At 35.9% G+C, this 285,753-nt stretch overlaps 3 protein-coding genes across 4 annotated transcripts; 2 read left to right on the top strand and 1 right to left on the bottom strand.

Annotated features, from left to right (window-relative positions):
• Window positions 1-98,964: 98,964 nt before the first annotated feature.
• On the bottom strand, window positions 98,965-142,781 carry CSN4 (COP9 signalosome subunit 4). Its single transcript, XM_081759731.1, has 9 exons — window positions 142,478-142,781; window positions 137,374-137,453; window positions 131,853-131,971; window positions 120,410-120,546; window positions 119,145-119,259; window positions 117,927-118,116; window positions 116,111-116,281; window positions 102,518-102,718; window positions 98,965-99,641 (listed from the first exon to the last, which is right to left on the bottom strand). The coding sequence occupies exons 1-9, from the start codon at window positions 142,609-142,611 to the stop codon at window positions 99,508-99,510; spliced, it is 1,281 nt and encodes a 426-aa protein (XP_081615857.1). The 5' UTR covers window positions 142,612-142,781; the 3' UTR covers window positions 98,965-99,507.
• LOC145686433 (protein lin-54 homolog) lies at window positions 142,766-226,480 on the top strand. 2 transcript variants are annotated; one of them, XM_081759730.1, is made up of 12 exons: window positions 142,766-142,909; window positions 151,739-152,601; window positions 177,613-177,864; window positions 181,443-181,700; window positions 185,448-185,576; window positions 187,034-187,216; window positions 192,971-193,177; window positions 196,493-196,674; window positions 208,391-208,628; window positions 210,732-210,934; window positions 216,753-216,916; window positions 224,843-226,480. In XM_081759730.1, the coding sequence occupies exons 1-12, from the start codon at window positions 142,891-142,893 to the stop codon at window positions 224,869-224,871; spliced, it is 2,727 nt and encodes a 908-aa protein (XP_081615856.1). In that variant the 5' UTR covers window positions 142,766-142,890; the 3' UTR covers window positions 224,872-226,480. The 2 variants fall into 2 exon arrangements, with proteins under 2 accessions (XP_081615856.1, XP_081615855.1); XM_081759729.1 differs by having other exon boundaries at window positions 216,741-216,916.
• Window positions 226,481-264,542: 38,062 nt separating this feature from the next.
• Window positions 264,543-266,717, top strand: fs(2)ltoPP43 (female sterile (2) ltoPP43). Its single transcript, XM_081759728.1, has one exon. The coding sequence runs from the start codon at window positions 264,803-264,805 to the stop codon at window positions 265,769-265,771; it is 969 nt and encodes a 322-aa protein (XP_081615854.1). The 5' UTR covers window positions 264,543-264,802; the 3' UTR covers window positions 265,772-266,717.
• Window positions 266,718-285,753: the final 19,036 nt, after the last annotated feature.

Genomic DNA, 285,753 nt, shown 5'->3' with positions numbered 1-285,753 from the left:
AATTAAATGTGTGTCTTGTTTTCGAGAAAGACCTGAAATAGTCTCGTCTCGTGGCAGCACTTGTGACAAGGGGATATCTGAATGTATTATAGTTTGTGACCCCTCAACTAGACTGTAGCACAGTCTCAAACTTTGTAGGTATTTTAGGCATGGCACAAAAACCCAATAGGTTCAGGACACCCGAACGGTTCTCTATACTGTTTGATATCATTAACTAATTCTTGCTTTATTTCAGCAGGTATTGTCTCCAAGTATTATTTTACATTTCGTTGCAGTTTCGTTGGGATCAAACTGATCAATCACATGACCATCATGAATGTTTCATGACGTGTACACCTCCTTGCTGCTCTCATCCTTAACTAGCCAACCCTTGGTGCCACACTAGTATGCGGCTTGATCGTGTGTATTCCACTCTGTGAGTTATGCTTGCTGTGTGGTGAAATCTATGAATCTGGAGTAAAGTGCGGTTGTGTTTTCATTAGTGAAGCCAATACTACTACCAGCGAAAGCGAATATTGTAAAGTAATACTGCCAGCCTAAGGCATACTTCAGCATCGCTACATAGCGATTGAACAAACGTAAATAAAGCGTGTGTGTTGTGCTTATGCGTGAAAGTGTTGTAAATAGTGTCAAATGGCGTACGAGGTCCATGAATATTGATATGTAAATGGTTTTTGGAGAATGCCACGGGAATGCTACAGCAGCTTCTCGTGTGTATGCAGAGAGGTATCCAAATCGTCGGCACCCAGATAAGAATGTATTTCAACGGTTGGACCAAAGATTACGAGAACGTGGCAGTGTAATGCCTTCCCTAGCACTTGACACAGGTCGTCCCCGTACTCGTCGTACAGCAAACGTCGAGGACTGTATTGGTTATATCGTGCGACAAACTCCAACTGCCAGTACGCGTGACATAGGCCATGAATTAGGTATGGCGCATTCCCTAGTCTGGGATAGTCTGCGGGATAATGATTGGCGTGCATTGCATTGCAGTGCAAGCTTTGTCAGAAGATGAGTATGGGCCTCGAATGGAATTTTGTCAATGGATTCGAGCACAAATCCGTCGCGATCCTAACTTTGTCCAACGAATATTGTGGACAGATGAGGGAACTTTTACACGCGACAGCTTCTTTAACACACATAACAGCCACATTTGAGCACAACAAAATGCACACGCCACCCAAAGCTCTAGCCGTCAGATTTGATGGAGTGTCAATGTGTGGGTTGGTATGCTTTGGAACCATGTAATTGGACCCTACCTTCTCCCTGCACGGCTCACAGCAGAGGGATACTTAATATTTCTTCAAGACGTTCTGCCAGCCCCCCTGGAAGATATTCCACTGTTTCGTCGCCAAGGCATGTGGTTCCAACACGATAGCGCGCCTATCTATTCCACTGCTACCGTTCAAGCATGGTTGAATGGTCGATTCCATGATACGTGGATTGGTCGCGGTGGTCCCGTGGCATGGCCACTACGATCTCGTGATTTGACCCATTAAATCCGTATTTTATCGTGAATCACCACATACTGCAGAAGACCTAGTTGCCAAATTGCATGCTGCTGTTACCACAATTGATAATCACATGTTATCTAATATACAAAATGGCATTGTTCGGCGTGTAGCGTCGCGTATAAGGATGGAGGGTGGACATCTTGAAAATTGGCGCTAGTTTAACATCAGATGATTCACTTTGACCTTTTTCCCCCAGACATAACACTGTCTGTAGCCGTCACAGGTAATGATGTACGTATCATGCAATTATCTTTACATTTTTATTTATTTATTTATTTTTTTTGACAATATCAGCTATTTCGTTTCCTGATTGTCACGTGTGCTAAACACATTGCTTATATTGTATAATGACCTGACATTCGTGTACATGCAATATTGTACGTATATTTTCTGTAAATATAGTGTGTATAAGCTGCACTTCCGCCAATAGCAAACACATGGCTTTAAATTTTCATAGCATAAAGGCGGACGAGTTGTTTTATACTACCAAAAGTACAATAACTCATTTTCTATTCTGTAACATCTTCATTCTGTCGCCTTATATCCGGACCGTCACACATCGAACGGTGTATAGAACAGACAAATTCACTCCCATAATTGAACCGCTCATTGCAGAAAGTGGATTACAGTTCGACAGATTCAACATTTCCTATATTTAAACCGCTCAAACAGACATCCCAAATTTGTGATTACAGCTTTTAAGATTATAATGCTGATATCACAAGTATGGCATGTCTGTTCGAAGGATTTGAATAAAGAAATTGTTGAATTTGTCAAACTCCAATCCTCCTTAATAATTCTGGACTTAAACCCTTTCTGCAATGACCGATTCAATTGATGGCTCCGTCGAACAACGTAGCAAACAACATACCCCACCGCGTGGATCAGTTCGTTTTTCATACTCTTGAGGTTGGTATCCCTGAACAGCTAGTGGCATGAGCTTGAAAGCGTAAGCCTATATGGCATCACCATATAATTTATTGTTTCGCTTTCTGCAAACTTCGTGTTTTTTTACTTCAACCTTGTCCGGCGGATCCATTACATTGTGATGTTTTCTCCGGTTTATGACATGTATGGCGTGAACTTTGGGTTCATACTATGCAAGGACATGGGTTCGATCCCAGACGTCAAATAGCCCTCTCTAGAGGAAAGCACTCAATGCAGGTTGTACACAGCAATCTAACTTGTCCTTCGTTCTGGACAAGTGCTTCACGGAAGTGTTCGGCGATCATAATTTGTTTCATTTAACAAACAGCAGATACAGCTTAGAGGTAAATGAACATTGTACGCATAACAACTATCACTGTTATGATCACAAGAACGAATTGTCGATACATACACAGCATATCCTACATCCAAACGTGCATCTTCAATTAGCTTAGACCGCCTCATTACTACCGGACCTTCATGTAGCTTCTCTTGTTTATTTCCGATCAGTGTAGTGTTTTTCTTGTAATTGTTCCAATTTACATACAATTCATCACCGCATGAGCGAATCATTACGCCTTCACAATTGAGCGTCACTGAGATGGAATTTTTCTCTTTATGCTCTCAGTTACTGCTCGTTATGCAACCACGCATTTAAATTTTCGTGCAACTTTTTGACATATTGTTCAACAACCGAATACTTGTTTCCTATCAACATGTCTTTTTATACATGCTAATTTCGACCTAGTTCTCCTCAGACAATTTCCGGGGAATCCCCACATTTCAGAATTGCGACATACACATTTCTGAATAGAGTAGGTTTGAAGTCTTTGACGTGACCATGCCGCATTCGCTCTATCATTCAGGGTTGTGGTGGTATAGAGCTCTCAACTTCATTTTTCCACGGTTTCGACACTTTATATCTCCGAAACTAGTCGCCTCTGACCAAAGTTGCAGAGGACTTTTTTCTTGTCTTGATGTCTCCTATATGGTGGTGTATAGTTGGTGAGGTAACCAAGAAAGTTCTGTCGCTTTTAGTGGAAGTCTGTTCAATTGGCCCTCACACAGAGTTGAATGCGAATGGAGATAAGGCGAAGGTCAGTTTTTGGTGTGGATATATCCAACTTACTGTCTGGTTCTGGCAGTTCAGTTACACCGTGAGCTTGCGTAAGGACAGAGTGAACATGACATCCAAAGAGCGTTATAAGGACGTGTATGCTGTACGAGTTCAAACGGGTCAAACGTCGCTGCAGCGGGGCAGAAGATATGTCTGGCCTTTGGTGAGGGTGTAGTGGCTACGCGGACAATGCAGCGGTGGTTTAACTAGTTTAAGGACTGTGACGAAACGCTCGAAGACGCACTACGTGCCGGAAGACTTACATATATACAAAATGAAGATCTTCAGGCAGCAATTGAGTGGAACAGTGGCCAAACATGTGAGGAAGTGGGAATAGAATTCAGCATGAGTGGAGAAACTATTTGGCAGCACCTCCATCAACTTGGGAAGCACTAGAAGTTGGGTTGATGGATACCACAAGATTTGACTCCAGGCAAGAAGGCAACTCGAGCATACACCTGTGTTTCTTTGCAATATCATCTGAGGAAGGATCCATTTCTGGACAGGGTGTTGACATATGATAAGTGGGTCCTATACAAAGCTCTGTGGCACCGTCGTCATTGGTTAGCATCCCATGAGCTGGTTCCGAAACCAGCACTGCACCGGAAAAAGGACCTACTGTGTGTTTGGTGAACTGCTCGCGGCATCGTGCATAGGTAACTGCTACCAGCTGATCATAGTATCAATGCAGCTTTGTATTTTCAGCAGTTGAGCCGTGTTCGAGAAAAACTCAAACCTCTGGAGAAAGCACTTCTGAATCGCGAAGGGGTTCTGTTACAGAACAACGCTAAGCCCTACGTGACTAGGATTATCCGGAACACCATTATACGCCTTGGATGGGAAACACTATTGCATCCATCATACTCTTTGGACATTGCACAGTCTGATTATCACCTGTTCGATTCCTTGAACACACACTTTAGAAGACGCCAGTTCAAATCCCTAGTAGAGGTACAAAATGCACTTCATACCTTCACGACACACCAAGTTCTACCGCGATGGAATCCAGGGCCTTCCAGAACGTTGGCAGAAGGTCGTCGATGTTGATGGGAACTATTTTTGATCTTCCAGATACAAATTAGATAACAAATCGATGTTCGAAGGTGGTTGATAAAAAAGCGACCGAACTTCCTTGGTTATACATATTCCTATTACAGCACTTGAGAGTTGGAAGCAGAGCCCTGCACGGGCCGGGCGCGCCCGATTCGGCCCGGTGCCCAGCCCGACCCGTTTCAAGTAATATCAAACTGGACCGGGCCGGCCCGGATACTCTGAAAATCGGTTCGGAAACTAATGTTGTCAGCCTATTTGTTTTTATTTATTTATTTATTTATTTTAGTGTCCTCCACTACCTCTATTTTTGCCGTGTTTGTACGGTCTTACTGTCAGCCTATGTTAATCGTAATGTGTTTGGGAAACTGACTCTTTATTCAAGACTGCGATGTACTGGTAATACTATTACTATTACTACTACTACGACCACTGCTAATACTACAAGTGCTACGACTTCGCGTCAGAGTTAACATGTCTGGTGGTACCGAATTTACCTTCTAAGTACGGAATAAAATGGAGAAATGCTAGTTATTATGGCCGGTCTGCGTAGAATGTGAACCGATGCTTGATCTACGAGGGAGAACAGTGTCTCAGTAGAAAAAACACTCACATCTGGTGCTAGAGGTCGTCGGATCAATCCCTGCTCATGCTATATGAGCTTTGTTGTGGACAAACATCGTGTGCGTGGGAGTTTCTGGGGTGGTCCCGCTTCTTCCCACCTTTTTCTTTCCACCAATTCATCCCAGCATTATCCATACAGCCTGAGCCGTAGTTACCTAAAGAACGTACGATAAAGTCAAGTACTTGACCTAGTAAGTAGAATTTGGTACGCTACCATTGAACCACGGAGAGCAAAACCATGAACTGGCGTGCTCATAAGATCAATGCAATTTGTAGTAATGTTCAATTAGCAAGGCAAATATCGAATGGAGTTACATGTTCATGTATTGTTTATAGTATGATGCTACAAATATAACAAAATATAATGATCAAATAAATCGCCAGGGTCGATTAGGTGTTCCTGGAACGGTGGCTCAGTGGTTGAGCGCTCACCTCTGGTGTATGGGGTCCCTGGTTTGATCCGAGCTCTCGCCAAGTGAACTTTGTGGTGGACAAACACCGTGTGGGGGGTTCGCGGCGTTCTTCTGTTTCCTTCCACTTTATTTATTCCACTATTTCATTTATTTCTCATCACCATCGTCTCCTTTAGGCTAGTTGGCATAACTTGGAACCACCTACCAAGAAGAATAAACTAATGGATTGGGAAGATAGACATTCAGTCTCTGGTGAATTTGATGATGAAGTAGACATCTACCTCAACATGTCATCATGCGTAACAGAACTAGATATACTGCAGTGGTGGAAGCAACAAGAACAAACATTACCAAAATTGTGTAAAGTAGCGCGTCAGTATCTCGTCATCCCTGCTTCTAGTGCGTCTACTGAAAGAGCTTTTAGTACTCACGAACGGAGAAATGCTCTAAAGCCTGAAACTGTTGACTCTGTTTCCGTGCTATTCGATGCGTACAAGGACATACAGAAAAGAGATGTTCATTTTGCACTATTGGTTTCTTAGGAAACCTTATATTATCATTTTCTTAATATCAACTATCCCTTCTATTATATGTGATGTTAAGAGGCATTTTTGATAGCTGATATCTATACATTTTTTATTCAGGGGACTTTTGAGGTATTTTTCGTTCAACAATGATATGTGTGGATTTTGTTTTGATTTACTGCCTCGCATTCCGTCATATAGCTGTTATTTACTTGTTACGAATCGTTCCAGGAACACTTCATCGATCCTGGGGTCTGGGTGATTTATTTCATCATTGTTTTTTTTTGTTTTTTTTTTGTTTTTTTTGTTATTATTATTGTAGCATCGAATTATAAAGAATACAGGAACATGTAATATGATTTGGAATCTGCCGTGCTAATTGAACATTACTACAAATTGCGCTAATCTTATGAACACGCCAGTTCATGGTTTCGGCCTCCGTGGTCTAATGGTAGCGGAACAAATTCTAATTAGTAGGTCAAGGACTTGACTTTCTCATATGTTCTTTAGGCAATTACGGCTCAAAACGTATGGATGATGATGGATGAATTGGTGGAATGAAGACAGTGGACGAAAACGGGCTAATCCAAAAACTCCCACGCTCACGATGTTTGTCCACAACATAGCTCACATAACACGAGGAGGGATCGATCCGACGACCTCTAGCACCAGATGTGAATGCTTTACCTACTGAGCCACCATTGCCCCTCGTACGCATCTGTTCGCATTCTACGCAGACTGGCCATAATAACTATTCTTCGATTTCTTCTGTACTTCGTCTTCGATTTTTTCTGTACTTAGATTGTAAAGTATGTACACCTTGTCTCAAAAAGGTTGAGCGCATTCTTTATTGGTGTTTTGAGGCAAAAATTTTCAAAGTCCAGCTTCGGGTATCTTCGGGAAAAAGTAAGCCAGGTTCGAACCTCCAAGCCAGCCTTTGCAAAAGGGTAAAAGTTTGCAGATGTGTTTTTCTTCTTTTAAATATAATAAGACTTGTTACCAAGTGTTTAAAAAAGCAACATTGATTGAAATACTAAATGATACAATATTTCGAAACGTTTTTATTAATGTGAGCACATGCTTGTTTGTCATTTAGCTCTCTATACGTAATGGAACATTTAAATACGTTAAAGAATCTTTCCATATGTAAAAGAATGCTCAAAATTAAGAAATAGAACATAATTATCGCCTGAGTACTAAAATAAAACTCAAAGTAGAACAGAAACTGCGTTTGTAATGGATATGAATGTCATAATTATCATGAGATCCGTTATACATCGCTAGAAGCTTAGTTCTAGAAGTCCTTGTGTTAGCTCATTGGTAAGCTGTCGGCTTTCAAATCATACGTTTGAGAGTTCGATTCTCGTCTGGGCCAATACTTTTTTTTAAAATTATATTTTCCGCAATGCATGAAAAATTATATAAAATAATTACATTAAAATACACAAGTTGTTTATATATAACATAATAATTGCAGAACATAGTAAGTATTATGTTTAAAATATAACATCTGAGATAATTTTCACAGTAGTCGGTATTATATATGATAATGTTAAATACAAGTTAGGAAAATCGTTTAATAGCAATAAATAAGTTATGTAGTGTATTTATTTGCAGCTATTTGTCATACAGATTTAACTTCTCAATATTCTCATTACAGTATGTTATTTATATTCGTGAAATACAGTATATTCCTACGGATATAGAAAGTGTATAAACAGAGTATCCAAAGTCGTATCCTGCTTCAAGACACAACTTTTCCCGATCCCCTTAACGTCACGGGAAGAAACACAAATTCTCTTTAGAACGGAATGTCGTTACTTAGAGTCTCATTCGAATACGTTGAATATGCTTTTGTGTATTCATCTCTCTCTCTCTCTCTCTCTCTCTCTCTCTCTCTCTTTCGCTTTGTTTATGTGTGTGTGTGTGTTGCGGAATATCCCAAGTTGAATACAACATTTGCAAAGTATATGAGCATCATTGTCATCGAATACCAGAAATTGAAAGTCGTGTTTCTTCAGGTTGGGTTTGCGTGTTCATGTTAGTTCACTGGTAGAGTACGGACTTGCCACTGAAGAGGTATTGAGTTCAAAGCCTACAGCTAATTATCATTCTTTTGTTAGTAGGATTGCACAGAAATCGGATACAAGGAGTGGTTTACTTCTAGAAATATTTTCAGAAGCGTTTAGGTAGCCTTGAAAAGGGCTTTTTTCGCGAGTTAAGGGGGGGGCATTAATATTGTGTCCAAGACCCTTCTGAATTTATTACACGCCCCATTCTTCTGGGCATGGAATCTATTACATGGGTGACAAATCTATCTCCTTCCCCTACCTCCAGCCATGCTTCGGAAACAAGATGCCACAGGTCATCCTGAGTTCTTGGTGGATCTGCCTCAGGCCAACTTTCCCTTAGAGTACGCTTCACTTCTGCCCACATATTTTCCATGAGATTGAGGTCTGCTCCACGAGGCGGCCAGTCGATTAAATCAATCTCAGGGTGCCCTGCGAACCATTCATGAACCACATGGGAAGTATGTATTGGCGACTGGTATTGCTGGAACTGAATTACACCATCAGGCTGAAATACTCGTACAGATGGCACCATGATATTACTGATAATGTCTAAGTACTGAGCATTGTCCAGATGTCCTTCAATTCTATGAAGCTGTCCTGCTCCGCGACTGGAAATCCAACCCCAACATAAAATAGATACATGGCCACTGCGATTGCAAGCAGCCACATATCCATGGTCATATCGGGTGCCTCTCGGACGATACACAAAACGGCGTCCCTCCTTTGATGTTGTGAATATGGATTCATCTGAGAAAACTACGTTTTCCCAATTGAGACCCACATTCGCCTGTGCAAACGCGAGACGGTAAATTTTGTGGTCGTCTGAGAGTTTTTCTTTCACGGCAGCAACACGGCCACGTAACCCAGCATGACGAAGCCTTCGCAGAGCTGTATGCTTACTACCAGGAAAGAGAGAAGCTTCCCTTAGCTGTCCAGACGTCCTTAGTGGGTCTAACCGGGCTTCGTTTACTAATCTCGCATCTTGGGCTTCGGTTGACACATGCGGACGACCAGGAGATCGTAAATTACCAGTCTGACCTGTAACACCATATTTCCGAATCCATCGCCTTCCTGTAGAGGCCGGGACACCTACTCGCCTGCTAGCTGCAGTTGCAGAATAACCTTCCAACTCCCATAAAGTAATTACTGCTGTACGTCTATCCATAGTTACTAATGTTCTGAGCTGTGAGAAGGAAGCATAAGGTAAAAGCTAGTACCTGGCGTGTGATTGGTTACTTGCACGACACGCCTATTGTGGGGAACAGCGTTGCCAGATCTAGCATAATGATGCTAGATCTAGCATAATTTGCATGTCTCTAGCATCTAGCATCTTGCTTTTAGCATCCTGCCCAAATCTAGCACAATTTCAGCAAGTTATCAAAAAGCCGTAAAACCTGGAGATGAGAAAGAAGTTGGTCGTGGGAAGAAAAAGAACGGCAGAAATGTATCCTCTTCCATTGATTCATACACTCGGTAAACCATACAGGCAGTCTTATTTTCCGAAGTAAGTTCGGAACGGCTTTGGGCTTTTTTTTTTGTGGCTCCACCCAGGGTTTTCTAATCCTTTAACTCCGAGGCATGGGCGGAGCTATGGGGGCCATTCTCCCCCCAACTTTTCGGCAACTTCACCATCTTTATTTCTGACTTCATGATCATATTTATTCCTGAAATGACAGCTCCGAGACCGACCAAAAATCTGCCCTCCCCCCCCCCCCCCAGCAGATGATTCCCAACTCCGCTTATGCTGCGAAGTAATTTTCTTTCAAAATATGTAAAGAAAAACTTTGCATTCATTTATACGATATATACGCCATTGAGTCTGACAACGACTGCAGTAATTTAGTTGAGTTAAAATTTTGGTGCGTGAAGTATTGAGTTCTATCCATGCATTCTTGCTCTCTGTGTATTTTAAGTTACGTTATCGTATCTCAACTTCCTTTTTTTAAAACTCCTGAATTAGTAATTATGAGGATCTAGCATAATTTGACCGAATCTAGCATAAGTTCGATCAGGTTTTGGAATAATTCCGAGCTGTGAGTCTGGCAACGCTGGTGGCGAACGACTTGATCAACGACTCGCGAAAGAAATCTGAAAATGGTGCGCCGTAATAATAATATTAAAAACAGTTTTTATAAAGAAATATTAATACATACGAAAAGCTGTTTAAAGAATGAATTGTTATACTGACTTTACACGTATAAAAACATATACCATATACCAAACAGATTGAGCGATATGATGATAGCTGTTTTGAGACGAACACTTTCGAAGTCCAACTTCGGGTATCTTCGGAAAACAGTAAACTAAAGCTGTTGGTTCGAACCTCCAAAGCCAACCTTAGTAATCGGGAAAAGATGTACAGATATGTTTTTCCTTCTGTTAAATATAATAAGACATGTTGAAATGGTATTAAGTGTAGAAAAAAGTAACATTGATTCAAATACTTAATGATACAATATTTCGAGACTATGTATTCACACTCTCGTTTCGTCATTGTGATTTCCATACGGAAAAGAGCATTTACGTATGAGCTCAGTTATATTTCAGAAGCAGATTCCGAAAAGCGGTCATGTTAGCTCAGTGGTACACCACCGAGTGTTTAAATCGTGAGTTCGATACCCGTTCAGGTGAGATTATTTTATGATATTCTACTTTCCTCAATGCATGAAAATTATGTAAAATAGTTACATTACAATTCATCAGTTGTATATATATTTTCATACCATCACTTGTATATATGAGTTGAATATATATATTCATATCATTTCACGACATAAGTAATTCTTATCTTTAAAATATAACATCTGAGGTATTCACAGAACGTCGGTGTGTTATGTGTGAATATTGAATACAAATTTAAAAAATCGTGTAATAGCAATAAATAAGTTATGTAATGTATTTATTTGCAGCTACTTTCATCGCAGATAACTTCTCAATATTCGCATTACAGCATTTAGGTCGAGCATATCGAAAATCGGATCGTGGTTCAAGACAAAAAAAAAACTAGCTAGCCCCAGTAGCGTAGCCAGGATGTGTGTTTGGGGGGGGCCCAAGTGCTGTTACAGGTACATATAGAAAAATTACAAACAAAAAAATATATAAACATAAAAATATATAAAAAATTACAAACATCAAAGTACCAAAGTACATTGTCGTACCTCTTTGGGGGGGGGCCCGGCCCCTCCGGGACCCCCCCTTCCCTACGCCACTGGCTAGCCCCAAACTGTCACGTAAGAAATTCACGAATCGCAAAAGTAAAGTGAAGAGATTGAGAGCGGTAATTTCTTAATCGCTCTCTCTCAACTCTCTCTTATCTGCATTTATACATATAAAAGTGTATGTATGTATGTTCCATAACTCATGTGTGCCTAGAGCAGGGTTTCTCAATCTGGGAGTCGCGGCCCCTAGGGGATCGCGAAGATAGGCGGAAGAGATAAATATAGTTAGAATCTAATACCAGAAATTATTTTTAAATATTATTTTTAATTTTGTTCTGATAGGCATACTTTTATTTTTTATACACACTGTAAAGAACAATAAAAAATAAGTCTACTGAACATTTTCAAAGGGTGTAGAATTCGTGTTACTATTCGGTTCAAAGTATCTTGTCGTCGCGAATTCTGTCGAGAAATTTGAAGCTTAAAATATACAAAACGATAATCATGCCTGTTGTTCTGTATGGTTGCGAAACATGGTCACTTACTCTGAGGGAAGAACATAGACTGAAAGTATTTGAGAACAAGATCCTTAGACGAATATTCGGACCCAAGAGGAACGGGAATGGGGAATGGCGGAAACTTCATAACGAGGAACTACATAATTTATACGGTTACCCAACATTGTTAGGGTCGTCAAGTCTAGGAGGCTTAGGTGGGCAGGTCATGTAGCTAGAATGGAAGAAAGTAGAAACGCTTTCAAAGTCTTGACAGGAAGACCAAACGGAAAACGACCATTAGGAAGACCTAGGCGCAGATGGGAGTAGAATATTAAGATGGATCTCGCTGAGATAAGAATACAAATTAGAAACTGGATACAATTGGCTAAGGATAGAAGTCAGTGTAGAGCTTTTGTGAACGCGGCATTGAACCTCCGGGTTCCATAGGCCATAGAGTTAGTTAGTTAGTAGAGTTGTTTAAAAATGAATTTAAATCAAAGAGGTATGATATAAAACTAATGAGAACTGTATATAGAAATACTAGAAAAATACACATGAAACAAAACCTGCACATTGAAATACAATTAAAATTAAAACCTAATGAGATACCTAAGCATGGTGTAATTTCACTAGTGCAGCAATGCCCGGTTCAATCTTCATGACGAACATTATCAAGCCATTTTCAACTGATAAGCGATTTCTTATCTTTGTTTTAATGTTTACCATAAAAAAAAAACACTTTCGCACAAGTACGATATAGCAAATGGAATTATTACTTTTAAAGCAGCAATCACCAGACCAGGATATTCTTCTCTCCTCATCAGGCAGAACTTGTCCAAGTCTTCGTTACAGAAAACCAGTTGCAAAGACTTGTCGCATGATCATTCTATTATTTGGTCAAGAAGTTGTGGGCTTAGATCGGATACGTTAATGGCCTCTTCAATGAAGGAGTTTAACATCCATCTTGAACCATCACCTTCGTCGTTGGGAATATAGATATTACAGTTACTGTATCCACTGTCAGTGCCGGACGCCTAAAAAAGGGGCCACACATTTCGGAGGAAGTGTGTTACTCATGTTAGGAAAGTGCATGTGCACATGTGTAAAATAGAAGGAAAACGTAATAAAATGTGCTCAAAATTAAGGAAAGGTAGGGTTTATTTTGAAAATGTTATTGAGCTTCGTGCCAACCATGGTGGCGCTTCGTAGCTAGTCTGTCGACGTCACTCATATATACGGTGACATCGTACTATACTCTCGCCCCGGGCAATGATTTTCCATGGCACTGTTCACTATAAACCAAAAAAATGGATTCTACTATTATAGAAGTAGGTATGTTAAAAATCCCACACAAGCTTATTATAAAACAAATTATAAAAGGGTCGCTGGCAAGAGCGTGTGATAAAAGGGGATCGTGATAGGAATTAGATTGAGAACCACTGGCCTAGAGTAATTTTAACCACATTTCTTATAGTTTCAAAAAGAGTGCTGTCGGGTTACCTATGGTGAATGGGAGGGGGATACATATAAAAGATTGCTAGAAAATGATCCATATTAGATTCATAGTTTTCGGGGTCGCTTAGATAAATAGTGAGACTTTCAATTTCGCTTAACTCCGATTAAGCTCTCATTAGTAGGGATGGGCACGAACGACTTTTCTTTGAAACTCGACTCGACTCGAAACAGACATCTTTGAGGTCTACTCTTGGACTCGGCGCGAAAAATATCTTCCAACTCGACTCGGATTAGAGTCAAGTCGAACCAAAACGAGCCAAATCCTGTGTGTAGTCCTACCTAGACAATACATAGACAATAATTATTCTATCATCAATTATACTACTGTTACTACAAATAATAATAATAATAATAATAATAATTATTATTATTATTATTATTATTATTATTATTATTATTATGACAACACCGTGTACAAACATGAACGATAGATGGTTAATAAAGGAATACTAAAAGCTAGTTGACTGCCGACGTCGGTAGTCATGAAGTCTACAAGGCAAGGACATCGTTCATTACCCTAAGCTGTAAGCGTCGGTGGAGTACAGATGGTCAACTATTAACCTCTCGCCAGAAATTGGTGGCCCCGCAGCGACGATCCGTGATGGCCCAAGTTCAATTTTGAAAACTTTACTACCAGTGGCAGAGACGCGATGAAACGCCAACGAACCACAAAAATTACTCTCCCAAAATATGTTAAAATGCCTATATGTGTGATTTGTTTATATTTAGGTGAATCAAAAAAACACAAAACAAATACGCCGGGGTGGACGCGAACTATCAATATTACGATTACTAGGCACGTGTTCTTCTGACTTCCCCACGGAAACGATTATAAAAAGCTTGGTTGTTGAAGGATAAATCATTGACGTCTTAATTTAGCCAATCAGACAAACCCCTACATCTCGAGTTCTAGGAGGTGATACCGTGAACCGTTTCAGATTTATTGCTTTCTGGTAAAGTACTATCCATGCGCAAAATTTGAGCATAATAGCCGACATGCATCTTCGGTGCCTCTTATCTTTAGTACAATTTTAACCAGAGATGGTGTGGGTCAATGAAAATTTGATCCACGACCCACCATGACCCACTATCACCCACCACCCAAATGACCCATTGGCCCACTCTGACCCATCAACCATCGTGATCCACTCTGACCCACCACCAACTATGAACCACTCTGAACCATTGCGACCAAGTCCGACCCACCAAAACCCATCGACATCAACTCTGACCGATGACCCACGTCCTCCTCTCCATTGACTAAAGAAATTACACTTGTAATAAAACAAGACTGTGAAATTATCACTTATCGGAGTTTGAATTTCTACCGTCATTGGCTCAAGCACCTCTTTGTTACAATACTGGTGGGTCTGACCTTTACGATATATAATGGCAAAGTGTTTCTCATTTTCCGAATTAAAATGAATTTAAATTTATCATATGTAATTATTTCTTTGTTGCCTTACAGACACATTCAGTAGAAAATAGGGTGAAATTTAAAAGTTTCGAATCAAGGAAAAGTAGACCAACGTAAAAAAAAAAAAAAAAAAATTGAAAATGCCCATGTAATTACGTTTAGAATACAAATTTTATGGCCATTTTTTCTAACTTTATGGCTTGATTACCTTATGCTCGGAACGCTCCATATATTAAACACCAGCTTCAGCAATTATAAATAGAAAGCAGAGTAGGAACATTCCCAAATCTGACCTCCCTGAGGCGATATTATATTAATCGAGGCCTTTTACGCTGTATTACGGGCTTTTTAGCGTTGCGGTGTTGCCAAATTATGCCCTAAAGGGTTGAAATTCCCTATATTTTGTATATTTATAGTGTAAAACATGCAACATTGTAAGATATAATTTAATTAAGTTTTGATATCAATTTAATTAACCCTTTAATCAAACTCCTATCAAAATGATTAACCCTTTAATCAAACTCCTATCAAAATGATTACCCCTTTAATCAAATTGCTATTAATTTATTCAATTAAAGATGATTTCGTAGAATTAATGTAATCGCGTATGATGATATACGTACCGTTATTACCTTATAGTACTATTTAATTATATCAAATTTAATTAACCCTTTAATTAAACTCCTATCAAATTTCATTACCCCTTTAATCAAATACCTATTAATTTATTCAATCACATATGATTTCGTAGAATTTATGTAATCGCGTCTGATCATACACGTGACGTCATTACCTTGTAGTGGTGTTTTATTGCGAACGGGTTTACCGTATTATTGAATTTTAAAGCTAATTAACTTATTGAATTAATAAACTTATAATACTTAACTTACCTGAAACCGAAGCGCAAGGAGAACTACCACCGAAAGCACCCGAGCTTATCCGAGCAGCGTTTTGATCCCGGATTTTTTTTTTTTTTTTTTAACACGGACGATTACATCATCCTCAGTCCTGATCTTTTAATTATTTCTAAACGAACTTGATTTCCACCGAACAACTTACAATTATTTAATGTTACATTAATATTTTCATTTATTATAATTATTTAGAAATAAATAGTTGATTTAAATATTATTTATGCACGTGGAATAATAAATACTAGAAAGTACACAATTACAGTATAAAAGTACTTGATAGGAATTTTTTACAGTACAATGGTGACATCTGTTATCCTCTTTTTATGCACCTTTTTTGTTGAAAGAAAGAAACCAAAGGCAAGCCGGCTATACATCTTCCTTTGCGTGTTGATACCTCCGAAGGTAGATTCCTCTTTACGTATAAGGAGGTGGCGCCATCAGGTAACAAGTCTATGTACTACAAAGGGCAGGAGGGAAAGACAGGATATATGACCTGGAATGAAACAACATCGGCAGGTTTCGGCGTGATTGATGAATAGAAATTTTTTGTTATTTATTTAATGTTTACCTAATACAAGCGGAACGTTTATTGTCATTGAAAATTTGGAACACAACCTTGAAACCATGTGGAATTTATTGATTCTTAGAATGCTATTTACCTCTAGTTGAAATACAGCTTGTTGAAATATTTTCTTTGATGCTTATGCCTATTTTGTTGTACATAATCCCTATGTTATTAGTGAGAAGTAAAATAAAGCAATACAAATATTTTTTGGAAAGGACGGTGGTGCACTATTTGTGTGGACATTATCTGATTAATACCCACAAGTGTTGTAATAAAAACATGCTTTGATCCCTTGCGTTATTTTTCTGAACCACTATGTGGCTGTCTCCTATAAAGGTTATTATTCGGACTGTAGATACAGTGAGCGATATTATCTGAAAGAACAACCTTACGATGTTTATGATTTTTACCTTGATCCTTTATGGTGTTTACGATTTACTTATGTGAATGGATTTATGTCTGCAAGACGCCTCTAACTATGTACTAATACACGAATTGAAAGGAACGACCTCTAAACGGATGAAATTTAATTTAAGGGAAGAAAAAAAGCTACTACGTTAATTGGTGTCGTTATTTACTGGGTTATTGCTAAGTAACCACCAAAAGGTCCCCAAAATTTTCTCTTTTATGTGTACCCTCATTCAATATTTTTGAATAACATGTCGGGTAGAAAAGAAATAAAGTAAATTGACTAGATTCAAGCAATTGTGTAATGTGTTTGTGCAATCCAAGAAAACAGGACAGGGCAGGAGACTGAACCCTCATTTATTATAGCTGATGAAACATGAGGAAATCGAATTTTATCCATCCTTTATTTTTTTCTTTTAAATGATTATGGTGCAGGCGTCTGAAAGACATCCGTAACTGGTCATAGATGGGAGAAGTGGGAGGGAATGAACTATTACATTGAACGGATTTGGGGGTTTATAACAACACGACCGAGCATAGCCGTTTTATTATTCTTTAGTACTGCGTTTGGTTTAGAGAAGTTTTATCGTGAGGTTGTATTAAAATTTGTTGGAGTGGTAGTTCGGGTGTTTGATTTCAGCGGTTACCAGTATTGGCAACGAAGACTGTTTCAGCGCTTATGCAGAATTAAGGTAAGAAAACTTTAACTAATTTATACATAGGAAATATACAATTAAATATTGCAGATTGATTAATTCATGAAATTGATATTTCATTTTCAAACTTTGTTTTATTGAAAGAGATTTGTTTCATCATGTTGACTTTAGTTAATTTTGTGTTTAACATTCCTTTCAGCAGCGAGGCTTTTTTTTTTTTTTTTTTTAAACGAAACGGACAAACTTTGATGACTGTAAGCAATGGAAAGTTGAATTGAATATTGCTTCGTAGGAATAAAAATTAAATGCCAAAGACGCGTACGCTAAAAGCTTAGCATGAAAGAAGCTCTATTATTATTATTATTATTATTATTATTATTATTATTATTATTATTATTATTATTATTATTATGAGTTGAAGTTTTTTGCACATCTTGAGTTTGATTTTAAACTTTGTTTTCCGTTTGGAGATTTTTGTATTTTATTATTATGCAGTACAGAATTAGAATCAAAGGTTGTAGGAAAACGATATTTGTTGAAGTGATTTTATTGGAGATGAGCACTGTGAGATGCGGATTTTACTTTTACGTTGACTACTTTAGCACATTGGTGTTTAAGGTTTCTAACTATGAATTAATTTGAGATTATATATAAAGAAAATCCTTCGTTCAGCAAAGAGAATGACGTGTAAGAACATTAACTATGAGTTATTTGATTGTCTCCCATAGCCCTTTATCAACATTAGTTTTGTTTTCCTTATTTTGTAATATGATCATCAAATTGTGATGCCAGTTGTTATCAGACTTTTTTATTGCCGACTCCATTTACCGATAGTATTTTTATTATAGCTTTGTATAAAGTATTGACTTTATATGAAACGGAGCATTGTCAGTGTTACAGGAATTGCCCCGTGACAGAATAATTAAGTTTTAAGGGTTTTGAATTCTAAAATTTTGTGAGTAACGAAGGGGTTATTTTAATGGTAGCAGTAAAAATAAAGAGTGTCCAGTTAGGGACAAGTCATGAGATGAAATTGCGGTACTTTGTACATAATTTGCATTAACATCTAGAATGTTATGGATTGACTTTTAGCTGTGTTATGTATAATAAATGCCGTCGACGTTTTAGATTGAAGTTTACTAGTTTTAATTTTTTCTTAGATGCTTCACGCTGCATAATGAGAGGGGTCTACGCTTATTGACCGTACTGTTATTTATTATATTAGCCTTGTAATTGAAGATAGCGGAATTTGAATTTAGATCTTTTCTTGATTATGACTCCCCGAAAATGTACTCTTTTAATTTTACGGTTATTGAGTAAAATTACGTTTAAAGTCCAAGATAATGCATATAGTTCATTCAACACTGTAGCTATATGAGACACAGTTTAGCGGTGTTTGCCCATAGGTGGGTCTCCCGCAACTAAAACGTGTACGTTAATTGCTTAGCAAGGAACATGTTTTACTATTATTACTTTTAACAGCTAGGCTGTATGAGACATGGACCTATATTTTATTATATTTATGAACCACAGGAAGTAAGATGGGGGGGGACCTCCACCGTGCTAAAACCGTATATGCTACCCCGAGGAAGCTTAATACTTTATAGATGATATCTCTTTTGGATGCATGTAAAATTAAATTTTATGGGGAGGAGCTTAAATGAAAGTAGAAATTGCGTAGAGCGAAATAGTAGTTTTAATTTATTGGATGTCAGAAAATTTAGTGTGAAACAAAGCGAATAGATTCATGACTTTTCAAAATAGCGTAATACAGGTAGCATTGACACTTAAGGAAATTGGATAGAGTGTATGAACTAAGGTAATTAGTTTTCTTAAATGGGGAACCTCCAGTGTCTGAGACATAAGTTTTAAAGTTATGGCTATTTGAGACGTGACCCTCCAACGGTGTGATTATATGAGGCACTTAATATATAAACACCCGTATATTATTGAATTAGTAGCGCTGCTTTGTTTGATTGAGATCCTGAAGGCTGTTAGTAATTTTAAAAATGAATGGCACACATGAATTTTAAAGTTTTGGAGATTGATAGAACAAATTTAAAGAATCCCCTTAACTTTGTTTACTGCACCATATTGTTTTAAGTCACTCTGGGAAAAACTCACAGTCATAGTGATTTGGGGAATAATTCCGACTTTTGCAATTATAGTTGCTAACTTATGAGGGAGACGGTGGTGATTTGCTCCTTTAAAATAGATAGAACCCCTAAAAATCTATGGACATTGTTATGATGCCATAGCTTGCTTTCGAAGTACGCACTCTACCACTGATTCCCCACAATTAAAGAAATATAGAAAATATTTTGGTATGAAGACAAATTGATCAATACTGAGGCTATATAAAGGAGGAGTTGTACTGATTTGCTATTTAGACTAATCACATTGTATTTTAGTTTGTAGGTTACATTTTTATTAAAAAAATAGTGATGATTACAGGGTCCGTAGACACGATTTTAGATACAGCGAGTTGTAGTACTCTTGAATTTTGTTTGTAGCGTACTATTTGAGTTTATTGAAATTAGTATTCCCTGAAACTTAATTTTATTTCAGACTTATCAAATTAGCTATTAGTTCCGTATTTGTGTAAAATAAGTTGAACAGTATACATAAATTGTGTTTTGCATCCTTGTTTACAGTAATATTTGAATATTAGCGTACCCGATTTGTTTTATATCTATTTCCGTTTGATAATACAAATGAGAAATTGTTTAGATGGACAAAAAATTAAATGAAATTTCTTAATTAACAAATAGAGTCTTTAGCTTCCTTAAAATATTTGATGCCGTCGAAAAAATGTTATAGCACTCCTCAATACTTGTAAGGTTGATTAGTGGGATGTTCAGGACAATACTCAGAAATACATATAGAATTGGAATTAAGATTTTAGATTTTCTAGCCCACTTTGGATAATGACTTATTTGAGGACATGCCGAGACTTGTATATTTTGACATTTAAAATGCTTAACGTACAGGAGGTTTAACTATACAGGGAAGAAATACATATAGTTTAGGGAACGATATCGAATATATTTAATAGAAAAGTGCCTGAAATGTTATGTAGACTAGATAAGCACGTATGTAAGCCTGGGTTGCATACAACTAGGGATAACAGATTGAGTCTGATACTACCGTATCTCAACTTATTCTTTGAAATTTACTATTATAATGAGATGACATATTTTAGTTTAGCGTCCCGCAATTATGACTTTCGTAGAATACTCACCAATCTTCTTTCAAATGTAAGCCAAAGGGGGAGGGGTCCCACCACAATTTATATAAGATTTAAACTGTTATGAAAACACTTGACCGGACATGAACGCTTTAGCACCCCTAAGATTGGGACAGAGGGAATTTTGTATGCACTTGTTAAAGAATCAGTATCTTTCAGCTTACGGTGATCATGAGAAATGAATCTTTTATATTGACTTGCTTTACAAAGAAAGCTGATGAAAAAAGTATATAGAAAGTGGAAGGAAACTCCGGGAAAGCCACGATTACGCTGTTTGTTTACCACAATTTATACAAAACACTTGCTTTTGTCATGAGAACGCTACAGGGAGCCAAGAATTCCTAGCATCGGCCCCACAATTTTACTATTGAGTATGTCATGCATTCGAGTTAAATGGACGCAATTTTAACTATAAGTAGGATACGCATTTAGTTAGAAGATTTCAATATAAGCAATGACGGAAGAACTGCACGCTGTTAATATTTGTGAAAGTATAGGGAGTAGTCAATATGAATAATAGAAGCAGAAACACTTGTTTCAGTTCAATGTGAATACTATTGTTCAAGACACTAACACATGTAAAACTAAGAAAAAAACTGTTTCATTTAGTTTCAACTTACATTTGCAGATTCTATTGAGAACAGTATTAGGGCCAAGTTATTGATATTGTCAGAAAATATAGCTGATACATTGTAAAGACTCATTTTCAAGCTTAGCAATAATAATTATTAAATTTAGGCATGCCTTTTTTCTTATAAATAATCACTAATTTAGTTCAATGTAGAATGCTTACCCTGGAACCCTACATTAGATAAATGCTTACTCAATGAGAGTCTACGTATATGGAAACTTATTGTATATGTAACAGAAAGTATTTAATTAAAAGTAAATCTGTATTAGCTGAGGCCGTTACATATGTATTTACCTTGTGTTCTTAAGTAACTAAGTTCTGAATTACAGATACTTTATATATGTAAAACACATGATCGTTGAAGCTACATGAACTCCTATTATTACTACTACTACTATTACTACTCCCGCGACTACTAATACTACTGCTAGTACCACCACTACAACAACAACTAATACTACTACTACCGACTATTAGCATTATTACTGTCACCATCACTATTGCTACTAGTACTCTATCAGTACTACCACTGCTACTACTACTATTACTAGTACTACTACCACCTCTACTACTACTATTACAGACTACTAGTATTACCACTGACACCGCCACTACTGCTACTAGTACTCTATTAGTATTACCGCTGCTACTACTACTACTACTACCTCTTCTACTACTATTACAGACTACTAGTATTACCACTGTCACCGCCACTACTGCTATTAGTATTCTATTAGTACTACCTCTGCTACTACTACTGCTAGTACCACCACTACAACAACAACTAATACTACTACTATTACAGACTACTAGTATTACCACTGTTACCGCCACTACTGCTATTAGTATTCTACCAATACTACCTCTGCTACTACTACTAATACTACTGCTAGTACCACCACTACAACAACAACTAATACTACTACTACCGACTACTAGTATTACCACTGTCACCATCACTATTGCTACTAGTATTCTACCAATACTACCTCTGCTACTACTACTACTACTACTAATACTACTGCTAGTACCACCACTACAACAACAACTAATACTACTACTACCGACTACTAGTATTACCACTGTCACCATTACTATTGCTACTAGTACTCTATCAGTACTACCACTGCTACTACTACTATTACTAGTACTACTACTACTATTACAGACTACTAATATTACCAGTGTCATCGCCACTACTGTTATTACTACTCTATCAGTACTACCACTGCTACTACTACTATTACTAGTACTACTACTACTATTACAGACTACTAATATTACCAGTGTCATCGCCACTACTGTTATTACTACTCTATCAGTACTACTAATACTACTGCTAGTACTACCACTACTACTACTACTACTACTACTATTGGTTGCATGTGAACTATCGAGTATCTGGTACTGCTTGTTGCTTTGCTGTTATTTCTTTTCTTCCACTTGTAATCTAACCTTATTTCTTCTACTACTATGTAAACTTTTGCATGTATGCCTCTCTCTGAACTTCTCTCTCTCCCTATCTCCCTATCTGCACCTTTCACTCCATCTCTGGACCTCTCTCTCCCTCCCTCTCTGGACCTCCCTCTGTACTTCTCTCTCTGAACTTCTCTCTCTCTCTCCCTATCTCCCTATCTGTTCCTCTCTCTATGTTTGCCTTTGCATGTATGCCTCTCTCTCTGAACTTCTCTCTCTCTCTCTCTCTCTCCCTCTCCATCCATCTCTGTACCTCTCTCTATGTTTGCCTTTGCATGTATGCCTCTCTCTCTCTCTCTCTCTCTCTCTCTATGTCTACCTTTGCATGTATGCCCTTTTTCTAACCAAAATTTCTTTTCTTTGTGTTTCTTCTTAACTATTTTTACCTATTTGCTCTATGCTATTAGATTTCTATTTCACCTATTGTTCTATCTGCACCCATTTATTTATTTCTATTTCACTCCTTTATTGATCGGCTTCTAAATTGTCTCTTTCTTTCGTTGGTTTATTTCTATTGAATATTTCTCTTTTTTCTCTTGCATGTCTGTCTCTTTCTATAGTATAAAATGATGAAGTAGGTAAAAACTAAGTAAAGTCCCTTTAACAAACCATCTCTTACAGATTAGTATCTTCTCTTGCTTGGGTCTGACAACTTTCTATGTAACCTGTCCTAACCTAAGTTATTCCAATTACCCTAATTTTGATGGCCTTGCAATTAAATTTTACATAAATTACGTCCTGATCCGCTCTTTCTTTGGTGTCTTTCCAACTATGCTTTAGCTAACATATTCTTGCTTCTCTTTGATTAACCCACCCGCCTTTACTTGTTAGGTAATATATATCTGTCCTTCATTGTCTCCATGGTATGAATCGCTAAATATTTTCTTTCTGTTTGTCGTCCTACATGATTTCCTCTTTTACTTTGCCGCCACTTCTATTCCTGCTATTATTGTACTTCCTAATGTGAACTAAATTTAATTTATTGTATTTGCCTCAGTCGTCAACCGCCAATGACCTACAATACTTATTAAACGCCGATACGATCATGATCTGAATAACTTGTTTTGAATTAATTTAAACTTTTAAGATCTTGTCCGCTTGAAATGTTTCCTAAACTAAATGACTTGAGCTCATGTCCTGCTTTTACTCGCTAACTAATTAGTTTGTTACTTCTTAATTAATGCTAGACCAGTGTGTTCTTTTAACTATTGCATACACAAGTTTATGTTCCTATCCTGAACTAAGCTTAAGCTATTTGAAAGTTTTTTTCTGCCCCCTTGTTTGCTATTATATGTCTGTTACCAATTCTATTATTAGATGCCTCTTAGAATTTCCAATTGTGCGCCTCTTTGTAGATGTCTTTTAACACTGGTGTATGTGTTCTTTATTGTGCTGGCATTATATATTTCTTAACATGGTTGGTTGCTATTCTATTCTGTTTACTATATTCCTTACATGGTTTTGTAACGTATTATGGCTACTGCTATTTCTTAAGATGTTTGCCCGCTACTGCAATCTATTAGTATCCTCTGTACGTGGATTCTTATCCTTTTTGTCTGTATATCCTATGCCTTTCATGTTTCTGTATGTGCTTGTAACTTATTTGATATTGGTCTGTATATCCTATGCCTTTTATGTTTCTGTATGTGCTTGTAACTTATTTGATATTGGTCTGTATATCCTATGCCTTTTATGTTTCTGTATGTGCTATTGTTTCTTTTTATGCTCTTATAACCCGTTTCTTATATTTGTCATCTGTCTTTATGTATGCTATTGTTTCTTTCTATGCTCTTATAACCCGTTTCTTATGTTTTGTCATCTGTCTTTATGTATGCTATTGTTTCTTTTTATGCTCTTATAATCCGTTTCTTATGTTTGTCATCTGTCTTTATGTATGCTATTGTTTCTTTCTATGCTCTTATAATCCGTTTCTTATGTTTGTCATCTGTCTTTATGAATGCTTTTGTTTCTATGAATAATTGAAGTTTCTTATGTATGTCATCTGTCTTTATGTATGCTATTGTTTCTTTCTATGCTCTTATAATCCGTTTCTTATGTTTGTCATCTGTCTTTATGAATGCTTTTGTTTCTATGAATAATTGAAGTTTTTTATGTATGTATGACTGCTTCTGACTTCTCTCTTAATATTGTTTTGAACTCTAGCCATGTTTTCTAAACTTCTATGAATGTTTCCTTTAGGTCTCACACTCGTAGAGTGTGAATTTACAAAATTTCATTGCCATCTAGTGTGCTTACTCACATATACATTATTCATCTTTTGACTGCCCAACTGTTTCAACCTTATTATCCCACTACTCCTATTTGAAAGTATCACAGATATATATTATGAAATAAACAACTTCATTCTAACCTTTACTTATATAGAACCAAATATAACTACAGTCGCTTCCGAAATATATCTTTAGATAACTGCATGTCATAAATTAGCTAATATAATCTTAGTGCCTTTATATATACGCATTAAACATTATCTATATTTCAACAATATACATATGACAGCATATTGTATACTAGATATCAAATATATATATAGTACAAAATATCATTCTAACACATGTTATGTTATATTTTAGGTTACCCTTTGCAAACTGTCATAAGTGACCATCAGAAGTCTTAGAGGAACAGGATATTTTTCTGTTACCAAAGGTATTTTTATTCCTTTGTACTTAAATAGAGCAACTATGTTGCTGCAAGAGTATTATTCAATATAATACGAAATAGTAAAATAAGAAATTTTTGTAAGTTTCGCAGCGTAGCTGCTCTTAGGAGTATGCTCTGGCATACGAACCAATAAAAATAAGAAGCGATCAAATTAAAGTTAACAATGAGTTTGCACACCAAACGAACAAATAAAATAATCACAGCGTAGCTGTTCTAGCGAGTATGCTTTGGCATACGATCTAATAAATAATTAAAAACGAGTTTGTGTAACAGACGAGAGAATAAATAATCACAGCATAGCTGCTCTTACGACTTTCTAATTTTAAAAACGAGTGTTATTTTAAATAACACGAACAAATAAAATAATCACACGAAGTGTTCGACTAATTTATTACGAAAGGTTAATAAGGAGTTTTCACAGAAAACAATCCGTCAAAGTTAAGAAAAGAACATTGAAAGACAAAGTAGAAATAGTTAAACATATAAGAAAGAATATTGAAAGACAAAGTAGAAATAGTCAAACATATAAGAAAGAATATTGAAAGACAAAGTAGAAATAGTCAAACATATAAGAAAGAATATTGAAAGACAAAGTAGAAATAGTCAAACATATAAGAAAGAATATTGAAAGACAAAGTAGAAATAAAAAGGTTAGCTTAAGTTAGGATGAGTTAGTTTGATTAAACATTCTAATATTCACAGCAATGTTGTTCTACACAATCTTAATTTTGGGAACATCTTTAGTATGCTCACATGAAATGTTCGAGTAATTTATTAGACGAGGTTAAATAATTAGTATGCTCACACAAAAAGCTCGACTAATTTATTAGGAAAAAAATAAGAAACAATTCATAAAAACTATTAGGGAAATAAATTACAAGTGTTACTTAGTAATGTTTCTTTGTTTCAGGGCAACTAATTGAAGATAAGCTTCAATGCAGGCAGCTACTAAGTAGAAGTTGCAACGGAATTTAGAATTCCAAAGTATCAAAGTTCACAGAAGTAAAGTAAGTATTATTGACGACTTAATAAAGTTTCTGCTTAAGAAATTTTTCACATGCAATATTTTTGTAACAAAGTTTGTAGCATGCAGATTACTTTATGAAAGAATTATTTTTCCATCAGTTATTTCTTTGAAAGCGTGCGTTATTTTGTAACAGTATGTAGCATGCAGATTACTTTTTGAAGAATTATTTTACATTACTTATTTCTTTGAGAACATGCATTTGTTATGCGCAACATAAACTCTGTAACATGTTTCCGTTTACAACATAAGGTTTTTTGTCATGCAATTTGTTTCGTGCTTGTATTTTTTTTGCATACATCTTTCTTTGAATTTATTTTTTTCACAATATACATGTAAGTTTTTTTCAACATGCAGTTTTGTTAACACCGTTTAAAATTTTTTGTAGCATGCAACATAGTTAAATTTTTTGCAAATTAATTTCTACAGTTTAGTAATACACATTTTCAAATTTTTATACTGAAATATAATTTCATAAAAGTAATATTGTCTTTTCTTTATTATTACAGCATTCAAGTGTTTCATCATTAACTGTGAATTTACCACACTCATATTTTATTCGTCATCTAAGAACATTTAGATAAGAATTTCCTGTCTTCCAGCGGCGGTAAGTGTTCATACACATTTTTTGTCAAACTGTAAACTTGTTAATAAGCAGAAATAAAAATATTTGTTACTTACATAGATGAATTAATAAAACAACAAGATTTTATTCTAATAAAAACAAGTATAAAGAATATATAAGATGATTAATTACACAAAAATAACAATTATGAAGAATTGAATTTTACAATTAACAGAATTTCATGAACGTGTGCAGAAAAATTTTTTCAAAACATTTTTTTATTTTTTCAAAGATACACTTTTAATTTTGAAAGTTACAATTTCATTTTGAAAATTACAATTTTAATTTTGAAAGTTACAATTTCATTTTGAAAGTTACAATTTTAATTTTGAAAGTTACAATTTCATTTTGACAAGTTGCATTTTAGTTTTGACAACTTGCATTTTTAATTTTGAAAGTTACAATTTCATTTTGAAAGTTACAATTTCATTTTGACAAGTTGCATTTTAGTTTTGACAACTTGCATTTTTAATTTTGAAAGTTACATTTTCATTTTGACAACTTGCATTTTCATTTTGAAAGTTACAATTTCATTTTGACAAGTTGCATTTTAGTTTTGACAACTTGTATTTTTTAATTTTGAAAGTTACAATTTCATTTTTTTAAACTTGTATTTTTTAATTTTGTATAATGTAAATACATTCTTTATACTATAACAATTTCAAAGTATCGCTACAAGTAAATTAGAAATATGAAAAGTTTTACTAATACATGACATACTTAATTTTATCAGTTAGAATATAAATGGCTATTAAAGTAGAAGATACAAATATTATTAACAGTTACTTAATGAAAGCTAACATTACAAGTGAATAATATTTTTAGTAATAAATAAATCATGCGTTACAAAATACATTAAAACAGAATTTAAAAATTGTATTATAAAAACTACATTATCACAAAAATATTTGATGTGTGTTTTACTTTGTTTACTTATACCTTTTATGCTAGTTTTACAATTTAAATTGGTACGCTTCCTATGAACTGAAATTCTGAACAATCTATGATTCTAATTATTTTATTCGTTCACATGTATAACATGTTCGAACAATATGTGAGTGTACTAAATAAACTCTGACCAACTTTGTTGGGATCCAATAAATATTTCGTTTGCTACACAATCTTTGGTTATTTGTTTTTCGTACTATTTATTTTTATTGGATTATCTGCTTTGCAAATTCAGAACACTTAGTGTGAACGTTAAAAATAGTTGTTAAATGTTTCGAAACTTGTTAAAGTTGTGAACTGCTACATAATTTGTTTAAAGTAACTGTGCTTTTTCCTAGCCTTTCTTCTTTTTCTTATTTGGTTTCAAGTTCGTTTATTCTCTGCTATCTTTTCTATACTATTGCTATTCTATTAATTTCTTTGTTGTTGTGTTATGTTGTTGGTTGACCTTTAACTTCGATTTGTAACAATTAACTATCTAAATGCTATCTCTTGCTATTCTTTGTTGAATAAAACTGCATTAACTAAGTATCTTTGAAATCAACTATTTCTATGCTATCGTTTGTTTAATAATTGGTTTAATTAAATATACCTTTCCTAACCTAACTTTACTACATTCCTTTATTTCGATTAATTATGTATATTTCTTAATCTCTGCTATATTATTTGTCTGATAAAGTTCTGATGCTTTGAGTCATAAGCTGTTCTAAACCTTTTTCTAACCTTTTATTTTTTTTCTTATTCGATTTTTGCTAAATTATTTCTTCTTTGATATGTTTTCTTTACTATGTTATTTTTATTAATTTGTGTTTCTATTTACTACTACTTTGTTCTTTTTATTGCGAATGTTATTTTGAAATGATTGTGATTTTATTCTTTGAAATGTTCACATCGGATATGTTCATTTTTCAAATATGAAATAATACTATCAGTGAAAATTAAATATTCGGAAACATTCGGTTAAGTTCGGGAAACTTCGAGAATGTAGTAAGAAATCATCGCAATTTAATATAATTTAAATAATATATGATTGTAAAATAGTATTATTACTAATTACTTTATAAAATATTTTCCTTGATACATGATTTAATCCGACTGAGTACGAGACTTTGAACTAAGTGTGTTTGGGTTAGAGATTACATTTCCGAAAGTATAAATACGGCGCAGCAACCCGCGGCGGTTCACTATAGGAGAAGGACTGCTGCAGTGAAGACATTCCTGTTTGTACGCTGTGTGCTGCAATTGCAAAACAGTTAGATTAATATTAAAGGATTTTGCCATTTAGTGTTATCGGAAACTGAGTGAATTTGACGATTCTGTAAACTCAAAAACTTACTGAGTCAAAGTTATCAGGATCTACCGATAAACATTTAATCATATTTTGATAAACAGTGCTAGTATAAGATTGCTATTTTAAAAGTATCGGGAATCTTCGACAATTTTCGGCAAACTTCGGAAAATTTCGTTAGTTTTCGTGTGGAATTTACAATATTTTCGTGTATATAAGTTAGGTAAAATTGCACGGTCAGTTAGTAGTAAAAATCAATGAAAAAAAGTGAAGACGTCCTTGATTGTAGTCTTCGTGTTGTGATCAACAGTATTATTGCGAGACATTGCGAATTGTTGTTGGCGGAAAGTACTGACGGATTTGCCGATAAAGTTAAACATTGTGTTCGGTAAATTGAAAAATTAAGTTGCTGATTTGAAGCACGGAAACTTTTCGTTATATCATTAGTGCAAAATTGTGTAAGAATATTTAGAAAGTTCTATCGAAAAAAACTAAAATTACGTATTTTATTTAAACAGTACTTGAAGACTGAAAAAAATGGAAGCACGCAATGTTATTTCCACCATGCTGGCAGCCCAGGAAGCTCGCAGCTATGACAATGCCGAAGAAGTGTTTTTTACGTGGGAAGTGTTGACACAATGCCATGCTACGGGTGTGAGGGTAAACACTCTGTCATATGTAAAGTTATTGCAAGCGGTATTTGTGCACTTTGACTGTGTACCAGCTATTGTATTGAAGAGTTGCAAGTCCGCAAAGGATATTGTTGATTTGTATCGTGTGGGCTTCTTTCGTCAAGACAATATGCTGGAAGCAGCGCGTGAAAAATTTAGGGAATTTGTGTCTGCAGGGAAGACTACGGGCTTAACTGCTGATGATTCCAACGAGTTATTGGGTGTTCTTCCGGGGGCTAGTACGAGTTCTGCACCAGAACATAGTGCATGTTCTACATTGGAACCTACATTGTATGGTGCAGGCAAACGGGATTATTTTCGCATTGTTAATAGTAGAACTAAGCACTATCCTTATTTTGGTCTGCGTGGAAAGGAAGTTACCGTTGAGCGTATGCGCACTACTGGAATCGAAGACCCGCAAACATATATTCGCTCATTATTTGAATTTTTACAAGAGCATACGCTAAATGACGTCGATGATGATATGTACATTGGTATTACTATTGAAAGTTCTGCGTCGAAATTAAACAAACCGGTGTACATGACATGGCGTCCTAAAAAGGAATTGAACCCTGATATATTGTTCTGTACAGTTGAAAATGTTTTAAATAGTAATGAACATTTTCTTTTTGGGAAGAAGGTGAATTTTAAGATCCATATTGCTAATCCACGTAAGGGAAGGGGTCGAACCCGTGGATCGGCCAAGTATGAGGAATATACAACTCTTTTGGAAAAGTGTACCATTTCTATGGAAAGAAATGTCTATTGTCTTCCTAAGGCTATTGTCCTCGGGAAGGCTAGGGTCGATCAAAAATATGAACAACTGTATAAATTAAAAAATCATCCTGAGCGATTGTTGAAGCAGGCCAAGGATTTGTGCGATGATGCTGATGTTACCATTGAGCATCAAAATGGTTGCACTATTACTGATGCGAAGAAGTTCCAAAACAAACTAACCCCCGAATATCAAATTGTCATTTATGAGAAGAACAAACTGACTCGGGAGTATAATATAATATATCCGGGAATTCATGCAACCAAGCAAATCTTAATATTGTACACAGAAGGGCATTATGAGCTGATTACCAATATTATTACACTTTTGGACAAAAAATCATATTGTTGCTATTGTCTGCAAGGATATAATAATGTACAATATCATAGGTGTGAATATAAGTGTCCTGCGTGTGAAAAATATCATGAGCCTTGTGATGACGATATTAAACGCGAGTGTACTGATTGTTTACGACTGTTTCCTTCGCATGAGTGTTTTGCCAATCATAAAAATGTAATTGCACGTGGCAAGACAATGTGTGAATTAAAGAAAGTTTGTCCCGATTGTGGTGATATGTTCGATATGCGAAACAGGAAGTCTGAACACAAATGTGGTGAACATTTCTGCAAAGCATGCTACATGCATGTGGATGGTAACCATATTTGTTTTGTTCAGGCTGCCAAAGTTGAGCACGTCGACACCTTCTTGTACATTGTGTTTGACGTGGAGACGATGTTATTACCCAAGAATGAACGGGGAGAACGAGAACATTGCGTGAATTTCGTGAACTGTATTAATATTTGCCATAAATGCAAAGACACAAAGTTGGACGATCCATGCTTTGTGTGTGGAGATAAAAATGGATCCCGTAAGTTTAATTTCCAGGATATTGACGGATTTATTAGTCACGTGCTAATAAGTCGGCCAATGTTCAAAAAGATCATAGTACTTTCTCATAATGGAAGTAACTATGACATGCAGTTCTGTGCAAGAACCTTAATAGAAAAACATGATCTCGTACCAAATGTAATAATGACGGGCCAAAAAATTGTAGAAATGAGACTTGGAAATAAAATCTATTTCCGTGACACATATTTGTATATGGGAGTCAGATTGTCCCGGCTCCCTGAAGCGTTAGGATTATCTGGCAATTTGCGAAAGGGATATTTCCCATATTTATTTAACACATCCGAAAATCAAAATTATGTAGGCAAAATTCCGTCTTTAGAGTATTTTGATGCAGACAGTCTCAGCCCAAAAGAACGGGGACAATTAATCGCCTGGCACCAAGAACGTGCTTTAAGCGGCGAGGAGTATGATCTCCAATACGAGATGATGGAATACTGTAGGAATGACGTTAAGATTCTTGCAGAGGCTGTGATTAAGTTTTCGAACTTAATCGAGGAAAAAACGAATGGTATCCAGTGTTTTATTTCCTCCCCTACAATTGCAAGTTTGGCAATTCTAACCTATCGGTCCTTATATATACCAAATGAGGTCATTCCAATTATTCCGCCTTATGGGTTCGATCACCGTGACCGGCAAAGTTTAAAAGCTTTGTATTGGTTACGGTATTTGGAACGTACCAAAGGTAATAAAATTGAACATTCAGGGAATGGATTGGAAAGACGTATTGGTAAATATAAAGTCGATGGGTATGATAGCAAAACAAATACAGTTTATGAATTTCATGGATGTTTTTTCCACGGGTGTAAGCGTTGTTTTACAGCATTGCGCCACGTCAGTCTCGATTCTGCCTCTAAGAATAGTACATCCCTACAAGACCGTTTCGAAAAGACCATCATAAAAGCTAATTACCTCAAGAAACGAGGTGTTAATCTCGTTGAAATGTGGGAATGTGATTGGGACCACATGGTGAAAAGTGACAAGAGTTTGCAAGAGTTTATTAAAACTCAGTGTAAGGATCTTGTTGATCACCTTGTACCCAAGGACGGTTTTCATGGTGGTCGGACCGAGTGTTTCAATGCGTTGTACGAATGTACTTCCAATGAGTTCATTGCATATTATGATGTAACATCATTGTATCCTTGGGTAATGGCACGTAAACCAATGCCCGTAGGTAAGCCAAAAATATACAAGGGGCCGGACTTCCCAGATGTGGGAAGTATCAATGGGTTAGTAAAATGCACCATTTTGCCCCCAAAAGATTTGTATTTTCCGGTGCTCCCATATACGTGTAACGGGCGACTTATGTTTGGCTTATGTCGCACGTGTATGGAAGAAGGTATCAATGATTGCATGCATTGCGACGCCGAGCGTGCCTTAACAGACACGTATTGTACCCCAGAACTTCATAAAGCGTTAAAGGCCGGATATAAAATTCTGCAAATTATTGAAGTATGGGAATTCGAACTGTTCGGTTCTGAGGATCGTAATTCGCGTAGTTTGTTCCGCAGCTACGTGAATTCTTTCCTCCAAATGAAGCAGGAATCTTCAGGATTTCCTGCTTGGTGCAAAACCAAAGGAGACGAAGAAAAATATGTAGCAGATTATTATGCCCATGAAGGTATACAATTAGACGAAAAAAATATTGAATCGAACCCTGGTCTGAGGTATATCTCCAAGATATTCCTCAATTCGCTTTATGGGAAATGGGGACAAAGAACGGACTTGTCGCAATCCGTAATTGTTGACACACCAGAAAAATTTTTGCATTATCTATGGGCACCGCAATACGAGGTACAAAGCGTATTACCCGTCGGAGATAAACATCTTATTCTTACTTTTCATAATACGGAAAATAAGAATAAGCCCTGGAAATTTTCAAACGTTGTTCTTGCGGCGTTTATTACGTCATGGGCGCGGTTAAAATTGTATGACTTAATGACAAGTGTAGGACGTGATAAGGTGTTGTATTGTGATACTGATAGCATCATGTTTGTACAACGCCGTGATGAGAAATCTCCGCTTACATTAGGGTCCTACTTGGGTGAACTAACCGACGAAGTAAAAGAGGGGTGGGAAATAGACAAATTTATAGGTCTGGGGCCAAAAAATTATGCGTATAGGTTAAAAGAAATTGGGACGGGAAAATTTGATTATGTGTATAAAATTCGGGGTATCACTTTGGATTATAGAACACGCGAAGAAATTAATTTTGAGCATTTTTACAACCTGGTTCGTGGAAAAATTGAAAGGAAAACAATAAACATCCCGGGTAGGATTACCCGTAAGCGGGGATTTGTCATCGTTTCGCGTCCTGAAACAAAGACCCATCAAATGGTATCCAACAAACGTCGACGATTAAATCCTGACAGCACGACTGACTACAGGACATTACCCTTTGGGTACCGCGCCTAATGGTTGGCAAATGTGTAAATGTGTGAGTGCATGAATGGTTTGTAAATATTTGTATATTTTGTTAATAAATTTGAACAAACTGTAAATAAAATAAATGAATGAATGATAAAAAATGTAAATAATGCTATGAATAAAAGGAAACACGTAACAATTATACACTGTATCATGTTATTCCCGGGTATGTTATGTTATCAAATTCTTTAAATCTTTTACGACCCCTCACACCCTAAGATCTACGGCTTCAAGTGTAAATAATATTTTTTCAAATAATTTATATTGTAAATAGTATTTATATATTAGGTATATCGTATTTTAAGTCATTGTATATTATTGTAAATAGTTTTCATATATTATATTGTAAATAGTTTTTCATAATATGTATATTGTATATAGAATATTTCAAAGCTTAAATTATTTTGTTAATTCAAATCAAGTATAAACAAACCTATGTAAACAAATATAGATCAATATATAAATCTTGTATATATACCGCTTTCCCTATTTTCAAAATACTTTTTTATTTTTTTCTTATTATATGTTTACAATTTTTTTATTTTTTTATCATATATACAATTTTTTATCATCTTTTTTTCTTAAATTTTCAATAATTTTTTTTAAACTTACATCCCTGCATTTTATTTCTACATCCTGTACAATTACAATCAAATAAGGTACTTAATACAAATAGTATGTGTATTCTGTATAAGATAAAGGAAGAATACATATGCTTCATATACTATTATATAAACTTATTTACGTACATTAATAACATAAGTATGTGTATTCTGTATAAGATAAAGGAAGAATACATATACTTCTTATGCATAAAATAGAGTATCAGTTATCGTATTAAAGGCATGATATTCTGTTTAATTTTTAAATTATAATACCAAAATTATTACATTATTATTTTATTAAAAGTAACTGATATTCTATTACATCATAGTTTATCGTCAAGCACAAAGATTCAACTCAGAATCTTTCCTATATCGTGTATGAAGTATTCGTCAAAGAAGAAATGAAACCAACCAATCAGGAAAATGAATTTTGGCGCCAAGAATAAATGTGAGTAAGGTAAGTAAGTAAACACCACTACAAGGTAATGACGTCACGTGTATGATCAGACGCGATTACATTAATTCTACGAAATCATATGTGATTGAATAAATTAATAGGTATTTGATTAAAGGGGTAATGAAATTTAATAGGAGTTTAATTAAAGGGTTAATTAAATTTGATATAATTAAATAGTACTATAAGGTAATAACGGTACGTATATCATCATACGCGATTACATTAATTCTACGAAATCATCTTTAATTGAATAAATTAATAGCAATTTGATTAAAGGGGTAATCATTTTGATAGGAGATTGATTAAAGGGTTAATCATTTTGATAGGAGTTTGATTAAAGGGTTAATTAAATTGATATCAAAATTTAATTAAATTATATCTTACAATGTTGCATGATTTACACTATAAATATACAAAATATAGGGAATTTCAACCCTTTAGGGCATAATTTGGCAACACCGCAACGCTAAAAAGCCCGTAATACAGCGTAAAAGGCCTCGATTAATATAATATCGCCTCAGGGAGGTCAGATTTGGGAATGTTCCTACTAAGCAGTGGGTATAAAATTCAAAAAGAACTTTAGTTTGCATTACTCAATTTTTTTCTCAACTAATATCAATCGTTTTCGATTATTTTTACAAATCAACCCACTATTAATTTCCACTATATAGAAAAGGCACCCCCGTCCCCCCGCTCATAAAAGACAATTTTAAAAAATGCCAGGGCATATTCTCTTTATTTTTAATAAAGAGTTGTATGCTGAATTTCAGCTCTCAGTTGAACGGCTTGTGAGATACCAAATTTTTCGCAAAAATTCGGACTTCAACTCCCCCTAAGGATATGTATTATAATGAAAGTGACACGCGTATGATAACTTCCCAGTTGGGATTGGAGCCTGATTATATACCAAACGTCAATTCATTTGACTTTGCAATTTGACCGTGATGATTACGCAGACATAGTTACTTTCAATTTTTTATGATACATATCCTTATTTCATATGTTACAGATGATTCAAAAATATTTTTTCAAGCAGTTAGCTCCTCTAGAATCTCACAGGCTGCATCCCAAAATCCAACTCCTACTATCCTATGACAATCCAAAAGTGACTGAACTTTTTTTATTAGGAACAAATGACAAAAGAAAAATGGAGATCTTGAAAGTAAAATGTAGAAAAGCTCGGTGCCGCCAATAACTGCATATTTCTCCGCCCCTTCATTCCGAACTTAAAAATAAAACTTAATTCGAATATGGTTAATTACTGAATTTATTACAGTTAAATTCCACTCACTACATGCTATAGCTACAACTATGTAACAAAAATAACAACTGTGAAACATGTTCTGAATTACTATTACATTTCTTACGCAATTATTAAACATATTAGAATAGTAAAAGAGGATTGTTCGTGAAATAGTATATTTGCTCATGATTTTTAACTTTTTCATACGGAAAAAATTAAAATATTATTCAAGTTTTAAAATTTGCACTCTGCAAATATGTTGCCCTCTAGGCAATGGGACTAATGTGGACTAATGGGAAATGCTACACTGTTAGCGGCGCTGAAAACTTACGATTCGATTCTAATATCGGTTGATTTCGATATCTTTATGTCGCTACGTAACCACCCTGGGTGCTAATGGGAGCTTAATTGGACTTGAATTGAAAGTAGAGCTATTCACCTAAGCGACCACGAAACTATGGATTCGATACTAATATCGAACCGTTTCTAGCATTTTTGATATGTATCCCGACAGTACTCTTTTTCCAGACTGTAAGAAATATAGTTAAAATTGCTCTAGATATATTAGAATTATGTTGAAACACACACATAAATCCACTTTTATATTCTGTATAAATAGAGAGTGAGCGAGCGAGCGAGCGAGAGAGAGGCGACTCAAGGCATCACCACTTCCACATTGCAAAAGCATATATCAGGAATTGAATTGAAAATCTATGTAAAGACTTTCTGCTGTGGCATGCTTCATAAGCACAATTCCAGTCTGCTCACGTGACCATTGGGGTTCATGAATTTTTTTTGCGAGCGTTCCGACTTTGGATTCTCTGTTTATACCCTCTGTTTATGCATCGAATAACTTTTCAAGAACATAAATGACATTCTGTATTATGAATGTTGAGAATTACTCTCTATATGACAAATAGCTGCAAATAAATACACTACATGATTTATTTATTGCTATTGAACGAGTTTCTTAACTTGTATTTACATCCTCATATATAATACCGACCTACTGTGAAAATTATCTCAGATGTTATATTTTAAACATAATAATTACTATGTTCTGCAATTATTATGTTATATATAAACAACTTATGTATTTTAATGTAATTATTTTATATAATTTTTCATGCATTGCGGAAAATGCAATTTTAAAAAAAGTATTGGCCCAGACGAGAATCGAACTCTCAACCATATGATTTGAAATCCGACAGCTTACCAATGAGCTAACACAAGGACTTCTAAAACTAAGCTTCTAGCAACGTATAACGGATCTCAAGATGATTATGACATTCATATCCATTACAAACGCAGTTTCTGTTCTACTTTGAGTTTTATTTTAGTACTCAGGCGATAATTATGTTCTATTTCTTAATTTTGAGCATTCTTTTACATATGGAAAGATTCTTTAACGTATTTAAATGTTCCATTACGTATAGAGAGCTAAATGACAAACAAGCATGTGCTCACATTAATAAAAACGTTTCGAAATATTGTATCATTTAGTATTTCAATCAATGTTGCTTTTTTAAACACTTGGTAACAAGTCTTATTATATTTAAAAGAAGAAAAACACATCTGCAAACTTTTACCCTTTTGCAAAGGCTGGCTTGGAGGTTCGAACCTGGCTTACTTTTTCCCGAAGATACCCGAAGCTGGACTTTGAAAATTTTTGCCTCAAAACACCAATAAAGAATGCGCTCAACCTTTTTGAGACAAGGTGTACCACCAGACATGTCAACTCTGACGCGAAGTCGTAGCAGTTGTTGACTATGACTATGAGTTTTACGTCCCGTTCAGCAGCGAGGCTATATGAGACGTGGACCTACTAATTAACGTGGAATCCGAACCACATGAGCTCCCGCCGGGAATCGAACCCGGGTCTCCCACGCCATAGGCGCGTACGCTAACCGCTTAGCCACGAAGGAGCTCTCGTAGCAGTTGTAATAGTAATAATAATAATATAGTAGCAGTAGTAGTAATAATAAGAGTAGTAGAAGTACAGTACTTTACAGTCTTGAATAAAGAGTTAATTTCCCAAACACATTACGATTAACACAGGCTGCCAACATTAGTTTCCGATCCGTCTTTCACAGTGTTCGGGCCGGGTCGAGCCGGGCACAGAATTCAGATCCATTTGGGTCGGGCCTGGGTTTGCAGGGCTCTGGTTGGAAGTAGACACGAAAACAAGCAAAATTTATTACACCGAAGTCGAAGGCGGCGTTCTTTCTAAGTTATAAGCGTGGGAAATTGCAGAAAATTGAACTTTGAACATTAATAGCGTTACAAGAAGTGGTATGGTGAATTTCAGAGGAAACTGCTTGTATTTTCGAAAAATGTTTCGAGGCTTAGGTTTCCCGTCAGAAGCGATTCAAAAAGAAAAAAAAATGACAAACGACGATCTTACCGAGCAAAGTAAATCAAGTGGTAGACCGTTGGCTTCGCATTCGGGAGGTCGTGAGTGCGATTCCCGCTGCTGACCATCCTGACTTTTTTTAGAATTTTCCTCAGTTCTACCAGACAAATGCTGGGATAGTACCTACTAGAGAGGCCCTGGCCAGTACCTTCCCAAATGCTTTACTTCGTTGTTAGATATCCAGTATAAAATGGCCTCTGATCTGTATCTGGTGATTGTTAAATAAATGAAAAAATAAATACCCGGGAAAAAAGGAAAAAATAGACAAAGACGAAGCCAAAAACAATGTTCTCCCCCTTAAAGTATTTTCTAAGAGAAATAAAAGTTATAAACTAGAAAAAAAATATGTTTTCCACATTTTATTTATTTATTTTTTCTTAAACGACGTGGCAAGTAAGAAAACTTGCAAATCTAGCTCTGCTAGCTAGATTATAATTTCCGTGATCAGACATTTTCTCAGATATTGAAAGGTGTTTCATCACTGCTTAATACGAGGGCGAGTCAAAAATTTTCTACACTTGTAATAACTTTTCTTACATTGCGCACTTTGTCTTCTGCCCTCGCATATTTTATTGTTATACTGTTGTGGTAATGCTGTGAAAGTGTGATCTTACTTCCTCCATTTTTCTTCCTTCTCTTGCAGATATATCATGGCTGCTCCATTAGAAGTTTGCACCAAAGAGGAACAACGAGCAGTGATCCGATTCCTCTGGTCGGAAGGTGTCAAAGGATCAGACTATCATCGCAATATGGGAGAAGTGCACTATCACATAAAACTGTGTTTTTGTGGCTCGAGAAGTTTAAAAGTGGTCGAACAAATGTAACGCATGAAGAGGGAGCAGGCTATCAACCCCCACTACAAATGACAACATTCAGCAAGCTTGAGAGATGGTTTTGGCGAATAGGCGAATCACTATCGAGGAGGTAGCAACTGCTTTGAACATCTCTGCCCATCAAATTATCCACGACGAGCTAGTTTTTCATAAAGTCTGTGCACGGTGGGTACCAAGAAAGCTTACTGCAGGACACAAACTCACTCTTGTTAGGGTCTGTCAACGCTTACTCACTCGCTTCAACAACGAAGGTGATGCATTTTTAAGCAGAATACTCACAGGCGATGAAACATAGGTTCATCACTATGAACCAGAATCAAAGCGCCAGAGTATGCAGTGGAAACACCCTGGATCTCCGACGAAGAAAAAATTCAAGACTGAGCCATCCGCAGGAAAGATTGTTAACTGTGTTTTGGAACTCTCAGGGGCTCATAATGGGCAGAGTTCATGGAAAAGGGAAAGACGATCAACAGTGCGACGTATAGTGAAATGTTGGAAAAGAACCTGAAGTCGGCAATTCGCAACAAAAGCCGAGGTTTGTTGTCGAAGAAAGTTTTGTTGTTGCATGACAATGCAGGGCCACACACGGCTCATCGCACTTGAAACCATCAAGCTGAAATTTGAGTTCTTTGAACACCCTCCCTACAGCCCAGACCTAGCTCCATCTGACTTTTGTTTTAGGCCACTCAAGGATGCTTTACGTGGTCGCCGATTTGCCTCAGATTTAGACGTGCAAAATGCGATGCAAAAGTGGCTTCACGACCAACCGAAAACCTTTTATTTGGAAGGAAAACGTAAGCTCGTTGACCGTTGGGCCAAATGCATTGATAAGGAGGGAGATTACGTAGAGAAATGATGTGCATAGTATAACCGTAGCTTCTTGTAAATGAACTGTAGAATGAAAAGTGTAGATAATTTTTGTCTCGCATTCGTACATTATTAAGTCTTGAGCGCACTGTCAGACAAAAGTATTTGAAAAGGATGCTGTCTGGCCTTATAAGCTGGTATACTATTCCAGCATTAACTTAATCTGACAAAGAAAAGCTTACAAAGGTCCTTTTTGCATTTGATGCAGTAATCCGGACTTTTCTTTCCTCAAACCAAGTCTCAGTTAGACTTTGATCACGTGTTTGTTCCTCAATTATCTTGATTCTTTCACTACTGACTGCCACCTTCCGTTCATAATAGTCCTTACAGGGCCGGATCTGACACGCCGAGTTCTTTTATACAGCCCGCGGAACTGTCCGTTATTAAATTATCCGATAATTATTTCTTGTTAAAATGTCATATATTACCTTTTACAGCCCGTGACGACAGTAAGATTTCTGTGATTCGGCCAATCCCTGTTCCTACTTGCAAATGCCTGATTTATAGCATTTACGCTATTAGTAAGCGCTACTGAGGTCAATAAGAGTTGAATTATATTTTTGCGAGAGGCGCATTGTTATAGCATGTTTTCTAACGCACAAAAGGATGTTCTGAATGGGGGCAACTATGTGTATGTTTAGCCAATGGAGCCATTTGTATCTTTGTGGCTTTGCACTCTAACTCCAAATAATAATAATAATAATATAACTTTTGCCTCCTGAAAATAACCAGATGGTAAAGTTATGGTCGATGCATTTTTGGAATTCGAAGGCATTTTAGAATGCTTGTCTATCATCTGGCTATCAGAAATAATTGATCACCATTTTCTCTACATATCTATAATTTTCTTACAGGGTAGAAACACCTCCTCGGAAGAGAGAGAGAGAAAAAAGAGAGAAAGTGGCCGAACTTGGGCTATTGAACGTGAGGACAGGATGTTTACATTCGCATTGACACCTGCTGTGAAAACGGTCCCTTCATATCTCTCGGGATGAAAACAGAAGAAAAGGGTGGGCGCGGATGCCTTACCCTCGTCAAACTTCTTGACAGGTGGACTTTAATACTTATATTAAAATACTATTTTTTAATTGGCGTATCAGATATGGTTGTGATTAAAACTATTAGAGTAGTTTCTTCTCAAGGAATAAAACAAAAAAGTTGATCTTTCTACCATAATTGGTTCCAAAGTTAGACATATTATAATTTGTATAAAAAGAAACTAATTTATTTATTTTTTAATAATTTATTTCTGCTAAACTAGCAGACAAATATACAATTTAAGTATTTCAACTTGTTAATAAACTTCTGTAAAATGCTGCAAAATTTTTCTTTCCCATTAGAGATACCTAGTTCCTTAGAAACTGAGGAAATTCGGTAGCCATGTTCTCCCCATAAGGTCCAATATAAAAATTTTTGTATTGAGAAAAGGTAGATCATGCCGTTAAAGGTAAATTCCACATTTACTGGCAACCCTGAGCTACCAGCTAATTTTAAGTGTGATATTCGTGTTCAGCGCCTCGAAATCTATAAAGATTGGCTACTTTCGTTTCTGTAAAAAATAAAAAGTGAAAATTTGTTGACCAGTGTAATCTCTTCAATTTCCAAAAACACAGATTTATTAACAAAGGATTTAGTATTTAGTATCACACTCTCAAATATGATAAGTTAGGTATCACAGTAGACTTTAAACTTCCTTAAAACATCCAATCGTAAGAAAGAAAAAAAAACATTTAAAGTTACAATTCAAAATATTATATGCTTGCTTAAACTGTCTTAATTAACCTTTATCAGCATTTACAGAATTGCAACAACAAATCTTCCTTAATAGAATGTGAGTTCCACAAGAATAGTTCCAAATAATGAAGAAATTTAACGCCAAACAACGATTTAGTTAAATTCTCCTATCACTCACTGTCACTCCATAGAACACTGGATTAGTAATTTTAAATTTTTATGGGCACAATCGACTGTCTGTCTATCTGTCGGTTTAAGCTAAATACCGATAAACCTTGTACTACATTTCACAATATATATATATATACAGTTTGTTACAAAATAATTGCACCACCTACTAAAATTTCAAGGTTTTAATTTCCCTTAGAAAATTGTTAATTAATTTTGTCTCTAAAGGGACTTAACTATCATACACTAGTTAGCCATTGAATTTTGATGTATTTTTGTTTATTACTACTGATGGATTTTGTGTGATCTTTGCTCAACTGGTGGCAGTGCATCCAATATGCAAATGGCTGCCTCATGTATGCAGAAGTGAATGGTGATCCGCTGATCGTTGTCAATGAAAATTTGTTCCATACGTGATCTTTTGTACTTGTGGGTTGTAGTTTATGATCTGTATATGACATTTAGTGCTTTGTGATTGTACCTCAATAGTTAGTGTGATTACATACTAAAAATGAGCAAAATACTGAAGGACACATCCCCTCGTATACAAGAGAAAATACTGGCGTTGAACTATAGTGGCATTTCGCAACGTCAAATTGTAAAACAACTTGAACTGCATCATACAACGGTTGGTAGAGTTATTAAAAAGCAAACAATATATAATAAGTCCTCTTTGAGAGACAAATATGGCCGAAGGCGAAAAAGAAGCCCTCGTATAGACAGAAAAATAAAGGCCCCTAGCTCTGACAAACAAAGCATCATCTTCACGTCAAATTGCTCTAACTGTGTCCGATGATACTGGTGTTAATGTAAGCTACGTGACAGTTGTTAGACGGCTAAAGGAACAAGGAGTTCGCAAGAAAACACCTAGAGAGAAGTCGACACTTAACACAAATCACGTAAGAGAAGGGAAACACTTTCTTACAATGTACGAAGCGTGGGGTGTGGAAGAATGTGAACATGTGATTTCCTCCGATGAGAAAAAGTTTAGGGTGCTTGGGAATGACAGTGGCATCCGACTATGGATGAGAAGTGGGGAAGAACTTAATAGCGACTGTATATCATCGACAGAGAAGTTTGGTGAGAGGCTGTTTCACGTCGAAAGGTGTTGCAAGATTAGAAATTTGAAACAGGTCAGTTAACTCACAGTATTACATGGACATTTTAAACCCTAAACTTCTATCAACAGCAAGGGATCATTTTTCAGGCAAAAACTTAGATTACATATTTCAAGATGATAATGCGTCGTGTCACAGAGCTGCTGTGGTTAAGAAGGAGTTTGCAGACATACATATCCAAAGGTTGTGGTGGCCACCTAACTTTCCAGACATGAATCCTATTGAAAATTTATGGCATATCATGTCTTGCAAGCTTTCAGAGAAGTGTTTTCAAACAAAGAAGGAGCTTATTGAAGCTGTGGTGCAAGTGTGTTTCCATGAGTTAGACGAATCCTTGTGCCAATCTTTCGTACACAGCATGCCAAGTAGATTGGCAGCACTGAAAACTGCAAATGGGAAACATACAAAGTACTGAATGGGGTATATACACAGTTATTGCTTTTATATACTTCACAGTACTGTTTAAAAAAACTCGCATTCATTTCTTGTTCATTAATGAGATGTTAACATGCGTTCATACAAAGTACATGAAAACAAATATATTCGTACTTTTTGTAATAGTGGCTATTTGTAGCATAGTATTAGTAGTATATTGTATGTCATTCTTTTGTCTTTATATATTCAGTAGATAAAACACCACACGATGTATGAGAAATAATTTGAAACCATCGCTATTAATATATTTCATAGTATTTATAAAAATTCGCAAAATGTATAGATTTTTCTTAGGTGGTGCCGTTATTTTGTAACAGACTGTATATATATATATATATATATATATATATATATATATATATATATATATATATATATATATATATTGAACAGTAAACAGGATAAATTTTACGTTGCGTCCGAACAGGCGTCCGTCAGCAGAAGTGTCACCGTTTTCTGACTCAGTTCAGGTGCCCCGAACAAATAAAGAAGAAGAAAGGAACAAAGGTATCATCACTCACTCTTCTCCGTTCTGCAGCTTCAAAATATGAGCCCATTTTAACATCAATTTTATTATAATAAATCAGACACACACCTGAAGTATAGAATAACTTTCGCACGGTCAGAAACTCGTTTACCAATTTCATACGGAAAACTTCAAACCAAGGCTTTAATGATGTCGTAGACAGCCGAAACACTCAACAAGACAACCACAGCAGCAATCTATCAAGTTAATAAAACAGTAACGACGTTCCCTCACAGGTGGACACATGACGTGTGATATATATCGGGTGGACAAGTGGACGTGGATTGGCAAAATGAACATTAAATAGACCAAATGGACATTACATATGCTGACGATAGATAATTAAATTGATTCAACTTTGACAGACCTCACTGAACTATGTAGGAGATAATTACGTCGACGTCAGTCAATGTCTACATTGACTGGACAAGGACGGACAGTTTAACTAGCCCAGACGTATCTCCACATTGAAGTGATGACATTGTGATTGACTCGGCAAACTTTACTAGTTCTGTGAGACGAAATACCATATATAATGAATATAATTAATAATATATGTGATGCTATGAACTTTCCGTTCCTTTTTTGAATTGAACATTTCTTTACGAGTACTAACAAGTACGAGAATACCTAAGATACTAACGTAACTTGACGCTAGATATAAAGCATGCTTCGCAACAGAGAGATTGTCCACGACCTACAGAATGAGAGGGTTACATTGAACGGTTTCGAGGCCAGGGACACGCCAGGCGCCCCTGTTAAGGTTTTCTCCCATAGGAAAGATATACCTAACAATGTTGCAGTAAGTTTGGCACAACTCAAAATTAAACATATTTAAAGTCAATATTTTTACTTCAAACATTGGTGAAATTACGATGTTTTACTATTACTTAGACTGAAATACAATAGACAGTTGAGTTTGATAATAATGAACTATTAATTTACTATTCTGAAGTGTAAACTCGTTTGTTAGTGATCAGGCTGAACTTCACAAACATGTGACGAAGATTTACTGTATTCCCACTTCAATAGTTCTGTTATTCAGACGAAGAAATAGTTTCCATATAAATTGTCAACATCCCGTATATTTATAGCGTCTGGAACATGCATAGAGTTTATACCATTGCCTGAGTTGCAGCTGCAGAATGAACATACAGATTACCGCTCAAAACCTCTGCGAACAAAGAACAGAAACATGTCAGTATCATTCCATCAAACATTTTCATCCTGGCATCTTCGCGGAGACGATTTCTGTTCCCTTCAATGTCACAAATTGTAGTTTCACTCTTTAACTCAAAATGATTCTGTTATCACTCAGTTTTACACGGATGTATCAAGATTTGCTAAATTTTTGTAGAGAATGTCACACTAACATACTAATTATTCCATTTTCCCGGTTGCAGTACACAGTATACACGCAGTTAAATCACCGCGTAGAAATCTAATACAATTCCTTTCTTTGTTCAACGGAAAATTCGGTGAAACTCCAAATAAACTTTTTAATAACAACTATATAAGAATATATATATATATGTGAAGTATAAAATATCATAAGAATAAAATATAGATCAAAAGACACAACAAATAAGGTAATAGCACTTGTTTAAGGTGTAATCTTATCCACCCAACACAACGCAACTATTGCTACAGACTAGCAAACAAAATATGTATACACAAGTAATTATTGTGTAATTATAGAATAGGTAAAGTAATTCACTGTAAGCCTACATTAAACTATCATTAACAGAGTATGTTACAGTTCTCCCCTCGCATTGACGAAAAAAATTTCTAAGCGTCTACTCAAAATTTGAAATACAAAAAAGACAAATAAGACACACTTTCCATCTTAACTAACTACACAAACCACTTGAATTAAGACCCAAAAATGAATACTATGCTTAACAAAGCAAAATTATTTAAACTATAACCTGTTAGGATACCTTGCTAGCAATTCCTTTCGTTTGTCACCAGAGCAATCAAATATCTTTAAATTCTGAAAATTTTGGGTACCTATCGATTCACCACACAAACTATGCAATACAGCACAATTCTTTAGAAGTTTATGAACCAAAAACGGTCCAATAAAGCAAATCAAGTACTTAGAAGTTTCTTTCTTAACAGCAGAAGATAATGAGTCTTGACCATTACCAGTTCTCCTTCCCTTAATTCCACTTCTTTTCCCATTTTCTTGAATTTTTTATTAGTGTTGTTTTTTTAGTGAAGTTAATATATGCTTCTTCGATTCCGTTTCTTTTTGTACCAGGAGGCCAAGGAAATGATCGCTTAAACGCTTTAGTTGCTGAGTATGAAAGAAATCTCAGCAGGAGTTTTTCCAGTACGACCACAAATCGAGTGGTTAAGAGGATCTTCAGCCGTTTTGATGACTACTCGAATTAGCTTGATTAGCATTACACTACAGCCGAAGAATTCGATTGACTTTATGGGATCTTTCAGTTACTCCATTCGCATTTGGCGAACAGCTCGACGTTTGTTGGGTTTGATATTATGTTCACGATAGAAAAACTTCCAGAGTCGTGAGGTGAACTGAGAACCTTTATCGGATACAATGATTTGAGGGTATGGAAAAGAATAGTAGTATTTGTTATTCAGAAATAATCTCTAGCATACCCAGTGCGCAGATGTAAGTAGACAATAAACCTAGAATAGACATCGATAATTGACAAGAGATAATAATATCCATTACCTCGTAATTTCCCTACCAGATCAATTCCTATTTTCTCATGACGCGCTTGCGCTTCTGACATGTTTCTTTAGCGATAATTCGATTTGCAAACTTGGTCTCAGCACAATGAATACAATCCTTCACATATTTCTTCTAGTTTCGTTGATTACGCCAATAGAAAAGCTTGCGACACAGACATATACGCCAAAATGACATCGGAGATGAACGGCTTCGACGATACCATCAACAAGACGTGGCACAACTAAGACCCATTGATTAGTTTGAATATTTTTACGATATAAGAGACCATGTTATTCTCGAAAATTCGAAACCTCGGATGGATTAACGAGAGATTCCCTTATTTTCTGACAAAACGAATCCTCGGATTGACCGTGGAGAAATTCTTTTAAACGATTTAAAAAGGAAAATTCAAGGTTAGACAAAAGATTGACTGAGAGATGTTTACTATCCCCAGGAAGATTAGGAGGATATCTACTGAGTACATCTGCAATTAAATTATCCTCTGACGATAAGTGCTGAAATTGTAGATCGTCTCTTTGAAGTTTTAATAAAATACGGGTGGTCCTCGGGTCTAAACTTTTCATAGTGAATGCATGCGTAGCTGCTGCATTGTCGCATTTCACCACCGTCTGTCGTCCTAAAATATATTGCGAGAAATGGCCACAAAAGAAAATAGCCAGTACTTCGAGCTGGAAAATAGATAAGGTTAGTGTATGAGGCTTGACTCTCCTACTAGTATAAGCGATAACCACTGGCGATCATTCATTTTCAGGATATTGTGCGAGGAACCCTCCTAAGTTTTCTCCACTCGCATCTGAGAAGATATGAAACGGAAGTGAAAAGTCAGGCTAGCTAAAGCCGGAGGCTGACTAACGAGCTCTCTAAGTTTGTAGAAAAGATCTAATAGATCTGGAGTGAAGACAATTTTTCTATCTTTCTTCAACAAGTCATATAAAGGAGTTGTTAGAGCTGAAAAGTTAACTATAAATTTTCTTCAGTTCACCAAGCCTAAGAAGGCATTTAACCGACGTTTAGTTTTCGGGACCGGAAAACAACGAATAGGTTCGTTATGCCTGGGATCCAATTGGATGTTATTTCCACTGATGATATGCCCTAAGAAATGTTATTAAGATTGGATAAACTGACACTTTCGAAAATTTAGCGAGAAATTTGCACGGGTAGATTCCAAAGGCTTTCTCCGAATGTTCGGAGTGTTTCTCAAGAGAAAAACGAAATTAAAATGCCATCCAAATAAATAGCAAAGAATTTAGTTGTCTGATCGAAGAATACATAATATTTTGGAAGATTGAAGGTGCGCTTTTTATACTCATAAGTAATACACACATGACATACTGATGTCCTGCATAAACAAAGCTAGTACACGAGTACGACGTCGGATCTAACGCGATTCCATAATATCCGGAAGAACAATCCAAAGAACTCAAATATTTAGCTTTAGTTTGTAGCGTCCCGAACTGCCCAAAGGTTCTAAGACACTATCACCTTTCAGCGAGGAAACACTGAAATAAAGTAAGATCGCCATCCTGCTATTATTCGTGCGCGGAGGAAGACCCAGAGAACTGGATAAACTAAAAACAAGAAATTTAATCGCGACCTTTAGGGAAGCGAACGGACAACATCCAACTTAAGCGAGGCTGCCTTTCATCTAATAAAACGAATAGGTAAGAGGAAGCACTTTTCTCGCACATTCTCATCTTTAACTATCCCTGTGAACCCTACAAGTTTATCTATTGGCTCAGCCTAATGTTACCTGGAACCAAAATTGTACCATTAATACCTGAACACAGGAACTTTGACTTTATTATTTAGCGAGAAAGCTTTACAATCTGGAATTTAAATAATTACATGATACCAATAAAAGCGAAACAAAACAAAACAAATAAATGAATTGAAAAAAGAAAAATGATGAAATTTGAAATGCAGGTATAAATTTCTCCCTTCACCTTTTACGGAAATAAATCACAAAACAATAGCATGATTATCCAAAATAAGTATAACACAAAATTCATTGATACAGCTGAATCATATACCAAGACAAGATAGAAAGTTGTATAGAAAATTACAATAATAGTCTCATATCTTACTACAAATAGTATAAAGTTATTTAAATTAAGAACTTCTTTGTTAGTAGAATAACTAGCTATAGTATTGGACACTTACGCATGAATGTAGAAAAAGAGAAAAAGGCAAAATATCAAATGCAAATAACAAATGTTAGCAAAGACACTTGAAAATGCGTACTCCAAACAGGAAAATATTAAGAGTGGTCTTGCTTGAACACAAATTTTTCTTCTGACAATATTTGATGCTTAGTTTCACTTAATGTTTTCGTTACATTTACAATCAGAATCTCCTTGATAGCCAAAGGTTCCATCTTTAAATAATTAGAAAATGTACTTCCACTATCGCTCCGGTGGAAGTAATACTCGACTTGATACCATACATAATACTTAGTGTTGCAATCCATGACTAAGTTCAAATAAGATGGAGATAATGTTATAAATGAAGATAGCACTGTTATGGAAGTAGAATAACAAGGCACGAATTAGGTCGAAAGGGCATTGGGCTCCACTAGAAGTTTACACAAGCATGATTTCACGAGAGGTGTTGAAGAAAATGTCAAGAATTAGTTTTCGGGATAAGATAATTTTTAATTTTTCGAACTGGAATTGTCCCATACGAAGATCACAGCACCAACAATATCACTTACTTAGATTTCTGGCGGAAAAAGACACTTCTTACTGAAAATAGTTAACAAACGTGAATGCTATTAACATGTGCTACACTCGTTGTCGGTAACAGGTTATATTAATCCGAAATGTTACAAATTTCACACTTTTAAAAACCACTATTTATGCCCTTCGACTGTTCAAATATTGTTTTCAAGCATTCGTACAGATGTATGCTGTAGATTCAAAACTAAAAGAAAACTGTGATTCATGAAGCATTTACACGCTACAACTTCTGCCGGTGATTCTCCATGTTCGAGCTTCTGCTCACTTTTCACTTACAAAGAATTTACTGATTGTCTTGTCTGAAGCAGAACTGTGGCTTTGATTCCTAACCGATTTTGACCTCTACACCTTTCCTATTTCCTTTTGATTCATTCTTTTTGTGACTCTTTTTAGTGTTTAACAATACAGACTGGTGTCTAAATACATAATCAACTTTACCAAACTTTTGAGGCCAATCTAGTTCCCTTTTGAAATTTTTCAAGGCTGAAAAATTTAAGAACAGCTTGGACGGAGCATAAGCAGTTGTCAGAGATAGAGAATTATATAATGAAGATTGAACTTCAGACAGCTTTTGGCTCCATTGTGTGTAATCATTAATTATAAATACTCTTAATAAGCGAGATACCTCAGAATGATAACGCTCTACACGGTTAGATTTAGGATTAACCCTAACTTCCTTAACCGATAAAACATGACCTAAAAATAACAATTCAGAAAACAAGAATTTACATTTGTTGAAATTTTAAAAAAATTCAAATTGTTTAATGTATATAATATGAATTCAAGGTGCTCAAGGGACGAAATGCTTAGTGCTTAGGTCAAAGATACTGTTCATAACAAATTGAAATATACTACTGGCGGACTTGAGTCGCATCACCAGATATTTGAAACAATACTATCTTCCCTCAAACAGGAAAGCTGTTTTCTCGTAGGAGCTCTGATCTAAGGGGAAGCAATAATACCCCTCACGACAGTCAAAAGAAGATAAAACTACAGAACCTTTGAGACGTGGAAGAATATCCTAAATAAGTTCTACACGTACGTTTGATGAAAACTTTTTTGTTGAGATGCCTGAGATCCAAGGTAGGTTCTACAGTTTGCTTATCTGCTTTATACACAAATGCACTGGATTGAGATAAGGGGACAACCTTTCCTTAATAACTCCCTATTTAAGCCACCTCTGAAGAAGTTTCCTAAAAGGGTCTCTCATGGAGTAAGCTATAGGATAGGGCTTACATACAACACGCTCGTTGTCAGTTAAGTCTATCTTCAAAGGTTTTATTTTTACAGGTTTAGGACGCTCAGAAAATAAAGAACGGTATCGAAGAAGCAAATCCACTAATTTGGTTTTAATTTCATTGGACAAATCTGTTCTTTCAGAAACAGTGTTCCGAATTTCACTCTCAGGCACCAAGTAGTCTTCTTCACTACTCACCTCTTGTATGAGAGGCTCAGGCTGGACGGAACTTACCCAGAGAAAATTTAAATTTAATTCTACAGGCTTACCATTAACATCTTTGAGTGTCATAGCATGATTAGAATTAGAATTAGATTAGATTAGATTATACAATTATAGTAATTTAGAAATGGTGTTCCTACTAATACATCGGATTTCATTCCGTTTACAGGAAAAAATGAAATTTCAAGAACGTTACCTGAAAATTCCAAATACAAGGTTTTCTGACCTTTTACTTTGTGTCTATCGTTACCTACAAATGATTGCAAGCTTACATTTTTAGCTGGACAATTTAGCATTAGGCAAGACTTCCAAATTCTTTTCCACATACTATAATTTAACAGGTTGGCCTCGCAACCACTATCAATTATACAAGACAGTGATAAACCAGCGATTCTACCTGATAAGAATAGAGACTTAACAAAAGTATTACAATTATCAGAGTCTGCTGACTCATTCTCACTCAGTTTGAAAAAGACATTTAGAGGTTTCTCAGTGAACCGAGTACTATTATCTCTATTGAGCAAATTATCTTTTGGTCGCAAATTTACATTTTGGCGGACTCCAGGCGACCACTCGAATGCCCGCCCTATTGATTTAAAATAGGGTTATGCTGAGCAAAAGGCTCGGAAGAAACTTGAGAATTTGTACAGTCCGCAGCAAAAAACCTGTAACATAAGCATGTAAGTTTATTGTGAAACGACGAAGTCTTTTGTTCCAAAATAAGTGTGCAGGGGAGGACGCTGAAGTTTCTCCTGGCGTGATTCGTTCCACTTAGGCGTTATGTTGATTCCCTGCGCTGTTAGGCGTAGTTTCACAATAAACTTAGATGCTCATGTTGCAGGTTTTTTGCTGCGGACTGTACCACTGTTTTCATGACAATTCCTAAAAGTATGACAATGAACACAAGCACAAGACGTTACTATCGGTTCAGCTTGAACATGTGAAGTCACGTGACCTTGCATCACTGACTGACCATTAGTATCATTGGGACCATTATTCCGATTTTGTTTTCTTATAACCATTCTTACACCACGATTATATTGTCTATATCAATAACGATTATTATTATTGTTGGCCATGAAATTGCTTCCTTGCCTGTTAGGATTACTATTACCACTACTGCTGTTAGCAAATACATTTGAAAATGGGTACTCCATACAGGAAAATATTAAGAGCGGTCTTGCTTGAACATAGATTTTTCTTCTGACATTAATATTTGATGCATAGTTTCACTTAATGTTTTCGTTAGAACATTCACAATCAGAATCTCCTTGATAGCCAAAGGCTCCATCTTTAAATAAATAGAAAATATACTCCCACTACCGCTCCGGTGGAAGTAATACTCGACTTGAGGCCATACATAATACTCAGTGTTGCAATCCATGACCAAGTTCAAATAAGCTAAACTGCGTAAGATGGAGACCCACGCCTGTACACATAAAAAGGCTTGATGTGAATGTCAAGCGCACTCGGAGTAAATCGTTGACACTTCAAAATAATCTTTCATAGCGAAAGATGACAGAAACCAACATCTATTGAGGTAAAGTCACGTAATCAAGAACTGGCTTAGTACGAAGGCTAAACAAACCATAAAGAAGGGTCCATAACTAATAAATGGCTTAGTACGAAGGCTAAGCAAACCATAAGGACGTTTCCATATTTAATAAATAGCTTAGTACAAAGGCTAAGCAAACCATGAGGAAGAGTCCATAACTAATAAATAGCTTAGTACGAAGGCTAAGCGACAGTAATAGTGACTCGAAGAGGAATAAAGGTACAGTTGCTTTATACTCCTTAACCAATGGGCAGTAAAGTTAACTGCTCCAAAAATGACTGTCTCAGTCCGAAGGTAGGCTGATACCCGGAAGATTTGCGACGTAATACAGGCACTTGTGGTAGTTGCCAAAGTCATCATCAGGTTTAAACTCATGTTGCACGAAGAAAATGAAGTAACTTCTTCAGGTATGACCATCACAAATAGAAAATGAATGAATACTTACTCATTATCACACTCGAATGTTAGTGCCGCTAATGCTAAAATATTTAAAGTGACGTATGAAGAAATGTTATAAGTGAAGAACATAGCACTGTTGTTATGGAAGTAGAATAACAAGGCACGACTTAGGTCGAAAGGGCATTGGGCTTCACTAGAAGTGTACACAAGCACGATTTTACAAGATGGTTGAAGAGAATGTCAAGAATTAGTTTTCGGGATAAGACAATTTTTGATTTTCCGAACTGGAATTGTCCCATATGAAGATCACAGCACCCACAATATCACTTACTTAGATTTCTGTCGGAAAAAGACACTTCTCACTAAAAATAGTTAACAAACGTGAATGCTAGTTAACATGTGCTACACTCATTGGCGGTAACAGGTTATATTAACCCGAAAATGTCACAAATTTCACACTTTTAAAAACCACTTTATCCCGTTCGACCGTTCAGTTATTAGGTTTTCAAGCATTCGTACAGATGTATACTGTAGATTCAAAACTAAAAGAAAACTACGTGATTTATTAGCCATTCACACGCTACAACTTCTGCCGATGATCCGCCTTGTTCGAACCTCTCTCCTCACTTTTCTTCCACTGCGAGGGGAGATAGAACCTTTTTACAAAGTGGTCAGATCAATGAAAGAAAAAGTATTAAGGTTATAAATATTACGGACAAAATTATTAAGGATGAAAACGACACTACAATTTACGCGATTGAAAATGTCACCAATAGGCTCTACTTGAATTTTTGGAGCTAGTACCTTCTTATTTAAAACTCGGAGATGCAAAACTGCACGTACTCTTCCTGACGCTTTGCGTACGCAGTGTATTGGATTTCAATTCCGAGAGGGTTGTTCCTTAACTAGTTCCAATTTGATCCATGTTTTAAATTCCTTTTCAAAAGCAGGTTGAAACGCTTCAGGGACCGGATAGTACGGTCCTACTATTAGCATCTCATCCGTTAACTGAATTTTATAGAGTGGCGCACGCACTCGTGTAGGATGCTCAGAAAATAGATATCAATATTTAAAAGAAGAGTTGCTAATCGTTTCGAGCTTTCGTCTAAGTCGGATCTCGACTTCACATATTCCTAAATATCAGTTCCTCAAACATTAGGCTCCGGATCCATGGATGGACCATGTTCAATAGAGTTCATAGAACGATCAGTAGACGGCCTCACACTCTGCTGAGTTTCTTCCATTAATCGATTTCTGGCAACTGGAGAAGTATTTTTACTAAGATGCTCAACAACTTGGACAGGCGTTTTTGGTGTAGAAATTTAAACATGATTAGAAGAAATTCCGACAAACAAAACTTCAAGTTTTATCGTCTGTAAAGAGATGAGAGTTCCCGAAGAAGTTTGAAACCTAACTTCATTTTTACTTCGATCAATGACACTATTGATTTTATCTAGGAACGGACATCCCAAAATAATGTCTGTTCGCAGATATTTCATCACAAATATGGGAGTTTCGAAAAGATACGCTTGAAAATTGAAATTAAAAGTTTGCAATCCTTGCCCCTGAAATTTTCCCTTTCCTGCGAAGGCTTCCAAAGCACGCTAGTATATAGATGTAATTTAGCAGACGGGAAAGTTTGTTTTAGACGTTTCCAAACTTCCCAGTCCATCAAATTTAACTCTGATCCAGAATCCTCCATGCATTTTAATTCTACGCCAGCAATATTTCCTTTTATCACAGTTGACGGGGAGAAATAGTACTCAGAAGAGGAGCAATCATAATCATCTATCACAAAATTGACGTGAAATTCCAAAAAAAGATTCCTAGAAACAGAGGGGATCGGCGAAGTTACCGTACAAATGCTTCTTAAGGGGTCTTTGCAGCTCACCTGCCCCTTACTCATTGGCAGCTGCGAGTCATGTTTTCCGAACTATTTATGTTCTCTCGGATTTATGGGACGTTCACTATCGTTACTATACATCTGTCTGGAACCATCGTTTTCTTCCACTTGATTATTATTATTGTTATATCGATTTCTGTATTTCTGTATCGATTTCCCCTTTCTCGAAAGCGTCGATTTCGATTATTTCCTCGAAACGAATTTTGGTTTTAATTATTATAGTTATTATGATTAGAATTCTGAGAATACTCAGAGTGCCTCTTTTCAGTTAGACAATTGCTGTCAATCCTTTTATCTTGCTTGGAATTTTGATTCGAAGATTTCATAACCTTTGCCTGTCTAACAAACGATCTCTTCCTAGAAGGAGGCTCAAATTCGGTACGGGAAACGGTGACCGAAGATAAATTCCCAATCTGAATCATCAGATCAACTAAGTTCTGACTTGAATTCTCAGACAAGAATCTTATATCATTATAAGGTACACTTCCCAAGACTAAACTGGAAATTCTTGGAAATTAGGATTTTCTGTAATATTATAATACATCTCAACTAATAACCAAGAGAATTCTAGTAATAAAAAATACTTGTTTTCATCATACTTTAAAGATTGAAGATATTTCTTTTGCATCAATTCCGTTTTTTCATTACAATACTGACTTAAACAATCGGATGCAATAATCGAACGATCGAATTTCATCAGAAACGGACTGAATCCAAACTTCAGCTCCGTCTCGCAGTTAACTGAAAAGCCCTAATCTTTTCAAAATCCGAAACAGAGTACATATCTATGCAGCCTTTAAAATTTCTAAGGAAAGCTCTGGATACACCAGGTCGTATCTCTCCTCCAAATGTAGGAAAATAACTAAAATCTTTTAATGGAATCGGTTTAGGTTCATAATTGAATGTTGACTAGGAAACGTAGGCACTAGAACCATTGTCAAAAGGATTTAAGTTAGATACATTGTAAAACGGTGTTGAACACTGACTCAACGGATTTATCGGGTTACTAAGGGAACTACCCCAACTGGACTGATTAAAAGAAGAATGTTTAGGAGTTGAATGACTTAGATTCCAATTAAACATAGTATATACCGGGAGACTGCTGTTACCAAAAATGGGTACTGTATTTCCAACGGTATTCGCAGAAGTATCAAAATTAAACGAAGATCTCACTGACGATAAACTAGGAACAGGATTTGTAAAACAAGAAGTGTTAGTTGCTATGGAAACGCCACTAAATATAGTCTCATTCGAGTGCGTCGTCGGCTGGCCACAATCACTAAGCCTAATCTTTTCAACAGATGTCCTATCCTTCCCGACATCTGTAAAACAGACTCTCTTAAGGAGCAACACTATCATCTCCCCCTTCAGCCGCAACACTTGCCTCTTTTGAGGTCAATAACGACTCTAGCCTCGTTCATTTTCCTTTGGAGTTGATCGTAACGGAGCTCGAGTTCTTGCTGAAGGACCGAGACTCGTTTCGTCCAGCTTCTATGTTCGCACAAACCGATTCAAAGATGGTAGTAGTAGTTTCATAACCCTTCTTGATTGAAGCTCTCTTTACTGTTACCATTCACCATCTCCTGTAGCTTTCGCAGTTCACTCTGTAGTTTTTCTGCCTTTTGATTTACTTACAAGAGGTCGCTTTCTACATTTTGCAGTCGAGCCATTTGGTCTAACTGCAACGCGGCTACAACATTGATTTGTCCTCGTAATTTATTTGCTTCATCGACTACTTCTCTATGCGCCTCCAATTTAACTTCATCAATTTTAGCTGCTAAAGCTAAAACATTGTCACTTAAATTATCGAACTTTTCATTTTGTTTGTCCAATTTCGCATCTTGTATATCGAACCCTTCTTGCAAGAATGTAAACAAACGTGTCTCCATTGTAAGACATTCCTCATTTTGAGATTTAAAATAAATAAATAAATAAATAAAAGTATATAGTAAACGGATCATCTCCAAGTATCAAAGACAATATACGAGAGTGAAATCGTTTTAAAATAGAAGTGACATGTTTTGTTTGTAACACGGATGGTTTTAGAAAAGCGAAAACGAAAATCATGTCACAAACAATCCTAGTTTCAACTTTTAGTTCCGCGAAATGTAGAAATGAAAGTGCAATGAAACTACTATAAAAACCTTAGACAATTTAGTCAATTGGTTCAAAGATCTATCAACCACACGCTTCCTAGTGATTACTCGCGCTTACTCGAGACAGGATCAGTGACTTCGGAAAAGTGCTGTGCAGATTCTGGTTGCAATGGACTCTAAAATATTGTAAGTACGCTCACAAGAACTCTGTTGGTAACTTTAGTGAAATCCATAAGAGAGTCTTAACGTGAAAACAAGAATGTGAACCTGTTAAGAAATCATGATGCTATTATTCATTTTATAGGCACCTTGGTGATGGATAAAATTCTATTCACTTTGTTAAGCATAATTGTAATAAATTAGTTTTCTTTATATCATGCCTATGAAACTAAGTCACTAGTTCTATACTACCTCCCTCATTCAATCATATTTTTTAATTATTTCTTAATTGAACTCTCTAATTCACCAATAGGGGACGAAGCACCTACAGGGGATTTCGGAACATCCGTTCCTCATTTTGGTTTAACTTAACCAAGCCAACATCATCAAAAGTTTTCTCGTTTTTCCCATTTTCATTTGGGAGTTGGCAACCCTGCCACATTCACCGGTACCACTCTCGACTTATTAGCTCAAACATACTAACGGACTTTTATTCTAATACAACGGAAGTGATACCATCGGGTACACTTCTCACACATTACCGAATCTTCACGTTCAGAAGTTTCTGAAATTACACGCGTAATCCCTGTAGGAGTCGGAACTAGCAACACTTCCCCCGACGGAAGCTCGCTCAGACGTTGACATCTTAACCAGTTACATTACAACACTATCACCAGAAAATAAAAGACAATAGAAGTATGTATATCAACACCAGACTTCCATGGGAGGAATCAAAACCAAGAAACGCAACCAATACACGGTACCGATACGTCCATTCCACTCTCATTTTCTCCTCTCCCTCTTTCTTAATCCTTCTTTTACCACAATTCTGTAGTCGGCAGAATCCTTGGCTGGAACGCCAAAAACTAACAACCAGTCTAAAATAAAAATATATAATTCGCCACTACATAACGACCAGCTTCTTTTAGACCAATCTTCTCAATCCCTGACTCGCAGTCCTAGCAAATCCGAGAGAAGCCAAGAAGATGGTGATTTGCGCAACGGAATTTAAGAACCACAATCTTATCTCAGGAGGATGCAGTTCACACGAAGAAGTAATAGGCAGTATAGTACCAGACATTTAATAACATTTTACTTTACAAATTATTTAATTCATTTTCCTCGTATTTGTATTGGTTTTGAATCTTTAAATAATCTCTTCAATTTCCAAAAACAGATTTATTAACAAAGGATTTAGTATTTAGTATCATACTCTCAATTATGATAAGTTGGGGATCACAGTAAATTTTAAAGTTCCTTAAAATACCCAATCGTAACAAAGAGAAAAAAATGAAAATTTCAAGTTACAATTCAAATTATTATATGCTTGCTTAAACTGTCTTAATTAACCTTTATCAGCATTTACAGAATTACAACAACAAATCTTCCTTAATAGAATGTGAGTTCCACAAGAATAGTTACAAATAATGAAGTAATTTAACGCCAAACAACGATTTTGTTAAATTCTCTTACCACTCACTGTCACTCCGTACAACACTGGATCATTAATTCTAAATTTTATAGCCACGATCGACTGTCTGTCTATCTTTCGTTACACATATGTTTAAACTAAATACTGATAAACCGTCTACCACATTTCACAATATATAATTGAACTGTAAACAGGATAAATTTTACCTTTCGTCCGAACAGGCGTCCGTCAGCAGAAGTGTCACCGTTTCCTGACTCAGTTCAGGTGCCCCGAACAAATAAAGAAGAAAAAGAAACAGAGAAATTATCACTCACTCTTCTCCGTTCTGCAACTTCAAAACATGAGCACACTTTAACATAAATTCTAATATAATAAGGTTAAATCAGAGACAGACCTGAAGTATAGAATACAACTTCCGCGCGGTCAGAAACCCGTTTACCTTTTTCATACGGAAAACATCAAACCAAGGCTTTAATGATGTCGTAGAGAGCAGAAACACTCAACAAGACAACCACAGCAGCTATCAAGTTAGTAAAACACCAAGGACGTTCACTCATGGGTGGACATTTATGGACAGGGTGGACACATGACGTGTGATATATATCGGGTGGACAAGTGGACGTGGATTGGCAAAATGAACATTAAATAGACCAAATGGACATTACATATGCTGACAATAGATAATAAAATTGATTCAACTTTGATAGACCTCACTGAACTATGTAGGAGATAATTACGTCGACGTCAGTCAATGCCTACATTGACTGGACAAGGACGGACAGTTTAACTAGCCCAGACGTATCTCCACATTGAAGTGATGACATTGTGATTGACTCGGCAAACATTACTAGTTCTGTGAGACGAAATACCATATATAATGAATATAATTAATAATATATGTGATTAACTTTTGTGATACTATGAACTTTCCTTTTATTAAATTGAACATTCCTTTACGAGTACTAACAAATACAAGAGTACCTAAGATACTAACGTAACTTGACGCTAGATCTAACGCATATTTCGGAACAGAGAGAGAGAGATTATACACGACCTACAGAATGAGAGGGTTACATTGAACGGTTTCGGGGCCAGGGACAAGCCAGGCGCCCCTGGTAAGGTTTCCTCCCATAGGAAAGATTTATCTAAAAATGTTGCAGTAAGTAAGGCAAAACTCAAGATTAAACATATTTAAAGTCAATATTTTTACTTTAAATTCGATTGATATTCAATAGTTAGTTGAGTTTGATAATAATGAACTATTAATTTACTATTCTGAAGTGTAAACTCGTTTGTTAGTGATCAGGCTGAACTTCACAAACATGTGACGAAGATTTACTGTATTCCCACTCAATAGTTCTGTTATTCAGACGAAGAAATAGTTTCCATATAAATTCTGTCAACATCCCGTATATTTATAGCGTCAAGAACATGGATAGAGCTTATAACATTACCTGAGTTGAAGCTACAAAATGAACACCGATTATCGCACAAAACCTCTGCAAACAAAGAACAGAAACATGTGAGTATCATTCCATCTCAGACATTTTCATCCTGGCATCTTCGCGGAGACGATTTCTGTTCCCTTCAATGTCACAAATGGTAGTTTCACTCTCTAACTCAAAATGATTCTGATATCACTCAGTTTTACACGGATGCATCGAGATTTACTAATTTTTTGTAGAGAATGTCACACTAACATACTAATTCTTCCGTTTCTCGGTTGCAGTACACAGTATACACGCAGTTAAATCACCGCGTAGAAATCTAATACTGACAATTTCTTTCTCTCTTTGTTCAACAGAAAATTCGGTGAAACTCCAAATAAACGTTTTAATAACGACTAAATAAGAAAAATATCAAAAGAATAAGATATAGATCAAAAGACAACAAATAAGGAAATAACACTTTTTAAGGTCTAATCTTATTCTGTAAACTAGTCTCATTCCGCACCTTTCCTTGCTCGTGCAAATTCTTATGCTCTGACATTCATCAATTCGAATGGAAGAAGAAGAAGAGCAAAGTTGAAGTCCACCAAAACACAATGCAACTATTACAGGACTAGCTCGGGAGAGTAATGCTCCCGGAAGTAGGAACGAAAAACACATTTCTTATTGGTTGGCGTTATCCATTTCTTGGCACGTTGCATTCAAGTAGCAGAAATCAAACGATTGTTGTTGTTGGTCTTCGTGGCCGAATGAAAACAATGACCAATATTGTGTTATGTGGCGATTTTAACCGTGTCTTGAGAGAGGAAGATACAACAGGACAGTTTAGTAAATGTCATGCATTGGACAATATAGTGACACAACTAAAGCTACACGATATTTGGATTAATAAGTATACACATATTGAATATACGTACAAAACTTCGACAGTTAAATCACGGCTTGACCGAATATATGTATCCCAAGAAATATTACATAGTGTATGCTCACTTTCAATTGTTCCGACCTCCTTTTCTGATCATGCAGCGGAATCCCTAATATTAAAATTTCAAGGTATTATACGTAAGACATATGGACGCTCGTATTGGAAAATGAATGAACAGCTTTTGTTTTCCGACGATACAAAGCTTCTATTTAATAAAAAATGGAAGTATTGATGTACACACCAAAAATATTTTTCTACATTAAACGCTTGCTGGGTGCACTATACAAAATAAAAAATTAGGAAGTTTTTTCAATGGATGGGTGGAGAAAGACAACGGGACAGTAGAAATTCTTTAGAATTTTTATATAGTGTATTAAATGATTTGTGGAAAGCTATTGCGACTCCTCAGAGCTATTGGCGTGTAAAAGAAATAAAATTAAAAATTCTAATAAAACAAAGATAATACTTCGATACCTATCAACATAATATGCAAACTGCCGATTTATTGGCGAATGAACGCATGACACTCCATCATGTAGTTCGAACACTCAAAAGAAAAAACAATAATTTTATAGACTATATAACCACAGTTGATGGGAGAAAAATAACAGCGTTTTCAGAGCTTCTGACTCAGTTTCAGGAATATTATATAGATCTTACTGCCAACCAGGCGAAAGATGATGAATGGCCTTTCTTTTTGATAACTTAATAGGTTCATTGTCAGATATCGATAATAACAGTTTGATTACACCCATTTGAAAAGAAGAATTGTTCACTGAAATTAAGTCTACCAGTAAGCATATCTACTCTGGTAAAGATGGAATTATTTATTTTTACGAAAAATATTGGGATATCATTGGAGACGTCTTCATAAAAATTAGTAATGAAATATTCGAACAGGCAATGTGCTACTAAACGACGGGATAATAATTATGCTTCCCAAAAAGGGAACGTCTGGACACATTCAAAATTTTTGACCTATTACGGTTTTAAACACAGATATCAAGATAATCACTAAAGTTTATAAACGTCGCATCAGCCTCTTTGTCGACAAAATACTAGGCGACAATCAAACAGCCTTCTCTAGAGAAAAGAATATTTATTATGCACTAAGTACAATCCGTGATATTGTATATTTTCGTTTTCGGAAAGTGCCAGCATGTTTACTGTCTGTAGATTTTCAAAATGCGTTTGACTTACTGGAACATAATTATTTGTATGCCGGTATAGCTGCTTATAACATCGCACCACGATTCATTAAAAACATACAAGATCTATATACAAACGCTACATCCCAGTTACAAATTAATAGCCACTTAAGCACACCACTTAAAATTCAGAGAGGGACCCGTCAAGGGTGCCCTTTATCTATGCTACTTTTTGGACTAGCAATAGAACCGTTATTGCGAACGCTAATTTCCTACAAGGAAGCCAATCTTCATGATTTCCGTACTGTAACTGTGGTGGCCTTTGCAGATGATGTCACGGTAACATGTATTACTAATGAACAAATAATACATGTACAGCGTACTTTAACAAGATATTGTTCTGCGAGTGGCGCTAAAATAAATTTTAACAAAAGTAAATGCATGATGTTTAATAATTGGTCATGGAGCGCTATGGCATCAAATCTTATGCAATATGATTCGGAACAAACTCTGAAAATTCTAGGAATTACGTTTACTTGTGGAGAAGACGATCAAGAGAAAGCTATTTGGACTCCAATTGTGAATGCAATTAGACGTGATAGTGCAATAGTTCGGTATGGAAATTTAAATCTTATTCAGCGTATTTGGTACGTGAACACGTACATCTGTTCAAAGCTATGGTATGCTGTACAATTTTATCAAATATCAGATACATGTGTTAAGAAATTACAGTCAGTCATCGGAGGGTTTATTTGGACAGGATGCTATTTTAAAAATGCAAAAGAAGTTATGATGAATGATTACAATCTAGGATGGTTAAAACTAATTAATATAGATCTTAAATGTAAAGCTTTACTTCTCATGCGCGCCTACACCTTGTTTCATCTTGATGATACACGTACAAGTCAATGGCTACGATGCTGGACACCACAATTACCTGCCCCAAATCCACCAAATTATGATTACATAAAACATAGCCCAAAATATATGCAAACAATTATACTTGAATGGAGTTATTTACCAACGGAAGTGCCTGGAATATATCAGACTTCAAAAATTTAATATAAGTTTCTCTTGAACAGATCTACTACCAAACATGAACCAAGGGTAGTCACTAAAAATCCATGTAGACATCGGTCCCAAATATGGTCTGATTTGCATTGTACCTTTTTGACATCTCAGCTGAAAAGTTTTAGGTATATGGTTATACATAATTTATTCCCGACAAACAAACGCCTATCCGAGATACAACGTTCCGAATCAAGTGCCTGTGGAAAATGTGCAGATGTTATACATTGATACATGGGCGGCGATTAGGGAGGGCAAAGGGGGGCAGTTGCCCCCGCACTTTTTTGAAGTAACCAATTAATGTATATAGTTTCATTTGGAAATGTAACGATTTTGTATGTGTTACTGATTAATAGAAAAAAAAATGCTGCAATATAATATTTGCTGTTGCGTGAATACGCATTGGTTGTCTTCCCGTGGAGTAAAAAAAGCTACAGTAATTGCGTTTTAATCGCCACAGAAAATAACCCCAAAAAATAACCTATTGGAGCACAATTTCAGCATACTTTCATTTCTTCTTACAAGGGCTCGATATGTTAGTGAGCCGCTTTGAAGCTAATCGAAAAATCATTATGCAAAAAAGTAGGGCCTATTTCACAATTTATTCTTTAATTGCACAAAAATTGACAGTTCCTAAAATGTCTTTTCTTCTTTCTAAAGTAAGGAATATCGATTAAAAAGAGCGTGATAAGAAACAACTTCTACCTTTTCCATTGTTTTGTAGTGTAATATACGAGTGAAGTGTTCTGTTTAAGGATGTACGAGTGTATATACAATAAAATTTAGTAAATTGAACATAATTCTAGGTTTTAAGTTTATTTTGTATAACTGAAGTGTGGATTGATTCTAAGTATTGTTGTGTTTTGATGTGTTCCAAGAAAGTGAAAACTGCACCTAATGGCAACGAACATAATTCAAGAAGTTGCAAAAGCAAATATTTCTTTAAATGTCGTAGCATATGCTTGTAGTATTTACTGCCTTTCATTTTCTAAGAGTAATAACATACATTTATTAGCATGTGTGGAGTTAAATATTAAGTTTTTCAATAATCCTCAGTTTCAATATAGCTTTTCCAAAACAAGCATCATTATTCATTACTATGATTAATATTATCCTTTCTATTTATTTGTTTTGCAAATTTATTAAATAATCTGATCACACAATTTTCCAGACAAAATTTTAAGATGTTCATGAGCAAGGAATCAAGTCTCTTCTTACACTTTCGTTGTTTAAGAGTACAAAGGGCTAGTATCTACTTGCGTTGTTCTTCTCAATTTACTTAATAAACTATTATATACGATATACGGTATTTTAACTGAAAATATAGTATCCTATTAGTTATACAACCTTTCGTCAAACAGAATGTTAGAAACAACGAGGAAAACTAACATTTATATACAAATATTCAGATCATGTCTTGCCCCCTCACTTTTAACGTCCATCCGCCGCCACTGCATTGATACATATACTTACAAAGTGTACTACCATTAAGGACATTTGGATACAACTTGTAACGATGCTCGCGTTAATATGTCGTACATCTCCCAATGCTATTTTGCCTGAAATAATAATTTGCCCTGACTACAAGTTCTATCCGAAATCTAAAAGTAACGCTGTATCATGACTAATAGCCAATACTCTTTGGTACATTGACAGCTATAGATCTCTCCTCAAAGTGGAAGATTACATGGATTTTTTTTAGAAGAACAAAATGGAAGACGTATCAGTTTTTGGAGGAAAACAAAACGTTTGAAAACATTCTTAAGGTGGTATTGGACAAGTAGGATAAAACCATCACTTTATTTCTTCACTTTGATGCTCAGACATGTTTGTTCTCCATTGTAAATCTACTCTGTAATACCACGTATATAGAAAAATAAAGTGACTATTAAAAAAAGTGGGCTAGCGCTATATGCTAGTAACAAAGATCTGTTTTGGCGTGAGTTCAAACCCGGCACGAGGAAAGTTTATTTTACATTTTTTTTTACATTTTTATAACACTTTTAAAATTAAAATAATATGAAACTAATACTCAAAAAAGTGATTTACTTACTTTTGTGGAGATAAGTAGTAGTAGGAACGGGATAGAAGCCCCGCAGGACTCGTTTTGTTCCCCTTGTACTCCCTGATATAAGGCTCGTTTTGTTCCCCTTCTACTCCATGATATAGGGCTCGTTTTGTTCCCCTTCTACTCCATGATATAAATTTTGTGATCAACTTAAAACAACTGGCTAGGATAGCCCGTCTAAAGTAGCGCGCGAGAAAACGTACTTCAGGGAGCATTACTCTCCACGAGCGGGTCGTACTATTACGACAGACTAGCAATCAACATAAAGCATGTATACACAAGTAATTAAAGTATAGTGTAATTATAGAATATAATAAGTATAGGTAAATTAATTGACTTTAAGCCTACATTAATTTGTCTGTAACAGACAGAGTATGTTACATACTACATTTAATTAATGTATCATGTGATAATGAGTTCATTAGAAATGTTAATACTCAGAAGGAACTTCATTTGAGTCAATTCCAGATATTTAATATTGTATTTTATCGTAGTGGAATATTTAAGGAGGTAGTTTTCGGGCTTAAGTCCTCACCGAAATTTTATCGCAACTTTTTATTGTTTTATAGATATTGCGGAATTATCACATTTCAAGGAATAAAGTTAACAAAACCCCTCCCGAAACAAGCAAAGCCTCCCCGAAACAAATTCATAAACCCTTCTATGAAATGAAAAACTCAACTAAACTTACATATAAATATAATTAATTTATCATGTACGGTAGCGTTTGTAAATTTATATATGTATTTTAATGTATCAGACTTATATTCTATATGCTATTATGGACCAGGCCCCATGTAGGAAAAAAACAGCTACTCTGAATAACAACTGAGAGTACATACCTAAATTAAAGAAGTTATCGCTAACACAAATACATAATTCTACAAAGAAACTTCTTACTCTGTAAATCATTTTGTAACATATTAGAATTGAAAGATGCCTTCAACACTAAACAAAACTTCCAGAGGCAAGCTTTCGCAACTTTCCAACAATGCGTGCAATCTCAAGTGAGAACAGCTTCGCTCCCTGAGCAGTATAGCCCGTAAACCTGTTTTGCGAGCTGGTGAGGCTCAGACGGAAGGGTCTCCAAGTGTTTCCAACATACTGTTTTCTTACCGAAAAAAAAAACGAAATATTGAAGTATTGACTATTTTATAATAAACCAAAGATAAAGAAAATATACGGTAGAAAACAGGGTAGGCCCGGCCTCAGAGCCTCATAGTACCCTTCGCCACTGGTCACTTCCTGAATATATAGAAAAATACGTACAATATATTTAATACATCATTATAGAGCATGTTGCAGCCTCCTGTATAAGCAATTTCGTCTACGTCTATGATGTGTTTTTTCCTCCTTGGAACAGCAAACACACCTAGGACTAGACCGTTTTAATTGATGTACCTTGTAAGAAATTTATATATCATTACCCATTCCTCGTTCCATCTACGTACTCTAACGCTGGCAGTCCCTGGGCCAACAATGAAAATAATTTTACTTCTGGTCAGTTGACCCCCATGTATACAGGGTGACCCATTTTAATGTTTCCACAAATATCTCGAAAACCGTTGAATATATGAACCAAACAAAAACTCAAATAGGAAATGCCATGGGGTACAGCGAATGCTATTGTTGCTGTTCTCCCAGGGCCCAAATTTAAAATTTAAAATAGAAACATGTGTGAGTGAAACCTCTTTCGATAGATCTTTAAAAACTAAAACTGTGTTGTGGCAAAAAATTTGTCATATGGGTTACCGTATTCAAAATGGCCGCCAAGACATGATGCCTGTATCAGATCAAGAAACGTGCAGTACCACTGATATGAAAATGGTTGAAGATAAATGAACAGAACAAAAAGGGAAATAGGCAAATCATATATGGCACATCAAATGATGTCGCGGTGACCCCCAGGGCCCAACTTTAAAATTTTAAGTGGAAACATGGGGCGAGTGATACCTTGTTGATCTTTAAAAAACCCAAATAGCACTGCAAATAACACTGTGGCCAAACATTGTTCATAAGGGTCATCGTTTTCAAAATTACCACAAAGAATAAAAAGGTTAAAGATAAATGGACAGAATAAAACTCGTATAGGAAATCACAGAGGGTATTTATCAATCCATGGCTCGAGAATGATGCAACAGAGAAAAAGATTATTAGAGTAAAAATGTCATAATGCAGAGTGGAAGCGATTAGATCGAGCAGCACCTCACTCTGCGCAAAGAGTGGTGGAGTATTTGAACACGCGTTATAATGAAAAATGGATTGCAAGAAACGGACCAATAATATGGCCCGCATGATCCCCAGATTTATCCTCACCAGATGTTTATTTCTAGGGATATTTGAAGAATGTTGTACATAAATACAAACCAAAAACTACGGAAGATACGATGGAGCGAATTCCAGTGGCTTGTGCTCAAATCCTAAGTAACATTTTATTACAAACTGTCATGCATTTTCACCGAAGGATTAATTTATGTATACAGGTAAATGAAGATGTCATTGAATAAACTGTGAGATAGAGTTCCCATTTTGTTGGTACGTAAGAGGCGAGGAGACTCACAACATGAAGAAAAAACACCCAGAACGTGGGAGACGAGGTGAATCACGAAGAAAAAAAGCCGGACGTGAGAGGCGAGGGGACACGCAGAAAAAATACCCCGGACGTAAGAGGTGAGGGGGCTAAGAAATAAAAAGCCCTGGTCATGACATGCAAGAAGACACAGAAGGAAAGGAATTGAACCAATATCATGCAGACGACGGTTGAACAAAACCAACGTCTGTACACCTTGTTCTAAAAACTACATTGTTCGACAATTTTGTTTCGCTTTTCAGTTGACTCATTTGTGTATCAAATCATTGCCTACAACAAAAATGGAAGATATCATTTAAGACGAAGTTTACCTACTTTTTCTCATTACAGAAATATCTATCTCTTATAAAAACATATTTCAGATACTTTTGTTGAGTAGATTTAATTTACAAAACCCACGTTAATCATTTTAAATTTCACCGTTCCTTCCCGCTTCAACACTTACGGAGGGAAGTTGGTGCGATAATTTTCTAAGAATTAGATTTCATCCTTTACATTATGGCACTTTTACTCTAATCATCTTTTCATCTGTTACATCATTCTCGAGCCATGAAATGATAATTACCCTCTGTGCTTTCCTATTCGAATTATTGTTCTGTTCATTTATCATTAACCGTTTTCATTCTATGGGCACGACGTTTTATCTGATAAAAGTACCATGTCTTCGTGGTCATTTTTAATACAGTGACCCATATGAACAATGTTTTGCCACAGTGCTCTTTAGTCTTTAAAGATCTATCGAACGAGGTATCATTCGCCCCATGTTTCTATTTAAATTTTTAAGTTGGGTCCTGGATCCCCTTGCAAGGTGGCCCTAATGATCACCGCGACATCATTCGATGTGTCCCCATGCCATTTACCAGTTTCGCTTTTGGTTCTGTTCATTTATTTCCAAACGTTTTCATATTAGTGGTACTGCACGTTTTATCTGATACAGGCATCATGTCTTGGCGGTCATTTTGAATATGGTGACCGATATATGACAAATCTTTTGCCACAACGCGTTTTAGTTTTTAAAAATCTATCGAACGAGGTATCACTCGTCCGATGTTTCCATTTAAAATTTTAAAGTTGGACCCTAGGTCTCAATGAAGGGCGGCCCTGGGGGCACTCCGACAATATCATTCCATGTGCAACACAGCATTTCCTATTTGAGTTTTCGTTCGGTTTAATTATGTTCAACCGTTTTCGAGATATTTCCTTGGAAAAATTAAAATGCAGATTTCGTTCTGCGTGCATATTGCAGATTTCGTTCTGCAATGTGAGAATTAACGTTGCGTAAAAGCCAGTGTGCCGACCACACATGATTCTGTTGACTGTACGCTATATGAGTGTAGTACATAGTAGTGAATAATTTTCTTGGGAAGCGTGGGAAAATTTTGACCCTAAAACCGTTATCAGGGGGGCCTAAACCGGTCTAAACCAGTATGTTGCTATGCTAGAATAAGGAAGTATACTCTTGGGCGCCTACCGGCTGTAGAACCAAGATGATACATAAGTGTTCTCGTCGTGTATTGGCTAGTTATTTGAACCCCCCGCCTCCCGTTCCTCCTGGAAAGTCGAAGAGCATAAGCGATTTAGCCCCTTGGTTCCATTCCCACGAAATGCCTGTAGGTTATGAACTGAATGCGTGATATTGATGATCGAAGCTTCTCAGCAGATTGTATGAAATTGGTCTTAGTTGCTAAGGTAAGTATTGTATTTCACGATTTTTTAAAACGTGGGATGAGAAACAATATATGAGTCTCATAACGAAATACATACACATACAAAATCGTGTTGCTAAGTGATAGGGGCCATATGGAAAAATTTTAGCCCTGGGAACGTTCCCTGGGTTGCTAAGATGAATATGAATGTTTTAAAACGTATTGGATTCCATTGATTGAACATAATCTAATAACGGAAGCTTCCCATATCATTTGATAATGTTTTCACAACGTAGGATGAAAATCTGCCATATACCCATAGAGATGCCCGTATAAACAAAATGAAACATGACTTTCTCAAGTCTTGATGTGAAACGTATTATCTTATGTCTGTATTGAAACCGTAACGAGATATGTTTTCGATGACTAGTATGCGACCTCGATTATGGTAGGCATGATCGAACTTGTTCTGACATGATTCTCGAAGGCAAACACGTATGTGTGTGTGTGTGTTCTTTCTTCATTTAGTTATAAAGGCAGTTGAAAGAACAAGTGCATTTATTCATAGCTCAGTTCGTATGAGTTCAGTTTCTAGCATAAAAAAACACAGACACATACATACTCCCATGCGCAAAAAATATTGCGCGTATACTGTAACTCACGATTTTTCGAATTTATTCCATTTTCCTCACGTTTATGAGTAAAATCCAGTTATTAGTATGTGGAGATAATAGAAAGCTATCCATCTAAGGAGATATTTCCAAAAAATATAATAAAATAATAAAAATATAAGCAAAAAACAAAATTACGCTCTGTTTTGTGTATACTGGCAATCATGCTTTCGAGGGATTTTTCAGTAGCATAGCACAATTGCAAAGGGAAATTGACATAGGCAGTGAACTAGCTGGCGGAAGGAACTGAAAAGTGGAGTGAAATATTGTATTTATTGGTTTAAACCTAGTGTCTAGATGGTTTGCCAAATATAAATTAGCTCCTGTAACTAAGTTGTCGTATGAAAATATAGAATTAAACAGAAAAACTCTTATCTTAAGGTTCGAAGCGATACGCACGATGGTTATGAGCATTATTTGTTAAGGAAAAGAAAACAAACCAATGTTGTCTCCGTGGTTAGGTGGATAGAGTGGTAGACTAGTAGTTCTTTTATTATTTTGACACGAGATCGAATCTCATCCCATTCAATTTATATTTTTTCTTACAAAACATTATAGGAAGTTTATAATTTTCATGTTAGTAAGAACCGAAACAATATACTGTAATAAAGAAATAACTTATTGATAGTATCCTTTAATCGACGTATTTATTCAGTATTAGAATACGTGTAATATCGGAGACAGTTGTTGTTTTCAGTTTATGGTCTTGTATGTTACATTTTCCCTGTCCGTTCTTGAAAGCAGACAACTCACTTCGGATTTGTGTGTCAGGAACTGGAAGAATAACATACGCGACCTTGACAGTCTATTCAATCTTACCCTTGTTACATTGACATGACGTTACATCGAATGTTAGAATAGCTTGTTTTCATGAAAAAAACGAAGAAAGGAAAAAGCTGATGTCAAATTATCGTTTGTGTGTGTATGTGTGGGTGCTTGTGTTTCTTTTTTTTTTTTTTTTTAGAGTATTGACTTTTTCTCTCTCTTTTTTTTTCATATCCACAAGTGCAAGAAATGCAATCATCAGTCTATGCTTTCGTTGAACATAACTAAATTATACAGATCTATGTGTGCGTAACACGAATATTTCCAAAAGATAGCATGAATATGAACGACAATCATACCATATTTCTACATTATATAGTAGCGTGAAAAACTTATATTAAAATGATATAACAAACAGGCATAAGCTTTTTTTCTAGCACGGCAACACATTAAACGTAACTCATTTAATTTTGGGGATTACAAATTATCACCTTATCGTATTCCTATTCGTTTTCACGTTCGAGCGACGAAAGAAGAAATTGTAGTGATAGTGATAAAAATCGAACTCGAGATTTCAATGGATTCAACAACCCCACATATCGAAAAAGTGATTTTGATGTCTGTCCATCTGTTCATCTGTCGGTTCGTCACGCTTTTACATGCATTCAAATAGGGGCCAAACTGTTGGACGCATCTGGACCGAATTCTAGACATGAAGTTTTTATAACATTTTATCGTTTCAAATTCTATATCCTCCGACACCTAAAAATAAGGGTAGTTTACTTAAGGATGAAAATTTAAAATAATTTAATTGTCTCAAAAACAGCTGTAAAGATTTTGCTTATTTTTTTTACACTAAAAAAAAATACATAAGGTGTAATTTACTGTATTTGATGCATTTTTTCGAACAATTTTCTCAATGACATTTCATAAATAAATGTATGATTAATAACCTAAAAATATGACACAACTCGTTCGTCCTGTAAACATTCAGAAGGGATAGTTTACTCTGTTTACTCTTCTCCGACGATTAACGCCTGACGCAATTTTGTTCATATTTCATAAATAAATGTTACATAAATAACCTAACGATACGGTATAATTCCATCATCCTAAAAAGCTAGAAATGGTATATTACTCTTCGGAGCAAGTTTTACCTTACGATTTTGTCGAGAACGACTCAGGCAATTTTGTTCGTATTTCATAAATAGCATAACTCGTTTGTCCTGAAAAGATATACAAGGGATATTTTATTCTTGGGGAAAACTTTTTTGACGATTTTCTCAGAAAGTACTCAGACGCTTTTGCTCATAGTTCACATACAATTATTTCCTTAATAATTCTAATATATGGCATAAGTTATTTCTAACAGAAATATGACTAAAGGGTACTTTACTTTTGGACGTAAGTTGTTTCGAACAAAGTTTTCCAAAACACATTAGTTTATTCGCATTATCCAAATAAATGTTTCAGTAATAGCTGCAGCCTAACAAGAGTCAGTTTAAGAAATTCGAGCGAGAAAATTCAGTGCGTTTCATCCGTACCCATTCTTAAATATATGTTCAAATGACGCGTGTCAAGTTAGACCAACAACCAACATCCAAACTACCGGAACATATCTCAGAATTATGGGCTGTTTATGGGCTAATTAGTTGCTCTAATCCCCATTTTTGGGCTCCTACTGTTTAGCGGGAAGTCGGATTCAAAATGGGCGAGTCTAGCATGATATCAAGCTAGAACCCCCCATATGGTTACAATGGTCCGATCGAAAAAATTCAAACGCCAGAATTATGGGCTATTTATGGGCTAATTAGTTGCTCTAATCCTAATTTTTGGGCTCCTCCTGTTTAGCGGGAAATCGGATTTAAAATGAGCGAGTCTAGCTTGATATCAAGCTAGAACCCCCCATATGGTTACAATGATCCGATCGAAAAAATTCAAACGCCAAAATTATGGGCTATTGATGGGTTAATTAGTTGCTTTAATCCCAATTTTTGAGCTCCTGCTGTTTAGCGGGAAATCGGATTCAAAATGGGCGAGTCTAGCTTGTCATCAAGCTAAAAAAAACATACGGTTACAATGATCCATCCTAAAACTTCAAACGCTAGAATTATGGGCTATTTATGGGCTAATTATTAGCTCTAATCCTGATTTTTGGGCTCCTACCTTTTAGCGGGAAATCGGAATCAGTCTGCGAGTCTAGCTTGAAATAAAGTAAAAACCCTCCATAAGGTTAGACATCTTGAATCGAAGAAAATCAAACGTCTAAAATATGGGCTATTTGTGGGCTAATTGATGCTGTAATTCCGAGTGTGGGGCTGCTACCTTTTAGCAGGAATTCTTTATCAAATTGTGAGATTTGGCTTAACTTCTAGCTATAAACCTAGGGCTATAATACTCCGATCAAAATAATTAAAACGTCGGAATTGTGGGTTATTTGTATTGCTAAATTGTTGCTCTAATGTCGAGCTTTTTCTTCTATCGTTAGCAAGAAATCTCATGCAAAATTGGAATTGATTTTTAGATAAGTTGGGATGATACTTTCAAACTTGCAGTGAGAAAACATCGATGTTTATTAACTGAAAATTGATTTATTTGAACTCTCCGCAAATGTAAATCTATATCTCTACTAGTAAATCCATGAATTCTTTTTTCACGTGTTTATGTTCATTATGTTTGGAAGTAGTGTATATATAGAATTTATATAGTGAAATATCATTATTTTTTAAATAATTTTTTTGTCCAAAGGAAATGCCTCTTTGCCGTAGCTGGGGCCGCAGTGGCACAGTGGTAGAGCGTTTACCTCTTGTGCATGTGATCCCTGGTTCCTTCCCAGATCGCGCCAATTGGTCTTTGTGGTTGAAAAACACCATGTGCTTGGGTTTTATCGGAGTTATCCCATTTCCTCCCACTTCATTCATTCCACCATTTCATTCATTTGATATTATCACCGTCTGCCTTAGATTATAGATCACTCAATATATACACACACAAAAAGGAGGCATTACATTCGGAATGAGCCTCGTAATATAACTTAAACTTTGCATAAGAATGGACAAATAATCATCAGAAATAATATCTTTCAAATGGTCTTGTGTTTTTTCTGTACCATGGCTACAGAAAAAGGCATTTCTGACTACTTTTCCACTTTTAATTAGTTTAATAAAAAAATTTGCAACATGCTTGTCGGTCACAATCTTTACCCTACTCTTCGAGAACTACTACAAATAGAGTTACGGTTTATGCAATGTCTTTATCATAGGCGAGATTACCTGTATATTTCTTGGAAAAGTAAAGCCTCCACAAATGTAAAAAAAATGGAGGTATGGGGAGGAAATGAAATATCTAGTTTAACGACCCCTATTAACCGAAGCTAAGGGAGACGGTGATAATATGAAATGAATGAAATGGTGGAATGAATAAAGTGTGAGGAAACGGGAGAATCTCGATAAAACCCAAGAACAAGATGTTTGTCAACCACAAAGACCACTTGGCACAATCTGGGATCGAACTAGGGATCACACGCGCAAGAGATAAATATTCTATCGCTGTGCCACTGCGGCCGCCAGCAACGGCGAAGAGGCATTTCCTATAAACAAAAAAATATTTAAAAAATAATATGATATTTCACTATATAAATTCTATATATACACTACTTACTTCCAAACATACTGAAAATATAAACGTGGAAAGACAATTCATGGATTTACTAGTAGAGATATATATTTGCGTTCGCGGAGAATGCAAATAAATCAATTTTCAGTTAATAGACATCGACGTTTTCTCACTGCAACTTTGAAATTATAATCCCACGTTATCTAGAAATCAATACCAATCTTGCATGAGATTTCTTGCGAACGATAGAAGAACTAAAACCGACATTAGAGTGACTAATTAGCACACAAATAACCCATAATTCCGGCATTTTAATTATTTGATCGGAGTATTATAGCACTAGGTTTATAGCTAGAAGTTAAGCCAAATCCCACAATTTGATGAAGAACTCCTGCTAAATGGTAGCAGCCCCAAACTCGGAATTAGAGCACCAATTAACGAAATGACATACTTCCTGCAACTGTTTGGTTGGAATTATTTGAAATCAAATCTTTAAGTTTTACGACCCACGGATATACCGGCTAGGCTAAAGGAGACGGTGTTGATGAGAATTGAATGAAATGGTGAAATGAAGAAAGTGGGAGAAAACGGGAGAACTCCGAGAAAACCAATGCAAATGGTGTTTGTTCACCACAAAATTCCCTTGGTGCGAGCTGGGGTCGAACCAAGGATCCCATGCACCAAAGGTGAACTTTTTGTCACTGGGCCACCGCGGCTCCTCTGAAATTATGTATAGGAGAGAGTGACTACGTTATGAGAACTTGATATCGAACATATTTGTTAAAAAATACAAGTTTTTTGTGAAATATTGCTTAATATTCAGGAAAACCTAAGTCAATAAAATAATAATAATAATAATAATAATAATAATAATAATCATCATCATCTTAAATTAAAAACTCTCTGGACCTAGTGCATTGGTACAATTCCACGAATTAAAAAGAATTTGTTTACTTCTCCAAGGACTTAATCCCTGTTGCTTTCAATATACGAAGAAAGTGTCCAACTGTCAAATATATGCTACATAAAATGCCCTATAAAATATAATGTAGTATAGACTCATCATTTCTAGGTTGTCTAAAGAACACTTTTGTTTTAGCAAGAAAGGAAGAAAATAGAAAATGCTCAGTTTTAACCTAGTAGAAAATTTGCAGATTTAAGGGAAAATGCACAGAGTTGTTGGATATTAAATGTAGTTCGGATGAATGGAGTAAGACACCGTAATTAGTTTATTGTTTGAAATATACTGGGAGTGACCAAGCGATTACCTTTGGAAATATCGAAAGAGATACGTTAATGGTGTTAGTTGCAAACTGTTGTAGAAATGAAAAATTTAAGGAAATCTCTAAAACTCTGAAATCACAGATGGAAATTGACTGACTGTTAAGTAAAACTGCTAAATCTGACTAAAGCAAAAAAAAAAAAAAAAGTATTAATGACCTGTGTTACTATTTCAGACATCATTCTCATATCAAAACTACGATAGAAGCAAATTATGAATAAAGGTGAATTTACAGTTCTGGAATACCAACAAATGATTTTGCTAGATGTAAATTTTGGGAAAACTTTTTATAAAGCTTTAGTTTTATTTATTGGTTTGTTTGTTTATTAGCTTCCCCATGCTGTACACGTCGCCAACACCTAGTGGCCCACTTGCCTGTAAATGGCGATCGTCGATATAGCGACGCGTCGAAGGATTGCCGCTAGTGTGCCACTAGTGGCAGGGATTCGTCGAGTCAAAGCTGATATCTAGAATCGGGGGTATTGAAGTTACCAACGCGTAACAGCGAGGACTTCATTTTGATACGCGCTCCTTTGGTTTGTCACGGAGAATCGCAAAGGGACCAACATGAACTATCGCCAGTCATGTGCATGCAGTTATTATTTTATATTATTTTTTCCTGACGAATTGTTATTATAAGGACAATACTTGAGCTCTAGGGGTCAAGAGTAACTCCTGCCTTTATATCATGACGTGAAAAATCTTGAGATGGGTGCGTATAATTGTATGAATTTACATGGCAACTTTCGCCGATCACTAGCAAGTGAATATGGAAGAACTGTGAAAAAGTAAATAGACGCTTGCCATTTTGCTATAAAATTACATGGCGAGTGCATTTGATCTGATTCCAAACAGTTATCGTCAAATATACACGGTTAAAGGAGCACTCTGATTAGAAATATTAAAAAGACTTCCACGATTTATCACTCTACAAGCTGTCTTCATAGTAGCCTCCGTGGCGAATTCGGAAGAACACCCAACTAGTAACCCTAAGGTTGTTGGTTCACGCCTAGCTCAGGGCACTTTTTTTTTTTTACTTTTTTTAAAAATGTTTTTAGACTCACCTTAATGCAAACAAATTACGCATATAGGCGATTTAACGTATTTTAGGGGAATAATTATGTGGTTCGTTGGCTATCCGTCGCTTCTCTTCCACTGGTGGTATAATTTTCTAAACGGAAGTGGGACCACCGCCGTTCGTCGCTGCGGGACTGCCAATTTTTGGGGACATGTTGCTAGTTGCCTATCGGTAGTCCACCGACGCTTACGGCATGGGGTTGTCCCCTTACAAGTGAGGCAGATTGTAATCGACCAAAAGTGTTTTGGAACAATGGGGAACATCTTCCGACTTCGACTTCTGCGTAATCCGTTTAGGATCAAGTCGAATCAAGGCTGCCCCACGAGAAAGTAGAACAAGTGAGGCAATCGTTCCAAGCACTACGCTCGAGAGCCTCCGTCTCATTCAAGACTTAGACTCTTCAGGAAAAGTAACAAGTTTATTACTTGTAATTTATTCTTTAAGTCAAAGTATTTTGCAATAAACCATCGTTTTGTAAGATATTTTTACGATTGTATACTATTAATTTCGAAAATTGTACTCATAATACAATTTTCCATCATGGATTTGAAAAAATCAAAGTTCGAACAAAGAAAGATCTCCGATCCACATGTCTCTTCATGTTTGATATAGAAGTCTCATCTTCATTATTGACCCTTATTATTTTAGTCGTAGGCAACGCGAATCGACGGGATGGCTGTAAGTGAAAACATTCATTTAGATGGTTAAGTAATCAGGAAATTCCTGCCGTTATTTCACGAAACATAACAGATCTTGAGGGGAAAAAAAAATTTGCTTACCAGGGGGAGGGAGTAAATCATCTGCTTACGTTTGCTTAACTAGGAAGAAGGCAAGGGCGCCGATCCTGAGGAGGCGGCTGGCCAGGCCTCCCAAAGCTCGTGTGGGCCCCCTTTTGTATTTATGAATATACAATATTTGGCATAATTTGAGTGCAATTTGTCTTAAAATCCTCAGATATATATATATTCTACTTTTGAATGCCCCCCAAATTTACAAAGAAATCGGCGCCCTTAGAAGAGGGTCTAGTGAAATGAATAAAAATGTGATAACGTAATACTTGAACAACTCTATCTAATGGAGGAAAGTAAATTAGTATTCAATACTTCTTTCAATTTTAAGCATTTCAAAGATTCTCTTAATTTAGTAGCGTCCCGGATTTGCAGTTTTGAAATACGGGAACTCAAATCTATACCTTAACGTGGGAATCGGTTTCGGACCATGAACTTAAGCCGGATTGCCACAAGAGGCACATAGGAGTTTTTCTTTCGATTTCCTTAGGAATATTGCGAATGGTATGACTTTTAAAACTATGTTTAAAAAAGAATACGGTACACATCGACACAATAAGATGATAATCTGATACCTAGGAAATAGACCCTATATTGAATTGTTTTAATTTGTTCTCACGCTACCAAAACAGTACTTATGCTTTTTGTTATTCCAACCTTTTAATATAAGCATTTCACACTATTGTCTCTTCTAGGACGATACAATTCTAGTTCATGTATATGCTAGCTTTGGAAATACAGTAGAGTTTCGCTTATCCGACATAAACAGGCAGGTAGAACGCCGGATAATATGGATGTGTTAAGAAAAGACCTATTAAAAGTAAAACTTATAGTATAATTTTACATATTACACATTTAATAATCATGTTTTATAACAAATAAATGCATTGCACTGAATCAGGGACGTATCCAGCGTGAGGGCCTGTGGGTTGTCCGCTTCCGAAACTCAAGCATTTTTAATAAACTTGCTTTTACCCTTTTGAGGTTCTTTTATATCAGTTTACTTGGAGTCAGTCTCCAAACTTTGGGCAATGTGCAGTTTTCTTGTTATAATTCAAAGAACATACCATAATGCCATTATACCAAGTGGAATTAAAGAACAGTTTTAAATAGGATTAACATTTCGTTTCCGTTCTGTTTTTAATTTTAATATATTAGAACGATACACTCAATGTCTTCTTGCTATTTGTGTTATGTTATATACGTAGCAGACAATTTTCTATAGTTACATTTCTCTCGAAAATATGTTTCGTTTTGTTTGTGCTATAATGCAGTTTCCAAAGTAAACCGGTTTATAAATGAAAAGTAGGAAAAGTTTAAGACAAATACAGAATTGTTGCATTATTATTATTATTATTATTATTATTATTATTATTATTATTATTATTATTATTATTATTATTATTATTATTATTGGTGTTTTTAAAACATTAGAATTATGTGCTTACGAGGATTCGTGTTGGGCCCCCTCCGAATAGAAAACCTGGATACGTGTCTGCACTGAATGATAGACATACGAGTCAAGGTGTAGACGGGCGCGCTAGGCGATAAATCCAGAGCATGAAAAATGGATTAAGACCACAACTTGCAGTTCTTCTTGCCGATTGGTGCTTATCTGCAATGATATGTCGGATCATACTGTATGTGGAACAAAGGAAGGTCGGATAAGCGAGACCATGGTGTATTGGTGTTTCACGCACCTAAACTTGTAAAATGTTTGTATAAACAATTATCTTTCACTCCCTAGCTAAATTTGTGGGTATGATCACACACCTTACCTTATAAAGCAGGGCTCTCCAAATGGCGGCCCGCGGGCCGCATGCGGCCCGCCAAACCATTTCCTGCGGCCCACAAAGCTTTCATGATTTACGATTGTTATAACTGATAATATTTTAATTTATATTCATTCATTCATTTAATGTTTCCACTCTTCTTTCGGAATAAGGCATCCATTTAGCGCTTCTATACAACAAAAAGGAGCAGGCATCCAAGACAACACTGGAGTCAGTAATGTAACCGTTGCTGAAAGGGACGATTACTTCAATGAACGAATTTATATTGATCTAGCTTTTTAAATCAGACCCTTTCTTCCTCGAACTTTGCCTAGAAGCTATAGCGCGCAATAAATACACCACTTCTTGTGATAAACACAATTTAGCATACTTTCAAAGCTGCAATCGTCTGACATTAGATTTTGAAAAGGAAGCGTTTAATTTTTCTGAGTTCTGTAGAAACATCGAGAGTATCATGAATGGATTTAATGCGAGATTCTCAGATTTTGACAAATTAAAAAAACGGCATAGCATTATTTACTAATGCATTGACAATAAACATCGAAGAACAAGCTCCAAACTTACAGCTCGAACTTTGTGACTTTCAGTCTGACCCTTTGTTTCAGACAAGAACAAAGAAAGGAGTAGATTTTTCAGACTACTTTCTAACAAACGTTTCCCTAGCTTTTGTGTGTTGTGTTGGAAAATAGTGTCACTGTTTGGTAGTACTTATCTGTGCGAAAGTGCATTTTCCACCATGAAAATTGCAAAGAATCGCTCCAGAAGCTGCCTTGGAGATTCTTCTCTCTTACATCTGCGGGTTACATCTTTTACAAGAGGAATGGATGTAGATACCCCAGCCCTTGTAAACGCTGCTAGTCACTCTCATTAGTCACATTGAATAGGAATGTTAAATTTCAAATATATTTTTTATATTTTTCTTTTGTAGTGTAATAATAATAATAATAATAATAATAATAATAATAATAATAATAATAATATTATTATTATTATTATTATTATTATTATTATTATTATTAGCTGCGGCCCTCCACCTTACTAGTAAAGACAGTTATGGCCCTCAGGCTTATTATAATTGGACACCACTGTTATAAAGTATAGTCTTATAAAGAAAAAATATTTTTTAGCTAAAAGCTAAAGAGAAGCCAACTTCAATAATTTACTTTCGTTTTTTTTTTTTTTTTTTTTTTTTTTTAATAATGGCAAACTAGTCCATTTCATCACGATAAATCACGTTTGGTACTAAGATATCTTTTTCTGTCCGTATATATCCTTCACACTTTGTTGGAGACAAAATTGTTCTTTTCCCAAGAAAACAGGATGAGAGAAGCTATACAACAGCATGAACTGAAAACAATAGACTATTACCAATAGTACTCTAATCCTGGATAAATACGTCATTACAGCAAAATATCAATAAGTTATGTCCTTATTATATTGCTTCGGTTCTTATTAACATGAAAATTATAATGTTTTGTATAAAAAAAAGATGGGATTCGATCTTGTGTCAAAATAGTGTAAAAATTACTAATCCACCACGCTACCCACCTAACCATGGAAACTACTGGTTGCTTGTTCTCTTTTTCTTAACAAATAAATGCTAATATCCAAAGCGTATGTCACTTCCAACCTCAAGACAGGAGATTTCCTCTTTTGTTTCTATATTTCCGTACTATATCTTGGTTACAGAAGCTAATTTATATTTGGCAAACCATTTAGGCACTAGGTTTAAACCAATAAATTCAATATTTTACTTCACTTTCTAGTTTCTTACGCCAGCTCGTTCACTGCCTCTTGTCAATTTCCCTCCGCAATCGTGCTTTGCTACTGAAAAATCCCTAGAAATCATCGTTGCCAGTATACACAAAACCGAGCATAATTTTGTTTTTTGCTTATATTTTTATTATTTTATTATATTTTTTGGAAATATCTCCTTAGATGGATAGCTTTCTATTATCTCCACATACTAATAACTGAATTTTACCCATAAACGCAAGGAAAATGGAATAAATTCGAAAAATCGTGAGTTACAGTATACGCGCAATATTTTTTGCGCATGGGAGTACATATATGTGACTGTCTGTTTGCTAGCACATTGAATTCCATCTTAAAAGTGTTTAGTTTCAAGAGCAACAGATAAGATGACATTTCCAAATGTTTTGATGATTCGTATTGCAACTAGTTAACAGACTGACCTACAGCCCTCCTAAACGAATGATAACAACTGCCGTGAGAAACGTTAGTGAACATTGGCCGTTAAAAGATAGAGTACTTTTAATTGTATGTTAAATATTATGTGTCTTAAAATGTTATAATATCTGTCTGTAGTATGTGCTTGGGAGAACCCCCTGGAACATCGAACCACTTTACCTTTAAGTAATGATAATAGAATAAAAATTGTGGAACGAGAGAAAAAATGAAATCTATGAGTTTTACGTCCCACACTTATGCCTACGTGGATAATGGAGGAAAGGAGCCGAAAAGCTATCAAACAAAATGGGTTTTACGTCCCACGGTTGTGTCTACTAGACTAATGAAGGAAGGGACTCGAAAAAGTTATCAAATAAAATGGGTTTTACGTCCCACAATTATGCCAACTAGACTAATGGAGGAAGGGAACCGAAAAGATATCAAACAAAATGAGTTTTACGTGCCACAGTTATGGAGGAAGGGAGCCGAAAAGCTATCGAACAAAATGGGTTTTACGTCCTACGGTTATGCGTATTAGGGTAGTGGAGGGAGTCGAAAAGCTATCAAACAAAATGGGGTTTTACGTCCCACGATTATGCCTACTAGACTGGTGATAATGAGAAATGATGGAAAGTGATGATGAGAAATGATGGAGTGAAGAAAGTGGGAGGAAACGGGAGAACTCCCAAGGAAATCCATTCTTACGGTATTTGTCCACCGTGAGAATTTGAACACGGTGCCTCATGCATCACAGGTGAACGCTCCGGTAAACCCAGAGGAAATCCACGTACACGGTGTTTGTCTACATAAAGTTCACCTGGTGGGAACAGGATTTTGAACCTGTGACCACCATGCACCAGAAGTGAACGCTCTACCACTGAGCCACCGAGACCCCCTGATGAAGAGATATCAAAATATGGTCAGAAACGCGCCCCTGAGCTAAGATGCACTCCAGCCAGTGTATTTACTTTGCGTTTCCGTATTTGATAATGAGATGAAATTCTAACGTTAAAAAACACATACATATAAGCGAATCTTAACTGTATGATGCTTCTGCTCGTTGCACGTTGAATTCTGAGAAAATGATAAGATGAAATTTTTGAATGTTTTCTGACTCGTATTGCAAGTAGATTACAGCTGACGTAAGAAATGTCTGGAGGCTTGTATAAAACAGCTAGTGAACGTAAAGTCGTATCACTTATAGTCTAATATTAAAATAATATTATAAGAAGAGGTATATTATGTGTTTTAATTTTGATATCATGTCTACCTGTCTGTAGTATGTGCTCGGGGTCAGCAAACATTAGAGGCGCGAACAATGAAATGAAATCTTTGAGTTTTACGTCCCACGGATATGCTAGCTAGGCTAATGGGAAATCTTTGAATTTTACGTTCCACGGTTGGAAATCTTTGAGTTTTACGTCCCACAGCTATGCCTGCTAGGTTAATGAAGACGGTGATGATGAGAAATGAATGAAATGTTGGAATGAAAAAAGTGGGAGGAAACGGGAGAACCCAGAGGAAATTCTCGTACACGGTGTTTGTCCACCATAAAGTTCACTTGGTGGGAACATGATTTTGAACCTGGGACCCTTCACGTACACGATGTTTGTTCACCACAAAGTTCACTTGGTGGGAACAGGACCTGTCTGTCTGTCTGTAGTATGTGCTCGGGGCCAGCAAACATTAAATGCGCGAACAATGAAATGAAATCTTTGAGTTTTACGCCCCACGGTTATGCCAGCTAAGCTAATGGGAAATCTTTGAGTTTTACGTTCCACGATTGGAAATCTTTAAGTTTTACGTCCCACAGATATGTCGGCTAGGCTAATAGAGACGGTGATGATGAGAAATGAATGAAATGTTTGAACGGGGAAAGTGGGAGGAAATTCACGTACACGGTGTTTGTCCATCACAAAGTTCACTTGGTGCGAGCTGGAGTCGAACCAGGGACCCCAAGCACAAGAGGTGAATGCTCTACCACTGAGCCACCGCGGCCCAGATGACTCAAGGAGATCTGTATCCGATCTGATGTACCCAGTATGTGCTAGTTATCTTTCTTTCTTCGTAATCCTTTGTTTAAATTAAAGTCTCCTTGGATTCACAAATATACGGTATGTCCTAACTTATCCTTTTTAAACTTTACCGTTTATTATTATCATTTACTATATTTTCTATCCGTTTGTTTCCACTGAATCTGAACATAATGGTAATACATGAACAAACAATTATAGATAAACCACATTGATTTGACACCGTCTTCCGTTCCAAACGCTGCTATCGGCTGAAGGAATTGCACTCCCTATCGCTAAGACACTCTCGCTTAGCAAGAGCTGAACCCTTACTGGTTCTATGCGTGGGTGTGAGCTTTAGTTCGCATTTTTGCCACGGCTCAAGACAATTTGGCAGCACTATAAAAGAGTCGCCTACATGAAAGAGAACTACTGTTTTTTTATTGTGTGAAATATGTGAACATACAACAAAAGAGATCATCCTTAAAGAGATCAATGGATGCATTGAAGACTTACATAGTAACATCGATACTTTATATACGGGGTGGACCATGTTTTTCTTGATATGTCCTTGTAACTTTGACACTAACGAACGAAAAACTCTTGAAATTTTGTATCATGGAACTAATCAACTGGGGGACATTAGTATACTCTGTGATACCACAAGGCTAACAGTGTTGCCAACCCAACAAAGTTTCAATTTTTTCCAAATAACATTACGTCAGGTTATTACGTATTTGAAAGCTGTATAAAACGAAAACATACAATACCACATTTGTTATACAATGCGCAAACAAATGACGCTACAGTACCATAAACATTTTGTGAGATCCAATTTGCTGTAAACGCCATTGTGATATTCATGTTTTTGAAAGCCACCTGCGAAATTAGATGAAATACTTATCTAAGCAGTCTTTTGAAATCTTTTTTTCAGAAAAGTCAAATTTTCAATTCCTTGTAACTCTAAATCATATTCATTTGAAATCCGTCGTATCGTGACTACAGGGAAAAATGATTTTTTTCTGTTTAACGTCCCATGATCATGCCCTTTAGGTTAAGGGATCTGAATTATGAAGGGAGAATCAGTGGAATGAGAACGTGGGAGCACTCCAAGAAAACGCACATATAGTAGCCCCAGTCTAAAGGGAACCACTTGCCTCCGTCTGAGGTTTCTTTTCATACTGTCCTATTTGATTTTTTCTTCCTTGAAAACTAACTGACAGGCAATAAACTGAACACAAATTGTTGCCAAATCTTTGTCAATGATCTTGTTTCTTTGATACCTCTCCCACACACACTGTTAAGAGACATGGATGAAAGAGAGAGATAGAAAGGAGGGCGAGGGGAACTATTGCTACGTTTAGCCTTTACTTCTTCTGAAGGGACCACAAACTTTATGACGGCTTCTTTGTGCTCAATTCAAAGTCTCCCGACTGGTTATCGTCTAGACGCGCCTTCTATACACGATGTTGTTCACCACACTTACTTGGTAGGGACTCGAACCAGGAATACCATGCACCAGAAGTAAGCGCTCTACCACTGACAAGCAACGTACAGAACAAGGCAGGATCACATCCTACTCAAACTTCGCCCAGAGGACACATAACAGAAAAGAAGAAAAAAATGCCAAATTTTAGCTGCCCCCATCCAGAAACACCGGAGATATGCTCCGCAACATAACGCACCACGCGACAATATGATATAAGGTAAACGTCGCAAGATACCCATTTATATCGAAAACGGAAAGGATGACCAGCACCAGGATGATATATAGATATTTGATATGCTGTGACACTGACTTGGCGGCCATCTTGAAAGCCGCGATCTTAGATATAGCATGAGGTATTCAAATGAGAAGCGGGGTTTGTGATATATTAATGTAAGATAAAATGCAAAAGGAAAACCAATGATGTAACCGCGAAAAACATATGTCTAATGGGGTGTACGGGACGAAGTGTGGAAGACTCGATCAAAACAAACGTGTATTCGAAGAACAGAATAATAGGACAAGACCCCACGACGATGATACGCGACAAGTAACTGCAACAGTGTCTATGCATGGAAGTGCATCCGCCTTGATAGATTATGCCTTTCGAGGATATTGGGATTCTATTTGGAACAGTGAAAACCATAGTTACAACCAGCGATACAAGCGCTCGTTTGGATACTACATAAACTACAAAGGACTATCTCTTATGGAACAGTAATGCGGCAGCTCGCTCCGGAGTATATGAAATTTCATCTTGGATTTGTGATCAAAAGCACGACCTACCTGGGATTGAAGCCCACTCTTGACAACGTTTTGGTATGATTTTTTTTTTTTTTTTTTTTTTTGCTGTTTCATGTAAGCAAAGGACATTTCGGCCCACGTTTGTTTAAATAGGAAGTGTGTACGGATGAGAAAGCCCAGCAATGTTCTAGTTTACATTTCTTTTCCTTTGTGCTGTTTTCTACACTGTTTCGCGACGGTTCCAAACAGTCAAAATATTCGAGTGTTCTCATTGTGTGGTAAACTAGCCTTCTAGTGGGAGACTGCATCAACTCATGGAATTCATCGAGTCAATGCAGAACGCTGCCTTTCCCTGATATTTGTAACTGTTTGGGACCGTCGCAAAACAGTGTAGCAAACGGCGCAAAGGAAAAGAAATATTCGTAAAGAAATGTAAGCTAGAACATTGCTGGGCTTCCTCAGTCGTACACACTTTGTTTCACATAATGTTGTTTAAACAAACGTGGGCCGAAACGTCGTTTGTTTACACGAAACAGCAAGAAAATTGAACAAGAAACGTACAAAACGTTTTCTAGGATTGGGCTTCTAATCCAGGTAGGTCGTGCGGTTGATCACCAATCCAAAATTATATCTTCTATACTCTGGAACGAGCTGCGGAATTACTGTTTCATAAGAGATAGTCTTTTGTAGTTTATGTAGTCTCCAAACGAGCACTCGTATCGCGAGTTGTAACTGGTTTTCACTGTTCCAAATGGAATCCCAATATCCTCGAAAGGCATAATCTGTCAAGGCAGATGTACTTCCATGCACAGACACCTGTTGCAGTTACTTGTTGTGTACTATTGTCGTGTGGTCTTGCCCTATTATTCTGTTATTCGAATACATGTTTATTTTGATCGAGTTTTCCACACTTCGTCCCGTACACACCATTAGACATATGTTTTTCGCGATTACATCATCGGTTTTCCTTTTGCATTTTATCTTACATTAATATATCACACACCCCGCTTCTCATTTCAATACCTTACGCTATATTCAAGATCGCAGCTTTCAAGATGGCCGCCAAGTCAGTGTTACAGCATATCAAATATCTATATATCATCCTGGTGCTGGTCATCCTTTCCGTTTTCGATATAAATGGGTATCTTGCGACGTTTACCTTATACCATATTGTCGCGTGGTGCGTTATGTTGCGGAGCATATCTCCGGTGTTTCTGGATGGGGGCAGCTAAAATTTGGCATTTTTTCTTATTTTCTATTATGTGTGCTCTGGGCGAAGTTTGAGTAGGATCTGATCCTGCCTTGTTCTGTACGTTGCTTGTGAGCCACGGTGCACACTTCTGCTTTGAATAGAGGCGGGTTAAGTGATAGGATAATGCCTATTCTCAGAATGCTAAATCGATTTTAAAAAAGCTTCTGTTGTTTTTGCCCAATGTAAATCAACACTGAAACCGAAGCTGCAGTAGATTTCTATCACTTCTGGTTTTAGCGAAGTTAAGAATAGAAATAAAATATATTCTGGAACGCTTAATCGATTGCAAGAAACAGTTCTCGCTTTCTATTACCGTTTTAGGTAGACAAGTTGATAAACGTTAAAACCACAAATGGTTTATTTCTACAACTTCTGGTTTGAATACCACATCCATGGAAGAAATCGATTCCCAACTTTCGACCCTCCACATTTTGGCCAAAATTGATGGTGTTCCCCCAAGTAGTTCCCAGACGGACGGATACGCGGGTATAAAAGAGCCTTAGGAAATCAAAGTGCCCAGTAAAAATTGCAATTCTCTCTTTTCATTCTATTCATAAGTCAAAACAAAGCGTAATCACTCCAAGTTGCATATGTAATTCAAATCTTTGGTACCCATTGGAAAGAAATGACGGTGGGTAACACACACACACACACATATACATATTATATATATATATATATATATAAACTAAAGTGAAACTCACACCGGCTTAAGCTCTCTTTACCTACCAGAGATATTGTTTGGAACTGAAAATGTGATCCAGAACCTTGCACTTAGATCGAAAGTGAAAGTGACAAAGGGTCCACTCGAGCAGACAGTTCTACCAAATAGAAACTTTATATGTAAAATACGATGTGAAACTTTTTTCGCGTGAAGGAATGAGAGTGTTAATATAACTAATTTCTGCCAGTGCATAGCATATTGAAATGAATTTTCAGTGAAAGTATTGTAAGTGTGCCCTTCCACTATTCTCATTACCCCCTGTTGATGACGCGCCTGCTCCTTATGGGCGCCCGTGTGCGTGGGTTTTCTCGGGGTTCTCCCGTTTCCTCCCACTTTCTTCATTCCACCATTTCATTCATTACTCATCATCACCGTCTCCTTTAGCCTGACCGGCATAACCGTGGGACGTAAAACTCAAAGATTTCATTTCATTTCATTTTTCCTTATGGGCGCATCCTCTCGCTACCGCTCGAGACTCCCTACTCCGCTTCTGCCCTGACTAATGTGGGCCGCGGTGGCTCAGTGGTAGAGCGTTCACCTCTGGTGCTTGGGGTCCTGGGTTCGATCCCAGCCCCCGCCAAGTGAACTTTGTGGTGGACAAACACCGTGTGCGTGGGTTTTCTCGGGGTTCTCCCGTTTCCTCCCACTTTCCTCATTCCACCATTTCATTCATTACTCATCATCACCGTCTCCTTTAGCCTAACCGGCATAACCGTGGGACGTAAAACTCAAAGATTTCATTTTTTCTGCCCTGACTAGGTTTAATAACACTCGCATTTTTATAAGCCACATAGCACAAGTTGGATCGTGTTTTATGCATTGTAGTTTTTATGCCATACACAAACAGTGTATTTATAATGAGAACATCCGAAATCAATCTGCAAGTAGCAATGGAGCTCCGCATTTAGTGCATCATCTGCTAAAAGAAATACAAAGCTCTAACGTAACCTGAAAATGTCAGAAATGTGTCCAAATCTGGTAGAACCGTTGCTAGAGTAAAAAATGAAATGAAATATTTGAGTTTTACGTTCCACTGTTATGCCGGTGAGGCTAAAGGAGACGCTGAAGATGAGAAATGAATGGAATGGTGGAATGAAGTGCGAGGAAACGGAAGAACCCCGAGAAAACTCACGAGCACGATGTTTGTTCACTACAAAGTCCATACGTTGCTCGAGTAATGCCGGGACAAAATACCTGACTTATCCATACGACCCCAATTTCAAACTTACTGATACAAGAAAGTTGACAAACATTATGTCTGTGCCAGAAAATATAGCTTAATAAAAAACGGAAATATTTAATTTAGCGTCTCACGAAAGTGCTTTAGACTAACGGTGACAGATTATTAATGGAAATGAGTAAGTATGGAAGATTTTGTGAAATGTGAATGTGAGGGGAAACGGGAGAAAGATAGGGGAAAAAAAGGATACAATACTGTCCACCACAAATTCATATGGTCTGGAATCAAACCAGGAGCTCTCCAACTAGAGGTAGTCGCTCTTCCATTGAGCCCATTTTACTAACGAATATGTACACTCATGTCCAAAATGATTATCGCATATCTATAACTGTCTTCTGGTAAGAATATAGTTTGATAATGATTTTGCAGAGCACTTTTAATACTGACACTATATGTATAATCGGGAAATTTATGTTTGTGGTAAATTTCATAGGAAAAGAATTATAAATAAGAAAATTAGAATGATTAAAAGAAAGTGTTGCTAAATAGACAAGAAAGTTTTATTTTCGTTTTATTGTTCTTATTTACTGCTGTTTTGACATGAAATTTGCCACATACACGTCTTTGCCGATTATACATATACTATAACATTGTAAGAAATACCAAGCGAATTCGTTATCAAATTATATTCCTACAACAACATATTTATAGACATGCGACAATAATTTTGGACATGAGTGTATAAGATTTGTAATAGAAAAACAACAGCAAGAAGTTAAACATGATGAGACTACCATGAAATCAGTATAATACCAATAACAAATTCGTGAAGATCATGCATGTAACATCTATGTATTCCCTTTCTAACATCAATTTTTAACACAGTGATTATTTAGTAGCAGGGTTTGCCCAAGTGTACCCAGCCCGAAAGAAACCGCTATAGATGTTTCAGAATTCGCCGATACCAGCGAAACGAACGCACCACTAGTACTTAAAGGAGTATTCCTATACTTTTGAATTTGGTATTCTACGACGTTTTATATAATTTATCTTATAAACTTTTCTTTCGGGCATGCTGACGAAGATGAAGTTCCTGTTTCACTACCAACAGTAAACGTTGTCATAGCCGCATACACAACAGCACAAGCAACGGATTCCAAGTTAATCTGTAGATTCATGTTTCGTATAGCCTCCAGATATTCTGATTCTTGCAGAATAGAATGAACTTTAAATGTATAATTTACCTGAATATAGTGATTAGCATTGTATTATACATTCTGTAGCTAGTTATTTAGTTACTATTACTGTTAGTATATGTAGGGCTTTATTTCTTGCTCTTTAACATAACGGAAAGAAATCATTTTATAAGTAAGTTATAGTATTTATATAGTTTCATAGTAGTGGTTTTGATTATTATTTCAGTGCTTATTTAAATGTTATTTTCGCAACGTAGATAGTTATTTCTTTAAGAGTATTAGTATTGGAATTAATTATTTCATTGTTTTTCGTGGATGTACGTGCCTATATTATGGGAAACCTGAGTTCGACTTTTGATGATAGATAATGTAGTTCGAATTTCACGTTATTCTGTAGATTTACGTCTCATATAATCAAACGTAATCCTTCTAGACTAAGTTTTTCAAAGAATTGATAATGAATGGGGAATTTAGTCACCTCTAATGTGGTACCTAATTGCTATAGATAGTGATTATTTAAATTCTTATACTATTATCATTTGAATTACGCTTTTCTTGTTTGTTTTAAAATAGAATTTGAAATGAAGTCCCTCTTATATAAATATTCAGTTCATTTACCTATACTACAAACGGATTGAACTCCAGCTACTTTCTTTACAAAATCTAAGTATTACCAAGGGAATTATGGAGTCCTATGTTCCTTTAAAGAGTATGTACCATTATATTCAAAAAAAAAAAAAAAAAAAAAAAATCGAAATTAGAAATTTGTACACGCAAGCCCGTTATCAGCGGTGCTTTTTGATTTATATTACCCCTGTTAGCATTGACTTTGAGGAATTGCTAGAGTTAGGAGGTCAGAGATATTTTTTATCCGTAATGTCATCACTTATCAAAACTTGTTGACCATTACTTGATACATTTTCGCATTAAAGGTTTATCTGAAATATTTCAGATTTGTGCAATTTTTCAAAGTGTGGGTAGTCAGATACAGTTACAGAATCGATTAGCCGGATATAAGTGTAGGTACATCTTTAATAGTGTAATTCAAATTGCGGACCTGATGTCAACATGTGCAGAGCTATGTAAAAATGCATCATGTATTATATCACAGAATACTACATTGCTAGATCTATCCGCTTTCTCAGATTTGTGCTAAAAACGTAACACAAGACTATTGTAATTCATCATCTGAATTACCTTTTCTTGTTTGTCTTAAAAAGCAATACATCTTCGCGGATAATCATTTAGCGCACGTACAGCCAGGAAAAAATATTCTTCAGTTGGGAAAATTTCTTTTCCTATTACAGTACCGACATGGCAAGTTATCAAATTATGACTATTCCAAAGATAAAGTGACAAAAAAACAGATTAATTCATTTGTTCACGAGTTAATGCGAAAAAGAAAGTTTGTCAACGGTAGAATACTTTCTTTTTCGTGTGTACAGGAAGATTATGTGGCTATACGTAATAATGATGCTACTGTATCTCCAACAAATACAGATCAAAACTTAGTGGCCATTACGTGATGCAACCTTTTTTCGAATTAAAGGTTCATTGGATAGAACATGCGAAATGGTTTCCTAATTGTCCATTTCTTCACCTTAAGAAGGGATATGCGTTAATTAAACGAATACAGGAAAAGTACTCTGATATGCAAGTATTTCGTAGTGCTCCGAATGATGATAAAACTACGTAGAATACCAAATTCATGTGATATTCTTCCATATGGCTACACTACTTGCAACAAAAGAAGAGAAATGTAATAAGACCCTTTATAAATATACGTATGAAGAAAGAATGATCCCACTCTTTAACATGGATACGACGTGGAAACATCCCTTTTCATGTATTGTTGCCGGACCAAGTGGATGTGGATGAACTTCCTTTGTAATACGATTCCTGTCCAATTTATCACGTATGGTTAATACATCATTTCGTCATATTTATTAGTACTATGCAGAATGGCAAAATGCATACAGAGAAATTTCGACAAAAGTACAATTTATTAAAGGATTACCTCGAACAAAAGACGTTTTACCTGAAACTGGACCACATCTTATTATTGATGATCAAATGTGTGAAGTGAACCGCAATATAGTTGATTTCTTTACAAAGGGTTCTCATCATAGAAATCTTAGTGTACTATTTATTACACAAAACATATTTCATCAGGGAAAAGGAAGCAGAGATATGAGCTTGAATTGTTCTTATCTAGTATTATTTAAAAATCCAAGAGATAAATCACAAATTAAACATATGAGTTATCAACTAACTCCTGAGAATCCAAAATTTCTTCAAGAAAGTTTCAACGACGCAACAAAGTTACCATATGGATATTTATTTATTGATTTAAAACAGGATACGCCAGATGAACTTCGTTTTCAAACAAATATACTTCCTGGTGATATTTATCATTACGTTTATGTTCCAACGAAATAGAAGATGTGTTTATAATGATAGTTTTAAACTGTGTTTCTTCATTCTGGCAATATGTCTCTAAGAGTAAAACACGGAGATCTTCGTACGCTGAGCAAGGCATATCCTAAATTACGTAAAGCTATAGTGGCCAATGCAGACTCTTCAGTGATTCGTAGTATTTGCGAATGTTGTTATAATGTATTAAAAGGGAATGTACCTCTTACAAAGACACAGAAAGCAAGATTAAAGCGATACAAGAGGACTTATTTACTTACATACGTCAATTAATATTTCTCTGATACATTGCACTCTTACTTTCTATAGTGGCAGGAAAATGGCCCGCTTTTGTAAACTAACACACTAAACACGTGCGTATAGGCGCGATGTCCGTGCAAAGAAACATAGGAAAAACTAGGAAAAAAAATAGGGAAAGCGAGGGGAAAATGATAAACCACCCTTCAACTTAGAAAAAAAAGCTAAAAATAACTAAACTTAGAGCTACGAAAGACCTGAGGCGAATTTTATTGAAAGGGTTGTTTTTTCCTTAGTGATTAGTTGTGCTTTTATGAACATGAATTAAAAAGAAAACAAGTAGCTAGCTCTGAGTTTCGCAAACTAGTTGAAAAGAAAATATTGGAAAAAATTTAATAATAAAGAAGGCATTTATGATAATTAAAACAAACTAAATTCTTGGCACGACAGTCCTTTGGTTCCTACCAGCGGGCTTACGTTCAAAGTGGGGATGTGTAGTCAACGCATCGACACCCGAAGTCCCTAATGCCGGCTTTCTAGACTGGAGTCCGCTAAACTCACCAATTATCCTCACGATGCTGGGTCAACATCGAAATTGTTGAGTGCCTCTCCGGAAATTGAACCCATGACCATGGGCACCGAAGGCACTTGCTAACCACTGTTTTCTATATATAAAAAGGTAACAGCTTTTTATCCGATTATTTAACCTGTTGAACGCTTTGCACGGATTACACTGTAACCCTTATGACACCACACAGACATAGAAGTAAACGAGGACAGTTAAAAACACCTATGCCCGAAGCGGGATTTGAATCCAAGACATTCACAGCAAACGATCCACAGCCTAATGCCGCAGTCCACTCGACTATGGCTGTCGGGTTTTCTCAGCTAATCCGTAGCACATTTAAAGTAACTGATTATTTTAAAAATTGCTCCTAAATACTGACAATCTAAGTCTTAAGTATCAAATATTTCCTGCGATACCATACACTCTCCGTCCTCTATAGACGAAAAGCTATAGTTACCCACATTATCTAATACAGAAGTAAGTTCTGATTCTCTAATAGCTGTTGATGGTGATAGTCAAGGTTCACCGAAGCATGATCCCAAACCCAAACTGAGATATTGATGTCACTGGAACGCCTGAAAAGTAATTGTGGGTACGTGAATTACTCACTTGTCGGGATGAAGGGCGATGGTGATGTGAAATGCGGGGCTGTCAGAGGTACTACTTATGATAATTGGATTTATAATATTCTATGTTGCCATAAACCCTCTTCAAGAACATAACTGTTAATCTTAGCTTTGAAAATGTTACATAAGGTGTTTTATTGCTATCATTAGGTTGCATTAGGAATTATCGAATTTATTTTAACGCTTAACTTTTACATCTCTTCTGATTAACGAATATTTAAATCGCGATTATCCCCTTAAGGACAATTAGTGATATTTTAAATCATTTCGAACCAACTTTATATATAGTTAGTCTTGTTCAGGCTAAGTTCACATGAATCTCGGCCGATCTCCTGATAAGCCACGTCTTTCAGCAAGGTGAATTATGACAATCCGATACCCACATGAGGAAATCTTCGGTTCAGTGTGAAAGCTTCCATAAGAACCAGTACTCTAATCAGTGGAATGTGCTTTGCTAATTTTTCCCAATGTGAAAGTACCTAACTTTATTGCTAAAAAAGAAAAGGCATTTATTTCAAACAAGTCGCCATTACAGTTTTCGTATTTGAACACAACACTCATGAAAAGTCATGTTACAGCGCGACTTGCCCCTGAAAAAGAATATTTATCTGTTTTTAGTATCTCGTGTTCCCCAAAGTACATGCGGAATTAGTGCAAGTGCCTTCCGCTCGCATTACCTAGGTACAAACGGCTATGATCTTGGTACTAGCACTTGTTTCGGTTTCCAGATCTCAAATATTTAGCTTTCAACCTGATTCTATGTATGAATCTGAAATTTCAAATCTAGATAAAGGGCACCAAAATTCATAGTTTATTCTCGTTGCTCATATTGCGATTTATTAAATAATTATTAAATGTAATTGTAAGGTATATATTTGATATTTTGAGCAGACTGAGCAAGATAAATATACGTAAAAACTAGTCAATACTTGTCTTAACTGTTTATGTTTTCTTAACTATCAATGAAATAGGTGTATTGAGGAATTTTAAATATTCGAGTTTTGTATTCGGGTTTTATATATATATATATAATTATAAAATATATTAATTATATATTATTAATATATTAATTATATATATATAATTATATTAATTATATAAAATATAATTAATTATATATATATGTGTGTGTGTGTGTGTGTGTGTATGTGTGTATTGCATCTCGGTCCTGCAACCGGGTGGACCTAGATTCGACATTCGAACTCTCGTCCGGATTTTTTTTAAGTAAGGCAAGCATTTGATCTTTAGTGTAGAATGAAGGAGACAAATAGACTTGTCAATATTCGTCTTAATTTTCTGTTTTCTTCTTCACTCTCAGGACTTCGTGAAATTACTTTCGGCGAATTTTAGATATTCAAGTTTATCACAATTTGGGTGGGATAAGGTTTGGATAAGAATCAAGATCTGAAATCCGGATCCAGATCCGAGATTCGAGATCCGGCCATCCCTACTACACATTTGATCAAACAATATCTATTTCTCAAGCTCAAGGGAGGGGGTAATTACACCCTTCTGTTCTGCCCAAATGACGCAAACTGGAACATTTGCTTGCAATTAGTGACAAGAAATGAATAACACTCATTACTGTCAGTAGTTTTTTGAGCTCTGCGCCCGCATTACAAGCTTTGAGAAGCACAAAACCTACTGTCATGATTAACAACTTCCATAGAATTCACAAGGAGCATCTTCCTAGGTTGATGTGATATGCAGGCTTTGAAGAAGGGAAAGAATGAAAATAAAAGTGTTTACTAAGCTATGGGAACATTTTGTGACGTTTGTTTTATTCAGTCTCTAGAGAGGCATTTCAGAACAAACGAATGAAAGAGAAGGTTTTAGGGCAATAAACATTGTAAACTGGTTCCTGTTTTTTCCGTCTGAATGGAAAGAGTTCATTACGTCACACACCGCTTTAGACAAGGAGAGGTGGAGAAGGGGAATGAGTTGGCTTGAATACCGGAAGTAACTAGTCGATGAGAAGTGTATTTCGGAATGCATAGGCACACGGCGCAAGAGTTCGTTCTGAAGTTGGACTTAAACCTTTTGTAACGTCTTCTATGCTTCGAACTGTACATGTGTTGGTCTTCCGGCACGTGGTGCGTCTTCGAGTGTTTCGTCACCGTTCTTAAACTTGTTACACCACCGCTGCACTGTCCGCGTAGTCATGACACCCTCACCGAAGGTCCGGCGTAGGACCCCAATTTGAACGAGTACAGCATACACGCCCTTATGATGCTTTGTGCAGATCCGATGTTCACTCTGTCCTTACGCAAATTCGCAAGGTAACTGAACTGCTACAACCAGGTAGTATGTTGAATATATCTACACCAACAACTAATATTCGTCTTATCTCCATTCGCAGAACTTTTTTGGTTACCCTTATACTTTCGAGCACTATCATTGTGTCATAACAAAATTTATATGAGACCACCGGGAAGGTACAGGAAGATCTTCCAAAGGAAAAAAAAAATCAAAATTGGTGAACCTTTGTCGAAGTTATGTATGAACACACAGGGTTTAGACAAAAAAAAAAAAAAAATCTAAAACGTTTGCAAAAGTGTGAAAATCATACCTAGTATGGTGCGGTGCCTCCTTTTGTGTCCAAAACAGCTTGGATCCGACATGGAATGGACGTATACAGCTGCTGAATCGTGGTGTGTGGAATTTTGTACCATTGTTCCTCCAAAACATGCTCCAGTTCCTTAAGGGATGCTGGTGGAGGGTAATGAGACCGAACACGCCTTTCTAATTCAGACCACAATGGCTCAATGATGTTCAGATCTGGTGATTGTGGGACCCAGGGGAGGTGTGATAGCTCCCGGTCATGATCCTCAAACCATGATTTCACAGTTTTTGCAGCGTGACAGGGTGCCAAATCATCTTGGTAGATGCCATCACCATCAGGGAACAATATTTGGGCCATGGGTAGAACCTGGTCCCCCAAAATGGCCTCATACGCCTTAACATTCATCATTCCATGCAGGGCTATGATGGGACCTGCAGAAAACTACGATATCACTGCCCATACTGTAACAGAACCACCCCCATGCTTTACAGTTGGGAGCAGACAGTCTGTATCATACGCCTGCGACGGTGTTCTCCATACGTAAACACGACCGGTTGTTGGAAACAAGGTAAAGGTCGATTCATCGGACCACATTACGTGTTTCCACTGCTCATGAGTCCATGCCTTGTGGTCCTTGCACCACTGGATACGCCTCTTCGCATTTACTGTTGTGACCACGGATTTGCCGATAACGGCCCTGCCATGAATTTTCATTTTATGAAGTTCCTCGTCGCACCGTTTTCGATGAAACTGGGTTCAGTAGGCCGGAATTGAGTTCAGACGTAATTTTCATTGCAGTAGTCTTCTTTTTAGCTGCTACAATCCGTTTTAATGCCCTCCGGTCCCTATCTGACAAGATTGTCTTTCGACCACTGTTGTGCTTTGTAGACGTCGTTTGCCCATGAATTGTGTATGCCCTCGTGGCATTGGACACATTGCCTTTCGATACCCCCACAATGTTCGCCACTGTTGCCACTGAAGCTCCAACCAGACGGGCACCAACGATCATACCTCTTTGGAAGTCTGTCAGGTCGCCCATTTTACCGCACCACTTCCACACCACGACACACAGGTGAACTGATTACTGCTGACGGAAGAGGAAGGTCCACATGAGATTGAAAACAAAAAACGATCGGCAACCGCAACACGTGTTGTACAGTGGAGGGCCAAACTTACGTGTCCTGTATGAAGTGTTTTTAGATTCTTTGGTCAATCCCCTGTATATAATTAAGAACCACCTTGTTTTTTAAAAGTCTGTTAAAAAGACATGTATCTCAGCTCAGAAGAACAAAGACGCCACACACATTGTTTACATTATGGAATTCAAGATACTGTAGCTCAACTGCTCATTTGTAAAGGATGGAAAAGTCTTGACATCATACCAATAAGGTAAGTCATCGTAAGTTTCTACTCGAGACGCAGTGGTTGGGGGTAAAAATCCGTGGAAATTTTGGACATTTTAGAACATCTATTTTAATGACAAATGAATGGTAAATTTCAGCGATCTTTTGCCATTATAACATAAGAAAATTTTTAATTGTTGTATCCCGGGCAAAACAATTCATTTTCAAGAAACAAAATATTTTTCATATACAACTGGCCTGAACATTATTTCAAAATGCTGGCCCGAAAGTAATTGATATGTTACCACATAAAGAGCACTAAGTTTAGAACAAACAAAAGATATCTTATGGTCTATTCAAACACTTTACAATAAATATTTAAAAATATGTAGTTAGAGTGTCAGACAAAGTAAGCACGTAAACAAATACATTTAGTGCATAATTATTTAATATGGATATGTACTTGCACAGAGTTAACATTCAGTTCCAGTCGGAGAAATACAAATGTAATTCCATCACTAACGACAACACATTTTTGAAAATCATCTTCGCATATGAATTCTAGAAACAGAAACAAAATGATAACGGAATATAGTCTTTCAAAATTTTTATTCAACTCGCAATTTGAGCCTGCAAATAAGAATTAAAAAGAGAAAGTTGCTTTGGCTTGTAAACACATTTACAGCAGAAATGGTCATTTTAATACAAAATTAAGAGATATTTCTTCATGACTTGATATAGTACACTTTCTTTCCCTTTTCACCTAGGTATATTTAGATTTCCCCGACTTCCAAGTCCAAATTAATTCACTTACATTCTTAAAATGATAGAAAACTACGGATATTCAAAGTTGTTATACAGTTGCATATACACACTTGTTCCAATCCTAACACAATTCAACATTACCTCTTTGTATTATTCAACTTTTACCTGGAATGCAATTTGTTTTCCAAATGTACGTAGGTATACATATGATTGCCATATTCTAATTAGTCATGAATGAAACATCTTCTATAACTTTTGTGAAGCATTAAGTCCGAAAAGGTAGACATAAGGACGTACTATGTTCGCTTCGAGATTTCTTATATACATTTTACTTTTTATCACACATAAATTATCGTATTTTAGATTTCTTTTAATGAACCATTTGCTCTTCCATAGCTTTCGCCATCCAATCTGGTTCTGTGTTGGAGATCTTCTCAATGATCTGATTTACTTGGTAACAGAGGGACTGGATCTGTTTATCCCACGTAGGAAGAATTTCTCGTGCTGAAAATAATACAAAAATTACCTCTTCCTGTACAAAAATAAAACTTACTATATAGTAAAAGTATCATAACACAACTACTGTTAAATTAGTAATGATTATAGATAAAACACTTTCATTTTCCGTTTTCGCACTTTCCTTTTTCTTTTTTGTTCATTTATGCAGCACTATTCAATAATTGCATATTCCTTATACGGGATGTCCCATGTAAAAACCGGCCCGACTCCTTCAAAATGTACTTTTTCTCTAATCTCACGCATTGTTGCTGCATTTGTGCAACAAATGATTCAGTCTCGTGACATTGCAAGTATAAATTGCTATAGACAATTTACTGTCATTTATAATTGCCACAAGGAGTGTATTCATGCGAAACAGACGGACTGATTTTACGGGGACATTACGTATATTGATTTTTTTTAAATAGAGGTTGGACATGTATCTAAAATGGAAGCCGAACCAAACATATTTCCACCAAGGAATCATACGCACGTTCTCCGCATCAAGGCAAGCGTACCCTAACAATTTAGTCACAAGGCAGCTACGACATGTTACAACTCTACGCATCATATGCACCACTTGATCGGATGTGTGTGGAAGAAGACTAAATTATAATTACTGAACATCAAATAGCATGAGCTTAAGTCTTTTATGTAGGAAGACAACCATCACTAGAAATAAAGACAATGGGGTGTTAACTACGCACCTATTCCTACCGTATTCATCCGAAACAACATATGCATTTCAATACAACTAGCAGTGTCACGTGTACACCAGGTGAAGGAGTTTGATCTGTATAGGGTGATATTTTTCAGTTATTGAAATCATAGATGGAAGTAGATATACACCATTTCTGGTTTTAGTAGAGAGATTAGAATGGAGATAAAATATATTTTTGGGACGCTTAATTAGTTACAGATAACTACTTTTCTCTATCTATTACAGTTTTTGCCTTATACGATCACAGAGGTGGCTCGTGGCTAAATAAATAGGTGAGGTACAGAAAACCGGTTCGTAGTGTTAAGTGGCGATGAAACTGGCTTCCCCCCACCCTCTTGCAAGATTTTCCCTGACTTTCGGGCTGCTAGTACGCTAATAAGCATAGTATGAAACCAATCACTTGAAGGGGGCATAAAGTCGAGGTTTTCTCCGTTGTAGAGGCGTTATTGACGCCACTGTCAATGCTATATCTGCAGAAGACAAAGTGGCATTCGTTAATCTCTATCTCCTTATATTTTGTTATAAAAATAACATTGCTTTTAAGATAACAATAGTGAGGTTAGAATATATTTTTTTTTTATTTCTTCAACTTTGAATCATTGTCATAGGTGCAAATCTGTCTTCAAAATTGGGGGTATGGGTAAGACCGTTCCGCCCATAATCTTTTTTTAAGCGATGTTCAAAATATTTATTAAGTTGAAAAACAATACTGGAAGGATGAAAGGAGCAGAGTTGTTTTCAACATTGAGAGGTGGACAGATTTGAGGCATATTCTAGGGGGCGTCAATTTCATTTCACTTTCACATCGCTGAAATTAGGAATGATGCAAATATCAATAGAAGAAAATCGTTTGACATACTCTACGATACCACAAATAGTGTTGCTAGCCCAACTTAAAGCTTTTTCTTTTCAAGTGATACTACATCAAATTACTACATCACAGTGTCTACTAAAATTCCACAATGAAATTTCGTGACTTTTTCTTTACCAAATCATAAAATTTCCTAACATTTTCAAGAGCGAATCTGGGTGCGAATTAGGCCGAATTTTCATTCATGCGATAGAAACGTACTTTGCTTGTCATTTGGTAGTGTCTAAAGCCGACCTAGACATTTTTGGTGGTGAATTTTGACGTTTTATAGAACAAAATTTTCTAATCTGTACTTACTTTTGCAGGTAAGACCCACAAGCTAAATTTCGTGACTTCCACGACCGTTTTCTGATCTCGTGACTTTTTCTTGACATTCGTGACCGATAGACACCCTGTACATGTTTCAAATCTTCATATTAAACAAAAACTTGCAATACTCCATTTATAATTCAGTGTTACAAACATTTAAATTTTGGAGGTCCCCATAACAGTAATAACACATGCACATATTCGAAATAATGATACGACGTTATTTAGAACAAACAGGGAAAAGGTAACAACTGGTTGAACATTTGACTTTTTCAAAAGGTTTTACTTTGATAAACTGTTGAGGTTAGTATTACATTCGATTACGTAGACAGTTTTCAATTCGTATAAAGATCATACTGCTGTTTACAATTTGTTACGGAGTACCAGCAAACCGTACTGGAGTGTAAAGAACATGGATAGACATTGGTATCAATACGTAATAACAAATACATAGTTCTGGCAAATACATAATTTTAACCTATTGAAACTTTACCAGTATGACAATTCTAAGATTAACTTTGTTTAACATCTCGAAAAACATGTCGTTCAGAGAAAGAAATATTAAAGCATCGTAACAATCTTTCTTGATGTGTTAGCAAAAATGGCGAATTATGGTCAAAGTTCGAGCACTTGCTGTTCTATTCCAACCAAACATTATTTAGCCTCATGACGTAAAACTGATAAACAACAAAAGTTTAAGTCACACGAACAGAATTGGACCATGTGAATTAAAACCCAGTTACTTAATTACTATTAACTAAAATGGTTCTCAATTTTCCTGAATCCTCGGACTAACAATAATAATTCGCCAATAATATCCATCTTTCAACAAAATTTCCTTATAATGAGAAAATGAGTTTTAACCCCATTATATTAACTATTCAGGTAATTTTATACTTGTTATTCACAGTACATAATTTTTCCCTTCATTGAATTTTCTTCGAAGCATATTAAAATTTGTATTGTTGAAATGGTACTTACTTTCAAAGTGTACGATCGAATCTATTTGATCAATGTAGCCGTTCATTCTTCCTTCTGTGATCATCTGACTGGCTATCTTCTCTGCTTTGGCCGGAGGAATTTCCAAGAGCGCACCAAGCTCTTCAAACGTTATGTTATTGTACAGTTTACTCGCAGAAAGTAAGTTATGTTCTATCACAGCACGATCTAAGATGGTGGAACCTGAAAAATATTTTATCTTTTAATCATCCACATACAATAAAACAAGTTTCATTTCAATTTATTTTATTAATGATCTATCACCCATCTCTCTTTGAAAAATAACATAATACGATTCCTTGTCTTATACAACCATTAAATTATAATCATTTGACTATTGAAAGAATGGTTAAAGTAGACTTCTCCTAAAGAACTCATATAAAAACTCACATAAGCTCATAAAAAACTCATATAAAACGGTTTTATTGAAAACCATATCTGTAACTTGTATGTATTGCGCCTTTTCAGATGCGTTCTCTACAAACAACGCGAAGAACTTGGAGTTTTGTTAATATTCAAGAGATGTCACTACCATCATTTATTTATTTTGATTATGATTTACATCTGGTACAGGTACAGTCTTCGATCTATCTGTTGCTGTGTGCCGAGTGATATCTTGGAAGTTTTGGTTTTACCTTTTAGCTTAACATCAAACGAATACGCTCCAATACTAAAGGACAAATGTTCTGTGGTGGTGACGATAATGGACGAAATGGTGGAAGAAAGAAAGGGGGAGGAAATAGGGAAACCTTACAAAACTTGCGTACATGGTATTTGTCCACCACAGAACCACTACTCCCTCTTATTCATTGTTGTTGTTCAAATGTTTCATTAATTATTGTTATACCTCATTTTTTTAAGTGAAAAAGTTAATCAAAATGCTGCACATATTGCACCAGCGTATGACTGACTGTAGAACTCCATCGTTACTACTCAAAGAGGGTTCCAGAAGGAATACTGAGTGCATATTCCTACTAAGAGGGACGCAATATTGACCTTGATGAAGAAATTTGAAACTTATCTTTGTTGCACGAGAATGTCAAGTATCGCACATTTCATTTGACCAACAGAAAAAAGTAGTTAATTATTATTTGGTTGGATTGGCGTCTATTTGGAATACTTTTTTTTTTATTAGTCTTTAAAATGAGAGTCGCTCTTTATAATAGAGATACAAAAAAGCCGGCTTTTTTGAATCGATGGTTTTTTGCACATAAAAAGCCGGCTTTAAAAAAAAAAAAAAAACGAGAATTTTGGCAATTTTGGCTTTTTTCATTTTCATAATTTTTCTATTTAAATAGCTTTCTTATACTATACTCTAAAGTTAAACAAGATTCCATGACCTAAATGCCATATTTTGCACTGGAATTCATCATCATGATGGATACAGCAAATGGTTTATGAATTAAAGTAAACAAAGTACGTAGTATTTGAGGGCAATTTTAGAAGCTATTTAACTTTATTTTAACTTCTAAATTATCGACATTTTTTCTTCTCTAGATCATTTCTTTTTAGTCATCCGTGTTTCACTTCTTAGAGCTTAGTACTCTAGCTTCTAGCACATAATTAAACTTATGTTTTTCAATATACATCAGAGCGTACGTTTTTCAATATATCTGTCAGAGCGTACTTCCACATTTCCGTTATACTGTAGTTGTGCAATGATTTAACAATAATCTTCCGGACACAACCTTGAATACCATTTGATAGAAATAATCAGCATGGGATTTAGAAGAATATTTGGGAGGGTTTTTTCTGAATGTTTGATTTTTCTAAAAATGACTGACTTTTATTTAAGAGGAGCTTAAGTTTATGAGTACAGGCATAACAAATATTTCGTTTCGTTTGTATATTCAGCTATAATCTTCCAGATAAAACCTTGAAGAGCATTTTATACTGATAATCAGTGGCGGATTTAGAAAAGTATTTCGGGAGGGGCTTTTCGTATTAATGCTTAGTTTTTCTAAAAATTCTTAATTTTTTATTTAAGGACAGCTTGAAATTTATGAGTAAAGGCAAAACTAATATTTAGTTTGTTTTAGAAATTCCGTAATTTTGGGGTAGAGGCTTCAATCCGAAAGACATCCCCGCCCTAACCCTCTTCGCAAATCTATCACTCCTGGTAATTACTAATAACAGATTTAAAAACGTTTAGAAAGAAGTCGGTTAGGACTCACAGTACACGTACTATCTCTACATTCACAGATGGAATTAAGAAAAACTTTTGTCAAAATGGTCGAATGCGAGGCTGAAACCCGGACTTCACGATAGAAGCGCGAAAGCTAACCACTCACTCATGTTTGTTGTGTAGTTGTGCTTAACTTAAATGTATTCTCTCTCTCTCTTTCTCTATGGCCACAAAAGCTCTCAATTGACTTCTGTCCTTATCCAATTCAATACAATTTCTACTTTGTATTCCTATTTCTGCTAGATCCATCTTAATATTGTCCTCCCATCTGCGCCTAGGTTTTCCTAATGGACGTTTCCCCATTGGACTTCTAGTTAAAACTTTGAAAGCGTTCCTACTTTCTTCCATTCTGGCTACATGACCTGCCCACCTGAGCCTCCTAGACTTGATGACTCTAACGATGTTTGGTAAACCGTATAAATTATATAGTTCCTCCTTATGAAGTTTCCGCCATTCCCCATTCCCATTCCTCTTGGGTCCAAATATTCGTTTCAGAATTTTATTCTCAAATAATTTCAGTCTGCGTTCTTCCCTCAGCGTAAGCGACCATGTTTCACAACCATAGAGCATAACAGGCATGATTATCATTTTATATATTTTGTGCTTTAAATTCTTTGACAGAATTCGCGACGACAAAATATTTTGAACTGAATAATAACACGGATTTCCTGATTTTAGTCGACATTTAATTTCTTTGTGGGTATGATTTTGATCTGGTGATAGGGATGGCCACATTTTTTCGAAAAATACTTTTTCGAAAACGAAAAATTTTTCGAAAAACGAAAAAAAAATCGAAACAGAAGGACAAAGTTTGGAGATGGAACACGAAGGGACGAAACGAAACTGAAGAGAAATTTGAAGTTGCGAAAGAGCAACATTTCCTTCCCTGCCTGGTTTGATTGAAGTTATAAACAAAAGGAAAGAAACGCATCATTACATACAGATAAGCTTTACTCCTGCACTGAAATTGAATAGTATCTTATTTCGCTGATGCGGCGTGTTCTAATCGTAATAGCTATTTGAGACTGCTTTTAGCTAGCTATCTCGTACTCGCCTTTGCTGATACGGTACGTGATTTCATATTCGCTGTGACTGCATATTTTGGTAACAATAAACGATTGTTGTTTAGAGAAAAGACACGTGTCCTACGATATCACCACTTCTGATATGTTTATTGGCCTAGTGGGAGAAGCATTAGTTCGTTATGAGGAATACCCAACCAACATTCATTATATCAATCACCAACGCAGAGCTTGTTTCGAACTATATAAGAGAACTGCAAGAAGAGATATTTTCGGGAAGTATTTACAATGGGAAAGTCGAATATATGGGAACATTTCACTCGTGAAAAGGGTGGTGTTTCTTCAAAATGCAATTACTGTCGAAGTATTATCCACAATCGAAATTCAACGACTGGCTTGTGGTACCATTTAAGATCACGACACGTTGGTGTTATACAGGAAACATCAAGACAGCAGTCACTGGAGGAGATTATTGAGGCCGAGGGTGATCCAGAGATGGAGCCACAAAAGAAACAGAGGTAAGTGATTGTACATATCTATTGGTGTCATTTGAAGCTTCTACCTCCCTCCCCGAGTGGGGTAGGTAAGATTTATTTACGGGACACTTGTGTTTAACACTCTTAGGGTAAAAATGAAAAAGAACGTGATACGAACATACTTAGTGGACTATTTATCTTTACACTCTTGTAACTTTTAGAATAATATAAAAAAAAGGCTGAAATTTTGTTACAAACTAAGGATCCTACAGTATCACGAACATCCACAGTACATTAGTGTTACATACTATGATCATGATATGATTTATTTCAAATAAATAGGTACAAAGTTGTCATCATAGGTATTCTGACATTATTGGCAAGTCACTTGCCGCAACTGAGAAGCTTCCATGCTCCTTAGTCTTCACGTAAGGGATTGAAAATTTGACTTTCTTTCCCGAAAAATTTTATTTCGATAACTGCTTGGATGAGTATCATATCCAACAACATAGAAGGTTTTCAACGGACGTAAAGATCATAATGCAGTTTACAGCAATTTGATATCTCAAACTGATCTGGAGATATGATACACATTGGTAACGTTTGCAACACTGGTTAAAATTATGTAATTGCAAGAATTTATTGTAATTACAAGTACCAAAATCTGTTTCTGTAATGTTATAAAAGCAAAGAGGATCAAGATACATTACAAACAATCCCCAAATACGTCATTTTTAGGAGTATCGCTATCAGTATTCACGTTTTTCATATCTCCTGAACGATTTGAGATATGAAATTCCTGTAACGGCTCCGAGAAGTTTACGTCTTTTGAGAATCACCTACGTGATTAGACGTTCTGTTTATGTAAGAATTTTTTCGAAAAAAGTCTAATTTTCAATTTCTTGTATTCATTCGAAATAAGCCATGGTCATAGTATTCGACACTAAGGTATTTCGGGTTTGCATTTCACTGTCCGTCTCACTTCTATTCATAGACAGATCCAGGGGGGTAAGATCATTCACCTCCCTGGGTTTCACAATCACCAGTGCTGCAAAAGTCGGTGAGAGAGAAAACAGAATCTTTCACTACCTTCTTTCCTCACCGTTGAGTTCGTCCTGAATCCGCCTCTGCTTTTATTAATACTATTACCAGGTTTCTGAAGTTTAGATGCTTGTCATATTGCAGCGTCCTTAATTTGCAACACTGAATAACCAATTTGTTTTGTAAGTTTTCGTTTAAAATTTAGATTTGAGATATGTAATAACATGGCATAGTGACGTTAAAAATTTAACTTTATATTATGTTGGCAACACTATTAATTTGTTGGTACTGCAGAGTTTATTAGACAAAGTTCCCTTGTCGTTCTTTGCATCTTAGAAAATTCCAGCCATTTTTATCAATTAGTTTTAAAATTACAAGGGCGTATCAAGATAAATGGTCCATCTCAAATTTTTATACTATAAAGTGGAGAAGTTCCATATAATATAAGCCTAATTAATCATTTTTTTTCTTTCTTTAAATGTAAAATCTCAAATGATTGTTGCGTTTCCTTCTTTTAAAGAAACTCAAAATATTTTTCAAGTGAAAAGAAAACATATAAATAGAAGAATCGTAATCTAGTTTTATTTTAAGCTTAACACCTTGCAAATGTGTTCCGATGATGATGAGGATATTGGTTTTAGTTTAGCGTCCTACTCAGCTATAGAGACGTGAACTCAGCGTAACATGAGATACAAACCACTTGAGCTCCAGCCTGGAATCGAACCTGGTCTCCCGAGCCGAAGACGCATACGCTAAACATATAGTCACAAGGGACTTCGAATGGGGCTGCGTAACTAAGGGAGATGCTAATGAGCAAAATAATTGAATTAAGAAATTTAAAGGAAAGGGAAGAACCCGGGAAAGCCCACATGCACGGTGTTTATCCAGCAAAAATCTATACAATTAGCGACGACGCCAAAGAGGGGAAGGGGGTAGTTCTTTGATGCAACGCTACGTCCCGACTGTCGCCTACAGACCTATTGTAATGTAGGCTAAACAATATCAGGATTATTTGATATTTCCAAATTCATCTGTGCCTGAGTGGTTGATGGAAAATAAGAGACCCCAAAACACCGTTTCAACATAAATAGAAATTGAAGCTAATTATGAATATTTATTAACGTTTATTTGTGAATGAATAAACATTTAAAACGTAACTTTGAACACTTTTGGTGTAAGTTAAAGCACTTTTTTTAATTTTCTACTTTATTTTCTCGGAAACAAAAGGTAAGCAAATATTTTTTCCTAATTCTGTACCGAAGCGTTGCTTCTCCCTCAAAACCTGTGCCCCCCAGTTGTATAGAACTATCATTTTAGATGCAAAACATAGATCCCCCACCATCACCAAAATTTTCCCTGTCCCTCTCTTTGCCCCTTGAAGAAATTAAAGCTGACGTCGACACTGATCTTATACATAACATTCATTATAATACACGATTTTTTTTTCTAATAGTCAACTCAAAGGTTGGTACAGAGATTGCCGTAGTTGCGAGCAGTAGTTTTGAATATTTGATAGCACGAAGTAATTATCGACTAGTACTACGGTATTCAATGTTCTAGTTAGTGGCAACATGGCCACATTGAGTAGGAACCACTGGTTGGGCCAAGTTTATGAGCAGTGATCCTAGCCCCCTGTCTTCCTGTAGCTTACCACTGATATATGACTCGTCAAATTTTCTTCTGATTTAGGCGCTAGTTGTAAAAATGAGGCGCCAACTCAGAAACTACTGGGGGGCCGCGGTGGTTCAGTGGTAGAGCGTTCACCTCTGGTGCTAGGGGTCCTGGGTTCGATCCCAGCACCCGCCATGTGAACTTTGTGGTGGACAAACACCGTGTGCGTGGGTTTTCTCGGGGTTCTCCCGTTTCCTCCCACTTTCTTCATTTTACCATTTCATTCATTATTCATCATCACCGTCTCCTTTAGCCTAACCGGCATAACCGTGGGACGTAAAACTCAAAGATTTCATTTCATTTTTTCAGAAACTACTGGCAGGTAAAAATTGGAAATACTAATTTTTAAAAAATAGTTTGGCGCCCGGAACTTTTCGTGAAACTACTACATATATATACAGTGTTGGATCCAATGGGGGGCTATAGCCCCCCTTGACGCTCAGGTATACACTGGATAAAATTGGGTTCACTCCTGCTTTACACTGGATAAAACGGTAAAGTATGGTATATAGCCCCCCCCCCTGATCATATCCTGGATCCGCTACTTCTTTCGGAGAGTCTCGTCTCCTATCTTTCAAAGTAAAATTTAAAATGATGCTACTGCACAAATTTAATAATGGAATTATGTGCATAGTCCATTGGTTATATTTTAAAATTTTGGGGTACTTGTTTCTAAAAGGTTAATTTGCTTTGGGTGATTTATTTTGGTATGAACGTAAAACGTAAGGCGAAGTTTCTGACTATCTATGGGGAATTAAGGCGAAACAAGAGCACAAAATCAGAGTATTATTCCCATGCTCAGAAATAAAAACTCATTTACTTATGACGTTCTGTAATAAGAAAAAAAATCTTTGCTGCAACTTCAGTTTGTTACTTTAGGTGTCGCAGGATGACTAACTCAAGTAAAAAAATCTATGATAAAACAGAACTATAATATGTGAATTATGCTACAACACTTTTTTTTTTTTTTTTTTTTTTTTAATTTCTTAATGTCTGAAATTACGTGTTATAACTATACAGTTCTTGGGGTGGCCCGTTGTTTGCCAAGATCTATTTTGTTGTTGTGTGGCATGATTGGCCACAGTATTTTAAATGCAGTTTATTAGATCTCGTTATCGAGAAGATTCACATACTTAACGTAAAAGGTAAGGTTTGGCAAGCACCTCTATTTTTGATCCTCTGTAAATAAGTGGTGAGAGTTCTTGCCTTTGGAACGAGCATTAGCTTGTTCCTGCACTAGAACATTAAGCTCTAAACAAACGAACACAAAACATCATTAGGAGCCGCGGTGCCTCAGTGGTAGTGTTCACCTCTGGTGCATTGGGTCTTTGGTTAGATGCCAGCTCGGGCCAAGTGAGCTTTGTGGTTGACAAACACCGTGTGCATGAGTTTTCTCGGGGTTCTCCCGTTTCCTCCCACTTTCTTCATTCCACCATTTCATTTATTTCTCATTATTATTGTCTCCTTTAGCTTAGCCGGCACAATCGTGGGACGTAAAACTTAAAGATTTTTTTTTTTTACAAAACATCATTAATATCGCAATAGCTTCATAAACTGATGTAATTGCAGTACTGCATTATCCCATTTAACATAGATCTTAATAATGCCTCTTGCTATATAATGTTCCATTTTTCCGTTATGCTATGCGGCTATTGTCAGAAGAATGAAATACTTCAGTTTTTCGCCCCACGATTATGCCATGTCGGCCAAATGACAGGGTGATGATACGAATGCATGAAATGGTGAAACGAAGGAAGTGGAAGAAAATGAGAGAACCTCGAGAAAACTGACGCACATGGTTTGTCCACCACGAAGTCCACTTGGCATGAGTTGAAATTTAACCAGACCTCACGCACCAGAGGTGAATACTTGGCCAGTGAGGCAAAGTGACCCCTATGCACATAAGAAATGTATATATAATAGGTTTGGGTGGTCACAAGAGTAGAAAAAAGTTCCAGATTGCCAGTTGTAAGAAAAGCACACATATTAACTTACGAAGCTCAAAGCTGATCTCATATGTCCCTTCTGATAATTCTAACCCGTTTTTAATATTCCGCAGCAACCATTCTACAAAGATAAAATAAAGTAGTAAAATTTATGCGTCCAGAAGCATGAAATACAAGTAGTGACTATAATATCACTTCACATTTAGTTCATAGTTCTAGGTGCCTATTAGAAACCTGTCCTCTATGTTCTGTACAAACTGCACGTCGTCCATTGACAAAAATGTAAGTCTGAAATAAAATTCAGCTATTAACTACTGAAATGTATGTACATACAAAGCTCAAGCGACTGAGACATTTTCTCAGGTCAACATGTTCTCTCAAATTATGAAGTATTGACTGTATCCTATCGTCAACTTTCATATACATGGCTTTTCTGTTCTTTTGAGTAATGCTCAGCATTTCCATTCTTCTGAAAACATGATTACATATAGAATCTTCCCTCAATAGTCTTCACAAGACTGGAAATGTGCAGGGGTTCTGGATAATATTTTGTTTAAGCGTTTGTGTCAGTCTTCTACTGCTTTATACTGCTACAATTCCAACTTTCCGAAGAAAAAATTGGATTTTCCAGCCATTGCTCCGTAAAGTAATCATTGAAGACTTCGACTCTTCGTCTAATCGGACAGCCTCCATGTTGACCAACAAACCATCAGAAATATACTCTACGGGTACTAGTGCCAGTGTTGCACACATCCTAACTTGACTGCAAATCTCTTTAATCTTGAGATTAGGGATGGCCACATTTTTTCGAAAATTTTTTTTTCGAAAACGAAAAACAACGAAAAATTTTTTGAAAAACGAAAAATGAAATTTCCGAAAATCGAAAAACAGATTTTTCGAACAAGGCCATCCCTATCTGGTAATAGTGATCCAAGATATTTGAAAGTATCCACTGTGTCGAAAGTATTAATTGATATTTTAACGCATTCATTATTTACCGTAACTTCCTTGTATTTAGATTTCTCTGCATTTACTCATGTCCCTGCAAGCGTTTAAAAAGGTCCCTGCATTTCTTTCAACTGTCATATCAGATTTACATCATCAGCATACACCATAACCTGGTGAATACCATTCAACTCTAGGCCCTGGTTCCTATCTTTGATTTTTCTTATAGCGTACTCCGTAACAAAGCTGAATAATAACGGCGATAACGCATATCCTGGTTTTAGGCCAATCTCGACGTGGAAGCTCGCATTTTTCTACTCGGACTTTACTCTGGGATTTATTTAAACACTTAATAAATCTAGCTTTTTCGGTATTCCAAATTCTGTAAGGCCGCACCTCCATTGCTTCCGAATGCGATTGCGAATTTCCCAGCACGTGTAAATAAATAGGAGCGCCTCGACTAGTTCCGACCTGCGAATTGCGAAAACCAACGAAAACATGCGAATGCAAACGATCCCAACATGCTGGGATTGTTCGTCCGAATTCGTGCGAATGGAGAGTCGTCTGCAGAGAAATTGAGGGCTATGTGAGAGAAGAAGGTTTGTTTAGCGTGAAAGCAGAAGACGTTGCGAGGTGCGGAGATAAAAATAAAAATGGAAATAAATATTGATGCTTTAATAAACTGTGTATTTGATAAAGTTCCATTGTGGATCCAAGCTCATCCAGATTACCACAAACGACACGTCGTGAACAAATTATGAGCAGATGTAAGTAAAGAACTTGGAGTGGAAGATATGTATAATTTTCTTTATTTTCTCTTTAAAATATGAAGATTTAATTAATACAGGAACCGCAACTTTTTATTCAATTTATATTTCATCTTTGTTCCTCAAATAATGATTATACGAATACATGTGATTATTGACTAATATGTTTGAAATAGCAAAAATGTTTTTTTTTTTACTCATGGAGAAAATTTTCTTGGAAAGTTGGTTGATTGTGCAATCTCTAATTTTATTTAATTAATTTATTTTAAAGTGAAAATAGCGGTTACCACAGAAGCATAATAATACCAGGAGCGACATTCACTCTATTTTGCACACAAAGGAAATTAATAGATATTACTTTTATTATTGTTATTGTTCTGAAAACCTTAAGATTTGAATTTTCAAGCAAAAATATTTCACACTGAAGGTTTGAAAGAGACATTGCAACTTGATTCGTATTCACAAAACTTCGGATGTAGTAGAGGCACATGAATTCGCAATTTGCATTCGCGTTCGCAGTCGCATTCGGATGCAATGGAGGCGCAGCCTAAGAATGTTGTACAATGTTTCTCCCCTAACCGAGTTGTAAGCCAATTAGCAGTTAATGTACTGGGTAATATTTTCCCATTTCTTTTCGAGTATTTTGTCGAATGGTAAATATCTAGTCGATTTCGACTAAATCCACACTGATAATCTTCAATAATTTCATCTGTGTATGGGGTCAATCTTATTAATAGAATGTTAAGAGAAATGCCTCGATAATTATTACAATCAATTTTGTCGTCTTGTGAATTGGAACAGTGATTGATTATTCCACTCTTTTTAAATGTATTCCATAGTTTTTTTTTCTTTTTTGTAAAAAAAAAAAAAAAAAAAAAAAAAATCGTAACGATATGTTGAATTTTCTTGTTAAAAATCCAGAAACCTTCAGGACTGGGTAAACCATGATGGTGGTTGAATATTCTACAGCCTAGGAAACCATACGCTCAGATTAACCGTCTATTACGTGTATGATCCATGAACAGAAAATTCGATACTTTCCCGATTCTGAACAAGCTTAACTAGCAGTCAGTGCATTACAGAATTTGGGAGCTTTACCGATTTTGCAGATCCGAAGCACCTGATAGGTACTAACAGATTATTACGTATGTGATCAATCAGTGAAAAATGTGTTCGAAATATTCATACAATGTATATGAAAGATAAAACTTAACTGAAAAATTTCAAGAATGTACTGAACCACCCGAAACGAAGATCTTGATGTGCAGATTTCTCTCATGTTTTTCTTTATTTTGCTTCAAAAAGAGGGTGTGTGATATTTTGAAGTAAAAATACTACATACAATTTTGCTAGTTATTTATGTATCATTTTTTAAGTACTTATTATATATAAGAGGTTAAAATATTATTAAATATTATCATGTTCCAATAAAAATTAAACAATGAAAAGTTTAAAATTATTATACACGCATATACTTTGTGATGTTTCCTTTGTGAAAGTATCGAAGAATAACAATATGATCCAACCATGGAAAAGAAGAAAAAAAAACACACGTCCTATGACATTGTTACAAAAGAACTAGTACGCAAACGGATTTTCCAGTGGCATCAAAATATATTAGATAAAAACTTTCAAGGTGATTATTTTGAAAGAAATTGAAAAAACATATTTTCCATATAATAAAAAGAAACCAACATAAGCAGTGCCTTTCTAAATCCAAAATAGTTTGTGATAATATAAAAGCTGGTGTTTTAAAACAATAATTATCTTTCGACCTACACCCGCTAATAGTGTAGTTTGGTGTATTCAATTTGCATCGTCCGGTGACTGTGAATTCCGAGACATCCAAGATGAACCAACCAGAACTGACAGTTGTAAAGGGAAGCCTGAGTTTGTGAGTATGCACTGTGCTGATAAACTTTTGCATGACATATTGTCGTGAAAAGAGGACTACATAACATTTAAACACACACGAGAGAACCAAGGATATTTCCTTGGTACAACTCCAACCACTATACTTCTTATGTCTTATATCATGATCTTGTAATATTATTTGCTTCTATATTATTATCATCAAAGGTGACGGTTTTAATAAATACTCCAAATAAATGATGCCTGTCCTTTTATTTTAAAAGAAATTAGCATTCTAATTAGCATCAATTTAATTACTTAACGTGACAATTGATTGTTGCTATATTCAGTAACATATTAATATATTGGTTAATCCTTTGGAATTCATAATGTAAATATGTTAAGAATTTTAAAAAATCTTTTTGAAATTCATGGTTTATTTTCGAGGTTTCATATTACTATCTGCATCAACCACTTTTTTTTTTTTTTTAAGAGAAGCGAAACAAAGTCCGCTGTATCAGTTTAAAGCAAAATTTTCAAAAAAGCCCAAAATTTCCCAAGCAAAAAAGCGAAGCAGAAAAAACCGAGTTTTTTTTCCTTTAAAAAAGCCGTTTTTTTCCGAGCCCTTGCATCTCTACTTTATAATATACTAAAAATGTTACTACACTTAGTTTACAGTGTTGTTTCTCTTTGGCAGTACAAACTATAGAATTCACTGCTTAACATGCTTCATTTGAAAGTTGTGTTCTGTAAAAGTATATTTTTTGTGCGATAAATGTTCTCACAATAAAACTGACCTTGTTATATCTCTATATTTATCCAATAAAGCATTTCAAGAACTCTCCTGTTCCATTTGTCACGTTGTACGATAAAAAGCTAATACCAAGAGATAATACATATAACAGTCAAAATTAAATAACGGAAATAAATAATTTCCTAATACGAAAACAGAATATAAACAGTGCACTCACGTAACAAATTGCCCAAAAAACCAGAACAGAAAATTTTCATGATACAACTGAAAACTACTGAGTATTTAATTTTTATTGTTAAGCATGTGAATTCTTGATATTTTTTACTATGCATTGTAACAGATGATATATATATATATATATATATATATATATATATATATATATATATATATATAAAGAGTTCTAGAAATATTTCACTGAATAAATACACAGCTACAATAAAATCACTCTTATTATAAAGTTAATAACGTGCCAGACATTCTCCTTATTACATTTTCATAGATAGTTTATCTTTGACATTACCTGACATCTAAATATAGACATACTTCCCCTGCATTCGCACTTTTCACCTGGCGCTCTACATTAGCAATACACGTCACATTGAATTGCTGTGCAATATTAACACTTTCGCTCCTTCAGACTCATACATCCCACAGAGTTTTGGAATGCTTGATTTTTGTATCTGCCGATAGGAAGCATTGCTGTGATTGTATCTGCTGTTATATGATGTTATAAGGGATTCACTCCACTCTTTCAAAAACCCAGGGAAAAAAAGGGAGTGAAAGTGTTAAACTATTAGCATCCTTCCAGTAAATACCGAAATGTTGTATTCCTATTTGTGTGTTTTAATTTTTCATGTACTTATAGACATTATCTGAACAATGTTTTGTAAATAAAAGAACTACAATTTTCTTACCATCAGCAGTAGTTGCCTTTTGATGAGACTGCAACATGGCTTCGAACTCCTGTAGTTCTGATCTCCTAATTATTCGATCTAAATACATCTTTTCTAAAATACTATAAGCAGGCAGCTGTTGACATCTTTCGTCTTTGAAAAGAGTTGCAAGCATTCGGCTTCTTTGCTGACCTATAAAAGACAAGACAACAAAAGTAAATTGTCGTGTTTTTACATTTTTGTACGATACACAAATAAAAATACATATCTGCAATAACCCTCCTGGGTCTTGTTGGTTCAATAATCCAAGATATATATGTATGTTACGGTCATTTATAACTGGATTATGTATGACGTCACAACGCTTTTCTCTTGGAGAATAAGTAAGCAGCAGCAATTACAGTAGCAGTTATTCCTTTAAACTGAGCTGGTTAGAATGTAGAACACGAAAGGATATTACACCATTTTTTCTATAATACAAAATTAACACCATCGTCACTACATCCGCTACAGCTACACACAGTAACGAAAGCAATGATTCAAAGCTTGAATGATGATTTTGATACATGCTGAAACTACGAGTTAATTATTTTTCGATCGAAAAGGTTGGGTTCTTGAAAATCATGTATACTAACTTCACCATTTCCAACTATGAGAAAGAAATTATTTTCAATATAAGGAAGAAAGAATAAAACTCATTCACAAGAACAGTTCAAGATACATCAACTACCGCTGCACGAATTCGCATAGTACTACAAATGACACTTTTTGTCACAAAATTTTGGTTAGAAATTAAGAAAACTCTATTGAGTTTGTAAAGAATATTTATTTTATCATTAAATAAATATGTAACATCTCGATGTTACTTAACATGAACTGTATCATGAAGAATGTGCCAGAGGGTGGTGAAGAATGTGCCAGAGATAGCAGGAAAGAGGGAGAGAGCGAAGGAGGCTACAGTTGATGGACTGTATCAAAACAGAAAACTCCTAAGTGAAGATAAAAGGATTACCTGAAGACTGTGCATGGAAGATTCTCAGTTGCGGTAAGTGTCTTGTCAATAACTGTGGAATACTTATGATGATAATATTTTCATTGTAGAAGCTTACAATATATATAAATTGCTGGATACATTCATGCTAATAAATTTAAGTCAAACCTACTCAACTGTTGATTTATTATATTATTTATTTCATGCGCTATTAACAACGATGTGCTAAAATACTACGGTAACAACATTACGAAGTGAGCATTACTATTAATAATCAGCGTTTAATAACCTTCAAGTTTATTGATGGAATGTCAATTCCTAAAGACGCACACAATAAAGGACATTTGTACGTATCTCCAATTAGTTTTTTTTTTTTTTAATTCTACTGAATTATCACTTAATTGTTATCAGTGCCACATCCTCAATGGCACAGATGATCCGAGGTTCTCGAAATACTGATAGTGAAGAATTAAAACTTCTGTTACTTAAAACAATCCAGTAAGTACGAAGGTAACTTCTGTCTGTTCCATGCGCTCGATTTCTAGTTCTGTTACTCACTATTTAGTTAAATGTTGAATTATCTTTCACGTAAACATCACAGCAGATATCCCTTTAAAACGCACGACATCCAACATTCAAGTATTTCTAAACATTATTATCTTTTCAGATAAAGAAGGAATAAATACAGCGTAGATTCTTTAAAGCTAATTCTCAACTCTACACTTATCCAGCCATGAAGTTAGCGATCTTTTAGAAAACCTCATTCTGCGAATTATGGTTTTCCTCAACAGCTCTATTTGAAAATATCCAATTTTTCATGCTAGTGTCAAAAATCTATATGCCTACCTGCAGAAGCTAATACGGTGCATATGAGCGCGTTTCGAAGAGCAGTCATTCTTTCATCTTCATGGATTATCACACGATAAGATAGTTCATTATACCTTTGCGCAGCTTCAATAAATTTCCTCCTGTAATCCAACACACGAGCATAACATACTTTATAATATATTTGCAGCTGCTCGTTCTTAGATTCAGCCTAGAAAGAGAACAAAAACACATTTAAAGATGAAATTAATGCTCCCTATATTGTATAATAATATTTTATTTTTATACTATAAGATATAGACGCAGTTTTATTAACGTTATGTTCGCCCCATAAACACACAGACCAACAGTTCTGATTAGCTCATCCACTGATTGCCAACAATATCAAGGAAAAACAGTTTTAAAACTATGATTTAGAAGAAATTTATTAGGTACATTAAGTAAACATCCCTTAGGATGATAGCAGTAATAGCATTACTTCGATGGGTCAACAAATGGAACACTAATATGTCAACAGAATAAACATAAATTTTGCAGGCTGTGAATATTATGTGGTCTAGTGTCGGAGTCAAGACTTTACAAATCACACCTACCCTACGTTCATTGAATAAATCTGCTTTATATGTTGAACCTTTGCCAGAAATCCAAACGGAGTTTAAAAAAGGAAGTTATTTCGTCTTACTTATTATTATATGTTGCACTTTACCATCCCAAATATGTATGTCTAACATACATATTTATTATTTACCATATATATATGTATGTCTAATCTTCGCATATAATCAGCTGTTCATATTAGCTGAGAGCACGGCAGCTGCTGAGTCCTATTAATAGAGATCTCTAGTCTGATAACAGGTAATGTACGTCTGTTATACAGACACCACCGTATTCTGTTTTCTAAATCTCCTGTTTCTCTCCACTTTTTCCTTTCAAATAATTAGGAAATAATTATTCATTTCTGTTTCATGAGAACAATGTCAGCAAAGTGAAAATATGAGCCCACGAGTCTGTAGGCCCATAGCTCATGCATAGCATCAGTGCTGAACGGAACGCATTGTCATATAGTACGTCAAGCTTCAGGTCCCATCTCATATCGCCTCGTGCTGAAAAGGAATTTTTAAACTCCAAACAAAACAAAACAAAACAAAACAAAACAAAAATAGTTCAAAGACTTATGATTTTTGTTTCTGTCAAGACAGAGAAATACTACAGCACCAAAAAGGATATCGTTTATCATACCTGTAAAAGAGACGCTCTGTTGATAAAGGCTTCAGCTTGGACAGGATCATCATCTTCCAAGTATAGCCTAGCAATTTTCAGGTACGTTTCAAGTTTATACTCAACAGTGTACTGTCTGGAAATGAATGAACACAAATACTAAAAATCATAAATTTAAAAGATTTTATATGAAGTACATTTTAAGAGATATCAAATGTAACAGTAAAATTACAATAATAAGCTTTTTTAATTACATGATGAATTGCCTAATATTGCTCCCACTTGGATACATTCAGCTTTATCGCTCTTTTCTTTTTTTCTCTGGCACCCCTCGTTCCTATCTGACGAACCATTTTAGATTATCGATTTCTGCTGCGATTAGCTTAGCAAAGCTCATCGTGTACAGTAAAAAGCGATGACTTTAGATTTTTTTTTAAAACTTAATGACATCTTACATCACGTGGTACAACAAAGCTTTTAGTCTAAAAATTTCAACAGAGAACACAATATGACAAACATTCAACGAAAATAATACACACAAAAATAAATTGTGACTGTTTAAAGTCTTCACTGTTTAAAGTCTGTGACTGTTTAAAGTCTAAAGTCTTAAGGCTCTTCACTAAGCTCACATTTTTTTTTTTTTTAATTTTAGTGAACAAAGACAATGAATATAAAAAATATAGAAAATAATCCAGATAGTATTTATAAAACGCTATTATATGGACTAATAAGTTGTTTTCTAGATCTTTCGTATAGTGTATAAATTTGAGTGCCCAGCAGTTATGACGCCATATACAACGCACATCATATAATACTACGCTACTATAAATTTCTGATCTATAAGAAAAGGTTTGGAAACGGTTATTAGTTTATTTAACAGCATTTTGTAGATACTACCTGGCTCACTTTCTACACCTTTAATATTATTCACTAAAATTCAAAAAAGTGGGAATGAACTTAGAGAAAAGCTTTAAAACGGGGCACCTTGGACATTATTAATTTTCCGTAAATACTAACCAATTTGATCATTGTTGATCACAGAAATGTAAATTCTGAATAATTAAAAGAATTGAAATAAAACGGTCTTCTTTCTACTTGTCTTTAGTGTTTACTAGTAATTTACGATACTGCTTAACTAATACTTTACGAACTAATACACTTGGCACAAACCTGGAATCTTATATTGAGAATAACAAATTTCTATTGCTCACTTCCTATTTTAAAATCTATTGTTCCCAAAATGATTTCTACGCGACAGTTGCACTGCATTTTATTATTATACTTACTTCTGTCCGGTTTCTAACGGGATTCCCACAAGTACGTTAGCTGCTTCTCGCCAACACTGCTCTCGTTCATATATGTCTGCTAAGTGTTGCCTAATACTAGCCACTTGTTCCTCGAACGATATTACTCGGGGTTGGACCTGGAAGATTAATAGAAGGGAATTAGTGTTCACTCATACACATTTCGAAACAAATATTCTGCTGCCTACATTTCGCGACAAATATTCAATCTGTGTTTTTAGGTATATCAAAAATTCATTATCTTGCAATGTACTCACATGATTACAAACCTTTTTCAATGAAAACAAAAGTCTAAACTTCGGATCATGCTTTTGAAAGCCTTCAACTCTCCAACTGTCTACTTCTCTCATTTTGGATACCTACACCTCTATATAAAGTTGTAATAAACTGGCAAACCCTAAATTTCTTTCTTTTATGTGTTTGTGCGAATCACAGCTTCCATGTTACGTCCATTATGAAAATATGGTATACTTTTCTCAATGTATATTTAATATGCAAAAGAACAAGTAAAGACTAATCTACTCTACTTAATTAAGGGGCGCTGTTTTATATTGCAAAATTGGATCTTCTACTACACAATAATAATATCCTTATTATCGAACAATACACAAGAGTGGAAAGAATCAATCATTGTTCCAATTCACAAGAAAGGCGGCAAAACTGACTGTAATAATTATCGAGGCATTTCTCTTCTGTCAACATCCTATAAAATCCTATCAAATATTCTATTAGCAAGATTGACCCCATACGCAGATGAAATTATTGCAGATTATCAGTGCGGATTTAGACGAAATCGATCAACTATCGACCAAATATTTACCATTCGCCAAATACTCGAAAAAAGGGGAATACAATACCCCGGTACATCAACTATTTATTGATTTTTGAAAGGCGTACGATTCGGTTTGGAGAGAAACATTATGCAACGTTCTTACAGAACTTGGAATACCGAGAAAGCTAATTAGATTAATTACGATATGTTTAAATGAATCCCAAAGTAAAGTCCGAGTAGGGAAATTTTTGTCCACGAGCTTTCACGTCGAAAATGGCCTAAAACAAGGAGATGCGTTGTCACCATTATTATTTAGCTTTCTGCTGGAATAAGCTATAAAGAAATTCAAAGATAGCAACCAGGGCCTAGAGTCGAACGGTATTCATCAGGTTATGGCATATGCTGATGATATAAATTTAATACGGGATGATAGGAGAACAATAGAAAGAAATGCAGAGACCTTATTAAACGCTTGCAGGGACACGGGTTTCGAAGTAAATGCAGAGAAAACTAAATACATGGAAGTGCGTCGGGACCGTAATACGGCAAATTATTGAGGTGTTAAAATACTGAGGAATACTTCTGATAAAGTGGATACTTCCAAATATTTAGGATCAATATTAACAGACGAAAATCATATTCACGAGGAACTTAAATGTCGACTAAAAGCAGGGAATTCGTGTTATTATTCGGTACAAAATCTCTTGTCGGCGCGAATTCTGTCGAGGAATTTGAAGCTTAAAATATATAAAACGATAATCATGCCTGTTGTTCTGTATGGTTGCGAAACATGGTCGCTTACTCTGAGAGAGTAACATAGACTGAAAGTATTTGAGAACAAGATCCTGAGACGAATATTCGGACCCAAGAGGAACGGGAATGAGGAATGGCGGAAAATTCATAACGAAGAACTACATAATTTATACGGTTTACCCAACATTGTTAGGGTCGTCAAGTATAGGAGGCTTAGATGGGCATGTCATGTAGCTAGAATGGAAGAAAGTAGAAACGCTTTTAAAGTCTTGACTGGAAAACCAATCGGAAAACGACCATTAGGAAGACCTAGGCGCAGATGGGAGGAGAATATTAAGATGGATCTCGCAGAGATAGGAAAATAAAGTAGAAACTGGATCCAATTGGCTAAGGATAGAAGTCAGCGGAGAGCTTTTGTAAACGCGGCATTGAACCTCCGGGTTCCATAGGCCATAGAGTTAGTTAGTTATTACCGAACAATACAGGTCTATTGAAAGCGAGATAATATATTGGGGAGCGGCCTATACTGTTGAGTGTTGATATTGCATGATGGTCTGCGCACCCGATAGCTGCACCGGATGTATGTCACCGTTAATAGTAGGTCCTGTTCTTCATAACCTGGATGTTGCGTAAGTACGCAAAACACAAAATCTCTAATTTTACTACCGAAAATAATTTTAGATTATAATTTCTAAAAGCTATTTATAAATATTTTCTCGCAAGGAGATGAGTGCATACATTTATTGATTCACATTTCCAGGCATTTTTGGCATTTATGGCCTTAAGCTCGTCACGTGTGAGGGATGACGTCTTTCGGCGAACACACTATCTGGTCTGGGACTGGGAAGCGGTCTGGAACTTGTATGTTAGGTATCACACCAGTATTTGCCTGGGGTGTGGTTGAAGAAAAAACCTCTCAGGATAAACTTCTCGGGATGCCTGGCCTCAAAAAGCTGTTACATCTTTTTTGCCCGAGTTTCCCCAACGAGAATTTAACGTGAGGCCGCTCGCACCAAAGGTGAGAGTTAACAACTCGCTACGCGCGGCCACAGAACATGCATTTCTCAGGCCATTCGTGAATAAATTACCAAATGAACATATTCACATGCAATCTTCGCTCATTTCGTGTGCTGAAGCGATGGAAGCGTAACATTCGTTGAAGGTTATCTCAAAACATAAAATTTCCCAAATCAAAAACTCGGTCATTACTCCTGATATGTACAGTCCGCAGCAAAAAATCTGCAACATGAGCATGTAAGTTTATTGTGAAACTACGACTAACAGCGCAAGGAATCAACATAACGTCTAAGTGGCACGAGTCACGCCAGGAGAAACCTCGGCGTCCTCCCCTGCACATTTATTTTGGAACAAAAGACTTCGTCGTTTCACAATAAACTTACATACTCATGTTGCAGGTTTTTTGCTGCGGGCCGTACCAGCGGGTGTTAGAATGTGTTATATTAGTCTGTGCAACATGTGGAGCAGATTTACTTCTGAGTAGTATTGTTGCATCTATTTAAATTGGGAAATAATGTGCCAGAAACGCATCGTGATAATTAGAAACCGGATGTTAGGCAAAATGCCTATTCTTTAATATTAAAGATATGATCAAAAATAACATTTTAAAGTTTATATGGGGGTTATAGTTTCGATTTAAGCCAATTTTATTTTGCCTATTTTGCCTATTTCGACCTTTACTGCCTAAATAATTGCTTTAGTGCCTAATGTTGCCTATTCTATGCATTTTCTTCAAATTAAGCCTTCATTGGGAAAAATGTAATTTATATAACATAAATAATACACACATATATGTGTATATTAGGTGTTTGTAAACACAAGCACGTGGTACGTTGCAATATATATACAGAGTGAACTTCAAAGATGTGCACATACTTCGGGAAGTGATTAGTGATATCAAAACAAGACAAACAGTCCTCGTGTATTTTGTCTAATTCCGTGTCATGTACAAGTGACAGAGTGCCAACGTGGAATCGAAAATCGAATCCTGACAATTGGAACGAAACCGAAAGATGTGCGCATACTTCGAGAGGTGATTCGTGACATCAAAAGAAGACAAAAAGTCCTCTTGGATGTCACGAATCACCTCCCGAAGTATGTGCACACCTTTATGTCTCGTTCCAATTGTCAGGGTTTGATTTTGGATTCCAAGTTCGCTCCCTTGTCACTCCTACACGACGTGGAATTCGACAACATGCAAAAGGACTTTTTGTCTTGTTTTGTTGTCATGAATCACCTCTTGACGTATGTGCATATCTTTCAGGTTCTCCCAGTATATATGGAATGCATAACAAGTTTCGTTTTTGTATATACAATAAAAGAAGATATTAACAAAGAAGTATGTTTCTATATTCTTTGAACATTATCTATGACTTGAATCTATTTTTTAATTTTATTGAGTATTTATCTTCATTATTTCGAGTTACATTTTAGTGCCTATTTTGCTGCCTATTTTTTAAAATTTTAGTGCCTATTTGCCTGCCTATTTTCCAGGTTTTTAGTGCCTAAACATCCGGTCTCTAGTGATAATCCTATAGAGATGTGGTGTAGACCGAAGTTTAGACTGGAGAGTGCGACTCTAGTCTGAAAGTTTTCGTGTCAGGAATCGAAGTCTACTATTGTCGAAGAAATTTTTCAACATATTCAACATCTTCGTTTCATCCATTTCCAAACATCTACACCAAACAGGGTAAGTTAAAACATTACAACTGAGACCCGTTGGCACTACCACAAACATCAGTGAGTGTACACCTGTAATAACCTGTTGGTTTACGTTCTAAAAACCCCCTATCTGGTCGCAGTATGACCTGTAATGAGAAATGGATGTATATAATACTCTCACGCGAAGTGGGCAATATCTGGACGTTAGTCACGACCAGATTTGACACACACAATGAACCTACGGGTATACAAGGATGTCATCATAAGGGCGGAATAAATAATAATAATAATAATAATAATCAAAAGATTGATCTGATTTGAAATGAACCTTCCTTTCAGCAGAAAGGTTATAAATGTGAGACGATAACCAACTGCTTGACGTGGTCCGAACCACATGAGCTCCCGCCAGAAAGCGTCCCCACGTCCCCCGAAGGAACGCGAATCCACGTCTCCCGCGCTAAGACGCTTACGCTATTTACATAGCCACAAGAAAGTTCCAGGAAAAAAATAAACACAGTGTTAATTAATGAATACAGAAAATTCGCTGGTGAAATAAATACTCATACTAAAACAAGAGAAAAGAAAATTAATTGAAATATTTCACTTTAACGTCCCATGATTATGGCCTTTAGGCTAAGGGAGACGGATAATTAAGGTAAGTGAATGATGATAGAAAAATTGGTGGAATGAGAATGTAGGAGGAAACTGGAATATCCCGATAAAACCCGCGGACACAATGTTGCCGACTACAAATTTACTTGGACGGGGATCTATCAAAATACCCTACGCACCAGAGGTAAGTGCTCTAGCACTGAGCCACTGTGCCCATATACTAAAGCAAGAAAGAAAAAAAAACTATGTGAACATAGGTCAAAAATGGCGTCTTTTCTAAGTTACACGTTGCAGAAATGCGAAACTTGATTTTCAAATCGCCCTGCTTGAAAACTATGAGACCTCTCAAAGGTGTGTCAAAGTATTACTTAAAAACTATTTGTTATCTAAATATGTATCTTCTTTCAGATCGTCCGCTAAGTGCAAAACACGTTTTCTAGATGGGAAATTGGGTCCGTGCCCCGTAAAATTCGTTCCGGAAGTGAAGGAGTATTTTTATATTTCAACGTAACTGCCTACTTGAAATTAGAGACTAACGCTTTAAAAGGAAAGCTACATGCATAAGTCATAAGTCTCGCAATATTCTGCTACACAACATTTAAGTATTTATTATAGTACAATAAAAGCAGGTTAACATTCAAAGCATAGTCCCTCGTGTTGAACTGTATGCAGCCACCTTACTGCCAGTTTCTCGATTCCACGTCTTGTTTTGAGAGGCAAAGAAGCCAGTTACTCTGTTTCCAAATGCTGCTGCTTGATAAAGCATCATGACTTCAGCAAGTGCGCTGTGGACAAAAAACAGCTAGTAATCCGAAACGAGAAGATAAGAAATATATGACAAGTGCAGCATTTTTTGTTATTTAAGCCAAGTGTTGTTTTGCTTTTATTCAAGCTGGGCTAGCTTTTTGGCGCAGTGCACCATACGTCCGCTCCAACTGTTCGGATAAAAGGTTGGCACTGATGGTACGATCGCTAACAACGAACATAAGTGAATTAGTTCATCGTAGTTCCACCACACGCAGAGCATGACTTTATGCTCGTTTAACGGCTCTGTTTGACGACTTGCTCAACTACTGTTTTCCCATATTCAGATTTCGGAAAAACATCCGCTTTCCGTCATTCGTTTCATGAGACTTACAACACACGAATTTTGCAGCAGTTGTCGGGACACATCCACTCTTCCGGGCCCATGCTGGACAAAATGCGGAAGCTCCTGATTTTTTTTTCTCACTGTCGTGACGATAACCATAGGGAACTAGAACATTCCAAGTTGGTTTGACATCATCGTATGCTGGTGGATGGATTTTTCTCAATGGCATGTCCTATGACTTTAGCATCTGTAATCCTGGGACAGCTGGACCTTGGCTGATTCCCGACACTTTTACAACCTGCCCGAAATTTCTGGAACCAATGAATTGCGATGCTGTGGTTCACTGCATCTTCCCCTTTTGCATCACAAACATTTTGAAATGTGAAAAAAGCTATATTTCCATTCATTGAGCCTTCAAACAGCCAAGTAATTATGGCATTCACCTTTCGTACAATAGTACTGGATTTGATGCTTGATATCCATTAGTTCACGGAGAGCCTACAACCCTATCTCCTATTAGGTCACGGAGAGCCTATATATATATATATATATATATATATATATATATAGAGAGAGAGAGAGAGAGAGAGAGAGTATGACGTTTAGTATGCCCTAATACTCGTCCCCTTTCCCTTCATGTAGAGCCATAATTTTAACATGTGTAGAAAGTAGACATCTTATAATAACTTGATGCCGAAATGCGAAAGGTTTTACCATGCACTTTCTTTCTCTACAGATGTTGGCATTAGACAATCTGTAAGAACGTGGTGAAAATGGTGAGCTTCGTGCTGTCATCAAGTATTTGAAACTGGAAAATCTACAGCCAAAAGACATTCAAGAAAACTTGGTACAAACATTACGAAGGTCTGCGTCACCATATCCCACAGTTGCAAGATTAGCTGGGCCATCAGTAAAAGCGACCACCCAGAAAAAAAAAAAAACGAAAGGAAAAAAAAAGTAAGATCTTGGACATGGTAAAAGAAACTATTTTCTTTCCAGGGGGCCTACTAGAACTGATTTGGAAATTTCCAGTATTTCCAGCGCCTTGCTAAGAAGTTCCTGCATACTACAGTGAAGAAAAAACAGCCTGTAAAGTATGTTGAAAAAGCAGTCTTTAGTATTCTAACAGAAAGATGTCCAGAAACTAGTGGGTTAAAACCAAAGAAAACAGAAGAGAAAGTGTTTTCTGGACGTTATTTCTCTCAGAATGACTTGTTACATCTCCAGTTTGGTCTATGTACCAAATTTTGGAATATTCTGAATATAAGTTTAATGTAATATTTAGTGTAGCAAACACGTCTAGCCTATATGTTAAAATCTTAATATCAAAAGTTAGAAGAAGAAAATAATTTTTATTTTGTGTAGAAAAAAAAAATAAATGTGTTACCAATAATACCTTACAGTAATTCAGCTCTTTCATAATAACTTAATTCAAAGTTTCCATATTTCTTTTATTTTGTTAATATGTCAAATATTTTGTTGTAAAATCTTCGTAAAATATTCAACTTAAAAATTCTGCAGAACTTGTAGTACAAAAGTCATCAAAATATCTATTTCACAACTTTATAATTAATATTTCAAAATAAATTTTATTTTAGTTTCACATATGACAATTTAACACCTGTGCATCCTTTTAAACATCCTTGCCTTTCTTTAATAAAAATTTTCCATTCAACTTATTTGTGACTGTCTATCCTATTTTTCTGTGGTTGCTACAGTAACTGGAGTAGATGGACTGTTGCTAGGCCAGATTCTTTGCACTCGGAAATACTTCAGCCGATTTTAGGTTCAGTAGCTGCAGTTGGCTCAGTAACAGATGGGACGGCGGAAGGAATTTTCCTTTTTTATCACGTAACAAATAAATGTATTTTTTTGATTGGCTATTCACTGTTACTTTATACCACTTAAAAATCTCAACAGAAATCCTTTGTCATTTTATTCATCAGTATTAAGGCGCAAGGCTCGTTAGAGGCAGCTATACTTTTTCCTAAATCAAATTTCGTCGTATGGTTTATATGGGAGTTATATGGATATGTCATAATTTTATGTTAGGTACTTAGGCTAAGCGCACATTATACCACATGGAGCTATATAGTAAATAAAATCTACATATACTTTTCCACGCTTAGTGGAAGCTTGTTTGGAAGAAAATCATTTTGGTAACTGTCGCGCAGCAAGAGAGTGAACACATTTTGAAGTTACACACTACACTAGCTCAAAAGTTGATAGTGTAGTTCCACATCCATTCTGGATCAAGGAGTAAGCTTGTCCACTAGAAATTTTAGGTTGTAATTGGAGTCATACTACCTGCAAGCTAATTCCGAAATTCTTCGACTTTGGAAAGTCGAATTATTTCTGGGAGAAAATCCAGTGCACCATGATTGCCATATTTGAATGCCACTCCGCAGAAGAGGCGCTGCAACCTTGAGAGGCCAATCGATTCGAGGTCCTGGTTTTTCCTGCATTGAGTTCAGCTTGTGGGTACTCCCGTTTATGTCCAGCACAAGATGGTAAACTACCAATTTTGATGTAATCGCTTTTCAGCTGGTTGAGAATTTCTGGAAGCTGCAATTCATCTTCCAATGACTGCTTGTAGTTTTACATTTTTTTAAAAACCATTCTCTTTCAGGGAGCGAGACTTTATAACATGGCTCTGTAAATTCGATATTCCCATAGATTTTTTGAGGGAGGGGATAAATTTCTAATCGTATCTATACGCTTCAATTTTCAGTATGCATCTGGTTAAATTCCCCGTACTACAAAATTCTCTTAATACTTCTCGTTCTGTAGGAAATAGTTTATTATACCTGTACATTTAAAAGGTTTATAAGCCTTTGCAGTATTTCCATTTTGATACATAAATTCCTGTTAATGTTTACCAGTTAGCGTCATTCTATTCTAAGCATCACCACTTTTGATTTGGATTTTACTCTATTCGATTCTTTCTTTATTTTGTCAAATTCTAAATTCCCCTGCGACAGTTCTGGAACCTTTACGCTTTTCAGCCCATCAGCAGCGAAGCTATGAGACGTGGACCTACTAACGTGGATTCCGAATCACATGAGCTCCCACCGGGAATCGAACAAGGGTCTCCCACGCCGTAGGCGTGTACACTAACCACTTAGCCACGAAGGAGCTCTCTGCGAGAAGTTGTCTACGAAATTATCTATACTGTAAAATAGTATACTAAATGTTTGAGGAGATTTATTTAGAATTAAATGTATATTTTACGTGTGAATATGAATACTGAATAATTTTGGATTAATTATCAACTAAAATTTACAAGTGAATATTGGATTCACTAATGAATTATTTCGTAAGTACATAGAAATACTCTGAACTTTTTTTTTAATATATAGATCTTCTCTAATATCCTGTACGGTTCTTCTGTATATAAAGATATTATTCTATGAATAAAATATCGAGTATATTTTAATGTTTTATTTCAGAAAATCCAAACATTAACTAGTATATAGAAAGTAAAAGTATCCAAAATAGCTCTGGTATAATAACACATGGTAGAAGTAATTGCAACAATGTTTTGTTCAGCTTGATGGATATAATGCAGCAATAAACTTTTGACTAAGTTCAGTCTTACCTAGGGAGTACCGTGGCCGTAATATTGGAATCCTGGCTTCGATATCTGTTTTCAAAATTTAAAATCATTAGATAGCGAATCGTTGGATTTATTTATTTTGTTGCGCACAGATTTTATTTATTTATTCATTTATTTTCATATTGCTTTCGTTTATTTCTCTCATCAAACTAGTAATTCTTACTCCCTTTGGTACTTGACTTGCACATTAATTGACGTTTAATCAAGCCTGTGTTTATATATTGTGCGCCCCTGTGCTCTAAATAATCTGCCGCTCCCCACACAACACCCCTCCCCCCCAAAAAAAGACCAATATTAGAGTTGAATTTATATTTTCCGGGATCACTGAGATGAATAGTGATAGTTTTAATCCAATTCAACTTCAAGGTCATACTTCAGTCCCCAGGGAGGGGGCGAGGTTTTAAAAGTAAAGTTAAAAAAAAAAAAAAAAATTAGATATTAATGTTGAATTCAGAGTTTTCGATTAACTACTGTAATTACAGAGAATTAAACATATTTAACATATTTTCTCGCGCTTGTGCGGGTTGCTAATTTTAAATATTACTTTATTGTGAAAAAAAAATCTGAGGGCCGCGGTGGTTCAGTGGTAAAGTGTTTACCTCTAGTGCATGGGGTCCTTGGTTCGAACTAAGCTTGCGCCAAGTGAACTTTGTGGTGGACAAATACTGTGTACGTCGGTTTTCTCAGGGTTCTCCGGTTTCCTCCCACTTTCTTCATTTCACCATTTCATTTATTTCTCATCATCACCGTCTCCTTTAGCCTCGCAGGCATAACCGTGAAACGTAAAACTTGAAGATTTAATTTCATTAAAAAAAATCCAAAAGTTTGCCGCCTCCTAAATTCTACTGCCTTGTGCTCGAGCACAGAATAGCACTTACCTAAATACGGGCCTGGGTTTAATACTCTCGGTCAGTGGTTCTATATGCACAATTTGCTTTCCGTGAATTGCATGTAGAGAACTTCGGACAGGGTATTGGAGCCTAAACTAATGGAGAGCGTGTCCCAATGATATTCGGGCAAAATTTGAATTCTCCTTTCTGAACGGTGAAAGGAACGGAGAAATACGTTATGAAATGAAAGATTTTAGTTTTACGTCCCACACTTATGCCGGCTAGGTTAAAGGAGACGGTGATTATGAGAAATGAATGACTTGGTGAAATGAAGGTGGGAGGAAACGGGAGAACCCCGAGGAAACCCACACACACGGTGTTTGTCCACCACAAAGCTCACTTGGCGGGAACTGGGATCGAACCCGGGATCCCATGCACCAGAGGTGAACGCTCTACCACTGAGCCACTGCGCTCCCCGGATTGTACATTATTATTTACGCAGTAGATAGTCCATTTACTTCGTATGTATGTAGAGTACAGTATATTTTCTCTATCCACGTAGTAAGGAAATTGAGTAACTTGAAAACTAACTATTTTGAAATTCGAATACATGCACGTATTTTATCTATTCACTTCGATATTTTCGACCTATTCATTTGGTTCCTCATATTATTTATTTGTTTAAATAATAAAGTTACAAATGACTCCCTAAGGTCAGGATTTATATTTTTATATATATTCTGGTGGCAAAAAGTTGTAGCCTGTCCTAAAAATACCTCACATAACAATCGGAAAATAAAAATTTGTGGATCAAATCAGGTGTATTGAGTCACAAACGTACAACAGCCAACAAAAGTACAAATTATCATATATATGGCTCATTTATGGGCCAATTTGAGTGCGATTTTCGGTAACATACTTAATGACGATTTCTCTACATAGAAAAAATTGTTAAAATCGTCCACTTGTTTCTATAGTTACTGGCGAAACATTATCTTATATTACAGCTTTCTGTTGGCGGTTGTACATACAAAACAAGTAGGTTTATTAATTGAAACAAATATATACCATACCTTGTCTAAAGTGAAATGTGAAACTGCCTTCGATATATTATCTGGAAGCTTCACTAGATGATTACTAACATCTGTTAGGATTTGACGAGATATCACCAAACTAACATTTTCATTTACAACTGAAACAGAAATTTAAACGAAATTATTTCTCGATCATATAATAAAGACACTACTAAAGCTGCACTTTTGGTTTTTACATCATTAATACGAGGATTATTTTTAAATAAGGCCCGATTGTGAATACCGTTTGAAGTTTTGCGTGTGTGCGGGATTTCGACATCGCTTGCGTACAATCGGACGCCACTTGTATTTACAGCATCAGTCTCTACGGTTCGTAGTGTAAGGTTAATATGTTTAAGAAAATCACGTTGCCCGCTGACTGTGAAATAAAGATTAGTCATCCAGTTCCTAAAATCAAGAAAGGACAGTTACAAATATTCATTGCTAGATACACAAGATATATGGTATCAGTAAAGTGGGTCAAATAGTTCAAGAAAGATCGGGCAAATGTAAATGACGTGAAATTCAAGATATGATCAAATCTTTCGGTGAGAGGAATTCGATCATCTGCCATACAGTTCATTCCTTGCGCCTAGCGACTGCCACTTCTTCCAGCATCTGAGTAATTACCTCGGCAGCCACGACCGTGAATAACTAGCTACCATCAGAGATGGCAAAGCTATGTGCGGAGGCTAAATACTCGTTGTTCGTTATGATAAATATTTAAACCAACAATAAAATAACGTGAAAAATAAGGGAATTGTATGTAAATTCGGACAATAAATGATTTAAAAAAAATATATTTATCTGTTTTGCTTTCATTGCAAAGCAGGCCTTACTTAAAAAATTACCCTCGTATGTACCATACCATAGCAAATGCAGTTAATATTGTAACCTTCCTGAAATGTTAGTTCCATCTCTTTGTTAGTACATTCACCAATTTTTTGTTTGATCGTATATTTAATATTTGGATGTATTGTTGTTGTTTTTTTTAATAATATATTTCGTGTTTGTTTGATATTTGCGATTTTGTATATGTTTGTTATGTTAACGTAATTTACTATTTCGATTCCAAAGAGAAAGCCATGCTATTTCCCTGGGATTTCACGGCCAGGGAATAACTGTTGGGCACAAGAAGAAAATGAGATATACTAAATAATATACTTACTGATGCTTGATTTGAGATACAGTTGATGTTAAAATATTAAGTTTGTGAATATTCAACTACATTGGAAATACTGTTATCCAAGTCGTAAAGTTAATTTAACAATAAAATTGTTCTTCAGTATTGATTTTCATTGAGTGCATTTAATTTCGATTGTTACGGTGTCTAATAGTTTTACTATGAAATGCTAACATTTTGGAGTCTCTACGAATTATCCTCCTCTTCTCAAATCATCAGAAATAATTATCGGCGATAACCTGAATCTTGTAGCAGCTCATAATCCCTGAATTATCTACAGAATATCTAAACGATTCATTTCATTTAAACTATAAAGCTGATACAATGCAAACGAAAGGCTACGTAGGAAAGAATGCACAAAGTTAGCATGGAATCATAGCTACTATCTACAGCACGAGTATAATTTTCTGGATAGTTTATCTGAAATAAATAGAACGTTCACATCTTTAAAATTACATTTATATCGAGATTCTGATATTGCGAAAGGGAAATGTTACGCGCCTACTAAATATTAATGAAGTTAAATGATTACGCTACGAAACGAATACGAACTATAAAACTGCTATTAATAAAATGAATGATTTAAAATAAATAAATGATTGACGGTGAATATTTTGAATAAATGAAATGCAGTTCGATCCTTAAATAAATTTTGCATGTATAATACTTTTCTATTTAGTATATCATTATGGTGATTTTATGTTCTTCAAGGATATTTCCAAAAGTTTCCGGTCTGACATCGCGCCACTGTAGGAAAATTAAGCTAATAGTCTGTACATCCACTTTTCGAAAGTAATTTACTTATATCGACCTACGTACACGGTAGGTTTCCATTCCCCTAGCCGTTCCTGGAACTTCTGAATAAGAATCCTGTAATCTTTAATTAATCAACAACATATTGAGATAGGGAGTCTAGAACTAGCCTCAAACTACACTAAAAATAACACATCGTCTTCTCAAACTTCTTGTTTCGCATTAGTTTGTTTCATTTTGGATGTAGATTAGAACATCGGTTGTTAATAGTAGCTGATAATTCTTTCTAAAACACTGTTGTTTATATCAATGCACAATAGTAACTTCACAAAAGAAAGAAATATCTCTGAACAAAGAAAGATTTAATTAAAAATAAATAATTGTGTAACAGTTTCGCCAACTAACTAAACCTCTTGGCTTATCTTTTTCTTATTTTTTAAAGATTTTTTTCTTGTTATTTTCAATTAAAACTTGCTTTGTTCAGAGATTATTATTCGTTTGTGAAGTTACTAAAGCAAAGGTACTGTCTGATGAAGTCAAGAGATTTAGTTAGTTGGCCAAACTGTTATACAATTATTATCTTTAAAACTTATTTTGTTTAGAGATTTTTACTTCTTTCGTGAAGTTACTAAAGAAAAGAAAAAGCTAACATGAATCAAATTTCTCTTGAATTCACATGACACTGGTGCGCATTTGTACTAGCACAAGAACTGTATCTGTATCTGTAACGCATGAGAGTTAGCCAAATCCTACAAAAAAAAAAAACTGAGAGTGTACTTCAAAAACAGTACTGCATACTGAGCTGCTACTTACTGAAAAGACAACTACTACTTTCATTGGACGTTAAAAGACGAAAACGCTGTGTAGTAACAGGAAAATATTCCAACATTCACTATCTATTCTCATATAATTCAGTTATAAAAGCATTCTTGCTCGAGAACACTTCGTGGTCCTTCTCGTTGGCCTAGTTGCTATGGTGTGTGCTATTAATGCATGTGGTCCTGCGTTCGATTTCCAGAGGGACACAAAAAATTTCACAAGCATTCTTCTCTCTCATCGTAAGTTCACTCTCTCGTTCTTGATTGATTTTAAATTTTAATGTTGGAAACAATGTGATGCCTTTCCATGAAAATCTAATGTGTTTTTGAAACAGATTGTGGACAGACACTTTACAATCTCAAGCATTGTGAATTATTGAAGAAAGAAAGAAAAAAAAGCACACATAACACCCTAACAAAATCGAATGGGTTCTATGAAAGTTATCAAACTGAAAAGCGGGAGGGGAGGAGATAAATCCACTATTTCATTCTTTAGTGATTTTAACTCCATGCAAAGGATATGATTGGAGAGCCTACAAAAAAACGTACGACATATGTTAAAACCGATCACCTTTAAAACTAAAATTATCGTGGAACATATATTTTAAATAAGGAGGGTAATAAACAATTTCATTCTTGACAAAATTTAACCTCAACTTGTGGGGATGATTGGAATGTCCAACACAAAACTACACACTATGTTTTCTAGTGACAGAATAATTTTTACGTCGTTTATACTGGGAAACTGGCTTGCACGTATATGTTTAAACTTAACAACATGGGGTGGATTTTACGCCCTTATTTTTTTATGGATTGAAACTCTAAACAGAAATGAAATCTTTTAGTTTTACGACCCACGGTTATGCCGGTTAGGATAAAGGAGACGGTGATGATGAGTAATGAATGAAATGGTGGAATGAAGAAAGTGGGAGGAAATGGGAGAACCCCGAGGAAACCCACGCACACGGTGCTGGGATCGAACCCGGGACCCCAAGCACCAGAGGTGAACGCTCTACCACTGAGCCACGGCGGCCCCTCTAAACAACAGAACTATTACTGTAAGTTAAAGGAAGACATATATCAAGCTTTATTAAAATTGGGTAGTTTTACAAAAGTTATCCTGGACCATCCGAATACACAAATGCCGATCGAGTCCAAAGGTCAAGCTTCACTATGATTGCTTCAATTATTAATGCCGCATTATTAGAACTGCAATTATCGTTACATTTGTACTATGCTACCTTATTGAAACAAGTAAAAATCACGAGTTGCAGATTTAAAAAACTTCATACGCAAACAAAAGTAATTTATAATAGTCCATTTGTTTGAATTTAAGTTTATATGGGAAAGGGAAAGAACATACATTCAATTACACAAATGAAGGAAAAAAGTGTATTTTTTATTTCAATTGTCTTGATTATTTTAACCTGATGACGTTTGAGACATTTTTGAAAAATTATTTTCTTTCATATTCTATTAAAAATATTCCTCATCTATCATCAGTATTAAGTAAATTTAATAAATACAAAACAGATAAAAAAAACTATATCTGGGGTGTCGAAATCCACACCTTCCCCTTTCGTCGCAAAAGGCAAACAAGTTCAAAGTGTGGCGCACACGTGGAGTAATAAAACCACGCGAATATATATATATATATATATATATATATATATATATATATATATATATATATATATATATTCGCACATTCTCGCGTGCTTGATAAAAATTTATTAGACCTTATTGGATATCCGTCTCTAAGTTAATTGAAATACCCACAGGGTGTTTGCCATATCACATGCTTTAAGTGCACGTCGAGAAATATATTTTCAAAATCCCTTCAACATTTGCATGTTTGAAATTAATTTTTAACAATAAAAATTATCAGAAAAAGACAACTACACAGCACATAAACAAAAATATCTATACTGTAATTAACCTTACGCTTCGATCAAATAAATTACTGTTAATTTTTATTTCTAAGATCAAACTAATCTTACCGATCAAATGTTACTCAGCAATTATATAGCTACACGCGTATTAGATTTAAGCTTATAGGTTCATTAGAAATTGAGTAAAATCACTTAAGTTGGCCACTGCTTTATTTAGCTGCATAGCTGGGTACCTACGTACATATAACCAAATGCTATCATTAGCCCTAAGCTGATCACATTATACATTGGTCATTTCCTGCGGAACCAAGACTAACGTAGAGAGATCTATTTAAAAAAAAAAAAAAAAAAATGCAAAGTTTACATTTTAAATTTTTCGCCGGAGCTCGCGTGATGTGACTGGGGATAATCAACTGAACATCTGTCATAATTATTAATATAGAAATCGAGGCTGCAATTTCTAAAGAACATAGTAACCCATTTCACGTTGTTAGATAGTTAATCACAGTGCTGCTTCCGAATTATTCGTATCACCTCCTTCATTACTATGGTATCATGTAAGAGATTAAATAAAACTGCAGTACAGATCTATTCCCGTGAAGCTTTAACATATAATGCTTCAGCGGAGCAAATTTGAAATACTGCACTTACCCAAAGGGTTCGATTGGTTATACCAAGGAAACATAGGAAACAGGGATTAACAAATTCTACTGGTAACATGGTCCATGTCAGAAGGAAATCAGAGATAAATTATGTTGGAAAAAGCAAACAGTGAGATGTATGAAACATCGCAGCCAGCAAAATATAATACTTTATCTTTTATATACATTAGTAAGATAAAATGCCTACTTTAATGTATCATCTGACATACTTACTAGCTTCAATAAAAGTTTTGAGCCCATCTACAAGATCATCACCAGAATATGACAGAAGATTTTCCAAAATTGCTCTATACCTACAACACAAAGAAAACATATTATTGATAAATAAGGAAAAAAACAAATACAAAACTGAATCTAAAACACTATCTTAACAAGTGTTTGCAGTGTCAGACTAAAAGATACAATATAATTGCGACGTACGTATTCTTCTAGCACAGAACTTACAAGAATGTTCTCATCCAAATGGTAACAGACTTTTTAAAAAAAATATACATATACATATATATATATATATATATATATATATAATAAAAACAAACAAGAAATATGAGTTATCATAACACCAACTACGTAATAATACGGATTCTCACCTGTTATTACTAAATCCTCCCATAGAATATAACATCTTATTAAATATAACGACAATGTTAACAGGATTGTGCTTCCTCAATAAATAATTTCTCTCATTGACGTATAGGGACTCCAATTTAATTTGCTCACTATCAGGGTTGGCTGGTTTAAATCAAGGGGGTTTAAACCAGCTGTTTAAAAAAAAAATGGTTTAAACCAAACAAAAAAAGAAAGAAAAATGCTTTAAATCGTGTGAACTTTATGGTGAGTCTCCACATATGAAACCATCTGCATTACGTTTATGTACTTTTCACCTTTTAATCAAGGGGTCCCGTGTTCAATTCTCGGTCGAACCAGAACCCATCTTTCACGTGTAAACCAAGTAGCGATTCGAGGTGTCCCTTTAAGCGAAAGTCTTCTCCGTGATAACCTTGGCATTTCATAAGGATGTTAAGCCTAAACATACGAAACAAAACCAAATTATATATTTCTACTTGCCTGAATGCATGTTGATTTATAAAGAAGCCAAGGTTGCTTAAATATAATGATAGAAATTGGCAAAATTTATCAACTGCCTACGCAGCTTCCAACATCAGCTTGGATTTAATTTTGTTTTAATTTTATTGAATGATATCTACATACCAAATTTGTAATTTAATACCTCAGTTTTAGCGTAGTGATTATGATACGTTGACCTTAAAATTTTATATACAAATACATTTAAAGTAATAACAGGATTTTCTCGATGGCTAAGGCGGGAGTTTCTCGATTTATATATAATTGTATAATGTTTTTACTTCTGTAACTGTTTATGTTTTTGTCCTTCTGAAATGACTCTTGACAATTAAAGATCAGTACAACGTATTTTTATCAGGAGTCCTTCGTGAGTGAGTCGACAATCGCATTTGTGACCAATTAGTTTCGGTTTCGTGTCGAAATGGACAATTTTTCTTGGATGAAGCCGAGAAGCGGTTTGGATTCGACTTTAAGCTTATGTGACCCCTTCCAGCATAACCTTGTTGTTGTATAATAACACCAAGGCGAATCAAACTAATTTCTGTCCATATCTAATATAAATACATAGAGTAAATTATTTAAACCAAAAAACCTGTTTTTTTTTCCAATAAAAACCATGGTTTCTGCCAACCATGCTCACTATCCCCCTCTTCTTCAAACACTGATATTTCATTTCTGTTTCTCCGAAATTCCTTAATACTATTTTCCTAATCCACGCACGGTACTCTCCACTATAAGCACAAAGCTTCATAAGGGGATACAAGTTTGAAGGTCGTCGAATAAAATGAGATGTGCATGGATGATTCTCAATTATAATACCGAGCTCCTTCGTGGCTAAGCGGTTAGCGTGCGCGCCTTTTGCGTGGGAGACCCGGGTTCGATTCCCGGCGGGAGCTCATGTGGTTCGGATTCCACGTTAATCAGTAGGTCCATGTCTCATATAGCCTCGCTGCTGAACGGGACGCTAAACTAAAATCACATCACATCAATTATAATACCATAATAATTCCAGTGAACATTTATTGTGCGATTAGTGCATGGAAATTAGAGAGGTCGGGTGGTTGTTCCACAGAACTGCTGCGTGGTCGTAATGTGTCAAGTAGATTCGGTGATACATGTGATGGGAAGAGATTCCCATAGCAGTTATCCTCTCTTCCAAAAGCACACGACGAAACGGGAAGCGACTGAACTAAAGGATCGTTTGGGTATACTGACAAAACGCAACCGCCAGTGCAATCAGAGTCCCCGAGATCCTCAAATAGAATCTTCGAGAGCGTCTTCGCTGGTATGAGGAGAGATTGATATGGCAAGCCGAAACAAGAGAGGTGGTATTCAGCAGTAATGGACCGCCTTTGCTTTGGATGAAGGGGTGGGAGGGGGTACAATAACGTAATCATCCGCTGCTAAGAAAACTTAGCATGCTCTACCTGGTATATAAGCGTCCTATCTTGGGCTGTTAATTTTCCATATCTTAGCCCTACTGAGATGTGCCTGCAACCAGGCTCGGGCATCAACATAACATTGTTACGCCCGACCTACAGCAAACGTGGGATACCACATCCCAAACATTCAGTATTTAAACGATCGGCCACTGCCCCAACAGTATTTTGCTGCTCGAAGTGGTTACACGTGCTACCAAGTGAATATCCTGTCTGAACACCCTGTACAATATATTCTTTTGCATCGAGCTATATCTGTAAATTCTTACTTGATGTTCTAAAATGCGTCTCCACAAGCCGGTATCTGCGAAAGATGTCAATAAGTTATTTGTTCAAACAAATTCTATAAGTGTGGTCCTACAACTGATCCGTCCGAACACTCCTGGCCAGTATGATTGTTTGTGATGAGTTCTGCATCAGTATTGTTGTACGTATGAAAAACATGCCAGTGTAGGGGTGTATGTCACTAAATGTAGTATTCAGATGGTGCGAAGTTTATGGTATAAAGACGTAACCAAGATGTGACCCTTGCGCTGGGAGGTCCTTAATCATCTACCATACAGCTCCGACTTGTCACCTTTTGACTACCACGACTTCAAGCTACTGTGAAAAACCTCTAAAGGATGGCTGATGCTAAAAAAAAAAAAAAAAAGTCCGTTACATTCCCCCCTTATCTCTTATTTCTTACGTTCACACACATTAGGTGGGAATGTAATCGCCACCCCTTCAACCTTATTCACCACAGGCAAGGTCCCCCTCCACTCTATTTGCATCACCATTGTCGAAGATGTTGAATTTGTTTGTGAGTTGCAGATCATGCTGCAATGACGATGAGCCAAGAAATTACCTGGACGAGGCATTGCCTAAGAACTACGAAGAGTACCAAGGAGATCATTTTACTTTGTCTTGGAATGCTTTATAAGTTTCGATCGGCAAGAAAGGACTGTTCCTTTACGGGAACCTTCGATTCTTTCGGACACACGCAATCCTTAAAAGTGGGGCACTTACGAGCCGATATGTCAAAGAGAGGACGGGAATCATCTATAAACTTCTCAAGCCTTGCTTTGGTGCACTGTGCTTTCCTCAATTGTTTCATATACCGCTTTGATATCGATATATTTCTTGTGATACACGTTAATCATGTCCATCACTTCCAGTATTTTGTTGAACAGCCGGAATTGAGGCTTCACAATACAGCGTCTCCAGTTTCACATATACTTGGGCCGCGGTGCCTCAGTGGTAGAGCGTTCACTTCTGGTGCTTGGAGTCCCGGGTTCAAAACCTGCTCCCGCCAAGTGAACTTTGTGGTGGACAAACCGTGTGCGTGGGTTTTCTCGGGGTTCTCCCGTTCCCTCCCACTTTCTTCATTCCACCATTTCATTCATCTCTCATCATCACCGTCTCCTTTAGCCTAACCGTGGGACGTAAAACTCAAAAATTTCATTTCATTTCAGGTGCATTTGACATATACTTCTTGTGCAATTAGAGAAATAGCAAAGTTCCATGTTACCGATACGCCACCTTTCGTAAATGCAGCATTAAACTACATTCCCGTAGTACGTTGGAAACATTCGAGAGAAATCGTTGATTGTCCAAAAATTAGTTCAAAGCACCTCGCTTCGAGAACTTTGTAGATTTTGCCATTATTTTCCATTATTAGTATTATTGCTTAGTTTTGTTTCGTATTAAACAGTAAACACAGTTAACATACAAACAGTCTAAGCACTTATCAGTCAGTCAGTAATACTAACCGCCCACGCCAATATGAATTTGTAACACAAAAATTTATAATAGATGAATATGTATCTAATGAAGTGCAAAAGAAAGCACGAAAATAAGAAATATTTGTGATTGACAGTTGAGTGAAAATGAAAGACTAATTCTAAGTAAGGTATATTAAAATAGCATACAAATAAATTGTAATATAATGTTAAAAACAGGGTCTTGTGAACAATCCGGGGCCGCCATCTGCGGAAGATTTGCCGAGGAGTATAAAGGCTATGTTATAAATGTATGCATGGATCCGTATAATAAATCAGCATCGATAATACAGTTAGGGGATGGCATTTAGTATTTCCCCCAACCTTTTTCATGGTTCCAGAACTGAGTACCTTGTGTTTGTTTAAATTGTAATAAAGGTAGAAGTGCAAGGGTCCTGGGGGCTTCTAACTCCCTTCGCTAGCTGTCCCTAGCTCAGCTAAATTTTGTAAAGTAAAACACTGTAAATCTTATATGAGTAAGATTGGTAGAGATACTAAATATCAGCCCAGTTAGGTCTGTCAATACTGAACAAGTAATTATTATTAATTTAAAAGATGTAATTAAAAAAAAAAAGCCTTGTACTTCAGGACATATCACATTTAAAAAATTCTCAGCACAGAATGGATCACGCGGAGATCATCAAAGAAACCAACTTGTATATTTCCTTTCCTGTAGTATCAATACCAGAGTTTATAACACACAAAAATAATAAATTTTCCTAACATGCCGGTCAAAATTCAATGTGTGAATGGCGATTTTATTGTCAACAAACACAAGGTTTCACGTCTTGTTGGTTGGAAATTTCTACTGTTTTGTATACCTCCTTCATGCCAATTCTCTCTGTAAATAAACTTACTTACGTCAAATAGGTGTGTTATGCCCGCAGAACGAAAAATAACTTATGCCGTAATTACGAGAACAGTTACAAAGCACATATGTACTCCATATTATATTACAACCTTATTCACCAATATACATTAACTATATATATAATGAATGTTCACACGGAATATAATACTTTGCCGACGTACTTTTCAGCTTGATCCTTGTGAGATCCACCTGCATTTGTCAAATTTATCAGCTGCTGCCTAACAGACGCTACGGAGCCCGCCATATTTAACCAGGAGCACCAAGTTTGGAACATGCTCCATGGTATGAAAAACATTCGACTGATTGGTTGGTATATTTTCTTACGCGGAAGCTATAAATTATAACAAGTATATATTTTACTAGAGCTCGTTTTTTTCTAACAACCATCAGATGACTTACTTTAATCACTTCTTTTAATTTTACAAATGAATTTTGATATCTAGTAATTTATTAAATTAAAATATTCTGAAATACCAGCACAAGTAGTGCAACGACCTTTGTTCTTGTTCATACGCGGCGGCACGACGTATTATGGGATGGTAATGGTGGGCGCGTGATTTTGAACAAATACAAGATGCCAGCTACAGAGACAGGTAAATAATTATTTTGTTATTATATTTTGTTCGATTAGTGTACGTTACATTGTGGAGAAGAACTGTAAGACTTATGTGTGTATAGAACATAACATTACAAGTTGGAAGCGAAAGTAAACGTAGATGCTAAACATGCCCCCACCCTTCCGTGTTATCCTATAGACCGAAATTGGTCTCTATACCAGAGAAGTGGTACGAAGCAGTAAATATTTGGTGCATGATCGATATTGTACATCATTAACAGACATTCATGGAAGTAGCTTACCTTTTGTTGTACAAAAGCGGAAGCGAAATATGCAAACAGTGGCATAATGTTTCAAATTTCCCTGCCTTGCTGGCAGAAAATGGCGCGTCATTTGAGCTCGGCTGCGTTGTGGTGCTGCATTAATGGCGAACTGTGGTGGCTTGATGGTAGACTCAACTTTACAGTGGGATAAGCGATTTCATAGCTTATGCAGATTCGTGATCACGAAATTACACCACACGAGACATAGCATTATCTCTCCTAATTGTTGTACAAAAGTCTATAAAAGAAATGTATGAGACGATGCAAAAATAGCAAATATATTTTACCAAATAGTCTGCTTTAAGAATACTAAGCTCTGCGTAATTTTTAAATATCTTCAGACTTACGTATCTTGCTTTGTGTAAATGTTAACTTAGAAGTTTCAATAATTGTGGAGTCAATGTTTTCAATGGTTATTATGTTGCAAAAATTGTGCTCCATTACACGAAGAGTTTGTAAATAAGTTGTGTTTACCGTCCTTGGCCTACTTACTGATTTTTTACTGATTGATAAGGTAATTGAAAATATCTATGCTTTGAGTCCGTAGAACGTAAACTTCGGTTAAGAATTGTGGTTATGTAGTATTCCATGTAAGAAATCAGGAGAAATAAGGGAAAATATTATACCGTAATCATCACTTGCACGGGAAGGAAAGCTTACGTCGAACTATAAACACTACTCTTAATATGCGCGCTAATATACGTAAAATAGGAATTAACGTTGGGATATTAGGTAATTAACACAGTATTTAGTACAGATGCCGATATCCTGAAAAAACTGAACTTGTGAACAAGTGTTTCTAGCATGAAAGTTTGTAAACTAGTTATGCACTTCATTGTTTTGCAACCCCGCCCAAAAGTGATCGTATATTGAATATGCAAGTTGAAAATTTACACGGACCAATGAATATAATTCGTAAACCTATTGTGCAAACGCAGAGAAGCATACTTTTTCTAATATTCCTTTTGTGATGAAAATTTGTTTCACAATATGAACCATTTAAAATGTAAGACTAGAAGTAGATTAGGATATAGTATACATGAAGCTGCATCAGTTCCCGAAAGAGTAGGACGCTTATACTTTTAGGGATTATTCATTGAGCATGTACGAACTTAACAAAGGGAGTAACAAAGCGACTTTTATTTACTCATCGACTGATACGAAAATAAAAAAGAACGCACCTGTACTTTATATCTGCATGTGTAGTGCCCTTGTACTTTATCTATGACTATGTGTGTGGAGGGGAGTGTATGTACTGTTTGAAGTATCACTTATGTTGTGATCTATGTGTTAGGTATAATTACCGGTAGTGATCTATATATAAGGTATAATTACCAGCAGAATTTATATGGGGTCTAGGTTTATTTTCGAAAAAATGATAAAAATTTCTGTTTCTGTTGTTAATATTAGATTAGTTTAGACTTGTTTCTGTTAATATTAGATTAGTTTAAGGGGGTTATGTTTAGCAGAAGTGGTCCAGAAGCACGTAAAAGCACTAAATTTACAGGAGAAATGGATGATGCATGATGCAAGTACTTAGACCTAACATAAAGTAGCCTAATCTGAACTGACCTAAACTAACCTAATATTAGTAGAAGTAGCAAAATTCTATCATTTTTGGAAAATTATGCTGGATCCCTACCCTGACACAATGTAACATAAACTAACCTAATGTGAACAGAAATTACCTAAATTGTGACATTTTTTAGGAACAATTGCTGGACCCCTTCTGCTAAACCTTATTCGTTTAAGGCTATGAACTGATGAACTATTAACAGTACTTAGCTATTCCTTTTAAAAATGAAATAAAAGTCCACGATTATGCCCTGTAGGCTAAAGGGGATGGGCGGTTAATGAAAGTAAATGACTAGAAAGAATTGGTGAAATGAAAATGTTGGAGGAAACGGAAGAACCTTAAGAAAACTCACTGGCATCGTGGTATCCTACACAAATGCACATGACTTGAAATCGAACGAAGAACCTGTATTGCAGAAGTTAGCTAGAGCACTGAGTCATGAGAATCTAATAAAATAACCCCCGCTGGTCTAGTGGCTAGTGATCTGATGGACAAAGTTCCGAGTTCGATTCCCGCAGAAATTAATTTCATAATATATTTTCATTAATCACCAGTCTGAAGATTATTTGGAAATGGCTAGTACGAGAAATAAATATATATATATATAATATCGCCATGTTACCTCATCAATTTTACACGTACAATTTGTCCATGTTATCGGTACTAGTTTCGAAGACGCGTATAACTGAGGGGCATACATGCGTTTCTTTGTATAGAAAGCTCTGTCTGTATATTTATGGACGTACTAGATTGAGTTAGGCCTAGTTATAGTATTTCTCTTCGAAGCTTTGTAGTAGTAGTAAGCCCAGAACACGTTTGTTTATTGATTTTGAAGGAAGGCGCCAGATTGATTAAGTTGCCTTGCAAACCCTAGCAAGATATTAGCATGACTGATATTGCAGATTTACGGTTGGCGATAAAATAGCCCAGTGATAGTTAACAAGTTCTTCGCCCCGACGATGATGTAGCTAGTAGACAAGATAGAGTGTTGAACTTTGTATAGTGTGCATGTGGAAAATGTACGATGTGAACCTATTATAAGCATATGAAATAAGGACTCAACAATCTGGTTTAGAGATTGTACGGAAATTGGAGAAAGGACAAACAATAGGTCGTTTAAAAGGGAATTATCAAAAAAATTGCATGATAATTGTCGGGCTACAGGGTCGCTCTATCTGCTTAGAGCCGGAAATCGATCTCGAGACAACAGGATTGCATTTTTCTGACCTCGGGTTCCTTGTTTGGTTTTACCTCCAGACGAGTGTGCTCTTCATTGGCCGACGGTGTTACTCCCAGACTTCCTCTCACCCTCGGCGTTAGGACCTTTACCACAGAAGTCAGCTGCCCCTCATCCAGAACCACAAGCAGAGTGACAGGTGAAAGTCTCCAGCAGCGTCAGATCGTCGACGAAATATAACAACCGCAAGGCAACAGACCAAAGACCCTTTAACCTGCTTGCTCTATGTATTTAAGAGACGATTTTGTACGATGGCATGACTTAGGTTGCTCCTCCTCATTGGTAATAATAAAGTATCAGGCCGTGCTGACAATGGAGAAAACTGTGGGATTGAGAAAGTGATGAATAGAAAAATGGTTTTGTATTTCTGAAGGCACGTAGATAGAATACAATACCGTACATTGTTTCTGACAAATTACATAAGGTTATGTAACATAAATTCTCATCCAAAATGAAATAATTTATGCAGATGAAAAAAAATCCTGCCGGACCACAGGTTCGACAGTCGATGCCAGTCTGCTCCTGTACACAGGGAATCGAAATTCAGACTTTGCGTTAAGACAAGACATGGTCTAGAGCAGGCATGTAGTGGGTCCAATAGTCATCAGTATAGAATACGTGTGGGCCGCAGGAAGAAAAGGCCATTTTCATACTTAATCATATTTTAAAAAAATAAGTAAATATATTTAAGGGTTAGGGAACGACAGTTTAGGAATTGTGGATGGATACCTATTATTTCTTTCTCGATACCGTACCTGACATCTTCTCCTGCAGTTAGTTTTCGGATATCTGGAAATATATATATATTATTTCGTACTAGCCATTTCCAAAGAATCTTCAGATTGGTGTTTAATGAAAATATATTATGAAATTAATTTCTGCGGGAATCGAACTCGGAACTGTGTACATCAGATCACATACACTAGCCGCTAGAATAGGGGGGGGGATGATTTTATTAGATTCTCTGAAACACAGTAATACTTGTGTGAACGATTAAAAAAAAGAAATCAGATTTGAAAGGGTTAAAGGTAGATACAACAAGCACTTTAGAAGATGATGCTGATCCTTACTCAAAAAAGTAAACATTAATAATGTTTGCATAGTCATCGAAACTTACGTAATACGTATAAACTAATTATGTTTGAGATTTAGTAGTAGTAGGCCTATATATATAGACATCCTGCCCAATTACAGTTATTGCTTCTATGTAATGCCTTAATCAGAAAATGGCAAAGAACGTTGAGTGAGTGGTAGAGCGGTCATTTCTAGTGCGAGGGGTCTGTAGTTCGATCCTAGGCCAAGGGGTTTATGATGGACAACGTCAGGATCTTAAATTTTGTGGCGGTTCTACCGTTTCTACGCACATTTTCATTCCACCTTTCCCTTTAAAAGCATTCACTTTCATCAATACTCTGCCTCCTTTATCCTGAAAGCCATAACCGTTTGAACTTAAACTAGATTTCATTTCATTTCAGTCCTGTCGTCTACAATAAAATCAAATTTGTGTTTATAAATCTTATGTCTTTAGGTAAGACTAATAATATCAAAACTATTCTTTATCCAGGGTCTGCATTGTAATTTTATTTCTGTCTAGGATGAATGATTCGTTCCTTTCAATGTGTGAAGTACGTGCAAAGCAGTTTTATATAGCTATAATTTTGACTTTCTTAATTTTATGATTCTAAATGGCTAAGTGTTTTGGTAAGACTGAAATCTCGAAATCTGTGTTTATATCTCTAATATGCTCCTCCTGGGTTCGATTCCCGGTGGGGAAAATACAAAAAAATTTCGTCGCATTACAGTGATTTGGATTCCATTGTAAGCAGTAGGTCGATCTCATTTACCTTTAGTGCTGAAAAGAGACTTAACTTTAACAGACAATATTTTAATATGCTTTTTATTCTTTATTCCATTGTTTCTTTAGTGGTAACTACACGTGCCGTTGCATTGACAAACAGCTTTATAAAGTATACTATGGGCTGTGTAGTTGCAATTAAATAATTTTTAAAATTGTAGATTTTTTTCAATATTCATTGATCATTTGCATCTGAACCTGAAAACTCTGTTTCTGAGTAGTCTTATTCAACTTTAAATAATACTTCGGGTAATAGCTTGAAAGAAATGCAATGATTGGTAGAATTATCTGCAACGTTATAGTGAGAATGAGTTATTATTATCAGATGCATGTTTCTTTATTTGTACAGTTTTTTTTTTTTTTTTTTTTTTTTTTTTTTTTTTTTTTTTTTTTTTAAGTTTGTCCACAATTATGCGCCATGCCCATGCCCTCCTACTGTATGCGCAAGGAAAGGTGGCTTCTGACAGTTGGGTAGAGCACGTGGAGTATTGGAGGCGCTGTTGCCAGAGGCTCCGCATCAGAGACAACAGCTCCGGCGACGAACTTAAGATGTTTAACAAGTCATCTCAACTACCGGCAACAGAGCGGTCAGTGACTTCGTTGCCTAGCAACAGCGTGAAAGAATACTGCTGTGATTGGCGAACAATTATCCTTCTCGTTTTGTTTACAACATGTGCAGCTGTCTGTCAGAGGCCACCTTTCAGTAACTCGATAATAGAATGATCATAAAATAATTAAAATTGTGATCTTGCCGTTGGAAATACTACACAGTGCAATTTCAAATCCAGGCTGATTTTGTTTTCTCAACATGCGACGAAGCTGTGCAAGTGAGCTATGGTGCAACCGAAAGAGCAATATTATTCTTGGATTGATCTTTCAATATGTGTCTGGTGGTGATGTCGAAATAATTACACAAGTATTTTTAATATATATTTAGTGGTTTGGTTAGTTTTGTCTTATTACTACTTTTGAAAGATTTAGTCCTAAGCTTCTCACTAGTGTTTCTTCAAACTGATTTCTGCATTTGGTATCTGGGTAAGCTTCCGACAGGTAAAGGTAGTGTGAACACGGCGTACGAAACACACACATGGAAATAGAACAATGTTTTAAAATTGAATTACGTTACAAATTGAATAAGTCTTTTACCGGAACGTAGCAGATGAAACGGACAGTGTATGGTTGTGCAGAATTATGAACCCAGATGTATCAAGAGTACAACCGATTCAAATAGGGGCGCGAAAATGTTGAGGCTTATCCAAGATCATATCGCCCTTCAGCATCAAGAAATAAGGAAAATGTGAAGAAACTCCTTGCACTGGTGAGAGCTGATCGACAAGTAACTAAGCAGCAACTGTGCTTCAAATAAGTAAAGAAACGTTTAAGTTCATGTTAGCCAACGAGAAGTATGTGTCCTTGTTCTGTGACTGAAATTTTGACGGATCAGCACAAAGGTAATATGAAAGAGTGTTTTGAATATTTGTTGATTTTTGCGGTACGGAGAACGTCTTAAAGTGCATCATGACAAGATGAAACCTTGTCTTTCAGTAAGACCCTGAAACAAAAAATCAAATATTACGCGTACTTTTGCAAACACTTACTTCCAATGACTATCAACAGTGTTTCGAAGATAACGTACACACACTGGACAAAGCGAGCTGATTTTCATTTAATTTTTTAAAGAATTAAATTCGGTTTCTTTATATGCGCACAGGTGTGTGTGTGTGTGTAAACTCATTAAAAGTAAACGGACATGTTAAGTTCAGTTTAACTTAACGCCCATTTCAGCATCGAGGCTATGTAAGACGTGGACCTTCAGTTAACGTGGGATCCGAACCACATGAGCTCTCGCCAGGAATCGAACCCGAGTATCCTTCCTATGCCAAAGATGTGTACGCAGGGTGTCTGCTGATACTGGAAAAATCATGAAGCTGGTAATTTGTAAACAATAATTTTCTGTAATTGTTTTAATAGTCTTAGAAACAGTTTTGTATCCATTGAGATGATAAATTTTTCCAAGGCAAGAATTGTATCTATTTTGTAAAAAAAGTTTTAAAAAATCATTGTATTTCAAAAATTTAAGGCTAACTAAATTTATTAAAAATAAAATATTCTTTTGATGGTAAAACAATTGCAAACCTGAAATCGTCAAGAGAGTGATTATTCCTAAAGAAATCATTATGTACTGAAATTTTGTTGATAGTTATACAGAATATACTGGAATTTCGAGAATGAAATTCAGTAGACACCCTGGTACGTTAACCGCTTAGCCACGAATGAACTCATAAATGGATATGTGCCCCGGCGTTTTCGAAAAATCCCGTACATTATTTTTATAAAGGAGACAGTTTATATTCTTTCTCGCCATATTAATATAGACGTCTGTTGTTTGTAATCCGGTTTCTTTCACTTCCACAATCTTTTTAACTGACTGTGTATCGTGTGTAGTTATAAGAGATTAAAAAAAAATACGCCACAAATAATTCAGTTATCGATTCGGAAGTTAACACAGAATTCGTCGGTACTACTATCACTTGAAGTGATATTCTATTATAAAATACTTGAGCCTTTTGCTGATTTACTTAAAAATACATTACGCGGTAAGATTTGTTAACAGGTACCTATTTTATCCTCTTATGAAACTTTCGTTTTTTTATAAGACTGACTGATGAAAAAAGTTTACTGGGGATGTAAGCAGCGAGATTGTATTATTTATCTATCAATTGGCCAGCTCTCTTATTGGGACTTGACTGAATTGAAGCATCGTCACTCGTATGCTCTTAATGTTAATTTTCCTTTGCAATTACTGATATTTGTTTCTTAGGAACCCTTTCGACCATATTTTACTGTTGTGTGCTTCAGATCAATAAACTGAAAGTAGAAAACGGAAAAACTTGCCGAACTAGAACTTTTCGAAAAATATTGCTACTGGTGACACTTGTTCTGTTTTTAGTACTATTGTCAGCAAGTATATCAGTAGGTTAGTGCCGTTAAGGCTTCCCATTAGTCTCTCGTGAACTTAAGTGCTTGTGACGAAGCGTTGTTCAATGGTAAAAGCGCTTGTATCAGCCATTATGGATACCGAAAATAAAAAAGAAATAATTATAATTCCGTCATAGGTGATGGGACATTGTGCCTACCTTGTAATTTTATATGATTAGGTTACAGATGAGAGTTGATGCCAAAAGATGATATAATTGAATAATATAGGTTTATGGAAAATATATGAACCTATAAGATGTACATTTCGAAGTATTATGATAAAGATATTTTTGTATTTTTAAGGTATAAGATATTGTATTTTTCGCATGAATTTTGAAACACGTACCCTGCTTCCCCTTTGATGAAATCGACATGATAAAAACCCAACTTGAGCTGGGTACTAACTACTCGTGCGTTCCAAACTTAATTTCAAACCGGTCAGCCGTTTTCAAATGACTGATACAGGTTGGTCATTAAATGACATCTTTAACGTAAGGTATGATAGCTCAAACTGAATGGTTAGCGTTTTTTAAACAAGGTCATCCGAGTAAAGATAAATTATGTATATTGTCACATTAATATATTTATTTGTTGTCAGTTAATACCAGTTCGCATCCAAGTCAGATATTTTATAACAGTTCTTGAATATTAGATTAGAAAAGTCGATTGTACATCTATATAATTATTTAATTAAGAAAAAATATTATACACAGTTTCTGTTGTCTTCACCGGCCATCTCTTCTGTTGTCTTTTTCAACGTACTTTTCCTCTTTTATGACGTGTTACATTTTATCATCTGTTTTATTAATAGCTAACAGATAGCAGAGCTAAATGTTCCTTTTGTTATTGTTGTAGGTAATACTGATGTCTTGAATTTTTTTTCTTTCTTATTTCAGGTGGTAATAAACCACCTGATGGAAACGTTCTGGACTCTGCTGGCGGTGGTGTAGAACTTGTGGACGCCTCCCTTGCAGATGGAGATCTAGGTACTTTGACTTTACCGTCTTCTGTTGGACAGTTCAGTACTTCCGAACTGGAAACCTTAGCCAATCTTCAGGCTGAACTTGAAAGACTCAATCCGGGCTCCTTGGAACTTGGCAGTGTAGTGTCTTTGAGTAGTGAAGGCGAAGCTACGGATTCTGACATAGGCAAACTGAAGCCTCAAGACTCGGGTTTTTCCGAGGGCACTGGATTACCAGGTCATGATAATGGTAACATACTTACAGGTGACATTGAACTGGAAGATCATGGGCTTGATGATCGATCCCCTTCGCCAGAATCTATTTTGCCTGACTTGCCAGAACCAGTGATTGTCACTCCGGATGTAGATATGCAAGACTTGGAAGTATCACGAGACGTGACGTCAGTTGTGCCGAGGACTACAGTGACTGATACAATTCAAAGATCATCAAGTGTGAGTAGCAGTTCAGCGCCAATAGTGGTAATTCAGCAATCAGGTGCATCTGTCACTTCAAGTGCTGGAGCGCATGTAATTGGTAAATTGACTAGTGTCGGTAGTTCTGTGCCTCAGTTTACACCAGTGTCTCAAACTCTCGTGACAGCCAAATCCGCTGACGGAAATATTGTGCAATTAAGACCAGTGATGTCAACAGGACAAGGTTCAATAATATCGACAGGTTCAAGTACAAATGTCTCAAGTGGTACTTTCAGTAGTCTTAGTGGTCTCACGCTAGGAACTGTTCAAGGAATAAAGCCACTGCAGTCGACTGTCAAGAGACCGGCTGGAGGATCAGGTCAAGTAAGTACTTTTATTTCTGGTACACAACCTACAGAATCATAAGGAATAATTAAAATAGTAGTTAATGACCATAAAGAACAGGTATATAATTTGAAGCTTACTTTTTGTTACCATGTTTAGAAACCGATGTATTTTCTTCTACGATTTCCACACTATCCTCAGGGAAAATTGGGTTGCTTTATTTACATAACACTGTTCAACAACGAAAATGTAAATTAAACAAAATCAGCTAATTCTTATTGATTTTGTGGTGCTGATCACGAATTTGAAAGTTATTTTCGAATATTACCTCTACTTTTCGTTTTACATGCATATCTAATAATAACGCTTTAAAAATAAATATATTCGCTTCGTTTGGGGTAAAATGTTACACTGATCCGGCAACACTGGAGAAACTATATGAACGCTTGGTTTCATTGTGTTCCTTATCTCAGTAGCGTTCTGCTATTGTTAGAAAAGACAGGTTTAGTGCAGTTATCAGCGTTTTGGGTGTGACGTTTGTGTAGTGCAGGACATAAAAATACAACTACAAGTACGCAAAAATACTGGTATTTCGAATGTATATTTTTAAATAGTTGTCGGAACTATTTCAAGTGACATTTTGAGGATTTCAATAAACAAAAATGCCGCGAAATTGTGTAAACAGTGCGGATAGCTTCTGCTACGTGTGTGGGGAAGTGACATTTTCCTCACAAAAGCAGACTATAACACCACTAATAAGAAAAGCCTATCAGTATTATTTTGGTTGTAAAATTGGAGACCAAGATAAATCTTGGGCACCCCACATTGTGTGTAACACTTGTACCAGCAATCTAAGAAATTGGATTAATGGGAAGGGGCGCTCAATGCCTTTTGCAGTACCCATGATTTGGAGGGAGCCAAGCGACCACATCAGAGACTGTTATTTTTGTATGCTTCCTTCCGTCAAGAAGGGAATTTCCACGAAGAAGAAGCGGGCCTTGATCTATCCTAACATTCCTTCTGCAATGCGCCCTGTTCCACATGGAGAAGGACTACCTGTTCCTGACCCACCTAAAGAATACGATCTTTTTTCTGATGATGATCAAGAAGTTGAAGCTTCTGAATCAAGTACTTCGAAGGACCCTACGTTTGTTGTAGAAGAACCTCCATGTGAACCACATAGACTTACTCAAGAGGAACTAAGTGATCTAATCAGAGACTTGGACCTCTCGAAAAGCAAAGCCGAAATTTTAGCGTCACGCTTAAAGCAATGGAATTTATTGCAGGAAAAAGTAAATATTTCAGTGTATCGGAATAGGGAGAAGATGTTCACTTCATTTTTTACTATGGAAGACACACTTGTGGCATGTACAGATGTAAATGGTCTCATGAGGGCACTTAAAATTAATTACGAACCTACGGAGTGGAGGCTCTTTATAGATTCGTCCAAGGTGAGTTTAAAGGCAGTGCTTTTACATATTGGAAATGAACTTCCTTCAATTCCTGTAGGTTACGCAGTTCATATGAAGGAATCTTATGAAAACTTGAAACGTTTACTTCAAGCCATTAAATATTACGATTTTCAGTGGCTCATTTGTGGTGACCTTAAAGTAATAGCACTGTTGCTAGGTATGCAGTTAGGGTATACAAAGTATTGTTGCTTTATATGTGAATGGGACAGTAGAGATCGTGGATCCCATTACCGCAAAAGTGATTGGAGTACCAGAGAAACTCTTCAGCCGGGAGTGAAAAATGTGCAGCATGAACCACTGGTAGATCGTAACCGAATTTTGCTTCCCCCTCTACATATTAAATTAGGTCTTATGAAAAGTTTTGTTAAGAGCATGAACCAAGAGGATGAGGCCTGTAAGTACCTAAGAGGACAATTTCCTCGATTAAGTGATGCCAAAGTTAAAGAGGGTGTTTCCGTAGGGCCACAGATTAGGCAACTATTCAAAGATCACAAGTTCGACGAAATTCTCCAAGGTGAAGAGAAAGCTGCGTGGGAAAGCTTGAAGAGTGTTTGTTCACAGTTCTTGGGAAGACACCGAGCAACAAATTACAAACAACTGGTAGCAAAGTTGTTATTGTGCTACGAAAATCTTGGTTGCAATATGTCTCTGAAACTCCACTTTCTTCATTCACATCTAGACTTCTTTCCCGAAGATTGTGGAGCAGTAAGTGACGAACATGGTGAGCGTTTCCATCAAGATATTGCAGCCATGGAGAAGAGATATGAGGGAAAGTAGAGTTCTAACATATTGGCCGACTACTGTTGGACTATTGCAAGGGATGCTCCAGATGTAACCTACAAAAGGCAAGCCAAGCGAAGACGCTCAAAATAAAATAAATAATCCTGTACAAGGGATCACTTGAAACTTCTGACTACATTGCAGTGTAGTTCTTGCACAAAAAGGTATTTGTACATATTTTTCATGTTTTGATATTAATACTGATTTTTATTACGGAATTGCTAATGTTTAACTTGACCACGGTTACTTTATTTTCTGTATCGCTGTGAAACTGGTATTTGCGCAATTTTGAAAAAGGAAGTACAAGGGTATAGAAAGCTATAGGTTAGGGTACTTCTTAAATCCCCAGCTTATCACATCACAGTGAAATAGATAAAAAAAAAAGTGAAATGTAGGTTTTTACAAGGATTTTGCTTAAATGTACTATAAATATTAATACATTTGTATATATACAGCTACTGTTGTACAAGGGTGTTTTTTTTTTTTTTTTTTCACAACCTGACCTAAGAAAAATTTTCTATTATCATTTCCTTTCATATTATGCTTAAATGAATGTAAAAATCGCAATTTCAAAGAATTTACATACTTTCGATCAAAATTTGTTGAACAGTGTAATCATTGACGGTTGACATTGTAATGTCTGTTTACACACTAGTCATATACTCCAAAGTCTACTGGTTTTGTCAAATTTACAAGAAGATAAATTTAAGATTTTGGATCAAGATTCCTGATGATTGGGTTTTTCGTTAAGTAACCATACACGGTGATTGTGTCCGTTATCTTTTCAACATGTACTCATCTTTTCTTCGATTGGGCATGTAAAATTCTCAGAACTTACCATTCTTTCCCTTAATATCTCTCAGACATTTCCTATTCATCAGAAGAGATCCTTTGGTCAGCGATACGCGTAGGCAAATTCAGTTTCGTTAACCTGTCCTTCCTGCTTGATTTCCACTTGATTCACCTCTAACTCTTTCTGCTCAGGTTCGTTACGAACTCCGTTTTCTGCAAAGATCTGAATACTTAACTTTACCACTTATATCCTGTGTTGGTTGGTTGGTTTTGTAACTTATCCTTAGGAATTGTAACCCATTATGAGATTATCTACGAAGTTCAGGCAATCAATTCATGCTTTCTGTAGATCAATCCCATCACTTTTTGAGCTCTTCATCATCTTTTCGTGCCATTTGTTGGTGATTTTCTCGAGAACACAGTTGGAGGAGACAGGCAAAAGCTCCTCTCCCGGCCTGACCTCCGTCCTGATTTCAAATGTCTGGCATCTTTTCCCTGAATTTCATTTAAAAGTAGTCTCGGTTTGAATTTTTTGTTGTTTGAATTTTGTTACGCTTATTCAAGGGTATGGATTAGGGTAATACGATGAAACTCGAGTTGAAGTCTTCTTGAAGTCAATAAACATCACTTCAAATTCAGTGTCTCAAAGCTTCAGATATAAAAGGGTTGAGATAACATTCATGATCGTTTCGGGACTTGAGCGTACTTCTTGAACTCCCCTTAGCGTTCTCCCAGTTGTGACTCTACCCGATTCTGAAAAGCCTTCTAGAAAACCTTAGATCTCACAGTGGTTATTCACGTCAGCTATATCCGTTAAAATAATAATAATAATCATTTGAAAAAGTTGTTTTGTTTCGTTAACCAGAGATAGCCCAAGGGTGCCTCGGAGGTACCCTGGTCAACTTTTAATGCATTATTCTTAATAGATATTTCGTCCCGTGTCCTGCGCTCTAGGATTCTTCTCTCTCTTTGAAATACACCCTCTGATTGCGTTTCCTAAGCATTTCTTTTTACATTACCTTAGAAAAAATAGGGTTATTTTTTTATACTAACGTAAAGACCCAAGGGCTGCCTCTGAGGCTCCTATTGAAGTATATGCTTTTCTAATTATTTGATACCGTTCATTTTATATTACCATTGACAAATGATTTCATAGCAAAGTAGTGACTAACCTTTCCTATTAATGACGGAAAATACAAATGGTCGCAGTGGGTTCAGGTAGCTTGTATGTGCAACAGGGAGTCTCAGAAGCACCCCTTGGGCCTTTTAAGGGTAAAATTAGCATGGGCTTTCTCGGGTTAAACGATCATCAGGCTTATCGATCTCCTTGTCGTCGCTGCGTGTTTTCTCATAGCTCGATAATTCTGAACCCCTCGTCTGGCTTCTTATTTTTTCTTCGACAGGTAAGAGGTTCGACTTGAGGGTAAATTTGTTTCCGCATGCACATTAAATTATGTTCGAAAATGAATTTGATTATTGCATTTTCGCAATTCAGAAGGAATTCCAAGTACATCGTCAGAAACAGACCGTTTTCTTTGTCGGTGTAGCTGTTATTATTATTACGATGGTGAACAGGAGAAACGATTACAATGTCTGTAAATGATAAGGAACTGTTCACAGACTGAAAATGTTTGTGTAGGATGAAATGTCACTACTGCTGTACATAATTACCATTTCTACTTAAGGGGATCTTCTACCATCTCCGCTTAGGTTTCTAACTCTCCATTTGATAACATGTAAAATTTAATATGGTAATTTCTAACAAACTATTGCAGGTAATAACTTGAAATTTTTAATACAAATACACAAGACCCATATAAATCCAACCACGGTCTCCAATTTACGTTACATGCGTTAGATTAATTGCAATATATTCTTCAGTAAATTTGGCAACAGAGAATAAAAAGTATGCTGCAGAGGGGAGAGGGCTGACCATCTGTTTGCTTGTTAGCTGCTTTTAAAAGGACGCTCTTACCAGAAAAATCACGTTGTGATTCTCACTTCTCAGTGGTTAGAATGGTCTGGACTGGAAGAGCCCAAAACCTCTTCTTTCTTCCTTTCACGGTTTGTTTGTTTCTTCCACCCCTGCTGTCACAAGAAGACAACTTGTTTCGGAAAGCACTTTGAATTAGTAGCGAAAAGCCAAACTGAATGACACCACGGACGGATTAAAGGGAGGGGCCGTCACTCCCTCCGAGAACATTTGAATACTTTGAATAATCGGAGTAAGAAACTAGAAATTGCGTAATCTAATAAGAAAAGTTTGTTGAAGTATACAAATCAAGACGCATTTTAAGTGTCACAGCATTGTACTCTCATCCCCTCCCCTCCCAATTCCCTTCTGAAGAAGTTCTCTTTTGTTTCTCTGTTCCATATTAGTTTTTACACTTACACTTTCATTATCCAGTATTGATTTTTACCATACCATCTGCACAGAAGGCGAATAAGGTTTACGAGTCCTTCCTGCCCCTTTTTTAAAAATTGCTGATTATAATAAAATTTATCGAAAACAATTCATCTCAACGATAAAGACTTATACACATTCATTATTGCAATTTTAAAATAAACTCGCCGCCTGTCGCGTATGCTAGCGATCTAATATATACGAATAGATGAAAAGTTAGTTTGAAACGTATTGTTTTTCTGTAATTAAGTCCGAATTCATATTTGTTTCTATTGTTGCATCGACAAAAGTGAGTGCTAAATCGATTTAGGCTCGTTGGTCTTTGCGAGGTCCCTCAAGATGCAAGGCCGTGGGCAGTCGCCCACCACTTGAAACGCCTCTGCACTAGAGGTCTGCACGTGCTCGGGCCCACAAAGAATGTATCACTTCGGGCCCGGGAGGGGTTCGGGCAGTAGCGTCATTTCAGATTTGGCTTGGGGGGCCAAGACCCCTTGATATATGTAAAATTTCGCGTTTTTCACTGATTTACTACTATGCTATTGATAAAATTATATAAATCTCAAACTCGGGAGGGGGGCAAATGCCTCTCCCTGTCCTCCTAAATGACGCCCCTGGGTTCGGGCTGTGAATTTTTAAATTTACAACCATATTTCTCGGACTTTTTCGGGCCTAACTTTGTAAATATAGTGTAAAACGATACAAATTGCACCGTTCTTTCTGGAGGACTTTTAAAACACAACTGCAAAATCAAACCTCGAATTGCTGTAAATAAAAATACAATTTTGCATTAATAATTAAGTTTCTGCAATTCGGGCTTATTTCGGGTTCATTTGATTATCACAGAGCTCAGTCCGGGCTAGGGCCTAAATGCTAAGACATATTTTGGACTCGGGTCGGGCCTCACATTGTAAATTCACAGGCCGGGCCCGGGCTGAAAATTCCGGCCCGTGCAGACCTCTGCTCTCCACCCGCACACATTCCTTCCTAGTCCAGAAAATCTCCTCCCCTCCGCATCGTCAATAATGGTAAATTTGTTCCTCGTATATTTGCTTATTATTGTAAGAAAAGTTCAAACCAGAACTCTAAAATTTGTTCGTTCTCTGGGGTAATGTGAGTAATGCAAATTAAGAAAGATATGCGTAATATACAAATGTCAGAAAAACTTGATATCAATTTGAATAACCTTTTACGTAATGTTTATTTTAGAAATAATAAACTTATGCAAGTATATCGAGGCATCTGAAATTTAATGTTAAATAGTGGCGAGTGAGCCAGAAGGGGCGTGCACTATCCAGTTAGTCAAAGAACTCATATATGTAGCTTGAAAACTAATACTATTTAAACCAATATTGAATTAGACAAATTTGATCACTCTGGCCACAGAAAAGGCGTCACCTTCTATGGCCCACCCATCGCATGATGGGAATGAAAGACAGAGGGAAAAAAAAAGACAAATTTGTAAAAAGTAGGATAACCATAATTGGAAATCGTGTGTGTATTTTTTAAGGAGGAAACCCAGAAGTACATTCTCGATATAATAATAATAATAATAATAATAATAATAATAATAATAATAATAATAATAATAATAATAATAATCTTTCTCACTTCAATCATAGGTTGATGCGCAAGAAGGAAATTTTAAAACTTTTCTCTCCCCTGGGAGAGCTGTTTTATAATTTGATAAGGTCTCTTCTTCGTAACTGCATCTATCCCTGATCGGGCCGCGGTGGGTCAGTGGTAGAGCGTTCACCGCTAATGCATGGCGTCCTTAGTTCGATCTCAGCTCGCACCAAGTGAACTTTGTGGAGGACAAACACCATGTGTGGGGGTTTTCTCGGGGTTCTCCCGTTTCCTTCCATTTTCTGCATTCCAGCATTTCCTTCTTTTCACAACATTACTAGCTCCTTTAACCTACCAGGCATAACTGTGGGACGTAAAACTTATAGATTTTTCTATCCTTGATCTTCCACTTCCTGGTTTTTCTTCTGCCTTTTCCCCTATCAACATGGTGATCCAATCGGAGTGCCGAATAAGGGGTCTAGGAAATTTCGGTGTAGGAAAATTCGGTGTAAGAAAACTCGGTGTAGGAAAATTCGGTGTACAGAAAATTCGGTGTACGGAAAACTCGGTGTGGGGAAATTTTGGTGTACGGTAGATTCGGTGTAATACATATTGAATATTACTACTTACAATAATTTACGACATTTCATATTGTGAAAACGAAAACCATATAATGTAACGAATAAAATGTTATTACCTATTTCAAGAAAAGCAAATTTATTTTTCTACCTTGAGTCCAATACCTCTTGCATGTCTTTTGCGGGGTATTACTATAAACTACTTTTCATCACACAATGAAGCTGACACTTTTTGTCAGAAATAAAACAATTACAACTATAAGTTCAGAGAATAGTTATAGGAACAACTAAAAACACCTTTCCTATATAGTACATCATAGAACATATACAAGGTGATTCTTTTAAAACTCACGGATTTCATTTGGGGGTCTAGATTTTCTAACTGAAGTCCGATTTTCATGCGGTTTGTGGCAAATGATCAAGGAACGTTGGAAGATTTATGGAACTATGCTTACTGGTTTACATTCATTTGGGGTAATATAGGCCGCGCCTCTAGAAAAGCAGCAAATATTCGCCACTGTACCGAATTGGAATTAGGTGAGGTGCGGTATGGAGATTTGAGTTTCTTCGTTAGATGGTAACCTCGCGACGGTCAATAAGAAACAGGAAACTGGGCCTTCGTATTGAGAATTATGCTGTGCTACTGTACCAATATGATCAGGACGCAGTTACAATAATGTACTCTTTGGAGCAACGTGATTTTATCGTTAAAAAGATTTTAGAGGCCGGGATCTGTTGTTGCTACGCAAAGGGCAGCTACACGCAACTTTGCCTCACGTTCTGCCCCAAACAGGAACATAATATGGTCGCTAGTGAATAAATTGTAGGAAACAGGATCTCTTCTGAGTAAGGCAGGGAAGCATCGGACACCGCTGGCGGATGTTGTTGGACATAAAACTTAAAGATTTCATTTCATTTCACTAACACTTAATTTGTATTCTGCAATTTCGCTCCAAAAATCCAAAAATCTCATTCCAATTGCCAGTACACTGGCGAATATTTGCTGTTTTTCTTGAGGCCTGCTCGATATTACCCCGGATGAATTTAAACCAGTAAACATAGTCCCATAAACCTCCCATTCTCCCTTGATAATTTGCAACAAACTGCATGAAAACCGGACTTTAGTTGGAAATTTTAGAGCCCAATGAATCCGGGAGTATCACTCTGCATATACATATGTAAGATGCAAAAATATATTGATCAAAAAAGTCTTAGTGGAAAGGGCAATATAAAGCAGGATGGTTTTATCATATAATATTTGTACAAATAGTTTATTTCTCCTCCAATCAGACACTTTAGTTTGTTTGCCTTAAGGTAAACAAGTACTGCAACCCTATTAACTCCTTATTGACTTCTCCTCCAATCAGGCGTAGATACTTTAGTTGAGGCATTTATTTTTACACCTTTGAGTAACATAAATAAACTATGTCGTTTTTGAAGAATTTAAATTTAAATATTTATTTATAAAATATACATAAAATCGTCAGAACATTTTTGAAAAATCTACAATTTTCAACTTTAAACGTCTAGTAACCTACTTTTTTTTTTTTTTTTTTTTTTTTTGAAATATAAAATTCTAGGAGACATCCTCCAAAACAGCATAAAAACTTAAGTTTTAAATGAAATGTCGATTGGTATCGATGATCGCTTCGCTAAATCACACAAACGGACATCAATAAACAAATTTCTCGTCATGTAAGGGCCATGAAATGCTAAAATCTGTCGAAATCTAGAATTCAAATTATTTCACGATCACAATTTTTCAAAATTTGGTATAGCAGACAGTAAAAGTACGTTCTACACAAAGTTTGAACTTAAAACTAATACGCTCATTTATGCTCAAAGTTAAGTTTTTAATAAATACTACTGTCTACTACAACGAATCTTTCTTTACACCGAACATTCCCCACACCGAGTTTTCCGTACACCGAATTTTCTGTACACCGAATTTTCCTACACCGAGTTTTCTTACACCGAATTTTCCTACACCGAAATTTCCTACACCGAATTTTCCTGCTCCCCCGAATAAGATGTCCAAGCATGCTGTTTCTTTTTTTTCCTATTATCTTTATGATCTGTCGTCCTTCATTAGCTTCCTTTAGTACGTCTTCATTCCTTTCCCTTATACAGTATTATTATTACACAACCACACAAAATAAATAAAAGTTCTGTGCACTGGACCCCAGGGTATTGATTCGATGTATTTTGGTACCCAGAACCCAAATTTCGAAACTCCAGGACGATTTGACCGTGTCAACTTTGTTTTATGGGCGAAGAACGTAAGTGCTGTTTTACGTTTGCTTATGTTTATCGCCCATTTAAAAAATATCACGGTCAATCGTCCTGGGGTTTCGAAATTTGGATTCTGGGTACCAAAATATTTTGAATCCATACCCTGGGGTCTGGTGCACAGAACTTTTATTATTTTTGTGTAGCTGTGTTATTATTATTATTATTATTATTATTATTTTCCATGCGTACATTTTCTCGAAAATATCCTCCCCCTAAGAGATGATCAACAATTCATTCCTGAATAGTACTCAGCTTCTTTTCCTACTAATGACTATTTAGGAGTTTTTCCTTAGCTGAATCTCGTTATATTGTGTCTCCATTGTACGTAGAATAGGATTCGATTGCCAGTGTAAGCTCACAACTTCCGAAGTTGAGTCAACATCGCGAAAGAAATGGAGAACTATCCGAATAAAGTGGTAGCGATCTCTGGCCAAGAAAGACGAAAGGATTGTTTGATGTCATTGCACTGATCACGATCTTCTAGGTTGTGAATGTTTACCAGCTGGCATGTCCAGGCCCCTATGGGCTGTATTGCTGAGTTTAGATTTTAGACTAATAAACAGCTGTCTTTAGAAAATAACCTTGTAACACAAATATGATAGTCATGAGTTCCGAACCATAGTGTCAAGTGGTATAAATCTCACTTGGGTGGTAAAATTTGTTATTAGACATTCGTGGAAATCAACTGCTCTGTTAAAATATTTCAGTTTTCTAACATTGTTATGCCTAATTATTATTAAGCATTAATGATTACTTATTATTAAGAAGAAGCTGAAAATCGAGAAACATGGAAGAAATATTTCAAGGTCCAAACTGAAAATTAAGAAGAAACGAAAAAAATCTCATCAGTCCCAGGACCGGGCAAAAGGCAGAATACTTAATAATAATAATAATAATAATAATAATAATAATAATAATAATAATAATAATAATAATAATAATAATAATAATAATAATAATAATTTTAAAATTTCGTTCTTGATTATAAGAATACATTATACATTATAAAAGTCGTATACAAAGAAATGTATACATCCTAGAAATAGTATATACATATCAACGAAATACCTTGCTACTGTCAAACAACATTTGTACTGTGTATACATTTATATTAATTCTATAGACTGTCACGTCTTTTAATCACGTGGCTCCCCAGCTTGCCTCACAACGATGAGCAAACGCCAATGATTTGAGTATTCTAGTAGGGAATCGAACCTAGAATCACGCGAACAGGAGTCAAAAGTTCTAACCACAAGACTATGGAACCCCTTACAAGTAAACCTTACGTTTGGGTGAATCGAGTTGCTGACTGAGACACATATGAGAAAGTAGTACTAAATGTAGTCAGTATTTCAGTGAAGTTGTAGGTGCGAAGCTCCAGGGGTTTAGGAGATACAGCTACCAGAACATCTCATGGAAGTACAGAATAGTCTTCATACAGTTGGAGGTAGAAGCCCTGTAAGACCTGTTGTAACGACAAAAGGTGAATAACAAATATATGGGTACATATTAGGACTAGGGGGAAGTCATATGGTAAGGGTATACCTGACGGCGGCCATCTTGAAATCCGCCATTTTGAATTAAGGTTAAGTTTTTAAAATAGGAATCGGGTTATGTGATACATGATTTAAGGCGCAAATGTAATCAGAAGAACAGTGGTGACGTTAATTTTAATTTACGCGCAATTGGTAAAAAGTTACAGGGAAATTAGGGACAAGAGCGAGCGAGAAATAGATGTGAACAGGATACAAGAAAAACAACGAAATGGCGTGCAAGTACAGCATCAAACAACTAACATTGTAACGCCACCATTGTATTTCTGATTAACTTCTAGCCCGAAGTTATCTATTGCATTACTCTATTCCCATTTCATTTTGTGCTGGTTAATGATAAAGAAAAAATGGTTATACCGTTGGATTTATGGTAAAATTCGCTATCAATAAGGTGTCACTGTTATGCGTTTTGTTTAAAACTTTTGTCTGATTCAAAATGGCGGATTTGAACATGGCCGCCATCAAGGCAACTCTTACCATAGACCTAATATTTATCCACCTGCTCTTTTTTTATTATCATTAACACAAAATTTACAAGGTGGGGTAAAGGACTAATACATATGCTGCAACAATATGTAATTTCCCTGTAACTTTTTACCAATTGCGCGTAAATCAAAACTAACGTCACCATTGTTCTTCTGATTAAATTTGCGCCTTAAATCATATATCACATGACCCGATTCCTATTTTTAAAACTTAACCTTAATTCAAAATGGCGGATTTCAAGATGGCCGTCGTCAGGTATACCCTTACTATATGACTTCCCCCTAGTCCTAATATGTACCCATATATTTGTTATTCACCTTTTGTCGTTACAAGAGGTCTTACAGAGCTTTTACCTCCAACTGTATGAAGACTATTCTGTACTTCCATGTGATGTTCTGGTAGCTGTATTTCCTAAACCCCTGGAGCTTCGCACCTACAACTTCACTGAAATACTGACCACATTTAGTACTACTTTCTCATATGTGTCTTAGTCAGCAACTCGATTCACCCAAACGTAAGGTTTACTTGTTAGTATGACGTTATGCTTGAAATTCAAATGATTCTACCAAAAACAATTATCAACGAAATAGTTTATTACATCTCTAACACATTACATTTATACTGTGCATACATCTATATTAATTACATTATGAAAAGGAGTAGAATGACTGTATGCCTGAAATTAAAATGATCCTACAAAAAGCATATTTTTCAACGAAATACCTTCCTATTGTCATGTATACGGGTAATTTTATTCGTGGGTGGAAGGAGGAGTCGCCCGAAGTAAGGAAGAAATACAATACTCTCCTACCTGATAATTGAAATCATGAATAAATTTTATTATTATTCTTTCTGTATATGTTCATTTTCGAGTTAATCGTTCCATATCAGACTCCCGAATAATAATAATAAAAAAAAAACTATCGAAACAACTTATTGACCGTGCTGATAGCGACTACTCCCCGTCACGACACCGTTTTTCAGTTTTGTTAGTGTTAGGAAAAAGAAGAGTGAGAAAGAAGAGTAGCAGAGGGAGGCAGAGAAGAAAAGAAAAAGAGAAAGAATGAAGAAAGATAAAGGATTACTGGATAATTCAGGAAATATAGTAATGAACTTGAATGGTTATTAACGAAGGATCAATTCCGAAGTGATTCGGAAATAGACACATGTCCATAAATACGAGCCTGATCTGGGTCCAGGCGACTGCACAAGAGGGAGTTGCCCAAACCCAGCCCAAGCTAGGTGAAAATGGAATTTAATTGGTTGTAAGGTAATCCTGAATGGTAAACATTAACTATCCAGTCTCTGAACTCCATACTCTGAGATCGACCACACATATGAATTAGCTTGGCGAGACTTCTTTTTTGGAAGGAGAGAGTACCAAATTCTTTTCCTCTTTGATTCCTTCATTTTGTCTCACTTCTTGCAACACAGATATTATAGCACAACGACAGTAGAATTTCCAGTAAGTGCACTTTGCAGTTCGTTTCAAGACTATTCTAAAACTCAAGGGTCACAAAATCACCCTCCCCTCTTTCCCTTTTCGAAGGGATCTTTCGGGGGGAAAGGTGAAAAATGTGGAAACAATTGGATACAATTACTAAGAACATTTTCCTTCTTCCTTCACAAGTCTCTTGTTTATGGTCATTTCGTCTTGTGTAATAAGGCGGACTTCAGAACACAAAATTGCAACGCTCCAGATTCCCTACCCAGATTGTCACGCGGTTCGTATGTCAGTCTTCGAGTTTCTTCAAAGAATGTTACATTATCTGCTATGAGATCTGCAAACGATCTCCATTGTATACCTGCTATCTCGATAGAGGCAGTGGACAAAACTGAGGACAAAGCTGCCCAAAACAAGTTTTTGACAAAAAAAAAGAAACAGAGACAACATTTGTTTTTAGCCAGAAGCGCTCATAAATCACTACCACGTGACGCGAAGACTATTAGGGCTAGAGGTTCAGCAGAGAGCTCCCAATTCCTGGAGAAATTCTATCCTCTACGTTGCCAAGTGTAAACGGAAGTATACATTATAATTAATCTAAATTGATCTGGGGCATTAAATCAAAAACAGAAACCATGAACATATAGGTATTGCTGTTGGAAAATATCATGGAAAATTTTGAGACGGTAAGTGCAATATCTTGTTAAATATTCACATAGAAATATCTACGTGTTATCTTATAGGGATCCTGAAACACTTGCAAGTGGGTAGACATCCCCTAGTACTTACCACAGTGTGAAATGATGTTTGTCAATGGGACAGAAATTTTATAATATTTAGATGGATCTGAAGGCTAATTTTTTTCATATGTTAAATGCTTTGAAAGTGGTATTCGGACATAAATTCCTTGGAAATTTGAAGATAATCGAAATCACTTGGCGCCAAATCCGTACTGAAATGGAGAGGGAAGGGTAATTAGTTTTTTGCAGTAAGCAGTTTAATGTGTTGTATAGAAACGCCCATTATCATGGAGAAGTGAACACGCCATTGCGAAGTAGACTTGGTAGTTCCTTGCTTATGATCTCGTGCCTTGGTGCACATTCTCGGGTTCGATTGCCAATGGGAGAGCATTGAAATTATGCTGGCTCGGTTTCTGTCTGAAACCGCAAGTCCTACTCCTTATATAGCTTCGATGCTGAAAAGGAACGTTAAGCGTTAATGAAGAATGAAAAAGAAAACTTCTGATGACTTCGTGTATGAAAATGCTGCAGTGTCTAGCAGTAATCATCGGCATTAACTGCGTCCACGTCCCAGGTATTCTAGTGAGACGTTAGACGTGCCGAAAAATAGTAGCCACAACCTCTCATGCCAGCGTTTCCCAACCTTTTTCAACTTGCGGCACACTACGGGTGTAATTTGAATTCTTGCGGCACACTCATAGATATTATTATTATTATTATTTGCAAATATAAAATACCCTGGATTTTTTTTTCTTCTGTGATTACTGATCTCCTCACAGAGATGAAAGCTCGATCACTGGTTTTCCCCTATGCTAATTCATTATGCTTATTTTTTATTCTAATTTTAAAATAGAAAACAATTGCAATGAAATATAGGACTCAGATTTTTAAAAATACGCTTTCTTTTTCGAAAACTGTATCCAACCTTTCACTAAGAACGAAGATTACTAAATAAACAAATGTCTTGTACTTTCAATTTTGCTGTTTTAACCAAAACCGGTGCATATTATTGCAATCACACAGCTTGCGATGCGTCGAAGTCAAAACACACCTGTTGAACAAAGTGTTGTTCTGTCATTCACATAGGAATGAGTGTTCTACGAACGTTCACTTGACGCGTACCGTACAAGTGCTTCCATTTCTCGGTGTTAGTATGACTCTCAATTGAAGCGTAACATAGCAGCTAACCGTGGAAATGTGTACGAGCCGAAATACTGTCTGCTACACAGTAATAGATGTAGAATAATATATTTCAATTACAGTAATTTTTTCCATGGTAGAAATTCATAGTAATGTGAAATACAAAAATATACATTTTTTCCTATGTCTTGCAATTTGGTTGCTATAGAATTAATAATTTTGTTTCGATTTCCTCGCGGCACACCGGTTGGGAAACGCTGTCTTATGCTAATAACACGTCTTCTAACTTACGGAGTGATAGGAGATAAGACCTGCACTTTCAATAATTTACTTTTTTATTTATAAAGTAAACATAAAAAAAATGTTTCCATCACAATGCAGTAGAAGAAACCGAATCATTTAGTCCTGCACTTTGCGATATTTCAAAATGCCTACTTCAATGGGTTGAACAGTACCATATGATAACTGAAATTTTAATGGATTCTGCTGTTTTTCGTCATGCAGTAGTCTTGTCATATATAATATATACTCACCAGCATGGTATTGTTCAGGCCTGTTCTTAAAATGTGCGGACCATTTTTGCGTAGGTTTTCATTTGCCACTCAACATCTTTCTACTTCGGAAACATCACATCTGGGAGGATAAGAGATGGCGCTGTAAACTATAAGTATTGGGGAGCTCTGCTCTCAGTGTTTATTCAATTTTTATTATTTACTTTACAATATTTTGGACAATTTTGTTATTTATTACAACTTTAATATACTGTAATTCAAGTTATATGAATTCATGCACCGCTTATCCTTCCGTATTACATTTACATAGTGAAAACAATTATACTTAAAACTGGCTAATTCGGCCATATTGGCACGAGCCATTTTAATACAAAATTGTATTTTAAACAATTTTCATTCAAAACAAGTTTAGTGAAACAGTCAACAAGGCTCTAAGGCCGAGACTTCCTTTATATAAATCTCCCGTAAGGGAGATAAATGGATGGAACATCACATCTTTGCTATACCTGCTTTTTTGTTCACATCATAGCCTTTGACCAATTTTGAAACCTTCATCCGTTTAAAACAGATGGAATAGCAGGACACGCCAACACCTGCAGTGAGATACCCATGTCACAGTTCTCATATATTTACATCGCCACAAGTACCAGTTTATAGTTTTTGTACTCTTTTCTCTCATCGCCTCAGGTATTATTATTATTATTATTATTATTATTAATAATAATAATAATATAAATTGTGGTCAGGGTTGGAAAAACCATGGTTTTTATTGAAAAAAAAAAGTTTTTTCTTGGTTTAAATAATTTGCTCTATGTATTTATATTACATATGGATAGAAATAGTGTGTTTCGCCTTGGTGTCGTTATGCAACAACAGGGTTCTGCTGGAAGGGGTCACATAAGTTTAAAGCGGAATCCAAATCGCTTCCTGGTTTACATCCGAGAGAAATTGTCCTCCATTTGGAACTCTGAAACCGGGACTAATTGACCACAAATGCGATGAGTCTGCTGACTCACTCACGAAGAACTCCTGATAAAAATACACTGTACTTATCTTTACATACTTGTTAATATAATTGTCAAAAATCATTTCAAGTGAAACCATTATGCAGGATTATATAAATTGGGGAACTCCCGCCTTAGCCATTGGGAAAATCCTATTATTACTTTAAATGCAAAGCAAATCCCGTTATTGCTTTGCATGTAAAATTTTAAGGTCAATGTATCATCAGTACGCTAAAACTGAGGTATTAAATTACAGATTTAGTATGCAGATATCATTCAATAAAATTAAAACCAAGTTCAATCCAAGCGAATGTTGGAAGCTACGTAGGCAGTCGATAAATTTTGCCAATGTTTATCAATATATTTAAACAACAGTTGCTTCTTTATAAAACAACATGCATTGAGGCAAGCAGAAATATACAATTGGGTTTCGTTTCGTATGTTTAGGCTTCACATCCTTGCGTAATATTAAGGTTTTCAAGGAGAATACTTTCGCTGAAAGTGGCGTCCGAACCGCTACTTTGTTTACACTGGAAAGAAGGGTTGTGGTTCGACCGAGAATTGAATATTGATCACTTTGATTAAAAGGTGAAAAGCAGATAAAACTAATGCAGATTGTTTGATATGTGGAAACGTCACCATGAAGTTCACACGATTTAAAGCATTTTTTCGTTCTTTTTCTTTTTTCGTTTAAACCAGCCAACCCTGATTGTGGTTATGACTTAGACAATTTATTGTTAACTTCTAAAGTTTAAATAATTCTGTTCATATAATTAACTCTCCTCAAATATTGCGTTTTATTCATTTTTTTTTTTTTTTAAATACGAATTGTAAAAAGCATATTTCTGTAAATCATGAAATGACAATAGAATTACTGTATCTTCAAGAATTGTGTGAACACAAAATTTTATTTTCAAAATGCATTGTTTCCCAATTGAAACGTCTAATTTCTGAAAAAAAGGTTTTAACTAATCAGCACACCTTGAGACCTGAGAAGTACTGCTTATTCGTGGATAATGATATAACCTTGAATGTCCATGAAAATTAGAAAATAATGTCACCTATTTGTTTTGATACTTGTTATGTGAAAAGTAAATGCCATTTTTTGTTGTTGTATTCAGTTTTTGTTAGTCCACGAGTGGGGCAGGGTTATTACAGGGGGTATATAAACCACACACACAGTAAAGAGAAAGATTGGATAGAAACATAAAATATTGCCGAACGTTTACAAATCAGACGTTCAGATGTCAGGTGAAAAGATAAAAAAGACTGTTTACCCACTAATGTTCTCATTTGGAAACAGTGTATAAAATATATTTTGAAAGCTAACGCAAGGAATGACAAGGCTTTTTTTTTTTTTTTTTTTTTTTTTTCTAAATGCTTTATGAAGGTCCAAAATTAGCTTTAACTCTTTGAACCCGGGCGTGGTACTAGGGATGGCCAAAAAAATGTTCGGATCCGGATATCCCGGACCCAATGAGATCTGGATCCGAAATTTGGATCTCAGATCTTGATTCGTATCCAAATCTACATATGAAATTGTGATAATAAAATTGAATATCTAAAATTCGTCAAAACTTTTTTCGGATTCACTAATATAGTAGGTTGCTGTGCTTTTAAATGTTTCCATAACACGTTTGTGCTACCTTTGTTCTTTATTTTAACCTTGCAGTATTTACATGTTGCACTTTCTGTCGAAGTCTCTTTAGTAAAATGTTTCCAAGTTTGACTTCTTCCCATTTCAGAGTATAGTGAACTGTCTAAACGCTGATGTAAATGGTAACGAATTCTCCTGTTTAGCACCTCTTCAAAACTTAATGTAAGCTTCACATTGAAAATATTTATTTTATTCTTAGAAAATAAACTTTACTACTTTCTCATATACAAATGAAATATCTTTTAGATAAGGCCCTTCTAATCGCAGAAATACTAGACAAAGCAAACTCTTTATTAATTGTAGTTTCTGGCTCACTAGAGTCCAACCATCAACAAATGTAATAATAAATATCTTTCACTTCGAAGGTACAACAAAAAGTATAGACTGGTTGGCGTGGCACAACAGTAGATTTTTAAACATGCACACAAGAATTTCAGGAGAGCGATATGGTTGTGCAGTATTATTAGTATTAATAAAAGTGTTCGTTGTATGACTTTATCACCTAACTTATGGCTTGTCCTTTTGAGGTCGGGGTTTGTTGAAGGAGTAAATAAAAAAGAGATTTCTGTTATATTTTCTTCACCCTCCAGGTTTCTTTAATCATACATTGCAGGACGTAACCAAAACATATTCATGCATCGTATCATTGAAGTGTTTTGTATTTTGTATATTAAAGTGTTCAAAAATATTTAACATATTCGCATTTGTTCATGTGATCTCAGGTTCAATTCTCGGTGGGAACATACATGAAACAATTGCAAACTAAAACAATATGAAAATAATATTTAATAGTCAGGAAATTGATATTAAAACTTAAGCTATCTGTTGGGACTGTAAGGCTGTAGTTAAATTAACCCATACGTTTCGTGAAGATATATTATATCGTTATGGTTTATTTACTATAAACTACCAGATACATCCCCAGACGCCACTTTACACTGTAGTAATCAACAGACGAAAACAACATTGGAAAAGGAATGGAAGGAAGGTCTCCAGAGCCTTAGATTAAGGTGCTAACCCAACATTTGCCCAGTATAACTCAGGAACAACCCTAGAAAATCCTCAGTCAGGATGGCTGGTCTCCAAATTCGAACCCGGGATTACCCAATTGCGAAGCAAGAATCCTAACAATTAACCTAAGCTCGCTCCGTATTATTATTATTATTATTTAGCTAATAATTAACGTAATATTCTAAAATTAATGCAAATTAAACCCTACTTTCTTTATTGCTGATGTTAAGAGGCCTACATGAGACATCAGTCCCCCATTAAATGGACCTTGCTGAAGAAAGAATACTAGAACTGGAATTCAGGAAGCGGGGGTGAAGAGATTAATGAGGCTGAGTAAACTATGTACGACGCAAAAACTGAGTAATTATGACTTCATTACAGATTTATTCACTTACATAGGTAAAACTTTAAAAAAAATAAGGAAAACGAGGGGATAATGACAAAACGCCCTTCAGCTTTAAAAAAAAATTTAAAAATAACTAAACTAAGAGCTACGAAAGACGCGAGACGAATTTTATTGAAAAGATTGTTTTTCCTTAGTGGTTAGTTGTGCTAACTATGAACATGAATGAAAAAGATAACAAGTAGCTAGCTCTGAGTTTCGCAAACCAGTTGAAAAGAAAATTTAATAATAAAGAAGGCATTTATGATAATTAAAACAAACTAAACTCTTTGCACGACAGTCCTTTGGTTCCTACCAGCGGGCTTCAAAGTGGAAATGTGTAGTCAACGCATCGACATTTGAAGTCGCTAATGCCGGCTTTTTAGACTGGAGTCCGCTACCTCTTACTTCAGATAACTCCCCAATAGACTGGAGCCACGATGCTGGCTCAACACCGAAATTGTTGAGTGCCTTTCCGGAAATTGAATCCATGACCACGGGCACCTAAGATACGCGCTAACCACTGTTTCTTTTTATATGAAAAGATAACAGTTGTTTATCAAATTATTTAACCTGCTGAACGCTTTGCACGGATTGCACTGTAACCATTACGACACCACACATAGAAGTAAACGAGGACAGTTAAAAACACTTATGCCCGAAGCGGGATTCGAATCCAAGACGTTCACAGCAAACGATCCACAGCCTAATGCTGCAGACCACTCGACTATGGCTGTCGGGTATTCTCGGCTAAGCATTAGCACATTTAAGGTAACTGATTATTTTAAAAGTTGCTCCTAAATACTGACAATCTAAGTCTTATGTATCAAATATTTCCTGCGATAGTACCATACACTCTCCGTCTTCTATAGACGAAAAGCTATAGTTACCCATATTATCTAGTACAGAAATTTCTAATTCTCTAATAGCTGCTGATGATGATAGTCAAGGTTCACCGAAGCATGATCCCCAAACTCAAACTGAGATATTGATGTTACTGGAACGGCTGAAAAGTCATCGTGGGCAAGTGAATTGTTCACTTGTCAGGATGAAGGGCGTTTGTGATGTGAAATGCGGGGCTGTCAGAGCTACTACTTATAATAATTTGATTTATAATTTTCTAAGCTGCCGTAAATCCTCTTCAAGAAGATAACTGTTATCTTAACTTGGAGAATGTTACATAAGAAGTTTTATTGCTATCTTTAGGTTGCATATAAATGTCTTCATTCCGGAATTATCGGATTTATTTTAACGCTTAACTTTCACATCTCTTCTGATTTACGAATATTTAAATCGCGATTATCCCCTTAAGGTAAATTAATGATATTTTAAATCATTTCGAACCAACTTTATATATGGTTAATCATGTTATATGGGAATAATTGAGATCAGAAGCAGTCTACAGGCTAAGTCCAAAAGAATCTTGGCCGACCTCCTGATAAAACACGTCTTTCAGCAAAGTGAATTGTGGCAATCCGATAGCCACATGAGGAAATTTCCGGTTCAAGTGAAAGCTTCCGTAAGAATCAGCACCCTAATCAGTGGAATGTGCCTTGCTAATTTTTCCCTAATGTGAAAGTACCTATCTTTATTGTTAAAAATGAAAAGCCTTTATTTCAAAGAAGTCGCCATTACAGTTTTCGTATTTGAACACAACACTCATGAAAAGTCATGTTAAAGCGCGACTTACCCCTGAAAAAGAATATTTATCTGTTTTTAGTTTCTCGTGTACCCCAAAGTACATGCAGAATTAGTGCCTTCCGCTCGCATTACAAACGGCTACGATCTTGGTACTAGCACATTTTTCGGTTTCCAGATCTCAAATATTTATCTTTCAGCCTGATTCTATGTATGAATCCGAAATTTCAAATGTAGATAATGGGCACCAAAATTCACAGTTTATTCTCGGTGCTCATATTGTGATTTACTAAATAATTATTAAATCTAATTGTAAGGTTTATATTTGATATTTTGAGCAGACTGAGCAAGATAAATATATGTAAAAACTAGTCAATACTTGTCTTAACTGTTTATATTTTCTTAACTGTCAATGAAATAGGTCTCTTGAGGAATTTTAAATATTCGAGTTTTGTTCCGGTTTCAAATGTATACTAGTTTCAGATGTTCCAAATCCTAGGTGTGTATCTCGGTCCTGGAATCGGGCGGACCTAGATTGGACATTCGAACTCTCATCCGGTTCAAATTAGGTTTTTCTTTTTATAGTAAGGCAAGCATTTGATCTTTAGAGTAAAATGAAGGAGGCAAATAGACTTCTCAATATTTCTCTTAATTTTCTGTTTTCTTCTTCATTGTCAGGACTTCTTGAAATTACTTTCGGTGAATTTTAGATATTCAAGTTTATCACAATCAGATCCGGATCTTCGGATCCGGCCATCCCTACGTGGTACTAGTATATCGAGGCATTTAAATTCTGTACAGTAATGATGGTAATAGTACTATTAAATGCGAAGCAGAGTTGAAAAATAAAAAATGAAGGAACCATCTGCATTATCAATGTGAATTTTCATCATTTAATAGCTTCAGTACAAGAATAGTTTAAATATCGTGGTACTAGTACCATGCCCAGATTCAAAGAGTTAAGAACATTCGATATACTTTGAAGTAAATGTTAAGCCTTTTGAGTTAATTTAAATACATATAATTTGGTACCTAAATACAAGCTCTAAATAATATTGCATTATGCATTACCTAAAAGGATGAGAAATTGTGTAACTTAGCCGAACTATTTTACAAGGCTGTAGCTAATAATAACAAGTCGTTTTTAAGACCTGGTATAGTTTATTTAGCTCAGAATAGCAGTTGAAATTATGGGGTTTCCAAATGGAAAGATTGACGTTTCGCATAAACAATGGAAACCGACTGTAAAGTAAATTATACAGAAGGAGCACATATATAGAATCTTGAGTCATTGCGTAGTCATAATGTCCCAAGGGAAAGTATATGCTCATCAACTGCAGAAGATCTAAACGTATCAATTTCCTAAACTCAAATGGCCAGACAGAAATGTCGGGTTAAAAATGTATATTTCCATGTTATGGATAATGCCATGTTTGAGCATGGAAATAAAAATGTGAAAATTTCGCCATTATATCATCAACTAGATAATAATCCACTGCAGTAGACTTTTCATCGACGAATCATGGCCATCGTATGGTGATTCGTGTAATATTTTCCTAAGGAAAACCCCATTCGTTTTGTACCCAAAATCTATACGTTTTGTTCACGTGATGGATCTCATATGACATGAAAAATCTATGGAGGGAAGGATACTTATGAATCTAGCTTTCTACTGTAACTAAGGTGGAAATTATCTTACTGGATATTATGACTAATTCTTTGCGAATTGAGGTATTCTTTGATAACTTCACCTCGGTACTAATTTTTGACAGGGTTGAAAATAAAGTGGATTAAAGCAACCGGTATAGTACTGGAACGAAGATCTGGTATTTGTCCTCTGATCCCCGCAAATGAAATCAAAAAGTAGATGACACCAAAATGTGATTTCCGAAGTGATTGTGGTGGAATGACAATTCCGTAGTCACCTTGGCATCAAATATCAGACCCACTTACCAGTGGGGAATACAGAACGATACTCTCGTAAATCAAGAAGAGGATCCATGTCTCTAAACCTCACATTGCATGGAAGTACAACAATGGGATGGATGACTTGAATGTCATTGATGCTATCTAGCTACAGACCTCAGCTGCGTGGAAAGAAGTGGTATGAGAACACATTGTTTAAAATGGTTTGAATCTGGCAGTTGTTGAAACTTGGAAAGTATACAAAGAACTTCATATTAAGAATGTAAAAAGACACTTGGATTTTGACAAGATGAATATCTTCTGTACTTGTTCATCAAAATTCACTAACATATTCAAGGCTAAGACATCTAGTTGTTATCGTAAGTTCCATGCTGTTATTATCCCAAGTTCCATATTACTGCGTTATCAATTCATGTGAAATTGATATAACCATTTAGGAACACACTTATTCACATATATAGAATTTAAAAAAAATACAATATCTTTGCATAAGTTTCCTAATTGCACACCTAATTGACTAATTTAACAAAGTACTCCTTCAGCTTTAAGTTGGACAGTAACTTGGCTGGTAATAGTTTTTGTTAATGTACTAGCAGTTCACATGGTTAAATGGGCTAAGAAAGAAAACTACATTTATTTATTTTTCCTTCGATATTTATTAGAAATGGTTTCTTATGGCGGTTCGGAAAGTCGAGTTTGTAGTCGTTCTGCATTCAAATTATTATGCTAAGTAATGAAAGGATCAGTTGTATGGACAGTGATAGGAAAGCGTCGTGTGCCTACCCAACGTTTATCAGCTACTTCAATTTCATTCCATTCATTTCACTAAGGATTACAACGTGGTCATGTTGTGTTCGTTTTACTATTCATAATCACATGATAACAGATCTAATTTCGAGATTTTTTTTTTGTTAACAAATAATGAACTTTCACTTTTTTAAATCTCATTGTATGTGCTAATTGGTAAGTTAATTAAAATTGTGGGTATCATTTTATTTTATTTTCATCATAGTTGATTACGTCGTACAATCCTGACTTTGGAATCGACTGTTGTTTCACTTATCTTGTCAACTTCCTCAGGATCTTTATCTTACACATGTACATGAGCAACCAAACAATAGCAGCAAAACTACCGTGGAGAAAAAAATTAGAATTACACGTCATAATACTAGGGAAACATTGAAGAATGTCAAATTCTCGTCGTGAAAATTTTAAACTATGTATTTGATTTATTGTTTAAGTTTTGTTTTGAAATTTCTTAATAAGATCATTTCATTATTATTTTCCATGCTTAGTCTCAAAAGTAAGTTTTCTGCATTATCAGTGTGATGCGTTATCCAGATAACATTTACCAAAATTCACAAGTAGTTGGCGTTTGATAAAGAGCGTATAAATGCTATAAATATAAATCAGTCTTATGTTTTTTTTTTTTTTTTTTTTCATTCATTTATTTTCTCGTGGGTGACTGGATGAATCAGAGAAATACATTAAATAGAAATAATTTTACTTTTTTGATTGGATTACAACTTTATTTTTCTGATTTGTTTCAGTTTTGAGTAGAATTCTTTTAACTGGTGTGAATGTCTAATAATGCTTCATACATGGTGATTTTTTTTTTTAATCTATTTATTCATGCAGAACTATAAGGTTAAATAATGCTCGTGTCTTGTTTTTAGGTAATCACAAAAGTAATCATCACGGGGAATCCGAATTCGGCGCAAACCCATGCGCAGCCAGTTATGCTTGCTACTTCGCAAGGAGAGGCAATAGCAGCGGGACAACCAATCAAAATTATAAGCAGCCAGCCAAACGTTACAACACTGTTAGGAAGCCCAACGAAGGCCATAACGTTACAACAAGCACAACAAATGGGACTTCTGTCCCCCGCCAAGGTACAACAGATAATACCATCATCTCCTAACAAACAAGTAAGTCATTTTTTTATCCAAAGTTATTTATTTATTATTCTATAATTGTTTGTTTTCGTATTGGTTGTTATTTCTAGTTTCCTTGCCGAGCTAGTTGACTCGTAACACAGCATCAGCAGTGAAGCAACAGTATTAAATTAAAGTAATATGAAATTTCTGAAAGTATGTTTGTAATGTAAGCGTATAGTGCAACTCGGTCTTCATATCTTGTGTTTATTTAAGAGTGACTGTGTACGTAATACAAACTAGTCCAGATGTATCTCAAATATCCATCGAAGCTACTTCCTGAGATACCAGTTATCAGATTTCGGGCTAATCACTTTTACCTTCGTTGAAAATCTGTAACTTGCTTGTAACAATGAAAACCAGGGATAATACTAAGCAACGGATTATATAGGAAATAATGAATAAGAAATGTATTGTTTTATGTGTGTCTTTGTCATACAGTGTTTCTATTTCATTTTTGGAATGGAATTAGATCTTTACTCTTACCTCATTACGCTAGTCAGAAATTTTATTATTAACAAGTGGACTGTTATGAAATCAAGAAATAAGTTCCAGGTATTCCTTTCTCGACTCCACGATACCGTCCTTTAACCACTTGAATTACCACTTTTCGAGGAATTTGTGTGATATAAAATAGGTTATCTGAGTAAAGACTTAATTCCCTGGTATGTCTCATATATTAGTATTGTAAAATTACTCATTTCTGCTTATGATACTCAAAAGTAGGTCGAACATTTAAATCGTCTTACCGGTAACAATCATTGGAAACCTCACACTCACTAGTCAGATACGTAACTTTCACTGCACTACTCAGAACGCATCGCACTATCATGCAAAAAATAAAGGATAGTTAAAATTAATAATAAAAACTTAATCCACTAATTAAATACGAACAGAGGCCAGAAAGTCCTTACAGGTGGTAATAATGTAAAAATTTGTCCAATGATAGGTTGTCATCTCACTAATATGTCTGCTAATTTGTGTCGTTACAGTTCCTGTTGAATTGAAGTTATTGCCAGAAAACTAATCGGTGGCAGCATGTTGTACAGTCCGCAGCAAAAAACCTGCAACGTAAGCATGGAAGTTTATTGTGAAACTACGCCTAACAGCCCAGGGAATCAACACAACGTCTAATTGGCACGAATCACACCAGGAGAAACCTCGGCGTCCTCCTCTGCATACTTATTTTGGAGCAAAAGACTTCGTCGTTTCACAACAAACTTACATGGTCATGTTGCAGGTTTTTTGCTGCGGACTGTACAAATACCATGTACCGAGCTGTATTTAGATTCCTCCATCGTCAAGGAAGATGAGCACAAATGATACATGAAGAGATGGCAACTGTATATTACGAGGAATTCTTATCTTATTGCACAGCGAATCGCTGGAAGAGAGAATTCAAACTTGATCGCACAAATGTTCAGGATGACCCAAGAGAACAGCTTCCCTCAGCGTCTATAAACCGAGCGTGGTGGCAAAAGTTGAGCAGCTAGTGCTTAAAATAGACGCGTGGTTATTAATTGTTTAGATAGTTTGTTTACACCCTATTACATAACAATCTATATGAGCAAAGTAGATTCTCCAATTATTGACAAGTTTTCAAAAAGAGAATGTGCGCAATATGTAGCATTTTGAGTCTATACTACAAGGACGATAAAGCTTTTATAATCAGATTAGTGACTGGACGAATGCTGGTTACCTATTTAACCCTAAAACAAAAGAAATGAATAAAACTTGGAAACAGACCTCGTCCTAAAGGACTAAATTACAGCATTTATCCAGCAAGGTTATGTTGTTCGTGTTGTAGGACCATAAAGGTATGATCGTGACTGATTACGTACAAAAAGAAGTTACAACCACAGGAACTTGTAGCAAAAGTTGTGGGATACTATTAAAACAAAGAAACTGTTTGCTCTCGAAAGATGTGTTGCTGCTAGCGGACAAATCACCGACACTGAACAGCGGAAACTAACTTTTGTGGCCCATTGTCACTACGAGTATTTGCCCCACCCAACATATTCTGTCCGGTTACTCTCTCTTTTCTAACATTTACGAAGTTAGACGTCTTCCGGATGATGATGAGGTAATTAAAACGTGGAAACTTGGTTTGCGTCTAACTCTGCAGACTTTTGTGCATATAGTATTACTGAACTGATCCGTAGATACAAGAAATGTAAGGCAAATACAAATTAAATATGTAGAGAAGAACACGCCCGTGGATAGAATTTCAGATCTCTTATCATTGTGTAAGGGTAAGAACTTTCTGGCCTTCCCTTTTATATGCTTTGCTTTTTTTTTTTTTTTTTTTTTTTTTCATACCTATATGGTTTTCATAACTTCGCCAAATTCAATTTTGGGAATTTCATTTTAATAATAATAAAGTGGCTTCGGTTTTTGTCTCAATTTTAGTTAGTCATTACTTCTTAAATGTTGGAATAGTCCTATGATGTGAAACTCATTGCAATAATCTCTAATGTTCATTTATTCTTGTGTTATTTCATTTTGCGTTACCAATGTGTAAGATTCGCTATACATGTGGAAACGACTTGATACATGGTGGGTTGATCTGCTCGAGGTTTTGTCAGTTCTCACGGGCACACCGTGTGAGATGGTAACGTATTTCCGTGACAGTCGAATATCGTAGTAAAACAGACGTAGTGCTTTGCATAAATGATAGATGTGAGCTGCAGATATGTCGGTTAAAGACCTTGCAGAAACAAAGTGACGCCGTATTAGGAAGCGCATATTGCGTTGCACGGTGTAAAGTATAGCGCCACAGTGATTGTAGAAGTGTATACTGTAAATGGTGGCAGTGTCAGCCGGCATAAAGTAGTAAGGTTCATCCATCACAGTAAAAAAAAAGTCTGCTGTAGACATCAGCAAGACAAAAGCGTGAAATGTGCACAACCCGAGGAGCATGTTCTATTTGCAATATGTGTACAGCTGTCTGCATGAAAGACCACCTAGCCACAACAGTCAACCGTATTACAAAACACAGTTTGTCGTATTATCGTGCAAAGTTGGGACTTGGAGAAACGTTACGCTAGTACTCAATCATATGTAGGAGAAATTGACAAACGTCTGAAATCTATGTGAAAAGTATGTTGCAGGTGACAAATGCAGTGCGTTTTGATTTCGATGAGGCTTGGGTCTCCCTCGTAAGTTCAACGCTATTTTATGCCCTCCAATTGATGCAAGGAGCTCCAGGTGTGTTCTAAAATGTTGAAACAACTCTTTGAAAGGCTTTATGTGGTAGCAGGTTTCTGTATTCGTGGGCAATGCTTGCTGAAATGAGGACTCGTATGAAGATATACCATCATACTAGGGGTCCTCGGAGAGTCTCGAGCAGTTTAGTCGGCATGTTTACTCCCCATCTTCGTCGCTTGCAGTTACAGTGGGTACAGATTGATAGTCAAGACTCGTGTATACCACATCGACCATAACCGCTGTTGGAGGAGGAGACTGTTGTGAACACGTGTGTGCAGTGTTTTTACAATCTTAGAAGAATCAGTTTCTGTAGTAGAATATTGTTGTATATAGTGTATTAACATTGTTTCTGTTTCTTTTGACAGAGTATAATCGTAAACAAAGTGTTGTCACCTATGAAGACTCCTACGAAGATAGCAATGCTTCCAGCAACCGTAACGAAGTCTCCCACAAAAATCCTGCCAGCACCTACTAGTGGATCTCAGCTGAAACCTACAGTTTCTATAGCTACTGTTTCGGCAATTAATAGTACAAGCACAGTGAATACATCAGCAATGAAAACGTTAATCACAAGTCCTCCCAAAGTGATCATACGACAAGCACCGGCAGGTTCTTCAATTCAGGTAATCATTGAATTTATTTTAAATTTTGTTTCTTGTAGTTTGAGTTGCTTATATAGTATTAACTGTGAAATATATGTCAAAGTACAAGCTAAAATAGTAAACATAATAAGGCGTATCGTCAACATTTCTCCTGTTTACTACTCATTAAGAATGGACATTACCATCTCCGCTTAGTTTATAATGTTGTCACCATCTAAGAAAGGCATCATTGCAATTCGTTTCTCTCCGTCCTAAGAGGCATTCGGACGCTAAAGAGTTGATACTCTCGTACTCAAATTTTGTAATAGTCTAAATTCAAACAGCCCTTAATCAAATTGTACTATTTTCTCAGTCAAAAAACTATCTACAATTCAAGGAGCATATGCATTGCTGAAACCTAATTCCATTAGTTTTCTGCTCTTATTGGTTCTTCTGTTAATTTTCTTAGTAGAAGTTTTTTTTTCACATTGCGGTATACAGGGTGTTTCAAAAAGACACGGCAAAAATTCAGGGGTCAGATTCCTGATGGGTAGACAAGTAAAAAAGTTCATATGAACATATGTCCGGAAATGCATCGTTACAGAGCTATGGCCACTGACACCACCTGACGCACAGTGCGTCGAGCATATGGGAGTAATGGACAAAAATAAAACAAATCATACTGAAGCTTTTATCACATGTTTATTGTGTCGCAAGGCGTTCTTTGCTCACTTAGACTGAAGCAAAGTTGTTCTTGAAGTTATCGAACTTGACAACTGTACTTATATAGAAAATAATATCCCGTTCAGGGATGTAGAAAAACTATGTTAGACATTTAAGGCATTATGCAGAGTAGTTCTGACGTGTGATTAGTCCCATACTAAAGAGTTCGACTAACATATGTTTCCTGCAGTAGTCAGGTCTTTAGTATGACGCTAAACATACGTCAAAACGACTCTGCATAAGGCCCTTACTGTTTACGGCACTCGTAAACACGAACCCATCCGACTCAAAACTACATAACACTAAAATATAATGAAAAGCAGTGCATGAAATGACTGAAACAGTTCTATTTTTTTTTAGATCAGTCAGTACCATCACTGCCTAAGTTATCAAATTCCATAACTACACAATTTATGAAGCTGGGCAGCATCAGTTTTGAAATAACTTTCCAGATCCGTATCTGTCCTCCTTTTCTTTGCGTGAATCTGTATCTTGGAGGAGACAATAGGGTAAGATAGAATAAGCATATGCTTCATCAACTCTAAATAAGTATTGAAGAGAGCAGTTTTCCGTATAAGATCAAGCCTATTGTGACGGAAGACTTTGTGGAGGGCTTCTAAAGCTTCTTTCGCATAACCGACAAGCCTTTGGACTATTCGTCATTTCTTGCTGTATTTAATTTCGCTGCTGCTTCTTTGACAGCAAAGGCAAGCTCCTCTGCCGATTTAGTCACTACAAGATCTTCCTTTGTGTTTACTGAACACTCTGCGAACTGTTTACTGGTTCTACCGCGAGTAGAGCAACCTACATCGGTCTTCACGTTGCTGTGATATCGAGCAGTTATCACTGTTGAGACATGGTCCGGAAGTGTACATGCACGATCAAACCACTCTTTATTTTTAGCTAGGAAAACCGACCAAACTCTGTGCGACATCCTCCATTTTTTTACTCAAGGTCATATTAATAAATTTCTCTAAACTGTTGTACACATATTCCGTGGCGTCTTTAAGTTTATAACGACTACAAATAGCCTGCATAGTTTCCGCTTTCTTCCGACTAGCACTACCTGCAGAGATCTCAAGACATGTTTAGGCTTTTTAGAGATATTCCAAATATACCAGTAAAAAATGATTACCAATCGTTCGTCGTAAAGGAAAGAACGTACCTGTGCTATAACTGCCCACTAGTGACAAAAAAAGTCTCACCTTTCGCTTTGGTCTGAAACACCAGTGCGATCGCTATGGAGATAATGACTCAGGTCGGTCTAATATAGTAGTTGTGCATGCGAATTGTTATCTGTAAGAGTGTCATCTCGACTCGGGTCGGTATGATGTGGTAACTTCGTGCGCGCCCTCTGTAGGATGACGGGTTGTCATCAGTTTGTGGCTAGGGATTTCTGTCTTGTGAATCATTTGTGCTTCATTCCATGCTATTTGCAAGTCCGAAGAAAATTGTTTCTTTTCTCATTTTTGTCCATTGGTCGACGCACTGTGTGACGGTGTGAAATAGTCACCTTCTGTCCGGAACTGTTTCCCGACGTATTACCAGAGTGTCGTGTGTGAAAGAATATGCAACACAGGTTCGAACGAAAATAATTATGCCGATTGCGCGTTGAATGGTGCAAGAATCAGGAAAAAGGGGACCTGTGGAGACATTTAAAGCCGTTGGTCTACGCATCTGCTGTGGATACTGAGGAGACGCTTCGTATTCGTATCGAAGCAGCTTGCCAGCGACTACGGAACACCCCTTGTACTTGGGCACGCGTTCGTTCATTCATGCGGCGACGGGCTGCAGCTTGCATTCGGGCAGAAGAAAGACATTTTCAGCACTTACTGTAAGGTACTACAGTATCGATTTTGTAGCGCTGGTGATGCACACAATTTACTGTTTGTGGTTGTAACACTTGTTTGATGCTGGTTCTTTGGACTTTATGACTATCGCTGTGTCGTTTTGCTTTTCTCAGTGCCATTTGTATTAGTGTTGCACTTTCCAATACGGACATTAAAAATACCAATTATTATGCATTATTTGCGAGTGCTTTTTTTCTAATTCTTGTACCATTCAACGCGCAATCGGCATAATTAATTTCGTTCGAACCTGTGTTGCATATTCTTTCACACACGACACTCTGGTAATACGTCGGGAAACAGTTCCGGACAGAAGGTGACTATTTCACACCGTCGGGTGGTGTCAGTGGCTATAGCTCTGTAACGATGCATTTCCGGACATATGTTCATATGAACTTTTTTACTTGTCTACCCATCAGGAATCTGCCCCTGAATTTTTGCCGTGTATTTTTGAAACACCCTGTTAACGAGGAAGTAAGTTTACAATGTGGTAACATTTTATCAAATCATCGTATTTTCATCTGTCACTTGCAGTTTCCTAAGTAGCATATTATTCATATTATTGAAGAAGGATTCTTGGATCAAGTTTTTTGTTTGTTTGGCTAGAGTTGAGCTTAGCGTCCTTTTCATCAGCGAGACTATATGAGACGTGAACCTATATCGTAACATGGAATCCGAACCACATATGCTCCGCTAGAGGTCTGCACGGGCTCGGGCCGTAAATTTTTAAATATACAACTACATTTCTCGGGCCTAACTTTGTAAATATACTGTACAACGATATATATTGCACCGTTCTTTCTGGATAAATTTTAAAGCACAACTGCGGAACTAAACCTTTAATTGCTGTAAATAAAAAAATACAATTTTGCGTTAATTATTAAGTTTCTGTAATTCGGGCTCATTTGGTTATCAAACGAGCTCGGACCTAAATGCTAGAAGATATTTTAGACTCGGATCGGGCCTCGCATTGTGAATTCACGGGCCGGGCCGGGCCCGGTCTCAAAATTCCGGCCCATGCAGACCTCTAGTTCCCGCCTGGAATCAAACTCGGGCCTCCTACGCTAAAGATGCTTACACTAACCGCTTAGCCACGGAGTTCGCTTGAATATAATAATTTAACGCACTTGCTTTGAATTCGCTTATGTATCTTTTTATGTTTATAAAGAATGTTCTTACGAAATTGTTAGGTCAAATACTTATTTTACTTCTTTTGCAGGGTTCTTTAAAGCCAGGGACAATATTAACCACTGCCACTGGTGCAAATCAAGTAATTAGGATCCCTGCATCACAAAACATTGTCGGAAGTACCACAAACCTTCATCAGATTCAAGTACCTGGTAGACAGGTATGTTTTTTGACTGGATATTACTTCACTTTCATGTAAGTTTTTGGTGTTGATATTCGTAATATTATAGTAAGTAAAGTATTATAATTCATTAATATTCATGAATTTGTATACTTTTCTTTAAGAGAATTTAGAGTACCTCTGATTCTAACAAGATACACAGATTCAGTATTATACTTGTTAAATCACCCAGAGTTATTGTCGTTCATTCTAGCTTTGGAACTTTTTTAGCCTTAATTAAAAAATACATGACCAAAGTAATATGCATTTGTGTGTATATATTTTTCCATCATCTCTTAGTTGGAGGCAACCATACAATGTAATGGATTAAGTAGCATTAGTTTTTAGTCGCATTAAAGAAGCTGATGGTGGTTAGATGAAATTTCGTAGCTTTCTACATTTTTTAAAGTCTTCTTTATAGATACGCTTTTAATTATATTGTACCCGTGGACAGTAAGAAGTAAACGAAGAGTGCATAAGTTGGTTGAAAAACCTCTGAGAAAGGAAGGAAGGGGGAAATAATCAGATAGGTTGAGATGATTTGTTTTGATTTGATTTGAAGTTTAGCGTCCCTTTCAGCAATCAAGCTATATGAGACGTGGGTATACAGCTTAATGTGGAATCCACACTACCTTTGCTCCCTCTAGGAATCGAACCCGGGTCTCCCATGCAATTAGGTTGAGATGGGAAGATAATACTACATAAAGTTGAATCTTTGAATTTGCACAGAATATGATCTTTAGCACTTTTGTTTCTTTAGCTGTGATTTAATATAGTGAGTTAATGATTATAATGGATTTACGTAGACTGTCGTATTTTCTCATTCGGAAGAGTTGTCGACACACACCGTTAGCGGCTTGGAAACAGAAAGGAATATCTCGAACCTCCACTTAAAGTTACCTAATACTGACTAAAACTGAGATATTATAAGCATACACAATTAACAACTTAAAGAGTCAGATATAAGGGTTCCAGGAAACCCCGCTTATTAAACCTTACTGAATGCGGAGAAATCAAGATTTTAAGAAGACTGTTACTAATAATGGCCTTGAAGCTATATGAGACGTAGACTTAACAGTTTAAGTTGGAATTAGAACCACTGCAATGTGTTCAAATTTAAATATTTTCCTAAATTTCTGGTAAATTTAGAGAGGGGTTCAAATATAATTTTCTCAATAAAAACTAGACCGGAACTAATCGGTTCTATTGAGAAAGTAACTTATTCAAAAAAGAAACACTCTTACTTGAGAGCCAGCTTGTTTTAGGCAATTATTGAAGAAAAAATAAAAAGATACGACTCACTATGAATGAAATCCATTATGATGATCAATCATACGATACTTCATGTCGTTAAGTGATTATTAGTAGAAGTTAATTGTAAATTTAAACATGCCGTTTTATTGCATACTCGTTAGTATGCTGATCTTCAAAAGTAATTTACGTTTTTATATTAACAGCTTCAATATGTTCGCTTTGTAAGTGCATCGCCCCAGACAAGTACAACTACCGTAACGACTGCAGTAAAACCCACAACTGTTGTTCCAGTGACGGTAACGAAAGCGATTGCTCCAGCGACAACGTCTCAGACGCATACTGTGAAGATGGTGCCAATAGCTCCAGCAACACAAACTGTCAGAACTGTAAGTAAATAAAAATACGGAAGACAATGTCTTCAGTTAATCATAAGTTATATCACCTTGAACCGTTATCTTGTTACTTGATTACGAAGCATTATGACATTTAGATAAATGTAATTGTTTAAACTTGCACTCCTAAAACTTCTGAAGCCATTAGGGAACTGGGTAGCTTAGTGATTAACATACCGGCATAGTAAGCTGGAAACCTGAATTTCATCCTCAGTCCAGTCATGATTTTCCAGTCTTTGATTTGAATTTTGCATCTTTGATTCTACATATATCCAGGACTTGTTATTTTAAAATATAAGTTGTTTCTCTTATTTGTCATATCTATTATTTTATATATTGTATTGGCTTCGTAGATCACAAATCAGACGTGAAGTTCTTCTGCTTTGATTAGACAAATAAGACGTGAAGTTCTTTAAAGAAAGAAAAAGGAAAAAATACGCTCTTGAAGGGCAGAGACAACGCACCATTTACTTCATTAAAGATTATAAAATTATTGTTACAAATATTTAGGAATTTATTATGTACCTCTTCTAAATTATTTTCCACAGAAATTTCAGACTTCCCTTTCGTTGTTTGGTTGCTTGATTGGATTCAATTTTAGCGTTTCTTTCACTACTGAGGCTATATAAGACGTGGACCTGCAGCTTAACGTGAGATTCGTAGCACATGAGCATTCATCGGGAAACGAACCCCCGTATTTCGAGCCGAAGACAAAGTACCCTAACCATATAATCAGGAGGGAGCTCAGTTCACCATCGTGACCAAGTGACTGATATGCATGCTTTTTGTGCTTGTTGTCTCGGGTTTGATTCCCTTTGGGCTCATCGCATTTAGTGTTGATGAAAAAAGCAATCAATCAAAAAATAATTTGAGATGGTTTCTCATACTATAATTCGATTATTGAAATTTCAAATTGCAATAACTGCTGAAAATTTCCTTCAGTCTAAGTAACTAAGTAATGGATGGGTACGTGACGTTTGGGCGCGGACGTTTGGGCACTGGACGTTTGGGCGCCAGACGTTTGGGCGCAAGTTAAATTAAAAAGTCATTATGTTAGGCGCTGAGTACTAAGTTCGAATCAAGATATCACAAGGTGTCTACTGCAGGGATTTATTTGTAGCCAGGGAATTTCTCCCCTTCTAAATTTTGATTCCCTGTCTCTAGGTTTAATTCAGCCTTCCCAGCCTGGGAAGATATTTTCCCCGTTTCTTAAGGTATAAACTCTTTTGAAGTGTAATGATTCAACTTCATGTTTTAGTAGCGATTCTTTATTTTTTTCATTATGTTTATTGTCGCGAGCTATGTTGGTCTTGTTTTATAAAATTGCTTTCTGAAGAATTGTTCATACAATTGCTTTCAGTTTCTTCTGCAGAGTGTAAGAGAGGCTTTTCCAACTTAAACTTACAGCATACTGACGCTAGAAACCATTTATCTGTAAAAACTCTGAAATCTCTTCTTTCCATAAACGTTAATGGGCCAGACATTACATCTTTCAATGCAGAAAAGTATGCCTTCAGCTGGATAAAAAATGGACACCATATTGCTACCGACAAACCAACTAAAAAAAGACGGTATCCGATGTAAACTAACCTCGTATTGCTTCACTATTCTAAAGTGGGATACGCTGAGAAAATATTGTTAATTTCTAAAGACAGAGTTAGATAACACGCCGTAAGTCATGCTCCAGCTTAACTCAAGGTGAAATCGGCAGTCAATCCTTTCTCGTTATTTTGTTGTAAAAACTGTAAATATGGTAGGCTACAATGGCTGTTTCAATTTCGAGAGTAAAAGTGAAAGAAAAGGTATTTTTTTCCTAGGTAGCATTATATTGGTAATTGTTTAATACATGCTCATGATTCGTCGGAGACCAGATTACAGTCTTTGTTCAATTCTGGATTCGTTTTTAATACCAGTATGTTTTGTTGACCAGAAGTTTACTTTCAGCAGAACAATGCTAAGGTCACACACCCCTGAATCTAATTTTATTAAGTAGAAGGATCAAGTGCGAAAACTCACTTATGATATGAGGAATGTCATTTAATACCGTCTTTCCCCTTCTATTTAATAAAATCAGGTTCAAGTGTATGTGCACCTATCACTGTTCTGCCCAAAGTAAACTATTACCTTTTATCATATTTATTGTTCGGGTGAGGAATTTGGTTTTCAAAGACCAAATTAGAACGGACTAAAGAATTATTTGTCATAACAAAACTGTTTTACGTAGGAGCGTGACACTTGTTACGACAAGTTGTGCAGATTGCAATGTAACTATAGGGCTTTTACTGGATGCTGCACACTTGTCTTCAGCAGTAGGACGAAAAGTAGCAAGGTAACACATGTAAACTAATTTACCTAACCAAATCTTGTCTAACGTACCTATCCATATTTATCATAAAATTGTTCTTAAAAAGGTAAGAAAGGTAAAGAACTTGGGGACCGCCTATCAAACTAGTACCATAATTTTAAAGTAGATAGGTTTAAAAATAACGTTGTCCCAACCCGACTGTAAAGTTGTTCTGTTATACGGAACACAATCTTGCATAAACATTCCCCCTTCTACAAAATCCACAAATAAATCACTGGTCTACTGTAGTAGAAGTCCTTGAATTATACTGGATTTTGTTTTACATACTAGAAATACTGAAATTTGAAAATTCTAAAAACTGAATTAACAATTAAATTTTGTGAATTTAAGTTTCAACCAAAGTTAAGTATGCTTTTTATTTGACAATTTTTCAAGCCAAAGGTAAGTAGACCAGATATGATTGACTGCATTACGTACATAGTGAACCTATTCCATTAGAAAAATTAAAGAAGGACTGCTACTGTAGTTATGCAATAAGTGTGAATGTCAAACACATTTCTAGTGGCTAAATGACCAATATATGTACACTTAACTATTATGTTTCACTTTGAAATCGTTCTTTTTTTCCTTTCGCCATGTAAGGCCATTTAGCCCGTCACGTTTGAGGGGGCACACTATCGGGGAAAGGAAAGGAAGAAAGGATTGGGGAAGGAAGGAAGCGGCCTGGACCTATAAATTAGGTACCACCCCGGCATTTGCCTGGTGTGAATGAGGAAAACCTCATTCAGGGTGGCCGGCCTGAAACAGCGTGTTACACTTTTTCGACCTAGTGCCCCTACCGAGAATCGAACCCGGGACCGCTCGCACCGAAGGCGAGAGCGTTAGCAACTACGCTACGCGGGGCCACTTCTCTCAACTCAAGTGCGCGGAAATCTTTTATTGGTAGTTCTTTATTGGACTTAAGGAAGAGAAGAGTTTGGCAAGCGCAATACGAAAGAAAGCAAATTTTAATATTCATAAGTATGTAATTATTAACTTTTATAAAAAATACAAAAATTAAATCAATATGTTTTGATTAACATTAAGAAAATTATTAACAGTTCGTCTGATTCCGTCATTTCCTAGCTTTCTTATACAAAAATTAGATCAACATTAGATCAGAAGTACAAGAATCGTGAACAAGCGTAAAATCAATCCATGACGAGGTTAGGCAACAAATGCCACAAACGCATTAAACTATTTAATTTAGATGAATAAATAACATAGAAAATAGATAGATAAATGAGGTGAGATAAAGATAGAAGTGTAGGAAATGTATATATCTTGATTCGCGCTTAGTTTTCAGTGCCTAGCTTACTATATATTACGTAAATTGTGATTTTTACTATGTATCTCGCGCCCAAACGTCTGGCGCCTAAACGGCTTCGCGCCCAAACGGCAGCGCCCAAATGGCGCCCAAACGTCCTGTCCCGGTAATGGATAGGCTTTCAAAGTTACTTTTGACATATAGTTTAATACAGTTCTTCAAAAGGAAATAAACAGTGTGTGTTGTCATTGCCTCCCATAAGTCAAGTGTGAAAAGTGCAAATAGAACAAGAGCATAAATACGAGAGCTGCTGTAAAAGCTTCTGCAATCAATATGAAAAAAGAAGTGAAATTCTTTAAATCGTTGTATTGCTTTTCAAAGTAATAAGATCAATACACTTTTACATACACTCAAACCAAGTTTGTAATTTTTTTTTTCCATTCCAAGGCGGGTACCTCAGAAAACTATGTTCGGAATTTTTCAACAGCTGCTTCAGGCGCCACGAACCGCTCACTATGCATTTTATGTTTCATGTAGTAGTAATTGGGACATCTGAGGAAACTTTCGCACTCCTGGGTTCCTGGCTCAGGCGCCATGGACCATGGGTACTTAGGATTACCTTGACCCACATCAGGAGGGGGTATAGGATCTCTAGAATTTTGAGGGTCAATTTCATTCCCTTTCGTGGGTATACAATTACCAAAAATTCCGACCTGTGTTATCTTCTTTGATGACACACCTCATATGGTTATATGGTGTCCATTCCCTTTCATAAGGCATGGGTACATTGATGATCTCCTCTTAAAATTCGGGCGGTATATCTAGAATCCCCCTTAAATTTTGGATATTGCCAAATTTTAATTATTTTGATATAATAGTATAGGACGAGTGATACATCTCATTCCTTAAAATTGGCAAACTGGTAGGTTATTGACCACAAGGATCCTCTTCAATTATGGTTTATTACGTTATGAACAGGGATACATTAATGCGCCTTGGAAGTATGTATTGGTTCAGCTTTAAATTTTGGAAATTACCAAATTTTAAAATTTGGTATGATAACATAGGACTTAAAATTACCAAAAGTGGATGCTTCTTGACCCTCTCTTGAATGATACATTACTGCACCCCTTCGAAAATTTTCGGGAGGAATATGTAGCTCCAACCCCCAAACATTAAGCTTCGGAAATTGACCTCAATATACTTTGTACGATTCATCTTTTATAGGCAAAAATGAATTTTGGGAAGTGGTAAGGTCAAGATAATTTACTACTTTAACAGATACGTATAGGACACAAAATAGTAAGGTTTCTGAGTTCGATTTCCTGTGCGAATAGTCTTCTTCACAATAGGTTTATGTCTCTTATAGCCATGGTGTTGAAGCATTTAATTAAAATAATATTTTATAATTTCTGTTTAGGTTTGTGTTGTTTTAGTGATATCTATTAGGCATCTCTATTATTCAGTTTTGCTTCCAGTGTACGACTTTCGTATGAGTCACTTCTTTTTGTTTGATCCTGAAGGAAACCATTCGTGTATTTGCTGGCAATGCAGGGCCAAGCATTTTGATAGTCAATGGCATTTAAATGTACAAATATGACAAACATAGGCTTATTATTTAGGTGTATTTAGAGATTAAATGCTTATGAGACCGTAATGAATGTTATTAGTTTGTTTATAATGCTTGATTATTGTTAGAAACTTAAGACTACGATATTGTCGTAGGTGGAAGGAATAATATAGAATAAATTTTAGCGTTTTATACGTAATTAACATGTTGAAAGTACAGCATTTAAGTAAGTGTGAGAATGGAATAGTATTTACTTTAAACTACACTTGTAAGTTGGACACCTATTTTAATTGTCCACATGTAAATGGAGTCAATGATGCCGACAGAGGTAGATTTCAGTGTATGCACTAAATAGCGTGTATTTTTCAAGAGAGAAAAACATTACTGCCTACATTTTTACCACAAAAAATTCTACACTAGAAATAAATTACTGAACAGATGTTACCAGTCAGAAACAGGCAAGTTGTTCACTATAGAAATCTACATGTCTTTTGCTCGAAGTTAAATAATACAATTGGAGAAAATAACTTAGTTCTATAGGGAAGTAAGAGACCGTTTATTCCACAGGTGGTTCCGAAGACGACAACGGGGCAACAGGCACAAAGGATTCTAATTCCTGCGTCCGCGCCAATTAGTCAAATTCGACCCGCATGCACAGGTGTGGCTACTATTCCTGCCTCTGCTGTCAGTCAGCTGGCATCTGGTACAACAATCTTGCCAAGTGGGACAAATGTTGGAAGCATCGTCATGCTGCCAGCACAGTATCTGACACAGGTAAGATGAAATACGTACAGAAGAAACCAGCAGTTTTTTATTTAGAGTTTTACATATGGGCTTTACCGAAAGTCGAGTCGAGTTCTCTTCATCAAAGTCTGAAAAAATACAGTTTCTTACATGGGGTAAGGTCTTTTGTAAAGCAAAGCTTAGGAAAAAAAAAAAAAAAAAAAACCGCTTACATTTTACAAAAGATCGCATTTGAAAATATATGAAACCTAGTGTTCGTTGTAGTGCGACATTAAAAAAAAAAAAAATTCATTACGAAAGACATAGTAGTATTGATTGGCCTAGAAACCAACTAACAAAACATGTTACGGAAAACTGTTCATTGTTTCAGAGTTTAGTGAATTATACAATGTGTGTCCGAAAAGCCCGATTTTTTTTTCCCTAAAAGACCGCAGCTTACACGGGCTTTTTAAATTAGGTGGCCGCCGGGATCCTCAGCTTTGCAGCGCACCCTAAGTCGATTTACTACGAACATTGGTGGCGTCAAGATCGATCATTTAGTGCACTCCTATTTTGAGATTATATCATGGCGGATACTAGCGAATAACGTTGAATGATCAAGTTCAGCACAAAACTCGAAAGAAACGCAGCAGAAACTTGTGAACTGCTGCAGAAAAGGGTGATCCGCTTGCGAAAAGACATTGTCGCTACCTGGCTGCTACATAACGACAATGCGCCTAGCCATACGTCTCTGCGCGTCCGTGAGTTCCTGGCGAAGCATAACGTAGCAACAATGCCGCAACCGCTCTACAGTCACGACTTTTTTTTTCCAAGATCAAGAAAGTACCCAAAGGACGCCTTTTTGACAGCATTAAGGGTATGCAAGCGACTATGACAACAGCTATAAAGGAGAGTCTCATCGATGCGTTGGAGGGGTTGTACCGGGCGTGGGAAAGTCGGTGGAGAAAAGGGAAAATTGCTCATAAACAGTACTTTGAAGAATATTAACCCTTTTTACAGATCATCTTAATAAATCTTTTTAAAATATGTATTTCATGACTTTTGGGGCATACCCTATAGTTTTATAAAACACTTTTTGCGTTGAAAGCATAGTCGTCTTGTACATTTTTATGTATACTCTCATCTAGTTCTTATTTTTCGTATGAAAAAAAAAAAAAACTTGGGTAAATGTAAGAATTATATTTTTCTCAAAATATGTCTTAAAGGTTTTAAACACTAAATTATCTGTAGTAAAAAGTCCCTATATATCAAATTCCGTGCCTTTGTCTTACGGTACAAAAGAAACCTGTGATAAAATTAAACTTTTCTGCCTCCTTCCGTAGTCAGAAATTTGATATCTGAAAAACTTCTCAACTGTTTGATTTTCAACACTTTGCCCTAGGAGTAGAATTTGTGAGACTACTGGAAAGGATCACTTACTTATTGCACCTACTCTTGTGATACAATGCTGTTTCAGTACTTGGTACAGAACGCTCTGTACGTACTCCATGGAATTACAACGAGCAGATTCAATGTCCCAAAATGCCCTAGTTTTGTTAGAACTATTTGGTCTAGGAATTAATTCTTGCGGTTTTTAATAAAAATTGAAGCTTTATTTCAAAAACAAAGTAAATGAATACGTTAACAAAAATATTGTCCATCGCTAGCCACTACTTTCTACCATCTTTCAGGCAATTTACGGATTCCGTGTCGAAAGAATTCCTCATCTTTTGACGCAATCTAATCAAAGATCCATTTTTCGATATTTTCTGAAGAAGTAAACCGCTGTCCAATCAAATCGTTATTCATGCAATCGATCAAGTAGTAGTCAGACGGAGCAGTGTCTGGTGAATATCGCGGGTGGAGTAACACTTTCCATCCGATATTTTCCAAATAGGTTTTGACCGGTTTTGCGACATGAGGTCGAGCGTTATCATCTTGATAAATAAGTTTATTATGCCTGTTATTCCATTCTGGTCGTTTTCAGGCCAGAGCTTGCTTCAAACGCAATAATTGTTGTCGATAGCGGTGTCCATTAATAGTTTCACCAAGTTTCAGAAGTTCATAGTACACCACACGTTTCAAATCCCACCATATATACAGCATAACCTTTGCACAATGAATATCTCGTTTCGGTTGTGAAGGTCCTGGTTCACCTTGCTTCACCCAGGCCTTTTTTCGTTTAGGATTCTCGTAATGAATCCACTTCTCATCACCAGTTACAATTCGATGCAAAAATCCCTTCCTTTTCTGTCTTTGAAGCAGCAATTCGCAAACGGTTTTTCTTCTTTCAACGTCTTTCTTTTCAATTCATGTGAAACCCAATAAGACATCTTTTGAATCATTCCTATGGCTTTGAGACGTTTGGAAACTGTTGTTTGCTCAACTCCAAATGCTTCTGTAAGTTCGTCCTGCGTTTGACACGAATCCTGATCAAGCAATGCTCTCAATTCTTCATCTTCAAATTCTTTTGGCTGTCCAAATTGCTTTTGGTCTTCCAAGCTGAAATCACCACCTTTAAACCGTGCAAACCACTTCTGACACGTTCGCTCAGCTAGAGCATGGTCACCAAGCACTTCCACTAAAATATGATGACTTGCGGTAGCACTTTTCTTCATGTTAAAGCAATGAAGAATAACTCCCCGCAAAAACACTTTATCAGGCACAAAATGCGCCATTTTCAGTTGAAGAAAAAATGTTGTTGTTTCCACTTCAAGCAACTGACATATACTAAACAAGATGCTCAATGACAGTAGTTTTCAACGCATGTTTGGATCAACGAAACTATGGGACAATAAGCTAGTTACGCCATATTTTGTAAAACCGCACGAATTAATTCCTAGACCAAATATTACAACAGATTGCGTTAAAATTCAAATTCGATGAGTGCATCTTTTGCTTTATAATGAATCGCATGTCACTTATAAGAAAATACCACCATTTGTGAAGTTTTACGGACTTCGTGAATATAATGTGTATTTGACATGTGTTTACAGGATGGGTTCTTTGAGCTTTATTTCAATAATCTTGTCGAGGAACGTTCAGTAATATAATTGCAAGGGCAACTGTGAGTGGCAAATAAGTGAAATTTTATAATCGTTTTTGATTATTTTAATTCATGCTTTCAAATCGTATCTCTCGTGTCTCAATCATTTGTGTAAATTGTGCATGCAAATAAATATTGTTGATTAGAAATAATGTAAGTAAAAGGCTAATAATCTTGCAATGACTATTAGCCTTTTACTTACATTATTTCTAATCATTATCACCGCTCGCAATATGATAAATATAGTTGATTTTTATTTTTTTTATTCTGTTGTTTTAAACCAATAGATAGGTGTGTATAGAGCGTTATGTTCCCTATAGTTGCAGAATCAACAAAACCAGCAAAGTCTGCTGAATAATCAGAGTCGATCTTCAAACAATAATACAAGCATAGAGACTTCTCAGCCAACAAGAACGCATTTCTCCACCAGGACAACTATTGAACCGAATGGAATCAGGCCACGGAAACCTTGCAATTGTACAAAATCACAATGTTTGAAATTGTAAGTATGTTGTGAACTATTATTTTTTTTTTAATAATAATAATAATAATAATTAAGATTAATAGATGATCCTACAAGGCAAAGTGATAAAAAATACTCAGACAGTAAGTTACGACCTTCGAGAAGATTAATTTTGTAGGAAGTGTGAGGGAAGGAAGATAGAAAAGAGGGATAACTGGTTTCCCAGATATAATAGATTTCACGTATTGAGTACGGTTTGTTTCCTTTATAGCTACTTAAACTAACGATTCACCACTCTTACTATAGTGGAAAACCCGGTGAAGGTGGTAGCAACAGCCACAGCTTAATTTAACACATTTGGGACAAGAGGCATACAGTTATTTCAAATTAATTCTTCCATTCCAATGGCAATATTGATTTTCATCAAGGTATCACATTTTAGGACAACGAAACAAGCATAAAATTTCGAGTTAAAATGAGAATAAGGGTTCTTTGTTTTGAAGAAAAAGCCTGTGTCCCCGCGTAGCGTAGTCGCTAACGCTCTCGCCTTCGGTGCGATCGGTCCCGGGTTCGATTCCCGTTGGGGGCACTCGGTTGAAAAAGTGTAAAATGCTTTTTCAGGTTTCCCTGGGTTTTTTTCATTCACACCGGGCAAATGCCCAACATAGATCCCAGGCCGCTTCCTTTCTGCCTTCCCTTTCCCCGGATAGTGTGCTCGCCGAGGGACGTCATCCGTCATACGTGATGGGCTAAATAGCCATAGATGCCGAAAGCCCAGAATCTAAATCCTAAATCCCGAAGAAAAAGCCCGTGCTCTAAAGTACCGAGTCCTCGTATTGCACACAAATGACTTACATTATAAAAAACAATACTCATCTAATAGTATTCCTACTCCGTTCACTTGTTTCCAGTACAGATTTCTTTTAATGCACGACGGTTCCTTCAGAACAAAAAATTCTGTGTTACTTTTGTCTTCAAACTTCACTTTTTCTTTGCCCTAAAAATATAAATTCTGGTGCGTTGTTGCCATTCGAATGTAGGATAAATAATACACCGTTTATTCCATTGGGGTAAGTTGAAATAATTTTCTCATGTTGCGTTTTCCGTACGTAACTGATCTGTGTGAACAAATCCGCAAATTTTAGGTGAATATACAAAGTATCGAAAATCTTTAAACACCCTTTTATTTTGAAACCTGTAAGGAGAACATGAAATCTAGTAATGGGAGATAGTAGTAGAGCCACAGCTTGTACGATGTATGGCGACAATGGTCCACCATCTTGAATTTCAAATGGGGAAGTGGGGCATGTTGCATATCAAATATGCATTGTAAGTTTAGGAATCCAAACATGTAATAGTCTATTTCATATCTTCTAGTTTCTACGTTATAAACACAGAAAATTTGAAAATCAGCTTCCAACTGCATGCTACAGCACATGTTCTGGTGGCCATCCCGTCTAATGCACAACCGTAGTCGGCGTATGCACTCCGACTGCATACGTAGAAGAATGTCCAGTAAAATGTAGTCATACACATGCAAAGTGAATTCCTGTAGGTGCTTTATCACGGCGTAGTTTTTCAGCATACGTCATCTCTTCAGATAGCCCCACACACAGAAATCAAGAGGTGTGAAGTCAGGTAATCCCGCCGTCCATTCCAGAGAACCATGGCGAACAATCTACTTCCTTATAAGTTGTTCATCGAGCATTGACGCACATCAACGTCATAGTGGGGAGTAGCTCCATGGTGTTGAGAATAAGAAAGCTTCCGTTGGGGTTCAAAAGGGAAGTGAACACCAGCAAGAGCATCAGGTACTGTTGCGCCGTTAAGGTATACCACACAGTTTACTTTTGTCATCACACAGCTTACTTGGATCAGTCCATTTCGGACTATTGTCACACTAGTACCGACAGTATGCTGATTGACTTCTCCCTTTGACAGAAGTAAGCCTCGTCGTTGAAAAGTACTATTCCACGTGTTAAAGAGGGATCCATTCCGTGTTGAATCGTAACGCACGTGCAGAACTCGTCCTTCGATCTGGGATATCCTTATTTAGTTTATGTTGCATGGGCATGCAAGATCCGGACAAAGGTTGCCATCTCCTCATTGGAGGTAGTCTGGGTCGCCCAGTATGTGTCCTATCTCCCACAGTGTCAATTTCTCGAAATTTTACGATCACGTTCGCGACCGTGCTTTTGCGATACTGAATATGACTGGTTGCCGTCTGTTATAGTCATTTGCAATGTCTCTACAACTACGCTCCCTGAACATTAGAATGACTTCCTGTTTTCGGTTCCTTTGTCAGAGGTATCTGAGGTACCTGCAACCATAGAGATTCTGTCAATTTTCAGACTTACAGTGTTCATAATGTGCAAATCATACAAGATACGAAAGAAACAATTACACCTTTGAATTATTAAGCTTAGGTCTGTGTTAGGAGATATTCAACATGTATCTCCTTTCTCATCTAAAATTTTGAACTTGCCTTGAAGATGGTAGCCGTTGTCGCCATGTACCATACCATTTGCTGCCCCCTCCCCCTTCCATTCCTCCAACTCCATCTAGTACCTTCTCCCATAAACAAATTTCACCTTTTCCCCATGATTTTCAGAATAAAAAAGTATCCAAAGACTTTTGTGTCGCCCTGTATTACATTATTTCTTAATTCTGTAATATGAGTCCTTGAACTGCTCATTAGGGAAGCTGTATGTCCTTTTGACCCATGAGCGATTAACAGATAGACAAACATTAATGTTAATGAAAATACTTACCAGATTTGTTTATTATTATTATTATTATTTTATGATGTATTGTTACAAATGTCACTTCAGGTTGTTTGTTTTAATACAAACATTTGTTCGTAAATAAATCAGTGAACCACTGTAAAATAATAAAATTTGCAGACATCTAAATGAAGTTCTTCTCTTCTCCTTATATAACGTACGCAGTGTATTGTAAGTAGTTGTTGCTGTCATGGCGGCAATCAATGTGCCTAGCTGTGCATAATTGTTAGACTTGATAAACTTTTAAGGAATATTCGTAAAAGACCTGAAGTAGATATAGATTATTTACTGCATACGCCATCAAAAACATACGGACTTCGGACTTTTATTAGTCTCAATTACTACAGTAATATTTAGCCAACTTGCTTTAATACAACTGACTGAAAATTTATCACACTCAAGAATATAATTAACTTCAATATGTTATATGTATAAGCACCAGATTCTCTTTACATGATACCCATTATCTCCTATTACGTCTTAAAAATAGAATACTCCTTCTCTTCAGTGTTTTTTTGTGAAAGAGAACGTTAAAGTGACATTTTAAGAAATTCAAGCTCAGTATGGGGTCGTTCCACATAATTAAACATACCAAAGCAAGAGACAAAATTGAAGCATGTTAGAAATTGCATCCAACTTCTTCATTACAACATTGGATTTAATAAATTCTATCAATTATGTTCATAATTGTTACATTTTTGTTGATGCAATGAGTTAACTTACAACTATAATTTATCTAAATAACAGTCACGAAAGGTTACGGATGTTAGTTTTTCAAATAGATTGTTTATAACGCCGAGACAATGTGATATAAGCAGAAAGAGTTAATTTTCATTCTAAATGAATTTTACCTCCTCAAGACTTTGTTAGAATATGTAGTTTTTAACTACCGTATAATTCTAAGTTATTACTTAACCTAGACATAAAAGGCCTTATGCAGAGTCGCTCTGACGCGTGATTAGAATCATACTAGAGTTTGATTAACATGTTTCCTGTAGTAGTCAGGTCTTTAGTATGACTCTAATCATCCATCAAAATGACTCTGCATAAGGCCCATAATGTTTAAAATAAAATACTTGCCAAACATTAAGATGCCTGACAAAATTTTGGAAGCTCTCTGTGTCTTCTGGCGACAAATGCAAGAAGGGAATTCCTACTTACTTGCGAATGTGAAGGTAACTATTGTAATAAGGGCCTAATGTAAAAAATTAGCGTTAAATAACGCTATCACAATTTAATGTGATATTTTCGTATGTAATTTTCCATCAAATATTGATGAAAATATTAAAGTAGTTAGTTACGAAATAAAATGCAAGCTTAAAGAAAAGGTTGAGTGTAAAACCTTTGGTATGCATTTAGTTTTGACATATCTTTACTTGATTATTATTATTATTATTATTATTATTATTATTATTATTATTATTATTTAAAAAAAATATGTAATGTGAGGTGTCTTTCATTGTCCCGAACTTCTAAGAAATTCGTTGATGCGCTAGGTTGTAACCATTTAGTTCCGAATTATTTATTTATAAATGATAACATTTAGCGTATTCTTTTACCTAAGATATATGATAAAAGCTCAACTATCGCCAACAGGTTAGCAGCATGTATCCCCTCTTTCCAATGTATTTTGTAGGAAGTGACAATATCCATAATAATTCAGTTAATTCAAGAAATGATTGATCAAACTTTATCCAAAAGACAAATCAGTAATTAGAAATTAATTCCTCCACTTTTTGATTACTTTTTATTCATTGTACAGAGACGTATTTTACTTTTTAGGAGCATGCTTCCAATAAAAAATAGTCTGTCAGCGATGAAAGAAACAGTAGTGCACAGATTAGTCTCGAATTATTGATTCAATTTGTCTTCATTTGAATATTCATTTCCTGAGGCTGATTCAATCTTGTGAATACTGTCGCCCCCTAAGGAAGAGTTGAATTGATTTTAACGTCTCTCAGCAGCGAGGCTATATAAGACAGGACCTACTAGTGGAATCCGAATCACATGAACTTCTTACTAAGGAAGAGATTACTGTAGTGGCGTAGTTGGTAAAGCATCTAGCTATTAACCAGACGGCCTGGGTTCGTGTTTCCGGTGGGAGAATTTTCTATTGTGTTCTCATCCCAAATAATTCCAAGTTGACCGAGCTTCTTAAAATGGAAAATAAATGCGGCCGAAGTGTGGGACTGATCACAGTACATGCCGACGTCTAACAAATGTTCAGATGTACCTCCGTTTCGCCCATGGGCCTACTTAGCCTTTCTTGGGTGGGATTCCTTTTCCCTTGCTAAAGAAGTAAGAAGTATAATGTCATACTTGCTCTCTGAACTCTCCAGTTGGACCAAAAATTAGTTTCGAAACCGTCTAGACGTAATGTAAACGAACACTTTAAAATAAGTATTAAAAAAAGAGATAAAGAGAACTGGCTACTGTATAATCTTTTCTAATTAAAATTGGGATGACCAGAATTGAATCCTATAAGTATTTAACATAAAAAAAATAATAGATTACATCATATATTCTGCATTTGAAAATTACCGTAATAGTCATAGTTGTCAAATATTTGGAAAGAAATAATTTTCATACACAATAGCACGAACGAAGATTGCAAATTATTAGCTTTCGCATGAACTGACTATATTGCTCTTTCCCATTCACATCTGCCTCTGAGTTCAACTCGTGTACAAGGAAGATTAAAATGAAAACCTTAAAACTGCGATAAAATTCCGAAAAGTTGTACAATTGATCTGTAAGTTAAGAGTTACCTTTGTTATTGGAAGAATGACCAGCAGGTGGTATCGTGCAAGAATACTGAACAAGGAAACAATGTTAGTGCAAAGATGACCGCCCCACTGACGACAAATACCGCGTTAAACTTCAATGTATAATATCGTTTTTCGAATAATGATTATCCGATACAGGGTGAAAGTGGAGTATGGTGATGCATGTATTATGTCCCTGCAGCAAATCTACTAGTGGTGTAGAAAGTTTAAAAGTGGCATAACTTACACGGATGATGCCTTGCAACTGAGCCAGGCATACTGAATGCAACAAAAGAAACATTTCCATATATGAGCTTTAGTATCCGTTGGGGAAAAAATCTTCTAGTATATTTATGTACAGTTTCATGAAGATGTATTGTTAATCATTTAAGAAAGAGTTTGTAAGTATTAGCGGTGCGAGTTGCACTCTGTGTTAACCTGATCACTGTAGGTTAATTCAATTTGAAAACTCGCAATAGAAAAATTTCATGCACCTATTCCCAGTTTACTTGTGTGAATTTGGTTTATTATGTATGATACATTTCCAACATGATAGCCAAAAAAGTGGTTTTGAGAAGTCTTGAGATACGTAAAAAAAAGGTATTACTTACGGAAAGAAAGTAACAAACCGTAATTGTTTTTGCAAAGAAAGAAAAAATAATTTAATAGTAACTTAAGAAATATCTAGGTGAAAAAATAGTTCAGTATCTGTATATGCTTTAAACACATCTTGCTAGCAAGTATTGTTGTTGAAAACAGTGGTGCTACTTTTATTCGCATTGAAGTTCTTTATGACACACATATACTTACATAGAAGTAGATTAATAAGAATCGTATTTATAGTTAATGAAGTCGTAATCAAGTAGGAAAATGCTGATTACATTGTCATTATATCTAGAGGTTTGCGCGGATAACAATTGTATCCGCAATATCTCGGTCCGCATCCGCAGGTATTGATAAACCATACGCAAAACTTTCTACGACAGCTGGATTTTAAAAATAGTTCCTATAATAATAAATGCAAATATCTGCTTTATAGTTTCTTGAATCATATGATTCATTAGTAAAATTAATGCGAACAAATACGAAATTAATGTAAAACATTCCTACTTAAGATCCCCTGAAATTTAGATTTCTGACCAGAAAATTGCCAAGCTTGTAACATCATATCTGGCAATTACTTTAAGAGTAAATCCTTTTCTTTGTATTTCCTTACTCGTAAGACATGTGTCTGTGTTTAGAAAATAAAGGTAAAATGGAGATAAGACTCTCCAGAAAGAAGGATAATCCTTCTCACACAAATAGCTAGAAAATCAGATAACACTTCATGTACGAGTCGTAAATCATGGCAACTGCTTTTATTTTCTTTCGAGTGGACCATAACAGGACAGGTCCCACCAGATGGTATATGTAAGTAGAGCTGCATGTATGAGCACGCCCCAAAGTTCAGTAGGTGAATGAAGGTGGTCCGGATTTGAGGTCACGAAGAGTGAACAACGTGTGTGTGTGTGTGTGAAGGTAGCATTTCTCCATGGCAGGAATGCACGGGAATGCCACACACGGTTACAGGAAGCACTAGGTGCTCGTGTCGTACTCTAGCCAACGATGGCGAGGTGGAAGCGACTTTCAAACGGGGCAGAGTGTTAACTGCTGATCTGTCGTTGGGCGTCCTGTGTCCGTGGACATGAATGTATCGTTGATGGTGCTGGAACAGTGTTTACGCAATGATAAGCGCTGAACATGTGCTGAATTAGAAGCGCAAACTCGGATTCCGGCAAAGACAGTGCACCACATTTTACGAGAGAACCTGAACCATTTGAAAGTGTGTGCAAGGTAGGTGCCACATCAATTGAGATACAAAAGCAGACCCGCTACACGCTACGAAATACGTTGTATCAATCTGAAGATACAGGGTAGGATTTAGAAGTAATGAGCCTCACTTTATACTGACGCGTGCGCACCCTGCAGCGCGCTCTGCTTGACAGCGACGGTGGTGGTTGGTGTTGGCTTCACAGCGCAACGCGGGTCAGTTGGCTCCCAGCTTTCGGAGCGGTAGTATCGGCCTTAACAATAGCCCCTATACGGTAGTGCGTGACACGGCGGTATGGAAAGTTCGTTAGAGCAACGCTATGCGATCAAATTTTGCTTCCGGTTGGGCAAGTCTTCTTCCGAAACGATCGCCATGCTTCAACAGGCGTTTGGGACTAAGTGTCTGTCCTATTCTCAAGTCAAAAAGTGGCACAAGGCTTTTCGTGAGGGCCGGGAAGAGGTGACTGACGAAACCCGGTTTGGACGCCCGTCGTCGACCAGTACTGATGTGAATGTGCAGCGAGTGCGTGAGTTTTTGAACACGGATCGGGTTTGAGTCTCTACCAAGTAGCAGAAGCCCTAAGCTTATCGGAGACAACGGTGCAACGCAGTATTACCGATGACTCGCACATGCGGAAAGTATGCGCGAAACTTGTGCCGAGAGTTTTGACTGAAGAACAGAAACGGAACCGAGAGCTGCGATGCGAAGAACTGCTGCAATTGTGCAAAGGCGATTGCCTTTCTCGAAAAAGTGATAACCGGCGACGAAACTTTCGGACTTTTCAGTACGATCCAGAAACAAAACGACAAGGCGCTGAGTGGTACACCTCAAATTCACCCCGTCCCAAGAAAGCGCGGATGAGCAAATCGAAGACGAAGACCATTCTCATCGCCTTTTTCGGAGTGACGAGGATCGTCCACTATAAGTTTGTTTCGCCCGGACAGACCGTGAACGCTGCTTACTACCAGGAAGTCCTTCAAAGGCTGAAAAGAAGCGTCGCGCGCAAGCGCAGGGACATCAAGGACAACTAGAAGCTTCACCACGATAACGCCCCCAGCCATACCGCCTTCATCGTCACCGACTACTGGTCCGAGTCAACGTTCTTGTGGTACCCCAGCCTCCCTACAGTCCGGACTTGTCGCCTCCTGACTTCTTGTTTCCGCGCTTTAAATCAGTGCTGAAAGGAAAACGTTTCAACTCCATTGAGGACATCAAAGCAAATGTCAAGGCAGTCCTTGCAGCCATCCCGGAACAGGCCTTCCCGGAAGCCTTTGAGTCATGGAAAAGCCGCCTACAGAAGTGCATTGATGCAGGAGGTGCTTATTTTAAAGACTATTAGTCAGTTATACCGATCAGCTCAATAAATCTGTCTTTTTGAACGAAGGCTCATTACTTTTGAATCCTACCCTGTATATCTGAAAGAAGGGGATGACATGTTGAAGCGCATATTGCAGTTGATGAAACATGGGCACGTGCGTATGAGCCAGAACTCAGGCGACAGTCCAGTGAATGACGTTCTCCTGAATCACCAAAAAGATCTGATGCAATAACGCAAATTTCGACAAAACCCTTTACCAGCAAAAGTCATGGTCATTCTGGCGCATTGATTGTTAAGGTGTTCTTGTTGTCATCCAGTGCGTGAGGGGAACACTGCAAATGTGCATTATTGTATGTATTTTTGTGTCACAGTTACGTCGTGCAGTACGTAGCGAACAGCTGGAACTTTGGAACAACACCATTATTCTACACGATAACGCGACGGACGGTACACACAACAGATTGTATCAAGTCTCTTTTACAGCGGTTGCGTTGGGGAGTTCTTCCACACCCGATATATTATTCTGATCTTAGTCCATGCGATTATGATCTGTTCCCCAAAGTGAAACTGCTATTCCGTGGGAAACTTTTTGCTAATAAACCAGACACTGTGACAGCATGCGACGCGAGGTGGCTCACGTTAGCAATTCATATAAAGCAGATGATATTCAACGCCTATCGCTGGAAGCGGACCATCTATGAACTTGGAGACTACTTGAAAGGTTGCTGAACATCCAAGATAACTTGCGAGACCTTTATTGTGTACGATTGTAAAGTCTATGTAAGTAGTTTTGTGTAACCGGTGATCATACGATTATAAACCAATGTGTGGTTACCTGTGTTTTACTTGTTCTCCAAGAGGGTCTCCTTCATCCAGCCTTCCTCTGCTAAGCTATTTAACGGCCCATCCCATAAACTTTCCAACTATATCTTCGATCTGTCCTATTACTCCCCATTCGAAAGAAAGAAAAATAAAAATAGTTGCAATGACTTACGATTTAACCCTCGTATACCTATATTACAGTATTTAAAAGCAGAAAAGCGAACCAATTAATGAAACTGTTTTTTATTTTTTTCTTTTGTGGTTATTTGTTCCAAAAAAGTAATCATACTTTATTTCAACATATAAGTAATAGTGTTTAGAAGAACAATCACTAAAATTTTCCTCTTTCAGGAATATCCGCCATCCGCAAAGGAATTAATTATATCCCCAAAAAGCTATAAGATGCGGCTATGCGCATCCGCGCGGACCTCTATGTGTGTCTTGCAGCTATCTTTGAAGAAATTTTATATACTAAGTTTTTGATCATGGACAAATGCTGTAGTAATTTGTGGAAAAGTTAAAACTTAGTTATATATGTGTGATTATTATTAGTATCCTAGTTCTTTTCCCGTATTCAGCCTTCTTAGGCTTTACCGTTGATTCATGATGATGATTTGAAGATTTCTACATAAGGAAAGTTTTATTTATATACATTAAGAGAACCAATATAATTTATTTTTATTTGTTTAATAAGTTTACATAACCATTTTTATAAGACTGTTTTGTTCTTGAAAGTATAAATGATCCATTTAATTTGTCACTATTTCTTTAACCCAACACACATCTACAAATAGTTGATACTACAGATATTCATCATTACCTTTCAGTTATATAAATAAAAGCAAATCAATTGGAATTTCTAATACCTATTTATTGTATTTGTTTTCTTAGTATTCTTTGAGTTAATTGCAAAAGGTTGGTACATCGGTAGCCTACAGTATCAAAGATCCTGGGGACGAGGATCGTGCCGTCCTAAACATGAAACATTTTACTCTTAAATTGACAGCATCAGTTTGAGTTACAATATCGTATAAAGCAGCTAATAGTGAGTTCAAAGAGTAATTCGCCATAAAGGCGAACTACAAAAGAAAGCAATATTGAGCTCCCAATCTACTCTAGAATACACTGGGCCAATGCCATAATTAGACCTAGTTAGCTCTTTCTAGAGTCATTTTAATTAATCAATCGTGCATACTGATAATATTAGACTTATAGTACTTACACAACTACAACCATCCTAAACACTATTCAAATTATAACGACGAGTAAAAGTCGTGTATACTCAAAGTGGCTTAGGCACAAGCACACTTTGGCCGTGAGTTGAATACAGCTAAATAAACAAATTTTCGGAGCTATAATTTACTGCACTATAGGCCGTGGATGGGCCTTCGCGAGTTACGAACCACGAAAGACTATGAGGAGATGAGATCCGGCACACGCATAGAACTGAATTGTACTGAATGCCAGCTCGACTGAGTCAAGTCGTTATATGCCATCTCAGTTCTCTTCCACGTCACAAACCGTAACTTTGACCCAACTACGTCATAGCCCTGTTTCGTTTTCCACTTCGGCCGAAATATTATTTTTGATATTTCTGAAGTTGGTCAGTACTTTCCTTGCGTCTTTTAATGAGGACGCTTAGGTTTATTTCCATCAAAGATTATAATGGTATCTGTACAGTGGCTGATAATAGTGTTGTGAATTCTTTCCCATGTTAAAAACAGTTTTATGCTGTGGATGAAATTATGCTTTTCTTTTTCACTAATATTTTGGTCCCTGTCTTGTTTTTATTATTATTATTATTATAAATAAAAGAATTTTTTCTGGATATCGTCCTTTTCTCCACTAGAGCATGGCATAAGGGACCACTATAGCACCTAACATGTTGTACATATTACCGTAATCGTTCTTAATCATATTTTGTTTTATATTTTCGTGTAATTTTCAGAAAACTTCCCTTCCTCTATGTTAATAACGTGTTCCTGTTTTTCGACTGCAATTATAAATTTATAGATTTTGTGTCTTCAAAAATTTCAGAATCATTGTCTGTTAATAATAATAATAATTAAGAATTTAGAATATCATGAGGGATGACGAAAAAAATATACATATTGATCATGCTGTGATACATAACATCTCGTAAAATAACTGTCATTGCCCTTTAATCTGATGTAGAATGAATAGCACGAGACTTTAGACGTAGTGTGAATAAAAGCTAGTGTATGTATTATTTTATATTATTACTTTTATTTTACAGATACTGTGATTGTTTTGCCAATGGGGAGTTTTGCAATATGTGCAACTGTGCAAACTGCTATAACAACTTAGAACACGAGGAAGAAAGGCAAAGAGCCATAAAGGCTTGTCTTGAAAGAAATCCACAAGCGTTTAGACCAAAGATAGGGAAGGGAAGTGTGGGTGATGAAAGAAGGCATAACAAAGGGTGTAACTGCAAGCGATCAGGCTGCTTGAAAAACTACTGTGAATGTTATGAGGTATGTTAATTATATTAGTTTAGAGAGAATATTAGAATTTGAAACAAGTTGCAGTACTATTTTCTGGTAATGATGCTTGGAGAAAGTCGACCGAGTTCAGTAGGAGACATTTTAGGGGATCGATAAACCGAACGGAGGTTGGAAAGATTTTCTTCTTTACTCGTGAAAGACGCCTGCTTTTCAGTAAGTGAAGAAATCAAAACTGAATGCTTACTAAATTTTATTCTTGTTCACAGCGAGGAGTACGAGCACCAAAATGTAGTGTTCATTAGCTCTCTTATTGGTTCCAGAATATACTGGTACCTTGTATTGTGATTTCTGTGTATTCTCTATATTCGGTCAATTCGCAGATGGATTGAATACTTAATAATATGACAACTTTTTAAGCTTTTTATTGGTAGAATTTCTCCCGAACAAGTTACCTCATGTTTCCTCATGCCAACACTTGCTTAACCAAAACCCAGCCCTCGAATCAAAAATAATAAAATTCACTCGAAAACTCTCAGTAAGGTTCCTTTATCACTCACAACCTATTTTTTTGCGTAATCCATCAAGCCAAATTCCATACTGACCTTCCCTCGTTTCCCTCCAATCACATTGATAATATTGAACCATTCATTCAGATTGAACAGTGCCCTGTATTTATATCATTACCATCTTAGTCTCCATAAATGTTACTTGCACCAATATTCCTTCAGTATTCAAATTCCAATATGCACAGCGTATCAGAACCGTATTTTGACCTCACCTTCCGCATTAAACATCTATAGAATCGTTTCCCATAACATTCCACATTCCTCAGAAAGAAAGGGAGGACACTTTCATTATCATTCTATCCGTGAATCCCTGCTATAAAACTGAATTCATAGATCATTTGTGGCTTCATTTTGGTATTAAATCAATGCTCTGAGTTTTGATATCCGGAAAGTAATGGGCTCCATACAATTGCATTTTTCAAGATATCTATACACTTAAAATTTCTGAAAATAACATCCTTGAGCATCAATATACCGTTGTCAGCAGTTTTGTCACTTGCTCACCTGGAAGTCATGTTTTCCAATGTACTCTTCATGGTAGCTTGCACGTTTTTAGCAAATGGAGTCTTTGTAGATAGATTTAAACTGGAAAAACAAAAAGAAGTCCTGTCATAGGGAAACTGGGACAAAGTTGCCACGTTTTGTTTCGCCAGAAACTGTAACAAGCAGCGACTCATGACTGTTAATGATGAAGAATTCAAGTGTTGGCGGTCGCCGGGCGGTACAAACTCTTTATGAACAACTGCATTAAAATCAGAAGAGCGTAGGTTTGGAGACTCGGTAGTGTTTCACTTAAGATCTCTTGTCTTTTCGTCTCCAAATTGTACTCAAAGATCACGAATTTTTTTTTCCGTAAGCTATCTGTATCATAGAACCGTCTTGCCACGAAATTTCAAGTAACATAAGACTTGCGTGTCGCAGCTCGACACTGTATTTTGACCGTTGGGAGACACTCAAATAGCTGTCTACTTCACAAGTGATCCGCACTCGGTAAAACCTCGGAGCCAACTTACGATAAATCGATCTTTACGTAACATCCCCTACCAATCATCACACTTGGATACTGTCCGCCGATCGTTCTGGTTGACATCAGAAAATCAGTCTCACTACTTTCCAGTCAAACCTTGTAAGAAAGGAAATGGAGAAGCTCTCTGTAAGAGCAAACATTTTGTGGTGAAAAATAATAATAATTCTGTCCAAATACCTATTTGGGAAGACCTAAGGATCACTTTGACCCATGCAATACATTCTAGGGTTAAACACCTATAAATCTCCCATTTCAATCTACCCCCTTCCATTATGTAGTCATTTCCGTTTCTAAAAAGTGAGCAAGAGAGCTGACGAAGCTAACTACAATAAGTCCTTCCAAGTTCAGGATTGTCAAAGTATATATATGTATTATGTAAGTTGTATATACAGGTATTTCTTAAAATATTTGCTTGCGTCCATTCTTTTTTCTTATGTGTCTATTTATATTAGCTTTCATATTTCTATAAATGAAATTCTATAATTATTTATGCTTAGCATTGCAAATAAAATTGTCATTAAAATTTCAACTTTTTTCCAGGCCAAGATACCATGTTCTAGTATATGCAAATGCGTAGGTTGTCGAAATTTCGAAGAAAGTTCGGAGAAAAAGACGCTGCGAGACCTCGCGGACGCGGCTGAAGTAAGGGTTCAACAACAGACGGCAGTGAAAAACAAACTTTCAGCACAAATTCAAGATACAATATCTTTTAGGCCTCAACCAGTTACTCCAAGTGGAGCGAGGTATGTTATTCTGGGACCACCAGAGTTCTGATATGTGAAAGTGGTACAAGTACAGTGAATTTGCCAGATTCAGTAAAATATAGCACGTAACGCCTATCACTTCGAAGTTTTTAGTACCATAGTGCTCCCAAAAAGTTTCATATCCTGAGTAGAGATCCAACAACATGAGAATTTTTTTTTTGCTAGGTGTTTAGAAGTGATGTATTTAGGGCTTAACTAAAAAGTTTAACAACCCGGTTGTTTAAAGTAAATATGTGTTCAAGACAATCTGTATTACTTTTAGAGCCAAAATTAAAAGTGGTTAATGTACGTATTTTCTGTGCGTCGAGTAGGGGATCGGACATCTATTTAAAATTCAGTTCCCCCTCAAGCCTCGGTGCTGAAAAGGGACGTTAAACCTCAATTATTCAGTAGAACCAAACTTAAAATACAGGTGTTCGATATGAAAAGCACTGGGGAAAGGAAAAAGTAGATAGCTTTCTATAACGTCAACAAATGTTCAATATAGAAACTGCATACATGAACACGTACTCAACTTGCTACATTTTGTACAGTGTGTGCTCAGTGATAGTGAGTGACTCTGCTGAGAGAATACGTTGTAGCGATATCGCATGGCAACAATGGGGCATAAGAGTTATCTTCCATAGAACACCGTAAAAGAAGCCACACGATGTAAGTTCTATGATCTGAGGGACCAGACCATCAAGTATTGGCTCTTGCCGGAAGTACGTCCTATTCAGCGTCCTGGCAGCACTATCTTCAGATAGATGCGGACTTCTTAGTGGAAGTGAGTGGGATAGCCGTATTATTAGAAAACGAAATCTGAAAATAATCTCCAAAAACGCTTCATTGGCCCGATCATGGCCTGCAACGTCTATATCTTGGATATCTTGCATTAACCTAGATATAATTGAGGTGTCAGTCTCTTCAGAAAGGATGACATTTTCCAATGATGTGCACTTCATCCATATGGGGGGAGTGCGGGAAAGTTGGGTATTTAAGTTTTCCCTCCCCTACTCTGCATTTGAGGGGAGTCAATTCCCCCCAAAGGAACTACAAGCATAAAAATTGATATCAATAGAGAGAAACGAACGTACTAACTAGTGATGCCCTGGGCTTGCTAGGGATTGAATAAGGGGGTATTGAATTTACCCTTTTTTTCAGTGTATTTTTTCTAAATAAAGGAAACTCTCATATTTGACGTTGTTGGGCTTCTTGGAACTCTATTCTTTGTCGTACACAGGAAAAAAAAAAAAAATCTGACATGTAGGCCAAACATTGGATGAAATCATAAAAAAAAACGAAGGGCGTAGGTCCGATAGCAAGGCAGATAAAAATTCGGAACCTCGTACCTACTATAGTCACTCTGTATATTCTTTGATAAGGACTATGGTCTAGTCTCATGTTGGCAGCCCTAACGATGCCCCTAGTTGCTCCAAGGACATGAACGATACCTCGTTAGAAAGCTTATAGACGATTCCAACGAGGTAACTTTTGTGCCCCCTATTTCAAACGTGTGGAAGAAGAAGAAGAAAGTAAAAAGATAGAAGAAAACTGCATAATTTTCGATGTTTCTGGGGCTCTGGCAACATTGATCATTGTCGTACGCAAGAAAAAAGTGCTCACGTGTAGGGCAGACATTGGGTGCAATCATTTTTAAAAGTGAAGTGTATAGTTTCAATACCAAAGGAAAAAAAAATTCGTAACTTCGTTATTACGTGCCACTCTGTATATATTTTTCGATGGATTGTGGTCACCCTCAGTTTGGCAGCCCTACCGACACCCCTAATTCTCCCAGGGATATGAACGATGCCTCTATGGAAAGCTTATGGAATAACGATTCCGTCGAGGTAACTTTAGTGCTCCCCTATTCCAAGTGTACGACCCATAACAGTGTTGCCAGGGTCCCAAGAGTGAAAAAAAAAATTCATTTTTTAATTTTCTTCTTCGTCGTCCTCTACGGGTTTGCCGCGGGAGAAGCACAAAAGTTACCTCGTTGGAATCTCCGTTCCATAACCTTTCCAACAAGGTACAGTTCTTGTCCCTGGGACAATTAGGGGCGTCGCTAGGGTTGTGGCTATTAGACCACAGCCCAATCGCAAAAAATATACAGGGTGACTATCGGAGGTATTTGGTTCCGAATTTTTATCTCCCTTGCTATTGGGCCTGCGCCCTTTATTGATTGCACCTATGTCTGGGCTACGTGTCAGAATATATATATATATATATATATATTTTCCATCATACAACTGCTAAGAGCAGGGTTGCTAGTCCCATTAAAGTAAAAAAGAAAAATTTTCATTTTCTTCCTCTATGGGTTTGAAAAGGGTAGCACAAAAGTTACCTCGTTGTAATCTGCTCCGTAAGCTTTCGAACGAGGTATCGCTCATGTCCCTGTGACAATTAGCAGAGCTACTAGAGCCGCCAATGTGAAGGATTTTTTTAATCCCTGGCCGTTCTCTAAAGGTTAATGGTAGGGTTTAAAATATAAACGTTTACAAGAATTCTCTCTCTCTCTCTCTCTCTCTCTCTCTCTCTCTCTATCTATCTATCTATCTATCTATCTATCTATCTATCTCTCTATCTCTATCTCTCTCTATCTCTCTCTCTCTCTCTCTCTCTCTCTCTCTCTCTCAAGAGTTGCAGTTGACTTGTTTGGACAATTTTGTGTGCATTGGCGTATTTCTGTAGAGGTTGACGACCGATCGTCTTAATTTTTCTCTCGCACATACAGTCTTAGTTTCCCTAAAGGTGTTTATACTATGCATGGAATACACATTTGACGATATTTACTTACTTGCGTCAAGACAAAACGATTTCTCTGTCTGTGGCCTTTGAAATACTTCGAACGATACTTCTTTTCTCTCTTGACATTAATTTCGAGACTGTATTCTTTTGAATGCATAGTTAATAGTTGATTAAATAAAGTGTCACTTGTGCATTACATTTTCCTTTTCCTTACAAATGATCCATTCACAAAATTTATCAATATGTTCAACACCACTGATGAGCAAACTACAGTATCTACCGGCAGACTTAACACACAAATACCGTATTTACGCAGTTTTAATGCGCACTTTCTTGTCGATTTTTTGCCTTCAAAATCATGGTGCATCTTAGATTTGAGTTATTCAAATTTAGGCCAGATTAGATGGAGTTTTGTCAAAAATTGCTAATCCCGTTAATCACGATTCTGTAAAGAAATGTGTATTTTGTGTGTATTCGGTCATCAAAATTGGAAAAGATAGTGATACCGATGAGAAAACAGATGATGAGCAGTAACGTGTCAGGGGTTTTTTTTTTCTTTTTTGCGAATGTGAGTGCAAAACAAGAAAAGATACAAGTTTAAATAGTTGCTGAATAATTGTTTGTGTGTATATATATATATATATATATATATATATAAAATATACATACTAATGATACCGATAATGTATTGCTATAAAACTGACGCAAGTGTTATACCTTAATTACATTAAGAAAAAATAGTACCAGCACATGCATATGAATATACCGTAAATTCCAGCAGCAAGTTCAATGTTTGTTTATTTTCCCATAACATTATAGAAAAAAATGTCTGATGAAATTTCACCTGGAGAAACGATACTCAAAGATTTCCAAAAATACAATAATATTTCTACAAACTAAGAAATACAATAACACTATTTACAAGATTAAGCGATCGGACATTTTATGCTTCAATTACCTCTTGTCGCTTGAAGATAAATTTTAGCATTTATTACAGCTAAACAGTCAATTCACAATTTATTTAATATATATAGTAAGCTACGTTTTGAAACCTTAAAGACCATTGTGAAATGGCTAGTATATTTATGCGTATGAAACCGTGAGCGATAACTAATTACACTTGGAAAGGTAAGAATCAACATGTAAACCCTGAGTTCTGTTTAAACAACTGTAGTAAATGTTCAGTCAGTTCTCTTGTGCTTAAATCTGATATTAGATTGAAAGATTAAATGCAGTAGTTGAAGCTTCAGTGGTATAATAGTCAAAACGGTTGAATTGGTTCATATAACTTCATTATGTTTAAGAAACAATGTTTTGCAACATGATACTTGTATATGTTCTTTAAAAATTGATAGTCATATGTCAGTTTTAAGTATGCTTTTTCCATACGAAGTTGTCAGCTAAAAGACTGCTGTTGTTTTATTTTGTTATCAAAGGGAACCAGCGTGCCTCTTGCAAAATCTGCTGAACGGTATTTTGTCCACGGAAGAAACAGATATATCAAGTCAATGATAAGAGGCACTGTTTTTCTAATAATGTTAGTGCTCTGGATATTAACTGGATTCAAATACTTTCATTTGCATAATTTATTTAGTGTTTCCATTATTCATGTTCTGCATACTCCTTCTAAATCGACAGTATGTGTCTGAGGAAAAAAAAAAAGTTTCACAAGTTTTAGTGTATTGTCATTATCACTAATATTTTAAAGGTATGGTTTTACATCCATTGCCACATATTAGTCGTTAGTGGTTCGTTTAACCCGTTCCTGTTGTGTAATATTAGATCACCGTGTAGGTAATACTTCTTTCTCCCTTTCTTTGTTCACATTTATTACGGCTACTGCAGTGTTTATCTGCCACTGAACAATCTCCTATCTATCATCTTACATTGCGTACGTAGATAGCTGCCATACCATGTGTATTACTTCCAGTTTCCTATGAATCTGTAGAGCCTGATATCCTTCTTTATAGAATTCCATGAATATTCTCTGCTTTGTCTAATATTTGTGTTGTATTTCTTTGATCTGAGTAAAAAAGAACGTGAATATTAATAGCATACTGTATAGTACATAGTATATCGATGTGCAGTTTCATACTAGAGGTACTGTTAGCCATTTAAGACAGACTTTGTTCGTATTAATGGTGCGAGTTGCACTCTGTGTTAACCTAATCACCATAGGTTAATTCAATTTGAAAACTCGCTAAAGTAAAATCTCATGCACCTATTCCCAGTTCACTTGTGTGAATTTGGTTTATTATGTATGATACATTTCCAACATAATAACCAAAATAGTCTTGAGTGATGTAAAAAGTGACATAGTATAATTTATAATAAGAAATAAGAAAATGTCGTTGGAAAAATGTTTGCTGGTTAACCTTTTATTAGAAAGTATTGTTATTGAAAATAGTGGTGCGAATTTCGTTCGCACAGATGTTACTTATGACACATAAACACGTAACAAAAATAAGTAGGCAAAAATCATTTTTATCTTTGAAAACATAAGTAGAAAAATGCCTACGTACGTTGTCGCTGTGACTATCTTGCCAGCTATCTTTGAATAAATTTATATGTACTGACAGTTTTTGATTATGGTAATATTGTTGTACTAATTTGTGAAGAAGTTAAAACTTAATTATTATATGTTGGTTGTAGATAAATTTGCTAAATTTAGATCTAGGTATATAAACTAAATTTTCTTAAGAAGTAATAATGTAGCTGTTATAGAAATATTTATGTAATTGGTGAGTTCTCATGAAATCCCTGAAGAACCTCAAAACTGTTAGACAGGGGATAATTACCTTCTGAATCGATTTCACAGAACTATGTTCACCCAGTTTGGTTTGAGATGCGTTTTTCGTCATGGCTGTAAAATACTGTCTTTCTTCTGTACATGCTTTATCAAAGAAGGGAATCGTAACTGTTTTAAAATTTTCAAGAACCATAAAATTCATTCAGTGCATAAGATTTGATTCTCTTAGATTCTTTTATGTATATGCAGTTTATTTTTTATATTTTGAAACTGTGACTTCCGCTTGATAAGATTACTTTATATTTACAGGCAACCGTTTAGCTTTATGACACAAGAAGTAGTAGAAGCAACATGTCAGTGCCTTCTAGCACAGGCCGAGGAAGCTGAACGTGCTGGTCACGATGATGCTCAAGCGGAAAGAATGGTGTTGGAAGAGTTTGGCCGTTGCCTTGTGCAGATAATTGAATGTGCAAGGAAAACGGAAGGTAAGGCATGTGATGTTAGAAATCAGTAACTCTCTAAAATAGGTCATATTAGTTTGGAAAATTGTGAACAAATCAGTATCCATTGTAATGTAAACCGCTTTTTTAGTATAAGTTTACTATTCATTTCAGAAGATAATTTAAACTGACTTGTTGAGTTGTTATTGATGGTAAAATCAGCAGCTCAAGTTTCGCATCAGATTTAAGTGTAGTGACAATTCTGCGAAGCGCAAAAAGAAGGAGTGAGTTCTTTTTTTGCTTCTAAAGAAATTTTATTTTATAGAATTCTCTTCTAGTACATCACTTACGAACATCATTGTTACCATTTATCGATCCGAAGGAAAATTTAACATTTCTCTGTGCCAGACTTAGTATATAAATAGCATAAATCTGTCTTGTAATATGTATAATGAAATATACATAATCAAACCATTAATTCCATGCATAATGGATAATATTAATAAGTAGAGATTTGAATATATGTAAACACTTGGATGTAGTGGTAACAAATAAGAACGCATTTAAGGTGAAGATGAAACTGGAAAATATATGTTACTACCAAAGAAATGGCAAGTATGATGCTGTCTTTCGTGTTCTTTGGCTATTAAAATTGGTCGCTGATGCACAAGGAAAAACAGAATCTGAGAATTTTCGGAAACAAAGCTTTCAGAGGATGTGCGAAAAGAGACGAGCAAGGGTGAATTTGGGAAGTTACCATAATACCTTTATAAAAACTACTTTGAAACACCCACCCTAGGGTGTAAACCCATGTTTCGACCAGCGATTGTGTTCTATATGCTTGCCATGGTTGTAAACAATAGCCCAACACCGGAGTTTCAATTGGAGGAGGCTTCTATTGAAAGACATCTAATCTAGTTTTAACCATTCATCATTGCAAACTTTCCACAACCCTTGCACTGTGCGTGCTTCCTTCAATAACCCAAAGACACAAAAGTCCATTTGGTGCAGCATCGGGAGACTTGGCAGGGATATCGGAATATTGGATAGTACGAAGTGTCACGCGCTAGCGATATGGCTTGATGCTTTGTCTTGATGAGTGAAGACCTTTCACACCTCAGCACCCTAACAAAGAAAGAATATTCCGCCGGTATAATGGCTCCAAAATATGCAGTGAAAGTCTCCGTTTGTGGCAAAAACCAGCAACAACCGTGAAGCCTCAGGGAAAACTTTCGCGGCAAGTGCGAACCTAATTTGCCCGGTCTTTGGCACCCTTTGAATAATAGTACATGGTCCGGACCTGCGTGGAAGTTGACAAGTAAATCCAAGCCCGCCCGCCAAGCAGGCTTTTTTGCATCTCTAGTCTACGCCATATGAGTACATGGCGGACCCCAGGTTCGCTAAATAAGTTTTGGTTCTTAAATGCTATTATAAATTCTAAATACAACAGAGTAATACAAGGAAATTATGAGTGAATTGAGAACACTTTGAAAAGAGATGTCCTGAGTCATAGACAAGAATATGAAACAAACAGAAAAAATATATAATAATAATAAAGCTTGAGGTCCGCACAGACCCCAGGTGTGCGTCATAAAGTTAAGTTGAACTAGAAATCGAGAGAAAGTTGCGTTTGTATGTATTAGTAATCTGTAGGTAGGTTTCGAAGAAAAATTTCTATATCCTTATTGCTTGTACTAAGAGTCATGTGGTCGTTTGTTCTGCTCAGTGAGTCATGTGACACTACTTGATAATTACTACTGTCCGGTGATTTTTAGCACATTAAGTATATTGTATGTGAGTGATACTTAAATATAACAGAACTTTCCAAACAGTACTATTCATCCAAGTGTCGGTTCATATGTCATTCTCTTCAGGATGAAACACACTTTCAAATGGTACCAAGTACGTATGTTCATAATGTACTTGAAAAGAGAAATTTGAGATAAATAGGGAAATTTCCCTCCAACATTTCTTTTTGAAAATTGAACGCCGCCTAGAGCGGTCCCGTCTACAGGTACCCAATATAATCTGGAAAATATTCTGATCTATACGTGATGCTTATGCCAAGTTTGATTACAATATCTAGAATAATTACGTGGGTAGAAATATTACACAATCCCGTTTGGCAATACGAGTAAAATACTATCGGAGAATCGAACCAATTAAATCACAGAAGCAAACATACAGGTTCTAGGGGATAATTAATTAAGTGTGCGTGACACAGAGTTTCTGTCAAAAGGGTTAATTGAAGCCCATTTCTTTCATCCCTCTAATATACCACGTATTACACACAAATTACACCACCCAATTACCAATCATTACTAAAAATGCAACAAATTCACACACACAGCAGCTAAAATACACACTTCCCTTGTTTGCCTTAAAACTAAATCATATAAAGTTTCTTATGGCCATAAGAAAGGGAATGGGGAAAACGCTATAAGGTTTATTTCGTAATATCTTACGAACTGTGGACCTTAAGTACCGACAAACAATACTGGTAAACTTCCTTTTCCTTCCATTTTTGCTAAACAGACAGAAATACACTACCCCAAAACACGCGGCTTTATTTCAAGTCCAAACTTCAAGAGGCGTCATTACCTTATATCGCCAAGCGTAAAGAGCGAAAAATGCATTTTCTTATAATGTCATACCCGCTGGACAGAAAAACAAAAATCACTTTGAAGCAAGTATATAGGTTCTAAAGAATAATGGATGATACGTGTGCGTGACACAGCGTTTGTACCAAAAAAGGGTTAATAAAGCCACTTTATTTCATCTCTGGCTCTGACTTGATGTACTGATATTTGCCTTGCGTGTTTTGAGGGGAGTTAATGAAATCTTCAGTCAGAACGGCTGGCTCTTAAGTCGTGAGTGTAATAGGGGATGTAATTCCCATTCCTGATTATATAGAATTACCCACTTCTTTATTACTCTGCAGTATTGTCTACTTCCTCCTTTCTAGAAATCGAAATATAAGTGAATGCCAAGTGCAAAATATGACCCACGAAACGTGGATGAGTCTTCACCGATTCCGTTTATGAAACAAGAGGATTCTATCGTTTAATTCCAAACATATACAATAGAACATGAAAGATTAAGTGGTATTATAAGTAGGAATACGGCTTTAAATGTACATACAAAATTTAATGAAACCCAATTTTACTCAACCACTAGACTTAGCAAAAAAAAAAAAAAAAAAAAAAAAAAAAAAAAAAAGGATTTTTTACAACCATGCTGGTGAGGCATCTACATTTGTATCTATTTATATTGAGTTTAGTAAGCACAATCTATACAGCTTTTAAGCATAACGGATCGATTCTCCCAGGTTCCATGCCGGTTATGCCACTGCTGCACGATATCTTCACGTTTAGAATCTGATTTGTGAGTGATGAATTAAGGACAAAAGAATTTCCAGTCATTTAACACTTTTCTCTTCAAAAAATAATGAAATGTGAGTCTCACTTTTTCCTTACCAAGCAATTCCACTGTGGGTCGTTAAAACAATATAAATAAGATTCTAAGCATTTTCGATTCTCGTTCGTTTTCTTTTGTGAAGTAGACCACTATTACATTCACGTTCATAATTGTGTTCATATTTATCTTGAGAATACCTCTGTTCGCATAGTTTTCAGCGTGATATTTTCTTTATATTGCACATTTTAATGCAGTGTGTATTTATTATTAGTAGTAGTATTAAACATATACAGTGTACGATATTTCTACGTAAAATATAATAGCTGTTATGCTCATGTTCGATTTTTGTCATATTAATTATTTCCAACCTTGCTAAACAGACTGCAGCGGCTTACACACATACAGTATGTAAAAAGGATAGACTGTGTAAATAAAAGTTACACGTTTCCACTGAACAAATATATAAATGTCATGTGAAGAACAGTAAGAAATAATAATAAAATAAAAACTAATGAATTTCGTTTCACAGCATGAAACTACAGTAAACTTTCAAATTATGGATACTCAATACTCAAACTTTTCTGTTCCTCAGATTTTGAATCCATATTAAAAAGCCGTTACTCGCTGTTTTGTTCTATGGCAATAAAGGTTGAAACTTGAAATAATTTGAACCAATTCCGGATTGACTAGAGGGTGGGAGGAGATGGAACCTACTCTAGGGAAGCGGAATCGATTGCAAAAAGCTGCAAAGCTGCATCTCGATATGTTTTTTGCTCTACGGGAATCAGTATTGAAACCAGAAGTAGTAATATATTTCAACCACTTCCGATTTTAACAATGTTGCGGATTGTATTGGTATGTTCTCGTGAGATCCTGAGTTACTTGTAGAAAACCATTTGTTGCTATCTAATACCATTTTGTTTTATGGCGATAAACGTTGAAACCGGAAATGGTTAATTTAAACCACTTCTGGTTCAAATAGAAAGTTAAAGAAAAGATTGAACCTTTTCATGGGACACTGAATCAATTGCAGGAAGTTGCATCTCGATGCACTATGAAAATGTCTTGAAACCGTAGGTAATAGTAAATTTCAACCACTTCCGGTTTCGGTAATATTGCAGGCTGTGATAATGGGTTTTCTTGAGACAGTAAATTGTTTACAGACAACCGCTCACCGCTGTCTAGTTCCATTTTTGTGGCGATAAGTGTTGAAACTAAACCACTTCTGTTTTGAGTAGAGGGATAATGAAAATGAAGCCTATTCTTGGAACAACGAATTGATTGCAGAAAACTATCTCGATATCTGCTTTGTAGGAATTAGTATTGAAACCAAAGTAATATTAAATTTCAACCACTTTTGGTTTTGGTAGTGTGTTCGGGGTAGTCATGGTATGTTACCTTAAGATGCTGAATCGTTTGCTGAAAACAGCTTCTTGCTATCTGTTACCGTTTTCGTTTTATGACGATAAACGTTGAAACCGGAAATGATTAAAACTCGTGGCCAATCTAAGCTTGCAGTGACGTAAGCACTGGCCCACTCATAATCAGAAGATAAGTATTGTATTCATGTGCGCGTTCAGGAGAGTTTTCTACAGCTGACAGCCAGTGTGTGAAGCGATGCGTGGGAGTGAACACGGAGCTTCCAATTGACGATCACGTAGCACTGAGTCATATTCGAAGATTAGTTAACAAACGGTAGAAGAGAAACACTTTTTTTTAATAATCCGTGGGATCCTTGTTCCTTCTATTGCACCAAATTTTATACACGCTCTACAACTGAGCCACCGTGCCTCCATGTAGAATGAAATGGAATGAAAGTGCTTACAAATCTCAGATCTTAAAAAAAGAAAAAAAAAATCCTTTGTTGTCTATCTGGGCCTTGTTCAGTTGAGTTTTCATCAACGCAACGAAACAATTGCATCTTAATTTGGGTTAATAAGCATAGCAGTTATAGTTGATCATTGTTTTTTACGTTGCGTTACGATCAGCAAATTGTACAATAGACGCCTCTGTTTTTAATACATTATCGGAAACCTCGTGGTAAATAGGGAAATTTTAAAGATGCGAATTATAATAGAAAATTGTAATTATAACTATGTCCAGGTAAATGTTAGAAATCAGGTTCTGTAGTAGGAAACTCTTCCATAATGGTGCAGTTTCAACACTGTTTGGAATTACGTATGGTTATTGATTTGGAGATTTGATTCACCCGTTACCCGTTCAAAACGGGATTTTCCCTAATTATCCTCTGCATACATACGCGCTTACATACATATGAGTCTCATTGTATTATGATTATTATCACCCATAATCGAAATAATAGAACAGAAACGGGATTTTACGTATCTTCACTTTAAATTAATTTATTTCGGAATTTGATTTAAATCAGCGATTTTTATTTAAAAAAATCAAGTGATTTAAATCAGATTGATTTAAATCAATCCACCCTGATTTTCAGAAAAACTCATTCTAACCAAGATAGTTAGCCGTACCGGAACTTTTCACACTACTCGCTCTAATAGATTTTCCGGCCCTGTAAGGCCTAATATTCACATCCTACAGCTTTGAACAGTACATATTCTGATTTAGTTTGTCCCGTACATACCGAATTTGGAATAAAAAATAGGGGCTCTCATTTGAAAAATCAGATGGGCCCGCACAGGTTTTGAAAGGCACGGGCTTCCGATAATTTTATTGATATCCTGCAACTTTTGTATCTTTCAAATTTCCAGAAAAATACATTCTAACCAAGATATTTACCCGTTCCGGAACTTTTCACACTACTCACCCTAATAGTGTTTCCGGCCCTGTAGGACCTGGTATTCACATCCTGCAGCTTTGAGCAGTACATATTCTGATTTAGTTTGTTACGTAGACATCGAATTTGGAATAAAAAATGGGGGTTCTCATTTGAAAAGTCAAAGGTGGGGGCCCAAACAGGGCCGCATACATTTTGAAAGGCAAGGGCATCCGATAGTTCTATTGATATCCTGCAACTTTTGTATCTTTCAAATTTTCAGAAAAACATTCTAACCAAGATATTTAGCCGTTCCGGAACTTTTGACAAGCACTGTATATATATATATATATATATATATATATATATATATATATATATATATATATATATGCAGCGCACTCTAGGTCAGTCTGCTCCGAGCATTGGTGACGTCAGGATCGATGATTTAGTGCACCTATTTTGAAACCACGTCATGGCAAACACTTTCGAACAAGATTGGGCGATCAAGTTCTATACTAAACTTGACGGAAACGCTGCAGAAACTCAAGAAAAAAAGTCATCCGCGTGCGAAAAGACATCACTACTACCTGGCTGCTGCATCACGACAATGGGCCCAGCAATGTCTGTGCGTCCGTGAGTTCCTGGTGTAGCATAATGTGGCAACGCTGCCGTAACCACCGGAGTTCCTGGTGTAGCATAATGTGGCAGCGCTGCCGTAACCACCGTACAGTCCCACCTCGCTCCAGCCGACTTCTTTTTGTTCCCCAAGATCAAGAAAGTACTCGAAGAACGCCTTTTTGACAGCATTGAGACTATCCAAGTAGCTATGACAATAGCTTTAAAGGAGATTCCTTTTAAGGTCTTCGAGGGGGCGTACCGGACATAGAAGAGTCGGTGGGGGAAAAAATGTGTAGATGCTCATGGACAGGACTTCGAACATTATTAACCCTTTGTACAGATCTTGTTAACAAGTTTTGTTTTTAAAAATATATATTTCATGACCTTTGGGGGACACACCTTATATATGAAAGAACGAAAATAAATCTTACAGATATTTATTAACCGTCGCATTTTCGGGGCTCATTGTCATCGTATGATTATTGCAGAATTCTTAACAGTAAACAAGCAGAGTAAGGCTAGAAAATGAGGTTCCGGTTCTTAATATCTTCGATGGAAAATAAGTTGGAAGATGATTTGACGTTTCTTAAACCCTTTTTCCTTATAAAATAAAAAAGGTTGTGGAGATTTATCAGTTAATACCTCCTTTGCCTTCATGAGAACATAGGACTCCACATTGCCATATAGTCAAAATGGTGTTCCATGTCCACAGGCTTAAACTTTGCGGGAAAGAATCCTAGGAGTACACATCCAAATTGTTTCAGATCCTGTTTTACCAGTAAGTGGCATCTTGTGTAACATTTGGTATAAGGATATAAAAAAGAAATGACCATCTTTTATGAAAATGTTTAAATGTCTCGGCGTGTAAATGTATATTATAGTGTTATTCTACCAGTATGTGTTCCGCAAATATTGAACGAAAATAAGAACCCTGAAGTAAGGTCACAAACTCAGGAGAACACCATATATGGTTTTGAGGTATACAAATACCATACTCGGGATTATTCGCTTCTCAACCATCTACATTTCTTACCATTTTGTTTACTTTATAAGACACAGCTGATTTTACGTTAGAAGATATTTGTAGTTCATGTGTGGATGTTCCGTTTCTAAACTTGGTTTTAATTTTGAACATTATATGCAATTTGTTTATTGAACATGACCCTGTACTTAAAAGCTATTATTTCTTATTTCAGCATCCAGTGCCCCAGTGTCGGGATGTTGATCATAATAGATATTTATAAATGTAACTATCATATCAAGACAACAGATTCATAGATATATATATATAGGTATATATAGATGTGTATATACATAGCTGGACTTTATTTTGTTTACTGAAAAGTGGACATTGAGTACTGTATATTACAGTGGACATATGTGTAAATATCTTTTTAATCCAAAGAATGAAGTGTTGTGTGGTACATAGTGAAAATGATTATTTGGTAGAGGTATGTATTAGTTTAACCAAGAGCATCTTCATTACAGTGTATGACTGAAAATTGTTGATCCTTTAATTGATATATTTAATTAGAGTTTAAATTTTTCTCTATGAACAAAGAGTTAACTTCTTTTTGTTTTCTTTTGTAAGATCTTTATATGTGTGTGTGTGATTGTGCATCATCCTGTGCACATAGTATGTTTGAATCAAAGGTTAATTAGAAAAAAATTTTAAATATGAAAGAGAGAATTGCAGAAATTTTAACATTATTGAAGCTATGTAATGCTTGTAGGGCACTTGCTATCTAGTCCGTATCCTTTACCGAGGATATTTTTGTAAATATGCACATTTTTAAGAAAAATGAGAAATTAATATAGTGGAAATTTAAGGTGTTGCTTATTGTTCAGATTTATCAGTGCATATTATAATTAGACTTTTTTCAGTACGTAAGTTTTGTACATTGTACAGAAAAAGATTGATTTACTTACAAAAAGATGTATAATTGTATGTATGTATAGATAGGTAAGAGTTGCACTCTTGACATAATTTTCTAAAAGTCTATATCTTTATCTATTCGAAGAGAGTAAATGTTGATATGCTTTTTATAGACAGGGCATGAATGGTCAGAAGACGTAAATTAAAGAGAATTACAGAAGTACTCTTCGAGACCTGATAGTCTCTGTTGACGAAAAGAGGAAATAAAATTTTGATGTATTTATTGAATGCAATAATTGTAAGCTTTATAATAATAATAATTATGATTATTATTATTATTATTTGGACGTGTTTTGCATTGAGATTACCTGGTAGTAATTTCATGTGAATTGAAATGTATATTTATTGTACTTCTGTACTTCTATATCTATTCCTGCAAAGCAAGTTAGGCATTTCGTCCCGCACACACATTTGCATATATGTATAAAAATATACACGAAAACAAAACTGGCAATAACAGATGCAGACTCAATTTTAAATGCAATTATGGAAGATGCATGTACTTTTTTAAAAGAAGAAAAACATGTAATACTCATTTATATATGTTGTTAGACTATAGTCTTGTACAACATTACTCTGTTCAGTCCGGACATTTTTCTTTTTAGACGTTTCTTTGTTAGAAATAATGAGCAAGGAGACAAAATAACATTCCGCAAGGAATAATTATGCTGTGAAAAGTTTTAATTTTTTTTTGGTATCTTGGTCCTTGTGTTGTTTTAATTGTGGAAAATGCAAAAAAGATTTTGACTCCTTTTATAACAAATTTTTCACTGTAATAACGATTGGATAACGTGTCACTGTATTACCACTGTATTTGAAGTTGCTTATAAAATCATGTTCGTGAAGAACAGGTTCCATTTTAGGACAAATAAATGCTAAACTAGCAATTAACAATTTATTTACTTTTTTGATTATTAAGTAATGTTTGGTTTTGTATCAGTATCAAGAGTTTCCTTCTCTTTACAAAAACTACGATATGGCTCATAACTGAACTACTTGTAAAATATATTTCATGTTTTAGCTAGGATAGGAAGACATTCCCGCCAATATCGTTCTTTTAAGAGTAGCTAAATTTAAGCCTAGTGGAGGAGTGGCATGAAGTTTACCAGTACTATGAAAGGTTAGGATACATTATATTCGTCCTGAGAATCCTTTGCGTGGTGGTATCGTTGATTGTTAATTGCATCAGCGTGCAGCTATGAAATGGATCAAAAACGCTAAAGACAACCTCTCTGAATTCAACTACTACCGGCTAATCAGTCACTTATTGGTTACTTGAGCTTAAACACGAGTACTCTTCACAAAACAAAGCGAAGTATAAAAAAAAAATAAAAAATAAAAAAAAAACATCGCAGTCACCCAATGCATCATTTGAAGCGAGCGTCAACGAAGCTTCTACCATTTTACTCTAGCTTTTGTGTAAGGGAAACACCCCAGTCATGGACACTATTAAGAGCACTTTTGACAAAATATGTTGTAGAGGAAAGAGAATTGTAGTAATCTTGTTGTTTTGTAGTGGTAGGCATAGTTCACACTTGCATCTATTAAATCGTAGTCATTACTGCTATAGAAAACGAGTAGAACGTACTATTTGAGTTGTTTTTGTAACCGGTGATGGATATTTAAAAAATTGGATGCCCCAATTATGGACATCCAGTAATGAACATACACGAGAAATCAGCAAATTTTGACGTCTAACTTACTGAGGTATAATTTAATACGTAATCAGTATTTATGCGTAGGATTTTTATTTATTTTGCACTCGTAAAACGTTCAGCAAAATTAGTACTTGCGTGAAAACGAAATGAAAAGAGCCAAATGTTCATACGAAATTGCATGTATTTAAGAACAATTGTTGAAAATAAATATAACTATTATTATTTAAAAAATGAATAATAAAGCAAAAGGTTATTCTGAAAGGTGCCGGTAGGGCCTACCATTTCCGATACAAACGCAAAAGAAAAGTTCTTTAAGAATTTTCTTTTTCCTGTCTGGAGTTTTCATGTTTCATTTTTCATCAGGTTTCCACTTTTTGTTCTCAACTACAAGACCACCGTCGACAAATCGAACACCTACTTGACATGTGTGTCCCTTAAACTGTGTAATTGTGCAGCTTCCGTTGTTAAGGTGCGAGAATTGGGGGTTGTGTAATTGAAAATTTGTAATTTACACAATATTTTACCGAAATTGAATGACTCCTCCATCTCCCTATGAGATTGATGCCGACAAACTCCATACAAGGTAAAAGCTTTATTCTTCCACAATAATATGACCTAAATCATTGTCCTACGTTAATAAATAGCTGAGCTATTCCGCTTCTAACACAAGAAACTACGCCCCATTTCGCTTATAAAGGTGAAAAAAATAACTGTCACAACAAAACCTTGCTTAATGGAAAGATTTGATTACATTTTAAATTCAGGCCGCCTTATGCAGAGTCGTTTTGAAGTAAGATTAGCGTCATACTAAACGCCTGACTACTGCAGGTTAGACGAACTCTTTAGTATGACACTAATCACGTATCAAAACGACTCTGCATAAGGCCCAGGAAGTCCAACTGCATCAGACTTAGCATTCACTTATTTTGTGAAAATAATCATGTTGACCAATGTAACCATAACACACCAAAACAAAGAACAAAAATTATAAATCATAGAACTATTAATATCGTATGAAGCTGCAGAGAAAATATGCTGATGAATACGTACCAGAAACTACGTATAAAACACCGTTCGTATTAAGTAAACCCTACCTTGGTACTTGATAAAACAGTCATGCCATAGTTCACACAGTTCACATCTGACTGCACGATACCACAAACATTTTCTTTAGGTTGTCCACACACAAGGTACGTCGTCTGCCTGTCAAGATACATTTGAGTTCTGAAAAGATTGTTCAGCATCAACCGATGTGACAGGATCATATTTGAACCCAGTGGCATCTCCTGACGTGGATGTTCGGGCGTTGGCAAGAAAGAAAAAATATATTAACCCTCACAACCATAGGCTATACTAGAGGGGGAACCCCCTCTTCCCATGAGCAAAGATGAGCCCACCCACATTTTTTTACTGATCAAAAATATTGTGATAAATTTACCTCAATTTACACATAACTATTTTAGTGGCATTCGCATTCAGCATACGAGTATTTAATAGTGACTATACTGCCCACCCATCGATTTCCTGAACATAGTCTGTACCTGGAAGTTCTCGCCATTTTCGAAAGTAAGGAACCATGATCGTCACTGCATAATGTCCTATTTACGCCAGCCTATAAACAGCAATTTACTTCTAACAATTTTAGTCTGGAAATTATAAAGAGCAATCAAGGAGGATGTTATTACGTAAGGAATACATTTAATTATAGTATAAGTAAATATACTCTCAAAATATGAAACTGAAAATCAAAAACAAGCAATTATTTACTTACAATTACGTGAATTTCAGCTCAAATCGTCTTTCTTTGCGTAGAAACCTCTGGATTACTGCTTTAGAAACAGTAATAGGGGCCCGAAACCGTAAGTCTTGAGGATGACCCACTAACGGCAAAGTAAATGAAAATTAGGGAAATAAAAAGGCAGAATGGAAAACCGTTCTGTAGCTTAACGTCTAGTTTTTTGATCCAAATTAAAACATCCAACACAACTTGGATCGAGAAAAAAATTCTCTCTTTTCACCGTACTCCTTACACGTATTTTAGGAAGAAATTGATTGCACCATTAACTTTTGAATTGAATAATATGTTTAGCAATAAAAAAGTGCGTACATCAAACCCCCTCTCCCCCCAAAAAATGTTTTCTGTATTGCTATAAAATATCTGTACATCCACAAATAAATCTTCAGACATGGCAACGCTTAAGAGAAGCAGAAAACTCAAGACGTTGATTTTCTAACCAACGCCTTGGATCACACAAGCACGAGGTGAGGAACACGAAGCGAATGCACAATAGGAGTCTTCTAAAGCAGTGAAAATTCAGTCAAAGCGTTGCCAACGACTTACTCGCAGAGTTGCCTCTTCAAAACATGACGGAGACCGCACAGCATTTCTCTGTTCTTTTGCGCTTCAACAGTTGATTCTGTCAAGTTGAAAATAATAATAAAAAAAAATCCCATGTTCTGACGATCCGTTTAAGTAAATTAAAATACTCTTTTCTTTTTATTTTTCGTTGGGCGTTAACACACGACTTGCACACCCAGAGAAGACGCTACTGTTTGAACCACGACACAGCCTTGGAATTCTCCATCGACTAACTAATTCATAAATATCTTCCAATATTTTTATTCATAGAAGTTTTCCTGATTTCCGAGAAAAGAATAGCACCTTTCCACATCTGGCGCTGTATGACATGTGCTATCAGTCTCAGAAATGATGTCAAGTGAAAGCAGCATTGGTTGATTAATATTTTCTATTATTGTTATTCAGAATTTTTTCGTTACCTCCAGGGAAAGAATGATGCCATTCCGTGTGTGACTGCGTCATCAACTTCAGAAATGATACCAAGAGAAAGCTACATATATAACAATACAACGACATCTTCATGTAAATGACCTGTGTCATCAACCTTTCTAGCAAAATAGTGGACACCGATAGACATTTTCTACGACGTGTTACAGCAGTCTAAATAGAAGTTGATTACTATAATTCAAAATAAAAGTAAGGTGCCCAAACCCTCTGATTTCTTTGGACTCCATTGTTACTATGCATATCACCAATAAATTTGCATAGAAAATAAATTACTTTCGTTCATACAATTCAGAAATATATATTTCGTATGAAAGTACTACTAAGCTCTTGTATAAAATTTAACTCTTAAAATGGTCTATTTATGCTTAAGCATGGGCGCGATACGCGAGAAGTCTCGTCTCGCAAACGAGACGAGAACGCGAGACGAGACTTCAGTTAGTCTCGCGGTCTCGCATAGTTTACATTTGTGATGTTGATATGGTATTCTTTTGCAAGTACCATCATACATGTTGAAGAGAAGATAGTTAATAATGTCAGGATCGAGTTTTGTAATAAACATGGGTGTACCGACAGTAGAGCGCCAGCAAAGAGAGTGATGGCAAAAGAGCGACGACCAGGAGAGCGTTAGCCAAGAGATCGACGGGTCAAAAGGCGACGCACAAAGAAAGCGACAGCCAGGAGAGCAACGGTCCAAAAGGGCGACGCACAGAGATCGATAAACTATGGATCAAATGCTTGAAACGTGGTCATAATTCAAAATCAGTAAAAATGGACAAAAAAATGCTATAATGAGGCTTTTGATCTTGTTAATTATCAATTTGACATCAAATAAAAAAAAAATGGAGGGCCAAATTTGGAAAAAGTAAAATTGGCGAACTGGACTTCGTACATTGGTGTATTTGACTTTGTTGATTACAAACTTACTAATTTGACATTAAAATTTAAAAATTCAAAATGGCGGATCCATATAGCGGACTGCGTCTGAAAAAGTTTGAGATTCGAGAGGGAAAGATACTTTGTCTACTTCAATAGCTAGGACAGAGTCAATCTACCAGTCATTTATTAATTAAAATATAACTTAATGAAGTCATTTTAATTTTTCAGTTAAACAATTGTTCTTCTCCCCCTTATTTTTCGAAAGCTTAGTCTTCAACCATATAGAGTCATTCCACCTGAAAGCGAAAAATCGAGCAAGACGGTCGATTATGTGAATGATAATAACCAGAAATATATATATAAAGTTCTAAACCGTGTGGAACAAAAAGGCACAGTGGAATACTAACAATATTTTGATTCCAGCAAGAAATATGCTTCCTCCACAAGTGGTGAAAATTTCAATTTGTATTTCGACTTACTTCTGTCCCGGCATGTGTTTACGTGGCTGCACGTTCCTTGCTGCTTCACGCTCCTTAGCAGCTGTAAAATTCCACAAAAACATTCTTGTAAACAAAGTCTGGGTGTAAAAAGGAATGCAATCACAAACGAGAGTCGTGTTTTTCTGTTTTCACTCCTTTTAGTAGACTCAGTTCACGATTGTTTGTAATTGCTTGCAAAATTTGATTTTGTTTGTAGCGGTTTCAGACTCTGGAATTCAGACAACACAACAATCTTGATGTAGCGTTGGAGCTTCAAAAGGCTGTAATGGTCACATCTGTTTTGGAGATTGATATGTATTGCTTTCTTTTCTTTCTTTCTTTCTTTATCTCTCTCTTTCTTTCTTTTCTTCTTCTTCTTCTTTTTTTGAATTTTGGAGTAACAACAACAATATAAAGTGACAACATGAAAACAGATACTTTAGTGAGGCTCAGAAACACAAATTTGAGCATTTTAGTCATTGCCGATCAGAAGTTAGAGGGGGCATAGCTCAGCATCCGTTCTCTATGCACTATATAATTTATACCACTAGCACTAATAGGAATTAGAAACACAAAGGATGATTTTTTTTCTATAGAAAGTACAGATGATACTTATTATTCTCTCAAAATTACGTTCCCTTTGAAAACAATTTTTTCAATATTTCTTCCGAAAATATAATTTTGGTTTAATTCATCGACTTGGACTAAAAAGATCCAAATATTTCGTAACCCAAAATGTGTATTTGCGTCACTAGTACGTGGTAAAAAAAAAAAAAAAGGACTGTCCACATATCTATAGTGCAATTTTGAATTTATTTATTTATTTATTTATTTATTCATTTTCGATAGAGCTCCAAGAAAATGAACATAACTTAAGATTCAACTATGGCCGTATCTTCAACATGAATGGCGTGCATTACAAACCATTCCATTTTCCTTCCTATCACATATTGATAAGTGTTCAGACAAACACTCAAATCTCGAATGCGACCGCACGAAGATTTTGGCATAATTTGTCGTTTCCACATGGAATAACTCTATAGGTATTGTCTACATGTTCAGCCGAATCTCCATGGAAGTTATTCCCTTCATCACCTTCGTTTGAGTCGTCTAAATTTTTATCAGTTTCCGTGTTGGAAATAATTAAAAGGTTTACAGCGTCAGATGACAGATTCTTCATTTTCTTATGAAATGATTTGCCCAAAGAAGAAATGAAAGGATCTGTTGTTGCCAAAAGCCTTCGGAACTTATCATCCATGTTTTCAATACGAAAACAGTTTCGAGAGAAATTCTGACAAGCTGACAAGAATTCAGACGGTTCAGACGATGAATTCGATAAAGATTCGGCTGAACGTGTAGACACTTATATATATGGTTGAGGATGAAGCTTTCGCTAAAGAAGAAGAACAACAACAATTGTTTCACTGAAAATATCTTCACTAAATTGTCCGTTGATTTCGCGTGTTTATTCTTTATATAACTCCTCCTGTACCATTACCACGCTAAATAAACACCAAAAATGAATTGAATTCAGGCCTGGTCATACTGAAAGTGAAAATGTTTACTATTTGCCTAAACAAACAGCTAAATTTCCGTATTTTGTTTTGTTTAATCTTGTTTTTGAGGCGAGAGATAGAGACTGGGCGAGACAAAATCAAATCTGTCTCGCCTCGTGACCAGGAGCGGTGATATTCAAGAAACAGTTCACATTTGCTTCGAGATAATACATTAACGACATCTCAAGATAGACTAATTTTTCCTCTTGTCGCATCTCCTGAGTATCACTAGTTAATATAAAAACTACTAATACTATAGAATTAAGCTCGTTTGGACCCGACACTGCTCGAAACTTGAGAAAATATCGAGTCGAATTGGAGATTTTTTGAACCGAGTTCTCGAGTGGATATAAAATATTTTTATTGCGAGTGAAGCCAAATTTAAAGAAAATTTGTTTGAACTTCCTCGTCCCCAACCCTCGAACAGAATGGGTCCAGAAAAGGTAAATCAATTTTGTGCGTTCGTGCTGTACTTTGCAGTAAGGAACAATGCTGTCATAATTATGAACTCCCCAAAGATGTTAATGTTCTCTAAAATTGATACCTTAGAAGTGCATGGTTCTCATCGAAACATCCCTTCCACACATCATCATCACCTGAAATTGTAGAGACAATCGCAGACGAAGGCAAGTCAGTAACTAATAGTTTATTTCTAAACTTTTGGGCTAGCATTTATTTGAACATTTACTATAAATTAAGTCGACTAGTGGAAATAAAAAAAAATACAATTTTCCTTTGTATTATGAAATTTGTATTGATTTTTTTTAATGTTTTACTGTTATTTTGGTAGTTTCAAAGTATCTAGTTAACGGGGTAAGTGTTGTAACTTTTCGGCAACACTGATAGTTGCTTAGTTAGCTGTTCTTGTTTCTTGAAATGGTTTGGTCAGGTTGTCACAATTACTGATTTCATGATAGGTTTAAGTTAACAAGGTTAATCAAAATCTAGTTATTTTAGGAGATTTCCTCATGACAAAAGATTCAAGAAATAAAGATTGTGTTAGTTTTTCTTTGTCACTACTTTCCCAAAATGCAATAAAATAGATTCTTCCATTATCTACACTGTTTTCTTTATTTTCTTTTAGGGAGTTTTTCTTTGTCACTACTTTCCCAAAATGCAATAAAATAGATTCTTCCATTATCTACACTGTTTTCTTTATTTTCTTTTAGGGGTCGTGAGCCAAGATCTTTGGTCATAAAGTTCTTGAGGAGGGGGAGGCAAATAGGGGGGAAACGACACGTTTTGTCTTGTGTATCCACCCTCCTCCTGATGATGAGACATCTTGACAAATCATAAAAGCAAGATAGCAAACACCAGTACAATACATTTTTTTTATTTCTTTATTGAGAACATATTTGGAAGCTGTCTTTTCGGAAAATTTTGTAGACGGAAACAATGAACTTAGGTAACATTGCATATTCGCGGCTGCGGTTTCCGGTCTCCTGTTATTGCACTCTCGGTAAAAATATCCTAGTTCAAAAATATACGGCTCGCTTTGATTTTTCCTTCAGTGCAGAAATTCGAGGCGTCGATCAGAGGATACCATATCTTCTCTCTCTCTCTCTGTTTCTGTCTGTCTCTGACACTCTGACTTTCTTCTTCCTATTTTCAATGCATATATATATATATATATATATATATATATATATATATATATATATATATATATATAAGGGAAAAGACACGTGTTTAGTTCCAATGTGATGTAAAGCCTCTGGGTTTAGAAGAGATTAGTTCCCCCTACCCACCAAATTGTTTTCTTACGGTAACTTGTTTTATGAAGGTAGAAAAAGGGTCTATTGGCTTGTTTAAGAAGGACAATTTTTTAGTCAAAATAAAGCAGTTGTTTCTTTACGTAAACATAAATTTAGGATAAATGGATTTATGGCTGCAAGACGGATCCTCTCACCAAAACCAGAACTGATATATGCTTAGCTTTTATTCGTCAGAAAAGGAGGGAGAGAAAAATGCTATCGGTACTCCACTACTTTTTTATGGTTTTGTTTTGATTTTGAGAAAAAAAAAACTAGTGTTTCAGATTGCAAACAGTTTGAAATATTATTTCAGATGAGCTTGGTTCATTGCGTGCCTCAGTTTGCGAAAGACATGCCGATGCCGATTTCATTCATACTTCACATAGACATAGACTACAGAAAACTGACATTTTTTAATACCGAGAATGTGGAGTGTAAAATCAAGCATTGTGAATCGGAATGAGTGGATAAGCATTGTGTAACAATGCAACTATGAAACAAAACTATGTAAACTTTAAGTATACATTATTTTAAAAGAGTCGAATGAAGACTACATTATTCCAGTATTGATTTGCTAGACCGCGAGACCAACGCGAGAAGTCTCGCGCGAGACCGCGAGACGAGACTTCCAAAATTTTGCGAGACGAGAACTTAGGTCTGCGAGACGAGACGTGACGCGAGACGAGAACAACTTTTCATTTTACGAGACGAGACGAGACTTGTTTCAGTTCTCGTCTCGTTTGGTCTTGCGGCCATGCCTATTTATGCTGTCGTTTACAATAAGTTCCCTAGAAACCATTGAGCCTTTGAAGTTGAAAATTGAGAATATCTTTATTGTGATTTGAAGATATCATTATGAAACCACTCATGCACCATTTTGTTTGATGATGATCCACTATTTTTAACTTGAATTGCTTCTAGTCAAAAAATTGACACGTGGTTATCATAAGCTACTTCTGAGATAACTTAACATTATTCAGGGAGTTCTACAGAGATCGAAACAGATGATAGTCGGATGGTGCTAGATCTGGGCTATAAGGTGGATGTTAACATCTTGCAGCCAAATAATTTCTGACGAGTCGTTAAAAATATATGCGGCTGGCGTTGTCAGCGTGGTATACGACACCCTTTCTGTTGGCTAGTTCCGCCGTTTCTTTTGAATTGCTAGGTGTACTTGCGATAATTGTTGACAGTTGGTCCGAGTCGTATCGTTCTGTGCAACGGCTGCAGCTCGTGAAGCATGATGCCCTTCCAATCCCACCAAACGCACGTCATGACATTTCTGGCAGTCAGTGTGGGCTTTGCCACAGACTGTGGAACTTCTCGTGTTAGAGCCTTTCTGTTTCAAATGTGCTCCTGCTGGTGCTGCTGCCCATGTATGTTTTCCTGTACCTCCCTCAAAAGAGGAGGAACAAGTTACTATGACCGAAATTCTTCAATGGTTTGCTGCTGACAAGGTTGCCACATTGAATTATTTCATGGCCTTCTAAGTAACCTACGATCTTCAGTCGCCAAGATCAAACGACTGGGTCAAACAGCTGTCATTCAGTTCTTCCCCAAAGCAAATGAATGGTTTCATCCGTAAGAGAGCGGCAGGAGCGGGGCCGAAGTATGTTTCACATGTTTTCCGAGGGCAAACTTGAAATAGAAAGGCTCTAGCCACGATCTCTTTCGCACAACGTTCTCGTATGTTATCCACTTTTCATCATGTGGCACCCAAACTTGGAGCTTCTTTTTGTAGCTCCAAATGATTTAACCCTGTTGGATGGTAAATGTTTGGGTCATTGGTGATGCCATGACTGCTCGATTTTTGCCAGAATATTACACCTAGGTACACTTCTAGTGTGATTGTCGCCTACTGCGAGAAGCACCTTGGACATCGAAATTTCCAGAACAAAAGCGACTGAGTCATCTTTTAGCTGTTGCTTTTAATGTATCCTGCCTATAAAAAAGACAGATTTCTTCACGGGCCTGTGAAGCATTTTCGCCTTTATCGAAATAAAGTTATAGAATGTACGTAGCAGTTTTGCGAAAAGTTCATTCATCTTCACGGCACAATATCTTACGTCTGATTATAAGAACTCCAACACCTTTTGCACATTACTAGCCTTGGCTGCCAAATCATGTTCTGCCTGGCCCGCTGTGACTCATATACCCTGAGAATTGGGACAAAAACGTCTTCTCGTGCCTTTTAAGAGTACCTAATAACGTATCGCCATTTCAATTTGATCTGCTATAAATATCTTGTTCATAAAAATCTACTCAATCTAATTCTTTTCCTGCCTGTGGACACCATACGCTTGTGCATGTATATAATCTCAAAACTACACATTGTGTGGAATGTTATTAAAATGTCTGTTTTAATACTTTTTGCATTGTAAATTAATGGAAGTAACATTAATATGGCATGAAGTGAAGGCGTTGATTTTTCAGACTTCGGGACGTGTTTAATGGTTCACTATGCACCACCTTTATTCTATATCAAGTGAGAAAAATACCAACTGCTAAACATAAATATGCTGGTTCTAAAATGATGGGACAGGAGAAATTGTTATTGATTTCAACATATATTTCTTCAACTATCCTGAGTGAGGTTTTCTTAGGATTTCTTCATTCACACTAGGCAAATGCCGGGATGGTACCTAACATACAGGTCCCAGGTCGCTCCCTTCCCTTTCCTCGGATAGTGTGATCGCCGACTGACGTCATCTCTCATACATGACTAGCTAATATGACCATAAATGCCGAAAGCCCAGAACTCTAATTCCTAGTCCCTTTATTCAGTAGGCGATCACAAATTTCTCTTGAACTACTGCAAGGCTTTCATAACAGTCGGAATTCATGATGCCGATTTACAGTACGGATCCACATATTTGTGAAATTTATGTACTTAATGTATTATGTTGTTTTGGAACAAAAATGTTGGAAATGAAATCATATCACTATAAATATAACGTACATATACATAATCTAACACGTAAGACATGTGTTTTCTGCCATATAAAGTGTTATTTCACTATGCTCGTCGATTCGCATAGCCATGTTGCTGATGTTCACTCATGTCCAAAATTATTGCCGCATATCTATAACTGTTAGATAATGATTTTGTAGGGTACTTTTAATACTGATACTACGTGTATAATCGGGAAATGTATATTTGTGGTAGATTTCATAGGAAAAAAATTATAAATACGATAATTAGAATGAGTAAAACAAAATGTTGCTAAATGGACAAGAAAGTTTTATTTTCATTTTATTGTTCTTATTTACTGCTCTTTTGACATGAAATTTGCCACATGCATGTCTTTGCCAGTTATACACATAAACTAACATTATAAAAAATATCGGACGAATTCGTTATCAAATTATATTCCTACAACAACATATTTATAGACATGCGACAATAATTTTGGACATGAGTGTGCCTGTTTCTACGGACGACCATCTGCTGCGCTCCTACCCTGAATCGATTAGATATCAGTCACGCTTTTAGTGGCCACCTAGCACAGGGTGGTAGGTGTTTTGTGCTAGCTAGCTAAAGTAAATTTGCACTGAGGAATGAAAATGCACACTCGCAACAGTCAATTCAGCTAAAGTATGTATATATTCCATTAATTTATGTATAGATCCGTACAATGAATCTGCATCGAATTCCTTTCTTGAAGCTGGAAAATGAGACATTAAAAAATTTTGTACAAAAATTATACGAAAGAAGTTATATCGTCAGAATCTACGCTAGGGAAAACATATTTATTTGCTCTAGATTTGCTTGTGTCAGTGGAGGATTGTAGAGCTTTTTTAAAAAAAACCTTTTTAACTATTTGATCTAAATCGAAGACAATTTTATTAATTCTAGGTTTCACAGCATTATCTGAAAGCGATATTTTGTCATTTTTTTCTGGCTTCTTTCTTTCTTTCTTGTACACTATTATCAGTGATAGGGGGGGGGGCTCAGGCGCGGAACGCCTATGTAGGCCACAAGTGTTGTATTGGTCAATTAGAGAAGGTAAAGAAAATTGATTGTTGCAAGTCCAATATGGATGGAGGAATACGGCTAGGCAGTTAATTCCAGTGTTGCCAACAACCTCTGAAGAAAATAGGCAAAATGGTCTTCAGAAATAACCTTTTTTACGCAAAAAATGGCTAGATTTGAACTGCTAACCTAAAACCCACCTCTTTTTGTGTGTAGGATTATAAGTGAGTTATAGTAAAATTTGAAATGTTGAAATTTATTCGCTGAAGACTAGCAAAGTAACATACATGACTTTAAATTACAATAAAATCCATCAATAACTCAACTGATTTGTGAAAGTCGGCAGTCATATTATCAGTTGAATTGAAATAAGTCATCGTCGATTATGCCGCAGCTAGCCGAGGCGCTGGAACTAAATGCACCTTCGTTGTATTGTGGATTGGTTATATTTGTGTAGACTAACATTGTTCCAATTTTCAGTACTTTCGCCAGATCATAGTCCTTACAAACATTCTTGTTTCTCCGTACATCCACATTTATCGTCATGATTGCATTGAGAGTTTTCAAGCTAATTAGATTTCCTATTTGTTTCTTTTAATTTACAAAAACAATCTCTGTTGCTTGATGAACCGAACAGTTTACTAAATTTGTATCAGACAATTTTCATTCTTGCAGTGAAATGTGAAAATTAAAATTGGGTTGCCATGTTTTAAAATTTAAAAAAACGGGGGATTCTAAACGGTAAGTACTGATGTGAACTTGTGTATTACAAATACCAGTAAATACAGCACTAACATTTTTTAATGATTTCTTTGTTAAGTGACACTTCCAATGTAGACTACTTTTCTAAAGACACTAAACTAAACCAATTTAGTTTTTGCCTTTGTTTTATTAAGTTCAGCAAATGTGAGTCTCGAATTGTAAAGTAAATATTACAGTAAGATACTTGTAATTGTAAGGCAAGTTTTCAAAAAAAAAGAAAAAAAGAAAGAAAGAAAAAGAAAAAAAGAAAAAGAAAAAAAGAAAAAAAACGATATATGACAGATATTGTTCACACGGTTTTCTCTCTAAGAAACACAAAATAATTTCTAAATTTTTATCATAAGAAACGTAAAACATATTTAGGAGCTTTGGTTCACCTCTTATAAAATTTCTAGTCATTTTTAAAGATTGCTACTTGAAATGAAATGAAATCTTTAAGTTTTACGTCCCACGATTATGCCGGTTAGGCTAAAGGAGACGGTGATGATGAGAGATGAGTGAAATGGTGGAATGAAGAAAGTGGGAGGAAACAAAAGAACCCCGAGAAAACCCACGAGCACGGTGTTTGTCCACCACAAAGTTCCCTTGGCGGGGGCTAGGATCGAACCCGGGACCCCAAGCACCAGAGGTGAACGCTCTACCACTGAGCCACCGCGCCCCCTGATTGCTACTTGAAATCGTACTAGAAAAACAAAATTACCACGACTTCACAATATATGAAATACAGCATAAACATTTTAAAAGAAAAAGTATTAATAATTGATCTAATCTAAACAAAATGCTAAGGATACTGTAACTCAATTTGCAATCATTTCTCAATATACATATAGGGCCTTATGCAGAGTTGTTTTGACGTCTGATTAACACCATACTACGGGTTTGACTAACGGATGGTTATCAAAATTGTATTCAGAGACTCTGATTAGGACGTAGTATTGGACGAAGTTAATCACATGTGACTAATTAATCTACAGCAGAGACTAATCTTTTACCCACGGTTTAGCGTGCGACACAACATTTCGTATTTCGTAATTCATGTATTTTCATTTTTACAGACTACGCATGCGCTCATCCACTTTTCCGTAGTTGCCACATTTATTTTACTCACCGATGCATTGAGGTTCTATAAGTTAATCACACCCAAATCATCATTTTAGTTGTACTCAAAGTAGACTCTGAATACCAAAAAGTGCACCTTCCTTATTTAGGAGTTAGTATGCTTACTAACTAATCTGCGACTAACCTTCGATTAACGAATTCTCTCTGAATACCGCCCATAAAGACTAGGTAAAAACATAGACTTGTTCAGCCTGAGCCTGGGCGTGAGTCCAAATTTAACTCAATCGCGATTGAAATTGACACAGAGATGTAGCTGTTTACCTTCAATATAACAACACTTTATCAACAAACTCATCTTAGATATTTCTCCAATCCAAAAAAAAAGGTGGTTTTTCGTGATTAAGAGATGATTAAGCGGGGGACGAATTTAGGACCTGAAAATCTGGTGGAACCCGCTAAAATCGGGTAATATGGCAACCCTAAATTAAAATAATTAAATGTAGCAAAAGTGGCCATTACGGTAGCATATTAAAATTCTTTCTGATAACTATTGGAAGTAGTTGTAAATATGGGCGGGATAGGGAAGAAGAATGAAAGACAAGTGTTTGTTGCGTAATAAAACTATCGCTTGTCTAGAGAAATCAATTGATACGATAATATATAATGACAAATAGGGAAATTATACTTTATTTCAAAGAAAAAGTATTTTTAGAATTAATTGAACGGTTAATCATTTCCTATTAAATTTACATCATCAGTATACGCCATAACCTGGTGAACACCATTCAACCTAAGACCCAGGTATCTATCTTTGATTTTTCTTATAGCGTATTCCAGGACAAAGTTGAATAATAATGGCACCAACGCATCTCCTTGTTTCAGGCCATTCTTGACGTGAAAGCTCGTGGACAAAAATTTTCCTACCTGGACTCCACTTTGGGATTCATTTAAACATATCTTAGCTAATCTAATTACCTTTTTCGGTATTCCAAATTCTGTAAGAATGTTGTATTAGAATATTTCTCTCCTAACCGAGTCGTAAGCTTTTCTAAAATCAATAAATAGTTGATGTACCGGAGTATTGTATTCCCACTTCTTTTTGAGTATTTGTCGAATAGTAAATACTTGGTCGATAGTTGATCGATTTCGTCTAAATCCACACTGATAATCTCCAATAATTTTATCTGCGTATGGGGTCAATCTTGCTAATAGAATATTTGAAAGGATTCTATAGAATGTTGACAGATGAGAAATACCTCAATAATTATTACAGTCAGTTTTGTCGCCTTTCTTGTAAATTCGAACAGTGATTGATTCTTCCCACTCTTGTGGCAATTCTTTCTTGTTCCAATTAAGGACAATGAGTTTGTGTATCTCCTTCCGCAATTGTTCGCCTCCAGCTACAATTAACTCAGCCGAAATTCCGTCTACACCTGGAGATTTGTGTTTGTTTAATTCCTTTATAGAGATTTCTACTTCTATTCGTTTAGGTTCTGGAATATACGGTTCTGCAGTGTGTATTTCCCTTTCTCCACGCACATTAGTTTTTGGCTGCGTGTCAAGCAAATCATCAAAGAAAACTTTCCATCTATTCAAGATGCTATCTGTGTCAGTGAGAACTGTTCCATCAACTGTGCCATCATATATATAGGCATGAGATTGATAGCCTTTTTTAAAATTCGTTGATCTCCTTATACATGTCCCGGATGTTCTTACTTTTACTATTATCTTCAAGTTCCTTAATTTTAGCTCCCAAAAGATTGCGTTTTCTTGTTCTGAAAGTTTTGGAAGTTTTCCCCTTGATGTCTACGAAATTTTGTGTAGTTATTTCATTCGGGTTTTGTAGCCAACGTAATTTTGCCTGTTTTCTCTTCTCTGCTAGTCTAATGTATTCCTACTCAAACCATGGTTTGTTTCTACATATTTCCGCGTGTCCTAATTTTTCTTTTACTGCAACTTTAATGCTATCTCTAATTTCAATCCAAGTATCCTCAACACTGGTGCAGTCCGAATCATCTAAAACTGAGAATCTATTCGAAACTTCAATTTGGTATTTATCTCTTACCTAGTTTTCTCTTCTAATTTCTTTAAGTTAAATCTCTCCGTTTTTACACATTGAGTATTTCCTTTGATCAACGATAACGTTTATCTTACTATCGCTGCTACGAGGTAGTGATCAGTGTCACAATCAGCCCCTCTAAACGACCGAACATCAATTATGCTTGATTGTCTTCTTATGTCTACTAAAATGTGATGTGTTTTTCCGTCTGGTGAAGTCCAAGTGTAAGGACAATAGATACAATGTTCTTCATCGCAAACTCACTTGGTCACAGATCTTAAAGTGGGTGCACACTACCACTGAGTTACCATGCACACCTTTTGCCAAAGATTGTTTACAACGTATGGAAGCTGATGTCAGATAAAAGCAAAAATACTGGTTATGAAACTAACAATGGGAAAAGTTGTAATGAGAAGGTAGATATCTCGAGAAGAGTTGGTAACTTATCCTCCTAGATTTGTTTGACACAAATCAACATTTCATGGTGTTGGCTCCTAGACTAAATGAGGCGTATAATTCAGTGGCGGCTAATGTTAGTGTTGCAGCGTTGCGCAAAGACCAAAATATTTCAAGAAAAAATATTATCATCAATAGTAGTAAAGAACAGAAAAATACTTTTTAATACTCGCATATATACACTTTAAATAACATATTTTTTTACTTCTGTAACTGTCTACCCATCATCAGGAGCTTCAGAATCTCCATAAGGTAACATGTAAAATTTAATTCATGAATATCTTACAAAATACTGCACTTAGAAACTTGCAATTTTCTATACGAATGTCAAAGAGTAATACAAAGGAGGTGGTTATCTAAATTTTAAACTTAATGACTTAGATTAATTGTAATAATTACTTCCGTAATGACGGAATCACTATTTCAGGTAAAGATTCAAAGACCACTTTCATACTTCATAAATTACTACGGGTGACAGTCTTTGAAGAACACATGCTGGGGAGGAATGCATTGTGGCAATTTGTGAAGCGAAACTAGTGTCTACCACCTCCATTTTCATAATCATTTACGCCTTGAGCAGCCTTCGTTCCCACTCCTACCCCCACTTCCCTACTGAGTTCCTACAACTTTACGACGGCAACTATAGAACAAAGATAATGATCTTTGAAATCTCAGTATCGAACAAAGGTTTCCGATTGCTTTTCTACATCTTTTGTTGCTTCAAGCGGACAGATTCTCCAGACGGCTTTCACCTCTGCCAGTGACAACTATAATACTACACCTAGGCCTAGGTGCTAGGTATAACCTGACCAGGATATTAGTGCGGTTTTTCGAGGAGGTCGCTGCTGTTGTGTTTACATCAATTTCTTGGTAAGCGCGGCGGGACAGGGGAGAGGAGAGCGTCACTCTGCAGTGTATCCAACGATTTTTAAAAGTTGCAGTTTACATGTTATAAGTAGCCTAATCTGTTTCGCTTAATAAGAACGCTATAAATTATATAGTTGTTATTGAATGCAGGAATGGTTATTCCTGCAGTAATGCAGATGTATTGTGGATAATGACATATGCATGGAAATTAACAATTTAAGAACAACATAGCACGCAATTGAGTTTCTACCATGTATTAGACAGATTGTATAAAAATTGCGTTTCATTTGATTTCATTATAAGACAGGAGCAACCTGTAAAACACAGGAATAACGATGACAATGACTAAAAGATTAATTAGGGTTGATAGCTTAGAGACTTGCGCAATACCTTGTAACTGTAAGTTTAAATAACGATGCTTGTATTTGTTTTAAATGCATGTTTATCGGTTGGTAAATTCTCGAGTTTTAGCCAAGGAAGAATTCCGATACCTTTCCACTCGAGAACTGTGGAAGTCCTCTCCGTTGGTCTATTGGCTAGCGCATGTGCCTTTGTTGTACGTGGTTCTAGGTTGAAATCCGAGTGAGCTCAAAAATTAATTTTACAATCTTTCACTTTCATTAATCATCTGTCTTCTCTAGCATAAAGAGTATAATAATGGGACGTTAAACTAAAGAAATTTCATTTCATTTTTTCGATGAATGTGAATCCTTTGGGAGAAAAAGGAGGTGAAGAAGAAATTTTTCCTTCATTTTTTAAAGGGCTATGGGATTGAATAACTTGCCTTTCGGCATTGGCATGTAAAATCTGATTACAATGCATCTTTCTTTTAGAAATATTATCGTAATCGAGCCTTTTGGTAAATGTGGAATAAAAATATCGATAAAACATCAGCGTATGGATAATACAAGCGTATCATTGCTTCAACACATGATAAACTGACATTTTTTATTTATGAGTACAGAAATTCCCCTTGAACTCACTCTAAATTTCTTTCAGACTCTAGGTCTCAGGTGACAAAGAATTAATTCTACTGTCTGTTTTCACGCACAATATAATTTTAAAACTTGGTAGCCTAGTGTTATCTTTCTGCCTGCAATACATAATCATTTGTCGGTTAACTTCAGCGGACTGAGTTTTGCCCGTAAGCACAAGTTGCATATAGTTCAAACATATCAGATGTACGGTCCTGTTTAACAAAACCTGCCCCTCTCCCTCCTCTATGTGAAAAGCCGTATATTGTTGTCCACATATGAAATTCAAAGACAAAGGCAATCTTCTTTAAACAGCTGTATTTTTATTTCAAGTCTAAGTATTAAAATGTGCTAAATATGGTTGCAAGAGTTTTTTTTTCTTTTTTGCTAATAATGAACTTAGGTACCTAATATTGGCACTTAGGTACCTAATATCTTTTTCATGAATTGATGAAAGAAGCGGCCGCGTCATTTTCTGACAATTGTTTCATCACCGGTATCTTTGTGCAATGAGATAACAATGAAAGACAAACTTTGTTTTTCAAACTTGATATTTTGAGAAACTTATGCAAGTGGTTTTGTTATTCAAATATTCATCTGTTCGCTCTAATCAGTTTGAGAAGTAGCATTAATTTTATAATAACATAATGTCTGTAACAGTTACCCTGAAAATATATTTTGTATTTCTTTTTTAATACATAATTCATTTTTTCCTTAATTTCACTGGAGTTCAATTCCTTGGAAGGACAAGGAACCTTCAATTTTCAGGCACCCCACTTTAAACTTTAATCGCTCCCCTATCGCCTCCAATGTAACACTGGTATATTTCTTTTAAATAAAGTTTTCAAAATATGACAGAAATACTGGATTTTTTTTTAAATTGCCAAACCGTGCTAAACAATGCTAGGTTAGACATCAGAGAGAGTTATCTTTATCTACCATCTCAATCAGGGGCGGATTCAAGTCTCCTTCGGAGGCGGTTAGAATATGGCGGTGAAAGATTATCAGTTTCTCTCTCACCGGATTTTTGCAGCACATCCGAAAATGATCTCAATGTAAAAGAATTTTGTTACTCAAGACACTGCTTAGACAGTCGATCGGAGATTACATGGCCCAACTTGATTGCAATTCCGAAGATGTCTTATCTCAAAATTACACAATAGAACTTGCTTTAAACAACGAAAACGCAGTTACCAAAGTATAACTTAGATTCACATAGTTGAACTTCGAGGTTTTGTTAATAGAAGAAGTAAGAATTCCTTACATTCTAATGCAACGAAGTTCGTAGTGTTTCTTTGTACAACACAGGTTTATTCGGAAGCTATTGCCAAATTAATATAGACGGTGTATGAACTTTTTTGCACTCCCTTAAAGTGTTCTGTAAATAACTTCTATAACTTTTGAAACCACTGGCGTCTCTACCATGTAAAATTTGGGGTTGGGGCATCAACGAAAGTGATTAAAATGGCACTAGCTAGCTGAACCTGTGTATAATATTCGATTCTATTTCTTAGCTTTCTGCTTATCTTCACAGACTCCCTTAGGTGTATCAAGAACTGTGTTATAATCGTTTCACAACCTGAATATTATATTCGAAATAAATATAATAGTATTTATATGTTATTCTGTCGTTAATATATAAATTAAATTAGAATAAAATATAGAATATTTTGTACTTCAAAATATTGGGGGAGAACGCGTCCCCCTCGTCCCCCGTCAGAGAATATCGTGTTTGAAACTGTGTTTGTCTTAACTTGAACATATGCGTGAAGTGGTTTATTACGAACAGGACAAATATAACTGTGATAGATTAATTACAAGTAATCCGGTTAGAAACACTGTTGTTTGTATTTTAGTTCCAAAACCGGCCGCCCGCACTCGTTCGCTGGTCAGGTAATACAATCAAAGAAAGTCTAAATGTTTCTTATTTGCCTATTTGATTTGTTGTCTGGGTTGATAGATTTTATTTTCGTTTTGTATTATTCATCACAGAAAACCACAGATGATGTTTCTGCGGTTAGAATGAATTAATTGTATGCAGGGGTGTCAAAAATCAAATTTTCCTTTTTTTAATAACTAGATTGGTTTACCAAAACTCCTTTATATATTTACCATACCCGTGTATGCATACCTGTCAGTGTGTGAAAAAAACAACTAAAGAATCACTTCCTGGATCATCATCAAATTTGGCCAAAATATAGTGTCAAGAATCAGGAATTGAGTATGTTATTAAAACCATTTACTCAAACCGGAAGGGTTTAAATAAACCATTTTCGGTTTAATCATTGATCACCATAAATCGAAAACGGTAATATGTAGTGAGATCCGGTTTTTTGCTTTGTAAGAACACATTTAATCTGTATTATTAACTCTCTAATAAAACCGAAAATGATTCAAATTAACGATAATATCTGGTTTCAATAAATATTGATCTACCTAGAGCAAAAACGGTAAAAAAAAATAGATGAAAGCGGTTTCCTCCAATCGAGTAGCTCTCAAGCGTCTCAAGTCTACCTTTCATCTCCTCGTTTGACCTCCAATTGAAACCTGAAGTCGTAGAAATTAACCACTTCCGGTTTCCCATAGAACAGGAATGGTAAAAGCGAGAAGCGGTTTTTTACTTTCTATTCAGCGTTCTAAAAATAACTACTACCTTCAGTCTTAAGCCTCTATTCAAACCAACAGAGATGGAAATCAACCACTTCCGGTTTTAACGGTGATGGCTATAGAATAAAAACTGTAATAGACAACAAAAACGGTTTTCTGCAATCAATTAGGTGTCACAAGAATCTATTTCGTTTCTAGCCTAGTCTCTCTACTAAAACCGGAAGTGGTAGAAATCTACTACAATTTCCAGTTTCAATATTAGTTGTGAAAATATCGTACCACAGAAACCAAACTCCTTTGCGTGGTGTACACGTGGTACTGCTACTTGTTTATAAACCATTTTCTTTACCTTATGGATAATCGTGGCCTCTATTTTTTAAACCATAAAATAAGTCAAACTGGATGTCATAAGTAAACTAGTTGTCAGTAGAGCACAAATTATTTACTAGTCTGCCCATTCAGCACTGTTCAAGATTGACTAAGCCGAACCGAGTAGCGCGTCTGAACAAGGGATTGTGAGTTATGGAAACTAATATATAAAATTATTTGCATGAAGTTAAATCTACTTTAGATTTGTAATAAGGGATAAGAAATTGTAAACATCTGAGAGATTATTCGGTTCATACAGTTACAGTTAAGAAATAGATAAGAGCCTAAGATAGATTTGGTTAGAGCTAAGTTAGGATAAAGCTGGAAGTATAAAACCTTCCATTATGCTATTCTATGACAACCAATTAGGTTACATAATCTTCAATAAAATTCGTAAGCGCTTATACATTTTTGTAATGAAGGTCTTGATTCTGAGCGAAAAGAGCTAATTGACCTTTGACCTCGAGTTGGACCGGTTTGAAGTTATTAATAAAATATTTATTTAACAAAGTTGTCTGGGTCATGATTTTTAGAAAATCGAAACCTATTTCCAAGAGTAAACTACCCCGTGGATTCTTTGTAGGACAAATGAGTTACACTATACTGTCAGGTTACAAACAGAACGGCCCGTTTTTTTTTTTTTTTTTTTTTTTTTTATCTTCAGAAAAGAATAGCCCGAGACTGAAATACTTTCTTTTCTAAATAACTTATAACACAGTATAGGGTCGTAAATACAATTGATGTATAAAACATAAACAAAATCCGTTGGAGACATTTCCGAGAAAATCTTTTTTCTCCCTAATTTTCACCCTTCAGGAAACTACTCTTCTTTTTAGAGGTACAAGAAAATGCAACCCCTTTCCTGGAGAATCCTGGAAAACTGACACACTTCCTATATCACTAGAATCTAGGCTGAAAATAATCACTTATCCAACATTTCGCTCTCTAGTTATTTCTTTTTTGTACCATTACAACCAACTTTCTGCGGACTATATCTCTGAAATAACGCATTTGTGCACCAAGATTGGTCTATAGGCTTTTTCACGTTTACGTGTGAGGATTCACTTCCCAAAGTTATTTCCTAACATCATGTGTATATATTACACTTACTTACTTTCGAGTAACAAGAACTAGAAATGTACGAAGCCCTAGTTCCACTCATATTTATGACCATAGTCTGAAACATTATAAAATCGCCCACGTAGTCTAAATTATGGTGACATTACTGGGTCCGTCCTTTATTAGCTTGGTTGGCTTTGTGGGTTTAGAGTTTAGCTTCCTTTTCTGTACCAAAGGGACTGGAGATTACGGAGCCTTCCGTGGGATCTGTATCCTTAGTAAGGCATTGAAATTTCAAGGCTCATCCACCGGGTATCGAACCCGAGATCCGTGCACCAAAATGTGCGAGCTAGGCACTATACCAACTGGAAGAGCTGCTGTATTTTTGAAATGTTACGTTTATTTATTCACAGGCAATTTGGTTCCTGGGGTTCAGTCCATCGTTTCTGTTAAATGGATCTTGAAGTAAAGTTGATTTTTTCATTACTTCCTGAAAATTTGAATAATGTTGCCAGGAAGCGGAAGTAACTACCAGCCACAAATTTCAAATCCTGGTCACTAGACTAGAGGGAATTATGTATTTTATATTCATGTAAATGTCTCATACAAACTTAGTGCTTCAAAAGAACGCTAAATTTCAGCCATGATCTGTATCGAACTGTTGATCCTACTACAAAAAGGATAATTCTTTTACAGTTGAGACAGTGCTATTATAAAGTTGGAACTAACTAATGCAGCAGCAGGAAATCGTAAAAAGCAAAGAGTTCAAATTGTCGTGTTTTTTCTTTCTGGCGTTTACAAGAAAATCTACCTGCTCTGCAGAAACGAAGGAAACAAATATTATGAGGGTGGCACCCCGGGGCGTTCTACCACACCCATTGGAAAAGGACTTGAGAGAGGGAAGGAAATCCCTGAATGTCAGCAGCACATCTGTTCGTGAAGACCAAATTGGAGCAGATACCTTCAACCACTATGTAATATATAGTCCACTACAATGTTACCAAAAAAAGTTCATTACTCGCGATCTACGTCATTAAGCGTGAAATTGAAACAACTACTTAATTTCTATTGATTTTCTCTATTCATATGGAAAATTTTAAGTTGTTACGTACCATATTTCGTTAGATATTCATGAAGTAAAATTTACATGTTATCTTATGGGAACTGAGAAACCAGTGGTAAAAGGTATAAAATCTCCTTAATCCATTTTAAAAAGCGAAAAATAATCCGTCACAGAGTCTCTAATTTATATTGTCTTGCAGCGAGCATACAACGACCAGATTCCTTCAGCGTGGGAATTGGAGCGAATATTAAGTCTCCTTTCCCCTATCTCAGAAGTTAAAGGGACTGGTTGTTGCAGTGCTTCTGCAACACAGCACGGTTTCCAGTGAACGAGAAGGTTTTTCGCGCTAAATAAGATTTCTAAATTTTATTTCACTAGCAATTAACAAATGGAACTTGTTTTTATGCATTCATATTTTTAAATTACAGGACCATACTGAAGCAAATCAATATAATGACAATTCAAACAAGTGATTGCAGAATTACAAAATAAGAAAGAAATATGTCCTTTGCTGGGTACCTGCAGACGTCTACATCGTGACAATCTCATACATTCTTACACCAAGGAGGGAAGCAGGAGGTGAAGAGATGTTTCTTTTAGTGTAGATTGTGTTATTGTTTCCAGACATGTCCATGTGCCCCTGATCCGTTCAATGACATACCATTGTGACTGCCTGGCTATGTATCCTATTTCCGATTACTACCTACAATGTGACCCACATGGCTAAGAAATTTTCCATATTGGTCATCACAATGAGGATATATATTTCCAGAAATGTCCGGGGATTTTCTCATGGTTCTCGCATTGTCTAGCATATTTTCATTTCCTCAACTCTTTTCATATTTCTTGAATTATACCAGTGGCGGCCGGTGGATTGTGGTTTCGGGTGTTACAGTACGAACGATAAGAGACAAAAGATATTAAGTGGACTCATTGACTAATCAGCATAACTTTAGATGCTAATGCTATGTGACATGTTAAATTAAATAAAATTCTGTTTTAAAAAGATAAAAAAAATGCAGAACATTTTATCCGATTAATCACCTTAATTAATTAGTAAGTTCATTCTCCTCTCTTTGATTGGAGCAAATCTGTCTGATACATGCTGGTTGAACTCTGGTATTCTTATTGTCAGGTCTTTTTCGATGGAAAGCATAACCAATGGTGATAACCTTTCTTGGGACATTCAATTCCTTGAAAGTGTCAATTCTTTTTCATGTAGAAAAATACTTTTCGTCTTTTGCTGACGCCATAGGTACAGTTAATATTAATTTCAGAAGCTTTGTAGATTCACTAAATATTTTTTCTAAATTATTGCGAACGATTCATTCTAGCAAACTTAGTCCCTGACAGTGATCCGAATTCTTCTTTAGCGTTTACTGAAGAGAGTTCGTAACAGAGATTAGTGTTACAAAAAATGTCCATTGAACACACTTTATTCACAGTTTATCCAGGAAAATTTAAAATAAATTGAGGAAATGTATCTAGTGCAAACAACATTACTGCCATAAAAAATCCTGTAAATTTAAACTGGATTTTTTTTTCGAACAGTCTCCTGAATTGTCCTTTGCTTGTTTTGTCTAAGCCTTAATTGCAAGTTTTTCCTCAGTTAAAACCTGCTCAATGCTTTTTGTAAGTTATTTACAGAAGTCACGGTATACAATTCATTTAGAATTTGTAGGTTGTTTACAGAATTAAAGCACACAAAATAAAATTAAATCTAATAAATAAAAATCAAAACAGTGATACAAAAGAAGTACTGGTATATGAATTCCGAATGTCACATATTCATACATCAACACACACACACATGTGTGTAAAAGAAAAAACTACATTCCAGATCATCCATCTTGGTTGTTAGGCAATGCACGATGAAGACAATATACTTCCACATGAGGCAAAACAATGCTTATCAATGCCATATGTTATGGAAAGGAAACCTCGAAACCCGAGAGATGTAGGATCAGCATGTATACCTAACAGAAGGTAAAAGTCGAAAAACATCAAAACAAACAGCACTGCCAGTTCTACACCCAGAAATGTATGTTAAGGGGGGGGGGGGTTCTATACGTTTATGCAATATATACCTTTCTTATTCTGCATCCGAAAAGATAATAAGTATTAACTGTCACCTATATTCTTAGCAAAAAAAAAAAAAAATGATAGAACAATTGTTTTTAAGAAAAGAAAGAGTACATGATGAACCGTAAAATAAAATATTTAGCCTAGATCAATCGTTTCTCTGTTAAACAAGTATAGTTCGTTAGGAAAGTCTACAAATGTTAGTCAAGTTTCGAAATTTTTGGGTGGCCGGACCGGGTGGACCCCCTTCGTGGCTACGCCCCTGAGAATTGTAACTAGTCCCAAATTCAATGTGGCGTTCCCCATCATACAGTTTTATGTGGAAATTATCAAGAGTATAAAATATACTTATTTTATAAAAGAAATATGTATATACTAAAATACTAGGCGATCCACAGAGGGAGGGGGTGACTCTATATACTGACTTATTAATATTTGAATCACAAATTACTGTGGAAAAAGCCTTCATTATCAATATAAGCTAAGTATTAACTTGTAAATGTGGGTCTACTGCAATCACTTGTTTGAATTGTCATTATATTGATTTGCTTCAGTATGGTCCTGTAATTTAAAAATATGAATGCATAAAAACAAGTTCCATTTGTTAATTGCTAGTGAAATAAAATTTAGAAATCTTATTTAGCGCGAAAAACCTTCTCGTTCACTGGAAACCGTGCTGTGTTGCAGAAGCACTGCAACGACCAGTCCCTTTAACTTCTGAGATAGGGGTAAGGAGACTTAATATTCGCTCCAATTTCCGCGCTGAAGGAATCTGGTCGTTGTATGCTCGCTGCAACACAATATAAATTAGAGACTCTGTGACGGATTATTTTTCGCTTTTTAAAATGGATTAACGGAACGGACAGTTACAGAAGTAAAAAATATGTTATTTAAAGTGTATATATGCGAGTATTAAAAAGTATTTTTCTGTTCTTTACTACTATTGATAATAATATTTTTTCTTGAAATATTTTGGTCTTTGCGCAACGCTGCAACACTAACATTAGCCGCCACTGAATTATACGCCTCATTTAGTCTAGGAGCCAACACCATGAAATGTTGATTTGTGTCAAACAAATCTAGGAGGAGAAGTTACCAACTCTTCTCGAGATATCTACCTTCTCATTACAACTTTTCCCATTGTTAGTTTCATAACCAGTATTTTTGCTTTTATCTGACATCAGCTTCCATACGTTGTAAACAATCTGTGGCAAAAGGTGTGCATGGTAACTCAGTGGTAGTGTGCACCCACTTTAAGATCTGTGACCAAGTGAGTTTGCGATGAAGAACATTGTATCTGTTGTCCTTATTTTCTTTTTTTCTTTTTTTATTTTTTTATTATTTTTTTTGCGAGGATACTCTCATTTCCTCGCAAATCCTCATTGGATCAATTTTTCCAAAATCATTTCGTATTATTAATGTCTGTCTCCTTTAGCATACAGATCATGATTGTGGGTCATCAACCTGCAGATGTAATGATTTTATTTAATTTCCTTTTATTCACTACATTCAGTCCCTACTTTATGCAACCTCGTATAACACACCAAAAGTCCTTCGCCAACTTGATTCTGTTCAAAATATCGATGGTCTATCAACGCCTTTTTGTTACTTTATGTAACGTCGTTCCATCAGTTATGAATCGGACCCATCTGTTCCAACGGAATATACGGGACTCTCCCCCCCCCACGCTTCTTGTGGGAGACTCCCTTGCGCCCCCACTAAACGATTCAGAATCATGCATTTTTGGATAGATCAGATTACAAGTATAAGATGAAAACATACCGCCTCAGCTCAATAGCTAATAGTTTTGGAGATATTCGCCTCCGAAGTTCATTTTCCCACGGTTTTGGACAGTCCTAGCTCTGGAAGTATGCACTTTTGACCACAGATCCATATGAACTTTCCCCTTATTTTGATGTGACGAATCACCTGTTTCAGTTTGTCGGTCTAGTTCATTAACACCATATATATATATATATATATATATATATATATATATATATATATATATATATATATATATATATATATATATATATATATAAGTAATTGAAAAGTGTAATCATAGCTCTCTCCACATCTACAGTCAAAACATCGGTTGCTGTCTTTGCCGCATTATGAAGTATATGAACTGGGGACTCGACACCTAAAAGATGTGGACTCAACTCACTCTTCAATTTTGCGAATACGTTATTTGTACTTGTACATCGAATACTATCAAAGTGTGTATTTGCATTATTGCCACAGAATACAATGTATTTATCCTTACTAATGTTACCTTCCTCTAATGTATTAACGTAGCAATTGTTTATTTCACAGGCTGCTTCATTTTTTTTAAAACTAATCTAGTTTAAGGAATTTTACGGTGATGCCATTTGTTTGGGAATACTTATTGAACAATCAACGTTAAGATTTTATATCCGTCATTGTCACTAGCGTCGCTGACAATAACAAAATAGTGGACATTTTCCTCATCGTCACATATTTGTTTCGTAGTGACAGAAGCCATACTGGATTCTACTATTGCTGTTCCTTTAGTTCTCCCTAAAAGCTATATGTTTATTGCTGTTTTGGAATCATTAAAAGTTTCACAGTTTAACTTACTAGTGCAATCCATCGGTTTAAATCACATATGATGTTTCATTGCATGGAAGCATTGTGAACTTTGCAACATCAAAAAACCTTATCGTGAAGAGTACAAAATTTCCACATCACGACGTTCATAAATACACTTGGACTTCACCAGACGGAAAAACACATCACATTTTAGTAGACATAAGAAGACAATCAAGCATAATTGAAGTTCGGTCGTTTAGAGGGGCTGATTGTGACACTGATCACTACCTGGTAGCAGCGATAGTAAGATAAACGTTATCGTTGATCAAAGGAAATACTCAATGTGTAAAAACGGAGAGATTTAACTTAAAGAAATTAGAAGAGAAAACCAGGTAAGAGATAAATACCAAATTGAAGTTTCGAATAGATTCTCAGTTTTAGATGATTCGGAGTTCACCAGTGTTGAGGATACTTGGATTGAAATTAGAGATAGCATTAAAGTTTCAGTAAAAGAAAAATTAGGACACGCGGAAATATGTAGAAACAAACCATGGTTTGAGTAGGAATACATTAGACTAGCAGAGAAGAGAAAACAGGCAAAATTGCGTTGGCTACAAAACCCGAATGAAATAACTACACAAAATTTCGTAGACATCAAGGGGAAAACTTCCAAAACTTTCAGAACAAAGAAACACAATTTTTTGGGAGCTAAAATTAAGGAACTTGAAGATAATAGTAAAAGGACATGTATAAGGAGATCAGCGAATTTTAAAAAGGCTTTCAAGCTCATGCCTATACATATGATGGCACAATTGATGGAACAGTTCTCACTGACACAGATAGCATCTTGAATAGATGGAAAGTTTTCTTTGATGATTTGCTTGACACGTAGCCAAAAACTAATGTGCGTGGAGAAAGGGAAATACACACTGCAGAACCGTATATTCCAGAACCTAAACGAATAGAAGTAGAAATCTCTATAAAGGAATTAAACAAACACAAATCTCCAGGTGTAGACGGAATTTCGGCTGAGTTAATTGTAGCTGGAGGCGAACAATTGCGGAACGAGATACACAAACTCATTGTCCTTAATTGGAACAAGAAAGAATTGCCACAAGAGTGGGAAGAATCAATCACTGTTCGAATTTACAAGAAAGGCGACAAAACTGACTGTAATAATTATTGAGGTATTTCTCATCTGTCAACATCCTATAAAATCCTTTCAAATATTCTATTAGCAAGATTGACCCCATACGCAGATAAAATTATTGGAGATTATCACTGTGGATTTAGACGAAATCGATCAACTATCGACCAAGTATTTACTATTCGACAAATACTCAAAAAGAAGTGGGAATACAATACTCCGGTACATCAACTATTTATTGATTTTAGAAAAGCTTACGACTCGGTTAGGAGAGAAACATTCTAATACAACATTCTTACAGAATTTGGAATACCGAAAAAGGTAATTAGATTAGCTAAGATATGTTTAAATGAATCCCAAAGTGAAGTCCAGGTAGGAAAATTTTTGTCCACGATCTTTCACGTCAAGAATGGCCTGAAGCAAAGAGATGCATTGGTGCCATTATTATTCAACTTTGTCCTGGAATACGCTATAAGAAAAATCAAAGATAGATACCTGGGTCTTGAGTTGAATGGTGTTCACCAGGTTATGGCGTATACTGATGATGTAAATTTAATAGGGGATGATAGAAGACGAATAGAATGAAATGCAAAGGTTTTATCAAACACTTGCAGGAACATACAGTATGTTTAGAAGTAAATGCACAGAAAACTAAATAAATGGAAGTTCGTCGGGATCGTAATACGGGAAATGATGGACGCATTAAAGTATCGAATAATACTTTTGATAAAGTGGATAATTTCTAATATCTAGGATCAATATTAACAGACGAAAACCAAATTCATGAAGAAATTAAATGTCTACTAAAAGCAGGGAATTCTTATTATTCAGTTGAAAATCTCTTGTCGTCGCGAATTCTGTCGAGGAATTTGAAGCTTCCAATATATAAAACGATAGCCATGCCTGTTTTTCTGTATGGATGCGAAACATGGTCGCTTACTCTGAGGGAAGAACATAGACTGAAAGTACTTGAGAACAAGATCCTGAAACGAATATTCGAACCCAAGAGGAATGGGAATGGGGAATGGCGGAAACTTCATAACGAGGAACTACATAATTTACACGGTTTACCAAACATTGTTAGGGTCATGAAGTCTAGGAGGCGAAGTTGGGCAGATCATGTAGCCAGGGTGGAAGAAAGTAGGAATGCTTTCAAAATTTTAACTTGAAAACCAATCGGATAATGACCATTAGGAAGACGTAGGCGCAGACGGGAGAACAATGTTAAGTTGGATCTCGCAGAAATAGGAAAAAAAGTAGAAACTGGATCTATTTGGCTAAGGATAGAAGTCAGTGGAGAGCTTTTGTGAACGTGGCATTGAACCTCCGGGTTCTGTAGGCTATAGAGTTAGTTAGTTAAGATTTAGGAACAAAATAACTGTCCAGTCTTTACATAATTGATTCATGCTTTTCGCATGCTATATGGTGTTTGATGTCCGGTCTTTGTCGTCATGCGCTATATTAATTTACATATTTTTACACTCCACTCCATGGTCATTTCTTTATCATTTTATAAATGATCATTTTACTGGATATTTCTTCTGAAAAGAACACTTGCACTTGAGCATGATGGAAACACTGTATACACCAACGCAGGCAATGTGAAGCAAGAACGATGACCTCACTCTACACAGACAAAGAAATTCAATCCACTTCACTTTACTTGCAAAGATATGTATAGTATACTTACTGGGCTGCATAAAACGCTTGATTATAAAGTAGTGCCTCAGAAGACGGCAGACAGGATGAAATAAACACTTTTACTCTTAGGATTTATGGTCTATTTCTATACCATGGCTTAGTATCGTCTTTGACCGCTTATTTAGGTTCTATAATAACCATTTAAACAGTTCTTTCATTGGTTAAGTCAAGGATGGACCAAAGAGCACCCCAGATGCGGTTTTGGAACCGGATTTTCAAATTGGCGGCGCCAAGTGGGGGCGGAGAGGCTTTACTATTTCTTCTTATGGCAAATTTCAAAAATTTTTCATTCCTTTAGTTTTCTAGATATCAGATTGAAACCTTGCATACGGATTGTGTGTACCTTTCGGTATTTCTCAATATTTTGGGATCTCTACATGAAACCGGGGCCGGGCCCGAAGGTCGCAATTATTCCGAGGGGGTGATTTTTTCAGAAAAATTTCCGTTTTTTCCCGATTTTTCCAATTTAGGTATATGATACGGACATGTGAGTGGTACTGTTGGAAACGGCTCGTTATACTGAAGAAGCGTTTGAATTATGACTCTAGGCCAGCGTTGCCAACATGTACGATAATTATCGAATCATAGGATAATTTTGACCCCTCTACTATGTACGATAGCTGCTGTACGATAATAGGAAAGCATACGATAATTTAACGACTCTTGGTAAAAAGCAAAAACAATTCTGGAGGTGTTTGAAATTCGAATTTCGAAAGAAATTTTATTCAATGCATGAAAAAGAATATGAATTTGGAAAATACGAGTATGTGACAAAATTACTCAAGGCGTCTCGAGAAGGTAAATAATCCAAGCAAATTAAAGTTAATCGAGTAGTAATTTAAGTATTTTTATGTTACACTGTTAACTACATTTTACATTTATCGTACTTCAAAACCCCAAAACCATTTCATCTGTTTACATAGTTCATTATTACTACGTAATTGCTTGATTGGATCATTGCAGTTTAACATACATTTTGAACACCTATACTGTGTGAGATGGTACGTACTGTAAAACTGATCCAAACCAGTATTTGTACTGCAAACACATGATTCTACCTGTAATCAAACCGAGGGAGGGGCAATTACTAGCTACTTAATGTATTTTAGAGAAGTTTTCCTAAGTAAATACATAAAGTCTTCAAGGAAAATTAGATTTTTTCGATAGACTGGTGAAGAATTAAGCTCCAATCTTGTTTCTTATCTAGATTGTTAATTATATAATAGTTTTAGCTGCAAACGTTCACGTTAGTTTAATAATAATAATAATAATAATAATAATAATAATAATAATAATAATAATAATAATAATAATAATAATAATAATAATAATAACGCTTGATATTGAGACTGAAAACAAAAGATACGACAATTTTACGACAAAAACGATAATTTTTTAATTGCTGTGTACGATAATATGTTCTCATCAGGTTGGCAACGCTGCTCTAGGCCAAACAGATCAAAACAAACCTACTATTAGAAGACTGGAAAAAGAAGAAGATATAAAGAAATATAAAGAGAAATTAGAAAAAGAATACATAAATGAACTAAGCTATGAATCTTTAGTAACAAAAATTAAAAGTGCTGCAGCTGAAGTTACAAATGCGAAAGAAGACAAGAAAGGTTATAGAGAAAGTAGAAAGTTCAATTGGACCAAACAGAAACAAAAATTAATATAAGAAAAGAAAAAAGCCGAACCCATAGATTAATACTAAAGAAGTTCAAGAAAGGAGAAATCGGGAAAGAAGAAGTAATTCAAGCATGGAACGAATACATAAACAGCAAGAAAGATGCACACATAGCTAAAATGAAAGAAATTAGAAATTTCAATGAAGAAATAGCAGAGGAAATTAAGTCAGGAGGGAGAGAAGCAGGGAAAAGATTCTGGAGATATGTTAGACAAAAGCAAAAGGAAACAGAAAAAGAAATCATTCTTAGAAATGAAAAGGGACAAATAATGAAGGACAGGACGGAAATTGAGGCGTACTTAACAGATTGGGCGATGAAACAAAATTGTGAAGAACGGAAAAATGAAACAAATAAATTAGCAAAAATGAGTAATGAGAGTGCAGAAGAAGAAAGTCAGGAATTAACTAATGATATTGAAAATATGGAAATAGAGAAGGCTAGGAAAAAGCTAAGAAGAGGAAAAGCAACAGGAACAGATGAGGTGTCAAATGAGATGTTAATAAACTTAGATAATTAATATCTGGAAAGTTTAAAGAATATTATGAATAATATACTTGAGTCAAGAACCATTCCTCCAAGTTGGAAGCAAACGAAGATTAAGCTAATATATAAAGGAAAAGGTAGAGATAAACATGACATAAAAAATTATATAGACCAATAGCTATTACCAGCTGCGTATATAAGTTTTTTGCAATTATTCTAAGAGAAAGATTAATGAACTTGCTAGAGAAAAACAAAATATTAAGTGAGTTACAAAATGGATTCAGAACAGATAGAAGAACAACAGATAACATCTACATTATAACACAACTGATAGAAATATGCAGAGAAAGAAAAGAAGATTTCATAGTAGCATTTATAGATATTGAAAAGGCGTATGATACAGTCAAGAGAAAGATATTATGGGAAGTAATGGAAAACATAGGAATATCAAAGAAATTTATTATGCTTCTTAAGGAACTATATAAGAACAACAAATACAGATATGAAATGGGAAACGTAAAATCAAAATGGATATACAGTAATAAAGGTTTGAAACAAGGATGTCCTCTATCACCAGTTCTATTCCTGATATACATACATGAAGTGGAAGAAGCATTGATCAAAACAAACAGAGGGTTAGAATTAAGATTGCAAGGAAAAGAAAAAGTAACAAAAATCCCTGGCAGTCTATTTGCAGACGATGTGGCTCTGATGAGTACTAATATTGAAGATATTGGGGAAATGTTAGAAACAGTAGTTAGGAAAGGAGAAGAAATTAGTCTAAAAATAAATGAAGAAAAAAGCAAGTTCATGGTTTTTAGTGGAGACATAGAGGATAAAAATATACAAGCAGGAAACATAGTAATAAGCAGGACTGAAAAAATAGAATTTTTAGGAATCACACTTGAAGAAGGAGAACAATACTTAGCTGAACATGAGAAAAAACTGAAAAATAAACTACAAAAATATACAGCAATTATAAAAAATAAAGCAATGTGGCCATACAACAGATACGAGGTGTCAAGAATGCTATGGAAACAAGTAGCAGTACCGGCGCTAACATATGCAAATGAAGTAATAACTTTAACTGAAAAAAACCAGGAGTATTTTACAACAAGCACAAAATCAAATAGGAAGGTTTGCCCTAGGAGCAAATAAATTAAGTGCAAATGTAACAATAACAGGAGAGATGGGATGGAGTGATTTTGAAAAAAGAGAAGGTGTGAGTAAAGTAAAATATCTTGGAAGATTAAAATTTATGGAAGAAACAAGATTAGTAAAAGTGGTGCATGAGGCCATTAAACATATGAGAAAAGGGGAGAACACGAAATGGTTTAGGAAAGTTAGGAAATTAGAAAGAAAGTATGATCAAACTACCCGCTGGCATAGAGAAGAAAATTATAAAAATTGGGAAAAAATCACAGAAAAAAACATTTAAAGAGAAAGCGCAGGAAAAGTGGTATGAAGAAGTTGTTAAGAAGAGCAGTTTGAAAGGAATATACACACACAAAAAGAGTTATGAGAAAATAAATTATATGAACAATGATTTACGAAGTATTTTACTTTTCAAAGCCAGGTCAGGGAGCCTTGAAACAGGGGTAGGATTGAAAAAATTTAAGGAAGTGAACGAAAAATGTCAATTATGTTTTAAAGAAGATGAAACATTAGAACACTTATTGTTAAAATGTGAAGAAACCCAAAAAATCAGGGAAAAATGGAAATGGCTCGATGAAATGAAAGAGGAAGAAAATTTAGTTGAATTAGCTTGGAGACTAGGCTTTAATGTAAATGGAAGGGAACTAAGTGAGAAAGAAATAGAAAAAACCAAAGAACTTCTTGAATTTTGGTGGAAAAAGAAAATGGAAAACGTTAAATGAGAAAAAAAAAGCAGTATACTTACTTTATTTTTTTCTTTTTTTCAGGATCCAAACTTCCGAAGAGAAGGAAGGAAAATACCTTGAACCTGAACCTGAACCTGAAGTAATGACGCAGTATTCTTTTATAATATATATCCAGACTTTTAACATTTTCCCACCCTTTGTTTTCAAAGTACAAGATTGAAATTTTGTACACGTATTATGTACATAACAACGTATTTTCTTAAAATGTTAAGATTCCTACGTAAGATTCCCTTTCAGGTGTATGATACGGACATATGAGTAGTATTGGGTTGGAGAGGGCTCGTTATACTTAAGAAAATGGCGCTTGAACCATAACTCTAGGTCAAATAGTAATGACGCAGTACATTTTGAACTCTCTCTCTCTCTCTCTCTCTCTCTCTCTCTATATATATATATATATATATATATATATATATATATATATGAAAAAATGGGTCACTTTCAAAAATTTCTCAAGACCTTACCATTCATGATACAAAATTGAAATTTTGCATATGTATTATATACATAAAGTATTTTTTTAAATCAAAATGGGAATTTTTTGCCCATTTTATGTCGAGAACAGAACCCAACGAACCCCTGCGGGGCTTCTAACCCTTCCTACTACTACTGCTACTCCTACTCCTACTATTACTTATACTATGGATCCGTATAGTAAAAGTGCACGGAAGTATAAAATAACTAGCAATTATAGCCCGTCACCGGGAAAAGGATATTGTTTTCTATTGAAAGTGATATACAAGAAATCATTGCCATAGCATATGCAGCTCTTGAATATTTTTTGAAAATCCTTTTTTCCCTCTGGAAGCTAAACAATTAGATCGAAAGAATAGATATGACTTTCAAATTCCTTGTTGTTTGTTTAGTAGAATTAATTGGTTACACATATCTTCAGTAAAGTTCTTGCAGGTTTAATTGTTTCAATCTGAGGAACGAAAACCGGGACAAACAGGCATCCCGAAAGCCTTTTTCGTGACAGTTAATGGTTTCATTGAAAACTTAGACGTCTGGCAATCATAGGCGGAGTCATGTGGGGCATGGGAGGCCATTGCCCTCCGAACTTTTTGGTAAAGAGTGAGTTTTTCATATTAACTCCACACTCGTCTAGAAAGTATTCCACAGGTCCGACACTGACCAACAGATCTACCCCCGGCAGACCATTCCAAACTCCGCCCAACCTGGCAATCCTAAGTAAGGTCGATCCTTTTACACTATTGCGAACTGCTCAGTTTATTACGTACTGTCGGTTTACAGCCCCTCTTGTGGTACGGAGTTTGTCCTTACAAAGAACCGTCAATAGCCCAGAGCTGCTATCGCCACTAACATCTGACGTATTCCGATCATCAGGTGTTTCCATTAAATCAATAGGATCTATCTATTGAAACGCTACAATAGCAACAAAAGCGCCTGAGCTCCAACCTATAACTTTGGACTTCAAATCTTTGATTTATGGTTATTTGTGATTTCACATTTAATAAAGACAAATATTTTAAAGTATGTGTACTTTAAATAAATTACTTAAATAGACTCGTTTTTCATAAAGTTTATCTTTTTTTGCATTATTGTTCAAAGCCTTTGTATTTTCATAAGCTTTTTCAAAATCAATGCTGATGAATTGTGCTGCCATCTTTGGAGTTCTTTTAAACTATACGTTTGTGGACGTTTATATGTTTGTGGCCAGTCCTTTTGACAATGAGATCTCGGAAACCACATTCTCTAGAAAGATGAGGTTTTCACTGATCGGTTGCAAATTTTATGTAGATTGTTCAGTTCTAACTGAATATTAAAAAAAAAAACGTTGCCATACGTTTATAGGGTACACTGGAAGTGTTGAAATTAGAAAAAAACTAAAGCATCATATCCTACGCATTATACATACCAACACCACATACTTGTATACGGGGGTTGTATACCTCTCAGGCGTTTGTTTCATGGCCAAATGATAATGAAAATCGAGGGATAACCATTTCTCCACTCTAAGATGAATCTTTATTGATTGGTGTGTTTTCCCCAATGAATACCATATATCACTGGCATTATAATTTATTGTTTGTGTAATGTATTTGCTTATTACATACTGCATACAAGAAGAAGGAAAACAATGAACATACATGAATTAAAAATTCCAACCGGAAGTAGGTCGAAATCTTGCAAACGGTACGAGACATTGAAAAAGTAATCGATAAAATCAGGACTAGCTCAGAAGAGTAATGCTTCCGGAAGTAGGAACAGAAAACACAGTTCTGATTGGTTGTCATTATCTATGTCTTGCCCCGTTGCATTCAAATAGCAGAATTCAGACGATTGTTATTGTCGGTCCAGGTAGCCGAGTGGGCTAGCGCTACATGCTAGTAATGAAAATCTCTTTTGGCGTGAGTTCAAACCCAGCCCGAGGAAAGTTTTTTAAAACATTTTTTTTAACATTTTTATAACACTTTTTAAATTAAAATAATACGAAAATAATACTCAAAAATGTGATTTACTTACTTTTGTGCAGATAAGTAGTAGTAGTAGTGGGAACGGGTTAGAAGCCCCGCAGGGCTCATTTTGATGCCCTTGTACTCCATGATGTAAGGCTCGTTTTGTTCCCCTTGTACTAAATGATACAGATTTTGTGACCAACTTAAAACAACTGACTAGGATAGCGCGTAAAACAGCTGGCTAGAGTAGCGCGCGAAAAAACGTACTTCCGGGAGTATTACTCTCCCGAGCGGGTCGTAAAAAATCTCTCCTTTATGGTATCTCTTGCCATTTTTATCAAGATGTCTATCACTTGTGTTTGTAAAGACATGGACAAATGTGAGGATTAACAATGGGATTCATGCTCATATATGAATGATGCGCTGTGTAGAGAGCGCATGTTCAGCTAGTATATACAGTATATATAGTATTAGTAAAACTATGTAGTAACAAAATTTTTATGTTTGGGCTAGAAATATTTCAAATCAGCCACTTTTGAAGCACATTTTCGCTAGTTTTTAATTTTTCTACCTGGCAGCACTGGAAGGATCTTGTTTCGTTCGTTTTTCGTACTGCAATTGTCTAACGTGTGCTAGAGTTACGTATATTAGCTGGTAGTTGTATAATAAGCTAAATTCGAAATGTATTTGAAGTGACATTTATTTCCTGTAACGGTAATTAATTGGAAATAGGTAATTATGTAATATATTGAACAAGAATTTTAAACATGTTAACTGTAATAGTCATGAAACGTTGTGCGTCGTAGGAGTAGAATTCAATGAAGCCAGTCATATTGCTGTCTGCTGTGCAAGCAAGGTAATTGCAATGGCAACAGTTGTGCGTGTTAAGCGTCCTTACGAGGAAGAGCCAGCAGAAGCGTTTATTATAGCTTATAAAAGGAGAAAGGAAGAAGGAAATGCTAAAGAAGAGCATCGAGAGACTATCCTACATTTTGCAGGAACAGTTGACAGCCAGGATGAAAGTGTGTCTCATGTTTACAAAATCCTACCATTGAAGAAAGAACAACTTGAACAATCGCACAAGCAACATCGTGTGGATATCACAAAAAAACTTCGTGCTTCAACGAAACTTGCATCGAAAACAAATAGGTTTAAGGTTGTGAATTGTTACCGGTCATTGGACGGTTCAGAAGTGGAATCAAAGGACTTAACAACTGAATCTTGTGCCTCTGTGTGTCACCCGGATGACAAAAAGCAAGTAGTTCGAGTGGTGGATATTATTAGTGATGAAATTGTTGATGAAACGAACGGAGATATTACAGGCAGTGATGAACGTAAAGCTAGTGGTTCTTCAGAGAAAAAATATGTGTATGATTTGTACTGTACTGATGCTTGTGATGTAGATGATGGATTGATTGATAATTTGTTAAGTGTCCAACCATTGCAAAATTCTGTTTGGCTTGATGGAGATGAAGGTGAGTCTCCTCCACTCTTGGATGATGATGATGATTCAAATGACGAAAACAACTGGCGAAACGATTATCCGGATTCAGATGCAGAATTTGAACTTGATGGTGATTTCTATGGGGACTATCATGATTTATCATCCGAACTTCTCGAGAGCAAAATGAAAAAGTGCAGACTGGAAGATGAGTACGAACTATCAGATGATGATGACGATTATTGTTATGGTTATTCACTTAGCAACGAAGATGTTGAACGTTACGGTACAAGTTACGCTTCATATAAAGCAAAAATTGCATCAGAACTTGCAGATGAAGTGCAAGAGTTAAGTGATGAAGATAATGATAACGATAATGGTTATTACCATTGAGTTGTTAACCAGAGATACTAATAAGCATTTCGTGTCCTTCCCCTTTATAAGAGATATGAGATTTGTATTAGATCCTGTACTTCCTACGGCATTTGCCATTATTTTTGTATCTTTTTCTAATACGTGATTCGACTAACAATAACCAGATGTAGACCCTGATACACGTTGGAAAAATTTGTAAGGTTTGGCACAATTTTAAGTAAGGCTAATGAATAGCATATTTAGGAGACCCGTTGGTAGAATCATTATTTTAGAACTATGGGGCAAAATTAGAATATTGTTCATTTTATATGACTTTAAGAGTTTACTTTTAGATTATGGAGAGATCGTTTTTGGTCCCATATGTAAATTTAGTAGGGTTATAGAATGGCCATAGCGTTCAGACTTCCAATTCTATTCTCGAATTACGTATTAATTGTAGGGTGCAGATTAAGAATAGTCCTCAAAATGTAATTGTATATATATATTCTCTTCCTGCTTTAAATGGTCCCCTAAGACATTCTGGACCTATTACCCAGACGCATATACGAATACTTATGTACAGATTGATAATATGCCTGCAAATGAATGTGCTCTGGAAATGATTAAGTGCTGTCCCTTTATGTGCAATTATTTCATCATGAAATTTGTTCTGCCTTAGAAATTGTTTCTCAGAGTATGAGTTGCATTCATGGCTTCAGATTCTCCTTACGAGTAGTTTGTCTTACGGATATAAATACGCGTCCGGACGTAAGTTGTAAAAACGATTGTGCAGAAAACACACTAACTTGTGTTAGGTGTCTGCTGAACGCGAGAATGCTATTTAACCGAGTAAGAACAGGAGTGCAGCAGGGGTACATCTGTAGGAAAACAGGTGCATCTACGACATCGAATATGCGCAGAGACAAGGATAGTGGAAAAACACTTGATATCCCGTAAAATCATATAGGTCTAGGTCAGCGTTTCCCATCCTTTTTCAACTTGCGGCACACTACGGGTGTTACTTGGATTCTCGCGGTGCACTTATAGGCATTATTATTTGTAAATATAAAACACAGTGGTATTTTTTCTGATTATTGATCTCAGAGAAGAAAGCTCTTTCACTGGTTTTTTCCCTTGGTAAATCATTATGCTTATATTTCATTTTAATTAGAAAAAGAAAAGATTGCAATGGAATATTGGACTTAGGTTTCTAAAAATACGCTTTCTTTTTAAAAACTGTATCCAACGTTTTACTTAGTAGGAAGATCACTAAATAACGAAGGAACAAATAAATCTCTTTTACTTTTAAAACACAAATGTAGGTAATCTGTCGAAAGGATTGATTATTTTAAATTTTCAAGTTACGAAATAGTCTGCAACAATAAAGAAGCAATAATGGTCATAACAAATACTTTTTTCAATATTAGAAATGTACAGAACAGTAAGCCGGTATCAAACTTAAAATTGTAGATTCATAGTGGAGGTTCATAGTAATGTGAAATACAAATATACATTTTTCCCTTCGTTTTGCAATTTGATTGCTTATAGCGATATATATATATATTACAAAGCAATTAATAATTTTGTTTCGATTCCTCGCGGCACACCGGTTGGGAAGCACTGGTCTAGGTTATAGCACTTGTAGTGGTTTCACCGTATAACTGTATATTTGTAAATATGAAATATAGGTTTCCTACATCGCGTAGAAATACTCCACCGTTAAAAAAAATAGTATGTCACACAGTAAATTTTCGATATGCACGTATTAATTTTAACCCTACCATAGCCCTTGTAATAGATCCACACCAGTAAACATGAAATACTAGTTTCCTACGTTGTGAAAAGTTTCTCCGACAGTTAAATCCATATTCGGATGCCGTTTAGTGTCTTCCCCAAATCCGTCGACGGCTCCGGAGCTGGTACTGTGACGTATAGTGAGTTGTTGTAAACGACCAAGTTTATGCGTATACCCACCATCGCTGACGCACCTGTTCCGTATGGACTTACCTCCTCGCTATTGCTTGGACCCTCTGTTACTCTCCTGATCTGACTCGGTTAGATAGCATTCGTGCTTTGTTAGAGGCCACCTGACAGGAGTTGGTTCGTGTTTTACGCACTGTAGTTCTTACGACATATGTCCATACTGTATTCTCATCGCAGTTACGAATACCGAGTCATAGTCACTACTAAGTGAGCCAGAGTCCGTACCAAATGATTTGGGAAAGAAGCTGAATTATACCCCAGTATTCTACACAATCGTCTTGCAATTCTCTCCCCATTTTAATCGTAAAATTACAATTTATGTGCAAGACTATTGTTAATGGGTACCAATTTTAGTGATGTTTTTCATCTCAACTGCTCCAAAATGTCAATCTGTTTTCTGGATAATACTCTTCACAGCTTTGTCGTAGATTTTCGTAGGTAGGATTTTTTTTTCTCAAATGTCGTTTTTGTGACAAAGCATAATGTATAGTTGTTATATATTATTTCTCTGTCTACACTTACATTTACGTGTTAAAGTATAGTCTTACATGGCTCAAGGTCCAAAGTGGATTGTATGATTATGTCAGGGGAGATTAACATTCAGTTTATTATTCGCGTGTTGCTTTACAATATGCGAGACGTTAGATTAGATTAGATTCAGTATTTATACGTTCAGGTATGCTTTTCATTCGAATCATTTAATAGCCAATATCTGGACTAAAACCATAATGCACATTTATTGTTATGACTTTTTTTTTTTTTTTTTTTTTTTTTTTTTTATGGAGGAGGAAGCGTCAAATTTGTTTTAGCATCACCGGATGGTATCCTTCCACAGAGACGGAAAGTATAGTACTGTTTTCAACCATGCGAACAACAATAATATTACAAACATGGTTAGCTAAACTTTAATTAAAAAAAAAAAAAAAGTTGTAATATAGAGGACACTCCTATTGCAAAATCATGAAGCTATGTCACGGCTGCGCTGCTCTCACTTGCGATATATTTGTTCGCTCCAATTATCATCAGTAACGTATAAATTAAAATAAAAAATTGCAACTTCTTGCACAAAGTGAGAGAAACAAGAGGACTAGAAAAGGGATGTTACTAATCAGGTTTTTTTTTTTTTTTTTTTTTTTTTTTTTTTTTTTTTTTTTAAATTAATGAAAATAAATGGTACCGGATGACCATGGAGAAAATTATATAATCGTTTGTTTGGAATGGATTACAATAAACTTTATCCCTGGTAATTTGTTCTCGCTTCTTACGTAGTTACTAGTCCTTAGTACGAGAGGCATTATTCGGAATCAAAATCTTACCTTACACCTATTATTGTTATATTTAGGATTCCAGTATATATATTTTACCCCCCCTTCCCTCCAATTGTGGTTTTCTAGTGATTTCTATCCTTCATCGTAACGTCACGTGTTCATGGCTGCAGAGGGAGCCGGAATATATACTGGAGGTCAAATCCTAAGTAAAAACAACAATCGAAAGTGCATGGTAAGATTTTGATTCTTCTTGCTTCTGTGTATACACCTGTAAGCTGTATGTTTATATGCAGAGAACATGTTTTGAGTGAATACTAATGGCTGAAAAGAGAACAGCTAACCTGGTGTACCGGTGCTCGGTTGTTTTGTTGGGATATAGACAACTAAAGGAGGCATTATTCTGTATATTATAACTGATTACAAGCAAATTTTCCTTCAAGCGTATACACACCGTCGCTCACGTGCATACTCTTATCCGTTTTCGCCGTGCCCTGAACTGAAATAGATGCAAAACTTAGATTGTAGTAGTCACCTAGCACAGGTGGCAGTGGTGGCTTTTTTTTCCTTCCTTTGATTAAATGTGCTTTCGTTGTACTAAGTTGTACTCATTAATGCATCGAAATGTCAATTTTAAAAAGCAGATGTTATTAATAAGAGTTAAGTTTTCTTTTGACAGATATAAAACAGTCCCACAAATAGAATCGTGAAAGTGAGTTTAGATTTACCTTTTATCGTTATTTATATAGAGAAGAAGTTTATTGAAATGCATAAATAAAATAGCCAGAGGTTTCATAGAGGAATCTTATAAACAATACCGTGAATTACCAAGTTAAATATTCCTACAGTTCACAGAAGAACATAATTCGTTACACAGTGTTAATTTCTTAAAAGAATTCGCACTCGGGAAAGCAGGAAATCATCGCAGAAACGTGTGCATCTTAAGAGCTGCCCTTTGGTGTTTTAACGAGTACAACTTTGTATATTATTTGATGCATCTTGTCACTTTACTAACTACTTTAATTATGTTAAACGAATTTCAGATAAACTTAAAAAGATGATTGTACAGGAAACTACAATTTCTGAGAAACACAATACAAATATGCATATTATTGAAACACTTTATTTTATTTTATTTATTTATTTCCAAGGGATCTTTCGGTGATATTTTAAGTCTTCCGCTAGAATGATTGTCTTCACAACTAACGGATACTAGTAATTAATATAATTCCGCATTGTAACAAACGCCTTGTAATGCGCACTATTTAAGAACTGCGTTAATGTCCACATGATTTGGTATTTGCTGCAACACTGATTATCAAAGGTGTGGTAGCTGTGGTGATTTAGAATGTCTTCATTTTTGGAGTCATTATAGCAATAAAATAGCTTCCGAAGGTGGTTATCTCTTTAGCGAAGTCTTACATTTCGTTTTAAGAGGCAGGTTTTTTAAGTTTCTTGTAATTCAAATGGGTCTCGGTAGTTTGTTGAATATGAGCTATTTCTTACATAATTCTGTTGAATTATATGATTTTCAATATGAACGAACAAATTATTCAGAATTTAAGTGCAGCAGTATATGTTAAACTTTATTCGCTTTTTTAGTGAAAATTATTTCAATCTTAGAACTAAATTTAACTTTATTTTGAATGCATCTTTTATGTTCATTATTAAGACGATATTTAAGTTATTCAAACGTCACCAACAGAATTGCTATGATAGTATGACGATATTAGTCATTTACACGATGACAAATCCATTAATATTTCATGTTACCGTACGTAAAATAGGTTGTATTTCACGTATCTTTTACTGAGTTAAGGAATGCATTATTCGTAGCTTCGTACTGTACTCTTCCCATATACGTTCTTTTATCAGTCACTTTAAAACGAAAGAATTCATTTGGAAGCCTGTTTGTTCAGCAGAAAGCATAAGTTTGTGTGTGTCACATAAAATTGAGCTTAAATTTGTTCTTTCATGTCGAAGTTTTTGTAAACGGGACAGGTATTGGATATATTTGCAAGCAAGTCTGTGTGATTGTTCTGAATATAGTGCAGTGTGTTAAATTAACTAATATATTAAGGTTTTCTGTTGAAATAACTAAGTTTTTTTTGTTTATTTATTTATTTACTTTGGTATGCGTTGGCCATACAATTTAATTTCAAATAGAACAGTCAATTTAAATAGAGAGATAAATCCATAAATGTTAAGTAACTGAAAATTTTACTGGTTTGTAAACTCAATATTATTAAGATAGGTCTTGAATATGAAGTTTTTGCCTATATGGAGAAATGTTTGTTACGATAAACAAATTTGTTAGTGTAACTGGGAAGATTTGTATTCCTTATTTCTGCTCATAATGTTAGCCATGATTAAATTAAGGCAGCTGGAGGGAAACATCGATGTATGTATTTATATCTTAGTGACTGTATTTATTTGTTAAAACTTTTTTCTTTGTAAAATACATAAGTTTAACGTTGAATATAAATGTTACTGTTTTATAGAATGTTAGTTAATCGTTAATTTGGTTTTCCTTAGTCTACGGAACTTATGTTACGAAATATATCTACATTTTCATTCATAGAGTACAAAGAGTTCTGTTGATTCTAATGGAAATTTATTTTTATCACATTCAAGAAAAATCTGGACTCGAAGGCCAGTGCCAGTCGTCTTTAGATATCAGACCTAACTTCAAAATAATTTTGTGTTTCGTAGACGATTTCATGAGCAGACATGTTCAGTTGCATGAGGCAGGAAAATTCCATGCACTTAAATTGTAGAAAGTATAAGTAGACTGTTTATAACAACACTTATAATAATAGATCATAATCTGTGCTTGTAATCAATTTCATAGTCTTCCTGTGGGAGAAGTAGACCTGTGGTTCCCGAGATCGATATTTATCAGGATCTGTTTTATCTGGCAGCTGAAGTTTCCGTGATTGATAAGATAGGATAAAAATGATTTTAAGATAGATTTTTTTTTTTTCTGTCAAATGTAGTTCTGCTTAAGGATGTTCACTGAACTGCAGGGCACCCATTGCGAGAAGCGTAGAATAATGTTGATTCATAAATAATTACATGATATTACAGAAAGTAGTGTTTCCCAGAAATGCTCGAGACTAAGTAATACCGTATTTATTTGAATATAAGCCTCTTTTTGTCCGAAATGTAGGACTTAAATTCTTTAGAGGCGCTTATAATGGCTTTCGGACAAAATATACATACCAAACAATATAACTAACGAAAGAGGAAAGAACGGCAAACCAGTAGTTTTACTTAGCACCATTGTTACTGTCATTGTTTGATTTTTTTGTATCCAATTAAGAAAGAAATTAATAACATGATCTGAGAATATTGACAATGTAAGGTTCTACTGTCAATAGTTTAATTTTTTAGTTTATAACGTTGCATGCAACTTCAAGCGTAGTATTTTTAAAAATGAATAGCAGTACTACTGGTGGCTTCATCTGAATTAATGCTTCCAATAAATCAATAGTTTGCACCCAATGATGAGCCATTAGTTTTGTAATTGTGTGAATTTTCTTTAATGATAGCATCTGTAATTTTTATATCCGCTTAATAGCAGATTCTCAAAACCGATACAATTAGAGGGGCACTTACATTCGAGTAAATATGGTATGTTTTCATCTTAATTGTGAAATTAAGATGGAAGTTCTGTTCGTTTTCGGGATTCATTGATATCGTTTTAATTCAGTTGAATTTAAAGTTCAGCAACTGGTTTCTTTCATTTAGTTTATATACCGAATGACACGTTTTATTTGTAGTATTTTGTTTCTAAGTTGGTTACTGCCCGAAGAAAGTAGTAATTGGACTGTTAAAGTTGTTTATTTTCTGTTAGCAGTTTAAATCCCTTGTTTCATAACTGGTTCCTAGAGAACTCATATATTTAGGTGCTTCTTGCAATATAAGTCAAGACTGGGTAAGGTGATGGGTTTTTGTTTTTGTTCAGAACACAGTAAGCGTTAAAGACTAAGGCTAATCTTTAATGTTCCTTTCGACATTTACAAGTAATAAATGCTCTGAGCTTTGTTGCATCTTCTTGCATTTCTTCTGATCTGAATGATTTTTTTTCTTTTGGTCCTTTGTTGTACAACTGTGGTTGTTAGGAGATGAGATATAATTGCGCATTTCATCAGCGAACAGTCTTTATTTGCAAACGGCATTTGTCATTTAGTGATTGTGTTTACATAACAACAAGGTCATGAAAGGAATATGTTTACTGGAAGTAAGTGCTTTAAATCATAGATTGGTAGCGCACTACGGCAAATCTGTTTAAGGGTATGGTTTGATGCAAATATATATAATTTGTTTGTGTGTGTGTTTATTTATTTATTTATTTATTTTTTAAAGCGTCCAAGTGTACTTTATTTACACTAACTTATTTCAGTAATCTTGATTGCCTTCGTCAGTAGTAAAGAGGTGTTCGAGTTCAAGGGATTACAAAATATTCTTTGTTTTATTATTATTGTTGTTAATATTAATAATAATAAGAAGAAAAGTTTCATTTTAAGTTCACGTTTTCTGCTGCAATTCTGAAGTACAATAGACCTTCCATTTAACGAAATGATTGGGGCGAAAAAAATGTCCGTAAAATGTGGTGTTCGTTAAATCATTGAATATTCTTAACAATTACTTAAAAAAAAAAAAAAAATCTGAGTGAAAAGTGAAAATTGTCCGAATTCAGGTTTTGTCCTGAACATGTCAGATGTTGTCCTGAAGTCAACATTCCGAGAATTGCCTCTTTCTTAACACTTTAGTTTCTTAAATTTCTTTCTCTCTAAGGAAAATAACTTGACTTCAATATTCGATAACTTTCCGCATTATTCACTACGTATTCTGACAACTCGTTAGTGCTTTAAGACCACTATTAGAAGCATTCATGGTTATTGGAAGTTTCAAATTCATTGGAGAAAAAATACTTCAAACTCCAAAAAAACGTCTTCTCTCATTTGATGAGCGTCTGTCTCTTGTTCCTATCACGTGATTTTCCGGAGGTAGAAATTCATTTTTCCTAAAGGATCCTAGCTAAGTTTATATTAAATAGGTAACAAATTAGCAGGTGAAGGGTAGCAGTCTCGCACTTGAGACTGTTTGATCTGCACTCGTCATGATATTAAATGAGGCAAACCCATAAAATAATATCGAGCCCGAAATCTCCAGCTCTTAGGTGGCAGACTCAATACTACACTAAAAGTAAAGCCTTTCTGTAAACACAACCCTCAGGGAACACGAACCCTCACTCATAGAATTCATTTAAGAACATTAAACCTAGCTGCTAGTTCGAAAACAATAATCTTACAACAGAACCCAACAGAGGTTTCCATTCAACAAGAAAAAATCTAATTTCCGTTTACGGAGTAGGTTTGAAAATAGCACTAAATGAGTTTCTTTCTAAATCCATAAACATATATAAAGCCTATCTTTCTATCAAGGGAGGGTATTGCCAAAAATTAAAACTATAATAAGCTAGACCTCTTGTGTAAAGCTCTGAGGATAGGACGGACATAGCCCGAGTTCCTATCCTTATATATGAGAATATATTCGGGATATCAGCTGTTTCTTAAGACTGTTCAGCTGAGCCCCGAGTCCCCTCTGTGGACTCAAAAGTAAAAGGATTTAATCAACATCGAGAGCCGGTAAGTCCGTAAACTGACCAAATGGCTCATAGAACGAAAAATTATTTTAAAAAATAAAGTAAAAAACTAGTTGAATGCTTGAAAGAAAACTATTTGTCCTGCCTCCTTTCACTTTGTCTGTCTTAACTTTACTGGCTTCTGTCAAAGCAATCGTTATATCCACTGTATGTGTTGCTAACTAAAAGAAAATGTTAAGAAAACTGTATGAATAGTTACTCTGAAACAAGAAACCTATAATACAAACATATTACATAGTAATAAAAATAATAGAATGTGTACTATTAATGTATGTTTATTCAAATCAGGGTCTTACCACTCTATTACATATTCATACGTAAGCAATATATATATATTATTACATATTTATAGTAATGATATCAGAAGTAAGTAGCACAAAAAGTCCACACTTACTGTGTTCTCACGTATCATCAAGAAGGTAGCCGAAGTTCAGTCTCGAATAAGGTGGTTCTATGCACGAACTAGTGCTGTGTTAAAATTCGAATAATGGATTCTTCGATATTCGAATAATTTTAACAGCACCGTCATATTACCGTTGTATCTATCGCCACATCTTTTAAATCGTGTTTTCGAGTTTTTGCCTCGATTACATTCGCTACTTTAGTCAATATATCCGTTAAATCGTGAGTTTGAAGTGCTAGAATTTTTTGTTGTTGTAATTTTGTACTAATTGTAGAATTTTGCAGCTTTTCGTCACATGCTGTGAAAATTTACTCGTAGTTCAGTGAACACCCTCGAGCTACATGTATGGGAATAACAATTATGACTGAATTTTAAGAGCTTCCTTGGTGCTCAATGTGAAGACAATTTAACTTCTATTAAAGTATATTGTTTGCATACATACATAATTTAGTTGAGGTCTGACCTTAGGTTCTTCCTAAAAGTGCGATAGTTCTTTATGAATTCTGAATTACGAATGGCAAAAATTACGTGTATCTCCTATTGCACTTAATACCGCTTCTTCAGCAGTTAGTATGCATTAGTTTTTAGAGTTGTATATAAAGTTACATAGTAGTATTGTAACAAACCTTGTGAAAGGTATCGTTAAATATGTTCAAAGCGATTATCGTCAGTTACAGTACTCAGTTTAATTTTACCTTCAACGTTATTTATCGTAGTGTAAATAATGACTTGTGAACAGATTTGATTAAAGCATTTTAATTTTGTATTAGATTAAATACACGAGATGTTCAGTAGAACTAAGCGTGTTCTAATTGTATAGTCTTACCAAAAGAAGTACTACATTTCGAATATTCCTAAGTATCGAGTTCTTTAGTAACAAATCTAATCTAAATAATAGTTTGATAAGGTTGAAAATTTTGTAAGGACAAACAGTATTCACTGTCCGTTTGTTCAAAGCTTGTAATACGGCAGGGATGATAGGCCTACCTATTATCACTCTTATTAGGTGAATATAAGCACCCAGAGTAGCATTAATGTATGTGGACTCAACTAAAATCTGGACTTCAGTACTACAAGCTCGCGCCGTGTGGACTTTGTGGTGGACAAACACCGTGCTCGTGGGTTTTCTCGGGGTTCTCCCGTTTCCTCCCACTTTCTTCATTCCACCATTTCACTCATTTCTCATAATCACAGTCTCCTTTAGCCTAACCGGCATATCCGTGGGACGTAAAACTCAAAGATTTCATTTCATTTCATTTCAGTACTACAAATAGAATTTGAAGCGGTTATAAATTATTATTATGATTAAGCCTGCAATAACTATCTAATTCACGTTTGTCCTGTTCTAGTAATCTGTATTATAAAATTGAAAGTGACTATATTTGTCTCTTAATCTCTTGAACCACCTGACCGATCTCGATCATATTTTCAAGATTCATGAAGTTCGGGCCTGCGAGTGTTTTTATCATTTCACTTTGACGATAGAACTGAGGGTAGGGAGAGGGGCGGAATTACAAAATAAATAAATAAAACTTAATTCTTGGACCAAACGACCAATCTCGATCAAATTTTCAACATAGATGAGGTTCGTGCCTAGGGTGCTTTTTATCAGTTCACTTTGACGCGAGTAACGTAGGGGAGGGGGATACAAAATATATATATAAAATTGACTATGTTCGTGAGTTAATAACTCTTTAACCACCCAATCGATCTCAATCAAATTTTCAAAATAGATGAGATTCGAACCTCGGAAGTTTTTGTTATTTCACTTCGACGGTAGATCTTAACGGGAGCGGGGAAGGAAAAGGGAATATATGACTATGCATAAAACTTAATAACTCTTGAACTGCCCAACCGATCTCGATCAAACTTTCAACATAGATAAGGTTCGTGCCTGAAATGTTTTTGTCATTTCACTTTTACGGTGCTTCATAGGGGTTGGGGAGGGGAGAGATAGATATGTTAAAAAAATAAAAATAAAAGTGACTGTCTTTGTGACTTCATGATACTTAAACCACCCGACCGATCTTAATCAAATTTTCAACATAGAAGAGGTTTGGACCTGGGTTTTTATATCACTTTGTTGGTACTTAGGGGAAGGGAAGGGGAGAGAGATATAAAAATAAATAAAACTTTATAACTCATGAAACGCCAACCGATCTCGTTCAAATTTCAACATAGATGACGTTCGGGCCTGGGATAATTTTTATCATTTAACTTTGACGGTGCAACGTAGGGGAGGGGGAGAGGAAGATATGTCAAAAAAAAAAAATAAATAAATAAAGGTGAAAGTTACTGTCTTTGTGATTTCATCACTCTTGAATCACCGACCGATCTCGATCAAATTTTCAGCCTAGATGAGGTTAGGTTTGTGATGGTTTTTGTCATCACTTTGACGGTGTAACTTAAGGGAGGGGGAGAGAAATTTAAAAATGATAAAGATTGACCGATATTAATGTCGAATCCATAGTTTTTGCAGTCTCTGAGGTGAACAATGACATTTTCGATGCTGCTTAAATCTCAATTCAGCCCCGCAGCTTGGGAGAGAGGGAAGGGATATACAGGGTGGCCCAAAAGTAGGTATACAGTACCGTACTGATCAGCCCATTGCATTTTATATCGTTTCTTATTGCTATCCATCAGGTAGACTTAGTTTATTATTTATTCTTAATGTGTTTTTACATCTTAAGCTCGGAAGAGCCGAAGCAAATAAACCCATAAAGTAGAATGCTATACTCGATCAATGCGAGGTGTATACCTACTTTTGGGTCACCTTGTATAAATATGATTTAAAATGACCAATGTTAGTGTCGAATCTATGGATTTCCAGGTTGCTGAGACGAACAGTGACACTTCTGATGCCGTTTAAATCCAAATTCATCCCCGCAGCTTGGGGGAGGGGGAGATACAGTCTGTCACAAAAATAGCACAACTTTGAAAAACTATTATATTGTTAATTCCATTCCTATTTTGCACACCTCGTTGCTCACACACACTTCAACTGATCTTTTAATAGTTCTCTAATGTTTATGTTGTGCTATTGTAGTACATATATGAACATCATACTGAGTTTTATACATTAAGGAGCCTTATAATCCAGAAATTAAAGTTAATACATATGTTTTATTATCACACTATTGTGCAAAGTTTATCGCTAAACGGTAGGTAAGTTATTGAAAGTAAATGAAAAACTAAAATTGTTTATACCACAATACTTATGACACTTCAGTCTTTTGTTACACTACCACGGGCAGCTCTTAATATTGCAAACCAACGAGATACGATGTTCACAAGTGATTCACTTAATGTAATATTCAGTTCGAGGTGCTAGATTCGAACCAGTTCCTTAGTGATTTGTCTCCTAGACTGATATATCTTCCCATTTACTTTTTGTTACATAATGTGTCACACATCATATATAGGACTCATATCCGGAGAATGTGATGGCCGCCATAATCTTTGGGAATTCATACTTTGAAACCAGTCCGCTACACCATGCTCTGTGACACGGCGCATTGTCGTCTTGGAAAATAAATCAACTTAAATTAGGACCTGAGAAATAGTCAACAGATGGTCGTAATAACTTTCGGTTCAAAATGTCAATGTAATGTGCCGCATTAACTTGTTTATTCCAGATTTCAATTCATCCCATTGCATTTGAAGTAATGCATCCCTATAATATGACACTTTCATCAAATTTCCTTCTTTTGCTAATGTTCCATCCCAAATTTGAATACATGAAATCACTCTAACAAGAAAGGAAAAAATAAGAATATTTTAAATACGACAGAACGTCCGCTTATAAAACTGTTTTAAAAAATGAAATTTTCACCGAAATTTACTAATTTATGCCACATGCGCGAACTCTAATGTATTGCTGAAAATTTAAAAATATTTTTACCACCATTATATATAACTGAGATCCATTCACGTCCTACTCAACCATTCAATCATTAAGAGCATGTTAAATTATGTTGAATGATTGAAGTTTAGCGTCCCTTTCAACATCGAGGCTGTATGAGACGTGGACCTACAACTTAATGTGGAATCCAAACCACATTAGCTTCCATCGCGTAACAAACCGGGCTCTTTCGCAATGAAGGCGCATATACTAGTCATAGCCATGAGGGAGTTCTTAAATTATATTTTTTCATCATTATTAGTCAAGGACGTCATCATGAAATCGGATTTCTTGTCGAATTTATACATCAATGTGTACAATGTTGCCCTAATATAGCCATCTCTGTTATCTTGTCCGCACTCTTTCTTCAGCGGATTCAGCAACATATTTTTACACATCTTTCCTCTGTTTGGGTGTGACAGGGGAATTTATAAATCTAACATGTCCTGAATGGTTGAGTAGGGCGTTGATGGAGATCAAATTGAAGCCACCTCGACGTGTTGAGATCTAGGTAACTTTAGCAAAAGTAATTTTGTGAAATCGGCGAAGAGCTGCAAGTTAATGTTTTCATCTCAAATTTGAGTATATAAGAACACCCCATAGAAAATAAAATGTTAAAAATGGCCCTGTATATATTTTAAAGTAAGAGTGCGTCTGTAAAACTGTTAAAAATCAATTTTTCACCGAAATTCACTAACTTTATGCCATATTTAGGAACTTGAAATGTACAGTTGTAATTAAGAAGGTACTTTTACCATTGAAGAAAGAATTGAAGTTTTCCTTGCGACGTGATTTTTAGTAAGTCTTCTCGGGCTCTGTCACGGGAAGGTGTTGACATCCGACGTTTCGAATGCAGACATTGCAGTCATCTTCAGCGATTGTAATGGAGAGATCGGAGATGTGGGCATGTATATAAGATGACTACTTAGGGGCGGTGCCATGAATGGAAACTTATGATTGGCTGAGAGAAGTGCTGGCTCCTGATTGTTTGTTTTTGTGGCTACGAGAAATGGCTTTGTTGAATGTCTGTTTTTTTTGTTCCTGAAAAGGACCGACCAGATAGGGCTGAGTTGAAATCCATTGTCCCTATTGAGACTGTTCCTTTCCCGTGAGATAGCTATGGCTTCCTTTATTATTCCATCCCAAAACTTGCTGCACTTGGCAACTATGGTGGTATTTGTAAAATCAATTCTGTGTCCAAGCTCTAGGCTATTCTCCGCTAGTCCTGACTTTTCGAGTTGCTAAAGTCTTATGTAGTTGTTGTGTTCTTTGCATCGTTATTCTATTGCGTCCAGAGTGTCTTACGTATGATCTACCATATTCACATGGTATACGGTATACACCAGTATTGCGCAGCTGAAGGTTGTCTTTAACTGGTTTGAGTAATGATCTGATGTAAGCTGGAGGTTTATGAATAACTCTTACACCATGTCTGGCGAGTATTCTGCTGTGTTTGCCAGAAGTGCGGCCGATGAAAGTCAATATGGTAATAAAGAGTAATCCTCACTCTGTTTTGATACTTTGTGTTGGAAAGTGACGGCCCTTTTTATGGCTATGTTGATATCTGTAAGACTGTAGCCATTCTCTTGAAGCGTCGAACGAAGATGGTTGAATTCCTCTTGTAAACTTTCCTGGTCACTTACGGAGACTGCTCTGTGGGTCAAGATTTTCAGCACTCTAAGACGTTATGACTTTGATATGTAGAAGCTGCTTGCGTTGAGACAAAGATCCGTGTGAGTCGATTTCCTATATACGCTGTGTCCTAATGTTCCGTCAGGTTTGTAGCGAACAAGAATATCAAAAAAGTGGAAGCATCCATTCTGCTGCACTGCAATCATGGATTTTATTTTAAGGTTACGACTGTTGAGAAATTCCAGAAAATCCTGCAGTGTTTCAGGACCATGTGGCCAGGTAGCAAAATTATCATCAACGTATCTAAAGAAAAAGGAATTTTTCGCACTATTAGAATTAAGTATTCGAAAATTTGCTTGTCTACCCAGTTCTTGTCGGATAGCCTTCATCCAAATTTAACATTGAGTGTTTTGTCGTTCGGATCATTAGGAGCAGAGGCGGCCTTACTCCTTGCGGAGCCTAAGGCAAAGGAGTTCCGTGGTGCCATTCCTTGGGTAGCAAGGTGTTTATCGGTCATGAAAAAGTTATGAAATCAGAAAAGGGTCATGAAAGTCAAGGAAGTCACGAAATTTAGCTTTTGGATCACGATTTTTTTTTTTTTTTTTTTTAATGTACAAATGTACGTATAGACTGGAAAATTTTGTTATATAAAATGTCAAAATTCACCGCCAAAAATGTCTGTGGACGGCTTTAGACACTACCAAATCGCAAGCAAAGCACGCTTCTATCGCATGCGTGAAAATTCGGCCCAATTCACATCCAAATTTGTTCTTGGGATTGTCCTTCAGCTGGATGTCTTCTGTTAAAACAGCCAAGCAACTGATAGCTGTGGATGTGGCAAAGACAGAGAATCTTCTGGGTGTTAGGCCAGTGGATATTGGCTTTGGTGCAACATTAGCATGCAAAGGAATACAAGAACTTATAATTCTTTCTTTCAGAAAAGATTGCAAAAATTTTCTCGTTCCTTCATTTACATCATCTGAAATCACCAGTGCGCTAGGTTATGGTGAGACGATTATCATATCTTTCTCCGTATGTGATGACAAAATGACAAATAGTTCTTTGAGAGTATCTCGTATTACTAGTTCTTTACAAGGACTGACCTCGAAAAGCCATGTATCTTATATCGAAGCAGATTAAATTAAGAAAAGTTATTTATCGCTGTGTGAAAAACCACATATTCAAGAAGTATGTAAGTCGTTTAATTGGAAGAAAGATAGGTTAGATATATTTCTTATGAAAATTTTCAGTCATGATGAAAAATTGTAAAATTTCCTAAACGTATACTTACAATGTTCCATGGAAACAGTGCTATTAAAAGAGGATTTTCTGTTAACAAGATGTGTTTAGTGGAGAACCTCTCTAACATTCTTTGATTTTTCAATGTTCCGTATATTGTGCCGTACTATCCATTGCAGGTTTACATACGGTATCAGTAAAGAAATCTATGAGAAGGAAGACCAATCGGAAAATGACCATTAGGAAGACCTAGGCGCAGATGGGAGGACAATATTAAGTTGGATCTCTCAGAAATAGGAATACAAAGTAGAAACTGGATCCAATTGGCTAAGGATAGAAGTCAGTGAAGAGCTTTTGTGAACGCGGCATTGAACCTCCGGGTTCCATAGGCCATAAATTTAGCTAGTTAGTTAGTTAATTTTAAGATTAGTGGGTTTGTGAGTGTTTGCTGTTGGTTAGTTACAAACAGACTAAATACAGTGAATATACTGAAAGTGATGCGAGAAGACAGCTAGTTTTTATTTCTTCAGGGAGCTAAAGAATATAGGTGCTGTTAGATTTTGAATGTTAAGAAATTTTATGGTTCGGTAAAGAAAAGGTCACGAAATTCAAATTTGGAATTTTAGTAGACGCCCTGGGTAGCATCGCATAATATCGAAAGTAAATGTGTCTAGGACAGAATATCGACAATCAGATATAGATTGACATACATAAATACGAATTACCAAATGTTATCAACAGGGATATCAGCAAGTAAATATATCAATTTACAAAAATGTATTTTTGCCAATGTATTATTTGTAATCCATATTAACGAATGCATATTTGTTTGTCGATATGTCGGTTGTCAATTTTTTTTACATTTAATTTTATTTTGTGATCCGCCTTTCGCCGTGCAAGTTGATTTTTAAAGAAATGCACACTGTCTACTTGTAGAAGCTATAGGGCGCATTTTTATAGGAAAAATGGCTTACTTTGTTTATTACTTTAATTGAATATTTTTTTTCTCTCTCTTGAAATGTCATCAGCAACATTTTTATTACTAAAGCCCGGAAATGGCTGGCAAAATTGCAAAATAAACACCCAAAAATGGCAGGTAAAATGGCAAAATAAATAAACAAGCAATCAAACTTTGGGGAAAAATAGATACTAAAATATGTAAAAGCTATAATTCGTTTACTAATCGAATAAAATGTTTCATTTTGCACTTTGTACTAACCACTTAAAATTCTGGAAACTTGCGCAACCCGTGAAGAAACAACATCTAACAATTCATTCGCCATTCTTCAGTAGTAACAATGAAACAATAACTTAAAAACACTATCACAATTTATTCGCACGCGGTTACATTAACCCAAACATTCAAAGCACAAGAAATACTAAAATGAAGTCATTTTACACTACACTAGCAGTTCATTTTTACTTACGAAAGTTTTTCATATTTTTGTTCTCTGAAATTATTAACATCTTTTTAAGATTTTCAAAGGAAAGACTTTGTCTCCTGTTGAAAGAATTCCCTTTAGATGTGAAAATGATCTTTCCACATCTACAGATATCACTGGAGCATACTTAAAACATGTAATTTGGGAAGGATCCATGGCAACAGTTGTATCAGCATCACCTTCCATAACACTAACGATGTCCTTCAATTTTCCCAAATCTGGATTAGCACTTACAACACGATCACACTTATGCCGAATGTACTCGCCCTTGTCACCAGGTACAGTCCGCAGAAAAAAAAATGCAACGTGAGCATGTAAGTTTATTGTGAAACGACAAAGTCTTTTGCTCCAAAATAAGTGTGCAGGGAAGGACGCCGAGGTTTCTCCTGACGTGATTCGTGTCACTTAAACGTTATGTTGATTTCCTGAGCTGTTAGGCGTAGTTTCACAATAAAATTACATGCTCATGTTGCAGGTTTTTGCTGCGGACTGTACAACACTCAGATCGTTGAGAGTATCATTGAAGATTTTCAGAGAACTAGCAAGAGTCTGTTTTTTTCTCTCTCTTTTTTTTCTCAAGCTTGGCAATAGCATCTGGTAACTTTGCAAAATGTGTTGCAATGAAGACTAAGTCCTTTTTCAAGGAATTCTTCTTAAGAGTGGACTGGAGCTTTGCGAGGATGCCATGAAAAATGGGATAAATTTAACATAGGATTTTTTCAATTTTGCATGATATCACGACCTACACTGCTCGTTTGGAGAAAATCGTAAAGCAGGGTTATACATTTAACAATATTATTCAAATTCATGAAGTAGTCATAAAGTATGTGTGTGTAATTTGCTCAAAATTATTAATTTCATTTTTTAATTCCCCATAAGGAAATGAAGATTTACCACTAAACCCGATACCGCTTTTTAGAGAAAGTAATGAGAATTAGCAATTGAGGTGCATACCTTCATAATCTTATATTCGTCTTTATTGAACCTAAAATTTTCTTATTTATTATTAATTATTATCTACAGAGAAAATGCTAATTAAATTAAAGAGTGCACATTCTCTTAGTAATTAATGTTTAAAAAGTTCGGCATTTTCCCGTTAGATGACTCTGTTCAAAAATGCAGCCGGAGGAAGCAGGCTTGCGTTCGTCTTCCGCGACCGGGTATTTACAATTGCTGTCCGATGCCGACACACCGCGGGTGGTGGAGGATGTCACCAAACACAGTATGAGCGGTTATTTATTGCTGGTCGAAGGAAAGTGGGTGAGAGTGACAGATCTGTAGTTGCCACATTTTTTCTTTTTGTGTTATTTCTAAAGTTTTTTTTTTTTTTTAAAAAAAAGCGCTGTATTAAAACACAATACCTAAGAATTTTGTATACGAGGAAACGATTGCAAAATTGCTAATATATAGAGACCGGATGTTTAGGCACTAAAAACCTAGAAAATAGGCAGGCAAATAGGCACTAAAAATTTGAAAAATAGGCACTAAAATGTAGTTCGAAATAATGAAGATAAATACTCAATACCACTAAAAAATAGATTCAAGTCATAAATAATGCTCAAAGAATATAGAAACATACTTATTTGTCAATATCTTCTTATATTGCATATATAAAAACGAAGCTTGCTATGCATTCCATATATACTGGGTGAACCTGGAAGATGTGCACATACTTCGGGAGGTGATTCGTGACATCAAAAGAATAAAAAAGTCCTCTTACATGTTGTGGAATTCCGCGTCGTATACGAGTGACAGAGGGCCAACTTGGAATCGAAAATCGAATCCTGACAATTGGAGCGAGACATAAGAGTGTGTACATACTTTGGGAGGTGATTCGTGACATTCAAAAGGACTTTTTTATCTTCTTTTCATGTCACGAATCACCTCCCAACGTATGTGCACATCTGTCTGTTCCAGTCCAATTGTCAATATTCGATTTTCGATTCCAAGTTGGCACCATTATCACTCGCACACGACACGGAATTCGACAAACTACAAGAGAACTTTTTGTCTTCTTTTGATATCATTAATCACCTCGGAAATATGTGCACATCTTTGAAGTTCACCCTGTGTCTATATTGTAACGTACCACATGCTTGTGTTTACAAACACCTAATATACGTATATATGTATGTATTATTTATGTTATATAAATTATATACTTTCCCAATAAAGGCTTATTTTGAAGAAAATGCATAGAATAGGCAACATTAGGCACTAAAGCAATTATTTAGGCAGTAAAGGTCGAAATAGGCAGAATAGGCAAAATAAAATTGGCTTTAATCGAAACTATAACTCCCTATATAAACTTTAAAACGTTATTTTTGATCATATCTTTAATATTAATGAATAGGCATTTTGCCTAACGTCCGGTCTCTACTAATATATATAAAAAAAGTGATCAGTAAGTGATAATAATAATAAAACCTAAGTAGGTTTTAAGTGACCACATTTGATTTTCTTTTAATTAACTACTGAATCCGTA

This window comes from Thermobia domestica, chromosome 5, assembly GCF_964235325.1.
Source record: "Thermobia domestica chromosome 5, izTheDome1.hap1.1, whole genome shotgun sequence".
Lineage (NCBI taxonomy): Eukaryota > Metazoa > Arthropoda > Insecta > Zygentoma > Lepismatidae > Thermobia > Thermobia domestica.
The sequence above is the reverse complement of the archived record's forward strand: the minus strand, read 5'-3'. Positions and strand labels throughout refer to the sequence as shown.

What these genes read in the sequence shown, in the direction of transcription:
- CSN4 (XM_081759731.1), bottom strand. Translation starts at nt 142,611, where the DNA reads ATGTTTTTCATACCATGGAGCATGTTCCAAACTTGGTGCTCCTGGTTA. An exon ending in CAAAACTTTTATTGAAGCTA is followed by an intron (nt 131,972 to 137,373) that starts GTAAGTATGTCA and finishes TTTCTGTTTCAG; the next exon opens with TTGTAAATGAAAATGTTAGT. An exon ending in AAAGGCAACTACTGCTGATG is followed by an intron (nt 102,719 to 116,110) that starts GTAAGAAAATTG and finishes AATATTTTTCAG; the next exon opens with GTTCCACCATCTTAGATCGT.
- LOC145686433 (XM_081759729.1), top strand. An exon ending in CATCATCTCCTAACAAACAA is followed by an intron (nt 177,865 to 181,442) that starts GTAAGTCATTTT and finishes TTCTTTTGACAG; the next exon opens with AGTATAATCGTAAACAAAGT. An exon ending in ACTACTGTGAATGTTATGAG is followed by an intron (nt 208,629 to 210,731) that starts GTATGTTAATTA and finishes ACTTTTTTCCAG; the next exon opens with GCCAAGATACCATGTTCTAG.